Source organism: Phlebotomus papatasi, chromosome 1, assembly GCF_024763615.1.
Source record: "Phlebotomus papatasi isolate M1 chromosome 1, Ppap_2.1, whole genome shotgun sequence".
Classification (NCBI taxonomy): domain Eukaryota; kingdom Metazoa; phylum Arthropoda; class Insecta; order Diptera; family Psychodidae; genus Phlebotomus; species Phlebotomus papatasi.
The window spans coordinates 21971995-22222713 of NC_077222.1; the positions used below are offsets into that span (position 1 = coordinate 21971995).

A 250719-nucleotide genomic window follows, 5' to 3' on the forward strand; every position below is an offset into this window, starting at 1 on the left:
TTTCTTAAAAATGAGCCCCGAATGCGATACTTTTGAGTCAAAATAATAAAACTGGCACTAATAAACTGTAAGTTAACTCGCAAAAATCTTTGCAAAATGATTTAATAGCTGAAATATTGAGATATATGTTAGTAGAAATACAATAATATTTTATCGTAACTTGCATCGTTTATAAAGCCGTAACTTTCAATGTATGGAAATATTGGAAGTTACGACAATTTTCTAAAATGCATTATATCAATTTGAATTATTCTAGTTAAGGGGGTGACATTAACTCTGGAAAATGCGAACGGCTTTGAATTATTCTAGTGATAATAAGCGCCTTTATTTGACTAAATTAGTCAATTAAACTGTTATCCCTTTCACTAAAAGCTTTCATTTCGTAACTTATATTGAATAAATTTTGTTCGCCACATTGCTTGTTTTGTTTTGAATTAATGACAGATGAGTAGGGATTTTTTCTCACTTTTTTCTCGCAAATATTGAATTAAAATGATTTCATGTTGCATTATTCGCACTGTCTTTGGATAATTGGAAGGGTTTGTGAACGTTTTATTGAAAAATATTACATTTTTGCCGCAAATTTCAAGCCACGCAAACGAGCAAAAGAAGTTACGGCAAATGCTGATTAGAGAAAATTTTGTAGGGAAATTTGTCTTAAATTCCCCAAAAATGAAAGTTACGACAAATTCTGATAATTTTATTAATTAAGGGCACTTACGATAATTTTTGTTTAACTCTTTCGCGTCATTAGGGTCATATATGGCCCGGGGAAAAAACATTTTTTTTTTACTATTTACATTAATTGAAATCTATCGGTTTGTGCACGACATCATAATAGAAGGATGTAAGATTCCTGGCTATTTTTCTCAAGACTCCAGATATTCAGGAAAAAAAATATTTGAGATCAAAAATCACTAATTTCGAACTTTGTGAAATGACTTTTCTTTTTCAAAATTTTTTATATTAGTTTATTTTTTCAGCAAAAAGTTATTTAGAAACACAAAATAGAATATCCAAAGATTGTATAATATATTGCATATTTTGATATAATAAACTACTCTCAATTTTCCAGAAAAGCGTGTAGAATTTTCCGGGTCATATATGACCCTATTGTCCCCAAGGGTAACAGTATTTTCGTCCCAAACCTATAGCGAAATGTAGTTGGGACATTGTTTTTCTATGTGAAATGCAGGTGGGACATCTTGCTCCTGGACATTTCATCTTATATCTGATGAATTATAACATATTTTGCAATATTTTAGAGTATTCTGCAAGCGTCTCATATTGTGCAATTGTATTGTGTGTGAATAAATATGTAGATAAGTTTATTTTTGCCAAATACCACTCAAAATAGTGTGACAGTGACTGTTCAAGGGATTACCAGGAAGATTCCTTGAACACCAGGAGTACAGTGTTCATCAAGACAATCCAGTTTGCCATGGTTTTGGCCAAATTAGTAACTTCAAGCCAAAAAAACTCTTAAAAAGCCCGTGATATAGATTTTGAAAATGGTATGTACACTTCCCTTGAGGACAATAGGGTCATATATGACCCGGGGTTTTTCCGAGGTTTCACGCAATGGAAATTTTTTTTCCTCTTGAACTATTATATTTGATCATAAAGCATTAGAAAAACTCAATTTTACATGAATTCATCTGCTGAATAAAAGTGGAGAGTTAACCATTTAAGGACGATTGGAACACCGGTATCCCATAAAGAAAATAATTTTTCCTGACTACCTAAAGTTATTTTTTTCTTATGTCTGTACATAATTGTAAAGTAGAAGGTTAAAGGAATCTGGGATATTTTTTGCAAGACTACAGCTATTTGCTATGTAGTAAATATATAAGCTCAATAATGGCGAATTTTTAAACTCTCAAATTCATAATTGATTTTATTTATTTTTTATACTTTTAATTTTTTTTAAGCAAAATCTTTTTACAATAAAAACTACAATACTCATACGTAATATTTTTCATTAAAGCGAGAAATATTATTCATTGGTATTGTCAGAAAAATTACTTAAAGTTTTGGGCTATTTTTGTCCCTATCGTTCATACAAGCACAAAATACACCGAATCAGATTCTGTTGGACTTTCCAAGGTTAGATGTAAATGTAAATCTTATCATTGATTATGTTTCTCTGTTTAATTTTTATTGTTGATTTTCAGTCAGTAAAAAGTGTCTCGTGTCGTTAAAGAGTTAACAGTGTATTAACGGTCAATTTAAATTAACGTAAAACATCTCTTTCTCTCCTAACTTTAGTTTAGTATGGTGTTGTGACGAAAAGTGTGTTTTCTTCTTTTTTCCTGCCCAAAAATCTCGCGAAATTCGCGAAAAACAATGAAAAATCGCCACGAAAACGGTTTCTCATGATTCGCGGAATCTTTCTCAAGTCAGTGTATGTAGTGTTAGTGGGAAGATCAAGGAATTACTCAAAAAGTGCTGCAGATAACCTCAAAGACCTCCTCCTGAAAATGCCCCGAGACACCAAACACATCCACGAGGCCCAGAAACACCGGATACGCATCCGGGAGAAGGGTTCCAAGTACATCCCAGGAACCGTGAATCTTCAGGTTCTGGGAACCGGGGCTCCAGGAAGTCCAGCCTGTGTCTACATCTTCACAGATCAATCGAGGTATGATGCAATGCTGGGATTGAATGTGACATCTGAGGATATTTGCTTCAGGATGGCATATTCAATCTCGAAATTTGACTTTTAGGTATCTGTTTAACTGTGGGGAGGGAACCCAGCGATTGGCACATGAACATAAGACCAAATTGGCTCGTTTGGAGCACATCTTTATGACTCAGACCACGTGGAGGCACATTGGAGGCCTTCCTGGGCTTAGTTTGACAATTCAGGATGCTGGCGTCCCTCAAGTCACCCTCCATGGTCCTCCGGGTCTTGAGGAAATCTTCCAGGCTATGAAGCGTTTCGTGGTGCTGAGAGAACTGAAGGTGAATGCAATTGAATGTGAACCAGGATATTTCTACGAGGACAATGTCATGAGAGTTGACTATGTGCCCATTGTGCCCAAGAATCAGCCACAAGCCACAGCGAATGGAGATTGGGGAGAACCCATGAGTGTAGATGACACAGATTACTATTCTCATGAGAGAGGATCTGGTCAGAGTACCAGAAAATCATCTCCGGGTACCGACAGCCAAAGAATCCGCCAGAAACCCATTGAGAAGTACGTTGTAGCGTACATCTGCAAACTCAAGCCACGTCCTGGAGTTCTGTGCTTGGAGAAATGCGTGGACCGGGGAGTTCCTCCTGGACCATTGCTGGGGCAACTTAAGAATGGCATTGATGTCACTCTGCCCAATGGGACCGTCGTGAAAGCCAACGATGTTCGGGGCCCTGACGACAAAGGGCCCCTTTTTATTTTCATTGATATTCCGGATGAGGAATATCTGCAGGAGCTGCAGGAAAAGAGACAACTCTTCGAGAAATATCAAGCCACTGCAAATGATGAAGAGAACATTGCGGCAGTTGTTGTTCACTTTACGCCCGTAGAGGTCGCTGAGAAAGCAGAGTACAGGGAATTTATGGAGAAATTCTCTCCCAGCACTAAACACATCATCCTCAACGAGAAGAACAAGTAAGAACAATTCTTAAAATTCGAAATAATAGGGGAGGGCGGAGCAATTTGAGAACTTCATTTTACTTTTTGATGTTTACCTCTTCATAACCGATTGGAACCGGTTTAGATTTGTCAGGGATTCCAAGACCTTTCTAAGGAACCCAAATTTGCTAAGATCGGTTGAGAAATATACTCCCTAGAGACTTTTTAACTTTTGACCTTGAAAAATCAATGTAGGAATAATTCAAGGGCATATTAGTATATGACCGATATGTCCACTTACACTATCGCTCAAAAAATCCTTAGAAGAGTACAATTTGAGCGGTTTGAGCAATAAATTAGATCGTATATAGAATCTTCATCAACAATTTAAAAAAAAAATCTTAATAAAATTAAATATATTATTCATACAATAATCTAATTTAATCCTGTTACAGATGGTTTTATTTACAGATCTGGATTCTCTTATACTGCTTATACTTAAAAAAAAACATAACTTGTGCTAGAATAACATATTCACTGTTCACTCTTAAAAAACTCGGTATCAAATCTCAGCACTGACCATTTTTTTTACTTTAAAAAATCCTTAGTAGAAGGAAGTGGAGCAATTTTTAATTAAAGCAGCTTTGAAATAGAGCTTTTTTCTCCAATTTTTAAATGGAATTGAACTTTATCATAATGAAATGTAGCCTCGCAATTGGTTTGTGGAGCTAAATTATATCATGATAAGGTCCAGTTTCATTGAAGAATATGAGAAAACACAACTTTTAAGCTGTCCTAATTCAAAGTAATTTCTAATGTTACTAATAATAATTACTAATTTCTATGTAAGTCTTAACATATTTTTCTGAATGCATACATCGCATACATAAAAAAAATGCAAAGAATTTGCAAGGGAAGTCCTCAAGTCATCATTGTTTTTTTTTATTGGGTTTGCTCAATACCGCTAAAAATCAACAAAACGTGTGTTATACTCAAAAAGTGGTTATTTATTTAAAAAACACCATTAAATAATCTTTTTCGCTACACGTATTATAGAAATCTTGTAAGCCAACGCAAGAAACTGTGGCGCAGTGGTCTAGCGCAGGACGTTTTACAGAAGTGTCCCGGGTTCAAGTCTAGTGTCGTTCAATTTTTTTTCTTTATCCAGTTTTTTTTGCTTAAAATTGCATATTTTTTTATTCTTAATAATTTTCACCAAGCAGAAAAAAAACAAGTTCAGATTTTGTAGTTGAATTTTACAAAGAATTTTGTTTGTAATTTGAGGAAAAGGATTCAATTAGGAAATATTGACTCGTTTTTAACGTGTAGAGAATACGACTAAATTAAGAAGGAAATATGCACATTTAAAGCAAAAAATAAATAAAAATAAAAAAAAAGAAAACTGAAAACCGAGACCAGACTTGAACCCAGGAACTTCCGTAAAACTTCATACGCTAGAGAACTGCTCCATCGCTTCTTGAACTGGCCTACGGGTTTTCTTTTTCATGTTAAAAAAAATCATTTTGATGTTGTTTAAAAAAAAACAAATTTCGCATTTTTTTCAGTAAAATACGTTTCACTTATTTACTTTCCGCGTTATTTAGCAAAACCACAGAAAAAATGATGACCTGAGTACTTCCCTTTGTTAGAGTTAGAGTAGCGTATTCATTATTCACTCTCAAAAAGCTCGGTATCAAATCTCAGCTGTGACCATCTTTTTTTTTTTAATAAAAAAATGTCCTAATAAATTATATTAAAGTTTTCACGTATTTTTGAAGTTTATTTAGTATGTAAAATCTCCATTTCAGTATTATTTTAAAAGAAAAGTTTTTTCAGTTATAATTATTATTAATCTTACATTCATATTGATATTTATTTGAAATAAAATCATATGCCGTCCTTCCTCCTTCTCTCTCAAAGTTCAATTAACTTAGAAAAAATACTTATGTATAAAATATATTTTAAAAAATACAAGAATAATATATAAAACGATTATAGTAAGTAGAGATTCCAACAACGGTTAACCGGTTTCGAGAAACCGGTTAACCGCCCTATTTGCGAAAAATCTTAGTATAGTATCTTTCCAATATTCTTTTTTATGTTTTTACGAATATTATTTTTCTTCAACGATTCAAATTTTCTAAAATTAAGTTTAACAAGATTTAACTATTCATAGGATTTTAAAAATAAAGAGGAAAACTCTTTCGGTTTGTTCGTTAAAACATTCTCTATAAAATTCTTTTTTTTTTTTCAAGATCTAGAACAAAATTTTTAAATATTTCCTCATTAAAAATTGTCGAAAATGACAACGTTTTTAAACAATTTATTATAAATAAAAAATAAATTGTATGAATAAATAGTTATTATTACGGAAATCTACATTGCATTAGCTTTTCCAAGGTACAATATTATTGAAAAAACTCCCAATAATTTTCCTGAATTCTGAAATTTCCTGAACTATTTTAAATACAAAATAAAGTAATTAAATAAATAAGTTCTAAACTAACTGAGAAAAAGAACATATTTATGTGTTAAATATTACATCAAAGTTCAAGTTCTGAAAAATTGCTCAAAATTCCATAATCTAATCCTAAATTTTAAACCATTTAACCGGTTTCAGATCCTTCCAAAACCGGTTAACCGTCTATCCTAAAAACCAGGTTATTTGGAATCACTAATATAATATTCAAAAAAAAAAACCCGCGCAATCGAGATTTGATCTCAAACTTTTGAAGCACTGTAAATGCATGAACAAAATGTTAAACGTGAGCTTTTTTTACTTTTATGATTTTTTCATATTCTTTCGGCAAAATGCAATATTACTTTGTTTACAATAAATCCAATTTTCCAAAGAAATACAAAAAAAAAAAATTCACGAAACTCTAAAAGCCAGAAAACCCTATACAAGCTCCTAACATTTGTTTTCAGTTCTTCTGGGAATATCTCCGTGCACAGGATTCAATGGCAATTGAATCAGCTCAATGATCTGGTCTTTCCGATTCTCTCAGAGACAAATGCCACTGAAAATTCGGTTCCCTCGATGGCAAATTACGGTTTAAGGCCACGAAAAGGTTACGATACGAATTTAGAGCCCAAAATTGTCCAGGAAGAATACATAGAAGAGATTCTGAAAGTGCCTGGATTCAGTGAGGCATTGACTGTGCTGAAAAATCAACAGAGAGATTATTTGGTAAAAGCCAGGGAGACGAGGGAGAGTCAATTCCCGAAATTCCTATTTTTGGGCACAGGATCTTGCATTCCCAACAAGACTCGCAATGTCAGCGCAATTCTAATGCAGACGACTCAAGAGGGATCAATTCTGTTGGACTGTGGGGAGGGGACTTTGGGGCAATTGCTGCGATTCTATGGAAATGAAAAAGGACGGGAGGTCTTGAGAAAGCTGAAAGCAATATACATTTCTCATCTCCATGCTGATCACCATATCGGCTTGATTGGGATCCTCAGGGCGAGGCGGAAGTGTTTTGAGGAATTCAGGGAAGAAGATAAAATACTTCTCCTAGCTCCACAGCAGATCTCATCTTGGTTGAGCTTCTACAACCAACAAATAGACGCGATATCACAAGACTTTGTCCTCGTTCCTAACGCAGAAATGGTAAGGACTTTGAAAATTGTCATCTTTAATTATAACGGATGCAAGAAAACTTATACATTCTTCTATCCAGAATATTTTATGCTTGGATTTTAAAATTTTCGTTTAGCTCAAGAATTCTTCCTTAATCCTTCTATTTTGCAAGAAATCCAGATATTTATTTTTAACACAAGAATTTATTGTTTCTCTGATTCTTTTTAAGCTGAGAAATTTTATTCTTCAAACTGGAATCTCATGTTTGATCCAATTTTTTTATTTTATTCTTGAACCTAGAATCTCTTGCTTGATTCAGAATTTTTTATTTTGTTCCTAAACCTAGAATTCTTTATTTTGTTTTTTTTTTTAACTCAGGATCTCAAGCTTGATCCTAAATTTTTTATTCTGTTCCTGTCCCTAAAATTCTCATGCTTCATACTAGATTTTCTCTTTTATTCTTGAATTCAGAATCTCATACTCAATCTTAAATTCTTTTAAATCATACTTGAAGCTAGAATCCTACGTTTGATCCTGGATTTTTGAATTTACTTTTAACCTAGAGTCTCATTCTTGATCCTAGATTTTGTTTTATTCTATCCTTATCCGTAGAATCTCATGCTCAATCTTAAATTCTTTTATCTTATTCTTGTGCCTAGAATCTTATGCTTGATCTTAGATTTTTTATTTATTTCCTGATCCTAGAATCCTACGATTGATCCTAAACATTTTAATTCTGTTCTTGTCCCTAGAATCTTATGCTTGATCCTAGATTTTTTATTTTATTCTTGATCTTAGAATCCCACGTTTGATTCTATACATTTTAATTCTGTTCTTTTCCCTAAAATCCTATGCTTGATCTTAGATTTTTTATTTTATTCGTGATCCTAGAATCCCACGTTTGACCCTAGATTATTTATTCTGTTCTTGTCCCTAGAATGCTATCCTTGATCCTAGGTTTTTTATTTTATTCTTTAACTCAGAATCTTATGCTCAATCTTAAATTCTTTTATCTTCTTCTTGAACCTAGAATCTTATGCTTGATCCTAGATTTTTTATTTATTTCCTAATCCTAGTATCCCACGATTGATCCTAGACATTTTAATTCTGTTCTTGTTCCTAGAATTCTATGCTTGATCTTAGATTTTTATTTTATACTTGATCCTAGAATCCCACGTTTGATTTTAGATTTTTTAATTCTGTTCTTGTTTCCAGAATCCTCTGTTTGATCCTAGTTTTTTTAATTTTATTCTTGAACTCAGAATCTCATGCTCAATCTTAAATTATTTTATCTTCTTCTTGAACCCAGAATCTTATGCTTGATCCTAGATATTTTTATTTATTTCCTAATCCTAGTATCCTACGATTGATCCTAGACATTTTAATTCTGTTCTTGTCCCTAGAATCCTATGCTTGATCTTAGATTTTTATTTTATTCTTGATCCTAGAATCCCACGTTTGATCCTAGATTTTTTAATTCTGTTCTTGTCTCCAGGATCCTCTGTTTGATCCTAGTTTTTTTTTTATTTTGTTCTTGACTTCAGAATCTCATGCTCAATCTTAAATTTTTTTATCTTATTCTTGAACTTAGAATCTTATACTTGATCCTAGATTTTTTTATTTATTTCCTAATCCTAGTATCCCACGATTGATCCTAAACATTTTAATTCTGTTTTTGTCCCTAGAATTCTATGCTTGATCTTACTTTTTTATTTTATTCTTGATCTTAGAATCAAACGTTTAATCCCAGATTTTTTATTCTGTTCTTTTCTCTAGAATCCTAGGCTTGATCCTAGGTTTTTTTATTTTATTCGTTAACTCAGAATCTCATGCTCAATCTTAAATTCTTTTATCTTCTTCTTGAACCTAGAATCCTACGTTTGATCCTAGATTTTTTTATTCTATTCTTATCGCTAGAATCTCATGCTCAATCTTAAATTCTTTTATCTTATTCTTAAACCTAGAATCTTATGTTTCATCCTAGATTTTTTATTTTATTCTTGATCCTAGATTTTTTATTCTGTTTTTGTCCCTAGAATCCTATGCTTGATCTTAGATTTTTTATTTTATTCATGATCTTAGAATCCCACGTTTGATCCTAGATTTTTTTTTATTCTGTTCTTGTCCCTAGAATCCTATGTTTGATCCTAGGTTTTTTATTTTATTCTTTAACTCAATCTCATGCTCAATCTTAAATTCTTTTATCTTCTTGAACCCAGAATCTTATGCTTGATCCTAGATATTTTTATCTTATTCTTGATCCTAGAATCTGATACTTGATCGTTGATTTCTTTATTATTTTCTTGTCCCTAGAGCCTCATCCTGAATCCTAGATTTTTAATTACATTCATTCTTGTTCCTAGAATCTTGTGTTTGATCTTAGATTTTTTAGTTTTATTCTTAACCCTAGGTTCTCATGATAGATCCTAGAATTCTTTTTTAAAATCTGTTCTTGGAACTAGATTCTCCTGCTCCTAGAGCTTTTTATAACTTGAATTTCTGGTTTATCGTAGATTTAAGTTCTTTCCTCCTAGCCCAGAATTTTCTTCCTAAACTCAGATTTTTATGCTTGATCCTCACCTTGGTCAGTTTTATTCTTCCTACCACTGTCTCTTATTCTGTAGCCTTAAATTGACTTTACAGATTCCCAATCATTTGGAACATGAAAAACTGAGTGAAATGGGAATTCATGGAGTAGCAACTTGCTTTGTTCCTCACTGTCCACATTCCTTCGGAGTGGCTGTGAATCTGACCAATGGGACAAAGGTAACTTATAGCGGTGATACAAAGCCTTCAAAGGATCTAGTTGGGATTGGACTGAACAGCACGGTTCTCATTCATGAAGCTACAATGGAAGATGAATTGGAGCACGAAGCTCTGGCCAAGATGCACAGCACAGTGTCTCAGGCAATTGATCAGGGAAAGGCAATGAATGCCCAATATACAATTCTCACGCATTTCAGCCAGAGATATGCCAAATTGCCGAGAATTGAGATGCCGTTGGAGGAGAATGTGGGCATTGCCTTTGACAATATGGAAGTGACAGTGGAAGATATGAAGTATCTGGCCAAGATGCACGAGCCCCTCAAGCTAATGTTTTCTGAGCATTGTGAGGAAATGGAACAGAAAGCCCTCAAGAGGGCATATAAGAAGCAAAGACTTACCAATTCACGCAGCTCCAGTCCTGTCCAGAAGATCTAAACTCTGGGCAGTAGCGACAGCAGGAAGATCCACACGGAGAGGACGTTGTTTTCGTATGGATGAATGTGGACAGCCAGAGCAAATTCCACGCGATTATCCATGTTCATGTGCATCCCCGTACTCTTGACGCGTTCAACAATGTGAGAGAGGCTGTAGTAAGGGATGTTCAACGGGAAGCCCGAAGCCTGAAAGAAAATCGGGCGCTAGAATATGTAATATTGTTGAAGAATAAATATCGAGCACTTTGTGAAATTTACTAGCTGTTTTTTTTGTTCCTGGATTTTTAACCGATTTGAATTGATTGGGAATTTTTGATTTCAGGCTTCACAGAAACCCCTAAGTTACTAATCATTAACCGTTTAGTCTCAAACGCGAACACAGGAACTAGCAAACTACGAGGAGAGGGAAGAAATTCGTAGTTGGTTTTCTTCAGTGTAGCGGTTTGTATCCGATTTTGATTCATCTAAGATTCGAACTTCACAAACGAAGTCAAATATACAGGTATGTGTTGCTCACATGAAGTATAGAGTTAAAAGTAAATCGAACTAAAAATCGGCATTCATCCTATCAAGAGTGCCATGTAGCATCCCCTAGGCGTGGTATGCCTAGCTAAGCTAAGCTTCAACTGGTTTAGAACAATATCGTTTGCCTTAGGAGGCCTAAAGACCCCTAGAACCTAGAACGAACATTCACCTAGAACCAAAATTTGACAACAGCGGTCAGGAGGACCAAAATCAATAAAGAACGCCGATCCGAAAGAAGATCCATGTCGGTAAATTTCAAAACAAAGTAAAATGCGTACCGCTTAGTTGATAGTAAGATAGACGAAAAACAAAGGACCCACTGCTGAAATTTTGCTTTCCCAACATGAAAGAAAGAGTAACATTAATAAAATTACCTTAAAAGTTGTGAGAAAAACATTAATTTTCTCAATTTGTTCCTCAACGCTCAATTCAGAAGTAGTGGCAGCTTCTAGCTCGATCAGGACACTCTTTAGTTGATCCCGCAGAAACCGATTCCAGATGGTTTTTCGATGGCCACGCCACTGGCTGATTTTCTTCATTAACTTCATCTCAATCACCTTCTGTAGGTCACTTACAGGATAGGTTCTTTTGTATTCAAACGTTGTGTCCTGCAAAAAGTCTCCTGGGATATCGACGTTTTTTCGGAACAGCGGACGCCAATCGACGGATTTTTTGACATCAAACTGTGTAAGATACACCCTCTTCTCGCTCTGGATATTACCCCAGACGTTGCTCTGATTAGCGAGGAGAGACACCTTTACAAGGGGACAGTAAGTATCGCTACTACTGTATTTTCTCCCAGAAACTGGGTCCACGAGGTAAAAGTTCCCGTTCTCCTTTATAAGGACGTAACATGTAGGTCCTACTACGCGATCCTCACCAAAAACCAGCCATACGCTAAAGTCTAGGTACATGTAGTAGCAAGTGAGAAGGACTGCTAGGTCTTTTGGGGTTGCGTACATATGGGTTAGGATCTCGTTATTGGTTAGCCAAACCCCGTTCAACTGGCCTAAAGGATCCGTAGTCTGAAGAACCGGAATCAGTGATACAAATCTCCTAATTAGGCATTCACGCGAACCTTCTCTAACATCAAAGGGAACCTCAAGAGCTCCTAGTAACTTAGTTATCGTCACCCTCTTTCCTGTTGTTAGAGTTACCAGAGGATCAGAAAATCGATGGGGAAACTCGTTGCTGTACTCCATGGACCAGATCTGAATAGTACCCTACCAAATAAATTCGTTATTCAAATAGGTCTCGTTGTATTCTATTATCATCACCTTGATTTGATCTGATTCCATGCAATCTAAATATTTCGTTGTAAAATATGGTTGATCAAAATTAGGTTCCAGCCCTATGAAGAGTGATAGGTAGATAGGTCCTCTTGTATCAGGTAAGTTTTCAGTGAAAATGGACGCAGTTCCAGGATTTAGGGATGACTTTGAGTATCCTAGGAGAATCTTAGGTGAATTTAGTTCAAAGGTCCCTTCAATCTGCAACAAAAAATCAGTTAGGTTCCAAGCTAGTTAGCAAGGCTTTTGGATCCTAACCCTTTGATTGGTGTAGATGCTTGTGATAGGGATTCGCAGTTCTCCAATCCATTTTCTTGATATTCTCTGGTAGATTTCGGACATACCCAAACGATCGTCTTCTAGTAAATCATCTACAAATTCATCGAACAACTGGATACACAGGGATCCTTTCAACTGATCCAGTTTGAAGCTATTGAAAACAACAAGAGCCGTATTGTACACTTAAATATTTATGATCATAGCCATTGGGACGGACAATAATTTTTACGGATTAGTTAGATACTAGTGGAAGGGAGAGGGGCTAGGTTCCAAGACGTACTGCTAGAACCTAGGTATTATTCTTTCACTTCAGATTCCTAGACAACCTAGGTTCTGTATAAAGTCAGTATCCGCAAGCGCTACCTCATTTCCAGAACCTAGGCTACCTTTTCGACAAACAAGGTTCCCAACTAAGACAATGCTTTTCAAATGAACTTACTTGATTGGAATCTGTAGCTGTTCATTCCAAGTTGGATTTGATCCCTCGGCTGTAGAAGTTCTAGCTGTTTTGTCCTTGAACAAGATCACAACGTAGGGTCTAACGTTGATAGTCCTGAAAGCTAGAATGATCACAAAAATTAATAGCACGTTCAGAACGCAATCTAGTAGTCCTTACACTGTTGAGCAGATGAAATATTACTGCTCCTCCGAACTGACTGAGGAAGTTGATCATCTGTTCTGGATGGGATCCCAAAGGCCCTAACAACATTTACGCTGATCGTGTATTTTTGGCTGTCGTCCATACGAAACGATGGCTTTATTGAATGATTCCGTCTGGTTGTTGGCTTTAAGGGTCTCTTGGAACCTAGAATACCCAATATGGCAAGACCTAAGGTACTTAGGGAAGGAGCATCTTCTCTGAATAGGAGCCTAGAATCCTCATTCTCTCTATTTGCAATTTCGTTGATTTGAGCAACATTTGCGAAGAGTTTCTGTAGATTTTTCTTCCCTTGATGTCGACAGAGATCAATAGGATCCATTCCTAGGGTCTCATCGATAATTCTACTGTCCTTCCTTAGGTGAATTTCCCTCTCTTCCTGCGGAATGAGCTTCATATCCTTAAACTGGGCAGTTAGTCTGGCTCGTTCGATCAACAAATTGAGCCTTGTGTTGTTCTCAACAACTTCCGGTGGACAGAATGCGAGTTTTTCGTCATCTTGGATTTCTGTTAGGGGGATCTGTTCTTCAGCAATTCTAGGATCCCTGGGATGATCAACGATATCGTGCATTGATGTGAAATCATTTTCTGGATCGAGAGGGTCCCATTGTAGGTGATCCCTCCATTTTCTTGCTGCTACTTTGGCCAATGCTTGAGGATCTCTGAATTCTGAAGGTTGATCGGTTTTTGCATCTTTATGTGACCAACCGATCTTTAGATAAATTTTCCCATTTATGTGAAGATCCTGTGACCCTTCAATTCTGCAATACTTTCCCGTTCCAACACCGACATCACTCGGGATATCGCGATCGCTGCTGAAGCTGAATGATCTGATAGGGCAGTGATCGAAGAGATCGCGATCTTCAGGGATCGGGAGGATAATTGATGCGATCTTCAAACGAGGGATCACGTTCTGAACTTCAAATATCTGCAATTTTATTTTCTCCGGAAGTCTTCTGATCAATCTTACTGAGATGGAAGTGTTGATCTTGATCTCAAACCGATCATCAATGTGAATATCACGAACTACATCAACAACATCTTCATTTAGGGAGAGTTTGAGGATAAATTTCGTGTTTTGAAGTTTTCTCATGCGATTTACTTCCATTGGGGCATTTTTTGGAGCTGTGATGTCAATCTTCGAAGTGATCACTTGAACGATCGGTTCTCCAATGCCCCTCCTTGATTTCGCATAGACTTCCTGGAGATTCTTCTTGATCTCCTCAACGTCGGGTCTGTCTATCTGATCCGGAACGGTGTCACCATCCTTGATGCTTTTTACGAGTTCTCTGTACTTCTTTTTCTCCTCCAAATATTCCTGAAAGGCTTCTTCGAGCAGTTCCTCTAATTCTTCATTGAAATCTCTATCAAAAGCTGCTTCATCTTCTTCCTTGTTCATCTCAATGGCTTTTATGGTCAATTTGATGGATGTTAGATTGAACTTCTGCTTCTCACGCAGGACCTTCAATTTCTTGTACTCACTGAGGAGATCCTTGATGTTTTCTCTGATCTTTTGTTCTTCCTCGTGAAGTTTTGCTCTCGTGTCCTTTAATTCTTCACGGGATTTGGCTAATTTTATTGCATTGTCATCAGATTTGGAATCTTTCTCCGTCAATTCTTTGCAGATTTTCCGCAAAGTGATGAGCATTTGTCTGAGTTTTCCTGTTGGATTGGATTTCTGGAGCTCACAGTAGACAGTGAAGAGATCTTCAACTTTCTGAGCCAAGACGTGCTCCTCGGAAAAGAGATGATGATGCCCAAAGTGGATTTTGGAGAGATGAATGGACAGAATTTTGTGGTCAAGCATGTAGGGAGTATAGCTGAGGTTTTCTTCCCTGAGGCACACAAAGACCGTTGGGATATTTTCCGGATGGGGAAGTTCTGGAAGTTGGAGGAATGGCCTGTAATTGTTGGATTCTTCGGGGTTTTCTATCCGTTCTTCTGCCATTTGATTGAACCACTGAAGCTTCCTCTCTGACATCGCCAAACTGGGTCTGTAGAGTCCTTCCTCCTCGACATTCCGATCAATAATATCCGCATCTCTGCGGGAGAGTCTGCAGCTCTCTTGGAAAGTGGTCAGGAGTTCCCGGTCGTAGGAGAAAGGGATTTTAACACGCTCGAATATTGGGATATGATCATCTGTCTGGATGTAGGATGATGCCAAATGAACAGGAGATTCTTGAGTATCTCGTGGTGGTCCTGGAGATCCAGAGGGGAGAGATCTCTCTGAGATTTCTGTAAGATTCCCATCAGATTGATGCTGAATATCCGTATAATCAGGATCCTCGTCATCTGCAGCGACTGCAGATGTGAAGAATGCAATCTCTCTCTCTGTCTGAGACTCCTCCATTCCCTCCTGGGGCTGAGAATGGAGAATCTTCTGGATTTCTGTCTCTTCCCGGAGGTAATCTGCACTGATTCGACGACTGGCGGGAACGTGGACATTTGTGGGCGAATGGCTCATTGAAGCTTCTCTCTTCTTCAGCATGAATCTCTCATGGATCTTCTCCTTGAACTTCTTACCTGGCATTTTGGGCTTTTTCTCAACACTACACTTTGTACTTTTTAAACTTTGGAAGCAACGTTCCGGTCTCTGTTTTGTTTCAAATGCGCGTTTCCATGGAAATCAACGAGAAGGCGCTGCCCATGACAGGTGGCCAGGAATTTTGACAACGTGTCTGTTTTTGAGGAGAAAAACCCCCGGAAAACCATGGATGTGAGTGAAAATTCGCATTTTCCATGCAATATAGTTAGCTAAAACTATCTCTAATTCCAGGAACAAGATATCCCTATTGATATCCATACGGGAAAGCTTCAGGAATGGCTTGTCAGTCGGCGAGTCGTGGGGAAAGATTGGCACAAAGCCATTCCAGATATCCGGAACAAGATTAACAATGCCATCCGGGATATGCCTGCCCATGAGGAACTGGTGAAATTGCTATCTGGAGCTCGTGAGTTGATCAGACTAACGTGCAATAAAGCCAGAATTCCAGAAACATGATTTTTCTTCCAGATATCAACTACTTCCATTGCCTCAAGATTGTGGAGATCCTGAAGATGACTGAGGCGGACACGAAGAATGTCTTTGGACGATATGGGAGTCAGAGGATGAAGGATTGGCAGGATGTGGTGAGAAGCTATGAGAAGGATAGTGTCTACCTGGCAGAAGCAGCTCAGATTCTCGTTAGGAATATCACCTTCGAGATTCCGAGTCTCAAGAAGCAAATTGCCAAATTTGAGCAGCTCAGCGAGGAATCCACAAAGAAAGCTAAAGATATGTCAAAGTCCCAGAATGCCATCCGGTCAGAATTCAATACACTCTGCCAGCAGCTGGGTATCAAGGGTGAAAAGATTCGGGCTGAATTGAAAGAAAAAGTTGAGCAACTCCCCAAATTGTACGACGAAATAGCATCCAAGGTATCATCTCTGGACAAGGCAGTGAATCTCTATGGGGAATACTGCAAGAATAGGAATTGCCTGGAGATCATCAGGCACGTGGCAGTGGCAGGGAATTCCACAGTTTATGAATTCCTCTACTCAGAAGCTCCACTCTCCGTCGAAGAAACCCCCATTGACTTTGGCCCAGAGGAAGACACAGCCCAAGAAGTCAATCAAGAAATCGACTTCGGTGAGACAATTGACTTTGGCGAGGGAGAAATCACTCTCCAGACCGACGGAGCGGACGGAGCCATCGATTGGGGCGAAGGAAATGAGACTGTGACAGATCCAGCAGAAATCAACTTCGATATCTCGCTGGAGGAGAGCGGAATTGTGGTGGAGGGAGGTGGACAATCAGGTGGTGTGGCTCGTGGTGAGGAAGCTCTCTCGGTGCTGGATGCACCAAAGTACAGAGATCAGTTTATCGATGAACTCATGGAGCTGGAGGCCTTTCTCAAGATGCGACTGTATGAATTGACAACGGCGTCGGAATCCTCAATGATTTCCCTCTCCTTCCTGGATGAGATCGCCGGACAGGATACAAACACCATTCAGCAGATGATAGTGAATGTGGAAGTTGTCCTGGCCAACACAATGCAGCCCCAGCTTCAGTATTTGCATCAAGTTAAACATTCCCCAAGGTAAGAATAAGAAACAATTTATTTCACAAGTGATAAAGTGCAAAAGACTTTGCGGAATGCTGGAAAAACTGCTCGAACTGCACGGAAAGAGCAATATATTTCCACCTTGAAGCCCCGGGCCGGAGACCATTTTTCTTAACCATTCTTCGCGTTTCGGACGATTTCTCAGAAATTGCTGTTGCCGCCAGCTCTAGAGGCTAAACGGTTAGAGATAGCGACTTGGGACCTTCAGGGGACCCCCCATAAGTCAACCCAAGGATTGTCAACATGCCCCTCATTTTCCTCCTATTCCTCCCCTTCCCCTCCAAAACCATGCTTTTTGAGATACAATAGACTCTCTCTCAATTGGGCATTTGGGGCGAAATGTCATCCCGTTTATCGATAGATTTGGGCGTCAAAGCCTTTGTAAATTCCACAAAAAGCGCTCAATTATAAAGAATCACGATAAAATAGGAAGAATACAGCGAATTTGAGCGAATTAGCTTCATAATGCCCAACGCACAATTACTTTTGTTTGTAAACATGTTTTCAACATTTTCTATGAGAAAGAACGAGATGACTAGATCTCTGTTTCATTCACTCTCATTGAAATGTCAAAAACATGTTTAGAAAACAAGAGTTATTGTGCGTTGAGCATAATTTTAAACGTGAAAATTGTCAACAAAATTTTTCGTCCGATTGAAAATGAGCCGATTGAGTGAGAGTCTGTGGCTCGAAAACATGTGTGAAAATACCTTGAATCATTCCTTAACGGTTTTTCAATGTCAAAGGATAAAAAGGCTCTAGAAGCACATTTATCAGGCGAATGGAGTCGTATTTGGCCTCGTTGGAAAGGTCTTGGAATTTCCGACAAAACTGAACCGGTTCCAATTAGTTTTGAACCGGTAATGCTCCCGATCATAGCGTTCATAATCAATAACTTATTTTCATTAGAATTTCAATTATATTAGACCTAAGTTATTTTGGGCAATGTTTTGAGTGATTTATAAATCCGTTCAAATCGGTTGTGAACCGGTAATGAACCGGTATGAACCGATGAGTAATTTTTGTCTGAAAATCAATTAATCTGAAAATTATTTTGTAGGATATTTCGAGTGATTTACAAATCGGTTTAACCCTTTAAGGACAATTGGAACACCGGTGTCCCAAAAAGAAAATAATTTTTCCTGACTAGCTAGTTATTTTTTTCTTATGTCTGTTCTGTACATAATTGTTAAGTAGAAGGTTGAAGGAATCAAGAATACTTTTTGCAAGTCTCTAGCTATTGGCTATGTAGTAAATATATAAGCTAAAAAATGGCGAATTTTTAAATTCTCAAATTCATAATTGATTTTATTTATTTTTTATACTTCCAATTTTTTTTTTTTTTTTGAGCAAAACCCTTTTGGCAATGAAAATTTCAATACTCATATGTAATATCTTTCATTAAATCGAAAAATATTATTCATTGGTTATTGTCAGAAAAATTACTTAAATTTTTGGGCTATTTTTGTCCCTATCGTTCATAGAAGCACAAAATACACCAAATCAAACTCTGTTGGACTTTCCAAAGTTAGATGTAAGACTTATCATTAATTATGTTTCTCAGTTTAATTTTTATTGTTGATTTTCAGTCCATAAAAAGTGTCTCGTCGTTAAAGAGTTAAGGGCAGAATCACATTGACAGTAAAATGCTCGCCGTAGCCTCACCGTATTTCGTTAATTTACGCATTTTCATTGCAATTATTACGCAAATTCTCCATTACCGTATTACCTTATCTCATACTCGGTGGCACTAGGTGAAAATAATATAAGAAAATTGAAGAAAAAGGAAGGCAATTACGATAAATGGTGAGCAAAAAAAACTGTACGATTTTCTCTTGCAGTTTTTTCTTGGCTCACCGTTTAATACATATTCGTTTTATTTCTTCAATTTTCTTATTTTATTTTCACCTCGTGCCACCGAGTATGAGATAAGCTAATACGGTAATCGAGCAATGAAAATGCATAAATTAACGAAATACGGTGAGCATTTTACTGTCAATGTGATTCTGCCCTAAATCGGTTGAGATCTGGTAAACGGTTGATGCAAAAATACTTTTGAGGGATAGCATCCAAGTCACGACTTCGAGCACTTCGCAAAGCCTGGGACGTTTTTCCACCCCTTTTTTAAGATTGTCCCTTAATAAAAGCTCTACTAAATAATGTCGAGATAAAATCGTGAATATTCTTATGACTCAGATGCATTTCAAAGACACGTTGCAAAAATGTAACGATAATACCTCAAAAACGAGACGACGTTCAAGTTGAGAGATGTTTGATCCATTCGAGTTTTTGTTTTTCAGAATTTTATTTTTTCGGTATTTTGGCTTTTCGGGATTTTTGGCTTTTCGGGATTTTGGCTTTTCGGGGTTTTGTTTTTTTCGGGGTTTTGTTTTTTCGGGGTTTTAGCTTTCCGGGATTTTAGCTTTTCGGGATTTTAGCCCATTCAGTATTTTGGCCCATTCGAAATTTTGGCTTTTCGGAGTTTTGTTTTTTCAGGGTTTTAGCATTCCGGGATTTTAGCCCATTCAGTATTTTGGCCCATTCAAAATTTTGGCTTTTCGGGATTTTGGCTTTACGTGGTTTTGTCTTTTCGGGGTTTTAGCTTTCAGGGATTTTGGCTTTTCGGGATTTTAGTCCATTCAGTATTTTGGCCCATTCGAAATTTCGACTTTTCGAGATTTCGACCCATTCGAGATTTTATCTCTTCCGGATTTTGACTTTCTGAATTTTGGCTTTCGAGATTTTGGCTTTCGGGATTTTGGTTTTTAAGATTTTGGCTTTGCGGAATTTCGACTCATCCCAGATTTTGGCTTAGAGATTTTTTCTTTGCGAGACTTTGGCTTTTCGGGATTTTGTCTTTTCAGGATTTTTTTCTTTACGGAATTTTGCCTTTTCGGGATTTGGGTTTTTGGAATTTCGACTCAACCCCGATTTTGGCTTTTCGGGATTTTGACTTTTAAGATTTTTTTCTTTTCGGGATTTTGGCTTTTAAGGATTTTGGTTTTTGCAATTTGTTTTTTCGGGATTTTGGATTTTCGGAATTTTGGCCTATTTAGGATGTCTGCTTTTTGGTATTTCGACCCATTTAAGATTTTTGGCTATTCGAGATTTTGTCTTTCGGGTTTTTGACTCTCAGACTTTAACTGGCAGCGCATGAAAAGGCCTTCAATATTTAGTATTAAAATTATTTAGGATCTTGTTATAGATAAAATTTGATAAGCTTTCGTTCTATTTTTTACTATTTTTAAGTTTTAAGGATTTTAAAAATTCATTACGTATTTCGTAGACATTTATTTTATAAGAAAATACAGATAGTTATACGAATATTAGTTTTTGTCGAAAAAAAACCGAAATTTCTTAATATTTCATATAAATTTCCAAAATTCCGCGAAATTTCATGATATATCTAAAATTTCAAGATAACTTTTGCACTTAAAACAATGTGCTAGAATAAATTTTTAGTAAATATATAAAGAATTTCTTTAAATTTTCATTTTTTTTATAAAAAAAAATAGTTAAAACTGTCAAAAGGAATCAAAACTGTTTTGCATCGATTTAAGAGTTTCTAATTATCCAAAATTTCGTAATGTTTCATATAACTTCCCAAAATATCATGAAAAAGCCACTTCAGAAATTGAAAAGAATTGGGTAAATTTTTGTGAAACAATATACAATATTCCAAAACTTTATAGTAAAATATGATGATGTATTAAATTTGCCAAATTTCAAAATATTAAATCAGAAATTTCTTACTGATTTTTAAAACTTTTGAAAATTTCATAATCAATGTAATTATACCCTGATATTTGAAACAAATTAAAAATTCACAAAACCATGTAAAATGTTGGAAAACTTAGATTTTTTTTAGTTTTGTTTCTCAGACTTTCAATTAAAAACAAAATTTCGTGATTGGTAATGAAAATTTCCAAAACTTCATAAAAGAATAAAAAAAGAGTGTCTTCAGAAATTCATGTTCCAGTATGGGACAAAATTTCATTTGCCAATTTCGGTAAAAATTTCGTGAAGATTCCAAGTCGATATCTGTAACCGTTTTGCCTCTAAACAAAATTAACCAAATAAAAAAAAACTTGCAACTTTCAGGTACATTGACATCCTGTCGGCTAAAGTGAGGCAGAAGCTGACTGCAATCGACAAACTGAAAGAAAATGAGAATTTGTCCAAGGAGAAATCCGTCAAGTACCACGAGCAGGCAGCCAGTTTGCGTCCGGATCTCGCAAAAGCCATCAGCCACACAAAAATCCTGCAACAGCAAATCGAAACGGACATCTCTAAGCGCTACAAAAACCGCGTGGTCAACCTAATGGGCGGCATCAACACGATCTAATCGTTGGCTGTTTAAAAAAAAATTAAACTCGTTTATTGAAAAATGTGAAAATTTGTTGTTTTGAGTACAGAGAAAGCTTCCTGAAAAAAAATTAAGAATGTTGCTGATTCTATTGCATTTATCTATCTGCTGGTATTTCTCCTGGTACTTCCCCTTGGTCACTCATCCTGAAATCTATTTCCGACGTCCTCATAATGTCCTGAGTCTGAGTCATTCTAACATCCTGAGACTGAGTTACTCTAATAGTCTCTTGAGTATTGTCCTCGGATTCCTGCGGATAGTCCGTGCTGCAGTCATTCTCAACTGCGACAGAATCTGTGCAGTCATTAACTTTGTAAATGCCCACCATCGTATTGGAGAGCTCAAACATGTTAGATCGGAGGGATATGATGACAAACTGAGCATTTTTGGTGCGTTCCTGCATTGAATATATTCCACTTAGAACATGATCAGTCAACCTAATGACTAACTAATCTAATTAAGCCAAGCGATTAGTGCAAACTTAGTATATCAGCCTCTCAATTCAGACAAACAAGACCTTACACTCGCAAACTCAAAAACGACTTTTAAAAAACTGTTTCGTTCGTATTAGCCAAGACACCCATCATTTTTCGGTTTGGGGGCCTTTTTGTGCTAGCCAAGACACAAACTATTTTTCGGGTGATAGTCTGTCAGGCGAACCGTGACACCAACTTTTTTACGGTGAATTTCAGCTCATTTAGCTTCATTTCATTTAGCTGAAATCTATCCGAAAAAGGTTTGAGTCTCGGCTCACAGGAAAGACAATAAGCAGGCAAAAGGTTTGTATATTGGCTACGCCAAAAAACGCATCATGCGAAAAACAGTAAGTGTCGTGGCTAATGAATAGGCCTTTCCGTTATTCTTCTTTTATGCAAAAAAAAAGCACAATGAAACGTGGAAATTTTGACGCGGAAATTAAAACAGCAAAAGAATGCTCAACTAATGTCAAATAGAATTAAACACTTTTTGCCAACACTTCCGCGTTTCAACGTGTTTTCCTTGCAAGAAAAAAATGACGGAAAGGCTTATTCATTAGCCAAGACACCCACCATTTTTCGGGTTTGTGAGCCTTTTGTCCTAGCCAAGACACAAACTATTTTTCAGGTGATAGACTGTTGGGCGAACCGTTACACCAACGTTTTTTCGGGTGAATTTCAGCTAATTTAGCTTCATTTCAGTTAGATGAAATCCACCCGAACAAGGTTTGAGTCTTGGCACACCGGAAAGACTATAAGCCGGCAAATAGTTTGTGTCTTGGCTACGCCAAAAGAAGCATCACCCGAAAAATGGTAAGTGTCGTCGCTAATGAATAGGCCTTTCCGTTATTTTTTTTATGCAAAAAAAAAACACGATGAAATATGGAAATTTTGTCGCGGAAATTATAACAGCAAAATAATGCTCAACCAATGTAAAATGGAATTAAACTAATTTTATCAACACTTCCGCGTTTCAACGTGTTTTCCTTGCAAGAAAAAATGACGGCCTATTCATTAGCCAAGACACACACCATTTTTCGGGTTTGTAGGCCTTTTTGTCCTATTTAAGACACAAACTATTTTTCGGGTTATAGCCTGTTGGGTGAAACGTGACACCAACCTTTTTTCGGGTGAATTTCAGCTCATTTCAGAGCAGTATTCCTCAATAAAGGTTTTTCTTTTCGGTTGAACTGAGCTGAAGTTAGCTGAAATCCACCCGAGAGAAAGTTTGTGCCTTGGCTCACCGGAAAGGCTATAAGCCGACGAGTGATCAATGTTTTGGCTACCCCAAAAGGCCCAAAAGGCGCATCATCCGAAAAATTGTTGGTGTCTTGGCTAATGAATAGGCCTTTCCGTTATTTTTTTTTTCACGCAAAGAAAACACGGTGAAACACGGAAACTGTGACGTGGAAATTATCAGAGCAAAAGTATGCTTCAGCAATGTCAAATGAAATTAACTCTTTCGTCTCTTTTGGGACTCTGAGTACCCAAAGCAGCATATGAATATTTTGTGAAAATCAATGTTTTTTTCAGAACTGATAAAAATCCTATTCTTGTGCATAATTACAAACTGTAAGAATGTCCAAGTGTACGATATTTTTTGTAGGACCTCAATTAATTCCTGAGTGTAGATATTTCTGAATAAAAAAAATGGAGAAATATGGTTCGGTCCAGAAAGAGTTAAACACAATTTGGCAACATTTCCGCGTTTCAATCTTTCCGTACAGAAATAGATCTTGAAAAATTCGAAAATCTATTTGAAGATCCAAAAAAGGGACTTTCGTACTTCTTAATACTTTCGCAAGGTTGCTGATACATCCTGTTCGAATTTCGAACAGGATGTATCAATTTCGAAGTGCTCAAGTGTCAAAATGTGACGGTCTTCACATTGTTGTGAGGAAAAAAAAGCAGAACAACGACGTTTGCTGTTCTTGCCCCAGTATTTAATCACTCCATAATCACTGAGTAACTCTTTTGCCAGCTTTTTAGTTTGATATTTAATAAATTTTCCCCACCTTGTTCGAAAATTTAGTATGAAAATTCGAAATTGAATTTGAATTCTTCGAACTTCAACGACTTTTTGTACAAATAGAGTTCCATTTACCTTTTATCCAAGACACTATTGGACAATCAAAATCTACTTCTATTTGGGCTCAGTGTCTTCTATTCATTAGCCAAGACACCCACCATTTTTCGGGCGATCCACTTTTAGGGCTAGGCAAGACACAAACCATTTATCGGGCCTTTCCGGTGAGTCAAAACACAAACCTCTTTTTTGGTGCATTTCGGCTAACTTTTTTAAGTCTTTCATCTTTTACGCTGTGAAACTCACAATAAAGCCACAACAAGATGCAATTGATTCCTAAACAATATTTTGTCTATTGCACGAAATGAATATGTATTTTTTTAAATTCTTAAGAGGTTAATAATAGTTGAAAATTCGTAAATTCACAGTTTTGTCAAAATTTCAAGACATCTTGTGATTATTTTCGGCAATCAAGTGAGAAAACCATCATTTTGATACTAAATAATCCAAAATTTCATTAAAATTTCATAAAATTTCACAAAATTACCGAAAATTTCATGAAAGTTTCATTCATGTCTTTGCAATTCACCCTTTTGTCAAAATTTCAAGACATCTTGTGATTATTTTCGGTAATCGAGTGAGGAAACCATCATTTTAATACTAAAAAAATCCAAATTTTCATAAGAATTTCATAAAATTTCACAAAATTACCGAAAATTTCATGAAAGTTTCATTCATGTCTTTGCAATTCACAGTTTTGTCAAAATTTCAAGACATCTTGTGATTATTTTCGGTAATCGACTGAGGAAACCATCATTTTGATACTAAAAAATCGAATATTTCATAAAATTTCACAAAATTACCGAAAATTTCACGAAAGTTTCATTCATGTCTCTGCAATTCACAGTATTGTCAAAATTTCAAGACATCTTGTGACTATTTTCGGTAATCGAGTGAGGAAACCATCATTTTTATACTAAAAAATCCAAATTTTTATAAGAATTTAATAAAATTTCACAAAATTTCATAAAATTTCACAAAATTACCGAAAATTTCAAGAAAGTTTCAGTCATGTCTTTGCAATAAATGAATTAGATTCTGGAAATGCAGATCGATTGCATACCAAATCTTTTATTCAAAATACTAAAAATTTAGTCAACTTTGCAAATCTACAGGAAAAATGCAAAGTGAAAGGTGTATTTTGCAAAGTGAAGAGTACCGTTTTGCAAAGTATAAAGCCGAAAACTTGCTTTCTGTGAAAAGTCTCATCTCTTCGAGTTCAGTCTTTGAAAGCTTTGCAAAACTATTTGCAAAGTGCAAAGTGAAAGTTTTTGAAGAACTTTGCAAATTCGCGTTGCAACTCCGGCCAATTCTGTTCAAAATAGCCACAATCCGACAACTTTTGCATGCAGTGCATTACAAGCCGAAGACTGAGAAAGTGTACTCACTTTGATGTAGTGCGCCACAATTGAGACGTTCTTGAAGTCGAGAGCTGCATCAATCTCATCCATGACGTACAACGGTGATGGTTTGTAGTAGTGAAGGGCAAAGACAAGTGCCAGGGAAGAGAGAGTCTTTTCTCCGCCCGAAAGATTGGAAATAACCTTCCAGGACTTCTTCGGTGGTCGCACATTGAACATGATGCCCTCGCTGAAGGGATCCATTGAGTCAACGAGATCAAGTTCAGCATCTCCACCTAGCGTTATCATCTGGTACATCTCTTTGAGCTTCTTCGAGATGATACTGAAGCCCTGCATGAATTCTGTGAAGCGCTTCTTCCTCACTTCGTCGTACAGCGTTCTAAAGTCATTCCGACGCTTCGTAACTTCTTCCAAAACTTGTACGCGTTGCAGGTAGACTTCGCGTTTCTTGTTGTACTCCTCAATAACGGAAAGATTGGGCTTGGCGTTCTTCAGCTTCGTCTCAAGTACATCCAATTCATACTGCAGATCTTGCAGAGTGTGTGACTCCAAATCTTCCTCCGTGTACGTTTTCAGTGGTTCCAGATCGGTCTGATTGGGAATCTCCTGAAGCGTTAACTTCTTGATTTCGTTACGCCAAGCTGGGATCCGTTCATTGATCTCCTTTATTCGCTTCTCTATGGCCTGGAGTTTATCATCAATCTCCACTTTGGCCAACTTACCTTGACTCACTAGCTTCTGAATCTCGGCTATCCTCTTAGTCGTTCCGGAATTCTTATTCTTTGCTTCTGCAATTTGTGCCTGATGTTCTTCAATCATCTTCTTCAATTCTTCAGCTTTCTCCTCCAATTGCTTCCGTTCGTCACTCTTCTCCCTGATACAGTTAGCCGCCTCTTCAATCTCCTCCTCCAGATTCTTAATTTTCGTCTCGAGTTTCTTCCTCGTATGATCGGCACTATTCAAATTCGCCGTCATTTTGTTCACATGTGTTGTCATCTTCTCTATCTTCTTCGTCAACTCCGAAATCTTCTCCTTCACCGTCTTCACCTTTGAATCCGTAATCCGACCAATTTGCCGATTGATTCCAAGAATTTGATCAGAAATCTCTTTGGCAGCCTTCTCCGAATTCGCCAATGTACTCTTCCTCCTCTCAATCTCTCCTTCCAATTCCTTCACCTTCTCCGGATCCGACTGTGTCTCATTCTTCTTCACTTCCTGCCGCTCCACTTGTTCCTTCATATGCGGCAACTGCTGACGAAAACTCTTAATATCCACGAGGTTCTTCTTTTCTAGCGTCTCCTTTGATCGTATCAAACTCGTCAACTCACTAATCTGACGCATCAGATTGCCCTGTTGCTCCTGCAGATAGTTAATCTCCGACTGCAAGCTCTCAGCCTTCACCTGCATCCCTTCAATCTCCTTCCTGGACTTTGGAGTTCCTCCGCCTGTCTTTGTGGCCACATGTTGTCCCATCCTACCACGCATCACTGTCTTTCCTCCTCCAGACATCGTTCCTGACGTCTCAATCACATCTCCTCGCAACGAAACCATCCTATACCTAGTTGCACCGTACGCAATACGTGACGCTTGATCTAGATCGGATGCAACGAGAGTCTCCCTCAGAGCGAAGTAGAAAGCCACAGAAACTCGCGGATCCTCAACTTTGATCAGATCGAAAAGACGCGGAACTCCTTCTGGGTAACTCAACCGTTGATTGCAATACTCCTGCAGATGATTCACCTTCTCCAAAGCAATGAATGTAGCTCGGCCAACGTCGTGCTTCTTGAGATACTCAATGCACGCCTGAGCTGTATCCACCGTATCCACGACGATGTTATCTAGACGACCGCAACAAGTGGAAATGGCCACGTCGTACTTACCATCGATTCCACCCAGATCCCCAAGACGACCCAGAATCCCCGGAATATTACCCGATTGCTTCTGCCGCATCAGTGAATTCACGACTTTGTCCCTCGACTGGGCTGCTTGCATATTGGTCGTAACCTCCTCCAACTAAAGGAAAGGAAAGGCGATGTAGGACTACAGACTACATCCTATCTAACTGAATTTCTAACACTCTTAATTCTTCACAACGTTTCGAGGAGGGACGTCCTCTTCACATAGTTTCGAAATTTGAGGAAGAATCACGTACACGCGGGAAGATTTCGTCGGTTGGCTCAGCAACTGTGCTAACTGCATTTGCTTTGTGTCAGCATTCGCTGTAAGCAACGCATCGCTGCGCAGCGTTTGCAATGAATGCAGACACAAAGCAAATGCAGTTAACACAGTTGCTGCGGCAACCGACGATTTGCTGCTGCACTGCTCCTGGACTTGTTCACTATTTCTAAACTTTGAGTTTACCATTCACCGGACTGGGACAGATTCGAAATGAACAGAACATCCAACCTCCGACGTCGTGATAAAGAGCAAAGGTCAAGAAAGGTCTCTGTTATTCACTCTATTACAATTACAACATTCTATCAGGCCAACGACAGCAAAATCTCCCTGCATTCTTATCAGAAATCCTTTGATTTTGAGCTGGGATTACATATCAGCTTCTGTTCGATCAAACCCGAACTTAAGTATTCAGTAAACGATATAAGATGGTGATGTTAAATCTATCCCTCCCATATCTATAAGACTATAATCATGTCAGTCCTCACATATTCGTCTGAGACGTGGGTTCTCAGCAAACAGAATTGCAAAATTTTAGCCGTGTTTGAGAGGAGGATCATACGACGGATTTTTTTGCCCCGTATATGAGGAGAGACGATTGCGGAGCCTACACAAACGTGAAAGTGTTTGAACAGACTTCCGTTCGATTTGTACGTAATCTCAAGAAATTTCGAAACTCGTTTTCGACTCACTACGAGCCTGGAGAAACGGTATCATGCGTACAATTGAACCAGCAGCCCATGTTTTCCATGGAGAATTAATTTATTATGAAAGTGGTTGAACAGACTTCTGTTCGCTTGGTACGTAATCCCAAGAAATTTTGTTTTGTACACAGAGAGCGACAATCCGAGCAAGTGATTCCCATGAATACCGTGATACCCATGATACGCATGATACAGTTTCTCAAGGCTTGTAATGAGTCGAAAACGAGTTGAAGTGCACATGACAATTGGTTGAGATCAGTGGCAAAGACAATGAGAGCCAGTGCCTCCATAGCTCAGATGGTAGAACATTCGCCTAGATAGCGAAAGGCCTCCAGTTCAAGCCTCGGTGGAGGCAAGAATATTTTCCTGTCTGTCTATTTGGGTTAAATTTGTGGGTTGGGAATATACAAACTTGAGGTATACGAGCGCTACCGAGAGGTAACTGTCGTCAAGCAAACACGCCTCAATAGGCTCCGGTGGGCTGGTCATCTTGTTCGCAAAGATAAGGACTACCTAGCCTGGAAAATCTTTATGGGCGGACTCTATGCTTCGAGGAAACGAAGCCGACCCAGCCTCCGATCGACCGATGCGGCGGCGTGAACCAGAACACCAGCTCATTAAGGACGCGGTATAGGAGAACAGTGGCGCGTAACAGGCCAAGACCAGCAATTGGTTGTAGCGCCGGAGTAAGTAAGTAAATATATTGTAGCCGGACCTTCTATCTTTTGATACCGTCTTAACCTCCTTTCAATCCAAAGTAAAACCGAAAATAACTGTAGTTCTAATTCTAATTTTCAGAAATTGATAATCGCGGATGATTATGACAGGTCTTGTAAAATACTACAATTCTTTAAAACATCAAAACTTCGTGCAACCACCGCTAGAGGCAGTGAAATCGGAAAATCTATTTACAAAATTCCAGAACTCAGGGACCTCTATTGATAGATCACAATCCTTCAAACTCATCTGGCTAGCTTCAGATTATCGGTAGTTGATCAGAATATGTTTTTTCGTTAGCTGAGATTCTTTACAATCTCAGCTTTTGTAGTCACAGGTGAAATCCGACCTCGTCAGATCGGGCCCAAATTTTGGATGTACACGTTTTGACACCCATACATCACGAAAATCATGTGCGCTAGAAATCGATTTTCGTGGACGTCCCGTCCCGTCCCGTCCGTTACATTTCGACTTCTGGAGAGAGAACGGAGAGAGATATCGACAAGCGGTTTTCGACAAAGGTTAAATATCGAGAGGTGGCTAGAAGTTGGTGATGTCAGACCCACCCCCACCCCCCCTTACGCCATTTTGGAACACCAACAAAATTTTGTTTTCTCAATAACTCCGCCCCTATGGCATGGATTGATCTCAAATTTTAGTATGCTATAGCTGGACCTAAGAGCTTTCGATCGATACCAAAGTTAACTCCCCCCTTTGAGCTCGAGAGGCTCTAAAATTAAATTTTCAAACGGTCGTATCTCTGCTTCTAATTATCGAAATTTGAAAAATTTTGGTGTTTTGGAAAGGTCTCGTGGAGCACTACAACCCTTGTGACACCCCAATTTTATCTGATTTAATAGAAGGTCCCATTAATCGAAAAATCGATTTTCGATTAATAGATTTCGAATATTTCGAAAACCAGACGATGCTTTTTCTTTAAATTTTAATATGTTAATTGGGGTCGAGACCTTTCCAACAGTGGGTCGCACTCCTCCCTTGATGTTCCCTGACCCGAGCTATAATCAAAAATATCATGACCGAACTGCATTTTTGGTGTTTCTGAAGCGATATTGACAAAATTTTAGTATAATTATATCTCAGATCATGATCCTTTTAACGATGGGTCTCATCCGTCTCTACCCCAACCCCAACCCACTATATCCGGACCCTTACTATATCTCTATGGACAGGGCTCTATCTCTAATGTTTATTAACCGATTTTAATGAACTTTTTTTTCTTTTGTTGGCCTTCTGCACTTAGACTATTTAAAATAGAAAATGACCAGTGATAAGCCCAGATAAGCTTATGGTAGCTGAGATTCTTTACAGGTGACCTGGAAAGGCGTGAAACTCGGGGTGCTTGCAACTCGGAATGCGTGAAAATTCGATTGTGAGTTGAATTTTGGGGGTAAAGAATCGCGTCGAGTAAACTGTTCTCGGCAGTCGAAATGGATGAAATTGGCTCGATGCGATTCTTTACACCCAAAATTCAATTCACCTATCATAAGCTACCATAAGCTTATCTGGGCTTTTATTTCATGGAATGTATTTTTTTTAGGAAAATAATTTTTTTTACGATAGCCTTTTCATATTCGTGTAAATTCGTTATCGCTGATTTTTATAAAATATGTCAAAGTCCTCGTGAAATTTACTATTTTTTAATATATTCATTTGTTCTCCATTTTCTTTGGTGGATAAATCCATATTCAATCCACGTAAATTTCCTGGGAAATATTCCACACAAAAAATCCACTATACAATGTAGACTCTCTCTCTTTCTCTCAATTGGGCATTTGGGGCAAAATGTCATCCGGTTTATCGATAGATTTGGGCGTCAAAGCCTTTGTAAATTCCACAAAAAGCGCTCAATTATTAAGAATCACGATAAAATAGGAAGAACTACAGCGAATTTGAGCGAATTAGCTTCATAATTAAATGTGAAGTTAACAAAATTTTTCGCCCGATTGAAAAAGAGCCGATTGAGCGAGAGTCTACTGTAAATCCATGGGAATTTCCTTGGAAATACACCATGGAGAATTTCCGTGGATTTATCAAGGAAAAATACTGGAAAATTCGCATGAAGCATATGCATCATGCAAATTTTCTAACGAACGTACGTACGATTCCTGCTCCACTAGCGGCAATCCCGCAAACTTTGAGTGTTCCAAAAAGTTGTTGAGCACTAGAATACCTTTCCAAAACCTCTCTAAAAAACACAAAAAAAAATTTCTGCACTTACATTTGCCCGAAAGCGCTGAAGTTCCACTCGAAGTTCTCCTTCCTTCTTCTTGTTCACTTTTAGTTCCTCCTGAGCCGTCGCTAGGTCCTCCCTGGCCTTTGGCAGAACCTGTGTGACTTCCTTGAGAGCTTTCTCCTTCTCCTGCAGCGTCTTCTCGGCCTCCTCGAAGGCTGTCTTCAGCGAAATGTACTTCCTGGACTCCATCACTTCATTGTACTGCACAGCTTTCAGCTCGGATTCCACAGTCCTCAGGGCAGCACGATCCTCATTGACAGCCTCCTGAAGGCCAATTAATTTATTTTCCAGTGGCTCTCGCTTCTCATTGAGAGCTTTGGTCTCATTTTCCAAGCTGGCCAGATTTGTCGCTAGTCGATCTTCCTCCTTGGCTTTGTCCTGGGACATTGATTCAATTTGTTTGCGACATTCTGCTATTTCTGCCTCAGCTTTTGCCGGCATCTTCAACTGCTCCTCGAGATTGCGCTTCTCCTTCTCCACTTGCGTCATCGTCTTCTTCCGGCGCGTATTTGTTGACTGCATTAAGGATTGGACTTCTGCGTGTTTGCAGGTGACTTTTTCATGTTCACTCTCGAGATTTTCGAGCTTCTTGGTGAGATTGGTAAATTCTTGATTGTCCTTCTTCACAATTCCCTCCAATTCGTGGCGTTCCTCCTTCAGTTTGTCATATTTCTCATTGTGCGCCTTGAGTTCAGTTAGAACGGCATTTTTCTGCTCATCGAACTCCTTGAGGGCTGCCAGTTTCTCGAACATTTTCTTCTGCAGAAGCCGATTCTTGGTCCGGGTCAGTTGATTTTCGCATTTGAGGTACTCCAAGGCATCCTCATAGGGTTTCTCGAGATCCTTAATCTCCCTCTCGGCCAGTTTGCAGCGATTGTGCTTCTCCAGGCGTTCATCATTGAACATCATGACCTTGTCGTTGATCTTCACCAGGGGCTCCTTGTACCGCGTTGTCCCTACGATGTCCTCCAGGTACTCCAGGAGGCCACATTCATTCTTACTGGCATCCACAGTGGCTCCCTTGGGCTTCATCATGGCAATTGATTCCACTTCGCCCTGAAGAATGAGGAAACGATTGTGATCCAGATCAATTCCATGCTGTTTCAGCAGCCTAGCCACTTCCTTGAACTGCACCCGACGATCATTGACCGTGTAAAATGAAGAATTGTCCTTGAAAGCACTCCGGGAAACCACAAAACCACTTTCCGGAAGCTCCTCAAAAGTCCCATCGGGTTTATCTTCAATCTGCTTGAAATGCACAGCTACACAGCAGCTAGTGACATTGGGATGAGCTGCAGAATTGTGCAGCAATACTGAGAGTTTCTTTGACCTAATCTTCTGAGCTCTATAGCCAAAAACGAAGAGCATTGAGTCAATAACATTGCTCTTGCCACTTCCATTTGGCCCCACGATAGCTGTAAAATTCTACAAAAATTCCCACAATCACCCTAGGGCATCCTAAAACACCTGCAAAGCCTGAAAATCCCCCCTAAAAACAAAATCCTTACCTGGTGGAATGGTCCAAGGGTGACTTTCCCCGCGTAACTCTTGAAGTTCTCATTGACAATGTGAGTAATTATCAAGCGAGGACCTTTACTCTCGGCTGAACAATACGGTGGCACCGGTGGTGGAATGTAGATATCCCCTATCCTCGTTCCTCCTGAAATCCCACCAAATCCCCCAAATCCCATTAGAACTGTCTCCCCAAAACCCCAAGAATTCCCGGCAAATTACCTTCTTCATCGTCTGACATCTGCGCCTCATCATTGTCCACATCCATACCATTGGCCATCCTCTGCACCTCGCCAGTAGCCATCCCACTTCAATTTCTCCCGATTTCTGGCCAAAGTAGCTCTGAAAAGCGGAAAAACTGTATAAATCTCAGGGAGAACTTTCACAAATTGAGGTTATGTCATAGCGTCTTTTCAAACATTGCCAAATTCTCGGTTTTTAATCACTCAATTCCAGATTCCCCTACTCAAAATAATGCTAAAGAAACTTACCTTGGCGAGTACTAAAGGAAAATTGCCAATGTCCAAAGAAAAACACAGAAAAATCAATTAAATGCGGACTGTTGTTCGCGGATTACTTTTCACATTTGAACTGAGGAAAACCGTTGGTGCAGCACCCAGTAAACAAGATGTATAGAGAAATGTCAGAAGCGTCCATGGAAGTCTCCAATATTTCTCTGAAGATTCAATTACAAAATTTCAGTTGCAATTTTATTTATTGTTTTTTTGAAAACATTATTAACAAATAAAAAAAAGATTACTTAATTTAATTTAATCTAATTTAATTTATTTCAAAAATCCACAACAAATAGGGTACAACCCTCTTACAATTGCGTGGCGAGAAAAAAGAATTAAAAAAATGAAAAAAAAAACAGAAAAAAGGAAAAAGGAAAGAAAACAATAAATAATAGGAAAAAGAGAAAAAAAGAAAGCAAAAAAAGAATATAAAGTAATCAGTTAAGCCCAGTTTGGAAATGTTTCTGAATCGCCCGTTGACAGCTACGTGCCTCACGGGGGTAATTACATCGATTACATAGATTTATTCTCTATTTTTTATTTCTTTTGTAATTCAACAAAAGTACAAATGAATAATTTTTGCCAGGAGGAGTAAAGCATTTTTAACCATTTCATATTCATTTGGAGAATAATCAATGATCCTTATTATTGCAAAAAATAGTTCAATTTTAATAATTGGAAAAAATATTTTAGGTAGGGGAGACTGGGGCAAAACTTGTCAAAATGCACATTTAATTCCTTCACGAATTCTGAGGAAACTTAAACGTTTTACAATAAGCATATTCTTAATGGCAAATTTTGTCAGTCTTCAGATAATTTGTAAGGTTTTACTCTCGCAAGCGTTAAAAATATCAAATAGACATCTTTTATATAGGAAATTTATTCCTCTACACAGAGGTGTTCAAGAACCATGAAACCTAATAAACGTCAAAATAAGTTTGTTCGGCTTCAAACGGTTATTGCACACTGCACACCTCTGCTCTACAACTTTGTCAAAGATAATTTTTCTCTATCTTAACGAGAAATGTGCTTAAATTGAGCTAATCAATATTCATATTTTCTGTAAGCCAAATTTTCCAAAAATAGGGCTCAAAATTTCATTATTTTTTATTTTACATAATCCTTCCTCGAATCCCTCACAACTTTGTAAATTTAAGAAGGTTCATGAAGGCTATCTATAATAAACTTCAAGCCTCAGTCTCTCTTTTATTTTAAAAAATAGTGAATATTGAAATTTTCGTTTTGATAAATTTTATCCCTGTCTCCCCTAAATTAGCAAATTTGGTAATGCAAAAAATTAAATTGGTAAGTAATGACTCTAAAACACATTTTAGATCAGTAAGATTTCGTGGAATAAAAAATTTATATCTCTTTCTTAGACAAACCAAACGTTTTACAAACGTCTATTTTTCGTATTCGAAATAATTGACTCATTTTTGTAATATTCGTAAGAGGAAGAAGGGTGCGAAGGAGTATGATAGACATAGGCAAAACTTTTGTAAAAACTGTCTAGTCTACTGTCTTCTTCTAATAATAGAAAGATTTTAAGATTTTTCATCTTTGAGTGAGTGGTGAAACGTCCCAGTAACCGTGTAAACAGACGGAATTCCCACGGGAATTCCCATGAGATTTTCCATTCCGGATGGGAATTCCGGATGGAAATTCCCATATTGAACTGTCAAATTTTTACCATCCGCTCTATGCGCCTCTGGTGGATTTTAAGCGCAACACAAAAATGCTCCGAAGATTTGAATTTCAAATTGTGTTTTTTCCGAATATAAATAACGGAATGTGTATTTAGAAGATATTTTACGTACTTTATATTATTAAAGTGGCTTTAATAGACCAAAAGGATATTAGTAATATTATCTATTAATACATTTCATGGAAAATCTTTTAAAATTTCTCGAGAAATGATTAGAAACGTTGTTATAGCGAAAATATCTCGTCAAAAACCCCAATTAAAGTGGATAAATCAACGACAGGCTTTGGATATCTTTGCTGATAGGACCTATTGATTAATTTTCGTTTAATTGTAGTGCTGATAATTTAAAATTTTATAAAGTGTTGGAAGAAATGTATAAAATATCCCTGGGTGACCAAGCAGTCAATTCATTCGGAACAGAGATGTTTACAAAAATTAGTTAATTGTATAATAATTGAATACAAATTGTTTTAAAAAACAAGAAGACTGTAAAATATTTTAAAATTTTATTTCCAAAAAAAAGTAAACAATAAAAAATATTGAAGTAATATTTTATATCCGAAAAGGCAGTTTATTTGGTTTCTGGCTATAATTTTCATCAGTGAACTTCGATAGTTCTTACTATTCTTTGTATTTCCTTATCTACATTATTATATTCTTTACATTTTTCAATAATGGGATTTATTGAAAAAGATAAATTTTGAATCTGCCTTTCCAATCATTTAAACCTCTTCTTAAATGTTTTTGATAAATATTTAATTTAATCCAGAAACACTAATCCTTTCAAAATTATTATAGTATTATTATTCGATTTCAAATTTGCTTTTAAAATCAATGTTTTGATCACTACAGGAGATTTTACATGTTTTTTCATATATTATTTGCTTAAAAACACTCCAAATTAAATTTTCGGAATTCTCCGGAAGCAAAAAGCTATCTCGAGCGAGATAGCTTTTTTCCATTTTAGAAAATTGAATATTTCACCCTCCAACGGAAAATTTCCATTTGAAATTCAAAATATTTCAAGACATTCGGGCAGTTTCGTGCACTTTTGCAGAGGGCGCTTGTATAGCAAATTTACCATTTGCTCGTGGGAATTCCCGTGGAAATTCCGTCTGTTTACACGGTAAATACAAATTCTGAAATTTAGCAATATAATGCTAATAACACTGTGCAACAGCCAAAAATGGGATGGAAAATAATGAGTATTTTCTTGTTCCTTGGTATGTCCTGAACATTTCTCCCAAAGAAACTTGTGGTCCATCACCTCAAGTTTCTGCGATATCTTAAGAAAAAAATCTTTCAGAATTTTTTTCGAATATTTGAAATAAAGTTGTTTTTATTATAATCAATAACGGTACATCCTAAGATGTTGGTATCAAAGGATAACTCAAGGATGTGTAGAGGAGGATTCAAGGACAATCTTGCTTGAACATCGCATAATCCCTATCCCTTCATTTTTTAGATTTGTTTCATAAACCCCTAAATATCCTCCAAATCCATGAAAAGGATGTGTGGGACGACTTGAATCCTTTACAAAAATTGTCTCCTAAATATCATAGGGACGTAAAATATACCGTTATCCAGAAATTACGTATTTGAATGACTTATGAACCACAGAATTTTCTCTCAAAAATTCATTATTTTATTTCATATATTAACAACATGCACTATAAACCAATAAGACTTCGATATGGCATCGATCGCTCTCAAATTTTAGTATGTTATAGCTGGACCTTAGGGCTTTCGATCATTTCCAAACTTAAGGTCCCCCGACCCCCCTGACCCGAACTATAAGGGTCCAAAAAAAATTCTTAAAACGGCCATAAATCTGGTTCTAATTGTCAGAATTTAAAAAAAGAAGGCGTTTTGGAAAGCTCTCGTAAAATGCCACTTCCCATTCTAACGTCCCAAGTTCATAAAACCATCGCTAGTGGCGGTATTATCAAAATGAAGGTTTTTCAATTCACTAAATAAAATAACTCAAAAATACCTTTGTGCAGCGGGCGGAAATTTTAGTATGGTTAGTATGTTATAGCTGCAGATTATCCCTATTAAACAAAAAAAAATTAAGTCGATCGATTACACCTGACCCGAGCTATGAGCGGTCAAAGTTAACGAAATTCAAAACATCATATCTTCTGTCATTTGACCTAATTTGATGAGTAAGGGCGCACATTAAAGGTCTCACAAAAAGGACAAAATTATGTTACCACAATTCCACATAAAATTGGGAATTGTAAAGAGTTTTATAAAATCCCTAAATTACGAGCAAGCGGCTCTCAAGCGTTTGAAGGAAGTTATTCCAAAACTCGGCATCGCAAAAATGGAAGAAGATGTTTTCACGGATCCTGACATCCGAAAGATGGAAAAGGATTCAATTTTCACAAATTCTCTGCTGCCAAATGAAAAAAAAAAATTGCGTGAGAGTCGGTCAAAAATGCAATTCGCTATTGTTTGGGAGGCACCAGAACAGAAATTATCGAAAATCTTGTGCAAAAAATGATTTCAGAATTTAAAGAAATGGATGTGAATATATCACTGAAAATCCACGTGCTGTATTGTCACTTTGATATTTTTTTAAGACAAAAATCAACAGAATCAGATGAGCACGGAGAAAAATACCATCAAATCGCTGCACCTTACGAAAAATGGTACAAAAGCAAGAATCTTGATTTTCTTTTGGCATAAATGTGCTGGATGGTGGATTACAAAGAAAATTAAACTTATGAGACATTAGAATTTATTTGTAGAAGATATGAAATAAAATAATAAATTTTTGAGAGAAAATTCTGTGGTTCATAAGTCATTCAAATACGTAATTTCTGGATAACGGTATATTTTACGACCCTATGATATTCAGGAGACAATTTTTGTAAAGGATTCAAGTTGTCCCACACATCCTTTTCATGGATTTGGAGGATATTTAGGAGTTTATGAAACAAATCTAAAAAATGAAGGGATAGGGATATGCGATGTTCAAGGAAAATTGTCCTTGAATCCTCCTCTACACATCCTTGAGATATCCTTTGATACCAACATCCTAGGATGTACCGTAATTGATTATAAACAATTTTTTTCAAATATTTCGTAAAATTTCTTAAAGATCTTTTTCTTAAGATATCTCAGAAACTTGACGTGATGGACCACAAGTTTCTTCGAGAGAAATGTTCAGGATACATCAAGGAACAAGAAACTACTCATTATTTTCCATCCCAAGAAAAAAAGTTTCATTTTGTTGCACTGTGTAATTAGCATTACTATGCCAAGTATAGTATCACAATAGGTCAAAAGAGCGAAAGTTGAGAAAATATTTATTATTCATTATTAAATTGTGAAAGAAACTTTTAAATAAAACGAATAATAAAGAATTGCATAGTGGAATTTAATCTCTTCACTAGATATTTCCATTTTTCGAATAGATCCATGATAAAGGCAAAGAAATAAAACTATTAGCAAAAAATTGGTGTTCGTATTTATTTATTAAAGATTCAATAGGGAATAGCCGGAATAGCTCTTTTTCCTCACAGTCCCAAATTATTTTAACTTGATTATAAAAAAAAATTAAAATTTTTAAAGTTTCTCATCAAAACCATTTTACTTGATTTTAAGGTGATCACCTGTAAAACTGTATAAGACCACATAAATCGTATTTTACCTCGTAAATTATATCAATTCTTAATGTTTTTCTACTTAATTTGACGATAATAAGTCTAACAAGCTCCTCTCGAGGAGCATATTTATAAATCAAAAATTTTATTAGTTAATAAAATGTTAAGTACAGTAGAGTCTCTCAAATCTTAATCTCTCAAATTCGAACGCCGTTTGGATTCAAAATGTCGATTGTGAGGTTATGTTAGAAAGTTCGTATTCTTGGTGAATGAAAATCATATTTATGTGCTTGTAGCCGGGCTTCTGCCCTGAAAGATTCCTTAGGGAGACCAAGGCTTATCGCGGCCAATTGCCCGGCAGCGACCCAGCTCTGTGCCTCCATCCGAACTCTTCCAGGCCATGTCACCGACTGACTGCCAGTGTCTCCTGTCAGTCAATCCCCCACACGGCAGGCAACAGAACTATACCGCCAGTAAAAGTCCTTGCTTGGAGCGAGAGGAGGGAAATATGAATTTCCCGCGAACAGGGAAGGGAATCCACCAGCCGGGCTCTATTTCGCTATCGGTGGAAAATCTCGACAACAGCTTCTTCCTGAATGTTTAGATAGATTATGGTCGTGTAAAATGAAAAGGAAGTATGTTACCACTAAGACTTGTGAGAAACTACGGGAATTTGATTGAAAGTACAATTTAATCTCACACAAATTTCGTTAGTTTTGAAAAAATCGTTCGAATTTGGGAGGTGAGAAATGTAAAAATACCCCCGAGCGTTCGAATTTAGAAGACTCTACTGTGTACTGTGTGCATAGGAATACTTATAAATTTGAAATTAAGCTTTCAACGGCCATTTTAATAAGAAACTTATTTATAAATAAGTAAGCTGGTTACTGTGCATAGGTTTTCTTATTTATTAACGAATTAATAAATCAACTGGTTACGCATACCCCCCAAAGTCAATTTAAATTAATTATGAAATTGTGTTATCGATTTTGTCCATCCTGGAAAAAATCTATGGAAATGTCCAACAAATTCCACTGGAAATATCCGACAACACATCAACCCAAACAGAAAGTTTCTTTAGTGGGTCAAAATGTCCGATATATTGTCAGCTTGGTGTATTTCTCTTTTTATTGTGAAACTCTTTGAAAATCTTTAATTTCTTGAACTAAAATCATGGGAAAACAATTTTCCTCAACGTGGACGTATTTCACGAAGGTGGACGAGAAGCTGGCACAGTGCAATTTGTGCAAGAAGATTGTGAAAACGTCGGGAAATACGACAAACGCCACGAATCACCTCAAAATCAGGCACAAAATGTTTCCCCGGGCCATTCCGGAATCATCTGCTAATTATGCAACTAAGAAGAATGTTGCTGTGGAGCAGGAGTACCAAAAACAGGACGAGGTTAGTGGAAATTCTGCTGATTTTGTTGTGAAAATGAATGAATTTGTTGAGGGGGAAAGTGCTCGATAAATCGATACTTTTGCGATTAATCAATGATCTTTGCGCCAAAAAATTCGATTTTTTTTTAGGAAGATATTCAAATTGTGGAAGAGGAGGTTTGTGAGCAGCTCGATGAGCATTCACGGGACAGCTATGTTGAGCAGCAAATTGAGGAGAAGGAGACTAGCGAGGAAGAAGTGACTTATTGCATGGAGATGCTGGATGATGAAGAGGAGAAAGTGTCTGAAGATTCGAGGGTGCTCAGGACTAAAATGCCATACAGATATTCTGCCAGGAGCGTACAGGAAGACACCAAGAGGGTTGAGAAGCATAGAAATGCTCAGGCGGGAAGCAGTGACTCTCTTTCTGCTCCCAGGTACGATTTCTCCTCAGCCGTGGACATCTTTTTCGCCTCAATGGCGGCAACAGTGAAGCAAATGCCTCCGGAAAAGATTGTGGCCATCAAGCAGAAAATCTCCACAATTGTCTTCCAGGAGGAACTCCAGCAACTCAGGAACGAAAGCCTGCACTTCAGCATTCACGAATAGGGGAAGCAAAACAACTTTATTGAGTTAAAAAATATGTTAAAGTTTTATTTATGATCGAGAAACAACAAATAAACAATATTCTTCTCAAAAATCTCATTGAAGGAAGTTTTTTGAGGGATTTTGTGACTTTTTAAATTTGTCCTAATCATCCTTTATACAGATTTCTTTTTCTCTCTTAAATCTTAAACATTATAGAACACTTCAATGGTGTATAGAAATTTAGTTATAAAAATTTGAGAAAAGGAAAAACACCTTAAAAATGGAGAATTATTTAAAAAATAAAGAAAGAAAAATGTTTCTCGTAATTTTTTTACTTTTATCCGCGACTAGACACCTTTTTTCTCTTTCCTAACCACAATAAAAACTATCCAGATGTTAAATATTTAGTCCTTTTAAAATATTTCAATCCAATGGCGTCCTCTGATTGGCCAGAGCTTTGAAAGCTTTCAAAGCTCCAGCCAATCAGAAAACCCAATTGAACTAAAATATTTTAATCGAAGAAATATTTATCAAAACATCTGGAAAATGCTGTAAATTTTTTTTTTATACAATTTCTTCGTGGTTAAAATAATGAACACAGAGTTATAATATTTTTTTCCTAATTTAAAAGTGTGTCACAAAAAATATGAGTCTTTAAAGGCGCAAAAAAAACGTGTTAAACAAATAAAATTTTAAACATTCATCATAACTCACATCTATCAAAAAAAAATCTTTCATTATTCCCTGACTTTGAAAAATTGCTTATTGAGTTCAGGAAGATGTTGAGAAAAATGAATTTAAAAAGTCCATTTAAAAAAATTGACTAACATCAGACACAAAAAAAAAGATAAACAATATTTTTAACGATAAAACGCCGAGAAAAATTTAACAAATTGTATCAATAACCTTCTCAATCATCCCCTTACCGTATTGGCCATTCTTAAAATGGGGCACTTCTGTGCAATAGTAAGTATTGAAGGTTTGACGGATTTTCTCAAATTTTTCCGCTCTCATTCTCGTCACATCATTCACCAGTGGCATCCCATAGATTTTGGCTGTTGCCGATGAATCCTGATGATTGGCATTGGGATTATTGGCACCACTAAAGTCACTTCCCACAGAACGTACACTCCCAGTACCGGAAATCATCTGCCAACTGCCAACAGACGCGGAGGAAGACGATTCATGGTGCTGACGCTGCATCAAATTGCTGACAGGCACAGAAACGGGACTAGTTCGGCTATTGAGAAGATCAGCACAAAAAATACTTTATATAAACATACCCAAAAGAGATGAAAAAAGGGTGCAAAATTACATTAGGACCCATTTAAACTTGGGTATTTTAATTCGAAATCCCCCTCTCTAAAATGATCCCCATTGGTTTTTATCCCAGATAGTTTTGCCTATCTTTCGGCGCACAAAAAGCTCTGCGTTCGAAATATTTTCGAACATCAGTTATGAACAAGAATTAATACTGCAATCACGGATCGAGTTAAAGCCGTCATATCAGCAACATCTTCGCAGCGCTATTGTGGGAAAAATAATTTTTTACATTAAATCGACCAAATCAGACAGATGCACAGTGCAGTGGAGCTAAGATGGCCGAAACCTATTTTTTTAACCATTTTTAATCGAACCAAAATTATTTTTATTTCATTAGGCGATAAATAAAGAACATTTTCCCAAATTTTCATTAAGATCGGTCAAAAATTGTAGCCTATAAGGTAAAGTGATATAATTTGGATATAGTGTTACAAGTTGGACAATTTGCCGGTACAAGCTGGACAGGGATTTTTTCTTAATAAATACAGTACAAAAATTATTTTTAAGCACAAGGAAACAAGAAATTATAAAACTAAAGCATTAAAAATATACAAATAAAGGGGTGGCAAAGCGTCCGAGGCTTTGCGAGCTGCTCGAACTCCCAAGAAAGAGCTCTGCCTTATATACCTTTTCCCAATTTTTTCTGTTGCATAATTATTGTCGAATTTAATTTGTCTATAAATCACCGCAAAACCATCTTGAAGTTGAAAATTTTTCAAGTAAAAGGTCTCAAAAAAATCATAATCTTTCAATTAAATAATTGAACAAGATGAAAATGAGGCTTTTCACCTTCAATAATTCAAGATGGCGATTTTACAAAAAATAGATCATAAAACATCATTTATGACCTATTTTTGGGGGATAGGGAACGCATAAAAGGGGAGCGGGAAAAACTAAAGAGATTAATTTCCAGATAATGTTATTTGAGGAACGGTCATCGAAGACCGGAAGTCGATATCTCTTACCGTTTGAATTTTATATGAGACAAAAGACTGAAAAAGAGCGAAAAACAGTATTTTTAAAATAAATCTATTACCGTTACTTTCCCGATCCATTACCGATTATGACCGATGCAGTCGGATTCCGAATGAAAAGACCTTTCAAAAAACTCTAAAATTAACCAAATCCGTTGAAAATTAGGCCCTCCAGGGTGGTTGAACTTTGACCTTGAACAATTCAAAATGGCGATTTTTCCGGTGATAGGTGTTTAAGGACGAAATGTTCAGCTGGATTGCCTCCAAAACATATCCAAAAAATGAACGAAATCGCCAGGGGCAATTTTTGCAAAGTCAAAAAAAAACATGTTTTTGGAGGGGATAAAGGGGGTGGGGGTAATTTAAGTAAGTAAGTTCAATAGAGAATGTTGACTTGTGGGGGGGGGGTCACCGAAGACCGGAAGTCAATATCTCTTACAGTTTAGCAGCCAGCATGGAGAGAAATTGAAAAAAGTCGATTGTGAAAACTGCTCTCTCTTGGAGTTCGAGCGGTTTTTCAATAACGGGTTTTCAAAGTAGAAGTTTAAAAAGTCCTAGACAGCGTATTTCACACATGGTATCATGTTTAGACTTATCAGAAAAAAGGTCTTGGAATTTTTGACAAGTCTGAAGCAGTTCTAATCGGTTATGAAACGGTATTGAATCGATTCATAAATCACTCAAAAGATCCCTCAAAATGTAGTTTAGTAATAGAATTGATTTTCGGACAAAAATTACTTGTAAGTTATGCATCGGTTTATTACCAGTTCTTAACCGATTCAAATCGGATCAAGCTTGGCAAGAATTCCAAGACCTTTCCAGCAAGCCCAAACATGATACCATTCGATTGAAAAATACGCTCTCTCGGACCCTATTACCTTTTCACCTTGAAAACCATTATTCTTTCCGTACAGAAGTAGATCTTAAAAAAAATTCGAAAATCTATTTGTAGATCCAAAAGAGACTTTCTTATTTCTTAATACTTTCGCAAGTTGGCGAAAGTTACATCCTGTTCGAATTTCGAAGTGCTCAAGTGCCAAAATGTGACGGTCTTCACTTTGTTGTGAGGAAAAAAAAAAACAGAACAACTACGTTTACTATCCTTGCCCCAGTATTTAATCACTCCATAATCACTGAGTAACTCGTTTGCGAGCTTTTTAGTGTGATATTTGATAAATTTTCCCCACCTTGTTCCAAAATTTAGTATGAAAATTCGAAATTGAATTTGAATTCTTCGAACTTCAGCGACTTTTTGTGCAAATAGAGTCCCATTTACCTTTTATCCAAGACACTATTGGAGAATCAAAATCTAATTCTGTTTGAATCCAGTCGATATCTCTTAATTTAGGAGATATTAAGTTCCAAAGAACGGCCGGATGGACGGACTAGAACGGTTTGTAGCCACCCATATATTTGTGATCAGGAAGTGGCCAAACGGACCAAACACATTCTGACAAAGTTTGGGACCGATCGGAGGACATGAGATTTTGTTAGGATTATAGTAGGTGAGATTGTTAAGTATCTCACTTAATAGAAAGTCTGTCAGACTTTTTATTTCAGTCGAGACACATATGGGGAACATTATAACAGCAAACTGAAAGATTTTATTCAGACACTAACCAAGGGAGATTTTCCAAGACTCACCGGTGCCATTGCCGCTCTGAATATGGATAGGGAATTGAGCGTGTATGACAGCCTGCTGATATCAAAGTCACACTAACACACATACGTGCAAGCGAACATTGCCGCTCTGAGGTGTTCAGTGCAGCAGCACAATGCGTTCGTCGTTGGAATATGTTTAAAATTAAAAAAAAAGTATTTTAACATAATTTTGTGTGATTTTCTTAAATTTTTTAAAATAAAAAAAAAATGTTTGTGTTTTCCCAGGTGAAATGTGACTATATCATGAGACTTTTCGAATTCTATCAAAATTTATTATCTTACTTAAAGCATTACACATTTTAGATACTTTTTTTCTTTAGTATTATATTTTTATTATTCAATTGAATATTTAATCAATTTAATATTTTAAGCATTTAGCATTAACTTATGAAAATGGTAGAGTTTCTGTCTTTGTCAGAGTTTTTAGTTTTTCTAGCTCAAGCAGGAGATCACATTTTTTGTGTAATCGCTTAAAAGCAAATTCACCATCGATCGGTCTGAAGGCCATCTTAAAAATATTTTCACTGAGAACTCCACATACTGAACATAATTCGTCAGTTAAATCAGCATTTGTCGTAACTCCCTTTTGACAACTTTTCAGGAGACGAAATTTGCAGTTCAATATTATTTTTCTTAAAAATGAGCCCCGAATGCGATACTTTTCAGTCAAAATAATAAAAGTGGCACTAATAAACTGTAAGTTAACTCGAGAAAATCTTTATAAAATGATGAGGATGATGAGGTCTCCTTAGCGTTTGTTAGAATGATCCTTCCTGTCATACTTCCTGTATTGACTGATACCTTTAATTTTATAATTGCTTCCTCTTCTTTTCCTACCATGTGGAAATCAGCTTTAGTTATACCTATCCCGAAGGTTAGTAACCCAGTTGGTCCCTCGGATTTCAGGCCAATCAGCCTCCTACCCGTACTTTCTAAGGTGCTTGAAGCTCTGCTCCTTGAGCAACTCACGGCATACCTAAACTCTGAGAGACTACTTGTTGATCTTCAGTCAGGATTTCGTAGTGGTCACAGCACTACTAGTGCTCTACTCAGGGTACAGTATGATATTGCATTATCACTTGACAATCGCAAATTTGTTGTGTTACTACTTCTTGACTTTTCCAAGGCTTTTGATAGCATTCCTCATGATTTACTCTGCTACAAACTTTATAGACTTTTTAATTTCTCATCTTCTGCTGTTCACTTGATCAAATCATATCTTGAGGGTCGCTCTCAGAGAGTCAAGATTGGCAATAAACTTTCTGAACCTGCAAATCTACGTAGAGGTGTGGCTCAAGGTTCTTTACTTGGCCCACTTCTTTTTTCCCTATTTATAAATGACCTTCCGTCAGTTTTATTTGACTGCTCGTATCACCTCTATGCAGATGATATGCAAATATATACCTCTGGAGACCCTTCCGATGTTCAGGCTGTGTTCTCTCGGGTGAACGACAATTTATTCTGTGTGGGGAATTGGGCTTCATTGAATGGACTGGCTCTAAACCCTAAGAAGTCCCAGGCTATTTTGATATCCAAAAAGCCGTTAGCGGCTCCCCCGGCCCCTCTCACTATCTATGGGCAGCCTATCCCGCTTGTTGAGCGTGCTCGCAATCTGGGTGTTATTTTTAATTCATCGTTCACCTGGTCTGATCACGTGTCTCACATCAACCAGAGGATATATTGCACTCTCCGTACGCTTCGGCGTTTTCGCGAGATTACGCCATTTAATACTCGCTTACTCCTTGTTAGGTCACTCCTCATACCAGTGATAACTTATGGATGGTTAGATCATTGCCTCGTAACTACGGCTTTATAAGTTACGGCTTTATAAACGATGGAAGTTACGATAAAATTCTATTGTGTTTCATCGGACATATATCTCAATATCTCTGCTTTTAAATCATTTTATAAAGATTTTCTCGAGTTAACTTACAGTTTATTAGTGCCACTTTTATTATTTTGACTGAAAAGTATCGCATTCGGGGCTCATTTTTAAGAAAAATAATATTGAACTGCAAATTTCGTCTCCTGAAAAGTTGTCAAAAGGGAGTTACGACAAATGCTGATTTAACTGACGAATTATGTTCAGTATGTGGAGTTCTCAGTGAAAATATTTTTAAGATGGCCTTCAGACCGATCGATGGTGAATTTGCTTTTAAGCGATTACACAAAAAATGTGATCTCCTGCTTGAGCAAGAAAAACTAAAAACTCTGACAAAGACAGAAACTCTACCATTTTCATAAGTTAATGCTAAATGCTTAAAATATTAAATTGATTAAATATTCAATTGAATAATAAAAATATAATACTAAAGAAAAAAAGTATCTAAAATGTGTAATGCTTTAAGTAAGATAATAAATTTTGATAGAATTCGAAAAGTCTCATGATATAGTCACATTTCACCTGGGAAAACACAAACATTTTTTTTTTATTTTAAAAAATTTAAGAAAATCACACAAAATTATGTTAAAATACTTTTTTTTTAATTTTAAACATATTCCAACGACGAACGCATTGTGCTGCTGCACTGAACACCTCAGAGCGGCAATGTTCGCTTGCACGTATGTGTGTTAGTGTGACTTTGATATCAGCAGGCTGTCATACACGCTCAATTCCCTATCCATATTCAGAGCGGCAATGGATGTACGAAATATTAGAGAACTGCTGATTGAGCTTTTGAAGAGTTACTTTGCTACGCCAGAATCTAGACAATTATCACCGAGAAAAAAGTTCAGTGCGATATTTTTATTACAAAAGGGTCGGATAGAATTAAAAGTCCCCCTAAAATTTCGCACAATTTGACCATGTTTCGAAATAAAAGAGAAAATTTGATTGTTTATTTTATCCGAGACACATTTGGGAGATTTATAACGGACAACAGGGAAATTTTTATCTCAGAAATGAACCAATAATGGGGATAACACATTTAGCCGTGTATTTTGTTATGCTTCCTTGAAATTTAAATGACACCAAATAAAACATTTTTCAAAAATCTGTATGTTATCTTACAGCAGATTTTTTGCAACTGCTAGAATTTAAAAATTCTCAAATTGAGAGTAAAAGTAACAGACAGCATTCATGAGGAACTTTTTCTGAAATTCCAATATTAAAATTCTTCTGAAGTTACCAACCGCTGTTGTACTATCTACGAACCATTTTGATCTTTTGCGTATGTTTTTTAAATATCGAATTTTCGAATGAATTCTAGCATTTTTCTGTGCTCTATCAGAATATTTCGATATTTTGTAATTACAAAATATTTACTCAGATTTTATCTGAGAAACGAATCCATAGGGGAAATTTGCCGAGACTCACATCATCATCATCAAAGTGATTTATGAATTATTTTATTTACTTGTTAAAATTGAATATTTTAGCCAATTCGTTTTTTTTTCCTTTTAAAGAATTATTTCTTTTTATTTTAGTCAGGACACACTTGGGGTGGATTATAACAGAAGATAGAGAGATTTTATCTCAGAAACGAACCACTAGAGATTTTTCAACGATGATTTTTAAAATACCCCTGTTTTAATGAGTCCTTGCCCTTATTGTACAATATTTTTATACTGCAAACTTTGCAGTATAGAAATATTTTATAAATTTCAAAATTTTACTGCATAAATAAAGTAAAAAAATAAAGAAAATTTTAATTACCTTTTGTAGGGCGGCGAATAGGCGCTGTCGCGATTGCTGGCATTTGAGTTATTGGGAGAATGAGGTGGTGAGCCCATTTGAACAGTACTCCCATCCAGACTAACAGTAGTCCATTGACCATGACTATTCCTGAAAAACCAAGCTCAAATCAATTAGAATCCTCGGAGTCGTGTGGGTAAAAATTAACAAAATCTCACCCATTGAGACTCTCTTCGTTGTTGCTCTTGAAACTTGAGATTGAATTGAGGGAGAATGTTGATCCTCGACTCTCAGTCTCAAGCATATTGTCCAGCCGGGCATCGCCATCTGACCACAGAACAGTGATACTTCCTCCGCTGCTCGCCTTACTCTTTGCCCTGTCGTCCAACAGGCTATAGTCACTGTGGGCGATGTACTTGAGGAAGTAGAAGCAGAAGAAGAATATATCCTCTCCTTTTTTCAGGCGATCCGGCAATTTGTGCCCGAACAAGTACCAATCGTATGCAATTGTAAAGTACAGCATCTGCAGTGGATTGAGTGACTGATGGATCAGTCCATCTGCCCACAGAGAGAGACGCACCAGGGACACGAACAGCGGTGTACGATCCCACCCACTAATACAGTGTATCAACATCCCCGAATTTCCATCCTGAATGTACTTTAGCACGAGTTTCAGGTAATTCTGGGTGATTGTTACAAGATCCCAAAGCTGCAAAAAGGGTTTTGAATTCAGCCTACTTTGTCACTTTTTATTGTATTTTTCCGTGTCTGATCTTTATGAAAGCTTGTGACCAAACGGTTAGAGATAGCCACTTAGGGTCTTCAGGGAGCCCCCTTATAAGCCAAACTTTTCCTCTCGAATTGTTACCTCAAAAACACATTGTGGAATTATTTCAATTTTCAATATGTTTTAGAAGTTGACTAAGCGGACATTTCGTCCATGACATTGCCCTTGAATTATTCCTAAGAACAGTTTTTCAAGGTCAAAGTTTTAAAAGCTCTAGATATCGTATTTAACGGACAGTTTTTTTTATTTCAAATTCAATGAAATCATAAAAGACGAGCGGAGGATCCTTAAAGATCTGATATCAAAGAAATATTATTCTAAATGCAGGAATAGTATCTAATAATTGTATCTAATGATTGTAGAAGATCTTTGTGTATTCTAGATGTATACATTCAGGAAAATATGTTTAAACAATAATAGAAATTATTAGGGATGTTTTTAAAAGCAAAAAAAATATGGTCAGAGCTAAGATTTGATACCGAGTTTTTTGAGAGTGAATACGCGACTCAAAAATTAAGCTAAGTCTAAGCATAAGAGCATCAGATCTTTAACTACACAGCAAAAATTTTACAAGCATTACTCCTGTGAGATTTGTATATTGTCATTTTTGTTTATTGAAATTCAAGTTGTGTGTTGTCAATTTATGTATTTCGTAAAATGGGTTCTTTTCTGTAATTTTGATTGTGCAACATTTTTGTTGGGTTTATCTAGGGGCCTATCAAGCCTGATAAAAAGTGAAGATATTTTTCACTTTTCCTTACAAAAATTTTGCAGATATTGCACCGCGACTTAAACAAATTTGCTCGTAGTTCTTGTATTATTTCGGCGACCATTATGAAATATGTATTTTTAAATAGCTTTTAATACACGATTTCGAAATATATCAAACTGATAAGTCAATTCTCTTTAGGGAAAAACTTGCCAATAGTCTTCAGTGACTCTATGGAAAAATAGAATGCCGAGAGGCCCTTGGATTTATGTGTTAGATTTATGAAAATTCTATGCACTAATCAAGAAAAAAACAAAAAAAGAATTAAAACAAAAAAAAAAAAACAGAAAAATATGAAGACCCGGTCTGAGACTTGAACTCAGAACCTTTGCGTTGACGATCGCACATTTTCCGCAGATTCATTTATTTCTGTAAAATGGCCAAGAGTTGCATCGTCAATTTTTCCAATTGACGTGATGTCTTCTCTATTTTCTATTATTACGTAATGTTTCCCCATTTTTCATGGCTTTTGAACTTTTCAAAACACCAAAGAATGGTTCTAGGAGACAATTTGAAATTTATAAGTTGAGGGATCAAATCTCAGACCTCTTCGTAAATTTTCTTTTTTTATGTTTTTATCTTTGTTTAATAAGCTGACTTTTCATAAATCCTACACACAGATTAAATAAAAATTATGTACAATCCAAATTATTGATAAGAATGCATTTTACAAAACAGACATAAAATGGCAATATGCAAATCTCACAAGCGTAATACTTGTAAAAAAAATTCACTGTGTAAAACCAAGGGTAATAGGCCTAGAATAGAGAGAAATGTACTCCTCGAACTGATTTCTTCAGATACATGTTCAACACAATCATCATTTCTAGGGTTTCTAGGCCTAGAATAATATTGTACGAAAAATATAAAATTAGAAAAAATTAAAATTATTTATTTTTTTGGTAAATCTTATATCTCACAAGAAAAAAAACGCATTTTCCATTAGCCTAATGAAGATTGTCATCTCGTTCTTATTCGTTGTCAAACTCTATCCTCTTAAGGATATTTTTGGGAAGCCGTCTATGTGCGCCTTTCACTTATAGACAAAAATTCCCTTAGATTCTTCGTAACAAAGATTTTTCAAGGTCAAATGTTAAAAAGGCTCTAGGGAGTATATTTATCTACCGATTTTAGCAAGCTTGAGTTCGTTGGAAAGGTCTTGGAATCCCTGACAATTCTAAACTATTCTAACTACTAATACTAATTCTAAACTAATTCAAAAATATTTCTTAAAATATTTTAGCTAATGTGTAAGATCTGTTCAAATCAGTTAAGAATCGGCAAATATTAAAAAGAAAATGAAAAAAATTGAAATCGGCAAGTCTTGGTACTATAAAAAGCTAAATCTCTCTAACCAAATGTCAGATGGCACTGTGATCGAGTAGAAGCTTTGCTCAGTGGAAATATTTTGAATTTAAATATCCGTTAAAATAAATATAGCGAACACCAAATGATACTCGCGAGGCAGTGCCATTTCCATATATTTGGTCACCACTTTTGTTCCAGAACTGCTGACCGGTCAGCATATTTTTGCTAATTTTGGTCGCTGGGTTCTGTAGTAAAATGGAAAACTTAATTACGCTCTGTCACTCTTTTTATTCCATTTTATCGTTCATTATATTTGCCATAGAGTGAATTTAATTAATTTTCTGCCTAGAATTACTTCTTTCACTCCCAATTAAAATGATCTCATTAGAAGCTTCTTATTTCTTTTTTTAATTAAACTTCCCCTTTTTATTATTTTCTTCTTATCCACGACATCAGAGATTTGCAAGTGTCGAGAGCAATTATTTGCAATTGACTGAAGATTTAGGAGCGTGAAATATATTTTCTTCACCCTTTGGCGATTTTTGCAAGACAAAATCAGTCAAATGGTACAAATTGAATTTAATGACTCTTTGGGGGCTTTCCCCATTCAACAATAAATACGTCAGCAAACTCACCTTATATTGATCCCATTCGATAGGTAATTGTACTATGATTGGATCTTCAGGAACATGTATGCTAGCATCTACGTAACTTTGATTCCCTGCAGAAAAATAAAAGACAACAAACAAAAAATCTCTAAACCATTTTGCAAAACAAGAAAAAAAGAATCTATCAACTCACAGTCGAAAATGAGGCCTTCACCGTTGAAATTATTGTCTCTAAATACACGGAAAAATTCACATCCAGGATATGGAAGGCTGACAATTTTGAATACATCGTATCTCCTTTCTTTGTCCACTTTCTCTGACGATGTTACGCTGCATAAAACATTTTAATTTAGTGCTAATTGATGGAAGAAGAAAATACAATTCAAAGATCTTACTTGACGCCAAATTTGACCTTCTTCTTTTCCACCATAAAATCAATGATTGTTTCAACGTCGAGAGATTTGAGGAGTCTTATATCTTGTTGCCTCACACGATCGCACAATTGCCAATCGTTTGAAGCTGATCGTGGCAGGGATTCTGTTTCAGGCTCTTCCTGCATTGCATCAGCAATCAGGGCTTCTTTGGCCTCTTGGGCGTCAACTGCAAAATTGCAAAACATGCTTGTAACTTCAAAATAACGAACTAAATAAGTTATTTTGGAACTTTTTAAACTCTTCAGATCATGAGAAGTTTGTCAGATCAGCGCTAGTGGCGCTAAAATCACATTAGCTAATTGATATCAGAAGTCATATATTCACGAATATTATCAGGCAAAATTGTGGAAGCACATATCCCTATTCTCTGTTTAGAAGAAAAAGTGTCTTGGATAAAGGAAAATGGTGTGTTGCCCGAGATAATTGGTATAATTCATGACTAAATTTCTAAATGTTATGACGATGGCCGAATTCATTAGACAGGAATCATATTTAACTAATTACGCTCGTGAATTTGACTTTAGAAATAATACACAATTTTTATGATATTTTTTTAACCCTCTAACGTCCAGTTTTTAAATATGCAAAAAAAATGTAGTGTGATAATTTTTTTCTAGACTAATTACAGTTCAATAAACACAAAAATACCATCCGTTCTTCATTTTCTTTTTTAGTTTAGGCGAAAAATGCAAAAATATAAAAAAAAAATTTGAAACTCTTTTTACTTCTAAAATTTACATTTTTACTTTTTTCAACTATTTTAAATAAAATAAACAAAGTAGAACGATATATCTTTCAGTAAAAATAAATTTATTTTAGTCAGATTACTCTAAACCGGTATTTTTCTTGATTTTGGAAATGAGATTTTTTCCACAAAAAAAAATCATACTTTTTCTCTGACCTTTCACACAAAGCTTTGGATAGTATTAAAACGAAGAGTCAAAATGAGTTCAAACCTTGAATGGATGTTAGCAAGAGTATTACCGAGGATACTATAGCAATTCTGAATAAATAAAACCTTTATTGTCGCTGTAAATGCGATTTTTGTAATGCTACCGTGCAGTGACTCTTAACCATTAGAGTGTTAATATTGCATAATGATTTCTATTGCATAATAGGAAATTGCTTAAAGATTATTTCTTATAATTCCTAAAAAAAAACAAAGAACACGTAGTCAGTTGTAAAAACTTTATACCAAGTACGAAATATATAATGTTTTATTAATAAAAAAACTACAAATTCTTAAACTTATTTCAAAACTTTAAAATTAATAAAAGAATCACTTTCAAATTCGATTATTTTGTTTATGAGATAATAAATACAAACACATTGCTTATAATAAGTAAAAAAAGAAATACCTTCAAAAAATCATTCAAAATTTTAATTAATAGGTTTTGAAATTCTAAAAATAAATTATAAAAAAATTAACCTTCCTTTTCATTCTGGAGAATTTTCCATTTCACCAAATTGAATAATTATTTGAGAATTATTTTTCAACATTTAACTCCGAAACCCAGTTTGAGATTGCAAAGTTCCAAACATTGAACTGAAAAATAATTGCATGAAGCATATGCTTCATATAAATAGGGGAACCTGGGGAAATATCTTACAAGACGAAAATTACAAAATTCAATACAGTATAGGATCTCTCGAATTTAGGCATGTAGGACTGAAATGTAACACGAATTCATTCATTCATTCATTTTCAACCGCTTATCCCTATTGGGGTCGCGGGCCCATGACATCCAATCTAGCAGCCCACGCCTGTCGGTCCTCCGCCACTTCAGGAAGATGTTCGGGTTCGATCCCGAGGCGTTCCAAGGCAAGATTCTGAATTTGATTCAGCCACCTTGTCCTAGGTCTGCCTCGAGGCCGAGGTCTCCTCACAATGGCTTGCATAGCTTTTCTGGGGAATCTTTCTTCATTCATGCGTTGAACATGTCCATACCATCGAAGTTGTGATCTCTCAACCCGAAGAAGCAGCTCCTCGACTCTTAGTTCCTCACGAACGGCCACATTCCTCACTCGATCTCTACGAGTGATTCTCTTTACCGCTCGAAGGTACCTCATCTCGGCAGCTTGTACTCGCGATCTTACCCTTTCGGTCATTACCCAAATCTCATGACCATAGGTGAGAATAGGAATGAACACAGCTTTGAAAACCGATAATTTAGCCGATCGACTAAGCTCGACCTTCCTCAACACGCTTCTGCCAAGCTCCCTCATTACTGCAGAAGCCTGACCGATTCGCGACGAGAGTTCTGCCTCCATCCTACCATCACTCGTGAATAACACCCCGAGATACTTGAACTTCTCCACCTGTGTCAATGAGTCTCCACTAACATGTAGAGTGCATTTCACAGATTGTCGGGAAATCACCATTACCTCCGACTTTTTGTCGTTCACCTTCATACCTATATATGGACAAGATTATGGAACGCAGTCGGGGGCGGAATGCGATTCGTATTGGGGATTTCAGGGTGAGCCATCTCCTCTATGCAGATGATTTGGTTCTTTTTGGATCTTCCGAAGAAGAGCTTCAGCGCACACTTGACCGATTTGTAAATGTAACACGAATTACAATGAAAATCGAAAATATAAGTGTTTAAACTCCTATATAATAAAATTTACATAGGGGAAGGTTTTAGGCTTCGCATACACTCTGACTTCGAACACTTCATATTGTTCTCATATTCTAATAAGTTTGACTTCATTGAAATATATTTTACTAGCCAGAAGTCATATATCTCTTGATAAAATTAGGTCAGATTCATTAAAGAAATATAATAAGAAATATTAAATGTTCGAAGCCAGAATATGTACGAAGCCTGAAAGTCTTCCCTCCCCTACTCATATTTATTATTATTTCCATGATAAACCACCAATAATGAAAAATCACAAGATAACTAAGAAAAACCATGACAAATATAAGCATATCTGTATCATTCGAAAAAAGTATCCCGATATTAAGAGAACAGAATTAGCTTAAAAAGTTGAGAAGAGATAGCCTTAACATAAAACCTCCTTAACATAAAAAAGATTTAAGAAATTTTTTATAAAAACTAAGAAAAAAATCAAAAAAAAAAGAATTAGTCACTTTAAAACATTTCACTTGCAAAAAATATTAAAAATTAATCTGCTTCTCAAAAAAGATTAGTTTCATTTTTTAAATACCCATGTAGGTATTTGGGCAAATATTTTTCACACAATAAATATGAAATGTACCTATTCTTGTGAAGAGCTAGTATTGAAAATTGGGGCCGAAAAACATTTACATACATCACAGCGTATGAGTAAGTTAACCCATTCAGTCAATATACCAAAAATACTTAAGATAGGATGTTAATATTTTTGGAATTGTTTCCTACAGATTAATAGAAGAATTATTTGAAAAGAAAAAAAATATTTATCTATTAGGGGGCCACGGGGAGCCCCTGTCAAACACACGTCTTAACGGTCACTGTATTTAAATTCTGTGCATTAATTCATTACAAACTCTTTTGATTTAGATATCGAGTAACTATCCAAGAAAACACATTGGCAACTATAATTCAAATCGAAAGAGGAAAGAGGGCAATTTTAACAAATTCGACGGAATGTCGAATTTTTTGTTCGCCATTTTGAGCAAAAATTTTGCATAACTTTCCACGAAGCAAGAAAACAATTGAAATAGCACTGACGTAAGACGTATCAAGGAGATAAACTCCGTCCGGGTGCGTCAGGGGTAGTTATCCTTCCAGGACAGGAAAACACAAATATTTTTGCCAAAGCTTTCGACGCTACTTTTTAGACACTGAGGAAGGCGCGTTGTAGCGTTGAAAGCTTTGGCAAAAATATTCGTGTTTTCTTGTCCTAGAAGGATAACTACCCCTGACGCACCCGGATGGAGTTTATCTCCTTGATTCTCAAGAAAACAATAACAAAATGTTATTGGCTGCAGTGCGCCTTTCTCAGTGGTCAAACTGCGTTATTGTCTCTAAAAATTGTCTTAAATATCTCCACTACTCCTAATGAGGGTACACAGGGAATTTTGGGATTTCTCTGTGGGACCACTTCACTGGACATTGAGCTAAGATTTTCAAGACAATCTGTCCTCCCGGTGAGCGTCGGAATTTGTTGATCAAATCCTATGAATCAAACACACAATTTTACCAGAGCTTTCGACACTTCCTCAGTGGCTATTGGAGGAAATTTTTACTTAAATCGTAACGAATTTTTCAATTTGAATTACAAGGTCTCTATCTTACTTATTGGTTGGTCTTTTCTTTAGTATTTTTGTCACTAATTCCTCTACTTTCTTATGCATCAGTTTTGAATTTGGTTAGGAGCTCTAGAAATTGGAATAGAAATTAATCAAGTCGATACAAAATTAAATATGGTTTTCTGATTCGTTAGATTAGAGGTCACGAAATAAGACTAATTTTCCTGTCCTAAATAAACTCATAATTGCCTTACAATGTGATTTTACTTTAGGTGGCCAAAAGTGCTTACATGGCCAAAAGGGCTGACTCTACCCTAGCCCCAGCTCAATGTAGCCCCACCTTCCCCTACCTCAGAAGGAACCATATTGACTTGAAGAATATTGAGGAACAATTTCATCCAATTGAAAGATTTTTCACAAATTATTTACAAAGAAAAGGGACAGATAATCCTAACCGGCTTATGTAGGTGAGATTCTTAACGTGAGCTAACTCGGAGTGCATGCAAATTCGATTTGATGCTGAAGTAGGGAGACTCCATTCAGTTATCTTGAATCAAATTCGTGAAATTATACAAGTTTTGTATTTGAACCAAAATGTCAAGGATTTGGATGAACTGACAGAAAAGTGTTATATGGGTGAAATGTAGACCAGAATGTTCTCTATAATTTTGCCGTAGAACTTGAACTCATCGATTACTCAGAAGCCAAGATAAGCGAGGTTTTTTGTTTCTTAACTCGTTTTTTTCATCCAGAGTGCCCCAAGTAGTCATTTGTTGAACTTCAACTATATCAAAGAATTGTTGTATTTTGTGAGACTTTCCATTTGAAACCCTATTTTAAGTGTCTTGGTGGAGTAGAGGCAGTCAAATTGGCATCTGAGTGATTTCAAAGCGTTATTATGGGAAAAATCAATTTTTTCACACTTAAATGGCAAAATCGGAGTGATAGCGTAGTCTGAGCGGAAAATGATGTATGGACGAAATGTAGAGACAAATGTGCTCTACAATTATGTTGAAGTAATCATCAAAATCGGTTCAGTGACAGTCGAGATAATTGAGGTTATGTGATATTGAAATTGGTTTTTTGACTGTGGCGCCCCTGGTGTTGGTCCCACGAAGTTCAAACATTCTAGAAAGTTGTAGCATTTGGTGAGATCTTTCGTTTAAGCCCTCATTCATCAAAATCGGTCACATAGAACCGGAGATATGATTTTTTGAATTTTGTGAACTTTGACCCCTCATATCTCCGGTTCTATTGAAACCACAGCGCGCATACGCACCATTTTGGAAACGTCCTAGACTAGACTACAACATACTAAAATTTCATTAACTTGCACAATGCCGTTTTTGAGAAAAGTGACTTTGAATTTCGATGAATTTTGACGCTATCACAGCGCCACCTGTGGTGACTTTTTGAACTTCCATCTGAAAGTGCTCATCGAGACGAAACCAAAAAGGTAAAATTTAGGTCGCTATGTTAATTAGAACCGGAGATAGAGGCCGGTCAATGTTCGAACTTTGACCCCTTATAGCTCGGGTCAGGGGTTATGGATCGACTTAAGGTTTTTTTTGTTTGATAGGTATAATCAACGGCTACAACATACTAAAATTTCAGCCCGATTGCATAAGCAATTTTTGAGTTATTTAACTTTTAAGATTTAAAAATTTCTTTTTAATAATAGCGCCCCTAGCGGTGGTTTTATGAATTTGCGATGTTAGAAGGGGAAGTGACATTTCATGAGAGCTTTCCAAAAAGCCCTCATTTTTTAAATTCTGACAATTAGAACCGGAGTTATGGCCATTTTAAGAAATTTCTTTTGGACCCTTATAGCTCGGGTCAGGGGGGTCGGGGGACCTTAAGTTTGGTATTGATGGAAAGCTCTAAGGCCCAGCTATAACATACTAAAATTTGAGTCCGCTGAATGCCATAGGGGCGGAGCTATTGAGAAAACAAAAAAAGGGGGGTCTTCAAAATGGCGGAAGGAGGGGTGGGGGGTGGGGGTCAATGCACCAAGTTGCAATTTTCACCCGATATATAACCTTTGCCGAAAACCGCAAGTCGATATCTTTTTTAGTTTAGGAGCTATTAAGCTCCAAAGAGCGGCCGGCCGGCCGGCCGGCCGGGAACGTAAATTAGCCACATATATATTCGTGATCAGGAAGTGCTGAAACACATTTTGGCCAAATTTGAGGTCGATCGGACGACATGAAATTTTGTTAGGATTATAGTAGGTGAGATTGTTAAGAATCTCACCTAATATTAAATTTTCTTTGACGAAGTTAGCCCTGGCCTCCCCTAAATCCCATAAAGACTTACAATTTAACTCTTTCACATCTTTTTGGAATTTAGAACTCATAAAATACTTGTGGGGAATTACAAAATATAAGGATATCCAATTTTAGGGTATTTTTTGTAGGAACCTAATTTAAGATATTTTTGATCAAAAAATCGTGAAATTGGCTTGCTGCATATGCTGCGGTCCTGAAGGAGTTAATGAATAATTTTTTTCTTCTCAGGCGCAATAGGTAGAACGTCAAATGCGTTATTCTACGGTTTTTTCAATTCGTGAAAATTAAATTTTCCACTCAATCACAAAGTATTTTTCACATGAAGCATATGCATCATGTGAATTAAAATTAAAATTAAAGAATTAGAGGATAAAAGCCATAATGCGCCAAAATATTTTTAAAAAATGACTCCAATTTCTTTTTTTTTAATTATTTAAAGTTCATTTGAGGGTAGTAAAACAATAAGCAGCAATTCGACTAGATAAACGCTAATCAATCAAGATATTCCACTATCTTTGAAATTCTTTCTCATTTTCTGTGTTGTTGGCCTTTTTTCCCGGAAAATAAACAAACATTGGAGAAGTTATGCAATGTCTTTCGGCAAATATTTAATGATAAGCCGGAGCTCTCTAAAGACTTCTGCGAAAGCGGATTGGGAAATTTTGACTGAAATAAGAAGCTTATAGGAGAGAATCAGAATTTGACTCACCATCGTCCGTTGTCGTTTCTGTTGGATACCCATAGAGGAGATAGTCTAGGCTGGATCTTCCGTAGATCTCGGGACTGCCTGATATCGTGGCAGCCCGACTGATGAGTTTCCCTTTGTACAGGAGCACTGGCACGGGAAATCGCGAGCGACAGCGTGCATAGCGAGCCTTTGGGATGGTTTCTTTGAGCTTCTGAAGATTGTAGGCTCTAGCTTGAGCGCCCAGCTGATCGCCAAAGTTGTCATTGGTCTCCGGGCGAAGCTCAGACTCGGGAATAATGAGTCTACTCGGATAGTGACTGCACAATTCACCAGCCAAATTCGGTATCTCGATCACATTGTAGTCGCACTTCATCAAGGCGGTGCACTTTTGGACCGGATTGAATCCCTAACAAAGGTCACACAATTTTTGGGCCTATAATTCTATTGTTCCATGGGATTAACGGAATCTTGGACAAGATTTTTTTTCTCTGGGAAACAATGTCGCAGCAATTTGTTGCGAGACAAAGGAATTGGGGACTCTGTTCCGAGAGGAAATTCCCAAGCAAGAAAATCTTCCACATGGGAAGCATGTGGACAAAATTTTCTCCTTTTTCATTCCCCAAAGAGGAGGAAAAATTGTCGGCGCTGCGCAATTGGTAAATAAGAGAAAGCACGCATATTGCCGGAGTCTCTAACCAAAGAAGTCAAATCCACGCGTTACCCACACGATGCCCTCAAGAGACCTCGGGGGCAGCCAAGAACGCAAAAAGAACACGAAAAGCATGTTTTCTGGGACAAAACAAAATAGCACGCAAAAGAAAAATTGTCTTATCTTACTTGCTGTGACCCATTTTCCTCCCTCGGACGATAGCTGGATTTCACAAAAGTCCTCACTAGCAATTCAATATCACTCAGCTGAACATCCACCGTCATCCTGCATATTCCAACTGCCCAAATTCACAACAAAATTCAACAACAAATTGCTTCAAGTGAAAAAATGGGAAAAAACAACGCGTTCTCTGACCAAGTTGAAGTCTTCACGAAAACTTATGACAGCGTCAGAAAACATCGCGCGCGATGTTTCCAATTCGAAGAACTTCACACTGCATTGTCAAATTTGAAAAACGCATAGAAATTTAATTCAAGTTCCGCTTTTTTAAACAAATTCCAGGACTCACTCTAATAACAATAAAAAGTGTTTTGTAGAGTTTGGTAGTAGATATCCTCTCGTCGGTGCTTTGATAAGGGAATTACAGCTCGAACTTTATCACATTCAGAGAAATCTGGAAAAGGAAAATAAGGATATACAGTGGCGACAAGATAAATAGCACATCTTCGGCGATTTTCCTAATTTGATGTTTTATTTATGATACAATATTAATCTTTGTACATCATGCTTTATGGCCATCGCACAATAACTTTTGTTTGTAAACATGTTTTCATAATTTCCTATTAGAGTGAGCGAGATGACTAGATCTAGGTCTCATTCACACTCACTGAAATGTCGAAAACATATTCCCAGAACAAAAGCTGTTGTGCGTTGGGCATTGCCCAGCGCACAATAAGTTTTGTTTGTAAACATGTTTTCAAAATTTTCTATAGGAAAGAGTGAGAGACTAGATTTAGATCTCATTCACTCTCATTGAAATGTCAAAAACATGTTTATAAAACAAAAGTTATTGTGCGTTGGGCATTATTTTTCATAAAATAGATAATGCCCATTATAAATAAAAACGATAATTATTTAATATTTGTATCTGTTAAAAGTGTTAAAACCATGTGTTTTTGTCATTTTATGAGTTTCGTGCGGACAATTTAAATAGCACATTTTCCACATTTTCATTTTCTCTGAAAATATTTCCTGAAATTTACTTTTATTTTAATATTCATTATATTCCTGTACTTTTGATCATTTTTAGCCATTAATGCCACAAATTTTCATAAAATAAAGTTATGAGAACTGAAAAATCATGTAAATAAAGCCTTTGGTGCAGATGTACATGCTTTACGTCAGAGGCGTGCAAGAACCGTTGAAACCGAATAAACGTCAAAAGGAACATGTAGAGTAGAGTCTCGCTATTTGAAACCAAATATGGACTATAGCGAGACTCTACTGTACATCAAAAGTCAAAACGCTAACACAACAAACTTATTTTGACGTTTATTCGGTTTCAACGGTTTTTGCACACCTCTGCTTTACGTAAAAAAAGTTTGGGATAACTAAGATTTTTTTTTTGTAAATTGCATTAATTCAATATTTTTTTATGATCAAACTTTCAAATCACGCAGAAAACTCGAAAATATCGAGAAAGATTTACCACTTTTAGAGAAGATTCTGCCATTGTTCTTTAGTAAAACGACTAAAACTGAATTTAGGGTAGAGTAAGTACTTTTAGCCACCTTAAGGTTTGATACCCTTGTAATTCTAATAATTTTTGTTGAAATTATAAGTGAAATTTTGTGTACAGATGCTTTGAAGTATTGTCTCTCTATTGAACCAGGAGACTTCTCGGGAATTTTTGGGTAAGCTAAAATATCCTCGAGTCGACCGCCTCTCGACTCGACCACCCTGGGTTCCTCAAGTCGACCGGTGGAAATATTTATTCAATTTATTTAGATTTACAATAATATTTAGTGAATGGTTTAACATCATAGGGTCAATTATTTCATAATTAATTCAAATCAGTGAAAATATCATAGAAATTGACCATAAAACCCTGAAAAAATCATAAATTGACGGAGCGTTTAAGTATTTCTTGAATAAAAATTCGCAATTTTACATCAAATGGCATACTTTTTGATATTTTTGACTTTTTTCTTAAGGAATTATTTCAATTATTACCCTTTCAGATTACTTGAGAATTCAAATTTTGAGTCTAATCACAAGTTGAGGACTTTATTTTTATTACAGTGTAAAGATTTTAGTTCCATGACTAAGTTAAAGACGTTAAAGATTAATTTTATGTATTAAAATTGAAAGTGCATTTTAAATATAATGTTCTTCAATTCGACCGGTTGACGAATCATAGCAAATGAAGCTTTTTTCACTTGAATGTTGTTCTATACTTCTGAATGAATGCATAAAAGTGAGTTTCCCTATTTATTTTAATGAATAACTAAATTTTAAGTGCTAATCATGATGTGTTAAACACGCCAAAGTTAAATCCGTGACTTTATAGTTTTGTGGTTTGTTTAATTTTAAGAAAAATGGGTGGTCGAGTAGAGGAATACTGATATTGAAGTGTCCGAGTATAGGAACACTTCGCATTTTTGAAACATTTCAATTTTTTCTAATTTAAAATTGTATTATGACTAAATGCAGTTCACAATTAGATAGATAAGGATCTATTCTATAGTTTTAGGCAAAAAAAAAACCCTATCAAAAAGCACAAATTATAACGATTTTTTCACAAGTTTTTTACAAAATCTATTCTTAAGTGGTCGACCATTTTTCGCCACTTTGCAAACACTTTATCGCCACCTGTTTTTAACTGAATTTCAAGAAACAGCAGCTTTTGAAATCCTCTAAAAATATGGCACACAATACACTACAATTACAGTAGACCAAAATGAGATGGCGAAAAATACTTACACAGCCGAAAAAGTGAGCCCTATTATAGAACTTTCAGGTTTTGTCTTCATACTCAAAATGTAATTATATACAAGTTCATTTTTTTATTATTAGTTTCATCATTTAAAAGCATATTTTTCTTAAAAATAAGGCATATTGGTGAAGAACAACATACGCTCTGGCGGAAATCCTCCGAAGTAATTTTTTAGAACTATTTTTTTGAGTACTAAAGAGATTGTCAAGTGTGCCAAGTCATTATGTCATTCTTTGTCAAGACCTCGTGGAAGCATCAATTTGGCTATATGGACCCGAGTGAGTCCGACAGCCTTACATAAAACAGAAGAAGAAGAAGGAAGCATCAATTGAAAAAGAAAGTTAAGAAATCTACGATTATCTATTGAATTTAATTATCATTTATTTTGAAAAGTTGTGTAAAGGAAGGATTAGGTTATCATGTCGTGAATAAAGAAGTGATATCAGGAAAACTGATCCTCTTTCGTCGGATATATTAATTCTCAGTCTTTACATTCAGGTATCTGGTTTGGATATTCTCTGGGAAGTATCACAGGACGCTTTTATTAGCGCAGATTTATTCTAAACAGGTAATTTGTAACCACATATTACAGTGTCCAAAACTGTGCTATTTATCTTGTCTACTGTATTTCCGCTTTAGCAACTTTGCATTGAAAAATGGTAATTAGACATGCCTTTTCGCAATATATTCTTAAAAATTCTAAAACTAAACCCCACAGCTGGAAAATGTATCACCCTCAGAATTTTCTTCGGTTTGACTTTTCTTTTCAAAATTAGTTGCTATGTAGACATTTTTTGCAATGCAATGCTTGCTTTCTCTTTCTGCACTAAAAGGGGTAACTCATTTAAATATTTCACTGCTTTCACTGACAAGGGAGAACCAAAAGTGATCTTAACCGATCCGGAAAACTATTTGCTGTATTTCGAAAATAACTTACCTAGATCCTTGACAACAGTGTTCTCCCCGGCTCCAGCGTCAACCATAATTCTTGCATAGGGATCAATTATGGAAGAATGTCCATAGGCCACATATTCAGAGGTCTCGTCTTGAGCCGGAGAAACCGCAGCCACAAAAGATTGAGTATCATTAGCTCTTGATCGTTGCAGGAGGGTCCAATGAAGAAGACCTGCTTTCATATTAAAAGCTCCTGGATACACCAAGAAATTGCATCCTTCATTTCGGTAAATTCGAGCCAGTTCTTCAAACCTTAAAATGAATATTCAAGACGGTTTTGAGAGGTCTGAGCCTGAGAAATTAGCACGTTTGTCATAAAATTCTTACCGCATATCTTGGCAGATTCCAAGGCCAATTTTAGCATTGTCAATCTCGAATGTGGTTAGAGCATTTCCTGGACTTATTGTCTCAGACTCTCGGAAATGAATCTTGTCAGAAATGTCGATGTCGAAGAGATGCATTTTCCTGTACTTCGCAATGAGAGATCCCTCGGGAGACCACACAGTGCAAGTATTGTACAAATTTGACCAACCTTGAGACTCTCGTTCAGGAATTGATCCAGCGATTAGATAAATTCCCAGTTCTTTGGCCACCTTTGAGAGTTGTTGAGAGGTATACCCATCAGGGATGGTTTCGGCATATTTATTGAAGTATTTAACGCCGCAAGGAGAATTGAAACATTCTGGCAAAATGCAGAGAAACTTGCTATTCCTGGATGTCCAACTGGGAGATTTTGGTCCATAATCTGCCACGACTGAACGGAGCTTTTGAATAGCTCGAGAGACATTTTCCTCCTTATTTTTGCCCACTTTGAGCTGAAGAAGTGCCACTCGGAGATCTATCACGGAATTGTAAATATAAATATTCCTTTATCAAAATCATATGGAAGCACTAAAAGGACTATAAGGCATCATAGAAGCTGATTGAAAACACCTTTTACGACGATTTTGTCGTTGAGTTTCCTCGAATTCGGTTTAGCGGTTTTAGCATTTTGATTCGGTTTGTTGGTCCGATTTGAAGTAGCCGGATTTTTGAGGGGTACCAAACCATTCCTCTTCTTGATTTTCTGGACCGTGGACGAAGGTACTCCTAATTGTCTGCCAACATCTCGTACGGAAATATTGGGTTGCTGCTCGAAAATATCTATTACCATCTTTTCCAACGACATGTTCTGAGTCCCACGCGTTCGGCCACATCTTGGCTTCCGGGCAATAGTATTTAGTTTTTTGTAATGTATTATAAGGCGCCGGACGGTGGCACGATTTTTCCCAGTCAATCTCGCAATTTCAGCATAACTCGCATTTGGATTCTTGAGATGAGTGTCAACTATTAATTCTCGAAAATTTTCCATTTTTTCCAATCAGACAAAAAAAAATTGGACAAAACACCTGACCCGAACTCCTTTTTCACAAAAACTGAAAATGACAACATAAACATAAACACAGCATGCGTGCCGCGTGCAATTTTTTTGTACGACGAGACTTCAAACTGCTGCTGTCAAATTTGAAAAACATAGAATTTTATTCAAATGTCCCTTTTGAACAAAGAAACAACAGGATTAAAAAGTGATTTTAAGAGTTTTGTAGATATCCTCTCGTCGCTGCTTTGATATGGGAATTTGGGCTCGAACTTTCTCACACTCAGAGAAATCTGGAAAGAAAAAAAGCAAGATACATTTACCCCATTTAACCGCTTCACCACTTTTGCATTGAAAGGAAACTAATGGATGGTAAAGGTTTTTTCTTGCAATTTTCTAAATCTAAAAGAATTTTCAAAGGTGGAATATTTAACACCCTCAGCAAGTAAATTTTCCTTACTTATGCAATCAATTCTTTCATTCATTTCATTCTCTTCCAAACAAGGGTGTTGGAAACGCAAGCGCCAACTGGCGGAAATATTTGAAAATTTATTATAAAGGCCCTTCCGGCACAATTGTCAGTCATTGCCTAGGAATTTGCCTAGTTAAAATATTTTCTCACGTTGAAAACCTAAGTAATTTTAGTAGTATTTATTGTAAAGGTTTGGATGAACTCCTTGGGAGACGATCAAGCTAGGTCCTGAGCCAGGATAAAGAGTTTTATAACTTGGTAGGTTGAAAGACAAAATTAGAGAAATTCAATATGGCGATAGTATAAAAATTACAGCTTGTAAACTCGTCAAATAGCTTGAGGTTGATAGAAGTAAACGGAGGTCGTTTGAGTTTAAGTAAGAATTCAATTATCGTGTTTAAGAAAATGAATTGAAATGTAGCTTATATTTTAGGAACCATCAACACACGCATTGAAACACATTAAATTCAACCAATCAGTGCGCCATAATTAATCAATTCCTTGCAGTCCGCCACGCGCTAAATCCAGTTGATATAATAAATACAGTTCACTATCTCCTGGGGTGACGTGATAACTCTCTCTAATTGTCCCATTGCTAGTGTCGAGTGTCGATTATGGGCGATCGAGATGATAACCCGCATTTTTTGTCGCTAGTGTCGATAATTCTCGCAACTAATTTATCGACACCTCTAGAGCTGTCGATTTGTACCCTCGAAGTGAAATGCCCTCATTTATTTTATATTTATTAAATTTTAATAATATTAAGTATAATTCTTGGGAAATTTTGTTTGTTCTGCACGGAATAACCTCGGGCAAATTGGATACGAAAATTTATGTTCTGTTGATTCTGCACAACCACAAAATATTTTTGGACCATTCGGGAAAGGCTTGTCAGAGGATAATCTTATTATACTCAGTGATTGAGTTTGACACACTGTCCAGGAAGTTGATGGAGATGTTTCTCATGGATTCGTTCTCGTGAGATTTAATTTATGTATGAAATGGTCACATATGCGTGTGCTTCCTTCAGATCTTTTGCTCCTCCTTGCTAAATTTAAAACACTACAAGCCATTAGAAAAATAATTCCTTAAATTTCTGGAGTCATTCGTTCCGTGACTGACTTGCAGCAAGTCTTTGAGTGTCAATTATTGTGTGAGAATGTAAAAGACAAAGTGAAAAGATCCGCGTAAGGCAAAAATTATTATGCAATAGATGATTTTTTCTTAGTTGCATTTCTTCCGGAAGCTCCAGAATTGTTTTTATACCGCAATTTTCTTATCCTCGCTCCAAATGAAAGATGAGCTTCCGGGGCTTCCTCAATAGCCCAATTTCCATAAAAAATGTAATTTATGTGTTGACTATTTTAACTTAAAATTAATAAAATCACTGAAATACTCCGATTGCAAAATCAAAACAAGCGGGAGTGAGGTTGTGTTTCACTGTCCCAAAGTGTCACAACGAGCCGACACTCATGTCATCTCATCATTTGGATTTAACGATACTAGAGATTCGATACTAGCGAGAGTCAAAGTTATCATTTCACCTCTGATTTTGATTGACCCAGGGGTCTTGGTCCCCAACAAAGGGGTTCTTATTCTTATATTTCACTGACAAGGAATTTTAGCCCTAGACATACTTACGACTTTAGCCGACAGACGACTTAGTGCAAAATTATGGAAATGTAGTTTAATCATTATTTCGAATAAAATTACGCTAAGCAGTCTCTTGGCTAATCCTCAGGTCTGTCGTGGTCCTTAGTCTCGGGGATGATATGGATTTCTTGAATTTTATAAAAACTTTTTTAGTTTTTCCTGTTACATGAAACTTCAAATGTGTCTCAGGTTTTGTGAATACTTTTGAACCTTGAGAAGTTTTGTTTTGAGTGTTTCGAGAAACGGCTTGCACGATTTTTCATGAAATTTTACATATTACAACCAATATAATTATAATATTATAATAAGTCAATTCGGAAAACTGTATGCTGCATTTGGAAAATTGCTTACCTAAATCCTTGACAACAGTGTTCTCCCCGGCTTCAGCGTCAACCATAATCTTTGCCCAGGGATCAATTATGGAAGAATGTCCATAGGCCACATATTCAGAGGTTTCATCTCGAGCCGGAGAAACTGTAGCCACAAAACATTGAGTATCCGTAGCTCTAGCACGTTGCAGAAGGGTCCAATGAAGCGGGCCAGTAGTCATATTGAAAGCACCTGGATACACCAAAAAATTGCATCCTTCATTTCGGTAAATTCTAGCCAGTTCTTCAAACCTGAAAAAATGAATATTCAAGACGGTTATGAGTGGTCTGAGAGCCTGAGAAATTTTCCTGAGCACATCATACTTCCAGGAAGTACGCTTCAAAAACTTACCGCATGTCGTAACAGATTCCAAGGCCAATTTTAGCATCGTCAATTTCAAAAGTGGTCAGAGCATTTCCCGGACTGAGTGTCTCAGACTCTTGGAAGCGTATCTGGTCAGGAATGTTGATGTCAAAGAGGTGCATTTTCCTGTACTTCCCAATGAGAGATCCCTCGGGAGACCACACAGTGCAAGTATTGTACAATTTCGACGATCCTTCAGACTCTCGTTCAGGAATTGATCCAGCAATTAGATAAATTCCCAGTTCTTTGACCACCTTTGAGAGTTCCTAGGAGGTGAAGCCATCGGGAATGGTTTCAGCGTATTCATTGAAGTATTTCACGCCGTAAGGAGTATTGAAACATTCTGGCAAAATGCAGAGAAACTTGCTGTTCTTGGATGTCCAACTGGGAGATTTAGGTCCATAATCTGCCACGACAGAACGGAGCTTTTGAATAGCTCGAGACACATTTTCCTCCTTATTTTTGCCCACTTTGAGCTGAAGAAGTGCTACTCGGAGGTCTGGAAGAGATAGCAAAGTTATTTGCGGTTTTTGCACTGATAACAGCTACTCAAATTAATTCTGACTATACATTTAGACTCAACGACCATTCTAGTTCCAGACAAAATTGCTTGTTCACTTAATACACTCACGAGTTCACTGATAAATGAGCAATTTTTCGAGCTATCAACACAATTTATAGAGATCGCGGGATTGTAAACATAAACATTCCCTTGTCAAAATCATATGGGACCACTAAAAAAATCATAGTATTACTTACGTCGTAAAATTGAAGTATTTCCCAGCATTTTCTCACCTTTATCTCAATCTAATTGAGAACTTGGAATAAAATATTATCAGAATATTAGGAACAATAGAAAAATTAATGAGTATTATCGAAATAAATGCAGATATATTGGATGTATTGTATCCGACCCGACCAGCGCTTTGAACACAGAAAAACCTTAGATAAGAAACATAGAATGGTATAACAGTTTATTCGAAGTAACGGATCACCAGGGAAGGGGCCATTCAAAAGTATTTTAATTTCCTACAAGACCTGAAAGACACATTACAACATTGAAAATACAAAAATTACAAGGAAACAAATTTAGAAAAAATCTAATAAATGATCGTATCGTAGATATCAGTTCGACGATGGACAGAAATGGGAATTTGAGCTCGAGCCTTGTCAACAAGATTGAAATCTGTAACGAAAATTTAAATTTTAGTATTTAATTATCGAATGAAAATTTTTAATATTTTTAATAAATCGATGGCTCCATTCCATACTATTCTAAGTCGTCTTAGAATTATATTACTACAAGAAATATGTTGTTCCTGGGACCGAGATCTACAACTGGTGAAAATTTGGTGGTCATCCGGCGTTCGGGTAACGAGATATTCAATTTTTTCGAAAAAAATTTACACGGGCAGCATAGGAAATCGCCAAGTTCAAATGGCTCTCCTGAAATGTTGTCATTCTGAGATAGAATAGTATGGAATGGAACCGTCGAAATATTTTAATTCTAAATTTATCAACCTTAACATTTAAGTCGTAAAATGTGCCTTAAATTGTTAAGTATTATCTCATATTGTTGTGATGCATTCTGTGTATCATATAACTCGGGAATATTCATGATCGTTTTAGTTCTTTCGTGAAATATCAAGAAGAGACATGATAGATTATGTCTAACATACTAGAGAGTTTTTCTATGCAATCTGCAATATTTGATTGAATTGTAATTTGGAATCCGTTAAAAAGATATCTGAATTTGGAGAAAAACGCAGTAGGGTAAAGTGTATAATTTGGAATTAGTGATATAAGTTGGACAATTCGCCGATGCAAGTTGGACATGGCTTTTTTCTTGATAAATATAGTACAAAATTTGTTTTGAAGCACAAGGAACCAAATTATAAAACTAAAGCATTAAAAATATACAAATAAAATTGAAGTACTAAATTTATCAAGACAAAAATCGCTGTCCAAATTGTACCATTGTCCAACTTGTACCACTGTCCAACTTGTACCACTTTACCCTAGGGTGAAATTACCACTTCTCGCCAGTGCCCCACTTTTCGCCACTTATATTGAAATCGCTATTTTTCGCGATTTGTGAAATAAATAAGCCGCAAAGTTATTTGTATTTTTACTGCTGCTACGTATAGAGTCGAAAAATAATAATTATTCGTTATGCATTTACAATTTTGAGCATTTTTTAGAGTAATATTTTAAGCGAGTGCATCGAATCCAATATTTTTTACCAAATATACTAAGTGTCACAAAATTTTCATCAAGCAAAAAACCTTTTTGGATAAATCATTTGCCTATTGAATATTTAATTACACTTGTGGAATAGATAAAATTTTTATTTAGTTAATTAATATTTCATTTTATATTATTTTTATATAAAAATAAAGCATGGCGAAAAGTAGTTATATTCTGGAATTGATTTTACCACCTGTCGATATCTCTTTTCAATAGGCGACGCTAATTTCACTTAAAAGATTCTCAGTTGTGAAATCTGCAATAGACCTGTAATTTGATTTCTCATATAAAAGTGAAGAAAAATCGTTTAAAGTAAGTAATAATAAGGTGATCATGAGGAAATAGAAATGCTGAATGTATTCTTTTTATAACATTGCCTAAAATAAACGATTTTGGACCCTTTCAAGTGGGTGGCGAGAAGTTGTTACAAAACTGGCGAAAAGTGATGAAAAATGGCGACGAAGTGGTTATTTTTGCATTGTTAATAAAAAAAAATTTTTTAAGTAGTCCAGCGTTAAATTGTAGGACTATTGTTTTTATGAATTTAGAGCTAATATATCTAAGTAACTTTGTGTCAAATTTAAGTTAGGGGAAACTGGGGCACCACCAAACATGGGGTAGCACCAAACACTAATTTTTATTTCTAAACTATTTGGACTATCTCGACCATTTCTTCAGTGGACAAGCATCCCTATAATGCCTAAAAAATTTTATAACTCTTGTCCTGTGAAGTCGAATATCCTATTAAAAAATTGCAGTGTTTGGTGCTACCCCGTGTTTGGTGGTGCCCCAGTTTCCCCTATCTTGTAATGAGGGTTCAAATGTTATAATAAAATTAATTCCTATTTTTTTCCTAAACATGGCGATAAGTGGTTGCTCCACCCTAGGCGCTGAAACAAATTTAGTCTGTGAAAAATTATGTAACTGTGAAGGCTGTGAAAATTTATTGAATAAAGAATTGAACTATTATCTACATTTTCCAAATAATTTACACAATTAGTCCCTACGAAATTTATAGCCCATAGGCAGCATTACTATTCCTTTAGGATAATAAACACTTTGCAGTCATTAAAAAAGTCAGATGATCGCTAAAGATCGTAAACTGACGATGGACGAGATATGAGTGACCAATACGGGGGATGCATTTGTTAATTAAGCAAACAAAGGTACCCTCTATTCTTGGAAAACTCGTAAAGTGGGTGATCCACGTTGACACGTTTTAAAGATTGCTTTCTCTTACGGCGTTCTCACACTTGCACATTAAAATTTTAATGTGATTCACATTAATTGTCGCTTGTGAGTGTCCAAATATGTTATTTGTGTCTTTGAGTCACTTAATATTTGGGGTTTTTCTATTTATTGATAAAGAAGTAAACTTGGCCTGTAAAAATAAGTTTAAATTTACTTAAAGTATAAATATTTTTCACATTAAAAAATTAAAGAGAAAATCGTATTAATTTTTCGCATTAATGCTATAAATCAATTTATATCAAATTTTGCGGGCCAAGTCTACCTTTTATCAACAAATAGATCAAATTTTGAATATAAAATGATTCATTTGGACAATTAATGTGAATTATATTAAAATTTTAATGTGCAAGTGTGATAACACAGTTAGGGATGGTCATAAATTAGAGCTCGCGCTAAAAGTAATAAAACCTTGACAAGAAATGGGGACAAAGATGGCAAACGATCAAGAAGGTGCACAAAATTCGGCCATCCAAATTATCCATCCCCTTTCACGTTATTTGGAAAGTGTAGTTAATTATTAAAAAGATAAAATTCCTAGAAATAGTGAAAGTTGGATATTTTTTTGTTCACTTAATTATCTTGAAGTTCGTCCTGAATTAAATGAGCAATTCTTGAAATTAGACACCGTTTCTAGGAAATAATGTCGAATAGAATTAGGGTGCGAGTGGAGGATTTTAATATAAAAGGGATAGATAAATTCAAGAGGTTTGTTCAGTCACAGTGTAAACCTAGCCCGGGATACTGGGTAGTGTAACCTTCTTCAATAAACAGTTTAGTAGTCAAAAAAGTGTTTAATTGAGGAAAAAAATCATCTAGATCCGAAGACAACAAGGTGGCCTTAATTAGGGTTACCACAATATTACATCAGTTATTAACCCTTTTAAGGACGATTGGATCACCGGTGACTCAAAAATAAAATTCTCCCTACGACCATATACGATTCTGTTTTTCTAAAAGCTCGAAAAAATTGATTTTTTTACTCTAATTTTGACCCTTTCGTCCAGAAAGGGTTAACCCACTCGGATCTTTCGCAAACAAGGTGGTTTTTTGATCATTTGTTTCTTAATTGCTGCCGAGACTTTTTATTTTATAGTTCTTCAATTATTTTGGGAAAATAGTTCGACGGAGATGGACTACAATTTGTTGTTGTTTTTTCTCACTTTGCGGAAAGTTTGATATCGCGTCAATTTTGATAATATCTTCCTTCATTTTATTTCATAATTTGAGTTCTGGATAGCAAATTCTTTTATTAGATAGCTACACTTTCATAAAATGAATAATATTATTGGGTAGAACTAGAACGCTAGACAGAAACGCGCCGGCCAGTGGCTTTTTCATTACTTGGATTAATATTAATTGATGGAAAAACAGTCTCCAGTTTTAAACACTTCCATTTGATTTGGTGTCTATTCTCAACTTTTAGTACCTTATAAAAATTTATATTCCAGTATATCACTAATAATTATGATAAAATCTTACCTATGTCGCTGGCTATGATCGATTCCTCTATTCCTGCACTCGCAACTACATTTCCAAAGGGATCAATAAGCGAAGAGTGCCCATGAGAGAGAAAATCAGCTCTTTCATCCCGAGCCTGAGCAACAGTTGCAATGAAGCACTGAGTATCCATTGCTCTAGCACGCTGCAGTGTTAGCCAATCCCTAGGTCCATGAGATGCCGAAAAGGTTGCAGGGTAAACCAAAAAATTGCACCCTTCTTTGCGATATACACGTGCAAGTTCCTCAAATCTGTAGAGTAAACCCATTTAGAGAACATTCAAGATCAATTTCTTAAGGAAATAAACCTTATATCGTAGCCAATTCCAACACCAAACATTGCATTATCGATATTAGTCGTTATATAGTGTTTTCCGGCGGTAAAAACATCAGACTCCTTGTAGGGATAGCATCCAGGAGCATCCACATCGTACAAATGGAGCTTCCTGTACTTCCCAATTACTTCTCCCTCGGTAGAATAAATAGCACAGGTACTGTAAATAGGTGGTCGTCCACTGTGAGAACATTCAGGAATAGCTCCAGCTATTATATTAATTCCTAATTCTCCAGCCACAAGAGACAAATGATTGCTAGTGTAGCCTTCAGGAACATTTTCAGCGTAATCCCGAAAACTCATTAAATCATTGGGACAATTTAAATATTCTGGCAAAATGCATACAATCGTGCGGTTTCTAATGGTCCAAGTATCACTTCCTGGTCCATATTTATCCACAGCTTCTCGAATCTTCTCACAACAATGCTTAACATTTTCCATTTTATTCCTCTGGACTTTGAGCTGAAGCAGAATAACACGAATTGCTGCAGAATTTGTAGTAGAAAGATATTAAAGAAAATTCTAAAGTTGAGGAATTTAGAAAGAATCTCACTGTAAATGGATTCCAGAGGCAGTTCTGACTGGAGATCTTCATAATTTTCACTAGAATCACTCATTTTGTGGGTTTTTTATCTGACTGTCTGTGAACAACTAATCTCATAACTGTTCCTTTTCCTCCTTCCCATTATAAATAGCACTAAACAATTATTCAGTGAAATGCAGTCTTTTTTTATTAAAAATTATGTTAATTAATCTCAAAAGTGCTTTTATTTCAACTCTGTATTATTATTATTGAAAGATTTTGTATATTTTTTCCGAATTTTTTCATAAATTACATAAAAGTTACCATTTACCATGTTCAGAAAAAGCGAGGGAAAGCACAAAAAGCATTCTGTCGACAGTTAAATTTCTATGTTTTTAAACTTACAATTTCTAGCTGTATAACAGTTTCAGCAGACTTTAAATAAAATTTGAATGGAAAAATTACGAGCAAAAACTACATTAAATATATATTACATGACTAAATAATTTATTTAAAGCTTTCCCGGCTTTCCAAACATCAGGAAAATATTGTAATATACTTTATTAGGTTTCTTAAACTCTTTTAATAATTTTAATAATTTTTTAATAATACAGTGGGACCTCGATAGAGTCAACTAATTATTTCCAGGTCTATTGACTCTATTGGATTCGTTGACTCTATTGGAGTCCGAAAGAATCATTTAAAATGTGAAATACTGATATAAAGGGGTATTATTTTATGTTTTTACTAGATCATTGATAAATTCATCACGATAGTAGAATATTTCATTAAATTATTCCATTTACTAAATTAATTTCTGGCCCAAAAAAGTCGTGTGTTTTGGCAAAAATGGGAGATTAAGCAATGATTTTTAAGAATATTTTTATTATTAGTAAATACACTCAGTCCAGGAATTATGCACATTTTCGGAACGGAAAAAAAACGCGCGAAATGGCATTATGCATCAAGAAAATTTACATACCCGCAGGCGATTTCTTTTTAATCCATTCAGTCAATGTACCGGAAATACTTGAGATAGAATGTTCATATTTTGGGATTAGTTTCCTACAGATTAGTAGATGAATTTTTTGAAAAGAAAATAATTTTATCTATTATGGGGGCACCGGGAGCCCCTGTCAAACACACGTCTTAACGGTCACTGAATTTAAATTTTGTGCATTAATTCATTACAAACTCTATTGTTTTAGATAGGGTAACTATTCAAGAACATCAATTGGCAACTAGAATTCTAATCAGGAAAGAGGAAAGAGGCCAATTTCAACAAATTCGAAGGGATATCGTATTTTCCGTCCGCCATTTTCAGCAAAAATTTTCTATGATCTTCCGCGAAGCAAGAATACAATAATAAAAAATCTATTCCCATATCTGTCAGACTATTTTTCCCAAGTAATTGAAGAACTAAAGTTACTAAAGATCCATTCTCGACAGCAATTCGGACAAAAATTGCTCAGGAATAAATAATCTAAAATCACTCAATTTGCGTATGATGTATAATACCATGATAAGGAATGGGTTAATGAATTTGCTTAAAATTTTTTTAATTTTCTGTTGCTTATTTTTGTTTTTAATCCAAATTTTCTTTTCGTTAAAATAAATTTACATGTTTTCTTTAGAAGCGTAATTTTTATGATTGTTTATCATGTACATTTTTTAAAGAAGAGTAAGGTCTTTAAAAAGTTAGAATAAGTTTAGAAAAGTTTCTTCACTATGTTGTACTCATAAAATCTAGCACCATGTACGTTTTTTTGTAATCCGAGTTCATATTTTTTTTGTTTTTGCCATAATATTATTCACTTACAAATGATGGCTCAAAATTCCTTACATTGTGATCATAGACCTAATCAAAAAATCTTAAGACAAGAGAACTTTCAATCAGTCAAATAGCTTAAAATCACGTAAAGAAAATTATTTTGTTGGAAAATGATTACACTGTTAATAAACCTACGAATTTTATCACAAAATTACCATGTCCTTACATAAATATTTTTTTCTTGTATTCAAAGTGTTACGTTGATACACAATAAGACTGTTTTTTTTTTATATCGAAAAGATCATATTAAACCATATAATATTATTTGTTCAATAATAAAGGAAAAGTTGATTCTATCGGAGTCAATTTGAGTCCAAGTTGACACTATCGGAGTCCGTAGAGTAAAAAAAAAATAGCTGTTGACTCTAATGGATAATTGACTCTATCGAGGGTTGACTCTATCGAGGTCCCACTGTAATAACTTTTTTTTTTACTAATTTTAAGCATATAATATTCACAAAACCATTCAATTCTTCAAAAAAATTTTAAAAGAATTCACTTAACGCTCAACGCACAATAACTTTTATTTTGTAAACATGTTTTTAGCATTTTAGTGAGAGTGAGTGAGATCTAGATCTAGTCATCTCGCTCACTCTCACAGGAAATTTTGAAAACATATTTACAAACAAAAGTTATTGTGCGCAGAGCATAACAATTTTATTAATATTGTACTTTCTTAATACAAATCTTTAAATTGAGTGAAGTTATTTTATGTGCAATATTTGATTAAAAAATAATTTTAAATTGTAAAAAAATATGTATTTTTTTCACAGCGAAAAAGCACTCACAGCCGTTAAAAATTCTATGTTTTTCAAAATAGAAATTTCTAGCAGTTTTATAACAGATTTGAGACGTCACAATTCGTGCAAGCTGAAGTATGCACAAATGACTTAATGCTGATAGCAAAAATAAAAATGGTTGTGTCAAAAGGGATCAAGAAGGTGGAAAAAGTGTCCCCAAAATCGCATCAATAGCCCCCCCAAAATAGTGTTTTAGTCCGTGTCCCCCAACAATGACTGATATGGTTCTGTGTTGCAAAGTGTGCGGTGAGACGGCAAATATTCGGCGGTGCAGCAAATGCCAGCAAGTGTTTTACTGTTCACAAGAACACCAGAAATTCGACTGGCGACAACACAAACGAATCTGCCACCCACCTGGCCACAACACAGCCTCAGCGTCCGCCGTGGGTACACATCAGTCCACGTCGCAGGTGAAGCGGCCGGACAGTGCACTTCCGGAACACGGCACCAGCGAAAGTGAAATCCTTAGTGTCCGTGCTGAGCCCCTCACGGCCGAACTGTCCAGCACCAACGAGAACTTGGACTTTCGGGAGGAGTTGATTGACGAGAAAGACAAGAAATTCCTACCATCCAACACAATGCTGGTCGGTGGCAGTGATTCAAGGTTAAATGTCAATTTCAGGTGATTGATCTCTCTCTCACTCACTTTTTTTATCACTCCCAACTTTCCCTCCCTCAAAACAAAACCCAAACCAATCTCGCCTTCAAACATCTCCGCGGCCCAATCTCACAACATCCTATCTCTCTCTGCCTTCCCAGACGATCATTCGAGGAGCAGCAGCAACTGGAGGAGTTCTGCACGAATCTCATAAAGGACATGAATGCGTACGGGGTATGCGTGATGGATAAATTTCTGGGGGCTGAACGCGGCACAAAAGTTCGCGATGAGGTCATAAATATGTATTCTGCCGGACTTTTCAAGGTGATAAACTTCATATATACTAAGATTTTCAATGACAAACACATTTTACTCGCTCGGGAGCCTCTTTTCTGCCTCCCTGCTGCATGAGAATCTCCCTGAGAACCCCTTGGGGGATTTTCACATGGCCCTATCAAAATCCAGGGCGGTTTTCGGTGCCCAAGTGAGAAAATCCCAGATCGAAATGTAAACAAACAGTACTCCAATTCTAAAAGTGAGGTTATATTTACCTGAAGGCGAAAGTAAATACTTGCAAGACTTTGCAGACTGCTGTCAAATTGCAAAATAATTAAATTACGAATAATTTTGAAGATCTGAAACTTCGGAATTCAAAAATATAGGTTATTTCAGAGATATCCATGTAATGTCGTAAAGCTTTTCCTTCAGCTTGAAGCAATCAAGATAAGGAAAATTCTTGGAGATAGATTCAGTGGATTCAGTGATTTCCGGGAGCTTAAAAGGCTCTATTAGTTTACAACTTAGTTGCAAATAGCGCAGAAATTAATTTCAAAATCAAAAAACAGTTCATTTTAAAAGTCTTCAAATTGTTCCTAATAAATTAGCTAATTTTTGTAGAAAATGTCCGACGTTTTGCTAAATTGGTTTATAGGTTATATTCGAAAAATCAAGGTTAAGTGAAGCTCAACCTCTAAAATTCGACAGTGTCCTGAAGAAATTCTTAAATAATAATTTAGCCACTATAAAGAGCAAAACAGGACCAAAAGTTCTTCAAATTTTAATTCGAGGTGTATATATTTCTAACCTCGAAATATTTTTGGTTATCTATAATTTTTTTAGAGTGTTAGTTAAATACGTTAAATCTCCAAATAAAAGGATTGCTGATTTTTGAAATAATAGAAGAGAAAATCGTTCAATTGAATATATTTAAAGTTTGAACAAACCAAACCTCAAATTTTTTAGGATAACCTCTAATTAAGAAAATTAGATTTAAAATATTTTACGAAAGGATTTACTAGGCCTGGAAAGAAAGAATCGTTTCGTCGCGATTATAAAGAAAACTACAGTAGAGACTCTCGCTCAATCGGACGAAAAAGTTTGTTGGCAATTTTCATCCTTGATTTTGAAGCAAATTTACTTAAATTCGCTGTAGTTTCTCTTATTTTATCGGGATTCTTTATAATTGAGTGCTTTTTGTGGAATTTACAATGATTTTTCCGCCCAAATCTCTCGATAATTTGGATGACATTTTGCCTCATTATGCCCGATTGAGATAGTCTCTACTGTAGATCTTAACATATTCTCTAAATTTAGAATTACAGTAGACTCTCATTCGGTTAGTCATCCGGTTTATCGATAGAATTGAGCGTCAAAGCCTTTGTAAATTCCACAAAAAGCGCTCAATTATAAAGAATCACGATAAAATAGGAAGAACTACAGCGAATTTGAGCAAATTAGCTTCATAATTAAATGTGAAAATTGTCAACAAAATTTTTCTCCCGATTGAGAAAGAGCCGATTGAGCGAGAGTCTACTGTAATTAGGTTTTTAACCTCAAAAATAAAATCTTTCTAGGGAAATTAGAATATTTCTGAGAAGTTTGGCTTATTTCTTTAAAAAAAAGAAAGATTGGAAATGTTATATCGAGAGAAATGTATGTTACATTGAATTTTATACATTTTCATTCGGGCTAGGAGGGTTAGGTAACACATAACCTTAAATTCGGGAATCTTTTTGGCAAAAACGACCATGTTAACCCTTCAATGACTAACTTTTTGATATGGAAAAGTAATAAAATATGTTTTAGGAAAATAATCTAAAAAAAACATCTGAAAATTTAGGAAGTAATTTTTTAAACTCGTACTCGGCGTTCCTAAGTCAGATTACTGAAAAGCAGTACTTTTCTTGAAGTTGTTAATTATAAAATTTGCAAAAATAATTTTTGTTGCTTTAACTTTTCTTATAAAACTGACAACAGAAACCAACCAAAGGGTCCAAATGAGTTCAAACCATCAGAAAAAAATATCAGTAAGACTACGACTAAATTACGGGCACTAAAGCAATTTTAAATAAATAAAAACTTTGCTATATAGCCAATAAATCAAATATTCATGATATTTCTGTGGAGTAATCGAGCATTAGTGTGTTTGGGCTACATGATTTCTAAAAAGAGTTTTAGATGTTTTTGCTTAATAAAATCTGATGTGGTATTTTGAGGTTAGGTGCAACGTAACCTCAAGTTTTAAAATTAATCCTAAAATTTTATAAAATTCCATAAATTTAGGAGGGACATTTTGGAGTTTTTGTAAAAATTTTGATTTGTAAAATTTTTTTTAATGATTTTATAAATTTGTAGGAGTCGGTTCTTCTTTTAATAGTAACGGTCATTATTTGAAAATATGCCAATAATTTTCGCCTCGTTAGAACGTGACCGCAATGAATATATTCGTGAATAGGGGAGGCAATCTGGGTTCTATCGAGCGATCAGGAGTGTCGAAGTCTGAACCCTGGGCCTTAAGGTGTGGATAATTTGTTAAATCTTTCCAAAAAAATCATATTTCCGGTGTTTCCTATTGAAGCATTTGCATTAATTATTTCATTTGAAAACTTCACGTACCGTTAACAATAAAGATTAGCACTTAATTTAACTAAAACGAATAAACAACAGTCACCTTATTGTGTTTTTCATTGGAAAACATGGTCTATCGATGAAAAATTCGATGGTGAAATGAAAAGGAACACTTTTAATTTTTCTGAGAAATTAACAAATTAAAATTGGTGAATATGAATGGATTTTCGCTTTATTTGGAGCAAAATTAACTAAATAATGAAACTGTGGTATAAAAAATATATAAATATAATAATTTAGTACTGTATTTATCATGAAAACAATGACGTTTCCATTTAGAGCAGTGAAAAAAATCCATTTGGAGCAGATTTTGAATTAGGTTAATTTACCCTAAATTTCATTACAAAAGTTATGAGTATTGGAAATTCTCAAAGTTGTGAGACAGTTTTCAGCTTTTGAAAATTCCAGCACACCGCGAATATTCCTTGATAGTCATCTGGATGAGTGATAAGGTAAGTGAAGCATTTATCGGCCATGACGATTAAATCGTCACCCCAAAATAAAATGATTTTTGAAAATTATTTGCTGCTTTTTACTCATTATCTTTTGCAATATAGCCTAGCCTTGCATTAGAACACATGCTGCAAAAGATAATTCATTAAAGCCGATGGATAATTTTCAAAGAAAAAAAATTTGGGGTAACGATCCAATCTTCATGATGGTTGATACATGATTCACTTATTTTATAACGAATATGCTTTATGTTCTTTTATGTGAATTATGGTTTATCGTTTAAAATTTTTAATTACTGAGCAAGTCTAAAGATCAATGACGAAATTTCCAGGTGTAACAAATTGTAAGATTTCTTTATCATTTGCATAAGTGTTTTAGTTAGTATTTCAAGATTGTTCATATTTTTTTATAAGCGTTACTACTAACGAAAATCGAGTTAGGACTAGTAACAAGTTTTGAGTGTTTATTACTCGTAAATAAATTTTTTGGTAAGATGTGAATTTTTACAGTAATTTGTTTTTACAGAATAAGTGCTATTTAAATTAGATTAACATGCTGAAATAGTATTTTTTAATCGTATTTCACAGGAACTCTTCTTCATTTACGTGGGTCATGACATTTTAAAAGACAAATTTATTATTGTTTTTGTATAAGTCTAATGTGTTCAGAACCTTTTTTTTTTTCAAGGATTAAAGTCATTCTCAATAAAATTCTAGAATATGAAGCCCTTACAAATTTCTGTCGCTTATTAACGATTAATAGGAAGCGTTAGCCTTAAACGCTGTTTTTAAGCTCAATATTTCAAATCGCTAGACTTCTCTAAATATTATTGAGATTTTGTACACTTATTAAAAAAAAGAAGACTTTCGCATCATTTTCCGTTTACCGATTCTCAACCGATATGAACCAAGTTAGGATAGTTAGGAATTCCAAAACCTCTTTAGCAAGCCGAAACATGTCACCATTCGGTTGAGTAATACGCTCTTTAGAGCCTTTTTAACATTCCTCGAAAAACCGTTACTAGGAATCTTTCAACGGTTTTACGTATAAGGACGAAATTTCCGCCCCTGTAATCTCTAAAACATATCCAAATATTACAAAATCGCACGACGCGTTTTCGAACAATCCAAAAAAATAAATCATAGTTTTGTGGGGGATGAGGGGCATGTTAATGGTCTCAGTGTCGACTTATAGGGGGGTCCACCTAAAGTCCCAAGTCACTATCTCTGACCGTTTGGGCTCTAGACGTGGTAATAGCTGATGGATAAACAGCGTGACATAATTTCTCAGAAATCGCATGAAACGTGGAGATTATGTTGAGAAAAGTGATCTCCGGACTAGCCCCCGGCTAATTGTTCTTTTATATGGATCTGCTTGAAGCCAAATCATAAATTGATTCCAAACTCAGCTTTCACTTCGAGTCACGAAAAACTTTTTAGAAGGAAATATAGAATATTTATCCCTCTTTACGAGGCACAGAGTCCTGTGTACAAGGCACACCTCAATTGTGACACATATCGCGTAACGGTTGCGAGTGCAGAAAAATCTCCATACGGATCTGTAGGTAAATGTGAGAAGCTGGCTTCAACTTCAAAGGCCGGCCGCCAGGGGGTAGTCCCCGGAGGTGGAAGGTGCAAATTTTGGCAAAAATTGCGTGGTTTTTTTACCCTTTCTGTGAAGTAGTAAAAATGGCGAATATTATATGCCTTATTGGTCTTTGAGACTCACCTAATTTTCGAAAACTAATTCTGTACTAATTCGTTTGAATTTTTAATATCTTGATAATTACTAATCTCTCCAAGGAATATTAAATAGTAAGAATAAGAAAACAAGAAATCTGAGGGGCAATTCACGAAATATCCAGACAAAATTGACTGGACGGCGAATATGGTGGAGACATACTTGATGTGGCGAAAAGTGAAATAATGAATTTTTCAGTCCGTCTATTCGCCGAAAAGTAGGCAAAATGCAATAGGCAAGTAATTTATGGCGCCTATTTAAAATTGGAATCGCTATAATATCTTAGGAGTTTTAAGCATTCTAAAGAAAGAGAAAAACTTTCAAATAACAATATATTTTTTTTAAATTTAGGTGAAGTTTGTTGAAGATTAAATGGTGTAATTATATTGCTTCACATAAAAGAAAATAAATATTGCAATAATGGTCTTGTGCAAAGATAAAAGTTTTTATTTTGAACCATTTTTATCCAAAATCACTTTAACTTCCTTTTAAATTCTAAATACAATTTCATTATTAAACGATTAAAAAATTATTTGGGTAATGATGAAAATATCGTCACGTAGGTGTATTTTCTGAGAATTATGATAAATGTCGTAAGTCTGTAAAAACCTCTCAGGAGTAGCATAAAAATCGCATTTATTCTGATAATAAATATTTTATTCATTTTGTACATAAACGTGGTAAATATTACATCAAACACAAAGAATATTATATTTTGATGCGTGCATTTATTGACAAGTGGTGGTCTTTAGAGGGTTAATTTGATATTAAAAATAGTTTTTTTTGCAATTATTGTACAAATCTTAGCTTGGCAAAATTTTGGTCCGAAGTGAATCGTATGTAAATTTTAACAATAAAAAAATTCTGAAACTCATAATCCCTAATAATAATTCCTTTAGTCCCTGAACTTTCCCAAAACCTATTTTTTCAAACCACAAGGAGTATTTAAACGTTTATAAAATTTTAAAATCCACTAATTTCTTACTATTTTTGTGCCTGGGTATTTTTACTTAAATAAAATAATCCAAATAAATATTTTTTTAATTGGATTTTGATTTAAAAAAATCGTACCCTCCAGTCTCGAGCTGGACGACCCTTTTAAGACGCACCTTTTAACGGGAAGGCGAAATTCGCCTCACAGAAAACAGGCAGTAACCAGCCAAAATTTTGGCTGGATACTTTCGTGAATTGCCCCTCTGATATCTTTAGATTTTGAAATATTTATTTTAGGATTTAAAATTTATTCATAGGTTCGTGTCTTGGATTTGAAAATTTAAGGACATTTAACAGGTTTTAAATTTTATTTTGAGAAATCTTGAGATTGTCAAAATTATTGATTTTTCTTCATTACAAAAAAAAATGAAATGAAAGATGCATAAATTACGGGTACTATACCGACTCATGACCGATTGAGCCTAAACACAAGTAGATTTTGATGCTCCAATAGTGTCTTGGATAAAAGGTAAATGGTTACTCTATTTGCACAAAAAGTCGTTGATCATCTAAGAATTCAAATTCAATTTCGAATTTTCATACTAAATTTTCGAACAAGGTGGAGAAAATTTATCAAATATCACACTAAAAAGCTCGCAAAAGAGTTACTCAGTGATTAGGTATGTAGTAATTAAATAATGGAACAAGAACAGTAAGCGTCGTTGTTCTGTTTTATTCCTCACAACAATATGAAGACCGTCACATTTTGACACTTGAGCACTTCGAAATTCGAACAGGATGTACCTCAGCCACCTTGCGGAACTATCAAGAAGTAAGAAAGTCTCTTTTTTGGATCTTCAAATAGATTTTCGAATTTTTCAAGATCTACTTCTGTACGGAAAGATTAGGTTTAGGTCCGTTGTTGGGTTGGAACAGTTGAGTTGGAAATTTCAAGATCTTTCAAAAAAATTCAAATTTAAGTAAATCGGTTAAAAATAGGCCCTACAAAGTGGTTAAATTTCGATCTTTTCGAAAATTCGATATCGAAATGGTTTTCGAACATAGATGTCCAAGGACGAAGTATTCGTCTTGACTACCTCTAAAACATATTCGAAAATAAAAAAAATATCGTAGGAGCCGTTTGGTGGGCAAGGAGGGCGGTGACTTATCGGGGGGTCGTCGAAGACAGAAAGTCGATATCTGTTACTGTTTGGCCTCTAGCCGTGTCACAAGTTGAAATAGTGGATTATATAACTGCTTTCTCTTTGAGTTCGAGCAGTAAAATAACTCTGCCGTTCGTTGATCTCAGATCAATTCTTTAAAGTTTATTTTTCAGTTGATTACAATAGCACTCTTCTTATTGAGGCGCCCGAGCGAGTTTGGGATTTAATTCAATTTTCCCTGAATTATCGCTCCCGGAAATCATTTTAATTTACCTTTTGTCGATTTTGCAGGATGGACAGTTGGTATCCAACAAAGGACGAAGGGATCTAAGGCATATTCGTGGTGACAAGATCATCTGGATCAGTGGGAAAGAGCCTGGTTGCAGAAATATTGACTATCTTATCAATCAGGTTAGTTAGCACTTTCATTGAGATTCGGCGTTATCACTTAGCACACCCATCAGCTGCTACGATCCAACCTGATCCCATTTAATGCCAATGTCCACAGAATTCAATTAAGCTTTTCATCTCTTGCGATTTTCGCGTGTGGCGAGACTGGGAGAAATCCCAGAATGGGGCAGAGGGATCAAAGAATAGTCACGTAGCGCATTTCCTGGATTTTATCCTTTGTTAATTTTTTTGACTTTTTTTTTTTGCTTTCTTTCAAGGTGGATTCAATTATAACATTAGCCAATAAGATGAAAAACAACGGGAAATTGGGACAATATACCATCAGAGAAAGAACAAAGGTGAGTTCTATTTCAGATTTTTATAAGGGATTCTTAGCTGGAAAATGTTTTAGAAAAATGCATAATTCTTGGAGAGAGAGAATTGCGCTTGAGAAAAAAAGGGTGTGATTCACAATTTTGCAATTTCCTCATGTCACAATCGGCCTGATGGTCAAGTTTGTTGGAGAGCATGATAAAAGTCACGTAGCACCAAAATAGCATAGCTTCTCAACCCATTCCTTTAAACAATTTATGCGAAAAAGCGAATCTCGTCAAGCGAGAAATGACCAAAAATTTTGCCAACACAATTCTTTGTTTGTTGCTAAAAAACCCCAATTGCCGGAAGAAATGTCCTTGACAAGGACGAAATATCCCTCTTAAAAAATCTACCCGACTTTTTGCGCATTTTTACTGTATATTTTTTTGAAAAACAAATCACAAAAACGCCCATGAATAAAAAACATTAAATTCTCACTTTATTCTAATTGAACGCAAAACACTCCACAACGGAAAAATAGAGACAGGGTGAAAAATACTTTAAAAGAAGCAATTTTTAAACGCAAATAAAAATACAGATAAAATATCAATTAAGGAAATTAAATTTGAAACGCAGAAGTAAAAAGAAAAGAAGAAAGTCAACTGATTAAAAGAAAGTGCACTGGATGAAAGCCTTCCTTATCAAATTGCCCAGAGAAAGAGAGAGAGAACAGCGCTCTCGTTGTAACAAATCTACCTCGCTGAATTTACTATTTTGAAGGACGTATTAACTTTCAGTGAATTTTCCTCAAGAGCATATACAATTTTGATTTTTTTGCACGTTAGCGAAGGTCAGAAAGATAACTGTTTTTTGTCGCTGATGTAGCTTTGGTGCTTTATTGTGACTATAAGGTTTTTTTTTGTCTGTAGTCCAACTTTGCTTTTGATACGGTTTAATTTTAGATTGTCGGCAAAATAGTGCGCAAAAAATGTTTATCCATGATTTTTGTTCAAGAGGGTATTGTATATATTTTTGCTTTTTTTCCACGATGTTTGTTATTCTCTGGGGAGACATTTATTGGTCTACTGAAAGTTTAATAACCTCTTATAAAATAATGTTTTGATTTTAAGAACGATTGAGATATTTTATGTTGCCCGCGTATTGTTTTGATTTAGTAAAAGTCAATTTAATCGAAATAATTGGTTTTGTTCTATTGCTTAAAAAGTCGTTTTTATTTTTGAATCTGGTAACACTAAAAAAACAGTGAAAAGCTCAGATAAGTTTATGATAGCTGAGATTCTGTATAGGTGACCTCAAAATGGGGGTCTCGGTAGCTCAATAGGCAAAGTGTTGGCTTTGTGACGCAGAGGCCCCCGGTTCGATCCTTGATCGAAGCGCGTCCGGTGAATAATTGGAAAACAGTTTTTCACCGTCCTTGAAAGCTACAAACTGAACGCAAAAAATATCAAGAAGGAAGTATGATAAAAGATAAGGGAGCAAAAAAGGATTTGTGATGGAGCAAAAAGAAAAATGATAAGGAGAGATGAGAGGAACAAACATAATGGGAAAAAAAACAGATGCAACTCGTATGTAAATAAGAGTGAGCGAAATGGCTATATGGACCTGATTGAGTCTGACAGCCAAAACATAAAAAGAAGAGAGAGAGAGAGAGACCTCAAAATGCGTGCAACTCGGAGTGCTTGCAACTTTAATAAATACTAAAAAATCAACAATTTCTGATAATAAACGACAATGAAGATCTTCAGATCGAAGGGTAAGATGCACGAGATCTACAAGATGACGTGGTCGCCATCTTGATTTGACGTTTCTGTTCGCCATTTTGAATAACTGTCAAAACTTAAAACTTGTCCGATCGTATTGAAATTTTAGTATGTTGTAGCTGATGTCAAGACCTTTTCAGAACGTATCTATGTTCCAGTGTACGTTAAGCATTTACCTAGATACAGAGGCTCAAAGTTTAAAATTTTGAAATATTCATATTTTGGCTATCTCTATTTTTTAATCCTGAATTTTAAAACCTAAATGAGATGCCTTACTAACCATTAAAAATGGTTGAGGCTTTCATTTTATATATTTATTTACTCTTACATAATTAAAAAAAAATAAACGAAAAGTGCATTTATTTATTTTTTCATCTTTGCAAAAACAGTTTTTCAGATCCTCAAATAATACGCTGTTATAAACAAAAACATTACTTTTCTTCTTGTTTGTTTGTTAGATCTCATCGCCTAACGATAGCGCTGTCTTTTTTGTGATGGTTTTGATAAAAGAAGCTCCCTATAGTTCTGTATTCATGAAAGTGTCAAAATTTTGAACTTGGAGCCTCTGTATCCAGATAATCGCTTGACGTAGATGGGATTTTATATATGTTCTGAAAAGGCCTTGACATCAGCTAGAACATACTACAATTTCAGCTCAATCGGATGAGATTTTTGTTTTGACAGTTATTCAAAATGGCGAACAGAAACGTCAAATCAAGATGGCGACCATGGCATCTTGTAGATCTCGGTCATTTTATCTCAAGTTCCCAAAAATTTCCATAGTTGCATAAATTTTGGAAATTAATTACATTAAAGTTTTTTTTTTGTAATTTAGTACAAATACGGATACATCGTTTCTATTTAACAATATGATATTTTCCTCGTTCTGTTGGGATAAAATTCTTATAATGGTTCTATTCCAATGAAAAATGAAAAGAGGATATCTCATGAAGACTTTTTTTAGTACATAACTGTTCTCAAATACTTCTGCATTATCGACTTTTCTTTGTGTTGGTTCCTATGTCGACTGTTTATTAGTTTTTGAACACATGAGAACTGCGAAAAACACTCGTGACAGGACTTATTATGAAGAAAAGTCGATAACGAAGAAGTACATGAGAATAGGCATGTACTAAAATATGTTTAGAGGAAAGATTTCCCGTTTCATTTTCCATTATTGGAAAAGTATCATAAAAGGATTTAGTACCTTACCACTGGGTTTCTTATTATCTTTTTCAAATAAAATTAAAAATTGTAGTTTGTCCACAATTAGGGTAATTGCTCATAATTTTGGACAGTCTGCTTATAAGCATCGAAGTTCCAAGTTTGAAGTGCTATATTTTCTATACTAATTGACATTTCTTGTTACTCTCTTTTCAGAAGGGTTGTTTAGAAACTTAGCAAGCTATTTATCGTCTTATTTTTACTAAAATTAGTTTTAATACGTTTAAAAATGAATTGATATGTAGAGGTGAATTTGACTCTTATTTTGGACAACTTGGTTATTAATTTTTACAACTTGTCTGTAAATTTGGACAGCTAATCCGCCTCAACAGGATGCCCATTGTTCTTCATTTCATGAACCAATCTTACCAAGTCCTCTTCCTGATCATGTAAGGGAAACGTGGAATGTCACAGAAGCCCGGAAACTTTCCATATCATTCATTAAAGTGAGTTGACTTCGATACTCCAAGTACGTGCGGATTCGCTCATTCCCTGACCTTTCCGGGAGCCTTTCAAGGCATTTCTCGCTACATCTCTTTCGTAGAGATGATGCTCCTTTGTTTCTCCAGGCATTTGTCCAACCTAGTCATCACAAAAGCTAAAACTTCACGAAATTTCGTGAGAAAAACACCTGTCCAAAATAAGAATCATCACCTCACTGGTGAATGTCTTAAAAAATTTCCCTTTTTTCACACGAAAAATATAATTCACAAGGCAAATCTCACTTCAGGTCAAATGTACAAATCATCAGTAACGTGAATCAACACAATATTCAATGAATACTCAATAATATCACTCAAAAACAGCGAACAAACTTTGTTAGTACTTCACCAAAACTAAATAAGACTGAAGTAAGCCACGAAGTTCTGTCATATTTCTCGTAAGCAATTGCTCACACTGAATTTTCAACAAAGCAATTTCAACTCAAATCATATTCAAATTTTAACGTATTTAGTGTTAAAATCTTCCAAAAAGAACAAATATTTAGATAGAATTCATTATTCATCAAATATTGGAATAAAAATCCATCATTTTAATCAATTTATTTTTAGTGTCCAATGTTATACTCAAAGTGTCCAAAATAAGAAACTGGACAAAATTATGAGCATTTCCCCTATTTGTGTTTAGTACAGGCTTGTACCAAAATTTTTTAATTGAGTTCTAAAACTATTTTTCGTCAAATTGGTGGTGTTTTTTAGGCAATGGTAGCCTGTTATCCAGGATCAGGGTCACATTATGTGAAACATGTGGATAATCCCAATCGGGATGGGAGATGCATAACAGCAATTTACTACTTGAATCCCAATTGGGATGTTCAACAGAGTGGAGGCCTTTTGAGGTGAGTTTCAAGTTTTTTTTGGGCTTTCTTATTGGGACGAAAGAAGTGGTTTTATGGGTTGCAATGCCTGCAGAATCTTTCCGGAGGGATCTGAGGACAAAGTAGCAGATATCCCACCGACATTCGACCGGATACTATTCTTCTGGTCGGACAGGCGGAATCCACATGAGGTGCAACCGTCCCATCGGACTCGCTATGCAATTACATTGTGGTATTTAGATGCCACAGAGCGCGAATTGGCGCTACTTCGGTATCAGAAGGAAAAAGACTGCAAGAAAATTAATGGTAAGGAGGATCTTTTCCTTTTGGGAAAGCCAAAAATAAAGGGCTAATGGATATTTTAATTTTTCCACAGAAGCAAATAATATTGTGCCGAATGCGTGAAAATGCGAGAAATCGATGGTGAAAAATGTTATTCTTGTCATTTTTTTTATAAAATATTATTTTCTTCACACCAGTATAATTTTTGCTACTTTATTAAAAAGAAAAAAAAAAACAGAGAGGAATGAACGTGAAGAGAGACAACAAGGAATATATTTTGGAAAAGAATATACCAAAATATATTCTATAAAAAGTCTCAATTGTTAATATTTCTTATTTATAAGAGAATACTATCGTAAAGAAAAAGTTAGAAATTTTATAAATCTGAATGAGATGAAAGATGTATACTATTAGGTTGTAAGTTGTAAAAAAAAAGATATTCTCAATTTTGCCCACTTATTTTTTTCTTTCTCTTAAAAACGTAAATTATTTGGCTAATTCTGAATTCGCAGTAGGATTTTAGGTAGACTGTGTCAAAGTATTGCCTCGCCTCTTTTTTATTAGAAGGTAGAATTACGTTTTCCTGGTTTTTTAAAAGATCTTTTTTGAATTTGACTTTCAAAGTTTGTGCAAAAATTTGAGTATTTATTAAAATTCGTAAAAAGAAAATTTTCTACTTAGGCGCAACTACTGGAAATCGCACGAACTTTTCATAGTTTTGATTTATATTTATTTTTTTAGCGTTGGATTCGATAATTTTGCTACAAAAATTCTTCAGTATTCAGACATTTTTCCAGGGAGAAATAATTGGTTACCGTAACCTATAAAAACATTTTTTGAGGTTAGGGTATATTGAGGTTATCTGTCAATAAAAATTGACTTTACATCACATTTTTATATTGAAAAAATCCTTTAACCCATTGCTTACCATGGTATTATACATCATACGCAAATTGAGTGATTTTAGATGATTTATTACAAGGCAATTGATGTTCGAGTTTCTGTCGGGAATGGATTTTTAGTTACTTTTAGTCCTTCAATTACTTGGAAAAAATAGCCCGACAGAAATGGGAATACATTTTGTTGTTCTTTTCTCGCTTCACGTGAAGTCATGCAAAAATTTTGTTAAAAATGGCGGACGGAAAATGCGACATCCCGTCGAATTTGTTAAAATTGGCCTTCATCCTCTTTCCTGATTTAAATTCTGATTGCCAATGTGTTTTCTTGGATAGTTACTCTATCTAAATCAATAGAGTTTGTAATGAATTAATGGACAGAATTTAAATTCAGTGACCGTAAAGACGCGTGTTTGAGGGCGGCTCCCCGCGCCCCCATAATGAATAAAAATTATTTCTTTTCAAAAAAATCATCTATAAACCTGTAGGAAACTAATCCCAAAATATGAACATTCTATCTCAAGTATTTCTGGTACATTGACTGAATGGGTTAAGGCCTCTACACATTCGCAGCAATTTTCGTCAAAAATAGCATTTTTGACAGAATTTTGACGTTTGCACTTAGAACAATGCAGACGCTTTTCTTTTAAAAAAGCATTTCTTTACGAAAATAGCTCCCAAAATGTAGAGACTTTTAATGCTTCTGATGGTCAAGAAATATTTTTGAGGTTATGTTTAAGTTTAACCTAAAAATCACATCGAATTTTTCGTTAAACCTTCTGTATTTATTTTTTAACCCTACTTATACTTAGTTTCTTTTTCAAACTTAATCTAATGAACTGGTTAGAAAATTTTTGATGCTTGGTTAACTTTTTAAAGATATCTGAATAGAAATTATAAACAAAAAAAATTTCAGATTTATTTTATGAGTTTTAGGCATATAAAATCGTTTAAAAAAGTTAGATAATCAAACGGAGTTAGGTCAACAGCTTTCAAATCAACAGAATCCAAATCAAATTCCGGTAGTAAAGAGTCTCAAGTTGCCTTATGGGAAAGTAGGGCCTTAACTATCTTTCGGGATATTTTTTTCCAATCCTTCTTTACCTTAAAAACCAAAATTCTGAGAATCTAGTAGAATTCCCAAATAATAATTAGTTTTTTTTTCAAATAAAGTATGCGTGAAACTGTCATAACCTCCCTTTTCGCGATTTTATGTAGAATTTGAACTGAATTTCAGGTCTACAGCAAAGTAATTTTCACCGAATCAAAATAAAAATCATACTTCTAATAAAATAAGTGCAATAAATTATATACAACGAATCTTCATTTTTAAATCTCGTCTAACTAAAATTCTGCTAACCTTAAAACGACAACAGCGAGAGAGTGCCGTTTTTATATATTTGGTTAGCGCTTTTTGTTCGAGAACTGCTGACCGGTTAGCATATTTTTGCTGATCGACCTAGCAAAAATATGCTGAAAACGCTACTTTTTTCAGCTAACTACTCGCTGGGAAGTTGTTCCTGTCTTTGAATTCAGTTTAATTATGTTCAAATTTTTGCTGCAAACTTTGTCAATACTAAATTTCAATAGACTGATTGAACCTACTTAATGGGGTTAGAATCTAAGGGACCTACCGGTCTCTCTAATATTTTGCTTAGCATCTGTTATTTAATTAAGCTCCGCCTATTTTGGAGTGTGTTGAATTCTCTTACTTTCTAAAGAATTTATCCTAGAATTTGAGGTTATGTTGGTCCTAACCTCAAAAAAACATCATCTCATTAAAAACTATTACAATCTTTAATGTTTTTAGGGTTAGAATTCGTCACATTCATTCATTCATTTCCAGTCCCTTGTCCCAATCAGGGCGGGGTCTCGGGCCTAGGATTCTAGGATACACACACAGGTTAGGGACTTTACAGACCTAAGGATTAGAGCCGAGAGACGGCTTAGCACAATTATATTTGAAATATAACATTAAACTCCATTTCCATTATTTTCCACTAAGTCATCTCTCAGCTTAAGTCGTAAATGTGTCTAGACTAGAGCAGTAGCAGTCCATGCATGTCGATCCTCCGCTACTTTAGGAAGATATTCGCATTCGATCTCAAGGCTCTCCAAGGCAAGATCCTGAATTTGATTCAGCCATCTTGGCCTACCTAGGTCTACCTCGAGATTGACGCCTCATCACAATGCTTTCCAAAGCTTTTTAAGGGGTCTCCCAACACGAAAAAACAACTCTTCGACCCTGATTTTCTTAACGGCCCTAAGTGATTCCCTTAACAGCACGGAGCTACCTTATCTCGGTAGCTTCTACTCGTGATCTTACTTTTTCGGTTATTACCCAAATCTGATGACCCTGATGACCATTATTGGTGAGAATAGAAATGAACACAGCTTTGAAAACCAATAATTTAGCGAACCAAAGTTAGGCCTTCCTTACCGAGCTTTCTGATTTGATGGGCTTTTTTAAGGCAACTAGGCGCCACATTTTCTAGCACCCAGCCAGATTTCCCCGAGAGACCCAAGCCCACACGTCCTTCTTCTCAGACGTTCTAAAGCGGATAGACTCTCTCGGCTCTCTAACTTATAGGTACGCTGACAAAGCCTCAGAAGGAAACGACACCATAACGGCTTAGAAGCGGCCCAGAAACGGATTTGAATAGTAACGTTTACAACAGCCAGGAGTTTTGCAAACGTATACAATTAATTGGAAATAGGTTCAGAGTTGCTGATCACAGCTTTTTACGCGGAGGGTTAAGATACCCTGATACGCTTATTTAGGTTAAGCTGGACTTAACCTAAAAATTTAAAATATAACATATTTCTGAGGGGGGGAGACTTAGGGATTGGCTATAAATAGTCCTGACGGTCCTGACTGATGACAAATAGAATTCATGCAATCCTTATTATCTCATTTGGTCAATAAATTAATTCAAATAAATAAGGTTATGTTAAGCCTAAGGAGTTATTCAAGTAGAGAATAGCGAAACGTTTTCAGAGATTCCATAGATCCCTTAGAAAACATGGGATCATTCGAAGGATTCGCATTAACGTGAAATAACAGAATATAGACACAAATTTTCATTCTTGGTCATCCTTTTGGTTGCCTAACCTAAAATATTCGAGATGGATTTTCTAGAGGAACTATGTCTTTCCGCAAGGGGAGTTCTAGACATGCATTATTATTTTTTCTTACGGGATGAGGGTGTCACTGGGATGCAATTCGAAAACCTTTAAGGCTAGAAAATTCCTGATGATATAAAGAGGATTTGAACCCGGGACACTTGTATTATACACGTTAAAAACTTTTCGACACTGACCAAAATATTGGAACAAGTTTTCCTTGGAACATTTTTTTTGGAATCGATTTGCACATAGAAAAGATATTTTTTTGTTCCAAAAAGTTTTCTTTATAGTTTTGTTATGAAATGCAGTTACAATTTTGTTAGAATTTTCTTTTGGAACCGTTTTGATACGGTGGAATGTCTACAAATTTGAGTTGATTTTGTTTTATACAAATTTGTTTCTGAAATTTGGAACAGAATTTGTTGCACTCGGCTGTTTTGTTTCCACTGTCAGGAACAAATTGGTGCATATTTTTTTATAACAATAGTATTCCTACATCTGCAATATATTTGTTCCAAAAATTTTCGGTGTCCGTGGACGAGGTAATTTTTGGAATGAAATTGTTACTCATATGGGGAATCTTTTTGTTCCCATTTTCGGGAACAAATCCGTGTAAGTGATTTCGTCTTACAGTTAAGGCCTATACTTCAGTCGAGATGGATTTCGGTGGCGAAAGTTCATAAGGAACATCAAATAAAATCAACTTGAGAGTGTTTTATAACTTTAAGCTGTTGTATTTACTAAAATAGATTCTTTTCTTTTGTCAAGGTTACGTCACACATAACCTCAAATTCCAGAATAACCTTTTTGTCAAAAGAATTAAAAATCCAATAACCTAAAAACTTTAAAATCATTTTAGAATTTTGCTAAGATCGAAGTCTCGCCTGTAAAGAAAATAAGCCACGCCTCAATTTAACCTCAATTAAGGTATTTTTCATAAAGAGGCGTGGCCTAAAAGATCAAGTATCTCTGCATTCTAATAAGAATTAGTAGCTGAGGCTCTTGCACAGAACTTCCTAGCTAAATACATCCTGTGTTTCCTGCTTCATAATGTATTCTCTGTGTAAATTTTAAGAAGAAAAAAATGTCTCTGTCGACACCTAACACAAAAAAAATTAATCCAAGTTGAAAGTGATATTTTAGCTTTAGTGTTGTATAGGAGATTACTAAGAAATGCATTATTTTAGACAAAAAAAAAATGGGCTTTTATTATTTCGACTTTATGGCTGGTCAGAATCATCGGAGGGGATCATGGAGTCCTCGACGGTGCGATTATGGGGGACGTAGACTTTGAAGGAGAAGTTGCTTTTGGGGAAGGAGCCAACGTTGAGTATCGTGCAGCCTTGGAGGTCCGTGGTGAAGCTCTTGGTTGAGTCTCCGAGGACCACGAGGTCGGGGAGAGGATAGAGGGAGAGGGAAGCGTCAAACTGCCAGAGAATGGGCATCACGTTCATATGCATCGGTGCCAGAGTGCCCTGGCAGACGAGAGTCCTGGCCACATGTTCTTCAATCAGGCCAGTTTCTGGGAATTTAATGGCATTGCGGCAGAGTTTGGTGACCAGATCCATCCGGAAGATTGTGATCTGTTGGGTGCAGTACTGCAATCGGCAGGGATTTGTCGCAGCCACTGCACGGGGGACTTTTCTTCTAAGGTCTGACAGCAGGAAGTCCGGAAGTGCTGAACGGGGCAGGATGTTGCTGGAGGGAGGATCATCAGCTGCAGGAACGAATACTATGTCCGTTTTAGCGAGAATTGAGGGACATTGAGCTACAATGTTGCCCAATTTTGTGAATCTCTCCTTCAGCACGCGATAATGCTCGAGGATTCTGGTAAATGGACCCATTAGGACAATGGCTACAGGAGGACTGTCATCGTAGCCCTCAAAGAGGACTCTCAGCTTCTCCATCACTGTCTCATCGTCTAGCCAGCAGTCCGAAAGGAAGATTATCGTGGCCTCTGTATCCGTGAGTTCAACAGTCTTCAGGCGCTGTGAGTACTTCAAGAGAGTCTTGCTGGGTCCTCCCCAGGTATTGGCAGTTCCAAAGTACGCCCTGCTGCTACTGGCAGCTTCTGGTGGAGGAAATCCCAAGCTAGACACTTTGAGTATCCCCTCCTGGTACTTTCCCTGAACCAGAACGAAGCATCCGTCACAGAATAAGCCAGAATGCATCTTGGCATCGGTCATATCCAATGCTATCGTCCCAGTGGGATCTTCCACATGAAATTTCCCATCGCTGAATTTGGTGAACAAACCCATTATCACCACATCCCTCATCTTTGACGTACACAGGATATTTTCCACTCTCCGCAGCACAAATCCTGCCGCATTCCTGTCCAGGACGCTCTTTGAGAACATCTCATGGCGAGCTGTTCGCTGCCACAGCATGTAGTAACGATTCCTCAGGCACTCCCCCTTAGCCCCAGAGTCCCCCAGTAGGCTTCTTACCTGCCCAGATGGAAGGAACTTCTTCCTCTCGCTGTCGTAGACAAAGGAGGGGATGGCAAAAGCATCCGGAATGACACTGAACACTGTTTCACTCTCATTGAGGCCGTAATTCTGACTCTCCTTGAAGGCTAACTCGAGATGCTGCTGCTCCAGGACAGGAGCTGATAAATTCTGCCTCTGAACATGATCACACATATCCTCCAGCAACTTCCGATGATCCTCCTGTGGAATCTTTGCCAATTCCTCCACTAAAAAGGGGCATCCACTGCAACAAATAAAACCCAAATTATTACCATTCTACCAATAAATCTTACTGTTCTGCCTTACGATCGGATTGTGTAGCCACATAGCTTAAAAGTTGAAATGATTAAACGCCGGATTTCTGGATTTTCACTCATTTTCTTAAGAAAAACATCTGCGCCATTGAAAAATTTTAAGGTTATCCCGCGCTTTTATTCATGCCAGTCATGCCATGCAAGTAATACCTTCCCCATGGCGACTATCATGCCAGTAGTCAGCTGTCTTTATTTCACAACGTGTGCAACCTGAATTTGTTTTTCTGGTGAAATTCCCAAATTTCCGAGATAAAACGCTGATAAAATGGATGGAAATCCAAAGAAACCCATCTTTCGTGATCTAACCGCTGAGGACCCCGAACCAGAAGCCACAGAAATTGAGAGTTTGTGCGTAAACTGCATGAAAAACGTAAGTTCCCACTTCCTCGCATTGTTTTTGTTTCCACGCAAAGTTTTGTGGATTTTGGCGGAATTCCTGGAACATTTTTGCAATTTCTCGCTTCAGGGTACCACGAGGTTGTTGCTCACCAAGATCCCATTCTATCGAGAAGTCATTCTAATGTCGTTTGAGTGCGAAGATTGTGGTTACCGGAACAATGAGATTCAGTCTGGAGGTGAAATTGCAGACCGGGGATGCAAAATTACGCTGGAAGTCAAGAATCCGCAGGATTTGAACAGGAAAGTAGTCAAATCGGACTACAGTAGTATCAAGATTGTCGAGATGGACTTTGAGATACCTTCCCAGTCGCAGAAAGGTAGGAAAATTCTTAGATTTTTGCACAAAAATCGATTGTTGTTGGACATCTCCGTGGAAGTATCCAATCGTCTTTGATATCGCGATTTCGATTTTCGAAAAATAGGGGTGTCCTAAAATTCGGTGATTTTCGTCCTTATTTCCGGTCCTTTCGGTTGTGATCGTGTGTTTTATCTGAATTTTGATCACTCTCCAAGAATTTGTCGAACAATGAACACGTGCATCTATCTATAAAGAAGATTTTTTCAGTGAATTTCGTGAGCAGAATTTCCGGGTAAGATGTGTAAGATATTAAGGATTCCTATTTCCTGTTTTAGAAAACATAAATTTCATGAAAGATATTAAAATCTGCGTTTAGGTTTAGGTTATTAAGCAGTTGAAAGTTATAGCTTTGTCAGATCTTGCACGGCGCTGCGTTCAGTTCAGAGGGGTCTCGGTAGCTCAATGGGCAAAGTGTGTTGGCTTTGTGACGGACGCAGAGGCCTTGGTTCGATCCTTGATCGAAGCGCGTCCGGTGAATAATTGGAAAACAGTTTTTCACCGTCCTTAACTCTTTCGCGTCATTAGGGTCATATATGACCCTAATGACTTTTCTTTTTCAAAATTTTTTATATTAATTTATTTTTTTCAGCAAAAAGTTCTTTAGAAACAAAATAGAATATCCAAAGATTGTATATTGCATATTTTGATCTAATAAATTACTCTCAATTTTCCAGAAAAGCGTGTAGAATTTTCCGGGTCATATATGACCCTATTGTCTCCAAGGGTAACAGTGTTTTCGTTTCAAACATTAGCGAAATGTAGTTGGGACCTTCGTGAAATGCAGGTTGGACATCTTGCTCCTGGACATTCCATCTTATATCTGATGAATTATAACATATTTTGCAATATTTTAGAGTATTCTGCAAGCGTCTCATATTGTGCAATTGTATTGTGTGTGAATAAATATGTGGATAAGTTTATTTTTGCCAAATAGGGTGGAATCACCAGTTCTCGCCAGTGCCCCACTTCTCGCCACTTACATTGAAATCGCTATTTTTCGCAATTTATGAAATAAATGAGTCGCAATTTTTTTGTATTGTTTCTGCTTCTACGCATAGAATTGAAAAATAATTATTATTCGTTTTGGATTCACGATTTTGATCACTTTTTAGAGCAATATTTTAAGCAAGTGCATCGAATCCAAAATCTCTTACCAAATGTACTAAGTGTCGTCAAATTTTCATCAGGCCAAAAATACCTATTTGGGTAAATAATTTGTCTATTGAATATTTAATTGCACTTGTGGAATACATAAAATTTGTATTTAGTCAATTAATATTTCATTTTATATTATTTTTGTATAAAAATGAGGCATGGCGAGAAGTGGTAATATTCTGGAATTGATTTTACCACCTGTCGCCATATCTTTTCAATAGGCGACGCTAACTTCACTTCGTACATTCTCAGTTGTCAAATCTGCATTGTTTACTTTCTGCAAAAGCCCCATAATTTGATTTCTCAAATAAAAGTGAAGAGAAATCATTTAAAGAGAGTAATAATAAAGTGATCACAAGGAAAGAGAAATGGTGAAATTTGACTTATCTTGTAACAAGGATTCAAAAGTTATGATTAAATGAATTTAATTTTTTCCTAAACATGGCGATAGCCGGTTATTCCACCCTACCACTCAAAATATTGTGACAGTGACTGTTCAAGGGATTACCAGGAAGATTCCTTGAACACCAGGAGTACAGTGTTCATCAAGACAATCCAGTTTGCCATGGTTTTGGCCAAATTAACAACTTCAAGCAAAAAAAAAACTCTTAAAAAGCCCGTGATATAGATTTTGATAATGGTATATACACTTCCCTTGAGGACAATAGGGTCATATATGACCCGGGGTTTTTCCGAGTTTTCACGCAATGGAAAATTTTTTTCTCTCAGAACTATTATATTTGATCATAAAGCATTAGGAAAAACTTAATTTTACATGAATTCATCTGCTGAATAAAAGTGGGACGCGAAAGAGTTAAGGATAATAAAGAATAAATATGTAAATAATTAAATTAATAGGGGAGACTGGGGCAAAAAGTCACAAATCGAAAAATTCAAAATTCAATATCTTCCAGGGTAAAAAATATAGCGGCTCAATTTTTTTTTCTATAGATAGCCTCCATAGACCTTCTTCAATGTCGTAAGTTTCTTAGAAGTCGAACAAGGAATTTAGAAAATAAAAAATATCGAAATTTTTAGCCCTATTTTTGAAATATTTTCCTTGCAGAAGATAACAATTATTACCTACTTATTTTCCAAAATTGATGCAATGGTGAATATTTTCTAAATAATTTGGATTTCTTGAATACGAATCCGCTATCTGATTTAGAATTTCACAAAAGTTCTTTTCTCCACAAATTCTTTTATTAAAAATGGCCATTTGGGGTAAAAAGTAACAAAAGGTATAGAGCAAAATGTAACAAAACGCGAAACAATTTCTGATGTCTCACGACGAAAAGAAACGTCATTATCATGTCTCGCCGCTTGTTGTTTGCATTGGTCAAACGATTTGCAGTCTTTTGTGTATTTTTTTTCTAAAATAGCTTGAAAAGCGTGAAAAGCGCTTTTCTCGTTTTCTCACTTTTCTCGCAGAGAAAACGGTGTTTTACAAAGGTGTAGATGAATAATTTTTCTATGAAAATATGTCCTCTAGGTATTTTTTAAAACTTACGGAAGCCTGTAATAAAGCAAATCAAAATATGATAAATACCCAATGTCTAGTACTATTTGCCCCAGCATTTTTGAGAATAGTCACAAAATCACCTTTTAGAAATTGGCTCGATAAACGTATTTCCTTACAAAATAGATGAACATTACTTTCACAAAGTTGTAGAGCAATAAATTTCATCATTCAATAAATTTCATTCAGCAATAAATAAAACTGCGTTAATTAGAAAATTTTGAAGCGCTCGAGAAGCTTGTAAAAAAATAAAATATCCGTTTTGTGACTTTTTGCCCCAGTCTCCCCTAAATAAAATATTGGTTTAATGATTAAGTTTATTATTTGTTATCAAATAATAACAATCAGAGTGTTAATTTTAGAATTACGAAAATTGTAAACAATTTTGATATTACGTCGGTTGCCTCAGCAACTGTGCTAACTGCATTTGATTTGTGTCAGCATTCGTAGTAAGCAACGCATCGCTGCGCGGCGTTTGCAATGAATGCAGACATAAAGCAGATGCAGTTAGCACAGTTGCTGAGGCAACCGACGATACCAAGATTTAATTTATAACAAACTCAGCATATTTTATCATTCCTGGAAGAATTTTCTATCAATGAATAATTTTCAAAGTACTTAGATCTTCAATTTGGCGGTTTAATGATTTAAAAATAAACGATCATTCATACAATTGTCGCGAATAAAAATGTTCGGAGTATGCCAGGAGCTTTCGGAACGAAAAATGGTAATTCCTCAATAATTACCAAAAAAAATGGTCATAGCCGAGACACGAAGTGTAAAAAAAAATGGTTATTGTTCAATTGTCGCTGTCTCGGCTATTTACACTTACTCCAGCTCTGTGGGCGCTCTATGAGGGGAGTAAAGAAGATGGTGCGAAAATTTCGCGGAGAAACCACTTGAATAAAAAACCATAAAGTGGATTTGAATCACAATGAAATACCCTTTCAAGAAATATAAATAGTGTTTTTATATGTACTATAGTTTTTCAAAGAGAGTCATTTGTTTTCTTGTCTTTAAATTCGGGACAACCCTTACTAACCAGTAAACCGGTCTAAAACTTATCTGGTCACGCTTGTGAATTTGGACTCAGCTCCTGGGAGATGTTTTCACTTCAGACTTAAATTCTGTAGTTTTGCTCGAGTTTGAAGTTAGTTTATCTAGGTAGATCGACCTTTCCATTGCGTATATACAACACCTTCCAAATGTATTTACTCTCCTTAGGCGAGATTACAACAATTGAGGGTATTCTCGAGAGGAGTATCAAGGGACTGCAGCAGGAGCAGGAAATTCGACGGGAAAATCACCCGGAAGTTGCTGAACAAATTGATACATTTTGTCAGTCGTTGACAAAGCTAAAAGATGGCAAAGAGCCTTTTACCTTCGTTCTTGAAGATATCACTGGCAATTGCCATGTGGAGAATCCCAGTGCTCCAGCTGCAGATCCGCAGCTGACAATCACTCGTTTTGTGCGGTCAGAGGAGCAAAATCATCAGCTGGGCATTTATACAAAGGCAGAAGTGGCCAAGAAGAGTGACGAAGGGAACTTCTTGCTGAAGATGATAGAGGAAGATGAATGGCCTCTGGAGGAGCTTCTGGGTGAAGTGTTGCAATTCTCCACACTCTGCCCTGAATGCCGTTCGCCCTGTGAGACCAACATGAAGATGACTAGCATTCCGCACTTCAAGGAAGTCGTGATAATGGCCACAGTTTGTGATGTCTGTGGCTGCAAAACGAATGAAGTGAAGTCCGGGAGTGGAATTGAGGAGTTTGGTGTGAGAATTGAAGTGAAAATCGAAGGAAGGGAGGATTTGTCACGTGATGTCCTCAAGTCAGATACTTGTGGGCTCATCATTCCGGAGATTGATTGCGAGGTGGGACCAAGTGCTCTCGGGGGACGCTTTACTACCGTCGAAGGTATCCTTGATGCCATCAAAAAGCAGCTGAGTGAGGGAGGAGATACCTTTGTCGACTCAAGTGATGAGACTACAAAGCAGAAGTTGGATAGGTAAGGAAATGACTTATTTTTGTTTTTACAGATGAATGCAAGGAAACATTTACCAACGGGAATATTGCGAATATTGGTACTTTTTCGTGAATATTGCGAATATTTGCAAAAATATTTTAATATTGCGAATATTTGCGAAAATATTTGAATATTGCGAATATTTAGGAAAATATTCGAATATTTTCTTGCGTATAAGATTGTGAATATTTTGTGAATATTAATTCTACGAAATCTGATTTTGGTCAGTTGGATGAATGAAAAAGTCTTATTGAATTTAATGAGCTTTTGAAAGTCTAAATTCTAAATTATTCTATTCGTTTTTTTTTTAATAGATTTTTTGATAGTGTGTGATTACTAAATATTGAAAATTTCAAAATGGATTTTTGGGAGAAATTTGGGGAAGCTTTTGATCAACTTTTCCCAAAGAAAGCCATAATCTTGTTTTGGAAGAGTTTTTTTTGAAAATCTTTCAAGTTTTACCCAAAATATTTAAAATTGTTTTAGCATTCAACTTTTAATAAATTCTTTGAAAAAAACTTTGTAGAAAAGCCTTTCAGACTAAAAAGCATTTTCCATTCAATTGGAAAAAATGCTTTGGAAAATGTTTGTGTAAATGTTCTCGTCTTATAATTCGAGTTAATAAAAATCGATGTATATACTGGATTCAAGGATGTTTCCAAGAGAGATTTATGCTACTTTTGATCCCTTTTCCTTCAAAAAGATAGTTACACTAAGAAAAAACCTAAAAAGTTAAAACAACTCTATGGTAGAGTTGAATTAACTCGATGAATATCGATGTAATTGTTCCTCTTTTTCGTTGTAAATTTTTGTAAATAGAGTTGAAACAACACATCATGCGAGTTGAATTAATTCGTCGGATATCGATGTGATTATAACTCTTTTTCGATGTAAAATTTCATCTCGACTGAAGTATATGCTTAAGTGTTTTCGTTCTAAGAATATACTTCAGTCAAGAGTATTTTCGCGTGACAAAGTTCATAAGGAACATCAACTAGAAATGAATGTGTTTCATAAAGACATGTGCGTGCATCATACGTGATATTTTGCTCAGAACATAGGGAACATAAGATCAAGAAAATATTAATAAAGAAAATGATAAAAAAACATAAAATTGCAAAATCTATCCATTTTGGGATTTGAAAGAGTTATTTTAACTCCAAAAAAGATTTTTTAACTCTTGGAACGAGTTATTTTAACTATTAAAATGAGTTATTTTCAGTCTTAAAAAGAGTTATTTACACTCTTTTGTCATGTAAATTTTAGGAAAAAAGATAAACAACTCTTCCGAATATTACACCTAAATAGAAGTAAAATCAACTCTAAAATATAGTTAATCGAAAATCACAACGAAAAAGAGTCAATTCAACATCGATTCGAGTAAGTTTTACTCGATTATTTTTCTGAGTATACTAATATTCACTCTTTGAAGACTAATAAAAAAGTTTATAACCTAATCGAACCACTTAAAATAATCAAAATCGGATTAAAGTTGGATTTATGCTGATTTTTCAAATAAAGTCTAAAGCTTTTATGCTTTAAATGGAATTGTTTTGGGACCAAATTCTCAAATTTGAATGCAATTACCCTCAAGAAAAGCTACTCAAATCCATGAGAACGATTTTGATTTTTTTTCTCTATGTCAAAATCATCAAAATCGGTGAAGAAATGGATCAAAAAATTAAACTTTCTCAACAGTTTGTGTTTTAGTTTTTTTTTTCTTCAAAATATATAAAGGTTTAAGATTTTAGTAAAGGAGTTTATTGATTTTTCAATAAGCGTAAATTTATAAAGATTTGATTATACAATTAATTTTCTAGAAAACTCTTGTTCTTCGTCTTCGAAAAACATTTCTTTTTGGGGATAATACTAATAATAATAATAATGCTGCCACAATATTCCATATAGGAACTAGGCCTTCCCGCAAAGGGATTTCTACACTGAGAGAAATCCGAAAAAGTTAAAATAACGTTCCGGAAATGATTATTTTATCCTGCAATATTGATCCGAAATCGGTGTAAATATTACCCTTTTTAGGTGTATTAGGGGTTAAAGCTACCCTTTTTCATGTTAATTTTACCCTAAAAAAGGTGTAAAATTAACATTAAAAAATGTTGATATATTTTTACACCTAAAAAGTGTTAAAGTTATGATGAAAAAAAGTTAATCGCACGCCCTTTTTTCTCAGTGTAGTCGATAACTAATTTTTATATGAAAATTAAATTTATTACTTTTAAAAGTATTTTGGGGGATCTTTTGAGTGATTTATGAATTGGTTCAAATCGGTTGAGAACCCGCAAACGATAATGATGTGAAAACACTTTTGAGGTATAGCAAATAAGTGACGAGTTCGAACATTTCACAAAGCCTGGGACGCTTGGTCACCCCTCTATCCTAAGGATCCTAAGAATAATATCCCAAAAGTTCCAAAAAGCTTTAGACGAAAAATCTGCATAAGCCCTATTTTAATCCGATTTTGACTATTTAAAATAGTCAAAATCGGATTAAAATAGGGCTTATAGTGGTTCGGGTAGTTTTTTTTTTAATTATTTTTTTCAGTTTAGCCTAAAGGTTCCTTAATGGCCTCTACACATTGGGAGACATTTTTGTCAATAATTGCTTTTTTGAAGGAAATTCCCTGCATCGTTGTAGGGGGAAATTGCTCCCAATGTGTAGACGCCTGAAAAGAGTAGATTGAATGTTCTGTAAAATTTTCTTTGGAAGGTTTATACAAGCTTTTTCTGTTTAGAATTTTTAATAAATCCATTTCTACGACGATTTTTATGATTTCAAATTATTTGTAAAAACTAGTACATTTTCTTATTGGTCATTTTTGATAAAGAAATTGCTTTTACGTGTTTTAAAATCTAATTTAGAGCCAGTCTTGATGTACCTGGGTGGATTACAAAAGCTGAAATCTTCTTTGACATTAAGAAGGGATGTTTTCAGTTCATCGAATTTTTTTGTGTCCACGGCTTAAGAAATTCTTCCAGTAGGTCAATTCTGTAATTTTCGTGGTATTTTCATGCTTGAGTTCGAAATTTGACAATGCCATTTGAGCTTTTTTTGTCATATCATATGAGTTCGAAAATGCAATTCATTGAATTGCCCTTGAAATCCCTTTACTTGATGATTTTATGAAAATAATAGTACGTATTGGTTGATTTGACCGAAAAATGGTGGGTATCTTGGCTAATAAATAGGCCTTTCCGTTATGTTTTTCATGCAAAAGAAACCCAATGACAAAGAAACTAAATTTAACGATAAGTGTATTTTTTTATTATTGTTAATTTTCTTTTGATTCACTCTCTTTTTCATTTTATTTGTTTAGCAATCACTTTGTCATCACAGCGACACCCGAAAAATTTCAGGCGTTGATTTTAGCGACTCACCCGAAAAAAAAATAATTCAACTGAAAGAATACTCTAATAAATTTGTATAGACAAAATTACATTGGAATTAATTCTTTTGTTTAAAAACATAATTTCTCTATTTAATACAAGTGCGTTTTCATGTTTATTTTTTGAAATTATTAGTTTATCGCTGATCCCAGCGACACCCGCAAAATTTCGGGCACTTGATCACAGCGACACACCCGAAAAAAGGTTGCTCTCTTGGCTATCTGTTGCTGATCACAGCGACGCGCCCGAAAAAAATTATTTCAACTGAAAAAAATATTCTAATGCGATCTTCTATACAAAATTACACTAAAATTAATTTCTTTGATTAAAAATTTCACTACCTAATTAATTTCTTTATAATTCAAGTGCGTTTGCGTTTTCATTTCATGAAAATTCACTTTTCCATTAATGTCAGCGACCCGAAAAAAATCATTTCCTATGAAAAAAGTATTCCAATGCATTTTTCCATACGGAATTACATTTGAATCAATTCCTTTGATTAAAAACATTAGGTACCGATACTTTACAATTCAAGTGCGTTTTTGTTTTAATTTTCATGAAAAATCATTTTTCCGTTAATCTCAACGACACCCGAAAAAAGGTTGTTGTCTTGGGTATCTATCGCTGATCTATGTAATTGGGTTTGTTTTGCATGAAAAAATAACGGAAAGGCCTATTTCGGGCCTATTAGTTTCGGGTCAGCCAAGACACAAAACTTTTTTCGGGTGGATTTCGGCTAACTTTAGCTATGTTTCTTCCGTTGCTACTTCTTTGAACATTTCCGGACTTTTTGTTTTAGCTAAGACACATCTAGGGTAAGATGAAGTAATTTGGAATTATGTCTGATTTGGAACGTCGAGCTCTCCTAAATAGTTTTAGATGGCAAGAGAAGAAGATAACGAAGAAGTACTTTCGAATGTAAAGTCTTGTACTTCTTTTGTGGCTTTCTTTTTCTCTATGTCCATCTGAAACAGTGAAAAGTTCGCTAAATTCCAAAATAGACATGATTCTGAATTACCCCACCTTATCCTAGGGAGATTTTATCTCAGTAACGAACCACTATCTTTTGTATTTTACTTGGTTTTATTTGAATAACAATAAGAATTCTCTCTTCTGTGTCTCACTTAGATTTATCGAAACTTTGGGAGAAATAATCGCAGGGAGGAAGAAAATCACTTTGATCCTGGATGATCCAGCTGGGAATAGCTATGTGCAATCTTTGGCAGATGGAGACGCTATGGATGATGCTCTGAAGATCACAAAGTACACCAGAAGCTTTGAACAAAATGAGGAGCTGGGTCTCAATGACATGAAGACGGAAAACTATGGAGAGGAACTTCTGGAGAAGGAAGACACCAAAAGCTAATTGAAGGCATTTTCTTGAGGAATTGTTAAAATTTTTAGCAGAAAATAAATATTTTCCATGTCTAAATTATTGTTCTTCCTCTTCGCGGAGGACCGTTTCCCCGTCTAGCTTTTTCAGTAGCGGCAGACGCTTCGTGGCTTCTGCTCTCCAGAGGGATTCCTCCATGGTTTCCATGAGAGGATTGCCGATGAAGAGGAGATTCTCGAGACTTGGGCATTCCTGCAGACGATTGAATTCAGCCCAATCCTTCACGAGGTTGTTGCTGAGGTACAGGACGCGGAGGTTCTTGAGGCAGTTGATTCCTTTGAGCTTCTCGATGAGATTGTAGCTCAGCCAGAGTTCCTCTAAAGTTTCCGATACGCATTCCAGGCCAGAGATTTGCTTGATGTAGTTCCGTCCCAGGGAAAGGATTCTCAAGTTCTTCATCCCGTTGAGTCCGTAGATCTTGTCGATCATGTTGGTCGAGAGGCTGAGGAATCTGAATTTTTGGGGGAAGGTAAGTCAGATGCTTGGTGATTGGGCATAAAGGACTTACTCGCAGGCTGTGAGGGTAGCTAGAGTGTTGTCCATTCTCTCAATCGGAGGCCACTGGAATTGCAGCTCGACATCCTTGGCCTCAGCCGGGTTGACTTTGTATTTTTCCTCCCATCGTTTGAGGGCTTCCTTAATCGTAGTCGCCTTCGCCATTTGTTTTCCTGTATCCCAGCAACGCCAACAATCGCAATGACGACCATCGCAGAAGCTCTGAAGCTCTGGGAAGAGGAGAATGGTGCTCAAGCCAAGGAGGCTGAAGAGATTGGGCTACAGTTCCAATGGCCACCGATTGAGAAGATGGATGGGCACCTAAAAGACCTTATCAATTGCCAGAAGCTTTCACTCTCGACCAATTCAATAGAAAAAATTTCCGGACTGAACGGAATGCAGAATTTGAGGATCCTTTCCCTGGCACGGAACAATATCTCCTCCCTGGCGGGATTGGAAGCTATAGGAGAGACCCTCGAGGAGCTTTGGATGAGCTACAACAGCCTCCAGCAACTCACTGGGCTGGAAAACCTGCCCAAACTTCGTGTCTTCTACATCACTCACAATCTCATTCGCAATTGGGAGGAAGTTGACCGGATTGCCTGCCATCAAACCCTCCAGGAGCTCTCCTTCCAGGGAAATCCCCTCGTGGAAGATCTCGAGGAGGAGGAATACTACGAAAGGATGGTCAAACGCCTTCGCAACATCAAGAAACTCGATGGACAGCCAATTGTTCGCCTCGAGGAGACTTCACCAGATCCACCAGACAAGTAAAAGACCATTTAAATTGTTTTTTAACTTAATTTTTTCTTCATCATCATTATCATCGTAACACTGGATAATTTCTAATCTAAAGAGACTGATAAAATTCTCAGTAATAAATTTAATGTGCTCATGTTTTAAATGTTAGCATTTCTCCATCATTCGTAAATTCCTCTTTATCACAGACTAATGTAACATTAATGTGTTTTTTTTTTCAACTAAATAGAATCATTCACACATGCAGAGTTGGAAGGTCTCTAGATTGGAGCTAGGACACTTTTTAGACGAAAATACTTATTTTTTTTTAATTTTACAAAGTTGAATGGTCAGTGAACTGCTTAAAAGATCATGAATTTCTTTGAGGTCAAACATTTTTAATGAACGATATAACTTTGTGGGATATGCAAACTTCATGGGAGCACCGCTAGTGGCGCTTTAGTCGCCAATTCCGTTTTTTTTGGTGTGAATTTAATTATTTTTTTTTCGTAATAGAAATGCACATTGATTCCTTACTATTTTGCAATCTTCCCCTAGCATTTTAGTAGTAGGGCAAAGTGCCCATGCTTCGTACGATCCCAAGCTTCATAATAGCTAAATTTTTCCTATGTTTCTGAATAAATGTGACTGATCGTACCCGTGTTTTAAAAACTAGAGGAAATTGCCCAGTTTTAAAATAATATTCCGGAGGCATTTTTATTCAGAAACATAGGAAAAATTTAGTCATGAAGCTTGAGATCGTACTAAGCATGGGCTCTTTCTCCTAATTTATTTTAATAATAGTATTCGAGATATTACTTTTTTTTGGCAAATAAGGGACCAAACGTAACGGAGGTTCAAGACATACTTTCGTCGTTTTATTACCGAAAATTTAGCCATGAATCATACCTTTAATCTCGTACAATATTCTATTTCACATTTATCCGAGACACTTTCCTCTATTCTTATCAGAAGCAAAATCATTTTCATAACATAAAAAAAGCAATCACCCAACAATTTGTTGTCAAGTTTCTCTCATAAATTTGAAAATTTTCAGGTGATAATACTATGCAACACGATTTCTGGCACACAGATCTGACATGGTATGTTTGGTAGAGTCGAGTCCCCCGATCAAGAATCTGTTCTTGATTTTTCTCCTATACGTCACAATTTTCTTTAATTATTTTTTTTTCTGATTTTGCTGTTTTGTCTCATTTTATAAATTCGCTCCTTGGAAATTACAAGGGGCCAACTAATTTTCGGCCATTTTTCAGGAGACAGCATGAAAGATTCAACTTTGTGTAAATAAGTATCTCAATTAAATGAATGAACAAAAACAATTTATTTCTTTCCTATTTGTATGAGCACTAATGTAAACTTCGAAACTTTTATATTTTTACCTTTCAAAATATGTTTTTTAATGAGTTAGCTCCTTGTCGTTCTAAATTATGTGCAAATTTTGCTGAAATTAGAATGACAAGAGATCAACTTGCTTGAGTTAGTCCCCTGTTTCACAAAAATTTGAACAATGAATATATTAGATGAGTTCATATATTCTGTCAGTAGAAGAGGTAAAAAGTTTGGAGTGGTATATCTTAGCTCCTGATGAACATAATTGGATGAGTGAACTATTGTTGGAAAGCTTGGTTCATTAGCTTTCAGAATCTGGTATATGTAATTGGCTATGGGTAAGTCATGGTCATCCAGAACCATTTATGTCGAAGAAGACACTTTTTGCAGCCTCATTTTTGACCATCTACTGCTGGGACCAGGAGTGACCCACAATTCTCGCACTTGGACTGTTCGTTAGAGGAACTCAAAGGGTATAATATATGGAAGAAACTTTTTTTTTAGACATCTTACTTTTTTTTATTCATCGACTTTTGCAAGAATTTTGAAGTGTTAAACGCACAAATGGGCATCCGTTGGAAAGGTAAGTAGTTATGCTTCAAGTTGAAAATTATGTGATATTTTTTCAAAAAGTCCTTGGGGGCGGAAAAACAAAATCAAACTAAAATCTCCCAAAAATGACCTAAGAAAGCAACTTTTGAAAAATCATATAAACTAAACTAAACTAAATATTAATGTAACTCTCTTAAGCACACAATAGACTCCACTTAGGACTACATTTTTGCCATAGAAGACACCCTGCTCCGATACCTCTAAATGCCTTATTTTTTGATTTTTGTCAGAAAATTTATCAGAAGAAATTCTGCTCTTCTGAACAGATTATTAGCATGTGCAAGAAGAAGAGGTCGGACATCTTTGGAATGTATGGATGAAATGTCCGCTAGGATGGTCTCTAAAATATATTCAAAAATGAAAAGCATCGATGGTTTAGTTCTTCAGATATTCCTAAAAGAGTGGTTTCTGGAGGAGGATAGACGTCGGGATGAAATTGAAGTGACATTTGGATTCCTTGGATCAACTTATGGTGGGGGGGGGTACTCAGAACATTCCAAGTCGATATCATCATCAGTTTGTTGAGAAAATAAGTTTTTTGGCAAAAATTTGCAAGATTTCATATCGCTCCTTTGGAAATTACAAGGGGCTAACTCACTTTTTGGCGATTTTGAGGTTTTATTGCACTCAGACAGAGAATTTAATAAAATTTCAGATGATATAAGTCAATAAATTTCGTTATTAGAAAAGTTTTTCAAAATTTTACTCTTTATGATTGCGCCTGCACGGTTATTTTGAAGTCAAGGGGCACAAAATAGATCGTTCAAATTTTTGTGAAAAAAGGGACTAACTCAAGCAAGTTGATCCCATGTCATTCTAATTTTATGAAAATTTGCGCATTATTTAGAATGACAAAGAGCTAACTCATAAAAAAAAACATATTTTGAAAGGTAAAAATATCTATGTTTCGATGTTTATAATGTTTATAATAATGTTCATACAAATAGAAAAGAATTAAATTGTTTTTATTAACATACTTAATTGAGCTAATTATTTATACAATGTTGAATCTTTCATGCTGTCTCCTGAAAAATGGCCGAAAATTAGTTGGCCCCTTGTAATTTCCAAGGAGCGATATATTCGTGATCACACATTTTGGCCAAGTTTGAGCTCAATCGGACGACATGAAATTTTGTTAGGATTATAGTAGATGAGATTATTAAGAATCTCATCTAATAAGAATGCATGTGTATTCTTTACAATTTTGAATTGGAAATGGAATATTATTCAGGTTCGTGTAGCCGTTATTAAGGAGCATTTAATGCTCAACGCACAATAACTTTTGTTTTGTAAACATATTTTTGAGATTTCAGTGAGAGTGAATGAAAGCTTGATCTAGTCATCTCGCTCACTCTCACAGGAAATTTTGAAAACATATTTACAAACAAAAGTTATTATGCGCTGGTGGGCATACGTCTCAATCCTTCTATGACTTTGAAGATAATTCAATTTAAAAGATTGTTAAGAAAAAATTAGGGATTTATTATTATAATCACTGTGTACCGCTTCATTCTTTTATTGCATTTTTGGTATATTTTGCTTTAAGTTGTACGAATTCGACTGTGTATTTTTTTTTTGAAATTTTAACTGGACGTGATTCAATTAAGGATCAAGCCAAGGTCTTCTGCACGAAAAATCCAGCGCTTTATCCATTAGCCATTGAGATTGATACACGTTAAAAAAAAAGAGTTGAAAAACTACAAATGTCGGCTTTAGGGCAGAGTCACATTGACAGTAAAATGCTCACCGTATTTCGTTAATTTACGCATTTTCATTGGAATTCTTATGCAAATTCTCGATTACCGTATTACCTTATCTGATACTCGGTGACACTAGCTGAAAATAATATAAGAAAATTGAAGAAATGAGACGAAAATTCGATAAACGGTGAGCAAAAAAGACTGTAAGAGAAATTAATCGTATAGTTTTTTTGCTCACCGTTTATCGAATTTTCGTTTTATTTCTTCAATTTTCTTGTATTATTTTCACCTAGTGCCACCGAGTATGAGATAAGGTAATACGGTTATGGAAAATTTGCGTAAGAATTGCAATGAAAATGCATAAATTAACGAAATACGTTGAGGCTACGGCGAGCATTTTACTGTCAATGTGATTCTGCCCTTATTTGTACTGATATTCCCACGTTTTGCGCCAGATTATTTCTGGACTTAAAGAAGAATTGAACTTAGGACATTCACAAAGTCGAGCGAGTGCTCTATTGTACCAGAAAGTTAGAAAATATTCTGTTACATAAAAAATCGGTTTAAAATTGTGTTTTCCTTATTTTCATCCCGGACAATCAAAAAAGTGCAATTATTTTAAGCAGTTGTACCTTTGTGACTCATTCAACTCTTCATTGTAATTAGAGTTTCAAATATAGATAATAATTCCAATGGATATCATCAGAAAAATCTTACACAGCAGACTATCTGCTTCCAACTCTGCCTCTGAAAACATTACAAGCTAACGTGATTATTACTTCAGTGAGGAGATATTTTCTGGTTTTCTTAATCTTTCTCTAATTATTTTTCATTTTTAAATTAATTAGTAATTAGATAGGAAAAAAATAATTATATTATTTCATTCACATTCACGTGAATATTCAAAGAATTCTCTTTTTTTGTAAATTTGTTGCAAAAGATACATTGCTTTAAAAAAAAATGAAGTAATCATTATTACTCAATTTACCTGCATCATTTCTTTTACACATATTTAAAAAAATATATCCATATCTAACTGTTACAAATTTAAAAAGTAATAGTTACACTTTACAGCTAAGTCTGAAATTATATCATCGTGATGTGTTATTACTAAATTAATTTACATTTTTTTGCCATATTTATTAAGAAGCTGATGCTGAAGGACGGACAAGGTTTCTCTCTGACTTTTCTCTCTTTTTTTTAACACACATACCTCTCCATCTTTGCCTCTCTGTCCATCGAACCAAAATCTCTGGAAGTGGAAGATTGCATTTAAAAGACGCACAAAATGTGAAATGTATGGAAATTAGGTGCTAAAATTGGCGCCTCCTTGGGGACAAATAGCCATGTGACGTCAATATTCCATTTCTGAAGTCAATTCATTAGTCACCGACCTCTTTTTTTTTAACCAAATTCTTCTTTTCTCATCTCTCCCAGCACATTCTTGCTCTCCTGAAAGAAGTCTCCTGTTTCCCCAAAAAAACTAAAATTATGGCGCCAAAGGTCCATATACAGCGGCATTTGTTTTTTTTTGGAAAGATTGACTTTTGTGGATAAAAACAATATATTGCTTAGACACGGGGCTTTAGTATCTACGTCAAAAAGACGTCAGAGCAAGAAATGGTAATTTCTTTAACCCCCATTTGACCTTCAAATAACATTTTATAATATTTTATTATCGCAACAAAAATGGTTGGTATTTGCTTAAATTTGACCATTTAATTAAGTAAAATTCGGTAAGGTCAGTAATATATATCACTTTTAAATAAAATTTTTAATCTCTCTTTGGGTAAAGCAAAAAAATAATAATACAAATAGCGGAAGGCTTTAGATTAGATTATACGAGCCTTAGCCATATGGCTTTATTTTCTATTTTCTCATCAATTACGAAAGATGAATACATTTTGAAAAGTGCTTTATGGTGCTGGCATAGGGTAAATTAAGCTAATTCAAAACCTGCTCCAAATGGAAATTTTTCGCTACTCCAAATGGAAACGTCACTGTTTTCATGATAAATACAGAACCAAATTATTATATTTATATATTTTCTATACCACAGTTTCATTACTTAGTTAATTTTGTTCCAAATAAAGCGAAAATCCATTCATATTCACAAATTTTAATTTGTTAATTTCTCAGAAAAATTAAAAGTGTACCTTTTCACCATGGAATTTTTCATCGATCGACCATGTTTTACAATTAAAAACACAATGAGGTGACTGATGTTTATTCGTTTTGTTTAATATTTATGTCATATTTCTGGCTAATTTTAGTTAAATTAAGTGATAATTTTTATTGCTAACGGTACGTGAAGTTTTCAAGTGAAATAAATTACCTATTTCGTGAACAAAAGGGTTTTTCTGAAGTGTCTGCAAATGCTTCAATAGGAAACCCCGGAAATATGATTTTTTGGAGAGATTTTCCTATTGTTTTAGATGGGAAAGGACAAAAGACCAGGAATAAGAACAAATCCTACACTCAGGAGCAACTCAACAAGGTTTTGGAAGCCTTTCGTCACGGTTTCACTTACACTGTTTGTCTCCAATTAGAAACTTTCCCTTGTCTCCATTTGGATTAATTTGTTTCCAATAGAAGTATTTTACACTCACGTATTTTTCTTGTATTTGAGAAGTTTTCAAATTATATCTAAAGAATTTTTACTAAACAATGACGAAGAAAAAAAGTTAATCGCACCCTCTTTTTTTCTCAATGATATTACTTTCATCTTTGAAATAAAGCTTAACCCTTTAAGGACGAGAAGGTCAAAAATCGGAAGTAAAAAAATCACTTTCTTGACTTTTTAGAGCAAGCATAACTTTAGAAGATCGTAGGAAAAAATTCATTTTTGAGTCACTGGTGACCCAATTGTCCGGACCACAACATATCCAGCGAACGAATTTCAGTAAAACTCACTTTATTGTAAGTCTTAGTGGTCAAATATGATACTTTTGTAGAGAAAGAATTTTCTCCGCCTCTGGGAAATTGGAAAACTCATGGGAACTCTCGTCCCCTAAAGAACGCAAAGGATACAAATTTGAACAAACTTCAATTTTCCAAAAGCCAATAATATCAATTTTGTGAATTATTTTTGCATGTCAAATGACTCCTTTACAATGTTGATCACTAAAACAAGAAGAATTATTGACCAGTATCTTGTGGGATGTCCAGGAAGTGCTAAAAAGGACACCCAGCTCCTCCTTGCCAACAGATACCTCAAAATATTTCACAGAATAACACTTTAAAACACATTTCTCTCAACAGGATATTATTGCAGACACATTAAGCTTTCTCAAGAGCCAAAAAACACTTCCTGGACAATCAGAATTCACCAAAATCTGGAAGAATAGGAAAAACTTCCCTGAAAGCAATCTCCCTCGCTGCCAAATGTCAAAATTATCGGCCATATTGGCAAAAATTTCGCTCCCGCTTGGAATTTTCTTACAAGGTTGGTGTCAAAAAGCAAATGGCGGACATTGGCGGGATAACCTTACATTTGACCTCTAGATTTATGCGGATGAGAATTCCCATCAAGTTTGAACAAGTTTTTTGAAAATTTATGAAAAAATTGTTTTTCGAATTTATGTAATCTGTAATTGTTAGTTATCATACTTATTGGCCCCGAGAGGTTTTTCCTTATTCTGGTCTAGAAATATCAAAAAAGTCACAATATCTGCAAGGAAGCAGAAAATCGAAAATTCACGATTTTTGACCAAGAATATCTTAGCTCAGGAGTTAATTGGGATCCTGCAAAAAATATCCTAGATTTGGACATCCTTATAGTTTGTAATCATCCACAAGAATCGAAATTTTATCGATTCTAAATAGTCTAAAAAAATTCTTTTTTTCCATGGGTACCCAGAGTCCCAAAGGAGACGAAAGAGTTAAAAGGTAAAAAGGGCTCGAGATTTTTTGCTTGACCTAATATATTAGAACCTAATATAATATCGTAAGATATTATAGGGATTCTTGCCTATTGAAGAAATGATCGATATAATTCCAAGTAGTTCCGACAACGGTGTTTACAACTGCCCCATGTTTACTATTGCCCCAGCTTCTCCTATGATAAATTTTCAGAATTTTCTATAAGAGAGAGCGAGATGACTAGATCTAGAATTTATTCACTTCCACTGAAATGTCAAAAACATGTTTACATAGTGCATAGGACATTACAATTTTCTTTGTTATGTAAATACGTTTTTGACTTGTCTTTGAGAGTGAATAAGACCTAGATCTAGTCTTCTCGCTCACTTTCATAGGCAATTTCGAAAACATGTTTACAAACGAGCGTTATTGTGCGCTAGGCATGATTTTCAGAGCAATTTTATGCCCAACACACAATAACTTCTGTTTGTAAACATGTTTTCGAAACTTTCTATAAGAGTGAGCGAGATGACTAGATCTATATCTCACTCACTCTCATTGAAACGTCAAAAACATGTTTACAAAACAAAAGTTATTGTACGATGGGCATTATGCTCAACGCACAATAACTTTTGTTTGTAAACATGTTTTCAAAATTTTCTATGAGAGAGAGAGAGATGACTAGATCTACATTTTATTCTCTCTCATTGAAATATCAAAAACATGTTTACAAAATAAAAGTTATTGTGCTTTGGGCATTATTTGTTTATCACTTAAGCTTGTAAGTGTTCCGTAAAGGAAAAGTAATGAAAATCCGTACGGCTTTTCGAAATCTAAAGACTTCATTTGATAAAAGTTAGTGGCGTTAGTCGTTAGACTAATAGGGGAGATAGGGGTAGAATTATCCAGCAAATGAAGCTTTGTTTTCGCGCGTGATTTGTGAAAAAATGATAAGGTTTGTCTAATGTTTTTATATTTCATAAGTAGCATTAGGATATTGGCTGTAAGAAAAAGTGTAGTCCAAGGCTCTAAAATCCTTGAGTTTTTCTAGAGAGGATAATGAAAAAAGTGTGACACATTGGCTACACTTGCCCCGGGCCTGGGTAGATATAGCCACTTTCGGGGTGCTATTTGCCACCAGTTTTCCAGACGAAATTTTAAAACTGGAAATACCAAATATTGTTTCGCTTGATGCTAAATATGTCATTTAAATCTAAAGAAAAAGGCTTTAGACGACTTTTTTATGACATTTTTGTAAATGCGGTAAAATTGATGAAAATATCCTGAAAAAATGTATTTCACAAATTTTTCATCCGAATGGCAATATTGCTTGGAATATCAATAGTACTTTTTCGTCTAACAATTATCCATGTATTACTGAAAAATCATTGATAGTTTTATCCCGCCACGGAAGAGTGGCTACAACTGCCCCGAGGGCTGCTTCAGTGTTCATAATCTTATTTAAAAAATTGGATAATTATTATCCAAGTGAAAAATATTTTTAATTAGGTTTATTAAACCAGAAACGAGGTAAAACTATGAAATCTTGACATAGAAACTCAGAAAACCAAATGCTGATCTAAAAACTGTACCATCAAAATTACAATTTTATACCCATTTTATAAAAATGCTTCTAAATTGTAGGATAACTGGATCAGACTTATAAATATTTCTAGGAATATGGGGATGTGTTCCTACTTTCATTAAAAAATACTTTGCTCTATGTACATTTTAAGAAAAACGAGAAAAATCCACTGACTAATTCTACCCCTGGCTATAGGTACCCCGGTCTCCCCTATATCTTGAAAAAATCATATAAAACATATATGCTTCATCCGGATCAAAAATTTCCCAAAGCAAGCAATTGAGGGTTAATATTGTTTTATCTACAGAAAATATCTTCTATTCTTGTTTACATTTTTATACCTTTTCACATTCACACATAATCCACCTTAAAGAAAATTCTTATGCTAATGCCAATCTGTTTTTGGACATTGAGCAACCATAAGCCGGTCAATAATCTTGAATTTTTGGTTAATTATCTCACCTTAATGCGATTTATGTATAGAACAGTAAAATCCTCTGAGAAATACTAAAAAAAAAATTCCTGAAAAGGTACATTCTTAGTGTTCTTATTTTCTCTTGCGATCTTTGTTTATTTTTAGTACATCGGTTAATTTATTCAATTGGCTGGTTAAGGTAAATAATTTGCATATGGAAATTTTATTTTAGAAAATGTTTTCCTAAAACAAACAACTGAAGATGAAGTTCTTCATACAAGTTACTTGGTTTATGATAAAATAAGGAAATATATAAAATTATTTTAAAGTATTAAAACTGGATTTTTCTTAAAACCAATCCATTTGGTTTTGTCTTTATTAAAAAGAAAGGTCAAAACATTATGCCCAAATACGAATGCAATAAAATACATTTGATCTAAAAATAGCTTGATCTTCCTTAATGGAGTAATTTGCACGAGATATTATGAAATAAAATCAAGTATGAGCATAGAATGTATCAAGATTTCAATTCTAATGTGGAATTTCCATAAATTGCAGAAACACATAAATTCTTAGAAACGCGTGGCAGAATGTATTGATTTATATTTTTATTCAATAAATGAGTCATTAATTGCTACAGAACTCAACATGAAGAATACAAAACAAATTACAAGTAAATCAAGCAAATGCCTTTTAAATTGACAATCAATAAGTCTATTAAAAGAATATTCTTACTTCAGGGTCAATTTCTTTTCAGGAGAAATCTTTCATAAAAATGTGAAATAGCGGTCAATTACATTTAACCGCTGCCCATTTGCATGCAGAGTTCAAAAAAATAAACAATTTTTTTTAATATATTCATGCAAAAGTCTAAATTCTTCTCTTGTGGCGACAAACATTAAAATTGTCGAATAAATAAACAATAAATATCGGTACTTTTCTTCTTCAACCAAAAATATTTTCGTACAGCAAATAGTTCAGTCCCTCCCATGATGTCCAGTCAGATATTTGGCGCGAAAAAGAGAAAAACAAAACACTAAGCATAAACTATGAAATTTATGAGTCAGAACATTCTTGTGTGAGAATCCGTGTTAATTGTCATTAAATATCATTGGACAAAGAAATACAAAAGACTTCTCTTCAGGAGAGAGATAATGAACTTTTGTGTTTTGTGTTCTTAACGCTGCTTTTTTTTCTGTTTTTTGCATAAGTTCTTGGTGAAGAATCATTGGGGAAATATGTGGGGAATAAATAGTAAATATTTGTACAAAACATCTTAACCAGACACTAGTACTTTTTAATTCATTGCCCCTTTACGCCTTTTCTGTACTGTTTTTTTTTGAAGAGGAATCGTGTGAAAGAAACGATTATTTGCATTCTATACCGCAGAATGACTCACAAAAGAGAGTAGAACATTTTACGGTTCAATTTCGATCTTACTGTGGGAATTTTTGATCAAAAATAATTTTTAAAGTTAATACAACTTTTCCTTTAAATTGCATTTTTGAGTATTTATAATTAAAATAAAGGCCACGGTGCGCTTCATAGTTTCTTGAAACGTAATCAGACCCCACTAGCGGTGGCCTCTCAAAGTTTGCTAGGTCCTAGAAGTTCTAAAAGCATTAGTCAATTCTTTTATTTAAAATAATTATTAATGGCTCCGGCACACCTTTTAGATCGGGAAAATTTCATAAAATAGAAATTCACATCCCTTTCTTAAAAGTTTTGCATATATCTATCTTATTATTTCATACACTTCTTCTTCTTCCTTTTAACATCACACTAAATTAAATTTAGTTCAGTCTAATTTCGAGTTGAAAAGAGTGGGATAGATTCATGAAAGTCCTTCGATAAAAAGAAAGGGACACGAATTTTGCTTTCATGAAATTTTAACGATCTAAAAGTTGTGCCGGAGGCATAAATAATTAAAACCGTTCAATGGTAATTCAGATACAAATGGTACAGATTTCCAGCTCATGTTCTACAATCTAAAAACCTCCGATTTTCCAGTCTCAGCTAGGATTGGGCACTGTTATCCTCAAAACTGACATTATGTACTTTGTAAAAATTGTAAATATCTGGGATTTAACCCCTTAAGGACGATTGGGTCACTGGTGACCCAAAAATGAAAGTTTTCCTACGGCCTTCTAAAGTTTTATTTTGCTCTAAAATGTTAGAAACAATGATTTTTTCTGACCCTCAATTTTTGACATTCTCGTCCTTAATGCTCAACGCACAATAAATTTTGTTTAGTAAATATGTTTTTGACATTTCAATGGGAGTGAGTGAGATCTAGATCTAGTGATCTCGCACATTCTCATGGGAAATTTTGAAAACATGTTTGCAAACAAAAGTTATTGTGCGCTGGTCATAAAGGGTTAAGCATTCTTTTTTTGATATTAAAATGGATAGATTGCTCATATAGACGTAAACAAACCTACAAAAAGCTTGTTTAATAAACCCCTGAAGGCTAAATTAAGAGAAACAGTGCCTTTGGCAAGTAAGTTACCATATATTCTTCTCTTCCTATTCCCATCTTTACCTACCAAAAATTGATTGAAAAGTTTTTTTTTTTTGAAAAAAGGGGATATTTTATTCATTTATGCCATTGACCTTGAAAATTATACCAAGGTTATTTTAAGGTCATTTGTTGAAGCCTATTTAAACACAGCATTTTTTAAATTTATCTATTCTAAAAGAAATAGATTAATACAATATTTTTTCTATCTTCACTACACATTTCTTACGTTTTACTGAGTGTTAAAAATCCTATTACTCAGCTGAAAGAAATATTACCTTAAAACTGGAATTCAGATTAAAAATTCTAAATTTTATTGTTTCTATGTATTTCTCTGTAAGAATCTACAATCACCCGGATATTACAATTTAATCACCTGGTTGGGAAATTTTACCAATCGAGTTTTCTTAAGATGTGATTTTCCTATATTAAACAATTCTGCATTATTTTTCACGATTGAGCTTACATCCGTTTGGTAAATAGACTAAATAGGGTAAGAGTACCAAATTTCGGCCACTTTTCTTGTTCCTCGAATTTCCATGAATTTTTAGTTTTTGCATACTCCATAGATTATACAATGCAAAAAATAACAAAAAATGTCGCTTCGATAAACGAGATGATGTGAGAAGACTTTGGAAGAATTCCGGAAGGGCAAGGAACTATGAAAATGAAGGAGCCGAAATAGGCCACTATTTTTATTCATTTTGAAATATATGAAGAATGATTTTAGAGAAAATAAAGACGATAATCTGTCTACAGAAACACTCCTTAAGAAGAAGCAATAAAAAATTCAATTTGTATTAAAAGTATTACATTTTAAACTTGAGAATGCGGCGCTTGCATACAACTATGCCGAACTTTGCCACACTTACCCTAAATAGTTTTGGCCAGTAAAAAATTAAAAATGACCAGTAAAGTAATTTTGATCAGTAATAAATAACTTAAATCTATACAAAAATTATTCAAATTTATTTAAATAGCATCTAAGATGATTGCAGATGAAATGAAATCCTCTTTATTTTCACTTTGCGAAACTTACATGAAAGTTTAATTGCTTTGAAAGTTCGAAATTGAATACTGATCAAATTTCGGGAATACGAAGGCCCCTTCATCAGGTATAGAAAACGTTTTAAACAATTTTATTTGCACTTTTTTCAGAAAGGATTTTGACGTTTTGTAGGTATGATTGATTGATTGAAAGATGCGAAAAAAGTCTTGATCCGTTCTCATGCACTAGCTATTGCACTTAGCCAGACCGTTCATAGCCGATTAAATATGTATGCGAAAGATTGGGATAGACATTTGCAATAAGTTTGTGAAAAAGGGGATGGAAATTTGGATTTTCTGTACTTTTTCAAAATTTAAAGCTGTGCCTTAAGCCTTACACGTCATTCAGATTTTTTTTGTAATCAAATATGTTTGAATAGTACCCAGTGAGCCTCATTGTATTTGATTCGACGGGGCATGAAACTGAGAATCTCATCCCTGTAAGAAGAGATGGCAAAGCGTCTCAGCTTTGCGCAGTTCCGGAACTCACGAGAAAAAGCTCTCCGTGAAATATCTTTTCACATGGCTTTTGGGTGTATTGTATACAGGTTCACTACCGATTAAACTGATTCATAAATTTAAAAAATTTATCGATACTTAACTGAATTATTATTACCGATAAAGATCTATGCAGCCGGATTCGAAATTTCAGTACCGTTCCACAAAATTTAAATTTAACCAATTAAATTAAAAAATGAGTCCTCCAGTGATTAACTTTTGACTTTTGATAATTCAAAATGGCCATTTTTTCGGCCATAGAGTTAGATCTCATGATCATAAATCATATATTAAGTGTCCTCATTTTTGAACCGACATAAGAATGTGGAAATGTTTATATTAATTTTTCTGAGAATGTTTATATTTTAAAGTTTCGGCTTATATGGATCACTCTTTGTTTAATTGACAAAAAAATTACAATGTTTATATTACCTTGAACAGGAATGTACATCTTGCGAAATTCAAATCAGCATAAGATCATTAAATTCTAAAAATAGATATTTAATAAAAGACAAAGAAGATCGAGGGGAGCAATCATATAAAAATCATGTATCAATAGAAAGAAGAGAGAATAAAGTGGACATCGAAAGAAGAAAGACGTCTTCTTTATTTTCAAATACTGATTTCCCCGCTCGGAAATCATAATTATAGGTATGTTTGTACGAATGCTCGCCTAAGCTACCTCGAAGACATATTCGAAAGTAAAAGAAGTCGATAAAGCTGTTTTCGAAATAAATAAAAAATGGTTTTGATATCTCAAGATCAAGATAAAAGATATCAAGTTGATATCTTTTACCCCTTTTACCGTTTAAGCTCCAAAGCGGTGACAAGTTGGACAGAAGGCGGATTATATAACACTGCTCTGTCTTCGCTTACGAGAAGACCATTGTTTTTCTACGAAATGTTAGGGCCAGAGTAGAGAGAGGTCAAAGTGCGACCCATCATTGGAAAGGTTTCGACCTCAGCTTATGAAAACTGAACTTCAGAGATATTCGACATCGAATTTTCGAGATTTGATTTTTCGATTTTAAAGGCTCTAGTGAAACTGATGTGTTTGGAAGAGTTGTAGCACTTAATGTGACGTTTTCAAAACAATAAACGGAATTTTATTCTGATAATTAGAACCGGAGCTATAGAGCCATTTAAGGGTTCATTTTTTGACCGGGTACGGGTAAAATCTTGAAAGCCAAAATCCCGAATTCTTAAAAGTGTCATAGCTACTCCCACGATTGCACCCGTGCTTGATGGAGGCAAAGGGAATTTTCTGCATCTTGGGAAATTATTTTACACATTATCTTCTCTTTTAGGATTTTGAACATTCGGGATTTTGGCTTTCGGAATTTTGGATGTCTCCGTTTTTGACCATATATAGATCGGATCAGTGGAAAAGGATATGAAAGATATGAATGTAATTCATTTTTAGCGCTTTATAATCAATATCGTACATGATACATCATAAATCTTCATGGAAAACTCATACAAAGAATATCGTTAAGTTAACTAACCTCTTAATTGACACAATCACCTCTTAAGAACCTTTCAGAAATTGTGATAAATTATTTAATTAGAAAGTATATTTTATCCAATTTAATTAAAATTATTCAGACAGTGGAATATACCAATATATTATGTTACTAAGGTACAATAATTAATTTATTCAGAGTAATATACTTTGTGTAGTAACAAAGTAGAATGCTTAATGAATAATGCAATCTTGTAGTTCATTAATAATTAACTCTAAAAATAATTTTCTATAAATTTTTAATGACTGGAAAATCAAATGACAAAGTACTGGAAAAACCTTAACAGATAAAAATATCTACATAGATCTTGAATAAGCTTTACTTATAAATTGCATTTAAAAAAAAAACATTTTCCAACCCAGCAGCTTTTTTCCTAATTATAATTTCCTCATTTATTTGAGATGTTTGAGATAGAGAAAAAAATGACACAATTCATCGGGTTTTCTGTTTTTACAAATGACTCATCAAATTATCTGAAAATTTTCTGCAATATCTCTTCGTGCAAATAGCAAAAGATGTTTGCTAATAATCTTATAGGAGAGCAGTGGCAAAAAAATATAAGGAAACTTTCATAATAACCAATTGCAAATAGCAGAGATGCACATGGTGGAAAAGTGGAGTTAGAAGAGTCAAGCAGAAAGTCTTTTTAAAATAAAAAAAATAAATAAAGTACAGCAATTATTGTGCAATTGGATGTCATTTGGACAATGCAAACAGCAACCCAAAAGAATCATGCAAATTTGAAATTCATGCCTCAGTGGAAATTGTTGCTTTGGGTAAATGCTGTTACACTCTGGCCAGGAAACCTTGAAGACTTGCGGCAGTCTCCAAGAATAAAGTGGGTCAATCCAGCGTGTGGAGTTTTTTGAGCTCAACTTCACACCATCTCACACTCCAATCATGGCAATAAATTTCTTTATTTTTGGTCAATGTATTGAAAGAAAAATTAAAAAAAAATAATGTTCAAGTCAATCCGAAAAAATTTGGACAAAAAATAAAAGACAACAAACTCTTGAGGACTTTTGAATATCATTTTTTTCCTCTTTCCAGGAAAAAAACGTCGCACATTAATCTTTAAGACATCAGTAAACATTTATTAATGTTCCATGTTTCACACTGCCTAAAATATCTGGCAATTTTTTTTTACTAACAGAGACATATTTGGATGTCTTCTAATGCCCACCTACATAAATTATCCAAGAAATAATATAATTAGATACCACTCAAAAAAAAAAAAAACTTTAATGGATTTTTAATTTTTGGTGATGATTTTATCTCCTTAAACAAAAAAAAACAATGATAAAACTGCTAGTGAAGCTGTATAATCTTTTAGACAAAAGATTTTTATTCAATTAGAAGCTAATGTAAAACAAACACTTCGCAGAAATTAATAATTACCACACAATTATGTCTAAAAAAAAACACCCACAATGTATTATTAGCTCTCTGCAATTTCTGTATAACAATAGTGATAGAATTGAGGAAATGCAAATTTGATAGACTCTCTGATATTGAGGAGATCACGTCAAGATCATTCACGATAAGTCAAGAGTATCAATATTCCTTTTTTTGTTTTATTTCTTTCTAATCAACAATATAGCACTTGAATTTATAAGTTTCTTCCTAAAAGTTTAAACAAGACGCTTCCTCTTGAAGATAATGGCCAAAGTCAAGGAAAATTTACAGTGCAATAAGGTAGTAGAAGAAATATAATTATAAAAAAAAAGATATGGAAAGGCATTGAAGCTTGTAGTAAGTTTCTTGATTCCCTCCCTTTCTGCCACTTCTAATAAAAAATCAAACTTCAAATTGACAAAGAACTATTTTAAATTAAAAAAACAGAAGTGTTTGTTTAGTAATGCACATAATTTTTGAGAACTTTAGAATTGGTGTAGGGGAAGTGCTTATAATTTTGGACAGTCTGCATATAAACATCGATATCCTAAGTTTGAAGTGCCATATTTTCAATACTAATTGACTTTTCTTGTTACTCTCTTTTCAGAAGGATTGTTTAGAAACTTGGCAAGCTATTTATCATCTCATTTTTACTAAAATTAGTTTTAATACGTTTAAAAATGAATTGATATGTAGAGGTGAATTTGACTCTTATTTTGGACAACTTGGTTATTAATTTTTACAACTTGTCTGTAAATTTGGACAGATAATCCGCCTCAACAGGATGCCCATTGTTCTTCATTTTATGAACCAATCTTACCAAGTCCTCTTCCTGGTCATGTAAGGGAAACGTGGAATGTCACAAGAAGCCCAGAAACTTTCCATATCATTCATTAAAGTGAGTTGACTTCGGTACTCCAAGTACGTGCGGATTCGCTCATTCCCTGCCCTTTCTGGGAGCCTTTCAAGGCATTTCTCACTGCATCTCTTTCGTAGAGATGATGCTCCTTCATTTCTCCAGGCATTTGTCCAACCTAGTCATCACAAAAGCTAAAACTTCACGAAATTTCGTGAGAAAAACACCTGTCCAAAATAAGAATCATCACCTCACTGGTGAATGTCTTAAAAAATTTCCCATTTTTCACATGAAAAATATAATTCACAAGGCAAATCTCACTTCAGGTCAAATGTACAAATCATCAGTAACGTGAATCAACACAATATTCAATGAATATTCAATAATATCACTCAAAAACAGCGAACAAACTTTGTTAGTACTTCACCAAAACTAAATAAGACTGAAGTAAGCCACGAAGTTCTGTCATATTTCTCGTAAGCAATTGCTCACACTGAATTTTCAACAAAGCAATTTCAACTCAAATCATATTCAAATTTTAACGTATTTAGTGTTAAAATATTCCAAAAAGAACAAATATTTAGATAAAATTCATTATTCATCAAATATTGGAATAAAAATCCATCATTTTAATCAATTTATTTTTAGTGTCCAATGTTATCCTCAAAGTGTCCAAAATAAGAAACTGGACAAAATTAGAAGCATTTCCCCTACACAGTTTGAAAAAAAGTAGTACATTTAAAAGTTGTCCTTTTATTGTCAAATTAAACAGTGACTCTGTGAAGTACTTGGTTCTGTAGTCGCTAATTTTGAATTTAACCTCAAAGATCTAAATTTTACTTTGGTTCAGATTTCTTAATTGTTACTAAAATTGTCTAAAAAAGATAAGTGTTTAAGAGATTTTTTGTTCCGACTAAAACCACGCAAATTGAATAATTGGGAACAGTTACCAGCGCCTCTCTCGGGAGAAAATAGCGCCCTCCTACGGGGATTATGTCATTGTCTTCTAGTCACTTGTTTGGTTACACTTATTAAAGATTAGCAATGTTTTTCCTAAAAATTTAATAAACTAGCAAAGAACTCAGAAGAATACTGAAATATTCCATGAAGATTTTCATTATTTTTTTTATTATTTGATTCAAAATTTTCAAAAGATTTTGGAAATTGAGGAGTGAAATTTTTATGAAAGTTTTGGCAAAGTGAGAGTTTTTAATTAGGTGTTAATTATATTTAAGGTAGATTTCTTGTTTCTAATTATTTAAGTTTTATACTGACTAAAATTCAATATTTTACTGACCACATTCAATTATTATAACAAATTAATTTTTAAAATTTTTGCTAATTATCCCATTTTGCTCGTTTAAATCGAAAAAGAGGTCTTTAAAAATATTCGAAAATTTTCTATTTTCCATTTGTAGTAATAAATAATTGTGTTACTTAGCAACCCAAGTAGCAAAAACTACTCCTCATAGTGAAAATCTCAGTAAGTCTGATATACCGTAAAATTTTACAACTTGTGCCGCCTTAATTTTAGACATGAAAAGTTCTCTAGCGGAAATGATAGTTGAGGGGAAGCTTTCCAAAAAATCTGCAAAGTAGGTAGCTGTAGCATACGCATGTTACAGCTATGTTATCTATGTTGCATCTTCATTTTGCGAAATTTGCAGAAAAGTGTCCTCTGGAACACATATTTTAATTTAAAACATTATTATTTTATTCCGTATGTCTTGTTGCATTCTTATACAAGGACTTCCGCTTTCAAAGAAATTCTCGAGATCCAAAAAAAGCCTTGGAAGTCACTTCAATGACACAAATATTTGCATATATTTAGGGGCATTTCAAAAATTATTTTATAAATGAGATCCCAATAGTAGGCAATTCATATCAAATTCTTTCAATCCGTTTTCACTTAAGCCAGAACTCTCTGTACTACTGAGGATGAAAAAGCTGAATCAACAGTTTCACAAATTCTTCTCTCTTCTTGTACTAACGTGATAATCTCAAAATGGGGAAAACATAGTACAACTTTGTGCTATTAGCTTTCTCGATTAATTGGCTCCAACAGCATCGATCGCATTCAAATTCTAGCATTTAGTAATAATTGGGACTTGGATATTTCAAGCAAAAAGAAACTTGACCATCTCTGACTTCCCTGACGAGAGATATCAGTCATAAAAAATAAACTTTGCAATTATTTATGCTCACATTCAGGGTTTTCTGCCGTCTTACCCGGTGAAGTCGGTTTTGAAGTCGTCGGCATACGCAAAAATGGAGATTGACAATATCTTATTATTATTTCATTATTATTAAGAGAAGAAGGTAGTCTGCCTTTAAACGAAAAATTATGTTCAAAATTTAAGATTTTCTTCAGGTCTCTACACATTTGGAACAATTTTCGTCAAAAAATTGCATTTTTGACAGAATTTTGACGTTTCACCTAAAGGCGTCTACACATTGGGAGCAATTTTCGTCAAAAATTGCATTTTTGACAGAAATTTGACGTTTCTCCCTACAACGCTGCAGGGAATTTCCTTCAAAAAAGCAATTTTTGACAAAAATTGCTCCCAATGTGTAGAGGCCATAGAGCACTGCAGGAGAATTCCTTCAAAAAAGCAATATTTGATGAAAATTGCTCCCAATGTGTAGATACCTACTAATTTATCACAAAAAGATCGCTATTTAAATTCTTCAAAATTATAAATTGTAGTAAAATGACACTTTGGGTTTTAAAGTTTTGAATGGTCACTGTGACGTCAGCATTTCGTCACTAAACTTACGTCCATTTTTTTTTGCTTTCAAACTAGTCAAATTTTAGTCATTCTGCTGACGTATAGCATTAAAGACGTTCAAATGACGTATTTGTGACCCGAGAATTGTCTATTACCATGCAGTGCTACTTGGGAATAATTCTATGTAAATAAGTCTATTTTAATACTTATAAAAGATATTTAATTAGCATAAGCATGCAGAGTCCAGCGAAATAATGCTGGTGCAAGTAGTGTTATTATGATCAATCTTAACCAATTATTATTAGTTCATGAATCAATATAAAATTGTCATATAGTCATTATCTGTATAACACTGTTGCAGTATTTCTCAATGGAGAAAATAAACATTTTCTCTTGTTTTTTTTCTCCCACTTTTTTTTCTTATTCGATATAATACCTACATAATATGAGACGATTGGCGTGTTGTCATTGAACTTGACTGACGCACGCGAGACAACGCGGAGGGAAAGTGTTTTCAAACTCTCCAACTGGTCACAACTGATTATGTGAAAGAGGCCGGTTTTTATCCATTCAATTTTCTTTTTCTTCTTTTTTTTTACAACTTCTCTCTCTCTGTCTTCTCTCTCACGTGTACAGATTACAGGTGAAAAGATGCACCATAACCTTATACAGAAATATATCGATGACTTTATCTTTCAAGAGCTCTTGAATGGTCAAAAACTATTTTTTTGTTGTTATAAATTCCAGTAAATAAATCAATAAATGTCTATAATTGCGCAAAAATAAAATTTGTTAATCTCTTTTCTTGGTCTTGGATGTCAGATAAAAACCAATCTATTAATCATTTTTTTTATAGTCTGCATATTTCATGCATTTTGATGCCCTGAATATTAAATTTCATAATTTTTAATTCACCACAAATACCCAAAAGTCGCTTTAAACTGAGATAAACTGTCAAAAAAATTAAATACCAGAGACAGGTCCCATTAATTAAGAAGAATATGTGGTTTTGCCAATCATTTTGGCTGCTATTTTTTGTCTTTTTCGAAACATTGCTGAGATATTAATTTTAAAGCAGTCTTTATTTTGTTCTAAAAGACGACTTCAGTCAGTGAATTTTTCAACACAATTTACAATTTCTCTTTTAATTTTTCTTTCCACATAATGAAAGCTCCAACTGAGAATATGAGAGAGAGAAAAAAACCATATATACCCAGCCACATAAAATGATGTAGCATGACATGAAAGAAATAATTGCAGTAATATTACTGGCCGTTACAAAATCGATTAAATAACAATAATAAACAAGGTCAGTTTGGCTTTTTCATTGCAACAATAATGCATTACATACGCACAGATGGGATATTTTCTTTTTCATCCAAAAAATAAATAAATTAATAAAAAAGTTTAATTTCTTTTACATCAATTTAAAGAAATTACAATTGGTTTTACTGTGGGAAAAAATCAGTTGTGGCGCTGTGTAAATTTCAATTTATGAACACCTCGCAATAATTCTCACGGTTGTTCAATTAATTCGTAATTGCTTCAAAATGAGACTAGATTAAATTCAGAAGAATTATTTTAGTTCAATGCTGTTAAATATGTTTTTTTATTCATGCGGCCATTGCCGTCTTATGGCCCCTATACACTAGAGAAATTTATGTTCATATTGAAGAAAATTCCCTACGCTTTTGTACACTGAGAAAAAAACGGAGATGCTATTAACTTTTTTTCCTCATAATTTTAACACTTTTTAGGTGTAAAAATATATTAACATTTTTTAATGTTAATTTTACACCAATTTAAGGGTAAAATTAACATGAAAAGGGTAACTTTAACCCCTAATACACCTAAAAAGCATAATATTTACACTGATATCGGATCAATACTACAGGATAAAATAAACATTTCCAAAATGTTATTTTAACTTTTTCGGATTTCTCTCAGTGTAGGAAAAACTTTTCAATATGGAAATAAATTTCCCTAGTGTGTAGAGGCCATTAGGGATATTTTCAAATTCTAGGACAAAATGCTATGATTGCATACATCCTCATTTTCCATTTGTTTTAAGGGGTTACGTGGGTCACAAATACTCAAAAATTGCATATTTTCTCTCAATATTTTTCAATATAAAAAAAATTATTCAATTAAACTTTTAAGTATAAAAGCACTAAACATTTTTTTAAAAATATATTTTTAGAATTTCTATTTAAAAATTCAAAAATCAGCTGTTAGAATCAGATTTTCGGAGACTTTTTCGAAAGAAATGTGATAGTTATGAATACTCACATTACATTCATCAGTCAGAAGTCAAGAACCAAATATTTTCTTGTTAATTGATGAGTTAAAGTCGTACTTAGACAAAGGAGAATCAAATAAATTTATTTTTTAGTTTTCGTGACCCACATAACCCCTTAAAAGAACTACTTCTGCTTTTTTCCTTTTCAAAAATAAAGCTGTTAGATTTTTTACGATTTTTATACAGAACTTATTTTTCAACTTATCACCTTTCTAGAGCTTAAACGGTAAGAAATATCAACTTCCGGTCTTTGGTGAACCCGTGAAAAAACGATATCTCTAGAAGTTTTTTTCTTTTTCCCCCACCTTCCTCCAATCCCTTCATAATCATGTTTTTTTTTTGGTTTTTCTCGAAAAAGGCTTGTACGATTTCTTTTATTTTTTGGTATGTGTTACAGGTGGTCCAGGCGAATATTTCGCCCAAATATACCTATGACTTAAAAAATCGTCATCTTGAATTTTTGAAGGAAAAAGTTTTTACTCTTCAGAGAGTCTATTTTTTAACCAATTTGGTTAAATATGGATTTCTTGGAAAGATATTGAAATTTCCAACCCGATTGCATCGGTCGCAATCGGTAATCAATCGGTTAAGTATCCGTAAATGACCAAAATTTTGTAAATATTCTTTTTTCTGTCCGTAAGCTTGTTACCCATATAGAGGCCAAACGGTAAGAGATATGAACTTCCGATATTCGGGGGACCTTCCATAAGTCGACCCAAGGATCATTATTATAATTTTTATTTTCCCCTCACCCTCCTTTATCCCCTCCAAACCCATGTTTTTTCATAGGAAGAGTAGTCCAAACATATTCTCATAACCATGGAGATTTTCTTTTTCTCTTCTAATCTTTTTTAGGGGAAGGATAGCGGGATAGTGTCTAAAGGATCTAGGGCATAAGACAGCAATGGTCTCAAGATAAGGTAGGTTGTAGATGTAAAATTGATGATAGCAGCGAAAAAATGCACTTAAGAAACTGCACAGCATTCATTTAAAACAGTCATTTTCACAAGAAAATCCTTTTTGTAATTTAGTTGAATACAGCTATTTGGGTTAAAATTGTAAATACTTGTCGATATTACAACAAAAACATTGGGATGAAATATTGGGAATTTTGAAACATTGGGATGGGAAGACTCAAATTCTTTTGAGCTGTCCCAAAATTCAGGATATGTTTCAGAAAACCCCTTTTGTACAACAATATTTTGGGTAATAAGGAATGCAAAAGTACATATTGCAAGAAGGGACTCGACCTGCTAATAAGTATAAATTAGAGAAGAAAATATTTTGTCGCATTTTAGAGATTTTGACAAAGTCTTCTGACAAAGATGTCAAAAAGACAATTTCTTTTTATGTGAGTTTGTATGTCTTTTTGGCGCAAATATATTCATCATGGCGCCTTAAATAAGCAGAATTAGTGTTACTAGCACAGCTATCTGCAATTTCCATTAGAATTATCAACATAAAATTTCCGATATTACATGACTTTTAACGAGCTCAGGTTTGATAAAAATATTACAATTAACAATATTAAAATATTTAAAAGATTTCCTTGGGGTCCTTCTCAAAAAATCATGGCCTAAAAGGTACTTTTTCACACAGATTAACACTTAAGCGTATACTTCGGGAGAGAAAGTCATCAGGAATTAACGAAATAGAAGATTTTCTAAGAGAATTAATAGTGCCATTTCAAACGCCAAACTGACACGAATATAACTAAGGCTACTGAGGTAACGCTCCAGGAAGCTTATTTACTGCTATTTTGTGTAATGGTTATCAGTCGAGAATATTAAAACCAAAAAGTTGCCTAAAGTAATTTACAAAATTATAAGGGCAAAGGGATCAAATTTGTTCGATCTTAATTTATTCTAAGGAAAAGACCTGATTACAAACGACTTGGGATTGGCGCTGACAATTTCAATGACCCTCATGTCCCAGGAAGAACACTTGTTTCGAAAAATAATGACTTTTCTTAAACAGAGCATGTTTCACTTAAAGGCGGATTTATTACTCCTACAAACAGTTATTTTCGGGTTCTTGACATTTTCCAGTATTTAAAGAAAAGATAATTTATTTAGAGAGAAGAAACGTTGGCTTAACCTCGGCTTTTTGGCGTTTTAGACAATTTTTTTCTTTCCTCTTTTTTTGCTAATTTTATTTAATATTTTTCTAAACTCTTTTTGGGATGATGCAGATGGCTCATACAACTTTAGAAAGAGTTTTCCTCCGTTTTCACTCTGAAGGTTCGTCATAAACGCTAAGACGGCGGTGACCGCTATTACTTAAATGCGCATTTTTTTAAGCTCTGTATCTCTGAAATATTCTTTCAAAAGTACTAGCTCAAAAGCGGTTATAAAAGGCGTGATTATTACGGATATCATCTAAATATGAATTTGAGGTAGAGACTAAGGAAAAAAGCGGGTGGGCGTGGCTCCTAGTAAGGTGGTAATCGTAAGGCATAGATACCAAGAACATTTTCTCCCTTAGCCTTCAGTTATAAAAAAAACTTACTTTTTATTCTACTTAACAGTTCTTAAATTTCAATGATACTTGTTTTTCAAATACAATGTCTATAAGGGGGCGTGGCTATTTTTGTAAGAAGCAGATTTCTTAGAACTGCGTTCATATTTAATTTTGACCTTTCTAGCATTGTTTCAATATTCCATTTTATAAAACTTAGAATTCAAGAATTTCCCTTTTTGTTAGCTGCAACTTTTGAAAGGGGCGTGGCTTAAAGGTAATTTTTATTTTCTTGCAAAATACATGATCTTTTTCATAAATTTCGGTACTGTAAAAAATCCTACTTCTTGAATTTCTATTTTTAACATTTACTGTTTCTCAAACTCTAAGTAAAGCACAATAATTAAATTAGTTATTTTTAGTTTTCTTGTAGATTTTTTTTTATTATGCATGGTTTGCATAAATTTGTTGTTTTTTTTTTTACCCAATAAATTCACAGTTCATTGATCCAAAGAATTCGTACATGAGTGGTTTTAATGTATTGCATTGTGACCCAAGCAAAAACTCTGGATCAATGTACACATACTGATCAACAAGTAAAAGGGTAAATGTGATCACAACGGATCGACCCACTTTCCCTATTCTCCGCACACACAAAATCCACACGGCAAAAATTTATTTATTGCACTTAACGATGTCTTGTTTAATTTTACTACTTCAATCTCTTGCTGCCATTGTTGCAGCATCGCACAATGTGATAATTTGATAATTAAATTCAATTTAAAACTTCCGAACTACAAGTTTATTTTTTTTATAATATTGCATTATTGCAGTGTCAAAGGAACAGTAAAAAAATATTACTGCAATTCAATAATAAAACGAATAAAACAATATTAATGTTTTGCCTTTCAATAAAACCTTCATATAGATGGTACCATTAACCCAAAAACAGAAGTTTTAGAATAGAGATTGCATATTTTCCCACTCGTGATAGAGTCCGGTAGATAAATAAATGCTAAATAAAAGGTGTGTTCAAGTGCGAAATGGAGTACAAGAACACAATTATTTCATTGTGTCATACCACATTGATCACACTAAGCACCACTTTTGATCATTTTGCAATTAATTTCCAAAGCAATTGACCATAAAATGTGGAATAGAAATGCATCCAAACATGAATTATTGCATAAAAATCAATTGAAAAAAAATCTTCAACTCTTATGCTATGAAATAATCTCACCTTCATAATTTTTGCACTAAAAATAAATTTATGTAACATTTATTGTTTTTCCCTCGCGCACAATTTTTCCTAATAATTTTCCATACATTTCACAATTAAATAAAATGAAAAAAAAAATTAAAATAAAGACTTACTGGTTCGCCTTTCCGGGTGGGAATAGTCCATCCATTGTCACAACTCCTCATAATGATCTTTTTTTTCTTGGTGAACCTATCTAAAACCTAAAAAGTCCGTTAGACGATCATTGAGAGCATCCAACCAGTGGACATTGCCTTTTATCTTGGCCGGTCTTGATTCGATATGATTAGCCGGCAGATATTCTTCTGATCTGATGCAGAAGTAACTGGTTATTGGTGCCCTGCACATTGGACATCGCTCCAATTTTGCTGTAAACGTAAAAAGGAGGCCATTAAAATGTACCATGACCTCTTGCATTGGTTTAGTGCAGTTTTTGTTTTGGATATACTCACAGAAACACACGGCACAGATGCAAGTATGTCGACAGGGCAGGAGTGCACGTGAGAGTGGAAAGTAGTGACAAACCACGCACAATTGCTCCATCTGAGGCCCATCTGAGCACAGAATAGGCCCACCTGTACCTGCACAGGCTACTGGCTCAGCTAGGGACAGAGATCCCGTCTGCATTGGTGTTGTTGTCTCATCGCCAGAGAGTGGATCTCCAGTGGCAAGATAGAGTTGCTACAAAAAATGTTTCATTTCAATAAAACACTTTTGTAATTTAAGGTTATGTTGTTACATAACCTCAAACAAATCACTGATTATTTTAACGAAAATAACCTCTCAATACATTTCTTTTATCACTAATCAAGCAATTTGGGAGACAAAGGTATTCTGCTGCTATTGATAATAAAACAAAGTCCTTCTTTCCTTCAAAAAAAATGAGGTTATGTTATGAAAAATACATTTGCCGTACTTATATCTCAAGTTTAGTGAAAAATACCATCTAGTCCAGAAATTTTGAATTTTATTGCAGTAGAGTCTCCTAAATTCGAACGCTCGGGGGGTATTTTTGACATTTCTGACCTCTCAAATTCGAACGATTTTTTCAAAACTAAAGAAATTTGTGTAAGATTAAATTGTACTTTGAATCAAATTATCGTACTTTCTCGCAAGTTTTAGTGGTAACATACTTCCTTTTCATTTTATACGATAATAATGTATGTAAACATTCAGGAAGAAGCACATATATATGATTTTCATTTACCTAGAATACGAACTTTGTAACATAACCTCACAATTGACATTTTGAATCCAAACGGCGTTCGAATTTAAGAGATTCAGATTTGAGAGACTCTACTGTACTTCTTTGGTGTTATGTCAAAAATAACCTTACTTTTCAAAATAATCTCTGGGTACAATTACACAAATCAGTCTTCCTCAAACTATCATCAAATTTTGATTTTACAAGTCTGATATTTAATTGATAAATTATTTTTAAAATGTGAAATTGTGATGAACAGCTACTGAAAATGTGTCTGAGTTCAAGGTCGTAGGTTCTGGGATTTAATTTCGTTTTATTGCGCCTGAAAGTTTTCTTCGAGGTTAGTTTGTAATCATAACCTCAAATTTTAAAATAACCTCTTTAACAAAATAGAATCAGGTTCAATAAAACTACGATCAAAATTTTGTAACAATTATAAATGTTATTCGGAATGAACGTTACTTTGACTCAGATAAGACGATGACTAGACAGATGGCGTAATCAGTGAAGAGGGGATCATGTTGGGTAAGGTTTGTAGGGTATAGGGCAGCGTTTATCATTTATACTGAGTTAGGTTTTTCAGGACAATCTGTCCTTCCGGTAAGCGTCGGAATTTGTTGATCAAATCCTATGAATCAAACACACAATTTTACCACAGCTTTCGACACTTATCGTGTCTTCCTCAATGGTTAATGGTTGGTTTTTTGTTTAGGATTTTTGTCACTAATTTCTCTGCTTTCTTATGCATCAGTTTTGAATTTGGTTAGGAGCTAATTTTCTTCTTTCTTTTTTTGCACAGCGAACGAACTGGTACTGGAGTACTAGTCCGTGGTACTCCAGTACCAGTCCGTTCGCTGTGCAAAAAAGCTGCGGTAAAAGCTCCTAACCAAATTCAAAACTGATGCATAAGAAAGCAGAGGAATTAGTGACAAAAATCCTAAAGAAAAGACCAACCAATAACCACTGAGGAAGACAAAATAAGTGTCGAAAGCTGTGGTAAAATTGTGTTTGATTCATAGGATTTGATCAACGAATTCCGACGCTTACCGGAAGGACAGATTGTCCAGAAAAACCTAGCTCAGTTATACCACCGTCGGCTATCCCTTTAGATAACAATTTATCATTTATAGGGTCTTTCAGCGATGAAATTGAGTTTTTGACATGAATTCGTCAATATGGACGTTTCTTTTCATTTTCATTATTTCATTTGAAAATTACTTACAATAAAATTCTAAAAGAATCATCAAGTTACTTCTAACCTTAATATATTAAGGGATTTCGCAAGTGAATTATTTACGACACACAACCCCCTCTTATCTCCACAAAACGCCCTTAGGGCCCTCATAATCCCAAATGTCTGTTTTGAGGCGAAAACTTCAGAATATTGGGTTAGGTGTAATGTTTGCAATTTAGCTTATACTTCGGGAGGGCCGTGCATATGCAATTAAGTGAGAAGTTGTGGAATGATCAGGGAAATAAGCTTTAAAAGTCCCCTCTATGACCTAAGTAATTTTTTCCTGTGATGTCAATCACAGTGCATGATGATTCGACAGATATGTGAATGGGGGAACTCAGGTACAACAGCCGTGTTAATACTTATCAGACACTTCGCACCCAAGTTCTAAATAAACCAAAAATAAACTCTGGTGTCTACACACTAGAAGCAATTTTCGTCAAAAATTGCCTTTTTTTAAAAAAAAATCTGACGTTTCTGCCTACAAATATAATTGGAAATTCTTTTTCCTATTGTCAAAGAACAAAGTATAAAGATAAATTAATTAGGGTAACTGTACGAAGTTTCGGCATATTTGCATGCAAGCTCCAGATTATTAAGTTTAAAAAGTAATATTTTTAATACAAATTGAATTTTCTGTTACTTCTTTCTAAGGAGTTTTGTTTGAAACCTTGTAGATATTTTATCGTCTTTGTTTTCTCTAAAATAATTTTTAATACATTTTATAATAAATAAAAATAGGCATAGCTTTGGGTAATATTTCGGCCACCTTGATTCTCATAGATCATTGCCCTTCCGGAATTCTCCAAGTCTTTTTCACGTCATCTTCTTTGTCCAAGCGACATTTCTTGCCTTTTTGCATTGTAAAAACTCTAGAGTTTGCAAAAACTATAAATCCATGAATATTTGAAGAACAAAAGAAGTGGCCGAAATTGCAAGCTGTTCGAAATTTGGTACAGTTCTCCTAGCTAAGCCGATTGCAAATATTTTCGAATTTCCCGTAGAGAGCTACGTGCCTCACGGAGAAGGGAGTTATAAAGGCTACTCCTTTTACAAAAAACGTCTTACTCCGGCCTAGGTACTAGATATCGTTCGTCAAGACGGAAGCTAGGCAACCAAGTGCAGAAATAGTAGGGCAGTCATTTGAAGGAAGACAGATAAATCGCAATCAAGAAACACGTCCCTATGAGGGATAATGCGATCACGGGGAACAAGAGAGTAGATATAGCTCACACAGTTGTTAAAAGTTACTTTTAACCGGTTGATCGTATTACTATCTGCAGGGAAAAAGGATTCAGGTCCATAAGAAAAGCTATTCCGGTAGCGTCGGAAGGTGTAGGGGAAAGTGGTCTGCCTTTGAACGAAAAATGATGTTCAAAATTTGAGATTTTTTTCAGAGTAAACTACAACATGAGTTTTACTTTGCACTACACCAAAAAATTCTCTTGTTCATTGAGTTTCTATGCTTACCCCATTCAGGACTCGCAAGTCCTCAGTTTTTCCTGGTGAGGAACTTGAAAATGTGATGTCGATATATTCAAAGGCAGCCTGCATGGTCTGCCTTTGAATGTGGTTAGGCAGCCTTTGAATCTTAATTTTTCACTGAGAATATTAGGTCTGTAACATTAAACGGCCCATAATTGATTAGCATGAACCCTAATGCACTCAATAAAACCACCACAGTAGTCAAAAGTCATTATACAACAACATTTTTTACATTTTTCTGAAGCACTGTTTTTCACTTGAAAATTTGTAATAAAACGCAATTGAAGTTGACAATTGTCAGTTTGAAACATCCTGGCCGGAGCAAGATAGCATGTTATAAGTATTTGTATGACATTCGTCAGACCAAAGTAGGAGTTCTATTCTGCTCCCGGACAGGAAGCTGTCATGTATAGAAAAAGAGGATTCAAAGGCACACAACATTAAGATTCAAAGGCTGCCGCAGAGCAATATTTGCAAACTTTTATCACCCACAAAAATTGTCTCATCTGAATCAAAATGTATTTGGAGAAATACCATCCAAGAATAACCTTCTATGATTCACAATAGAAGATTTGTTCGAAAAATTATTTTGATTATGAAAAAACACATGAATTGTGGAACATCAAAATTACAGTTTAGAGCTCAGTTTGGTTTTTTTGCCCTAGCACCTAGAAAATAAGAGCTAGGGTCTGCATTTTTTGATGACTTGTGAGGATTATGAATAGCTATCTAATAGTTAATAGAAAAGAATTTATGCTATAAATAAAAATGAAAAAATTACAATATTCAAAGGCTGCCGCATTCAAAGGCAGACCACTTTCCCCTATAGGGAGTATTTTTGAACCAAAAAAACTCAAATCTTTTGAATAAAAAAAAAGGAACGTGAAGTTGGATTTAAATAAATTTTACCGGTCTAACAGCGTTATCACACTTGCACATTAAAATTTTAATGTGATTCACATTAATTGTCGCTTGTGATCGTCCAAATATGTTATTTGTGTCTTTGAGTCACTTAATATTTGGGTTTTTTTTTCTATTTATTGAGAAAGAAGTGGACTTGGCCTGCAAAAATAAGTTTAAATTTACATAAAGCATAAATATTTTTCACATTAAAAAATTAAAGACAAAATCGCATTAATTTTTTGCATTAATACTATAAATCAATTTATATCAAATTTTACGGGCCAAGTCTACCTTTTTATCAACAAATAGATCAAATTTTGAATATGAAATGATTCAAACACACAAATTACACATTTGGACTCTCACCAGCGACAATTAATGGGAATCATATTAAAATTTTAATGTGCAAGTATGATAACACAGTAAAAGATATAACGGATACTTTCCTTCTTATTTTTGCTGTATTAATTATTTTATGAAAATAAAGTGATTTTCCAAATGATTGATACTCTAGTTTGCGTGAGGCACTGCACTTGGCTAAATTACAATTCCTATCTCTTTTAGAAATTTACCAATAGAATTAAGAAACTAAGATTTTTGCATCATATAAATTTATCTTTAATAGTTTTTGAGCCATGAAATATGTCAAAATGAAATAAATTGTAACGAAACTTGGGGGATTTTCCTTAATTTCTCAACTGAAATATTTTAGTAGGACATCCAATTAAAAAGTCTGTCTCTACAGATTGACATCACCCAGATTTTATCCGAATATTTACCAATCTTTTTATTCGTATAAAATGCTTGCTTTCTGGAGAATTATTGCAGAATTTTTATATGCGTCTTTTGGCTTTTGTGATTTTAAGATTATTATGGCATCGAAATTTGGGTCACCTACTGAAAAACGTCTTAATCACCCAAAAGAAAAAGAGCCAAAAACAGCAAATAAGGACAAAAAACTGCATGGGATCTGCACATGAATTTTCTGGGTGATGAATTCCGGAGGTGGCATAAAATATATGAGGTGCAGAAGAAGTATTTAAAAAAAGAAAAAAAAAAAATGTTTGCCGGCTTCATCGAGGGAATTTCCCCACGCGATCGTGCATGGCATATTTGTGATCTTTTTTTTTGCATATATACATGCATATGCTTCAAACTCTTTCAGGTACATGAGTTGAAGCAGCAAAAAAGATCACAAATACAGAGTTGTGAAGAAATTACATCATTTGCAGCCACACACAAAACATACTTTGAGATCATATGAATGAGAAAATATATATATCTTGAGACTCTCTCGGATTGGCGCGCACAATGATAATAAAGACATGACCTACATGCATGTAAATGTAAGAGAGGTAAGGAATTACATAATATTTGTAACTGTTCAGCCGTCGTATCGCCTTAATCAAGCACCATCGTCATCACAATCATCATGCACTCAATTGAATCTCTTCTTGCACATTAAAATACCTAAAACAACAGCAAAGCATCCCCAATTTGAGATGGATACCTAAGTCACTTTGCTATATTTTCTAGCGTCGTTCCTCGCTTAACATTTGTACAATAAGACTCTCTCGGGTGGCGCGATTTCTTAAACCGGTCTACTGAAAAATGCCGAGAAAATTTCTCAAACATTCAATCAAAAGTTCATCAAGAAATGGTATTTCTTGACAAAAAGAAAGATTTGGAAGTCCTTGAAGGTTATAAAATTAAGGAAACGCCCAATTTTATGGAATATTTATAAACAGTTCTCAGCATTAGAAACTCTTTTTTGTATACACACGACAATTAGCTTAAGAAGGTCAAGGAGATGAACTCCTTCCGATGCGTCAGGGTGGTGCAATTCTTTCAGGACAAGAAAACACACAATTCTTTGCCAAAGCTTTCGACGCTTCAACGCGTCTTCCTCAGTGGTCAAATCTGTGATTTGTCTCTGAAATTTTGTCCTCACTGTCCATCCACTACTCCAAATGTGGACCTGTAAGTCCTCTATTGAAGCGTCGAAAGCTTTGGCACAGAATTGTGTGTTTTCCTGTCCTGAAAGGCTTGCACTACCTGACGCATCCGGAGGGAGTTCATCTTCTTGACCTTCTATTGTATACAATTTAAAAACGTTAGGGCGCTGACTATGCTAAGAAAGACGATTTTACCGTCTAGAAAGAATAAACGGCGGCTTATGTCCTAGACACACTTACGACTTAAGCCGAGAAACTGCTTAATGCAATTATAATCAAAATAATGATCAGACTACAAATCCATCGGTTTCTGACTAATCCGTTTCTCCGTTTAAATCGATGAACGGCTTAGTTTGTGGAAAACTGATGGGAATTTTGTCAAATCATTATTTTGATTATAATTACGTTAAGCCGTCTCTCGGCTTAAGTCTTAAGTGTGTCTAGGGTATTATCCTAAGCTTTTGACGTCTAAGGCATTAGGTAGCTTTTCCTGTAAAGCCTGTCCGTCCGTTACCACTTTTAGGCCAAACGGTTAGAGATAGCGACTTGGGGCCTTCGGAGGACCTTTACTGAATAAGTTGACACTAGGACCATTGAAATGTCCCTCAGTTTTCCCTCATCATATTTTTTGGGATTGCTCGAAAATGCGTTATGCGATTTTTTTTCATTTCTTGATACGCTGTAGGGATTTTTGTTGGTCTGATACTTCATCGTGGCAACGAGACACAGAAGGACTGTTAATACCTCTTGAGAATTTGAATACAAAAAAAGAAGAACCATCAATAATTACTGCGGTTAAGATACTTTCGGCATACTATAAAAATCATAAAAGAAGATGGCTTCCATAAGGTGCATTTCGAGCACAAAAAATACCTAGAGGCATCCCTACACGAAAATACCGTTGCATCATTCCTATTAACGGTTTTTCAAGATCAAAGATTTGGAAGGCTCTAGAGAGCGAAATTCTCAACCGAATTCTATCACATTTGGGCTTGTTGGAAAGGTTTTGGAATTTCTGGTAAGGCTGAACTGGTTTTTATCGGTCCTGAACTGGTAAAAACCGATTATGAACCAATAACTATTTATTTTTGGATTTACACTTATGACACTTTAAGATCACGAATGGCTCCGTTCAGTAATAACCTTTCGAAGAGACAAAGCCACTCCAAAGCCAAGCCAAATCTATTCGAAAATCTACCGGAAACCTAAAGTGCAAATTTATAGGGGAAAGTGCTAATGGTATTACCATTGGAAGCTTCGTAATGACTAAATTTTCTATATTTCACAATATATATGTGACTCATCGGAACGCAATTTTAGAAACTATGGGAAAGTAGCCAGTTTTCAAAATATAATATATAATATAAAAAATATAATATAAACATAGTAAAAATTTAGTCATTACGAAGCTTCCAATGCAATGGTATCAAGCATGGGCACTTTCCCCTATACCCGCCGCTTTAGCGCTGATTGTTCTGCCATTTCGAATTTCGATATTCTTGACATTTCCATCGTCAAAATTGTCAACAACAGTGTGCAAACGTTTGCTGCAAAAAGTCAATTTTTGTGTAGCAAAAGAATGCAAAGACATGTCCTTTTTATGAACTTGCTCATTTTTGTGTAACTCGTCGGTTTAAGCGTTCGAACTTCCAACGGGTTTTTAGGTAAGTGTTCTCTGATATAGGGTAAATTGGTACAAGTTGGACAATGGCAAAAGATGGAAAATTTCGCTGGGACAAGTTGGACAGGCAATTTTTTCTTGATAAATACAGTACTAAATTTTAATTAGTATATTTTTCTATGTTATAGTTTAATTATTTGGTTCCTTGTGCTGCAAATAAAGTGAAAATCCATTCATATGAATAAGATTTAACGTATAAAATTCTCACCTCAATTGACAGTGTAACTTTTCACCGTCGAAAAAATACATCGATCGGCCATTTTTTCCTAATAAAAACACAAGAAGAGTGACTTTGGTTTTTCGGTTCTGTTGACATTTCTCAATATTTCTGGCAAATTTTAGTGGGATAAAGTGTTTAATCTCGATAGTTAACGGTACGTAATGGTTTTATTTGATATAATTACTAACTGTATGAAGAAAAAGTGCTTATTTGAAGCGTGAGCAAAAGTGACAAGTTGGACATCCGGAGATACGATTGTATCGCAGGGGTTTTCTTTTTATTTCAGATGGGTAAAAAGGCAAATAAATTGAAAAAGTACAAATCCTATACTCAAGACCAAGTGAACAAAGCACTGGAAGCTTTTCGTCAAGGAAAGTCACTAAGTCAGGTGTCAGTATTATTTGGGGTGCCAAGAACAACACTTTTTAATAAGCTGACCGGGAAATGTCCGGAAGAATGCTCTGGGGGAAGGCCTCCTACGCTGCCAAAAGATATAGAAGATGAGCTCGTTGAATGGATTTTAGGATGCAGTGACAAGTGGCATCCTATAACAAAAGATCAAGTCCTCAACACTGTGCAAATTATTTGTAAGAAGTTCAAGATTGTCAACGAGTTCACCGATGGAAGGCCAGGATACTCTTGGTTCAAGAGCTTTTTGAACAGATACCAGAATTGAGACTTCGTACACCAGAAGCATACACAACCCAAAGAGCTGGTATTACCACTGAGTGGTTTGAGAAAACTCATGAAAATATTTAAAATCCAAAGATCTTCTGGAACTTCCTCCTGATCGCGTTTTTAATCTTGACGAAACGGGTGTAATGCTTTCGCCCAAAGGTGGACAGGTATCTATTATTATTCTATGGAGTTTTTAAATTCATGTTTGAAGTTCTTTGTGACAATTCGTATGATTAAAGAAAACTAAAAGAAGAGGCTATGCAAGAAAAAAAAGAATTAGACTTCAGAAACAGGAAGAAAGGTTCAAAATAAAAGAAGAAAAGGAGCAAAGCAAGAAAATTAAAATATCCAAGAAAAAGATTTAATAAATAATATATATCTAAGCCTTAATGTTTTTTACTTTTTAATTATACACTTTACCCTAGTGGTACAATTGATTCAGTGTGTATGGCATTCAGTAAAAAATCTTGAAACTTGCACAACCTTCCCCTACGCATTGTCCAAATTCCCACGTCCAACTTGTCCCACCCTGTCCAAATTATATTGTTTTGCACTCACGTATTTTTCTTGTATTTAAGAACTTTTCAAACTGTTTTTCAAGAACTTCCATGAAACGGTAATATTCTAGAAGAATCAAGGAGCACATTTATGTATGTCATCAGGGAAAAATGTATTTATAATGTCTTTAATCTTGTATCAAAGTTCGAGCCTCTGGAAATTGTTCCAATTTATGCAACTTACCCTACCTTCGAATCGGTAAAGGAAAAACCTCAACCGGAGAGAGCTCTCAAATCGGGAAGGTTATTACTGAACGAGAGGAATGTGTGCCAAAAATCGATTTTTCGTATAAGCACTTCTAGAGAAAGAACGAAGAGAGATAGCGACAAGCGGTTTTCGGAAAAGGTTAAATGTCGATGACTGGCTAAAAGTATGCTATGATAAAGCTCAGAGACAGCCAAAATCCTGAAAGCCAAAATCCCGAACGCCAAAATCCCGAATGTTCATGGGAGTAGCTGACACTTTTAAGAATTCAGCATTTTGGCTTTCGGGATTTGGCCCATTCGAGATTTTGGCTTTCGAGATTTTGACCGGGACTCGTTAAATCCATGCACTCATACCCCCTTTCGCCATTTTGAAACACCCTCAAATATTGTTTTTAAATAACTCAACCCCTATGGCATGGATCGGGCTCAAGTTTTAGTGCAAGCGTTAGAATCACGTTGAGCCAATGCTATCCGTTTCTGCAACCGCGAACAGATTGCTCGACGCGATCTTCACCTCCAAGATTTAACTCACAGCACTATCGAATTTTCAAGTATTTCGAGTTGCAAGGACCCCAAATTGCACGCATTTCGAGGTCGCTTGTAAAAAATCTCAGAAACTATAAGCTTATCTGGGTTTATCACTGGTTTTGCTTAATATTATTTTAAAAATCAGCAAGAACATTTCACTAGAGCTTGAATTAAATATGAATAACTTTTTTCAATTCATTGGAAAAACATTTGAAGAAAATATGCTGTTTTTTTTTAGACATCTTGACCCACTTAACCCCTTAAAATCGATTTAATGTCATAAAATCTAAATAGTAAAATCGAAAATGTGTCTCTTATTTCTTTCTAGCTTTTTATAAGCATTTAACAGTACTGAAATGAAGAATATAATACTCTGCATGAACTTGCTGTGATACCCAAGGTTTGAATAGACTTTTTCTTATATTTTTGGCTGTTTAGAAAATAGAAATTGTAGTCCCTTATGTCCTTAAAATTCTACTGTTCCAAATCATTGCACTTGGCTAAAATTCTAGGAGTTTCAAGGAGATCTGATAACATTAAAGCTACCAGAATAATTCCTTAAAGCACCCTAAAACATTTAAAAAAGGGTCTGGAAAATATCTATAAGTTTCATATATTTTAAAAATATTCAAACATTTAAGAAAAAAATATAAGCAATAATTAATAATGAAGAATGTAATATTTAGCGCCAATAAAAGGAGATGCAGTAACATGAATTTTACCTATATTTAAACTCATAATTTGTAAATGTTAATTAATCTTTCATCATACCTTCTCTTAGTCAACTGACGAGTCTTTAGTGAAATAAAATCTATGCCACAAAACAACAAACCTCTGTCACTTGAAAATCTCATAAAGAATTCTTCAGTTGAAGTGCAAACATCTCAATGAGTGATGAGGAAAGAAATGTGAGAGGTCAATGATCGATTGTAATTATCAACAGTTATAGAGTGACATTCCTCCACGCAATATTTCACAACAAATATCTTATGCATAAAGAAATTGTCAAGTGAATATCAGCAAAAAATAGAAATCTTGAGACATCTGACAATCATTAGAAGTATAAATTACCTTCAGACATGATAATTGTCCACTTGATTGTTTGAGATACTGCGCTAAGACGGATGTGGGAAGAGGACAAACTGGATCTCTCAGATGAACTACATTCACCAAGATCACCTGAAACAATCAGAAAAAAAGAAACGTTACAATCTCAAAAGCTTTTACCTGGGCAAAATGAGTTGAAAATTTATTTTAAGAAAAATCTTGCATTGTACGCACAAGGACAAGAGAATTGTGTGACAACAATGAGCAGGAGAAAAAAAGCCACAAAAACCTCAATGTGCCGGAAGAATAAATTTCACACCCAACAATATTGTTATTGTTGAATTATTTAAATGGATATTGTTGCATTTGCTCAAACATTAAAATTTTACATTGGTACATTCATGCATAATGGAACTACATTATTGCATTGAAAAATGCTACAAAATAATTTAAATATTTAGACTGGCCTTTCAACGCTAAATCCTATTATGCAAATTTTATCTATAATTTTTAAAAATTGAATAAGAAAGATATAGGGTAGTAAATTTTATACTAAAAGAAAGAGTATGAAAGGCATGAGGAACTTTAAAATCTTAAGATGATCTTGTAGAATATAAACGTTAGGGGGAAGTGGAGAACTTTGAAAACAAAGGCTTTTCTCTTAAATTTTTAAATTAAACTAAGATTTATCATAATGTAAGTGATTTATTGATCCAAATTATATTATGGTAAGATCCAGTTCCATTTAAAAATCGGAAAAGAAGCCATACTTCAAAAGTTCCCCAATTCAAAGGTGCCCCATTCCCCTATCATCTTTTAACTAAGAATATGCCTATTTCAATTTATTGAACCAACCTTCGTTTATGAAAGAATTAAATAACTATTATTCAAATAATTATTAAAATTTGGAGTAAATTACAAGAAACATTTAAATTTGTAGAAAACTGTAAAGGATATAGATTCCAAAAGAAAATTTTCAAATACACTTAAGATATTATCAAAATTTAACGCATTTTTGATAAAGTACTAGGGGGAAGTGGGGCACCTTTGAAAGCGGGGCACCTTTGAAATTGGGATTTTTCACCTATTTTTAAATAAAATTCAGTCCTATCGTGATATAATTTAGCTTCTCAATCTGTTTCTGCAGCTAAATTATATCACGATAAGACTCAATTTTATTTAAAAATATGTGAAAAATCCCAATTTCAAAGGTGCCCCACTTCCCCCTATAGAAACTAAATATTCTTAAAATAGAAAACAGTAAAAATCCGCTTTGGTGCTCGAAATTTAATTTTAAGGCTTCCTAAACTTTTCAGGTGTATTTACATGAACAATATACCGCATATGAACATTATACCGCACCATGCCATTGGTTTTACAAGTCTCTCTAATTCTACAGAATTGTAGTTTTTTTTTTTTAAAGAACTAAGCATAAAAAAATGGCGAAGACAATTTGCCTAGATCACAGGCGCTAAAGCAAATTGTGAACAAAAAAGTAAAATTACGAAAATGATTGAAAAATTTGATGTCATTTTCTTTGATTGATAAAATGTCTAAATTCAAAAAAAAAATTTAGATCATGTTAATGCTAAACAAAGTAAAATAATTTTTTTTTATTTGGTAAAATCTCTCAATGAATCGTTTAAAAGATTTTTTAATACGTAAAGTAAGAATAACAAATGAAAATGGTTGAAAAATATCTGAAGTGTAAAACGGTAATGACTTTGAGTTTCTTCTCTTTTATATTCTCAAAACCGACGTTTTGGAAGGATTTTCCTTAGGTATGGAAATAATTGGGAAAAAATTTGTCACACAAGTTGTTGTTACACTAATTCTTCCCGGACCCCTCTTCTCATTGGACACTCTTTCATCAAATCTCCAACAACGGCCTTTCTTGAAGATCCGGTGGGCAGTGTCTTTATCCTGAAGCCTTCTTCTAAGTGGACACTGTACTACACCTTTCAATTAGATCTACAACAACGGTATTTTTTGAAGACACGGTGGACAGAATCTTTATATCATAAACCCTTCAACTGGAAACACTTTCCATCGAATTTTCAACAACCGCCGTTGTTGAAGATACGATGGATAGTCTTTGTCCTGAACCCTTCTTCTAACTGAATACTCTTTCCATCGGATTTTCAACAACACACATCTTCAACGGTATTTCTTGAAAATCCAATGGACAGAGTCTTTGTCCTGAACCCTTAACCGGACTAAACATGAACATTGGACACTCTTCCATCGGATCTTCAACAATGGCCTGTGTTGAAGATCTGGTGAGTAGTGTCTTTATCCTGAAACCTTCTTATAACTGGACACTCTTTCCATCGGATCTTCAACAATGGCCTTTGTTCAAAATCCGATGGACAGTCTTTGTTCTGAACCCTTCTTCTAACTGAATACTCTTTCCATCGGATCTTCAACAGCACACATCTTCAACGGTATTTGTTGAAAATCCGATGGACAGAGTCTTTTTCCTGAACCTTTCTTCTACCTGGACTGGACATGGACATTGTGCACTCTTCCATCGGATCTTCAACAACGGCCTTTGCTAAAGATACGATGGATAGAGTATTCATACTCTTTCCATCGGATCTGTAACAACACATATCTTCAACGGTATTTGTTAAAAATCCGATGGACAGAATCTTTGTCCTGAACCTTTCTTCTAACTGGACACTCTTTCCATCGGATCTTCAACAACGGCCTTTGTCCAAGGTCCGATGGGCAGTGTCTTTACCCTGAAGCCTTCTTCTAAGTGGACACTGTACTACACCTTTCAATTAGATCTACAACAACGGTATTTCTTGAAGACACGGTGGACAAAGTCTTTATCATGAACCCTTCAACTGGACTTTTCAATCGAATTTTCAACAACCGCCGTTGTTGAAGATACGATGGATAGAGTCTTTGTCCTGACCCTTCTTCTAACTGAATATTCTTTCCATCGAATCTTCAACAACACACATCTTCAACGGTATTTGTTGAAAATCCGATGGACAGAATCTTTGTCCTAAACCCTTCTTCTACCTGGACATGGACACTGGACACTCTTTCGTCGGATCTTCAACAACGGGCTTTTGTTGAAGATCCTGTGGGCAGTGTCTTTGTCCTGAACCCTTCTTATAACTGAACACTCTTTCCATCGGATCTTCAACAACACACATCTTCTACGGTATTTGTTGAAAATCCGATCGACAGAGTCTTTTTCCTGAACCTTTCTTCTAACTGGACATGGATACTGGACACTCTTACATCGTATATTTTACAACGGCCTTTTGTTGAAAATTCTATGGACAGGAGTCTTTGTGCTAAACCTTTAACTGGACCGTGAACACTATTTCTGTAATCTTCAACAATAGCAGCTTATGAAAATCTGATAGACAGAATCTTTGTTCTGAACCCTTTTGCGAACTGGAGTGAAGTGTCCAGTCAGAGGGGTTTAGGGCAAAAAAAACTGTCTGTGTCTGGGCTTCGTTAAAGATCAGATGGAAAGAACTTGAACTCCAGTTGAAAAAACTTTGTAGGAGGTTCTGAAGACCTTATAAATAATAGAAAATTTTCTTACCAAACTGAGAAGCGACTGGGGGATTCTTATGAAGGTAAGTAAACCGAATATTTTTTGCCGGTTGTCCTCTCTATCTCATATTGATCAAATGAATAAATAGAATTATTGTATCTTTTCGAACTTCAAATTAGCAAAATTGTGATAAAGTTTAATCCTTTAAGCTTCAAGCTTCAAGCTCAAAGGATTTCAACGGATTGGACAATAAGTGCAATTGGGGAAAAATTATCCAGCAAATGCAATTTTTCTTTGCGTATCATTGGTGCAAAGTATTTGAATCAGACTGATAAAATATTTCAATGAGAAGAGAGGTGTTTATTCTGAATAAATAGTGGTAAATACGATACTCTAAACGATCCTAGTTTTATTATATATTTTTTTTATGCCAGAATAGACACTTCCTCTGCAAATTAATTAGTTTTAAAGAATATGCAAACAATTGAACGATTTTCCGTAGTTTATAGGTTAAAGTGATATAATTTGGAATTAGTGTTACAAGTTGGACAATTCGCCGGTACAAGTTGGACATGGGTTTTTTCTTGATAAATACAGTACAAAATTTGTTTTTAAGAACAAGAAACCAAATTATAAAACTAAAGCATTAAAAATATACAAATAAAAATGAAGTACTAAATTTATCAAGTCAAAAAGCCCTGTCCAACTTGTACCACTTTACCCTACTGCAAGTTGGTATCAACATTGATGTCAAGCCGGTAGTAGACGTATCCAAAAATGAATAAATTTGGTGTGCTTAAGAAAATAAATAAAATGCCTTATTTTTGAAATATTTGTAACACATTTTTCTATTCTTTTAATTTGGTTAAATGGATAAATTAGTTATAGCAGAGATTCGTGATAAATTTAATTATCATAAAATCAATTTAAATTCTTTATTGTAAATGAATATAAATTTCAGCACAAATTCCATGGAAAATTCATGTTTTATGTAGAAAAACAAGCTCTCAGATTATGACAAAATTCTCATGATCATTCTGTATAGAAGACAATAAAATTAATTACAAAATTCTTTCTATCCGCTGACAATAAAATGGATATAAAACAGAGGTGCTAAAAGGTAATTTAACCTCTATTCTAAGAAAACGGAAGAAAAAACCCCATGGATTTTCTGTCTGTAATTCAATTACAAATGTTTGTTTTTGTACCTTTAATGGATAAATGCGAATTTTTTTTAATAATTGTACACTATTTCAGACAATTCTATTGCATAATATTTTAAATGTTTTATTGCTGTTAATAAAAAGACAATGAGTCAAAACTTGCACGCAATTTAGGCACAATAAATTACGTATTTCACATTTTCTGCATCATTTGTTAAATCTTTAGTTAACAAGAAAAGTATAAGCAAGTTTAGGGATCTTTATGAAATAAGTTCTGGGGTCTAATTTTTTTTTTAATTTGTCTCAATTAGCAATCAATTGGTTAAAAAAAAACTTGAGAAAAGGTGAAAATTTCAAAACAAATACAGCTTATTTCAGAAATTGTGAAAGCTTCAAGAGCAAATCGGATTAATATGAAATTTTAATTTAACAAATGTTTAAATAGAGGAACAATTAAAACATTTGCGCAAATTTCTGTGATTTTTTTTCTTAACAAATTCATTGTGAAAGTCTTCTCCATATAAATTTTAACTTCCTCTCTCACAATTTTTGTGTGGAAAGAATGAGATTTTTCAGTTTGTCCATTTAAAGTCAAATCCGGTAAATAAGCCGCATGAAATATTTTTTGACCAAATTACTTTCCCATTGAATTTCTTTAAAAAAAAAAGTAAAAGAAAATATAAACTTGATAATTTTTGTCATTTTCTCTTTCTATTTATACAAAATAACTCAGTCTTTTATTTTCATGAAGAAAGTAAAAGTTTCCACTGGACATGGAAAAAATGTCAATTTCCGATTCAATTTCTACTCATCTGAGCAACTTTCTTTGCATAAACATCACGATGGGATGATCTTTTGTTGATTAGTTGCAATTTAATACACGCACCACGTCTCCCGAGCCTAAAACATTCGGTCATGTAGACAATTTCACTTCGAAGAGGAGGAAAAATTTGCGTATAGACAAGTAATTTTTTTCCTCTCCATCATAAAAGTCCCTCGATTGATATTATTTAATTAAATATTTGTGTCACGAATACCACAAGAGACAACAATGACTTTTTTGTTCCAAACGAAAACGAAAACACTATGGCAAAAAAGTCATAAAGTTTTTAAATAAACAATTATTCCACTAATTTTTTTAACCACTTTTTTTTGCTCCTATGCTATTGTTCCATTCCTCCTACAATCCTACAATAATTGACATTAATTTCTAGTAAATGAGAGTGAAAGTTACAACATTTCTGAGATCCAACAATCAAAAAATTAAATATTAGAAAGAAAAACTTTTGGGCAGTAGGGGAAGGATTTCTGGCTTCGCACATACTGTGGCTTCGACCACTTTATATTTTTCACCCATTTCTTTAATAATTCTGAACTTGTTTTTTTCAGAAAATGTGCCAGATTCTTTAAAGAAATATGTAAAAAATACGAAGTGTTCGTTGAAGCCAGAGTGTGTGCGATGCCTCAAAGCTTTCCCCAAACTTATGCAATTATCCTGCAAAAAAAAATCTGGGGTATATTGGGCAATATTTTGGTAAATAATCAATTGAAAATCAATTTGGTAAGCAGATATAATTGAAACAAAAATTATAAAATGATTAAAACAATGAAATGACCTTGACAAAGGATAAAATCTAAAAACTGAACAGTCTTAACAAGTATCACTTAACTAATTTTTTACTGCCCAATAAAATTCTTTTACAGAACAGTATAAGACAAGAACAGCTAAACCAGTTTTAGTAAGTTTAATTCGATGTCACTTTGACATTCAATAGCTCTATAATATGTAATGCTAATCTGACTGTACGTGTTCCAAAACGTTGTTTTATTGAATTCTAAGATGTATCAATTAGTCTACAAATAGAACATTTATTTAAATTGTATGTACACCTGTACTTTTAATTGAATAAACGATAAAACTACAAAAGAAAAAATGTTTAAAACTTAATGCAACCATGAAAGTTTTGGCAAACATCCTATAAAAACTATAAAAGTATAAAAATTTTTATTTTGAAAGGTAAGAAAGACTGCTCGAATTCGTTCGGAATTCTGGAAGTTCAGAGTTTTTTTGACGTCATTCTATTTTTGTTCGTCTGAGAATCCGGCTGTTACCACGCATAGACCCCAAACGGTTAGAAACAAAGACTTGAATACCGAAAAGAAAATACCCTTGAATCAGTCCTAATAACGGTTTTTCAAGGTCAAAGGAATGAGGTTATGTGTAGGATTGTTGCAAAGGTCTTGGAATTCTGGACAAGCCTGAACCGATTCCAATCGGTTATTTTCATGAAATTTCACCGTAGTCTCCATCTATAATAGGCGGAAAAACGTGAAATTTCATGAAATTTGCCATCTATAGTTATGAACCGGTAATTACCTATTATTAATCATATCGAGGCACTTTATTTGTATTACAATGTAATCTCTACAACGTGCTCGTATTGCAAGAATCTGTTGATCGTAGATCGCCCAAGAACGATTTTCCTCGCAGCGTGGATGCTTCTTCCATGTACGTGGAGTTTTTGGGCAAAGGCGGTGCATTTTATTACGTTTTCTCTCAAAATGTCTTTTTCGAGACATTCAGAAATTTGGGGGGTCAAAATTCCGAAAACCAAAATCCCGAACGCCAAAATTCCGAATGGACCAAAAGCCCGAAAGCCAAAATCCCGAATTCTTAAAAGTGTCATAGCTACTCCCACGATTGCACCCGCGGTTGTTGGGGCCAAAGGGAAATCTTCTGTGTCTTGGAAAATTATTCTAAACATTTTCCTCTACATAATTTCATCCCTTTCAGGATTTTGAATATTCGGGATTTTGGTTTTCGGGATGTCGGCGTTCGGGATTTTGGCTTTTAGATTTTGGCAAGCTAAAACCCGAATTCTTAAAAGGGGCAGCTACTACTTCTACGATTGCACCGGCATTTGCTGGAGACAAAGAAAAGTTTACTGTGTTCTGGAAAATTATTCCACACATCCTCCGTAGAATTTCGTTCTTTTCAGGATTTTAACCATTCGAAATTTTTGGCTTTCGGGATTTAAGTGCCAATTTTGTCGATCGGGATTTTGGCTTTTCGGGATTGGCTTTTAGGATTTTGGAGTTCGGGGTTTTTGCCAATTCCGTATTTTAGTTCATTCAGAATTTTGGCTTTTCGGGATTTCGACCGATTCGGGATTTTAACTTTCTGCATTTTGGCTTCTGGGATTATGGCTTTACGGAATTTTGGATTTTCAGAGTTTGGCTTTCCGGGATTTCGGCTTTTTGGATTTTGGCTTTTTGAGAATTTTTGGTTCCGGGATTTTGGCTTTCGGGATTTAGGCCCTGATGGGATTTTGGCTTTCGGAATTTTGGTTTTCAGGATTTTGGCTCTTCGGAACTTCAGATTTTGGGATTTTGACTTTCGAGATTTTGGCTTCCGGTATTTTAGAGTTCGGGACTTCGGCTTTCGGGACTTTTGCCTTCAAGATTTTGACTTTGTGGGATATCGGTTTTCGGGATTTTTGCCTTCAAGGTTTTGATTTTGTGGGATTTCGGGTTTCGGGATTTTGACCCATTCAGGATTTTGTCTCTTCGCCATTTTGACTTTCTTTATTTTGGCTTCCGCGATTTTGTGTTTTTGGAATTTGGCTTTTTAGGATATTGGAGTTCGGGATTTTAGCCAATTCGGTATTTTGGTTCATTCAGAATTTTGGCTTTTTGGGATTTCGACTGCTTCGGGATTTTAACTTTTTGTATTTTGGCTTCCGGGATTATGGCTTTACGGAATTTTGGATTTTCAGAGTTTGGTTTTCCGGGATTTTGGCTTTTTTGAAATTTTCGCTTCCGGGATTTTGGCCTTCGGGATTTAGGTCCTGATGAGATTTTAGGTTTCGGAATTTTGGTTTTCAGGATTTTGTCTCTTCGGAATTTTGTCTTTCTGTATTTTGGCTTCCGCTATTTTGACTTTTTGGAGTTTGGTTTCCGGTATTTTAGAGTTCGGGACTTCGGCTTTGGGGATCCTTGCCTTCAAGATTTTGACTTTGTGGGATTTCGGCTTTCGGGATTTTGACCCATTCAGGATTTTGTCTCTTCGGCATTTTGACTTTCTGTATTTTGGCTTCCGCGATTTTGACTTTTTGTAGTTTGGCTTCCAGGATTTTGGCCGGCATCTAACCATATATATTCAATTCATATATTCTTAAACATTTTATAGTATTTAATCCTCTCATATAATTGAAATTTTGCTTATAATTAGCTCAAGAGGAGCAACTAAACATAAAAAATTAAAATTTTATTTTATTTCTTAAAAAGGGGCGTGACTTAAAGATATTTGTGGGTAAATCCAAATAAGTGAAAGCAATACTGTTCTTTTTCAAATTACCTTTTAACCTAAATTTCTATAGAAACCGAAGTTTTGTACCATACTTCAACATCTTATTCTGAATGGTTTTAAGCTCCTTATAAAAAGACACAAAATATTGGCATTTAAAATGATGCCGCAAAATATTCAAAATAGCAAAAAAAGTCTAAGTACAATTATCTCGTCAGACTGTGTTTTTTCAATATATTTTTCTTCATACTTTTCTATACAAATTTATGAAACGGTAAATTGGTAATTATGACTAGGTGAAGATGAATAAAAAATAGAATGTTTGAAAAGCGACGATGATGATGAGATGATGAAAAAAAATCCACTTTTGCTTTCGACATTGACTTTTGTCCAAAAGAGCTCAACACTCTTCTTTTTTTTTTGCTCCTCTATACCATCAGGTTGAATCATTTGCACATTGTGAATGGAGTATTTGTGTGTTACTCCAACAAAATAATAAATACATAAAATACTTGAAGATGTCTATTGGACTTTAAAGGAGATGAAAAGAAAAACGTTCCGTTTGATGTAGATCAACAATTGACGCGGAGTTGTAGAGAGATGTATGAATAAAGTACATAGAAACGCTTGAGATATTCTTCAAATGACACACATTTTTTAACCTTTTGTGATTTTTTTTTAACTGCTACTTCAGTCTAACATATTTTTGGTGAAAGTTTCTTTAGTTAGAAAAAGTTTTTCTTTTGGGAAAAAACAAGTAGTTTTTATTTCAGACAAAATTCCCATAAAATCTTTCCTCTTTTTATGGAAATTAAAGCATTAGAAAAGATATTAAAAGTATCAACGGTATCACCATATCAGATCATTAAAGAATGTTTTTTTTATAGCATTTTGCTGAATTCATTTAATTTATGGATATTGAAAGTGAATTGGTCAAAACAGCTTTTAAATGTTGAGAGGTACGAAAAGAAGACAAGTTGTCGAATATCGTCCAAAATTCTATATTCATCACCAAGTTCGTGACAATATTCTTAGCACTACAGCGACTGGATTTCGATCCATAAGTTCTGTTTTTGTCTGATGGATATAAAACTGTTTTGAACACTTTTGGTCAAATCGTAATGTTCTTTTATGGTTTACGACTTTGTAGAACATTCAAAGTACAAATAACCACCACTCGTGGCGCTAGAGTCGTAAAATTTCAATTTTATTCCAAATTTTGCGTTTTTTCTTGCACCCAACGTTTATGGCTCCTAAAACATAATTTCTTTGCACTGTTTTTGCAAATGAGATCAAAGCGCTACTTGCGGCAAACACAGAAACTTTTAAAGTTCTATGAAGTTATAGGGCATGAAATATTCTCTGTATTCGACGAAATTTTATCAAAATCGATCCAAAGATTCAAAATAAATAGTTTTTGTAGGCCTTTTTTTTCAAATATTAAAAATAAATCAAAGTTTTTCACTTACAGTTTCGTCAGGATGAAGAATTTCATCTTGTTCAAAGTCACGAATGAGAAAAATGACCAGTGGATAGGACAGTCTTGGTGGTGCTCCCAGAGCAAGAGGTGAATTTGGTGATTTCAATGTGATGATTTCTTCACTGTGTGGGGATTTATTCCTATATAAAAAAAAAATTGAACAGATAAACCACGTCATTTGTGTTAATTGACATTTCAGGAATATTGCAGAGTTTCGCATGTTTATTTATTTTTTCCTCAGACATTTTTCCACTCACCTAATATCTACAGCCAGATGCTGATAGTGTTGAACATCAACAATTCCACGATTTCTCATGTAGGCAGCTTCACGAAGCTCAGTCCATGGTCGCCACAGTGACATGTGGAGTTCTCTGATGGAGACAGCCCAAAAAGCTTGCAATGTGTATCTCACTTGGCTGGACACAGCAAGGCAAACCTCTGCATAGACAGTCCAAAAATAAAAGAAGGAAGGAATTCTTTTTTAGAGACTATAATATAAACAAATTCCTCATTTCTCTTTCAGTTGCAATTTGCATTATGTCTCTTTTCCCATGATAGTTTCAAAGCACAGATTTATTAGTAATCCTTCCTCATCACGATGTCGCTTAATTGCTAGATCAACTCCTCATGAAACCATTGGCAATTAATTACAAGATCGTAAAAACTGTATAATTAAAAAAAACTGCTTGATTTTCTGATAATAGAGAAAAACCCTATTACAATATCTTAAATCGTTTGTTCCATTCAATAATATTCACAGTTGATTCTAAAACCAAATTCGAGGCGGAAATATCTTCTCCATTCAAATATAAATAATCTTAGCTAATTGTTTTTTATCGTACGTGAATTTCTAATGACTAAATTTTAATAATTTTCAATGAATATTTGAGGTTAATTGAGTAATAACCTCAAACTATAGTAAAACGTGTTAGAAAATGTACTTTTTTATTTCTATCGATTTAGCATCTTTTTAACTTTAAATTTTTGGTATGCAAACCGGACAATATCTTCATAAGTTTATTGGTTAAAAATTAATTCAATCGGACAAAAATTAGTTATCGATTATGAATCGGTTCAGGCTTGTCAAGAATTCTAAGACTTTTCCAACGAGCCCAAACATTAGGGATCTCTGGGGAGTTGGTAAAACTTTTGGGTCTTTCGCGCAAGAGATACCTGATTCGATCGAAGTGAGATCGAAACCGCCTGATGCCAAGCATTTAAAAAAGATTTTTATGATTAGTACAGTAGACTTTCTCTCAATTGGACATTTGGGGCAAAATGTCATCCGAATTATCGAGTGATTTAGGCGTCAAAGTCATTGTAAATTCAACAAAAAGTGCTCAAATATAAAGAATCATGATAAAATAAGAGGAACTACAGCGAATTTGAGCAAATTTGCTTCAAAATCAAACGTGAAAATTGTCTATAAAATTCTTCGCCCGATTGAAAAAGAGCCGATTGAGCGAGAGCCTACTGTATTATTACGCCATTTGGGTGATAAATGCGCTCTCTAGAGCCTTTTTAGCCAGTGACCTTGAAAACCTGTTATTAGAAATTACTCAACGGTATTTTCGTGCGAAATGTCCACCTGGGTAATCTTTAAAAGATATTGAAAAATAAGAAGAATCGCACGACGCGTTTTTGAGTAATCCCAAAAACTTGGTTTTGGAGAGAAAAAGGAAAGATAGGGGGAAATGAGGACCACGTTAAACATCCTTGGGTCGACTTATGGGTGGTCCCGGGGGTTACCCACAAGTCGAAATTAGTTGGAAGTAAATTAGTTCACTTAGCAGTGAACATTTATTCCAAATTGTTGTATACTGAGGACCTAGGATCATTGATTTTAGAGGTCATTTGCAAAAAATTCTTTTTTTCTAATAGTTTACTGCCAAATTTTTTACGTTAAACAATCTCGAGGATAGCCTGAGTACAAGCGCCTGGCAAGTTAGCCTTTTTATATGGAGCTATTTGAAGCCAATTCCTAAATTGATCTCGGACTCAGCTCACAGTGCTCCGAGGAAAAAATTTATTTAAACAAAATTTTAGTATATTTATCCCTTCATACGGAAAGGTATCTTATAATACGAAAAAACTTCTCACTTTTTAGATATTTAGCGTAACGGTCGCGAGTGAAAAAACATCCCATATAAATTTAAATCGAAGTATGAAAAAGTGGATTCAAATTTCAGGCAACTTGCCAGGGGCTTGCCTGAGTCTATTTGTGCCCTTATGCCCTAAACAGACTTACGACTTACGCCGAGAGACGGCTTAGTTATTGGGAAATTGATGATAGTGTAATATAATCATTAATTTGATTGTAATTACGTTAAGCAGTCTCTCAGCTTAAGCCGTTTGTATGTCCAGCACATTAGTCTAAGTAATTTTACTTTGAGGTTATGCACACTTTAACCCATTTAATAACCTTATGTCATATAGTTAGGGTCACAGACTTAGGTCCATCGTATAGAATTATCGAGAGTCCATTTAGTGCAACAACAAGCATGATAACGGCAGCATTAAGCCAGGTTCTCTTAATTTAAAAATTTAATCATTTTTAAAGAAAAATAAACCAAATTGATCCACTTCGTGAAACAAAAATCATGCTACAACTGCTTAATTCGGAACTTTAATTACTCAAATTCACATTAATAGAAGTACTGAAGTCAAATTGACAGGGAATTGGAGAGGCAATCTCTTTTAGTTGCATCAGGAGTGTTAATCATTCTGATCAGAATTTTATGTCTTAATTTTGTCTAAAACTGTGTATTACTCCTCTATTAAAGATACAGAAAAAACATTGGGAAACAATATAACTTCAAAAAAAAAAGAAAACTTTTTGGAATAATAAGAAATTGACAATGAATATTTAAGAAATGTTAAATCTTCTTTTTTTAGTTCAATAAATACTCCTTCAAAAGTATTTCTGAGAGATATCTTATTTTTTTAAAGTTTTTTTTAAGTCGTTTTGTAGAAATCGATTTTTCTACTAAAATTGAAATGGTCATTATTTGAAAGTTCTGCTCGTTAGAACCGGACAGCAGTAAGTCTTGGTTCTGTTGAACAAGGGAAGCATGGAATGCCGTGTTCTGGGCCCTTAGAAGTGGATAATTGATTACTTTAGAACTCAGGGCAATAGTTTGACATAAATTATTGATGACAAATTCCTTAAAAAGGCAATAAAAAATTATACATTCTTATATTTTTTACGTTAAATTTAACATAACCCAAAACTTTGGTTTGCGGAAACTTCGTATTTTACATTTCGTATTTTAAGGGAATATAGGCATGGTTTGCACAGAGTGAACCTTCAAACGATGCGAATTTTCTCTTTGTTTGCAAAAAGCTAACTTACCACTTTTCATCTGGTCTCATAAGCTTAATAAATATCTATATTATGGCTAAGAAATGACGAACTAGCTTTTTGCAAACAAAGAGAAAATTTGCGTTGTTTGAAGGTTCACTCTGTGCAAACCATGCCAACAGTCCCCAACATATTCGTATTGCACATTTCGTATTGCGGAAACTTCATATTCTAGTTAGAAAACTCCGTAGACAAGAGGTTATATTGTAATGTTAGGTTACGTTAAAAATACCATAACCTTGAAATTACATACAAAAAGACCAACTGGGGAATTCTGTAACAGTATGAAAAATTTAAACATTTTCTTTGGGTACAATCTGGAATACTAAGAATATACGATTCATATCAATTACTAACAGCTTCATAGAGCTCTTTGCATTTGATCAATAAATCCGGCTCTCAAAGCTTATCATGAAAATTTGTCATATGACATTGTCAGACACTTGCAGAATTCCCCTATAGGGCACAAATAGCCAGCAATTGAATTATTGCTTCGCGTATAATTTGTGAAAAAAAGTTTAAATCAGATTGATGAATACTTCAATGAATAGGGAAGTTGTTTACTCAGAACAGTAGTGGTTCGCTCAATATTTCTTCAATGGCAAACTATAGCATCTAAATGTCTAATTCAAAACCTGGCTAATACTTCCCCGGTTTCTCTTACTTTTAGTGATAACTCTTTTATTTTTATCTGAAAGTACATTTTATTTTCTACATTATCATGTAAATAAAAAAATGCCTAAAATATATCAAATTCTTTAACAAAAAATCTAGGTTATATCATTTAAAGCATAACCTCACATTATGATCTTAACTCGTTCTGGATTAATTACAATAATTTTCAGCTTGGAATATTTTTGTGTGAGACAATCAAATCTAATTTTAATGTCACTTATAAACCTACCCAAAGCTTTGGGAATTCCACAGAAAATTCTTAGAAGCTAATTTGAGTTTCTAAGTCATGTTCACCTCAAGTTGTTTGACCATTAAAATTTTCAAGTAAATAATTTCTTAATTGTTCGCAAATTATATCCATATATTTTTTCGACCACGACTATAATCCAGTTTTGTACACATGGCATTTTTTTACGGTAACCAAAGAGTTTCTTGTGCCAATATGGAAAGAAGAAAAAAAAAGAGTGATAATCTTACAACAAAAAAATGAACATGTTAACCTTGTTGCATGTGGCGGGTTGGTGAACGAAAATACGGCTTCTGATCGCAAGATTTGTGCCCAATCATCTCTTATGTTTTCCGATACAAAAAAGAGAGACTTTTGCTATAAATCGGTATATACTACAATACAGAATGTGGCATAGATTTATGTTTAGGATTGCAGTGAATCAATGATAGTAAAACAAGTTGGAATTGGATTTTTGAAAAAATAAAAATAACAATTGCTCAATTCTTTGTGAATTATTGCGTCAAACAACAGTTAAAGAAGTATTTCACATTATCCATAGTCAAATAAATATTTCACTTCTTGCTCGATACACCTTTGATTGATTGAAAATAAAAAATAGTTAAGGCAATAAATAGCCTAACACCGAGTAATATTCCATTCCGTGTCTGTTTGGATTTTTCTTCCTCATTTTAATTAATTTCATTCCACAAAAAAAGAGCTTTTGTGTCTCATATGGATATCTGTGAGTTTAAAATATAAATAAGCAACAAATCATTGGTGATTTGTTGATTTAAAGAAGATTTATCGACTAATAAAAAATCTTCAAAACAAAATTAAATGCAGCAGTGTCAATTTTTTCACTCAATAATCACCACGATAATTGGACTCTTTATTCTTATATTTCAATACCTTTCAGATTCTTCTTTAAACATTCGATAAATTCCACGATACTTCCGCAATTTTGCAGTTATTTTTTCTTGCAATAAGGAAAAAACATCTGTAAAAACTCTTCATTGACTGCATTTTATAGCATTTTAATTGGGTAAACAATTTTAAAAAAGAGGTTCAGGAAAAATAGCAAGTTTCGCGCTTAAGATAGGAGAAGACACGCTAAGGATGGAGAGTTACCTTTCAGAAGAACCTTGAGATTAAATACTATGGCGTGAGAGACTTGGAACCTCATCCATAAGCATTGAATCAAGTATTTAAAAAAAATAAGTAAATTTTTTTTAACTTGTCACGCTGATGTTCCCTTTTTGCTGCACGCGGCTTTTGGAATAAAATTATTAGCAAAAACCAAAAAAAAGGACAAAGATGAAAGATAAACTGAAGTTCCAATTATGGATACTACCATGTGGGCATCTGTTTACAACCAATTCACTGGTCACGTAGACAACAACCATCGTGTCTCAGAAGGAATATTATGAACCAAAGAGAACGTCTTACTCAATTCGTGCAATTGAATAGTCTAATATTACGCTATTTTGTCATCTAAAACTACTTCTTTTATTTTTTATTATGCACAAAAAGTGATATAAAAGAAGTCAAAAAGTCACCCAGGGGCACTAAATTTATATAACATTAACACTGTTGTAAGGAGAATAGCAGAGAAGTTGTCTATTTTGTGCAGTTGAGTTAATAAAAATTTCAACAGAAGTTTTATAGATAGATAAAAAAAATTATTCCTGAACCAAAAACATGGCAATTATAAATTAAGAAACGGATATTTGTCAGCAACAGCTAATTAGAATTAATTAGAAACCTTAAAAAATTAAAGTGGTATTTCAATTTGGATGTTAAACCAGTAATTTAAAAACTTTTTACCAAATTGAGATGGTAGTAAGTTCAGAACTTAAAATAGTAAAATACTCCACAGAGAATGTGATTCATGTAATATGATGTGCTGGAAGAGCCTATTCTCGTAATATTCCCAAAATTTTGGAAAATTAAGGTAATTTCTATAGAAATTGCGGAAAAGCAAGAAATAGTGTAGACTTTTATTACAGACGATTTTCTTAACTTCGAAAAACAGCGGTCATAGACATCTTAGATCGAAAAGTTTTTCGATATCAAATTTTCGAAGGTCAAAGTTAAATCACTCTAGACCTCTGAGGATCTATTTCTCAATCATTTTTGTCCCTCTTTGCCCCTATTTCGAAAACGGGCTCCTAAATTTTATTTTTTAATTTTCGGATATGATTTAAGCGAATATTTCGCCCATATAAATCGTCGATTGTATCAGCAACTGCACTACTTAGCTAACATAAGGTAAGCGGTTACTACCGGAAAACTATAATAAATTAAAGACATTGTCTGTTCTTAAAAAAGAGCTTTGACCAAGTTCATAATATAAGTCCTCAATTGGTCCGTCCAGTAATAACCTTTCGAAGACACAAAGTCACTCCAAAGCCTAGACAAACCTATTCGAAAATCTACCGGAAGCCTAAAGTGCAAGTTCACGTACTCGACACTTTAGCGCTGATTGTTTTGCCATTTCGAATTTCGGTGTCCCTGACACTTCAGTCATCAACAATTTCAACAACAGTGTAAACGTTTTCAGTAAAGTGAATTTTTGTGTAGTTTTGTACAATTTCAAGATGGCAGAACTTCTTAATTGCAATTTCATTTAAATAAATGCCCTGTTGATGAACTCGCTCACTTTTGTGTAACTCGAGGATTTAAACGTTCGAACTCTCAACGGTTTTTTTAGGTAAGTTCTTTCTGAATTACCTTCGAATCGGTACAGAAAAAATCTCAACTGGAGCGAGCTCTAATCGGGAAGGTTATTACTGAACTAGAGGAATAAGTACTTAATAAGTCCTTAATCAAGGCAGTTTTTGGGCGACAGTAGGGACATCTGCACAAAAACACGTAAAATTGTTCGTAAATCATTGTGAACTTACAAAATGTTAGTAAATCGTATAACCGTATTTTCACAAACATTGTTCGTAATATGATCACTTGACGAGCAATTTTTTTACAATCATGTATTTGTAGATATTCGTAAGCACGCAGAAAAATCTTCGTAAAATTTAGTCATTTGGTCGTAAAGTTTTGTCAAACAAACAAAAATGTACGAACAAACGTACGAGCGTTTTCACGAACATTTTTTGTAACTTGAGCACTTGACAAGCATTTTTTGTTCCTTCACAAACATTTGTTCGTTCATTTTTGTACGCCTGACAAAACTTTACGAATAAATGACAACATTTTTTGTTAGATTACGAATAATCACGAACAAAAGTTTATAAAAGAACAAAAAATTTTCGGCAAATACTCAAGAAACGATCAAAGTTCGTGAAAAATTGCAAAATACGAACTTCATTGTAGGTTATAAGGGAAGAATTTGCAGGTTTGTAATTTTGCAGCTGAATAAAAGTTGATTCTTATCAGAACTTTCCCATACCTATCTATGTAAATTATTAATATAATTTTGAAATTTTGAAAAATATATCCTAATTATTGTCCATAAACGTAGACCTGAAGAATGGGACAACCAATCTCCGAAACGTAATAAGTGGAGGAAATAGAGAAGTTTTAAAAAAAGTCAATACCGTGTTTTTTTAACTCCAAATTATCCAAAAAAGATCGAGAATACAATTGTCTCATTTTCTTATATTATTTAGGTAGTTTAATGTCCTACAATTCCTTAAAATTATATCATTCAGTTATGAACTTATTAAGTATTTAACCCTTTAAGGACGATTGGGTCACCGGTGACCCAAAAATGAAATTTGTCCTACGGCCTTCCAAAGTTAAGTTTTGCTCTAAAGTCAGAAAAAGTGACTTTTTCTGACCCTCGATTTTTGACCCTCTCGTCCTTAAAGGGTTAAATAAAAAGTCATCAATGTGTTAGCCGGGTTTATATCCTTGGTATCTGCATTTCATTGCAAACGCTACGCAGCGATTCGTCGTTTGCAAAAAAATTAACGAAAGAAACATCTCTGGTAAGATTTTACTTGAAAAATACTTTAGAGTAAAAGATTATTTTAGAATTTGAGGTTATGTCGTGTTTAACCTCAAATAAATAGTTTATTTAAATTGGCCATATCAACTAAATTGGCACCGTGAGACCCCTATTACGCATAATAAGGAAAACTTATCAAACCGTTATATTTTAAATTTATGCTGACTGCAAATTCTTATAGAAAAGTTTCCTTCATCATTTTTATAAAATTTTGAGGTTATGTCAGAATTAAATTTTGCTTATAATAAAATAATTTATTGTGCTTTTAAAGAACAACATATAATAAAGTACCTAAAGGGTAGCCCGGCACGTTGGGGTAGAAACTCGGTAAATTCGCTGAAAGTGTTTAAGCTTATGATTTTTTTTAAGGTTAGATTTACCATAACCTCATATTTCTCAAACTTCTTCGGCAAAATTGAAAAAGTCTTGCTGTCGATTTGAGAGAAGTTTTTGTTCCCAAACTAATTTGCATTTACTGATTTATAATCTGAATTTAATGCTAATTTCCAGTAAGAGTATAAAATCTGTAAAACCATTGAATCATCAAGTAATAAAAACTATTCATTTTCACGTTACCTTTCTCTGGAATTTAAAAAGAAACACCAAAGTTTGTTTGGTTAATAATTTTGAGTATATGAAAGAATGCATTAATAAAACAATGAACAGTCAATTGATATTTGAGCAGTCTCAAAATTTCTGATTTGCATAGAAGGACTATTGACTTTTTAAGTTCATTCACACTAATATACGAGCATATTTAACTTAACCTTCCAGTAAGCTTACAATTTGATCATGAAATGAAATTCTTTTTCATATACAAATAAAAGCAAGAGTTTATAATATTTTGCTCCATTGAGACTTGTCACCGAATTAAAATTGTTAATAGGCAATAGCCTTAGAGAAGACTAAGTACAATCATTGTTCCACCAAGGCTTATCATCGTGTTGGTTGGACTAAATTGAGATTAGAATTGGCGTGTAAGGTCTTAATCTTCGATTCTAGAAACACACCAATTTAGGATTATTGTCATTGACTTATCAAACATCTGACATACTTTCAACTCTGGTTGAATAACACTGAAAGAAACTCTCCGAAAAATTTCCATCTCACACTCTCTGTATTTTTTTAATAAGGTACTTTTCCCTTGTCACTGTCTCAATAAATTATAATGCGTTCAGTCAGAAAATTTCCCCACAATAAATATACCAATTGAAGAGTGAGAATATATCTCTCAAAATACCCTTTTTCAATGTCAAATGGCCAATTAAATTAAATCGAATTGATAAAAATGGTCAAACTCTACATTGACACAATGCTCATAGTATTATTCCTCATGTCCCAATCACACAACAATAAATGATTAGCATACAATTCAAGTACGGGGCCACAGCAGAGAGTCTTAAATATCAAATCTTATATCTCTAGTATATAAAAAAAATTAAGCTTTTTTTTTTGTCTCTTCTACCAAAGCAACATGGACAAGACTCTTTCATCTCTTTCCTCAACGAATTGACGCTTTTTGACAATTCACACAAGTTCTTATGCCACTTGCAGCATTCGCTGAATTTTAATTGATCTGTTTTTCATGCCATTAGCAACTATACATTTTTTTCTTAATGTTTTTAATTTGTCGACGTGACATTTTATAGTATGATGTTGATTAAAGAAAATTTCCCGAAGGATTCACCAAACAAGACATTGACACAAAGAGATGTATAATCGATTGCCTTTTGTTCGAAGCATTTCTGCTCATTAACACTTATATTAAAATACATTCATTGAAGAGGAGATGCATGAAACTCAAGTTCATGTCAATTTTAACCAATTATATTTATAAAAAAAAATAATAATTCTCTTGCTCCCACCTTTAACGAGACAATCAATAAAAACACTTCAGTTCAAAAACGTTGAAACGGCAATATTTATCATCGATTTAATCAGATTTTAATCTTTTAATCGGATTTTAAAAGTTTATTCGTATTCTTAGATAAAGATCTTTATTTTTAAAGTGTCTATTTTTTAAGACTTCTACCTAATACACAACAAATTTTACAACAGCAAAACTGAAATGGAAATATTAAAGTTCTTTGATTCAAAAACTGATCCCGATGACCTTTCAAACACTTTAACCCTTTAACGACGAGACACTTTTTACGGACCGAAAAACAACAATAAAAATTGAACCGATAAACAAAATCAATGAAAGGTCTTACATCTGACTTTGGAAAATCCAAAAGATTCTGATTCGATGCATTTTTTACCCCTATGAGCGATAGGGACAAAAACAGCCCAAAAATGAATAATAATTTTCAGTCTAATGAAATATATTACGTATAAGTATTGTAGTTTCTTTTTCCAAAACGGTTTGGCTTAAAAAAAAATAGAAGTATAAAAAATAATTGAAATCATTTTTCAATATGAGAATTTAAAAATTCGGTAAATATTTACTATATAGCAAATAGTTGGGGACTTGCAAAAAATATCCTAGATTCCTTCAACCTTCTACTTTGTAATTACGTACAAACATAAGACAAAAATAATTTCAGGTAGTCAGGAAAAATTATTTTCTTTATGGGACACCGGTGTTCCAATCGTCCTTAAAGGGTTAACAATGACAATTTTGAGGTTAACTTGAAAAACAGTGTGAATTCAGTAATGTCAACTAATTATTTCTAGCTCTATTGATACTCTGAACTCATATTGATACTATGGAAGTCCGAAAAGAAACATTTAAAATATTAAAGTTCGCAGAAAAAAGACATTTAGGACAATTGATCGTAAATGTTTGTACCTACTGGGAACTTACGAAATGTTCGTTAAATCGAACATTTCGTTAAATCGAACACCACATAGACAAAAAAATATCTCGTAAAATTGTTCGTAAATGTTTGTGAATTTCTACTGAGGACTCACAAAATGATCATAAATCATATAATCAACAAAGAAGTTCGTAAAAATTTGCACTTTTTTCACGAACATTGTTCGTAAATTGAGCACTTGACGAGCATTTTTTTTGCAAACATTTGTTCGTACATTCTTGTTCACCTGACAAAATTTAACGAACAAATTACAAAATTTTACAAACATTTTTTTATGACTTTACGAACAATTACGAACAAATGTTTATAAAAGAACAACAATTGTTCGTAAAGTGATAGAACTACGAACAATGTTTGTGAAAAAAACACAAATTTTTACCGACATTTTTTAGGGGTTATACTGGTTATACGATTTACAAACATTTTGTAAATCCCCATTAGGAATTCACAAACATTTACGAACACTTTAATGACTTTTTTCTATGCTAAATAGAGTAAAAAAATCAATTTAGTTAGTAGTAATGCTTCTGGCATTCCTTTTAGATCAGGAAAATTTCGTGAAATCAAAATTCACATCCTTGTCTTTCTTAAACGTTTTGCATATATCTATCTCATTTTCTGTATTCAAAACTGGATTGAACTAAATTAAATTTGCAATGATGTTTAAAAGAAGAAGAAGAGAGCGAAAGAATCCAATAGACATTCAACACATTTGAGAAAGAAAGGGATGTGGAAAATATGATTAGGGTGAGTGTGCCAAATTCTGGCCAGCTTGCAATTTCGGCCACCATTTTTGTTCCTCGAATTTCTATGAATTTTTAGTTTTTACATACTCTAAAGATTATAAAATGCAAAAGAATAACAAAAAATGTAGCTTCGACAAACGAGATGACGTAAAAAATGCATTGGAAGAATTCCTGAAGGGCAAGGAACTATGAGAATGAAGGTGGCCGAAATAGGGCACCAAAGCTATGTCTACATTTCTATTCATTTTAAAATATATTAAGAATGATTTTAGAGTAAATAAAGACGATAAACTGTCTACAAGGTTCTAAGCAACACTCCTTAAATAGAAGGAATAAAAAAATCAATTTTTATTAAAGATATTACATTTCAAACTTGAGACTTTGACGCTTGCATGCAACTATGCCGAAATTTGGCACACTTACCCTATATGAAAATTTTGTAATTTAAAAGATGTGCAGAGGTAACATAAAAAAATAAAATTGGCCAGTAATGGCTTTAGTATAAACCCTTTAAATCAAGACATTTCATAAGATCAAAATTCGCACATCCCTTTTTTCTCAAATATTTCTAAGATGCATATCCTAGTCTTTTGCAATCTTCTTCCTCTTCTCTTTATATTAAATTCAATTTGGGTCAAAATATTTTTTTTTCACGTGAAATATCTTTTTCTTTAAGGTTAGAACATGTTAAATATCTTAGGTTATAATTTTAATTTTACTTAATGAATGAAATGAAACTTTTTAAACATTTACAATCCACGAATTAGTAACAAAATCATATTTAACCAAAGACAATAGATTTTTTTAAGGTTGGGTTAAAAAAAATTTCAAATTCTAAAACAAGTTCCTTTTAAATTAAAAGAATTAAGTTTTCATTTGCACCGATTTTATTATTACATATCAGTATGCTTCCTTCCCTTATGAAGCCCTCACAAATGGCTAAATAGTTACATCTTATTTTCGGGACTAAAAGAAAGATAGGTTTTTATTAGGTTAGGTAAAATATAACCTCACATTTCAAATTACTTTCTTACTGCTGATTTTCCAACTTGATCCAGATGTTCTTTTTTTTTTAGAAAGTATATTAACATTTTTTTTAGAAAGTATATTAACATTAGAGAAGGATCCTACGACGGATTTTTGGCCCCATATGTGAGGAGGGACGATTCCGGAGCCTATACAACTATGAGGTGTATGAGCGCTACCGAGGTAACTGTCGTCAAGCAAATTCGCCTCAATAGGCTCCGGTGGGCTGGTCATCTGGTTCGCAAGGATGAGGACGACCCAGCCTGGAAAGTCTTTAGGGGCGGACTTTATGCTACGAGGAGACGAGGCCGACCCAGCCTCAGATGGACCGACGGCGTGGACCAGGACGCCAACTCATTAGGGGTGCGGAATTGGAGAACAGTGGCGCGTAACAGGCTCGAGTGGCGACGGGTCCTGAGTCAGGCCAAGACCAGTAATTGGTTGTAGCGCCGGATAAGTAAGTAAGTAAGTAGTATATTAACATTAATTCGAACCTCTTTACCTTGCCTGACCTTGTTTTTTGCAGGTTTTCAACCCTAAATTTTGTGAAGATATACCTATATAATTTCTTAGCAAAATTGGAAAATTAGGTGCTTTACGTAAGCCTTCGTGTTTGGTTTTATTTAAGAACGTATTTTGAATTTGGAAAAATTATATTCGAGTGAAAAGTCTATATTCTATAAGTTACGATACAGAAATCTTCTGTCGAGTTTTGAGGTTAGGTTTAACATAACCTCACATTTAAATAATAACCAAATAATAGAAATTTTACATTTTTCGCATAACTGATGCTTTTAAACGTTTTAAACCGACTTTCTTTAAGCAAAATCCTTTACAGATCCGAATCAGGAGAGTTTCACAATCTTATTGCAAAATTGTATCTAGACTTTAAGTCTTCACTGTGTATCAACTTATGGGCACAATGCCAGTAAATGCGATGACTTCAGGGAGGGACAAAGAGCAAATTGTAGGTAAAAAGTAATAATAAAAAGGTGCTTTTCCTACCTTCATATGAAGTATTTACACTCTCCAGCAGGCGGAACGTAAAAGGTATGTGAACTCGTGTCATCTTGAGCCTTGGAACTTGCATCCGACTGCTGTTGTGTGCATTTGAAACGGCTGTGGCACGAATTGCATCTCCACCATCTCCTTGGACACGCAGTATTATGGCTGCTCTGTAAATGAATAAATCAAAAATCATTTAGGTTAAATTTATCATCGAATCTTAGCCCCAAGACGAGTTTGTCAAGCCGAAAAAAATTAAACAAAAAAATTTTCACGAAAAGAAACGTGATCATCATCATTTGTGTAGAGTCATGCCATCATCATGGGACGTTAATTTCATAGAATTATTGTAGGAGAGAATCATAAAATTCTAATGAGAAACTTGCTTGTGTTTCAATTTTTATGTTTTTAGTTCTTTTTTGTACACTCCTATAAATCACACAAACAAACAACAAATTGAAATGAATAAATTCGTGCTGACATAAATAGCAAAACCTCATTGGTTTCATGGGGAATAATATGTTATTATTCTATTTACAATGTAGTTTTTTTTTGTAAAACTAATTTTGCAATTTCCCATCTAAAAAATTGCAATTTGTTAGAAGCTTTAATGGTAAAAGCCACTTGTTAAGCATTTTAGTGCTGTATCACTCGTGAAACTAAAATAAAAACCATTCAATTTTGACTAATTTAAAACATGATAATAGTTAAAATTCTGTATATAATGTAACACTAAATTTAAAAGCAATATGACATTTTCAAATATTCAGCCAGGGACCTTATTCATTGATATTTTCTTCGGAACTCGTGATATTTTTCAATATACAGTGCCGCTCAATAATTTAAAGACACCCATTTTTCATGTTTTCACACCAAATTTGAATTAACAACATTTAAAAGAAGTATAAATTACAACTAGCGTCATCTGAAAATCCATGTCCAATTTAGTTATACCTTTTTTTTGACAATTGGTAGCATTATCCAGTTTAGATACTCATATCTAAAATCGTCAAAAACAGATAGGGGAAAGGCTCATAATTTTGTCCAGTTTCTTATTTTGGTCACCTTGAGGATAACATTGGACACTAAAACTAAATTGATTAAAATGATGGATTTTTATTCCAATATTTGATGAATAATGAATTCTATCTAAATATTTGTTCTTTTTGGAAAATTTTAACACTAAAGACGTTAAATTTTGAATTTGATTTGAGTTGATATTGCTTTGTTGAAAATTCAGTGTGAGCAATTGCTTACGAGAAATATGACAGAACTTCATGTTTACTTCAGTCTTATTTAGCTGTGGTGTAGTACTAACAATGTTTCTTCGCATTTTTTGAGTGATATTATTGAATACTCATTGAATATTGTGTTGATTCACGTTAGTGGTGATTTGTACATTTGACCTAAAGTGAGATTTGCCTTGTGAATTAGATTTTTCGTGTGAAAAATGGGAAATGTTTTAAGACATTTACCAGTGAGGTGATGTTTCTTATTTTGAACAGGTGTTTTTCTCACGAAATTTCGTGAAGTTTTAGCCTTTGTGATGACTAGGTTGGACAAATGCCTGGAGAAACAAAGGAGCATCATCTCTACGAAAGAGATGTAGCGAGGAATGCTTTGCTCCTGGAAAGGCCAGGGAATGAGCGAATCCGCACGTACTTGGAGTACCGAAGACAACTCACTTTAATAAAAGATATGGAAAGTTTCCGGGCTTCTTGTGACATTCTACGTTTCTCTTACATGAACAGGAAGAGGACTTTGTAAGATTGGTTCATGAAATGAAGAACAATGAGCATCCTATTGATGCGGATTAGCTGTCCAAATTGGCCAAATTAATAAACAAGTTGTCCAAAATAAGAGTCAAATTCACCTCTATATATCAATTCATTATTAAACGTATTAAGACTAATTTTAGTAAAAACAAAGACAATAAACCCTTGCCAAGTTTCTAAACAATCCTTCTGAAAAGAGTGTAACAAAAAAAGTCAATTAGTATTGAAAATATCGCACTTCAAACTAGGAACATTGATGCTTATAAGCAGACTGTCCCAAATTATGAGCCTTTACCCTACTAACATTCAATTAAGTATTTTGTTTATACCAATTACACAAATTGTGTAATTCCAAAAAATACTAACAAAAACATGTTTTTGTAACATAGATTTACTTGTTTTTATATAAAATAATAATAAATTATAGGGCAAAGAATAGTAAAATAAGAAATTTGAACACTTTGTTTGAAATTCCATGGAATATTAATGCAAAATGAGTAAAAAAAAAAAACCGTGTATGTCACCTACAAAACACAGTATCATCGTTTATTTACACAAAGAAAATGAATCCATGAAAAATATTGAACAAAAATCAAGAGTTTCCAAAGGCGCTGTTGCGAGTACCGTCTAGATAGATTTTCAAGAAAACTGATGGTTTCAGCAAGCTAATACGCTCCGAATGACCCCGAATGAGCACAACACGCGAAGGTAAGATGATTGCTATATATACAACACGAAAACGACTACTTAAAACCCTAAACTTACAGCCGATTTCAATTTTTCGAGCAAAGAAAATCAGTATTTCAACTGTGAAGAGGCGATTATTGTCAGTGGAACTCCATAAGTGAATTGCATTGGAAAAACCTTTGTTAGGCCTCCGAACAAGATAATGAGACTTGTTTGGGCCAAATTGCACGTCTCCTGGACAGAAATCCAGTGGAAAGGGTACTTTGGCTAGACGAGACAAAGTTTGATATCTTTGGTGCAAACTTCAATGAAATCGGCTGTAAGTTCAGGGGCTTAAAGTCACCGATTTCGTATGCTACGTATAGCAATCATCTTATCCTCGCGTGTCGTAGTTATTCGGGGCCGATCAGAGCGTTTTCGGTTCCTGAAACCATTAGTTTTTTGAAAATCTAGACGGCACTCTTAACAGCGCTTTTGGAACCTTTTGATTTTTGTTCAATATTTCTGATGGATTCATTTTCTTTGTGTAAATAAACGATGATACTGCGTTTTGTAAGTGACATACACTGTTTTTGACTCATTTTGCATTAATATTCCATGGAATTTTAAACAAAGTGTTCAAATTTCTTATTTCACTGTTCCTTGCCTTATAATAACTGTTTTTATTATTATTTTATATAAAAACAAGTAAATGTATGTTGCTAAAACATGTTTTTGTTAGTATTTTCTGGAATTGCACAATTTGCGTAATTGGTATAAACAAGATACTTAATTGAATGTTAGTATCTATTTCTGACGTTTTTAGATATGAGTATCTAAACTACCCCATTGCAAAAGAAAGCGGAATAGGAATAACAAGCGAAAAATTCCTCGGAATTTTCCACTATTTTTCCTTAAAAAATTCCATAGGAATTTTCCATAATAGGTTCCAAGGAAAATTTAATGGATTTATGCTGGATTTTTTCTATAGAATACATCCATGGAAATGCTCGTGGAATTTATGTGGATTTTTCCTCCAAAATAAAATGGAGAAAAAATGAAGCTGTCACATGCACCTCATGATTTTACTTCCGAATTTTATAGAAACGGCAAAGATTACGAGGATTATAATATGTTTTTATAAACCAGCAATAACGAATTGACACTTTGAGCAATAAAAAAATATTTTATTAAAAAAAATTTTTTTTCCTAAAATATGTATTAATTAACATAAAAACAGTATTATTTTAGGTTGGCGGCATGTTTAATGTAATCACTTCATTATTATCTACACGAAACGCAGCATCGCATAATTAATTATATTATAATTGCCACATGAATCACTAGAAATGTTTGCGGAAAGTTTGGAAACAAATTCTAAAAGTTGTCGCAACACCATTTTATTTGTTTGACATTTCAGAAAACTAGTGGAAAAATCCATATAAAACACTATGGAAAGATAGTGGAAATTTCCATACGATTTTTCCAGCTTATCCCGCGGACGTTTCACGTGTGAGTTTCCATATAAATCTTCCGCGGAATACCGCGGAATTTAACGCTGGAATTCCAGCATGTTGTACTAGTAAATTCCATGGAGCACTATGATTTCCATGGAATTTCTATGGGGTAGTTACTACCCCATAGCAAAATTCCGCAAAAATTCCAATGGAAAACTTGCGTCCAAATGGCTAAATTCGCTGGAATTTGACGCTAAAATTCCACTAAGTTTTCCTATGGAATTTAAAGCCGGAAATTCCATGGAAATCATAGTACTCCATGGAATTTACTAGTACGACATGCTGGAATTCCAGCGTTAAATTCCGCGGTATTCCGCGGAAGATTTATATGGAAACTCACACGTGAAACGTCCGCGGGATAAGCTGGAAAAAACATATGGAAATTTCCACTATCTTTCCATAGTGTTTTATATGGATTTTTCCACTAGTTTTCTGAAATGTCAAACAAATAAAATGGTGTTGCGACAACTTTTAGAATTTGTTTCCAAACCTTCCGCAAACATTTCTAGTGATTCATGTGGCAATTATAATATAATTAATTATGCGATGCTGCGTTTCGTGTAGATAATAATGAAGTGATTACATTAAATAGGTCGCCAACCTAAAATAATGCTGTTTTTATGTTAATTAATATATATTTTAGGAAAAAAAATTTTTTTTAATAAAATATTTTTTTATTGCTCAAAGTGTCAATTCGTTATTGCTGGTTTCTAAAAACATATTATAATCCTCGTAATCTTTGCCGTTTCTATAAAATTCGGAAGTAAAATCATGAGGTGCATGTGACAGCTTCATTTTTTCTCCATTTTATTTTGGTGGAAAAATCCATATAAATTCCACGAGCATTTCCATGGATGTATTCTATAGAAAAAATCCAGCATAAATCCATTAAATTTTCCTTGGAACCTATTATGGAAAATTCCTATGGAATTTTTTAAGGAAAAATAGTGGAAAATTCCAAGGAATTTTTCGCTTGTTATTCCTATTCCGCTTTCTTTTGCAATGGGGTAGTTACAGTGCTACCAACTGTCAATAAAAGGTAAAACTTGGATATGGATTTTCAGATGGCGCTAGTTTTAATTTTTACATCTTTTAAAGGTTATTAATTTAAATTTGGTATGAAAACATGAAAAAATGGGTGTCTTTAAATTATTGAGCGGCACTGTACAACGGATTTATCTTTGAAAATATATTCTGAAGTGATTTAGTTAATATACTTATGACCTTACAGTTGAAAGCTTCAGTTAGCTAGAAACGCTAGAAAGCACTAAGACGAATTGCTTAAAGTTCATTGAATTCTCTCTCAGCACTCTCGTAACGTAAGCCTTGACCATGCTACCAATGCTAAGTCAATCCCAAATACGTAAGTCCTCCTAAACGATACAACTTATATGCAAAAAATATTAACCGAGAGATGTCTAAAAATCTTTTTAGATAAATCAATATACGAAGATATTCTTTGTTATTGCTTGGAGAAGTTTCTTTCTTTATGAATATTCTTCCTGGGTTATTTACCTTAAATAAATGTCTTTCGTACGTTATTTGCCATTCAACCAAGGAAACACAGACATAAACATTTTAAACTGTTCAGTACGTCATAAAAGTTCTATAATTGCTGACACATTAAGATATTTTACAACGTTTTGTTCTGTTAAGTTAATCTCAAAGTTTAACGTCAATTGCTTAACCTCATCCTAAATAAACTTACAGTAGAAAAATTCTGGAAAATTGCCAAAAGATTAAAGGGAAAAGAAGAACAATTGGAAATTTAATAAAAATTGATATTTTTTGTCCTGGTGCTCCAAAACCTTTTCAATTCAAATGAGTAAAAATTAATTGATTGGATATTGATTGAAATTGTCATTGTACCTATTTTACTCAAATGTCAGAATTATTATTAATCGAAATCTGTGAAAACCTGCAGATACTATGGCAACCCTAATCGATGAATCGTGCTTTGACAGATGCGAACTCCTCTTCTCTTCTTCTATTTTATGTTACTTTCTGTCACAGAAAAAAACTCAAGAAATTGTAAGATAATGATAACAAAACGACATTTTTGTACTAACTTATAATCCGTAATGACTATCGTACCCGTGTCGTGTAGAAAACTAAAGTTCAGCCTGAGCGATAAACTTTGACAGATCAAAATTCACATGACAAACTTTACTGTATTTAAATTGAAATTCACTAAATCTAAAAAGTGTGCAAACATCACTAGGAAGTAAATTTCTTGCCAAATCTTGGACGACAATGCTGCTTGAAGATATTATCGATTTAGTGAATTTTAATTTCAATAACAAAGTAAAATTTGTCATCTGTTGAATTTTAATATCAAAAATTTCACCCAAGTTGAAATAGGAAAGAATTCCTGCCTCCTGGCTTTAACTGGGGGTCTTTCTACCAACTGAGCAATGGGGGCACCGGCTCTGATTGTCTTTGTCACTGTTCTCAACCAATTGGCATGTGCACTTCAACACGTTTTGACTCACTACGAGCCTAAGAATCGATATCATGCCTCTCTCTATGCACAAACACCAAAATTCTTGGGATTACGTAGCAAGTGAACAGAAGAATGTTCATAAACACTTTCAATATCAAAGTTTCAAAACTATTAAAAATTGGAAGTCAGAAAAAAATTTTTCCAAGCTTTTACAGGAAAGCATAATTTTAGATAGTTGCAAACATTTTTTTGGCCATAATGGCCTCTACACATTGGGAGCAATTTTTGTCAAAAATTGTTTTTTGAAGGAAATTCCTTGCAGCGTTGTAGGGGGAAACGTCAAATTTCTGTCAAAAACGCAATTTTTGACGAAAATTGCTCCCAATGTGTAGACGCCTTAAGAGACATAGTCTCTACACACTAGGAGCAATTTCTTTATAAAATGCCTTTTTAAAGAAAATTTCCCCTATCCTTGTAGGCAGAAACGTCAGAATTTTTTTAAAAAGGCAATTTTTGACGAAAATTGCTTCTAATGTGTAGACACCATTTAGAGGTTATACCGTAAAATAACCTAACTTTTCAAAATAACCTCTATTTTTGTAAGGAACATCATTTACAGGTTATAAACATTTCTGTATTTGAATTCTATGTTAATGTGTTTCCAACGCAACCAAACCCATAGTCTTATTAAAACTTTATTAATCACCAACAATTTTGCTTTGTTGAATGTTTTGTCATTTTCCTCATTTCTTTCCACCCACAAATATCTTTTTTTTTTCAATTCCTTTAAAATAAACTACCATTAATCTCCATACAAATTGAAAATAAACCATTATAAAACATTGTTGCATCCGCATCAACAGCAATTTATATTGGCGTAATCTGTGATTGTCTTCTGCCCAAGCTCACAGTCAATTTGTCAACAAACACAGATGTACATGCCAAGAGAGCAGACCATTTTACAAATTACAGTGTACGTGTAGTGCGAGACTTTTCATTGATTTATGCAATTAATCAAGTTCATTGTCGTCCAGTGGTCACAATAACAACAATAAACACATTCAACAATATGTGTCACACGCCTCATGATATCATCATTGACCACTAAATAATATAAATAATTTTGTACATTATCACACAAGAGAAATAAAATGTATGACGTAATTACATAAATAAATATAATGTCCAATGAATAAATTTTCTGTTTTTTTTTTAAATACTAAATCTGTCGTACAACTGTCTGACTTTTCTTTCAAGTTAAATTTGTCTTTAATAAAATTGCAAATCATATGCAAATCAGAAAATTAGTCATATCGCAGAACCTTTATGCATATGCCGCAGAAGAAAATAGATAATTAAATTCTCTGACTTATGTGTATTTTAATTGTTTCTTCTTTACCTCTTCATTTATTTTCGTTTTGAACAATCGTTTATTTAATATGTAAAAATTGTCTTTAGATTAATTCAATTCTTTGAATCCATTCACTAAAAGACTTTAGACGAAAATTTTCCTTTCAAAGGCAACATTAGGGGAATGTAGGCATGGTTCGCACAGAGTGAACATTTAAACGATGTGAATATTTTCTTTGTTTGCAAAGAGCTGACTTACCGTTTCTCATCTCGTCTTATGAGTTTAATAATTATCTTTCTTATGGTGTCTACACACTAGAAGCAATTTTCGTCAAAAATTGCCTGTTTTTTAAAAAAATTCTGACGTTTCTGCCTACAAGGATAGGGGAAATTTTCTTTAAAAAGGCATTTTATAAAGAAATTTCTACTAGTGTGTATACGCCATAGCTAAAAAATGACAAACTAGCTCTTTGTAAACAAAAAGAAAACTTGCGTTGTTTGAAGATTCACTCTGTGCGAAGCATGCCAACATTCCCCTATTGCAATGTTTCCAATTCTGTTTATATTGCTCAAGGGCCACAGAAGAAGTAATGGTTGTGCTTACAGCCAAAGTTCGACTTTTTCAAAAGTGTCTTGGGTAATGCCCTTTACACATTGGGAACAGTTTTCTTAAAATAATGCATTTTTGACAGAATTTTGACGTTTCCACCTCCAGAAGTGCACATGATTTCCTTTAAAAAGGGATTTTCTGATTGGCTATATGACCCGAGTGAGTCCGACAGCCTTACATAAAATAGAAGAAGAAGAAGAAGAAGAAGAAGCATTTTCTGATGAAAATTGCACCCAATGTTTAGATGCCTTAAAAGAGCAATAAAGCTTTCCATTTGCAAAAAATGACATTAATTCTCGAAAAAATTGAAACTTTCCGAATTTTCATACTGAAATATTCGCACACGGTTATAAAAAGTTAAGAAATACCACGCAAAGAAGCTGTCAAAACAGTTATTCTGTCATAATCAAGTTTGATAATGGGACTTAAAGGAATATTATGAGCCTCATTGCTTTGATAAGTCCCACAACAGAATTGTGGACAGATGTTGACACTTTTATGTACTTCAAAACTCGATCAGGAAATACTTTCGCCATCACACGGACGATACAAGAAGTAAAACCTTTAGCTTTCGAAACCGTTCTTCGAATGCTTTTTCTCTAGCGAAGAGCTCTCGAAATATGTTTGTAAAGATGTTTTCAAAATTGTCTGTGAGAGCGAGCGAGGTCCAGATCTAGATCTATATCTCACTCACTCTCATCGAAATGTCAAAAGCATATTTACAAAACAAAAATTATTGGGCACTAAGCATAAATATATTTTTCGATTTCAGCTCCTCATCCCGGGATCATATTTTGGAAAAATTAGAAATTTGAAGTAATGACGACAAAAAGTCGAAGATAATGGTGATTTCTCGACAGCCTGTGAAATGCACCATACATGTTAATGGAAAAGCATTGACACAGGCGGAGAAGTTCAAGTATCTCGGGGTGTTATTCACGAGTGATGGTAGGTTTCACACCGAACTATCGTCGCGAATCGGTCAAGCTTCTGCAGTAATGAGGAACCTTGGCGGAAATGTGGTGAGGAAGGCAGAGCTCAGCCGTTCGGCTAAGTTATCGGTTTTCAAAGCTGTGTTTATTCCTATTCTCAGCTATGGTCATGAGATTTGGGTAATGACCGAAAGTATAAGATCGCGAGTACAAGCTGCCGTCATGAGGTACCTTCGGGCTGTTAAGGGAATCAGTCGTCGAGATCGAGTGAGGAATGTGGCCGTTTGTGAGAAACTAAGAGTCGAGGAGCTGCTTCTTCGGATTGAGAGATCACAACTTTGATGGTATGGACATGTTCAGCGCATGGATAGAAAAACATTCCCCAAAAAAGCTATGCAAATTGTGAGAAGGCGTCGACCTCGACGCAGACCTAGGACAAGGTGGCTGAATCAAATTCAGAATCTTGCCTTAAGCGCCTTGAGTTCGAACTCGAATATCTTCCTGAAGTGGCGGAGGATCGACAAGCGTGGGCTGATAATTTGGATGTCATGGTCCCGCGACCCCAATAGGGATAAGCGGTTGAAAATGAGTGATGAATGAGTGAAAGAAATTTGAAGCTTCAAAAAGAATTATATCAATATGTTTAACCGATAATCCGTCTAGACGTTATTAGAGCTATAGGCCAAACGGTTACAGATCATGACTTGGGATCTCTGCAGAATTGCTTCCTAAGTCAACTTAAGGATTATTAACATAACGTTAATTTTTCATTATCACTTCTAAATACCTCTGTTCAGTAATAAGCTTTCGAAGAGATAAAGCCACTCCAAGGCCAAGCTAAACCTATTCAGAATTCAACCGAAAGTCTAGAGTGTAACTTTACATATTCGACACTTTAGCATAGGTTGTTCTTCTACATTGAATTTTTGGTATTCTTAACACTTCAATCATGAACAACCCAGCGAGCACATGATTTAGCTGAATTTATTGTAGTATATTTTAGCTGAGTCGATTAGCAAAATTATGCTGAGCGCTCAGCAGTTCTCGAATAAAAAATACTAACTAAATATATGAAAATGAAACTGCCTCACGAGTATCGTTTTAAGGTTAGCAGAATTCAACTGAAAATGCATGGTTTTCAGGTAAATTGAAATCGGTTAGCATGTGATGCTCGCTAGGCAGTGCGTAAATGTTCTCTGTGAAAAATGATTTTTTTAAGGTTAGCAGAATATCAGGATGACAGAATGTTTGAATTTTTATTGCATTAAAATAAAATGTCTCTTTATAATGAATACTTTATTCGCATTTGTGTAATTCGTCAGTTTAATTTTTCGATCTTCCAACGAGTTTTTTAGGGAAGTTCTCTAGAATCTATGCTGCATGAACTTCAACCCGAGAGAGCTTTCAATTCGGGAAGGTTATTACTGAACGTAAAAGGCATGTCTTTTCTGGATGTTTATAAAAAATGTTCAGTAATTTCTTATTTTCAAAATATTCTGGAGGTTGCCCAGGCCGAGTTTTTGTCGTTATTCGAAAATGCCTCTAAATCGTCTTAAATAAGGATCTTTCAAGGACAAATAATCAAAAGGCTATGTAGTGTGTATTTCTTAACCGATTGGGAAAAGTATGGATTCATTTGAAAGGTCTTGGTATTCCGGACAAATCTGACACAACTTTTAGCGGTTATGAACCGGTAATTTACTGATAATTCATTTTTTTTTAAAACGATTAGCGTACTAGGTAATTTTGGGTAAATTTTAATGAGAATCGTGAATCGGTAGCATAAGTCATTAAAGTCACGTTACAAGTTTGAGCATTCGGTAAAGCTTAGATACTTTTCCAATCCTTTTTCCATGTATTAGAGTGAATAAAGTTTGAATTTGGTCTCTCAACTCTTGTATGTGTTCAATGTGAATTAATACTATACACTTGGAATTTAATGAGACTATTTAGTCATCTCATCACGTTTCGGTCAATTTGGTTGACCATGTGGCTAAAAAAAAATCTCAAAGAAGAGCTACTAGCTGTAGAATCGTACTTTTTTGACCACCTCAATTCACATTGAAGTAAACATTTCGTCTTCTCTAGACAAACCTTTAGACATTTTATTGCAAAAAATTGCTAGGTATTATAATTTTTAAAACCCCACGTGAGGCAAGTCACGACAGAAAATTGTGAAATATTGAAATTGAGTAGTTCCTTAATCACGACAATAATTTATTTAAAAAATGATAAACTATTCTTCAATAAAAAGTGCATTTTGAATATAAGAAAAAAAACACGTGTGATGCTAAAAAGCTTTTAAGTCTGCAAAGAATTAAAACTTCTCGTGTCAATTAAAAAATTAATTGCTTAGTATTTTTCCTCATTCTTTTCTCTATCTCTCTTCAAGCTCAAAATTATCCAAAAAAAAAAATCTCGACTTACAGGAATTATATTTATTATAATTAAACCAAGTTCAGCAAAATTATGGGTCAGTTAAAACTTTAATCGCTTCAACCAGCACAACTTCCGCAACAAAAATTGCAGATTTGTCTCTTTCAGCTTTAAATAAAAATACCCAATTAGACTTTAAATTAATATCCAAATTAATTAAATTCCTGCGTATACTGTGGATTCAATTTAAGAAACATAAAAAAAGTAACAGGATAGCTATAGCCAGCACCGATATTTTGTATCAGAATTAAGCCTTGAAATGCAATTAAAAGAACACTTTATATAAAAGTTCTCAATATTCCACAATACCCCAAAAATTTATCAATAAAAAGTTACAATACCTAATTATTGCATTTATCACTAATTTAGAAACAATAAAAATGCCTAATCGATGTACAAATTGATACGAATCTTTATTCAGTAATTGAGATAATTATTGAAACTATTGAACAAGTTGAACATTCTTTTCTCCCAGACATAAATTCAATTAGCACGATGTAGTGTAGTGTAAATATTTCATTGAGAAAATTTAGCGAGCTTCAGTAGCATTAATGGGAAAAACAAGTTCTTCTAATGCTTCTAATGAAATTACTACAATTTTTTTTTCTCAAACAGAGTTGATAGTATTTCACATTGAAATAAGAAAGATTGAGCTTGAAATTGTTATCAAAGATTTTCTTCAACAATGTTTATTTGTAAATAAATTTGAAGGAAATATATAGTTTACATATAGATGTGACTTTTTGCCCCACTTTTATCGGATATGCTAAAAGGAATCGTGGTTCTGCAAACATTGAAATAAAATGGGAAGCTAGTAGCTTTTTCTTGAGGTCATTGGAAGCACCTTTCGGTAGAATTTGTCTTTGAAAGAATTGTGACATAGGGGAAACTGGGGTACCACCAAACACGGGGTAGCACCAAACACTAATTTTTTTTTTCTAAACTACTTGGACTATCTCGACCATTTCATCAATGGACAAGCATCCCTATAGTGCCTATAAATTCCTATAGGCCTTGTCCTCAGAAGTCGAATATCTGATTAAAAAGCGCAGTGTTTGGTGGTACCCCGTGTTTGGTGTTGGTGGTACCCCGTGTTTGGTGGTGCCCCAGTTTCGCCTATCCATCCACAAGTACAGGTGATTTCAAATAGAATTTAATTCTCCAACTAAAGGTAAATGGAACTATATTTACACAAAATGTCGTTGATGTTCGAAGATTCAAAACAATTTCGAATTTTCAAACTCAAATTTTCGCACAAGGTGGAAAATATTTATGGAATACCACACAAACAGCCGGCATAAAAGTTAAGGGAAAAACGCCCCACCTTCGAATGACTCAAGCTTCGGACAACTGATCTGTTTTCTATGTTCATAATGGACTTCACTCATAGCTCTATTGTGGAAATTTGAGGCATTGGACTATCTATTAAAATTTAGTATTAGAGTGAGTCAAATTCATTTAAAACACGTTGAAAAAATGGATTATTTGAAGCTAGAGTCGTCCGAAGGTAGCACGCTTTCCCCTAGTTACGAAGAGATTTAATAATGGAACAGGAATAGTAAGGGTCGTTGGCTTCGTCTTTTCCTCACAACTTCTTCTTCTATTTTATGTAAGGCTGTCGGACTCACTCGGGTCCATAGCCATTTTCCTCACAACAACAATGTAAAAAATGACACATTTTGGCACTTGAGCACTTCGAAATTCGAACAAGAAGCACTTAAGCCACCGCGTGGACGAAACGAGAAGTCAAAAAGTATTTTCAAATAGATTTTCGAATGGCTTTTCTTTTGGGAAAACTTCACTTGTGAATGGTAAGAATGTGTAGACCCATATATAAAAATTGCTAAAATAAATTCGCCACTCTGTTAAATAGAAATCTAATATTTATTAAAAAAAAATAAAACACATTAATTTATGTAATAATGGAAGCTTCAATTTTATGAATATTTTGTTGTCAAAAAGTAGGGGAAAGTGCTCTCCCTTCGAACGTTCATGCCTTCGAATAATTTGAATTTCTTTTGTTTTTCGTAAGAGATTTACACTAAATTATCACGGAATTATCAACAATTGACGATAAGCCGGCTTAATAGAAATGTGTAAGTCTCTTAAGAAAACTAAAAGAAAATTCACATTATTCGAAGACATGAACGTTTGAAGGGAGAGTACTTTCCTCTATCATTAATCTTAGATGGCCATAGGAAAAAATTATCTTTGAGTCACCGGTGACTTAATCGTCCTTCAAAGGATTAATACATGTCTTATAATAATTCTATAGACTTGAACCAAAATCCCAAATTAATTCTAAATTAATTATTTTATGAAAATTAGGAGGAAATGCGGAAATGTTAGGCGTTTGACGAGCTATTAAAATTAGGTTTTCCAAAAATCACAGGATTTTTTAAATTCCGGGATCTCAAAATTTTAAGATTATCGCTAATTCCGAAAGTCGGAATCGTAAAATCCCTATCCTGGATTCCTGCTGAAACTGATTCGATTTTCTGGATTTTGAGATATTCGGGATCCCTGAGATATTCGAGACTTTAATTTCTGGATTGATCTTAATACGAAACATGGTCGAAATTCCAAAATTTCAAGATCCCAGCATTCCGTACTAGACATAATAATAATTAATTATTTATAATTGGCCCAAATAGAGCATTTTATTATTACGGGACTTATATACACAATGATTTTTTATTTTAAAATATAATCAGAATAAAGTCACTAAACAGAAAGAGAAATGTGGAGGATTATATGATAGAGAAGTGACAAAATAACACAGACATTAAGTTGTCGTCCGAAAGTACCGCACCGCATATTCCCTTATATTTTTTAATGTTCATTTTAACAAAAAATCTTTTTAGATTAAAAAAAACCATAGATCAGCTCTACAATCTTGATAACTTTAAAAATAAAATAAAGAGAGATGTGTGTCTCAGCTAATTACAAAAATTACAATATGATTATTCATTTTTTTTTTAAAATTGTATTTGCCTAAAATTTGTCAATTGATAATTACAATTAAACAATTTAATTTGAAAAATCAATTAAAAACTTTAATAGGATTTTAAAACAATTTTTCTGTACTTAATTCTCTCGGCTCTGCGGCCATTCCCGGCTTAATGTAGATTAGAACCATTTTTAGAAAATCATTTTATATTAATAATTTGATAATGACAATATAGAATTCACTATTAATATTTTTGAGGAATAATAAAAATATTTGAGGAAATCTTTAATAATCCAAACTGAAAGGTTCCAAATTACACTACTTTACCCTATATCTGTTTATTAATTAAAACAAGCCCACAATGAAGCTTTTATTTCAAAAAAAACTTAAAATCTCTACACCGCAAGCTTTTAAATTTAAGAATGGTTTAATTAAGAGTTTGATACTCGTGAAAAAAAACCATTAAAAAGCTTTACAGTAAAATAAAAATTAACCTTTAAGAATTAAGATAGGACAAGTGTGCCAAATTCCGGCCAGCTTGCAATTTCGGCCACCTTTTTTTGCTCCTCGAATTTCCATGAACTTTTAGATTTTACGTACTCTAGAGATTATACAATGCAGAAGAATAACAAAAAATGTAGCTTCGACAAACGAGATGACGTAAAAAAGGCATTGGAAGAATTCCTGAAGGGCAAGGAACTATGAGAATGAAGGTGGCCGAAATAGGGCACCAAAGCTATGTCTATATTTTTATTCATTTTAAAATGTACCGTCGTTGCGGGTGACTTTGCACGTTTTTTCGCTGTTTTTCAACTTTGCTCTCTAAAAGTGGATAGTTAAAGTGAAGGGAGGGGGGTGAATGGGTAAAATTATTTGTATTCAGTTGTTAATGAAAGGATTTTGTGCCACTAGTATTAATTTTATAAAATTTTACTATGTTTAAAAAAATCAAGAAAAAAGGCTTGCACTTGGGATACGGTGCGGGTGACTTTGCACTTTTTAATAAATACTAAAAAATCAACAATTTCTGATAATAAACGACAATGAAGATCTTCACATATAAGGGTAAGATGCACGAGATCTACAAGATGACGTGGTCGCCATCTTGATTTAACGTTTCTGTCCGCCATTTTGAATAACTGTCAAACCCTAAAACTGGTCCGATGGGGTTGAAATTTTAGTATGTTGTAGCTGATGTCAAGGCCTTTTCTAAACGTATCTATGTTCCAGTCTACGTCAAGTATTTACCTAGATACAGAGGCTCAAAGTTTAAAATTTTGCAATACTCTTATTTTGGCGGTCTTTATTTTTTAATCTTCAATATTTGAAACCTAAACGAAATGCCTCAGTAACCATTAAAAATGGTTGAAACTTTTATTTTATATACTTATTTACTTTAACATAATTATAAAATAAATAAACGAAAAGTACATTTAATTAATTTTTTATTTTTCATCTTTGCGAAAACAGTTTATAAGATTCTCAAATAATGCGCAGTTATAAACAAAAACATTACTTTTCTTTTTGTTTGTTTGTTAGATCTCATCGCCTAACGATAGCGCTGTCTTTTTTCTGATGGTTTCGATAAAAGAAGCTCCCTGTAGTTCTGTATTCATAAAAATGTCAAAATTTTAAACTTGGAGCCCCTATATCCAGACAATCACTTGACCTAGGTCGGATTTTAAATATGTTCTGAAAAGGCCTTGATATCAGCTAGAACATACTAAAATTTCAGCTCAATCGGATGAGATTTTTGTTTTGACAGTTATTCAAAATGGCGGATAAAAACGTCAAATAAAGATGGCGACCATTCCACCTTGTAGATCTCGGTCATTTTATCTTAAGTTTCCACAAAATTGGATAATTTTTAGCCAAATACTTCTATAATAAAGCTTTAGAAAGATCATTATATGCAATTTTATAATATAAATCATGCGTTCTTAGGAAGATAATAGGGAAAAAAATATTTTAATAAAATTAATCAACAAAATCGAAGTGGATTATTCTAGCCAGATAAATTAAGATTGGATTTGGACAATTTACTACTCTGAAATCGATTTTGGAATTGTACCTTCAGATAACTTTTTCACGGAGCCGTTTTTTGACAAAATACCTATATTAGCATTTCATTGACTATTACTGGAACTACAAGAATCCTTTTGGGGATCATTGTACCTTACTTGGTACATAACATATCCCTAGATACTTTGACATGGTAGACCGGATCGGCGAAGACTATCAATAAGTGCTAGAATTGTTCAAACTCTCACGAACAGCAGAGTGCAAAGTCACCCCCCGAGTGCAAAGTCACCCGCAACGACGGTATTAAGAATGATTTTAGAGTAAATGAAGACGGTAAACTCTTTACAAGGTTCCAAGAAATAATCTTTAAGAAGAAAGAATAAAAAAATCAATTTGTATTTAAAATATTACATTTCAAACTTGAAACTTTGACGCTTGCATGCAACTATGCCGAAATTTGGCATACTTACCCTAAATATTTCTAACCTCAAAATTTGTCTTAAATTGTAAAATATAACCTAGAAATTTAAAAAAAAATCGCTAGGTTAAATAGCCTCCTAACTTGAAATTGTAAAATCTTCCAAAATCAAAATTGAGCAACTTTTGAACAACTAAAATAGATTTACATATTTTAAAGCCAAATAGGCTCCGGTTTCGGTGTTTGTCTCTCCAAAAAATTATTATGCAGCTTTTAAATTGGGTAGCAATAAATACCGGTTGAAAGAAATAAATAATTTCCTGAGAGATAATCAAACATAATCACAAGTAAGAATTAAATCTAGAAAAAGTGTGAAATCTTACAACTCTGTCATCATCTTAAAATAGTCCCATAATTGTCAAAATTATGCACAATTTTGGCTTTTTGTGTAAATTTTTACCTCACGAAGAGATCAAGAAAATGCTATTTACATCTCATAAATAATTGCACTCATTGCAATTTTGAGTGTGATAATTTCTTGGAAATTTAGCAAAATTTGCCAGAAAAGGGATATTACTTTGTGGTAAGAACATATACATACAATTCCTCCCACAGATTTCTTTTTTTTTTTGTCTCTTCAATTTATTTTCAAGGTGATCCAATACGACCCATTTTCAATTGCAAGACAATGTGAAATTTTGCTAAATCACATGTGAAATGATCTCAGGCGCGAAAAATATAATGTACCATCGTTTAGCAAAAGTGAAATGAGTGGTTTGTGACATTATGGGTGCATCCTTGAAAAAATAAAATAAAAAATGTATAGAGAAGTCAATTTGGAAAACGGAATCTCTTGCGTGTGTTTCGCATTTTGCACAATCGCGAAGAGAGAGCGAGAGAGAAATAATCACAAGAGCGAAAAGGTTAAATTACATTATAATACTATTTTCGCTGAGCGGCTTTTTCTTGACTATTAAAAGGTGATATTTGGACTTTACAAACCAGGCGAAAAAGCAATCTTTAAAAAAAATACTCACTTGATTAGAAATGTTAGCATGGCTCCAACGCAGACAATAACTCCCAAGAATGGAAGAAAATTGCTCATCTCCGTTGATGAGAAGAGGATGGAATTGACGAAGCTCATTCTTATGCTTTTATGCTTTCAACTTGTCTAATTTTAATGCCACTCACACACAAATCGTCCCCAAAAAGTCCTTTGGATCACATAGAAACCCTTCAATATTCCAAAAATGTTTTAAACTCATTAGCTTCTTTTTTTTAGATTATCTCATTAATAATCTCATATAAATTTCAATTCCAACCACTGTATCTTGTGCACATTCTTCTCTCACTGCGGTTTTATTCTTGCATTATAACTTTAAGGAAGTAAAATTGTATAGTGATATCGTGAGAAGGTATTTCATCTTAAAATATTCAATCACAATATAAAAAAAAAATATTATACAAGTGAAAAGCAAGAGATAAAAATATAATGGTAATTGACTGCAATTTTCTTTCATCATTCTCTTGCAACATTTGCATGAAACGGAGAATAAAATTCTTCAATCGAGATAAGGCAACAATAAATATTTCTTTTACAACGCTACCAAGACTTGTTGCGATAATTTTTCATTTTGGCTTTTGCGAAATTTTAGGCCTAACGGTTTTAGATATCGAGTTCGGGATTTCAATGACCCCTCCAATAAATCAGCTTATCTAGAAGATTATAGGATTTATTTCTTAGTCGTAACTATAATATCAAGGTTAGAACAAGTTTGAAGTTGATAAGTGTCCAAGAACTAAGTGGATAGAGTTACTTTAGAACGCTGTTACGGATTCTCAAAAGTAGGGGAAAGTGGTCTGCCTTTGAATGCGGCAGCCTTTGAATATTGTAATTTTTTTTCATTTTTCTTTAAAGCATAAATTCTTTTCTATTAAATATTATATAGCTATTCATAATCCTCACAAGTCATTAAAAAATGCAGACCCTAGCTCTTATTTTCTAGTTTCTAGGGGAAAAAAACGAAACTGAGCTCTAAACTGTAATTTTGATGTTCCAAAATTCATGTGCTTTTTCATAATCAAAATAATTTTTCGAACAAATCTTCTATTGTGAGTTATAGAAGGTTATTCTTGGATGGTATTTCTTCAAATACATTTTGATTCAGATAAGACAAATTTTGTGGGTGATAAAAGTTTGCAAATATTGCTCTGCGGCAGCCTTTGAATTTTAATGTTGTGTGACTTTGAATCCTCTCTTTCCATACATTGAAATATCTGACAGGTTCCTGTCCGGGAGCAGAATAGAACTCCTACTTTGGTTTGATGAATGTCATACAAATACTTATAACATGCTATCTTGCTCCAGCTGGATATTTCAAACTGACAATTGTCAACTTCAATGGCATTTTCTTATAAATTTTCAAGTGAAAAACAGAGCATCAGAAAAATGAAGAAAATGTTGTTGTATAATGACTTTTGACTACAGTGGTGGTTTTATTGAGTGCATTAGGGTTCATGCTAATCAATTATGGGCCGTTTAATGTTACAGCCCTAATATTCTCAGTGAAAAATTAAGATTCAAAGGCTGCCTCAACCACATTCAAAGGCAGACCATGCAGGCTGCCTTTGAATATATCGACATCACATTTTCAAGTTCCTCACCAGAAAAAACTGAGGACTTGCGAGTCCTGAATGGGGTAAGCATAGAAGCTTAATGAACAAGAGAATTTTTTGGTGTAGTGCAAAGTAAAACTCATGTTGTAGTTTACTCTGAAAAAAATCTCAAATTTTGAACATCATTTTTCGTTCAAAGGCAGACCACTTTCCCCTATACTGATTAAATTTATTCAAAAATAAGAAAATCAATCCGAAATAAAAAATAGCTTATAGGAAAAGCACATTTTAGAATGTTCTGGCATGAGTTACAAGCATAACGGACAAATAAAACATTAAATTCGAAAAAGATAGATCAATTACGATCATTTTACCGATTCATTAGCATTAAAGTCAGAATTTCAAAGACTTTCAAAAAATCCAAATTTAAGCAAATCGGTTGAGGAATAGGCCCTCCAAAGTGGTTTAACTTTGACCTTTGAAAATTCAATATCAAAATATGTTTTGGTCATACGTGTCAATAGGCGAAATATTGACCTTGACTACCTTCAAAACAATCTGTAAGTCGTTTTCGAAATAAAGCAAAAACATGGTTATGGAGGGGAGTGTGGAGAAAGAGAAAAAAATCTAATATGTGCACTTATGGGGGGGTCATAAAAGACCGGAGGTCGATATCTCCCACCGTTTGGGCTCCAAACCGGTGACAAGTTAAAAAAAACCGGATAACATGACTACTCCCTTTATAAATTCGAATAATAAAATCTAAGAGCAAGAATGCAGCATCCGCAATATAAGAAAACATTCCTTACCAAAATTAACTGGCTAAATCTCTCAAAATGACAATGATTCAAAAGAAACGAATATATTGATACAATCAATAACACTGTGCAACAATTTTAAACTTTTTGTTTGTCCCTGGGTTCTCATGCTATTTTTTCTATTGCTAGGGTTAAATGATTTACGAAAATACTCATAATTTTGATTTCATTTTGTTTTTGCGCCTGGAATCTAGGCAAAATCGTCTTTGCCGTGTTTTGATACTTGGGTGCCTATATCTCCGATTCTGCTGAACCGATTTATTTCTTAATATTGGAACATTTGTTCTCCTTTACATGCCCGATAATCCTCTGGACAGATGAAGCTCTTACAACCGACACCAGGGGCGCTGTAGTCTCATATATGTCAGAAAACATGGAGAAATCGAACTTTTTAGCAACTTTAATCAAAAATATCTCTTAAAACTAGGACTGTCCTTAACAATCTGTTTTATGGGTTTGATAGAGAATTTTATTAGCTACATTTTCATCCATGTGCAACTTTTCTCTCAGATTGTTTTTTAACCTTGAAATTGATCGTATCAAAAAACGGCAAAAACGGTTTTGCCTAGATTCTAGGCGCAAAAACAAAATGAAATCAAAATGATAAGTATTTTCATAAATCATTTGACCCTAGCAATAGAAAAAATAGTATGAGAACCCAGGGACAAAATCACTGTTGCACAGTGTAATAATAATAAGTATGCATTTTAAGATTACAAAGCTCTTGAAGGAACAAAAGGATATGATGCTTTTCAATTTTGGCAAACAAACCATTGTATGCATTTGTCGTGACCGGAATCGATAAAAGACGCCATTATTACACGCATTTATTTTTTCGCAGGACACGAAATTTTTTCGGATTTTCGAGAGATACGATTTTTATGCGGATTTTCACACGCCACGAAATTTATCGCGCACATTATTCAGGTACACGATTTTTTATTTCTTAAAGTTAGAATAAATTAAGGTAGTTTAAGGCTTTTATAGGATGTAGAGTGAGTGTTCTATCAGAACATTTTGAAAGCTCTTAGCTTGAATCCCGGCTACCATTTTAAGTAATCAAGTCTTTAGTTCTTAACTCAATGACTTAATTTTAAGGAGTTCTTGAACATTCAACTACTTAAAAAATTATTGAAAATGAGACAATAGTCAGCGCTTTGTCGCGAGTAGCGAAAGTAATCTAACTTAACTTAGCATTATCACTAAGTATTTAATTAAGGCCTTTGTTAAAGTCCTTAATTAAGTAGTTTGTATTAAGGATGTGAAAATTATTTTCAGTAATACTTAATTAAGGACATTTAAGTAGTTACCCGAATGGCCCTAATGCATATAAAATATTCGTTTATAATAATTCTTCATATTTTTCTTTTATATTTCAATGAAAAAAGTTAAAAAAAAAAACGTCTCGAAGACTACGAGACATAAAGACCTCAAATTTTACATCCAGTTTCCGAATCCGAATTTGCAATAAAAGAATAACACTTCTATAAGCAGATGTAGGATTATCACTGGTTATTGTTACGATTTATATCCTTAATGATATTAGGTGAGATTCTTAACAATCTCACCTACTATAATCCTAACAAAATTTCATGTCGTCCGATCGACCTCAAATTTGGCCAAAATGTGTTTCGCCACTTCCTGATTCCGAATATATATGTGGCTAAGTTACGTTCCCGGCCGGCCGCTCTTTGGAGCTTAATAGCTCCTAAACTAAAAAAGATATCGACTTGCGGTTTTCGGCAAAGGTTATATATCGGGTGAAAATTGCAACTTGGTGCATAGACCCCCCACCCCCCACCCCTCCTTCCGCCATTTTGAAGACCCCCCTTTTTTTGTTTTCTCAATAGCTCCGCCCCTATGGCATTCAGCGGACTCAAATTTTAGTATGTTATAGCTGGGCCTTAGAGCTTTCCATCAATACCAAACTTAAGGTCCCCCGACCCCCCTGACCCGAGCTATAAGGGTCCAAAAAAAATTTCTTAAAATGGCCATAACTCCGGTTCTAATTGTCAGAATTTAAAAAGTGAGGGCTTTTTGGAAAGCTCTCGTGAAATGCCACATCCCCTTCTAACATCGCAAGTTCATAAAACCACCGCTAGGGGCGCTTTTTTTAAAAAGAAAATTTTTAAATCTTAAAAGTTAAATAACTCAAAAATTCCATTGTGCATCGGGATGAAAATTTAGCATGTTGTAGCCGTTGATTATACCTATCAAACAAAAAAAACCTTAAGTCGATCCATAACCCCTGACCCGAGCTATAAGGGGTCAAAGTTCGAACATTGACCGGCCTCTATCTCCGGTTCTAATTAACATAGCGACCTAAATTTTACCTTTTTGGTTTCGTCTCGATGAGCACTTTCAGATGGAAGTTCAAAAAGTTACCATAGGTGGCGCTGTGATAGCGTCAAAATTCATCGAAATTCAAAGTCACTTTTCTCAAAAACGGCATTGTGCAAGTTAATGAAATTTTAGTATGTTGTAGTCCAGTCTAGGACGTTTCCAAAATGGTGCGTATGTGCGCTGTGGTTTCAATAGAACCGGAGATATGAGAGGTCAAAGTTCACGAAATTCAAAAAATCATATCTCCGGTTCTATGTGACCGATTTTGATGAATGAGGGCTTAAACGAAAGATCTCACCAAATGCTACAACTTTCTAGAATATTTGAACTTCGTGGGACCAACACCAGGGGCGCCACAGTCGAAAAACCAATTTCAATATCACATAACCTCAATTATCTCGACTGTCGCTGAACCGATTTTGATGATTACTTCAACATAATTGTAGAGCACATTTGTCTCTACATTTCGTCCATACATCATTTTCCACTCAGACTACGCTATCACTCCGATTTTGCCGTTTAAGTGTGAAAAAATTGATTTTTCCAATAATAACGCTTTGAAATCACTCAGATGCCAATTTGACTGCCTCTACTCCACCAAGACACTTAAAATAGGGTTTTAAATGGAAAGTCCCACAAAAGACAACAATTCTTTGATATAGTTGAAGTTCAACAAATGACTACTTGGGGCACTCTGGATGAAAAAACGAGTTAAGAAACAAAAAACCTCGCTTATCTTGACTTCTGAGTAATCGATGAGATCATGTTCTATGGGAAAATTATAGAGAACATTCTGGTCTACATTTCACCCATATATTACTTTTGTGCCTGTTCATCCAAATCCTTGATATTTTGGTTTAAATACAAAATTTGTATAATTTCACGAATTTGATTCAAGATAACTGAATGGCGTCTCCCAACTTCAGCTCCAAATCGAATTTGCATGCACTCCGAGTTAGCTCACGTTAAGAATCTCACCTACATAAGCCGGTTAGGATTATCTGTCCCTTTCTAAAAGTGTTGATTTTAGCAAATTTTCTTCATCTTAATTAAATATTAAATTATAATATCTTCTTGCTATATTTTTATTAAATACCTATATTAACACTATGACTATTAAATGATTTTTTCCACATATGGATAAACAGAGAAAATTATGCTGAATTATAATATCAGAAATCCCAGGAATATCAAACTAAATCAGGAAATGATTTATCATTTGAAATAACTATTTATTGTTTGAAAAGTTAATGGGGATATTAAAGGAGTTACTAATGTAATTTTGATTTACTTTTCTGGAATAAAGAAGTAATTTCATGGTCTACAAGTTTGCAGAATACACAAAGTTCATGCGCATGCCGGTTATGGCTTGATGATAAGAAACAGATAGAATATATATATTAGTTTTATAAAATATTCCAAATAATCTGAAGTTTTTGAAAGCTTCAGATCTTAGGGGAGCTTAAGTTGTAGTAGTGAATGGACGGATTATCAAAAACTGTCTCATCATCTCCGTGGTGGTATACCGGAATAGTTTAATGACCAAAAAATTTGTTGAATATGTAAGAGTGACGTCCTGGGCCCTGGGGTAACCGTATAATTATCTCGTGATGCTGATTTGATCAAACCAAGACTGAATTCCTCTCCCCAAGAACACTTTGTTGATGTACTATTTTAGCTAGGGGAAATGACTCACGACTATCAAAATATTACCGTTTTAAACTTAATGGAAGAACTGACTTCTACAAGAATAATACATTAACCCCTTAAGAACGATTGAGTCATCTGAAGTTATATTTTGACGTAAAAGAAGTCAGATTTTTTTTTACTTCCAATTTTTGCCTCTCTTTTCCTTAATAAAGCGTAAATCGAATTATTTTAATATCCTCTGAATATCTTACTCTTTAAACGACTACTAAAACTCTTTACGGCGTTATCACACTTGCACATTAAAATTTTAATGTGATTAACTTTAATTGTCGCTTGTGAGCGTCCAAATATGTTATTTGTGTCTTTGAGTCACTTAATATTTGGGGTTTTTCTATTTGTTGATAAAGAAGTGGACTTGGCCTGCAAAAATAAGTTTAAACTTACCTAAAGCATAAATATTTTTCACATTAAAAAATTAAAGAGAAAATCGTATTGATTTTTCGCATTAATGCTATAAATCAATTTATATCACATTTTGCGGGCCAAGTCTACCTTTTTATCAACAAATAGATCAAATTTTGAATATAAAATGATTCAAACACACAAATTACACATTTGGACTCTCACCAGTGACAATTAATATGAATCATATTAAAATTTTAATGTGCAAGTTTGATAACACAGTTACTCGTGTTTGTGATAAGTTCGTGAACGATATTAATAGTTCCTAAAAACGAAAAGTACTAGGGGAAAGCGCGCTACCTTCGGAATGACTCAAGCTTCAAACAATTAATTTTTTCAATATGTTCTTAATGAATGATCCATTATAACATTTTTATTAGCTAGTAAAATGCCTCAAATTTCGTGAAAAGAGCCATTGGTTAAACCCATTAAGAATATAGGAAAAAAAATGAGTTGTCCGGAGCTTGGGGTAGCGCGCCTTCCCCTATTGCTGATTTTAGAATACACAAGATTTATAAGATTACTAGAGGCGCTTGTATCATAAGTTTTTTAGTTTATTGTACAGAGGACATTTATTTTATCAATACTAAAATTAAAGTCGTAACATTTCAGGGGTTTATAAACCAGTTTTGAATACACTTTCATTAAAATAGTTATTTTAAAACTTTTTTGCACATAAGAAGTTCCCAAGATTACCGCGAGAGGCGTTTGAATATAGTTTTTATCAGAAGAAATTATACTTTTTCTTTCGAAAATCTAATCTTACACTTAAAATATTTTTGAATTAATCTTGATTACTTTTTTTAAGCAGAAAGTTACTTAAGAACTTTTTCGGATACACAAGATTTAGAAAATTCCCGCTAGAGGCGCTTGAGTTAGAACTTTTTAATATTATTCTGAGAAAATGCCTTTTCTTTTAGTTTTTAAACCAATTTCAAGAAGTTCCTTTCTAACAGAAAGGTATTAGATAATTTCTTCATACTAAATGATACTCAAAAAAAATTTTATTATATAGTCAGAAAGAGAATTATATTCTAATGACATGAAATAAACATTTTATCTATCTATCTATCTATCAATGTCTAAAATTCTCACTCTAAACCGGTGAAAATACAATTCTTTTACAATAAAATTAAAATAGTCACATTTCAGGAGTTTATTAATTAATTTTGCTCATCTGGTGTGATACAGAAAGGGAATTTCATAAATATAAAAAAAGCTAGAAAAACCTCTAATAGGATTCTTTTCAAAGTAACTAGACTAGCGAAACTAGCTGTGAATGCACAAACTTTCAATGTTCCGAAAAGTTGTAGACCACGAAATTGACTTTCGCCTTCGCATAAATTAGCCAAAATAAACAAATGGACATCATAAAAAATATTTTGAATCCCAGAGGGACAAAATGGAGCACTTGGACCAAAAGAAGCCTATCCCATATGTATTTCCCTATCAACATAGCCCACTCTTGCTCTGACATAAATAATCCCACAAATCTTTCAAGGGTTACCAAGAGATTTGTTTGCAAAACAAAACCGCTTATCTGTTACTATTCTTCCACTGTTTTCTCAACACAATTCTTGAACTTCTTGCATTCAGTGTATCACAATCTCAACCGACTAAAAAGCTCCAATCGCAATTGATCGGGTAGATTGGCGTTCTTGTGCAAGAAAATTATAGGACTGAAAGAATGCACGAGAGAGAAGATTGCAAAAGGGACAGAGAGGAATATGAGACAAAACACTTTTAAGTAAAATTTAAAAAAAAATTACACTGCTTCAAGATGATGAAAAAAAATGAAATTGCGCTCAATGGTAAAATATCTCCTTATTTACCAAGTGCCACACTCTCGTTTAGTCGTGTCTATTGCTTCACAGCACTGTACAATATTGTAAGAACAGCTCCACTGAATACACAGCAATTTTACTTTTTTTGAGCTCTTGCTGGCTTTTTCTTGTGGCTGAACAACACTTTACAATAAAAACCTCAAAGATTTGTCTTAAACTAATCCACTATGAGGTATCTTTGCACTTTTCACCCAAAAAAAAGATCACTTCCCGTCAGAATAAAAAAAAATACCGCTCACAATTTTCAGAAGTGGGAAATATTGAGATTTCCAAAATTAAAAAAAAAAACGCCGGAGACACAAAATTAATTCGCTCTGTTCAGATCAACGATCATGAAACAACTGGCGGGATTTGAGAGCGACTCCAACAGCCGATTGCGCTGCCTTCACAACAACACTCGCGATGGAATTGAGAATGGTTTTGCAATAAGCGCCACATACAATTCACAACCTTTCTCGGTTTTTGCCTCTCAGGCTGCATCGTTGGACATGGGCATCGTCATTGATCCGGTGGGCGAGTGGCATTTTCTTGTGCCTTCTCACAAACTCTTGCGCCTCCAGCTCTCACGCCAAATCACACGGAGACTCTTCCTCCGGATGCTGCATTGATCACAACACCGTGACTCACCTGCAATGATTGCAGAGACACGCTACAATCAGTCCCATTCACTTTTGAGCTATTTCTGGGCTCAAGCGCAGATCGTTCTTTCATTCGATAAATTTACTTTATTAATTTTTTTTTAATTTATGAAAATGCGGCCTTGACCTTTTTGGTAATACCAGTTCTATTTAATTAAATTGACCAATATAATTTTTCGATTCTTTTGTAAGTCATTTGATGCACTTACAAGCCAGAACATTATGCAGACTTCAATCTGGAGGTTTAGTCTGATTCTAAAATCAGTTCTGTTTCGTATTATTAGACGTATGAAAAAATTGCCTGGGAGCGTCAGTAAAAATAGGGTGGCAAAGCGTTTCGGGTTTTGCAAAGTGCTCGAACTCACAACTTAGGGTATTGACAGACTTGAGGATTAGCCGAGAGATGGCTTAGCGATTAAACTCGACATAATGGTTAAACTTCATTTCCATCATTTTCCACAAAGTCGTTTCTTGGCTTAAGTCCTAAGTGTATCTAGGGCATTAGATGCCATAGTTCAAAAGTACTTTCGCATCATTTACCAGTACTCAACCGATACTGATTTATAAATCACTCAAAAGATCCCACAAAGTAGTTTTAAGAGTAATAAAATTAATTTTACGATTAAAAACAATTGGGGACTATAAAGCGGCTCAGAATCGATTAGAGCCGATTCAGACTTGTCAGAAAATAAGTGCTCTAGAGCCTTTTTAACTTTTGACTTTAAAAACCGTTATTAGGAATGATTCAACGGTATTTCCGTATAAGGACGAAATGCCCGCCTGGGTGATCTCTAAAACATATCCAAATATAATACGGGCTTCACATCTAACCCTTAGCGAAATGGCTTAACTGCTCTAATTTCTTATCAGTCATGATTTTTTGGGAAAATTTAACTTAGGATTGGATTATTAAAGGTAAATAACCTATTAGGCTCTCAAAGAGCAATTAAATTGCGCACTACTTAGAATTTGAGACCTACGAGAACTGGGCTAAACATCTAGTCTGAAGACCGCTTAAGGAAATTCTCACGACGTGTTTTAGGTTTGAGGTTTTGCAGAGAAAGGGAAAGCGTCTTATGGGTCTTATGAGGGAGAGTGCCTCACAAAGGTCCCAAACGTCCCAAGTCTCTATCCCTAACCGTTTGGGCTCTAGGCGTGGTAACGGTTGGACACAAAGACACACAGCCGAACAAACAACGTTTCGTCAAAAAACTCGAAACTTCAGGTATTTAAGAAACATCTCAATTTAATATGAATTTGTGTGAAAAAACCTACTTCTATGGTCCGACTTTAAATGTGTCCTACTTTCATCACTGTCCGATTCAAAACAGCTCAAAAAATAGTAATTTCTGCCACAAAACAATTTAGAAAGGACAAAGGGGGTTATCCGTTTTATTTTCTATTTTACATGGAATATTTGAAGGAATTTTCTCAAATAAAAACTTTATTAACCTAAAGAAAAGCGTTTCAAATATTGTAAATAGTTTTTCAATAGAGAAGTTACAATTTTTCTTAGATTGTATGTCGAATAAAAAAGGATAATATAGATGCGAATATCAAGAATCTCACTCAATATATTTTTTCCTAATTTAATAAAGAACACCTAAATATAAAAAATTAAAAATATTTGTTTAAAATATTTGTTTTGTTGGTTTTTAAGATCTAACAATTTCAATTTACTAAAAAAGAACCTTTTCCTGATAAACTCCCTATAAAATATGCGATCTTTTTTCTCAGGTTTTAGTGAAAACAAAAATTAAGAGTTTTTAAAGAGTTCACGGCCAAGTAAACTGCTAAAAATCTGTTCAATTTAGTATTTATTAAGAATATAAATAGGTTATTCAAAGATCTATTCATTAAATGGCCACAACCGATTTCTTATTCACGAGAGCTGAAACAAAATAAAACTAAAATAATAAACAATTTGGAAAATGATTTTGGTATCAAACTCAAAAAATTTGACAAATAGTAACAGATAATAAAAAAAAGTTCGAAATTCCTGCCCAGTTTATTAAGGAAAAAACTTCATTGAAATTTATTATAAATACGGAAATTGTATTTATTAAGTGAAATAATCATTTAAAAACCATTTAAAACTTTAAAAAAATGCGATATTTTAATTTATTTGCTTATTTTCTATGTAAATTATTCAAACTCCCACCGGGAATACCACTCGAGAATTCTCCCCGGTTTTTGATGAGAAAATTTCCAATCGAAAATTTAGTTTATACCAAATAGGAAAGTTCCACACGGAGAGTTAGCTTTTCCCACAAAATCAAACTCTCACATCTGGAGGATACAGCCCCTACATTTACGACTTAAGCCGAGAGACGACTTAGTGGAAAACGATGGAAATGTACTTTAACCAATATTTCTAATATAATTACGCTAAGCCGTCTCTCGGCTAATCCTTACGTCTGTCAAGACCTTTAGTTAGTGGGAAACTTATGGAAATTTAGTCAAATTATTATTTTGACTATATAATTACGTTAAGCCGTCTTTCGGCTTAAGTCTAAGTGTGTCTAAGGTACGGCATTATACAGATTAACCTCAATAATACTACTAAGCTTTATTCTCAAAATTTTTCCACTAAATCGTTTCTTGAGTTATTTTCTTGAGAATGATTTTGCAGTAATGGCACTATTCTAATGAAAGATTAAAAAAAGAAATCATTCTTCTGAACATTTCTCTTAGTACTTCACTGGTCTCAAGAGTTTATGCATTATCGACTTTTCTTTGTGATGGTTCCTGCCTCGACTATTTTCCTCAGTCATTGCCGTGTTCTAACACCACCAAATAGTCGTGATAGGAACCAACACAGAAAAAAGTCGATAATGCAGAAGCATTTCAGAATACAAAGGTATTAAAAAATGCTTATTTCTCATTTTTATATGAGAACTAATATTGGGAATGAAAACGATATCTTTTTAACGACCGATTTAGTTTTCTCTACAACCTGAAGCATTTTCCAAATGCTGAGAACTCGGACAATGTTCTAAATTGTTATAGATTGCCTCCTGAATGCATTATCAAGTACAGTAGACTCTCTCTCAATCAGGAATACGGGGCAAAATGTCATCCGGTTTAACTCTTTCCGGACCACAACATATCCAGCAAACGAATTTCAGTAAAACTCAATTTATTGTAACTCTTAGTGGTCAAATATGATACTTTTACAGAGAAAGATTTTTTTCCTCCTCTGGGAAATTTGAAAACTCAAGGGTACTCTCGTCCCCAAAAGAACGCAAAGGATACAAACTTCAATTTTCTCAAAGCCAATATTATCGATTTTGTAAACTGTTTGTGCGTGTCAAAGGACTCCTGTACGATGTTGATAACTAAAACAAGAAGAATTATTGACCAGTATCTTGTAGGATGTCCAGGAAGTGCTAAAAAAGACACCCAGCTCCTGCTTGTAAACAGATACCTCATAATATTTTACACATAACTTTTAAAAAAAACATATTTCTTTCAACACGATGTTATTGTAGACACATTAAGCTTTCTCAAAAGCATAAAAGACACTTCCTGGACAATCAGAATTCACCAAAATCAGGAAGAATAGGAAAAACTTCCTTGAAAGCAATCTCCCTCGCTGCCAAATGTCAAAATTATCGGCCATATTGGCAAAAATGTCGCTCCTGCTTGGAATTTTCAAGGTTGGTGTCAAAAAGCAAATGGCGGGCATTGGCGGGATAACCTTACATGTGACCTCTAGATTTTTGCAGATGAGAGTACCCATAAAGTTTGAACAAGTTTTTTGAAAATTTAAGAAAGAAATGTTTTTCGAATTTATGCAATCTGTAATTGTTAGTTATCATACTTATTGGCCCCGAGAGGTTTTTCCTTACTCTGGTCTATAAATATCAAAAAAGTCACAATATCTCCAAGGAAGCAGAAAATCGAAAATTCACGATTTTTGACCAAAAATATCTAGGCTCAGGAGTTAATTAGGATCCTGCAAAAAATATCCTAGATTTGGACATCCTCATAGTTTGTACTTATTCAGAAGAATCGGATTTTTACCGATTCTAGATAGTCTAAAAAAATTGTTGTTTCCATGGGTACCTAGTGTCCCAAAGGAGACGAAAGAGTTAACGATAGATTTTGGCGTCAAAGCCTTTGTAAATTCCACAAAAAGCGCTCAATTATAAAGAATCACGATAAAATAGGAAGACCTACAACGAATTTGAGCGAATTAGCTTCATAATTAAACGTGAAAATTGTCAACAACATTTTTCGCCCGATTGAAAAAGGGCCGATTGAGTGAGAGTCTACCTACTGTAATCTGACTCTATCTTAGAAAGGAGGAGAAACTTAGGAAAAAAATTGTGGCCAACAAATTATATTTTTTTAGGGAGGTTTCTTAAAACCTCAGATTGATATCTCAAACCGTTTGGCTTCTAGGTTTCATAAAGAAAAACAAACGATTGCTCTCTCTAAGCTAGAGTTTACTTAGAGTTCATCCTAGAGAGAGCATGGTAGCAGTTCTAAATCAATTATGGGGAGACTACACAAAAAGCCTTCCGGACATCGATACAAGCCGTATCAATGCAATCTTGGAAAAGTCTCTCGCGTGAACCCCCATGACTTCCTTCCATCGTTTTTATATGATCTATGATTCAACAGATTCAACACACGAAAGCCCAGACCAGAGGTTATCGCATAACATTTCATGACCATTCACAACACCTTTCCTCGCTTTTTTTATTGGACTAATTGACAAGGGCAGCTCTGGGGAAGAGCAATACTGCAATTAATCAATTTTGAGAGGCAAAATCGGCAAAATGAACTAGTAGTTATCGTGATTGACTAGGTAGAATCTACCCAAAAGACTTCTCTAGGCACGGTTCTTCAGAAAGTTTCCTGCAATCAGGAATACGGAAAATTCTCCTTAACCCTTTAATTGATTTATCTAATGTCTCTAGTATTTAATATCACACTTTTCTATGAAGCCTATGAGATATTTTCTATGTGTACTTTCCTTGGGAAATTGGCGAGTTTTCACGCCGCAAATTGAGGGAAATTCCTCTTGTTTTTGTTTTTGATTTGTGAGCAACTCAAACGCACTGCGCTTTTGCGTGCTACATTTTTTTCAATGCGTCTTTAATGCGACATTAATTGAATTTTCACGGAAATTTCAACATTACCTTTCTCTTTAGAGTTTGAACAATTGATTTTCCACTATTAATTCTGTAACACTTCACTGAAATCACCTTTTTTTCAGCTTGAAAAATATTTCACAACATTTTACGCACGCACACTATGAAACGTCTTATCAGTCAAACTGAAGGGAATGGCATGCAAGTGACAGTTGGCGCCTTTTTTCAAACCATAAAAAACCGTTAAAAATTGGGGAAGTGCCAGAGTTTCGTGGAAATCCCGCCAAGCGCTGTTTAGTGAAGGAAAATGAAAACCCGCGAAAAGGCTCCCCATGTGAAAATCAGTTGTGTCCTGACCGTTGCCAAGTCTACAGGCAAAACAACAAAAAGGAAGGAATTTTCTGTATATTTAACCCTCTTTAGTTCGTGTTGTGAAGCATAAAGTCACAGAAAACACAGTAAAGAGCTTGTTTTATCCCCTCCTTCAATTAATGGACAAATGGTTTGGCGAGAAACGGTAAGGAAAAATTGGCTAAAAACTCCAGAAATTCCCTTTAATCTCCTCTTTTTTTTCACAAAAACCAGGTTGTGGCTGTTTGGTAATCATTTGCCGCTTCTGCCAAGAAGGTAAGTGAAAGAAAATCATACCCCGATTTTTCCTATCATTGATATTTCCGTGGGAAATGGCAAAGGATTCAACATTTGGTCAGTGAGAGTCCATTTATTCGTGTCCGATATTGATTACTTTGCCACTCATCAAAGGTCATCGAGTTTACTATTGCCTCAATGAAGTGTCCTGTCTGAGGAAAATGATTGACCACTTCTTTCGTGATATGTTTTCTTTATGTTTTCTCGCGTTTTTCTTTCGGTGTTGAAGAAAGTGTGTTCTTGACATCGATTTTCTTAAGAGATTACACGGAAAATTTATGCAAGAGTTCTTCAGAAAATTAAAATGCATTCTAATTAGAACACCACATTTTAACGTCTTTTATAGACGGACTGTAAGGCCTGTAAAGATCCTAAAACTTTGATTGCGAAGAGTTCATGAGTTCATGCAAGAATAATTAGAGAAATCAATTTAAAAGCAAGGATTAATAAGATATGATGAATAACATTACTAACCTTAAGCCTTGACTTTGAACATTAATTACAAGTGTGACCCTTTGGGCTAATATTTGATAAAGATTTTTGTTTGCTTAGGAGGTCTTATGAATTCCTAAAGAACCTATTAGGAAACAGAGAAACAAACAAAGGTATACTAATTTTGGATTCTTCCGACAGAAAATGCAACGTTTCAATTTTTAATTTGAAGATTCTGCTCTTTTGCACTGGGAAAAATATAGGGGAAGCCTTTCTGGTTTCGCACATATTCTGGCTGTGAACTTATTTTAATAACTTCACTGAGCAAAAAGAGGGTGCTATTAACATTTTTTCCTCAGAAATTTAACACTTTTTAAGTGTAAAAATATACAAACATATTTTAATGTTAATTTTACACCTTATTAAGGGTAAAATTAACATGAAAAGGGTACCTTTAACCCCTAATACACCTAAAAAGCATAATATTTACACCGATTTTGGATCAAAACTGCAGGGTAAAATTAACATTTCCGGAATGTTATTTTAACTCTTTCGAATTTCTCTAGTGTTACCAGTCAGTCATACATTTCCTTAAAAAAGTAAGTCAGATTTATTAAAGGAGTATACGAAAAACATAAAGTGTTCGAAGCTAGAGTTAGTGCGAAGCTTGAAAGCCTTCCCCTTCATATAAGGCTTTAAAAAAAATAATTCATGCTGTAAAGTTATCTTGCAAAGTTTTAACAAAAGTAAAATAAAAAGGTCTTAACTTTCCTAATTTTTTAAAACTTAAATTGGACTCATTTCATAAAAAAAAAATTAGTTTTGGAGGTTATGTACCTTACGTACTAACCAAAATTTGCAAATTTACTCATTCCAATAATAATTCCTTATTTTTTATCGGAGTCTCATATTGACTAGACGACTAGAGAAACGAAAAATCAAGTTTCAGATAATAACCTAACAACACAACAAATACAAAAAATATTTAAGGAATTTAAATTTTAGTATATTAAATTACTTGCAGATAATATTTTACCACACAATTAAATAATGAAATAGCTAATCAAAAATCACCAATTTATTAAAGTAAAAAATGAAAATAAAACTGATTTTTTTTTAAATTTTTTAACTAGTTATACAGGAAAGTGAGGTTATAGAGAACATAACCTGAAATATCTTCCCAAATATGTTTTAAATTATAATAAAAGTCTTATGTCTAATACTTTTCTTTCTTATTCACGCATTTTAAAGACAAACTAATACAATACGAATACAATACAAAGACAAATGCAATGTTTGATTCACTTCTACACACTGAGAGAAAAACGGGGTTTGCGATTAACATTTTTTGTTATGGCCAAATTATTAATGAAAACTTTAACTATAGAAAGAGGCTTACAACTTTTTTCTACTCAAAAAATATTGACTTTCTAAAATTTTTCTTATCATAACAAGGTTATGATAAACTTTAAATTGTTCGAACTAACCTATGAGACCGCATTAAAATAATCAGTATGAAAAAGATTTATTTGTTGTAAAAAGTCTCAATAATTTTTCAAGTTTTATTTCTTAAAAATAAATATTCTAAAATTTATAAATATAATTAATTTTGGAAAAAGTTCAAGCTTGCCAAAAAGAAAAAACGTCACGGAGCTAAATAATATTTTCTTGTTTTTCATGTAAAGAAATAAATAGTAACAGGAGCTATTTTCTTTAATTATACTTTTTTAAAGAAATTTTTCCTTTTTAGTACGATGAAAATTCCTTTAAGTACGTAGACGCTACGTGAAGTGGACGAACGAAGAACGAATAAGGATAAATAAAAAGGATGGATTCATGCTTATTTTCTACATTATTTATAAAGATCGAGGAACAAAGTATATCGCCATTTCGTCCATTCTAAAGCGTATTTGACATGATTAAATGCTGCAGTAATGAAAATTTGTAAAAAAATTTAATAGATTTGTTTCAAATTGAGGTTAGGATTGGAATTGGTTATAATTTTTTCACACATACAGAAAAATGGAAAATTCTTAAACAGAAACACCCAGGAATTTAATTTCAAATCCCATCCAATGAATGCCAATGCCCTAATTCTAAATCCTTGATCATTTAGTTTTAGTTGCAATTTGCAAATCCGTAGACATTTTTTATTTTCCAGCTAATGCAGAACTTAAGTTCCCGATCTCTTAACTTGAAAGAGCTAAGGATTCTAGCCCATTTCTTTCGCTCAGAGCTTCTAAACTTAAACGCCTCGGGGATTCACGTCCAATTTAAGTTCCCAGGATCTTATATATTTTCTTAAATTTAGAGTCAAATTTTTTCTGTGTGCATATTTCTAAAGAAATCTGGGCCTTACAATTATGACTATTATTTTAGTTAGCCCCACAATTGTTTTGTTGAGCTAAATTACATAATTTTAAAGTCCTGTTTTCTCTAGAAATATGCGAAAAAATCCTAACCAATTCCAATTCTAACCTCTATTTGAAAAATAAACTGTTGTATGTTTTACAAAAACTTTAGGAAATTGTCATATTCCTTGCATTTTATTAGATTATTAGATACATTAATTAAAATTTCAATATTCTAATGAAATTGCCAATTGCCTAAGGTGTTCCCTGCCGAAGAATTGTTTCTTCGACCCTATATCAATGTAGGCCCCACAGTTCAGCTCCACCTCTGTCTGTTATTAGGATATATCTAATTTATAGTAGATATTTATAAAGGTTATAACTTTGCTCTTGCTTTTTGAGGGTAAATTTAAATGTTAATATAATACAATTGTCATTTTTGTACAAAATTGTGGAAGGTTATGTTTCAATTTTACAAAATTCCAACCACATCAAAAATTGATACCATAATCCAAGACGATTTATTTAACGTACAAAATAATAAAATTTACAATAAATTTATTTTTAGTCCAATGAAGAAGACTTTGTCATTCGAAATATGTTATTTATTCATTTTAGGTTGGATTATTTTTAACATAACCTCACTTCGTTTCTAGGTGTATTAAACCAAAAATAAATTATCTGCAGACTCTAAGAATCTAAAAATTTAAACAATATAATATTTTCCACAAATATTTACAATTTTATTCGTTCTAAAAAAAAATATTCTCTAGGAAAATCTCGTTAGGGGCGACTGTGGGCCGAATTAGCCAGTAAATTTTTTTTTTACTTTTAATTTGTGAAAAACATAATTTGAATCGGATTGATAAATATTAGGAGTGAATTACTCTAAATAATTAGAAGTTTGTTTACTATTCTTTCTAAGGAAAACTATAACACCTCATTGTCTAATTCTACCCTTGACTAATTCTGCCCTGCAGGGGAATTCTGTAATGATGAAAATGTCATATGACAAATTTTCGTGATAAATTTGGGAATAGGACAACATTAAAAGCCAGTGAGTATCGAATATCAATTACAAAGAGCTTTATGAAGCCCTTAGCAAATGATATTAATCTGATTTTCAACTAGTTTTTCCGAATTTATCAAATAAAAATTATTAAATTTGTCATGATATTCTCACATTGTTACAGAATTCCTTACTGGTCTCCCTATTATTTATAATTGAGCCGGTAAGAGCAAAAGCAGTCATTTCATACTGCTCGAACTCAACGAAGAGAGCAGTATATAATCCATATAATCCCTCGATTTTTCACCCCCCCTCCCCAAATTTCCACCTTCTGAGTGATTTATGAATCAGTTCAAATCGGTTGGGAACCGGTAAACGGTAAATGATGCGAAAGTACTTTTGCGGTATAGCATCTAAGTCACGAGTTCGAGCATTCTGCAAAGCCTGGGATGCTTTGCCACCCCTTTTTGGTAGGGAAATCCATATACTCTGACAAAAAGTTTGTTAAAATAACAAGAAAAAATTGTCAAAAAGATGTTCTCTTTAAGGCGTCTACACATTGGGAGCTATTTTCGTCAAAAATTGCGTTTTTGACAGAAATTTGACGTTTCCCCCTACAACGCTGCAGGGAATTTCCTTCAAAAAAGCAATTTTTGACAAAAATTGCTCCCAATGTGTAGAGGCCATTAGAGAATGCCAAAAAGTTTGTCAAATCGGCGGCCACCTGAAACTTGTTAAAAGTTTGTGAAAAGGAAGTTTTTCCATATAAAATAAGAGAAAAAGTTTTGTCAAATTAACAAACAACACCCTTTTGACAGAATTTCAACAAGAAACATTTGTCCACTTGACAAAACTTTTTTTAGAGTACAATAGACTGTTTTTGCTCGCAATAACTCAATTAAATTATAGCGGTCTACCTATTGCATTCCATCGGCTAATACATATTTCTTACTTTGAAGAAAATGTACTTTATTGATCAAAAGTAATGATGACTTTCAAACATTCCAGAAATTCTAATAACATTTCTTTAAAGCCATGATTACCACCCCATTTAGTCTTTAAAGTTTGCACAAAGTGCACTTCCACTTCGGTTTTTTGTCCTAGAACCCTCTGCAGAGGAGATTCCATTACTGTGTTCCTTTGTCGTGAGTTATCGATAGCAATTCAATATTCATGCAACACGGTGGTTTGGAAAAATCCCCATCAATAGAATACATTGAACCCTTTCACTGGGCTTCTCCTTTTCACCTGCGGGAAAAAGAATCACTTCCTTCCCTACCAAAAGTATTTACCTTCCTGTGACTTTCTCCGCCCACGTGCTTCGGCAGAGGAAGTGCGTGGGTTGGATTGATTGTGCAAAAATAGCCAAATGACGCCTCAATCGTCCGGCACAGGTCGCGAGGAAGTAGCCGCATGGATCGATATGAGAAACTTTCTCGCCTTGGAGAGGGTTCCTATGGAATTGTGTACAAATGCCGCGACAGAGATTCTGGAGAACTTGTGGCTGTGAAGAAATTCGTTGAGTCTGAGGATGATCCGGCCATCAGGAAGATTGCTCTGCGAGAGATTCGACTGCTGAAGAACCTCAAGCATCCCAATCTCGTGTGCCTATTGGAAGTTTTCCGACGCAAAAGACGCCTCCACCTTGTCTTTGAGTTCTGCGAACATACAGTCCTCCATGAACTCGAAAGGCATCCCCAGGTAAGGTTCTTACCGTTCTTACGAATTTAACCCTTTAAGGACGATTGGGACACCGGTGTCCCATAAAGAAAATAATTTTTCCTGACTACCTAAAGTTATTTTTTTCTTATGTTTGAACATAATTCCAAAGTAGAAGGTTGAAGGAATCTAGGATATTTTTTGGAAATCTCCAGCTATTTGCTATATAGTAAATATTTAAGCTCAAAAATGGTGAATTTTTAAATTCTCAAATTTATAATTAATTTTTTATACTTTCAATTTTTTTTAAGCAAATCCCCTTTGGCAATAAAAACTACAATACTCATACGTAATATTTTTCATTAAAGAGAAAATTATTATTCATTGGTATTGTCAGAAAAATTACTTAAATTTTTGGGCTATTTTTGTCCCTATCGTCCATAGAGGCGCATAATACAACAAATCAGACTTTGTTGAACTTTTCAAGGTTAGATGTAAGACTTATCATTGATTATGTTTACCAGTTTAATTGTTCTTGTTGATTTTCAGTCCGTAAAAAGTGTCTCGTCGTTAAAGGGTTAAAAAAAACTCTAGCTTCAGGATTATTGATAATTTTATTTGACCACTTTCACTAATTTATTTTAATTATTTGATCTTCAAGAACTTTTCTGAACATCCCAGGTTCCTTAAAACGTAGCTAGAGGCGCTAAAATCGATTTTCAAATCACAATATTATGCAAAATTCCCCTGAGGCAAATGCATCATCAAACATTCAACTTCCTTTTTCTTTCGACTTTAGGGATGCCCAGACAATCTCACCAAACAAATCACGTACCAGACCCTCCTGGGAGTAGCATACTGCCATCGTCAGGGTTGCCTGCATAGGGATATCAAGCCTGAGAACATCCTCCTAACGGCCCAGGGCCAAGTCAAACTCTGTGACTTTGGCTTTGCGCGGATGCTGACTCCCGGAGAGAATTACACAGACTACGTAGCCACACGTTGGTACCGAGCCCCCGAACTTCTCGTGGGAGACACTCAGTACGGGACCCCGGTGGACGTATGGGCGATAGGATGCGTCTTTGCGGAGCTTGTCCGAGGAGAAGCACTTTGGCCAGGACGCAGTGATGTGGATCAGTTGTACCTAATCCGACGGACTCTGGGAGACCTTCTGCCGCGTCATCTGACTATCTTCAATCAGAATGACTTCTTCAAGGGCGTGACGTTGCCTGTGCCACCCACAATTGAGACACTAGAGGCAAAGATGCCACCACGCACCCTCCAGAATCCCCTCATGATCGATTTCCTCAAGGTGAGTTCATCAGTTAACATATTTTATTCACGAATCCCATCATTTGAACATCTGATAGCGAGATTAATACCACCTGCACGAGCTTTTCCACTCGTTTGATAAATTATTATTGATCAGTTTGCGATAAAGTCTCATTCATTGAACACTTAGAAAAGGAGACAGAGGAGTCTTTAGGGCGGTTTTCGGTGGGATTCTTAATAATTTAACATGTTGATGAAGTTTTCTGTTCTTTGATTTAACACAGAAGGTAAATTCAAGACAGCAATAACAGAAAAAAACGTTAAATTGTTCGTAAATGTTTGTGAATTTCGATTACTCTGACAAAAAATATTGTCAAATTAACAAGAAGAGTTTGTCAAAAAGATGTTCTTCCATACAGAATGTAGAGAAGTTTGTCAAATGGATGTTTTCCCATGTGAGAAAGTTTTGTCAAAGTAATAAAAAGCACCCTTTTGACAAAATTTCAACAAGATTACATTTGTCTGCTTAACAAAACTTTTTTACAGAGTGAATCGTGTAACCTACAGACAAGTTCGTAAAAGCGTAAAAGTTTGTACTTTTCCACAAACATTGTTCTTAACATGATCACTTGACGAGTATTTTTTGTTCCTTTAAAAAGATTTGTTCGTAAATGTTCGTAAACACACAGAAACACGTTTGTAAAATGTTGTAATTTGTTCGTAAAGTTTTGTCAGATAAACAAAAAAATTCAAAGAAATGTTTGTAAGAAAACAAAAAATGCTTGTCATTTGATCGTGTTACGAACAATGTTTGTGTTTAGTACACAGAAAAAAATATTTTGTAAAAATGTTCGTAAATGTTTGTGAATTCCTATGCGGGAGTTATAAAATGCTCGTGAATCGTGTAACCCACAAACAAGTTCGTAAAAGTTTGTACTTTTTCACAAACGAGGCGCTCAGAGCAAAAAAACTCTAACAAGGGAGGTCATCGAGTCATCAAATTCAGATTGGCTTCATATTGAGAACATAGACGCGGATAGGGATCATAAGGATCGTGTCATACTCAAAAAGTGCTAAATTTTTTTTTCCTTTGCAAAAAAAGCAATCAAAGGATTCCATAAAATGTTAATGATAAAGAAAGTCCTAGAACCAGCAGATGCAGCAGTGGCGCAGCGGGCAAGCGGACGGTGTTTATAACGCAAAGGTCTCGAGTTCGATTCTTGCTTTGTGCCGCCTTATTGTTTTTTTTCTTCTATTATTTTTTTATCTGTTTTTTTTTTGTCGCATTTTTTTCATTGACCGTAATTTTTCCTTAGTGTATCTATATTTGCTTTGCACTGTAATATACTCCTAATATGAATGTTTAACTAAAGTAAGTGTCTTAAAAGTTCTTCAACGCGTCTGCTTGTTTTAATTTTTTTTAAGGAATAGAAATTAAGAATTCATCCATATACGGTCTTATTGGTCCTAGATATACATAGCGTTATTTTTATTTGCTTTTTTAAATTACTTGCCTAAGCAATGTGTCTTGCAAAATACATCAATAAATCTATGTACAAAGCGATAGAGAATTATTATAATTAGCAATCTGCACAAAATCAAGATATGTTGAATTTTGTTATATTTGAAAATTCAATTCAATATTGTTTTGAAAAAGTTTATTGGGAGCTTTTGCCTAAATTGATTGTGAGTCATACTTTACTTCGGTGTGCTCATTGTGAACATTGTCCTCTGTTTTAATCATTTCTTTACAAAAGTCCTCAATGCACAAATTAGTTTAATAACTAATTAGTGCATGTGGATTTCTGTAAAGAAATGATTAAAACAGAATGTACAGTCACAATGTGCACATCGAATAAAAGATATGCTTTCACAATCAGTTTGAGAGCAAGTTTCCAAATAAACTTTTGTAAAACAGTATTGACTTGGATTTTCAAATTTTTCGGGCCTCTCAGCAACATATCCTGATTTGTGCCATGCATATTTGAAACTGCATTTAAATCTTTCTGCAGACAATTGATTAAAAATGAGTGAGTGTTTTTTAAATTCTCTATCTCTTGTGCATAGATTTATTGATGTATTTTGCAAGACACATTCACTCAGAAAACAGCTCTGTGGAAACAGCTCTTAAATTAGCTCTTGAAACAAGAACTGGGCATTTGTGTGTTCATTGAAAGACTATTTTACTAGCAGAAAAGCATTTATTTCTGCACGATACTTGGTTCAAGAACGTACAGTCTTTGAATAAGCACCTGTTTAAAAAGAATGTTTTCAAGGCACGAATTTTTGCTAACGAATCTTAATTCAAATATCGGACGGTATTGGCGTAAGTATCGACAGCAACTTGTCAAATGAATTGCGCACGCGCTCGCAGTGTCAGCGTCATTTGTGTCAAAAGTGATTGTGAAATTGTATCCAGTGAAAAGTTTTCATGGAAAATTTTCAGTTTGTTGAAGAAGAGGATTTCTTGGTCCATTTGTTAGATGTATGGGATGTGCCTTTCGATTTTCAACAAATATTTAAGGGTAAGTGAACTTAAAATTGGTGTGTTCCTTTTGTCTCCGCGCATGAAAGTTTTTCCGGGAATTTTGATGGAAGTTCGCTCTTGCGCGAGTGGTTTTTTGTTGAGCTTCCTCCTTCTTTCTGCCTTCTTCCTGCAACACTTCTTCCTTTTAGGATATTTACTTCTTCCTTCACACTTCCATCCAGGAAAATATAGTATCATGGAGTGCAATTTCCACTCAAAAAACCGAAAAAACCTCTTTGCATTTGCCAATTAGGTGTGATTTACATAACCTCAACTTTTGTAATCGGCGATTTGGTTGATTTGATCCAGGCTTAACACTGGATTTTTCTGTAAAACTAACTTCACTGGACGTGAAAGTCTAAAATTGGAATTGGATACGAAATTTTCATGAAGTAATACAATTTTTTGTAATATTTATGTTTGTTTTATAGACCTCGGTATCACAACAAAAGACTTGGAAGAGCATCTCGGAAGGGACGACCTTGCGTACATTTTTAAGGATGACTGGCGCGAGAAAATAAAGTTCCAAAGGAACCTAGATGACTTTAGAAAGGAAGGACAGAAGCTGCAGAATAGTACAGATTGCACTTGTTGCAAAAAACAAAACTTTCTGAAAACAACAGGCAATATCGATGAGGTAAGAAAATTAATTTACTTATCTTAATTTTTCAAACATTCATTGACCCTCGGACTCTTAAGAGTCACTCCAGGGTAATATCCCAAAAACCGCATTTTCTGCGACAATAAAGGCTTTATCTATTTAAAAGTGCTATAGTGTCCTAAGTAATAGTCTTACAAACATATTCCGAAAGTTTGAACTCATTTTGACTCTTCGTTTAGTTGTTATCCCCAGTTTTGTGTCACAGATAAGAGAAAAAGTAGGAAATATTTTTTGTGCAAGAAATCTAGTTTCTAAATTCAAGAGAAATACCTATTTAAAGTAATCTGACTAAAATAAATTTATTTTTTACTCAAAGACAAGTAGTTCTACTTTGTAAATCTTAATTAAAAAAAAAGTTAATTTGAGGAGTGAAAAGGGTTTCAAATTTTTTTTTATAATTTCACACTTGGTGCCCAAACTAAAAGAGATAACGATGAATAGATGGTATTTTTGAGTTTATTGGACCATAGTTAGCCTAGAAAAAAAAGTATCTGACTATTTTTTTTTGCTTAATTGGACGTTAGAGGGTTAAAAAGGAAAGAATATAATGAAACACGTATCCTAGATATGCAAAATTAACATCTTAATTTCCTAAACTATAAATACATATAAACATATAAAGGGTTAAATAAATATATATTGATTTAACCTTTTTTAGGACATTTGGGTCACCAATAACCCATAGGGAAAATTATTGTTAGGTATCTAGGATTTTTTTTTGTAAATCTCCAGCTATTTCCTATAGTAAATATTTAAGCCCGAAATAGAGTAATTTTCCAATTCCCGCTTTGCCGACTGAATTTTAATATAATATTATTTTTTTTATATATACATTTTTTTTAAGCAAAAAATCATTTGGGACTGAAAACTATAATAACTATACAAAATACTTTTCATTAGAGTGAAATCTATCATTCATTGGCGTTTTCAGGAAAATTACTTAATTGTATGAAATACCTAAAATATTATCTAAATATATACAAATTTATTTTAAGTTCGAAATATTTACATTTACAATTTTTATTTACGAAATTATTTACAATTTTTTCTCTAAATTTTTTATAATATTCATAAAAAAACTTTTTGTTTCTATTGATTAATTATTATTTTAAACACAATATTTATTCTGTATAACATTGTAGACTGTCCTCGGTATTTTGTTGACAACAGTGCAGGGTAAAGGACTCTTAAAAAAGTATCAAGATCTCAAAACCTTGAGCTCAGAAGACCAGACCACTCTAGTGGAATGTATTTGCCACTTCTATCTGGATAGAGAAATTAATCTCGGAGTTAAACAATTTCAGTTCTTAGCTGAAGACATCGTGAAGAACTTTCCAACTGAAATTGAGGTATGTTCGCAAAATTATATTATGAAAAATTATTTATCACGTAGAAACGATAATATATTTTTTTTTAATTTGAGTGTAGAGAATATTTTATCCCAATAACCCCAATAAGCATTTTTTCACATCCAAAAAAAGGTTACATTTTAAGGCAATTTATGTCTTCAAGGAATTATAAAATAAGTTATTATTTATTTCAAATCGTGTAGTGCGAGGAAACAAAAAATTATCATATTGAGTTTTTTATCCACTGAATTAATTCCATATTTTAAAAAATATCTCAGTAAGCTATAATAATAAAAACTCTTTTAAGAAATTATTTATTGGTAAGAAAAATTGTTTCGCATTATTATTTTATATTTTTGCTATTAGGGTAAGTGTGCAAAATTCCGGCCAGCTTGCAATTTCGGCCACCGTTTTTGTTCCTCGAATTTCCATGAACTTTTAGATTTTACGTACTCTAGAGATTATACAATGCAAAAAAATGACAAAAAATGTAGCTTCGACAAACGAGATGACGTCAAAAAGATATTGGAAGAATTCCCGAAGGACAAGGAACTATGAGAATGAAGGTGGCCGAAATAGGGCACCAAAGCTATGTCTAGATTTTTGTTCATTTTAAAATGTATTAAGAATGATTTTAGAGTAAATAAAGACGGTAAACTCTTTACAAGGTTCCAAGCAACACTTTTACAGAAGAAAGAATAAAAAAATCAATTTGTATTTAAAATATTACATTTCAAACTTGAGACTTTGGCGCTTGCATACAACTATGCCGAAATTTGGCACACTTACCCTATAGTATTGCGAAACTAATTTTGAAATACAGTACCTGCAAGCAAGAACACTTTGACATCACTTTCCTATCTGTGTAAAGCTAATTCAAGTTTATGTTTCCAATATTAAGGGAACTTATTTCCTAAAAAGGCGCAAGGGGGGCAATTGCTCAGGCAAGCTCTATGACAAATATCGCAATTTGCGATCAAAATTCCAACGAAGCGGTCTATTGAAGAAAGCCGAGAGACGTTCACAGGCCACTACTGTTCAACTGGAAAATCAGAGAGATTCGCCGGTTGAAGGTATTTTTTACAAAATTAAAAATGTTGCCTACAAGTGTTTTGAATGACTTAAGTATGGGGGAGGGCATGAAGCAATATTAAGCAGGGGTAGTTGTAATCAAATAGATTTTATCATTAGCTATAATATTCCTGAGGATGCGACATATGTATTGATGGTTACTATTAGGATATTTGTTTACACAAGAAATGGTCAACATAGATTAAGTGATTTAGAAATAAAACTCCTTGCCAAAATAATATTTTCTGAACATTAAGAGATTTAGCATTAGCATATCGCTCCTTGGAAAAAATAAGGGTCTAACTGAGTTTTTGTGACTTTGAGATTTTAAATGCACTTAGTAAGATAATTTAACCATTTATGGGACTAGTGGGACGATACACGGTGTCGCAAAACCAATAACAATTTTATTCTGACTATTTATAGGTCAAAATAACTTTCTATATTAAAAAAAAAGACGGTTTGTTTTTTCAACAGCGGTGTCCCACTCGTCCGTAAAGGGTTTATAAATTTTCAGAAGTTATAAGTTATTAGATTTCATTATTAGAAATATTTTTTTTATTATACTTTTGATAGCTTGCGCAAGTTTTTTTGAAGTAAAAGAACGTCAAATGGATTTATAGTTCACACGTTTGTAAAACAAGGGATAGATTTAAGCAAGTTGATTCTTTGTCAGTCTTATTTCAGAAAAATTTAACCGTAACTTAGAATTACAAAGACCCAACTCAAAAAATTATGCTCAGATGTGTAGACAAGAAATAATTTTTTTACACAATCATTAAATTGAGATAATTGTATACACAAAATTAAATCCTTCATATTATCTCCTGATAAACAGCTTGGGTTGAGTTGGTTCCTTGTAATTTTCAAGGAGCGAAATCTAGTTAATTAAATTTTTAATCAAATATAATGGTTCTTTGTTCTAAAGTGTTTACTACTACTCAGTTTTTCCTATGTGTTTAGTACATATTTTGAATTATATTTTCAGAAGAAGAGAATTTGGATAAGGATAAGGAGTGGTTATATCGCAATAGCGAACCACTTGAAGAAGTCAAGCAGAAATGGAATAACACTATTTCATTGCGTTGTCCTGGTAAAGAAGTCTACTCTCTAAATATTAATGACTTTGTAGTGGAGTGGCCTGCATTTGATACGGAGCTGTGTTGTTCACTTGTAAGTTTTTATTATATATTTTTTTAACAGAACTTTGGTTTCATATGCCCCTTATTAATTTTATTCCCGATTAAATTGTTTTCCAGTTGACTTTGGACTTTGATGCCAAATTCCCAGACAGAAGCCCTGGCGGAACATGGGCTGAAGTCTGTAACGCAGTTTTTAAAGATCAAAACATCACTGTGAATGAATACAACGCCAGGAATGAAAGTAAGATCATTACATAATATTTCTAATTTTTACCAGTTTGTAATTTATTTGTATATCTTTCAGACTCAAGGGATATTGTGGTTCTGAGCACAGTTCATAAAATCCTCAAACTTTCGATGCAAAGATTTAAAGAGAAAAAGAGTCGCAAATATACGATTGAGGATTCGCAGGCTGCACATATGTTCTTCATTGCAACTCTAAACGATTTAGATAACAGTATCAATGAGAGGGCGAAGTTGGGAAAAATACAACCAATGGTGATTGTTATTGGAAACAAGATCAACCCAGAGAAATACCTGGTCTTCATAGACTATAAGTATTTTAAAATGTCTTCTTTCATGGAGGCCATCGACTTTGCTTTCAAGCTATTTTATATGTTTGATTTGAAGTTCCCAGAAGAGTGTCAGTTTGTTTATGAATTTCTGCAGGAATTCCTTTATGGGATTGTCCCTAACAAGCGAACCGCAAAGGTTATTAACTTTATAAATTCTATTAAACAAAAAACAGCGTAAACATGTTCAAATGTTTTTTGTGCAATGAGGTATTCGGGACGCCTGATATTTTAATTTATACGCACTTTAAAAGACAACATGCTGATTACCAAAAAAAAAAATTCATATGCTATCAGGATTGCGGCCAAAATTTTAAAGAATTATGGTTACTGAGAAGACACTTAAATACACATGATAAAAGTAAATCGAGTTCAATTAAAAGTACAAATAATGTAAAAACCTCAACTTCAAAAACGATAAATAATAATATCCGCAATACAGAAGACGAATTATTGGAGCCAATTGAGCAATGCCCGATTTCTGAACAATTAGAAGAATTTCAAAAGATTATAACAAATCCTGAATTGATTGAGAAAGAAATAATAAAATTCGCGATTTCATTATATGATAATGATAACCTGACTAGAAAAGATGCTATTAAAATATTTAATTCAGTTGCCATATTGAATTCTAAAATCTTCGACTCCTATCAACTAAATGATTGTTGCAATACCATCATAAAAGAAATAACGTCTTCCTTTGCTGCATTTAACACTGAACATAAGTTTCTTGCATACCTCAAAAATGAAGGTTATTTCCAACACCCTAGACTTTTTACTATAAATAAACAAGTCAGTGAAGTTGTACGTAATTATGAAGTTTCTCTTGAACAAGAAAAAATAACAGGATCACTAATGCCCATTTCGTTTAACCTTAAGAATCTTCTTGAGACTGAAAACATTTTGTCGATTTGTAAGGAAAATATTCTCAAATATGAGCGTGATATTAATATAACTAACATTATAAATGCAAGGAGATGGCAACGAATCAAACAGAATTTCATTGACAAGACGGTTTTCCCTATTCTACTGTATTTAGATGATTTTGGAATAAACAATTACGCAGGACCGCATGCTACATCAGTTTGTGGTGTATACTACACCATTCCAATTATGTCACCCGATTATTTGTCTTCCTTAGATCACATTTTTGTGGCAGCATTTTTAAATACATTAGATGTTAAACATTTTGGTAATGCCAAATGCTTTAATGCGCTAATCGATGAATTTAAAGAGCTTGAGACAAATGGAATAACTATTACTGTCGATGGTCGCGCTGAAAAAATCTATTTTGTTATAGCAGCTGTAACAGGAGACAATCTTTCTTTGAACGCTATTCTGGGGTACACTACGTGTTTTAATAGAACATGCTGCTGCAGAGTTTGTTCACGATCGTATGAAAACATAAAAACTGATGTAAAAGAATATCCCGAACATTTCAGAAACATTGAGAATTACAATGAAAATCTTTTGATGGGAAAAGATAGATTAAAGGACACGGGTGTGAAAGAGAATTGCATATTTAACAAAATCCCAAGTTTCCATGCAACCGATAATACGGTTTTCGACATAATGCACGACCTTTTGGAAGGATTGTGCCACTTTGAAACGTGTAAAATAATTAAGTCCTTTATCAGTGAAAAATATTTTGACCTTAAGGCTCTTAATTATAGGAAACAAAACTTCCAATACGGATTTTACGACATGAAGGGTAGGTCTATTGAAGTTTCTACGGAAGATTTGAAAAAAGAGCATTTAAAAATAACATCTAGCGAGATGATTATTTTTATGCGTTTCTTACCCTTATGGATAGGAGATAAAATTCCCGTAGGAAACGAAAATTGGCGCCTCTTTTTGATATTATCCAAAATACTTGATTTGACATTCCAACCTTATTTTAATGAAGATAGACTTGGAGAACTGGATTCACTTATACAAGAGCATCATATCTTGTATAAGAAACTTTATGGACAGTTTCGTCCAAAACAGCATAATCTGCTGCACTATTCTCATGCTATAAGAAACGTGGGCCCATTAAAACATATCTGGTCCATGAGGTTCGAATCGAATCACCAAGTCTACAAAAAAATCGCTAATAATAGTCATAATAAAATAAACGTTCCTAAAACCCTAGCTACAAAAGCAGAAATTAAATATTCTAAACTTCTCCTCAGTACTGTTTGCCCCCCAGTTTACAGATATAAAACAATTTCCCAAAAAACCAGTATTCAGGACATATCTAACAATATGGGAGACTCAGATATTTTATATAATCAGGATATCTATTTGATCACCGAGTTGTCGTATAAAGATTTAAAGTTTCTTCCTAATCATTTTATTTTTGCGGAAAACAAATTTTATAAGATGTGTAAATTCATTTTGTCAGAAGATGAGACTATTTACATTCTCGGTTGTCAAATAAACACAAAGTATATGGAGCATTATGCGTGCTATGAAGTTCTTGAAGAAGGGAAAGATTATGTTATACAGATTTCTAAAATTAAAGGCCCACCTATGACAATGTACACATTACCCAGCGGTCAAAAAGTATTGAGACTAAAATATTATTACTAGATTTATTTTAAACTCTATAAAACTTAGTGAAAAAAGAAAATTCTATAATTTTTTGAAAGGAATAACAACTGTATAAGATTTATTATTTTTGCCAGATTATTATATACTAGTAAAAAATACATATACCTCAGTGACTGAAATATAAAAAGATAGTATTACACATTCATTCATTCATTCATTTTCAACCGCTTATCCCTATTGGGGTCGAGGGCCCATGACACCAAGCTTAACAGCCCACGCCTATCGATCCTCCGCCACTTCAGGGAGATGTTCGGGTTCGATCCCAAGACGTTCCAAGGCAAGATTCTGAATTTGATTCAGCCACCTTGTCCTAGGTCTGCCTCGAGGTCGAGGTCTCCTCACAATGGCTTGTATAGCTTCTCTGGGGAATCTTTTGTATTACACATTTAAAACAAATAAAAACTATGTAAAGAAATAGATACTTAATGATGAAATCTTGGAATTTGAGTAAAAATTAATAACCATTTTAAATCTATGTAAAACATAAATGATAATTACATTATATCACAGATCAATAACAGTAATTTCAAAGTAAAATACGATAAAAATGTATGGAGAAGTCATGAATTCCTATAAAGTTTTTAGAGAAGATAAAAATAAAATAGAACATATTTAACAGATAAATTAAAAAAAACAGATAAACAGGATGAATAACTTAATAAAATCTTAGTTTTTTTCTCAAAATAAATCAATCATTTATATGTGCTATTATAATAATAAAACAAAAATAAATAACCACAGATTTACTATGCCAATGTGACTGTTAAAAACACACCTATGAAAATATAGAGAAAATGAATTTTTTTAAACAAATCTTTGGCAAAGATTAATATAAAAGTAGAACATACAAAATAAATATATAAGATAAATGTTTACTAAAACTTTAGAGTTGTCAAAATAAAACAGAGCAATTTAACAAATCTGAATTGGAAAAATAAACAAAAATATATTATACTACATATCTATCAAACATTTAAAAAAAGAAGAGTTCATATGAAAAAATAGTGAATTTCTTAGTGTTCTTTTGTCAAATTTTTATTTTTTAATTAAATCTATTAAAAATTTAGTAAATGGGTAAATCTTGTAACTAACCTTATAATTAAAAAAAAAATTGTGCTAAATAACCGTGAATATCACTTGAATATCTTCCATAGTTTTAAGGCAAAACATAACAGTACAAATATTATATAGTACAAAAATGAAATTAAAAAAATATAGCTTTATTAAATAATTTATAATCCACTAGTATTTCAGAAAAGAATATTTCATGGAAAAGTAGTGATATATTTAAACTGACAATATATGTAATCTGTGATGCTTAAAAAAATAATTTAATAAAAAATGATAAACGAGAAAAACGTTATTTTAAATTCTATTAAGAAAAGAAATGGTATTAAAGTCAAGTATCTACGTGTATTGTGGTGCTTAAATCATCCAGTGTCTTCAACCAAGTAATGCTGTGTATTAAAATTAAAATTGGACAAGTGAACGCCCATCAGTACTTGTCTCAAGTAACATCGGGTCTTGGTTGTTCTCTTTAAGAAAACAGTTCTTAATTCTAAGCATGACATGTTTAGGTTGATTCGGCTCTTAAAATATTCTTACAGACAAGAGCTGTATTTTTGCAAGTCCCATACAAAGTTAGAACTGCCTTTTTCTGAGTGTTGCTTAGGCAAGTGATTTAAAAAAGCAAATAAAAATAACGCTATGTATATCTAGGACGAATAAGACCGTATATGGATGAATTCTTAATTTCTATTCCTTAAAAAAAAAATTAAAACAAGCAGACGCGTTGAAGAACTTTTAAGACACTTACTTTAGTTAAACATTCATATTAGGAGTATATTACAGTGCAAAGCAAATATAGATACACTAAGGAAAAATTACGGTCAATGAAAAAAAATCCGACAAAAAAAAACAGATAAAAAAATAATAGAAGAAAAAAAACAATAAGGCGGCACAAAGCAAGAATCGAACTCGAGACCTTTGCGTTATAAACACCGTCCGCTTGCCCGCTGCGCCACTGCTGCATCTGCTGGTTCTAGGACTTTCTTTATCATTAACATTTTATGGAATCCTTTGATTGCTTTTTTTGCAAAGGAAAAAAAAATTTAGCACTTTTTGAGTATGACACGATCCTTATGATCCCTATCCGCGTCTATGTTCTCAATATGAAGCCAATCTGAATTTGATGACTCGATGACCTCCCTTGTAAGTCGTATGCATTTCCCTATTAAAATAGCGTTTTTTTGCTATGAGTTCCTCAAACATTGTTCGCAAAATGATCATTTGACGAACATTTTTTGTACTTTTACAAACATTTGTTCGTAAATGTTAGTAAACACACAAAAAATTTTCATAAAATTTTGTCATTTGTTCGTAAATGTTTGTAAAATGTTCGACAGGGAAACAAACATTTACGAACAAATGACGAAATTTTACGAACATTTTTTGTGTGTTTACGAACATTTACGAACAAATGTTTGTAAAAGTACAAAAAAATGCTCGTCAAGTTATCATTTTACGAACAATGTTTGTGAAAAAGTACAAACTTTTACGAACTTGTTTGTGGGTTATACGATTCACGAGCATTTCGTAACTCCCCCATAGGAATTCACAAACATTTACGAACATTTTTACAATTTATTTTTTTTCTGTGTAGTTTATCGATTTGCGAATATTTTGCAAATCCCCAATGCAATGGGAATTCGAAAACATTCACGGAGATTTTTACGAAATATTGTTCTCATTGCAGAGAAAATTTTTTATTGTCTTTAAAATTCAGGAAGTGTCTAGTTCAGAGGTGTGCAAGACCCGTTGAAACCGAATAAACGTCAAAATAAGTTTATCGCATTGACGTGCAAATTTCATTTGCCGTTTGTTCGGTTTCAAACGGTTCTTGTACACCTCTGGTCTAGTTATTACCCAAAACTTAGCCATGAACATTACTTACATCTCGTACAACATACCATTTCCTCTTTATCTGAGACACTTTACCGTCTTAGAAAAAAGAGGGCGAATTTAGCTAGGTTTTGGAATTTGTCAAAGTGTTCAATGGATTTAACGGCACTTCCTGATTACTTCAAAGGATTTCCCTTGTAGACCAAACGGTAATAGACATTTACTTACCATTTCCAAATTCATCGATCCAAAATTTTGATAACCTATAAAGTTTTAGCTTTTTAATCATAAATTACCGAAAATCAGATGAAAATAAGATAGGAAAATTACATTAAAAGAAGAAAAAATGGTATTAGAAAAAATAACTAAAATTCATGGTAAGCCGGGACACATACTATAATGGTTAATTCTCTGCATTTTTAAGATTATATTTACTTTTCCAACTTTTTTGAGCAATTTTAAAATGTTTGTGCTTCTTCTAAATGAATGCAAAATAAATAAAGGATTCACTAAAATTTTAAGGAAGGTAGAGATTAAGGGTAAACAGTTAGGTATCGACTTTGATGATACCGGCCAAAATCACGAAAGCCCATAACCCGAATGGAACAAAATTTTTGGACCAAAAGCTAATCCCGATCGAGGTTTTTACTTTTCGGGATTTTGGCTTTCGAAATTTTGGCTTTTCGGGATTTCGACTTTCTGAGTTTTAGTTTGTGAGATTTTGGCTTTTCGAAATTTTAGCTTTCGAAATTTTGGCTTTTCGGTATTTTGGATTTTCGGCACTTTGCCTTTCGGGATTTTGGTTTTTGATATTTTGGCTTTCGAGATTTTGGCTTTTCGGGATTTTGGAATTTCGGTATTTTGGATTTTCGGGATTTTGACGTTCTGCGTTGTTTCAGGAATTTTGGTTTTCGTAATTTTGGCTTTTCGGCATTTTGCCTTTCGTGATTTTGGTTTTTGATATTTTGGCTTTCGACATTTTGGCTTTTCGGGATTTTGGCTTTTATGGCTTTTGACTTTTTATGATTTTGGCTTTCGAAAATTTAGTTTTCCAGGATTTTGACTTTTCGGAATTTTGATTTTCGGGATTTTGGCTTCCAAAATTTTGACCGGGATGCGACTTTGTTTCTTTGCTGATCCTTTCATAAGTCAATCAGTCTTAAGGAATATTAAGTCGTTTTTGATATCGATTTTGAATATAAATTTTGCAAAATTTTAATTTTTACAAATGAAACGGAAAAGTAAAGTTGTTTCAATCGGTTTTGCTTCCGATATTACATTTGGACTTAGCAAAATTTTCCTTTTCACAAAATTTAAACAGAAAAGTAAAATTTATTTAATTCTGTTTGCTTCCAATTTTCAATTTCGCTTTTGCAAGATTTTACTTGCAATTAAATAGAAAAGTGCAGTTATTTTCAAACGTTTTTACTTCCAGTTTTAGAAATCAACTTTATAAAAATTTATTTTCCCGAATTAAACATAAAAATAAAGTTCTTACAATCGTTTTTGCTCCCGATTTTGCATTTCGACTTTGGAACACTTCTCTTTTTCCAAGTTGAACAGAAAAGTCAAGTTTATCAGTCGTTTGTGCTTCCAGTTTTCGATTTTAACTTTATAAAAATTTATTTTCCCCAAATCAAACGAAAAAATAAAGTTTTTCAATTCCTCTTTGCTTTCGATTTTGCAGCATTTTACTAAAAAAAATTCAAATTATTTTCAAACGTTTTAGCTTGCGATTTTGGAAATCAACTTAAAAAATATATTTTCCTAAATCAAACGAAAAAATAAAGTTTTTCCAATCGTTTTTGCTTCCAATTTTCCATTTCGATTTTGCAACAAATTACTAAATAGAAAAATGAAGTTATTTTCAAACGTTTTTGCTTCCGATTTTAGAAATAAACTTAAAAAAAATATTTTTCCCAAATCAAATGAAAAAATAAAGTTTTTCCAGTCGTTTTTGCTTCCGATTTTGCATTTCGACTTTGGAACATTTCTCTTTTTACAAGTTGTACAGAAAAGTCAAGTTTATCAGTCGTTTTTGCTTCCGGTTTTTGATTTTAACTTTATAAAAATTTATTTTCACCAAATCAAACGGAAAAATAAAGTTTTTCGAATCGTTTTTGCTTTCGATTTTGCATTTCGACTTTGGAACATTTCTCTTTTTACAAGTTGAAAAGTCTAGTTTGTCAATCGCTTTTGCTTCCGGTTTTCGATTTTAACTTTATAAAAATTTATTTTCCCCAAATCAAACGAAAAAATCAAGTTCTTCCAATCGTTTTTGCTTCCAATTTTTCATTTCGATTTTGCAACGTTTTACTAAATAGAAAAGTGAAGTTATTATCAAACGTTTTTACTTCCGATTTTACAAATCAACTTTATAAAAATTTATTTTCTCGAATTAAATAGAAAAAAAGTTCCTAAAATCGTTTTTGCTTCCGATTTTCCATTTCGATTTTGCAACATTTTACTAAATAGAAAAGTGAAGTTATTTTCAAACGTTTTTACTTCCGATTTTAGATTCAACTTTATAAAAATTTATCTTCCCGAATTAAATAGAAAAATAAAGTTCTTACAATCGTTTTTGCTTTCGATTTTGGATTTCGACTTTACAAAATTAACTTTTCAGAAAAACAATGGAAAAGTGATTTTTTAACGATTTTGCTTTTGAATTAATAAATTCAATCGTTATTGAATTTCATGTATTTAGTTGTTTCTGTTGATTTCAGAAATGTCTGGACAAGGATCCATCTAAACGATGGAGCTGCGACAAACTCGCAACGCATGCCTACTTTGAAGACTATGCTGCAAAGATGGGATCAGTAGTGGAAGCCAAATCACCAGCCAGGGAGAAGGTTAAGGTGTCTAGTGAATTTTGTGTACTACTCTGAAACATCCCTCATCTCTATCCTCCAAAATCTTTGGTTGCCCAAACACGTTTATCTTCATTTTTTTGTCAGAGAAACCAACCAAATGTCTTTTTTACAAACACCGGACATTCTTTCATAAATCCCCCCCCACACGACCACTCCCCGTTTATTTCTGGAGCACTTTGTGTGATTATTTGTTAAAATTTGCCATCGCCACTTTGCAGAGTTCGCTGCCCTCCCTGTTGCCTGGTCCCAATCCGGAAGTGCGAATGCCACAGAAAAATGTGATTTTGCGATCTGAGCAACATTTACCGACCATTTAAACTGAGAACCCCGAGAGTGATGTTACTTTGCAAAATTTCTCTATATTAGCTTCATTTCATTTTTTCCAAACTCAATGTAAAGATGAATGTTGATTTGTTGATGGGAAGACTTAATAAAATGATTGAGCAATAAAAAAAAGTCTTTTCAATCTTAAAAGTATATTTTTTTATGTTTAGTTGATGCAAAGAAAATCTATCTTATTTTGCCTTTAATTCATTTTTCCTTGGGTGACAACAACAAAGAAGGGGAAAATTGTTTTTTTTTTGTGTAAGAAAAGATCATCATCAATCGGACTTGCCTTCACCTTTGTTTTCATTTGGCTGGAATTTCTGCAGTCGCCTCTGGCGCAATTCTGCCCTTTCTGACGACTCAGGCACATGCTGAATCTCCGCAAAGCCCACCTTACTCGTGCCCGGATCCTCAGCACCTATGCTCGGCTCTTCACTGCCAATATCCTCTAATTTCACCACATTCTCATCCCTCCTGGACGGTCCCGGTTGACTCAAGCCTCCACCTTCGGGCGGAGACGCTTCAACTGGTGTCTTGTCTCCACTTCCTGAACTTCCCGAAGGCGAAGCACCTTCGGGTTCTGCCTGGGCTGCCGGTTGGGCTGCAGCAGAAGAAGTTGGAGTACTTGGGAAGGTGGCCAAGTCATTTCCCAGTGGGAATTGTGCATTAATGGCAGAGTACTGATTCATAAGTGCTACTGAAGCATCCAACATCGTTTGAATATTTCGCAGAAGCTAACGAGAAAAGGAAAATTTTCATAAATAATTTATGAAGAACCTAGAGGCAGTCTTCAGACTAGAAACTAAGTATAGTTCCCGAAGGTCTCAAAATCTTTTCGAAATCTAATTAATCATTTAGCCTTAATATCCAATCCTAAATCAAATATTTCTAAAAAAAAATTCCTGATTGATAACAATTTAAGGGAGTAAAGCCATATGGCTAAGCTTTAGACCGTCTTCAGACTAGAGGTTTAGCCCAGTTCCCGAGGGTCTCAAAACCTTAAACAGTAACCGATTTTATTGGTTTTCCAAAATGTATAATAGGTTATTTGCCCTTAATAATTCAATCCTAAGTCAAAATTTTCCAAAAAATCTTGACTAATAAGATATTAGAAAAGTTAAGCCCTATGGCTAAGCCTTAGGTCTGAAGCCCGTGATTACGGTCTAAATAGACTCATGCTGATCCTCGAGAATATTTAGTTTGAAAAATTGGACAGTAGAAAAATAGGTAAAGAAAATTTATGCAAAGGCCATCAAATCGATGATCCTAAGCCCTCCGTGTATGATCATTTGGGAAAAATCTTTCCTGCAAAATTTTACAGGCTAAATATTCAAGAGGATCAACCTGAGTCTATGTTGGCCCTTACGTCTGAAGCCCGTATAATCGAAATATGTTAACTGTTGTAAAAGATTTTTAAAAGTGATTCCATTCTTAAACATCGCGAAAATCTTAATTACCGATTGACACTAAACCTACCGACCGTTTTTTTGTCGTTTTTCGGTCTGACAAACTGCGGTAGGGTAGGATACTCAACAAATTTGTCGTAGAAAAGAGCTAAAAATTAAAATTTGAACCCTGAAAAATATATTACTACATATATAATATATACTAAATATATTACAAACATGAAAAATATAAACAACCTTTTTCAAATTTAACTGCTGCCCGAATTAAAAAGTAGCCCGATCTTAAAAGATCCGAATTAGCGAGAGTCTACTGTACAACATGCATAGGTTTCATAGACCTCTATAACCGAAAAACTTCTCGACATCAAATTTTTGAAAGTAAAGTTTATCTACTCTGGAGGGTTTCTTTCTCGACCGATTTGATTACATTCGGATTTTTTGGAAAGGTCTTGAAATTTCCAATCCGGCTGAATCGGTTCCAATCGGTAATGAATCCGTTAAGTGCCAGTAATTAGTTAATCTCCCAGCGAGCACAGTTAGCAGAATAAAATAGGATTTTCAGCATTTTTTGCTGAATCGGTCTGCTGACCAATCAGCAGCTCTCGAACAAAAAGTGCTAAGCAAATACATGAAAATGGCACTGTTTAGCGCTCGCAGTGGATGATGGCAGAACTAAACACTGCCACTAGATGGCGCCGGGAAGCATTTAGCAGCAAATTCCCCATAGCAAAATTCCGCGAAAAAAGTCCAATGGAAAACTTGCGTCCAAATGGCTAAATTCGCTGGAAATTGGACGCTAAAATTCCACTAAGTTTTCCTATGGAATTTAAAGCCGGAAATTCCATGGAAATCATAGTGATCCATGGAATTTACTAGTACGACATGCTGGAATTCCAGCGTTAAATTCCGCGGTATTCCGCGGAAGATTTATATGGAAACTCACACGTGAAATGTCCGCGGGATAAGCTGGAAAAAACATATGGAAATTTCCACTATCTTTCCATAGAGTTTTATATGGATTTTTCCATTAGTTTTCTGAAATGTCAAACAAATAAAATGGTGTTGCGACAACTTTTAGAATTTGTTTCCAAACCTTCCGCAAACATTTCTAGTGATTCATGTGGCAATTATAATATAATTAATTATGCGATGCTGCGTTTCGTGTAGATAATAATGAAGTGATTACATTAAATAGGTCGCCAACCTAAAATAATGCTGTTTTTATGTTAATTTATTTTAGGAAAAAAATTTTGTTTTAATAAAATATTTTTTTATTGCTCAAAGTGTCAATTCGTTATTGCTGGTTTATAAAAACATATTATAATCCTCGTAATCTTTGCCGTTTCTATAAAATTCGAAAGTAAAATCATGAGGTGCATGTGACAGCTTCATTTTTTCTCCATTTTATTTTGGTGGAAAAATCCACATAAATCCATTAAATTTTCCTTGGAACCTATTATGGAAAATTCCTATGGAATTTTTTAAGGAAAAATAGTGGAAACTTCCAAGGAATTTTTCGCTTGTTATTCCTATTCCGCTTTCTTTTGCAATGGGGTTCTCTTTCATTTTTTTTTCTTTTTCTCTCAAAATGTCAAAATGGACTTGGAATTTCCTCTGAAATTATTTATCAACTTTGGGGATATTATAATCACGATTTTCATTACCTAATTGTTATAGGATTTATGCTACGGTATGCTGTCTATAGAGAATGGTCAAATAGGAGTATTAAACATACTCCCGACCAAAAATTCTACATTTTTTTTAGTAAATTGCATCATTATTTTTTTGAGAAAAAAAAATTTTTTTATTGAGAGGAAATATTCAGTCGAAGGTTATAAAATTATTCATTATTTATGAAAAATATTTTTTTTCTTTAGAAAAAAAAGCATATTTTCCTCAATTTTCGCAATTAACCCTTTAAGGACGATTGGAACACCGGTGTCCCATAAAGAAAATAATTTTTCCTGACTACCTAAAGTTATGTTTTACTTATGTCTGTACATAATTGTAAAGTAGAAGGTTGAAGGAATCTAGAATATTTTTTGCAAGTCTCTAGTTAATTGCTATGTCGTAAATATTTAAGACCAAAAATAGCGAATTTTTAAATTCTCAAATTCATAATTGATTTTATTTATTTTTTATACTTCCAATTTTTTTAAGCAAAACCCTTTTGGCAATAAAAACTACAATACTCATACGTAATATTTTTCAGCTCAAGCGAAAAATATTATTCATTAGTATTGTTAGAAAAATTACTTAAAATTTTGGGCTATTTTTGTCCCTATCGTCCATAGAAGCACAAAATGCACCGAATCAGACTGTTGGAGTTTCCAAGGTTAGATGTAAAACTTATCATTGATTATGTTTCTCAGTTTAATTTTTATTGTTGATTTTCAGTCCGTAAAATGTGTCTCGTCGTTAAAGGGTTAAATATTGTCATTTTTCCTGAAACAGCCATCGATGTATTATGCTCACATTCGATCAAAACTATTGTAATTAATCGCGAAACTAGATTTTTCTACATATTTAACTTATTTATGGTAAATAAAGTTGCAGAAGCATTAAAAAATCGTTTTAAAAGATGTGGCTCCTCTACTTAGTAAGTTCAATGATGGTTTTAAGAATACTACAAAAAAAATAAATGTTAAGGCGGCGGCGGCCGCCCCCTTCAGTACCAGCGTCAGGGTATGGGCGGGCTGTGGGTTTAGTGGTATGGAGCGCATTGGGCTCGAGTGTTCAAAATAAATAAAAATAAAAAATAAAATAAATCTATTAGAAAACTTTTTATTAGACCAATGCTGTATTGGTCTAATAAAACATTTTTGGATTATAAATTTTCTGAAGCGCATTTTTGCGCAAAAAATTACTTTTATTATCGCGGTATATTAGCAAATTAACAAATTATTGTTTTTCTTGATACTGCAAATATTCTTTTTTAAATCAAAAATTTACTCGATTTAATGATTTATTTTTTAAATTAAAATGATACGTGTTAATATTTTTTAAAAGAGAGATTTCAAATACCTTTAAAGTCAGGAAAATATGCCAATTAGTTGGAAATCATTTTGCGTCGACTGTACCATTAAATGAAAATCATATAGGCTCTAAATTTCATATATTCTTAGTCTTTTAGTATTTAAATGAGTTTCCGAAATTTTTTCAATATTTCTCGATTTTAGAATTCATGAAATGTTAAAATATCTTGAAAATTCCCAAGAATATCTTTGGTTATTAATTTTCTGAAATAAGCGAACAAGAAATCTTGGCAATGCAATTTTAATTTAGGTAAATGGATTCAAAATATTAATTAATTTTTTTTGATAAAATTAAACAATACAAAAACCAAATTGGTCGGAAAAGGTTGAAGAATACATATTATTCCAAATATATTATAAATATTATTTTTTTAAATTTTTACAAATTTCAATCTTTTTTGTTTTATTTTTTAACGTCAAATGTGGTTATTGTAAGAATCATGAAATTGTAATAATGGAAAGGGTTTACATTTAGCTTCTATTCAATACCGGCAACCTCAGCAAAGACAAAAACCAAGTTCATTAAAGTCTCTCACTCTATTGGGGAAAAAGAATAACTTTGACTAATTGCCGCTGCGATCGCTAGTGTCACTTCAAGGTTAGCAGAACTTAGCTGAAAATATATATTTTTTCAGCTGATTTGAAAAGGCTTAGCATTTGGTGGTCGCTGGGAAATTAAAATCAGTGTTTTGAAATCAACGGTCGATAAATTGTAGACTATAGAGCGATGGCCTATAGCGGGGTTCTACTGTATGCAATTTTTCTGTCTCATTGCAGTGAATTTGTAGGCATTTTTTCGGTCCCGAGAATTTCTTTGAAAGCGAAACTCCCTGTATTCGAAAAAAAAAATCGCAAAACATTCTAAAAATTCACGATATTCATCAAAAATTTTTAGTAATATTCTTAAAATATTCTCAAAATACTTGAAATATTCTCAATATTCACGAGAGTATTCTGCATTCACCAGTGACATGCCCCTTGATCTCTTTCATTAATTTTGTGGTTAATTAAAATTAGAAATGACCTCATCACAAAGTAAATGTGTTTTTAATGCTTGTAATTTAAAGACAAAAAAATTGTTTATAGACAGAACTAACAATTTTCCTGAAATATATTTTTTTGTTAAATGTTCTTTCATTTTTTTTCTGTAATATTTCTGGGAATAAAAAATATTCTTCCGAGGCTCAGATATCAAACGCAACTCAAATTTTACTGTTGCACCTTTTTGTAAAATTTGCAATATCTTAGCATAAATGCAAATTGCCATAATTAAGGTTGGCAATGAAAGTCTTGGAGGACTCTTCAACTTCCTCTGCAAAGCACAAAATGATTGTTTATTTGTTTTTATCACGAAACGCAGATTTTGAGGGATTTTCCGTCTTATCTCATTTTGCATATCAGGAAAATGTTGCTATGTCTTTTGAATCCAGGTGATTCTTACCTTGATTCTTGCTTCAACGTGCCTCCTCTCCGTTCCCTCGAGGGCATTCAGTTCCTCATCCGTCAGCGTATCCAGAGCCGGAGGCATTGGCGGCGGTGGCACGAGATAGGGAGTCATCATGGGAAAACCAGCCATGGGAGGGGTTCCCATGGGCGGCAAGAAGGGTGGGAAAGTGGCAGAAGTTCCTGCAGCTGCTCCAGGAGCAGCTCCAGTCGCCCCTGTTGCCAGATTTGGCGGGAAAATCGGTGTTCCGGCTGGAAGTGGCTGACCAGGAGCTGCTGCATTGGCATTTGCAGCTACTGGACCATTTCCCGGCTGAGCTGGTCGATTGGCTGCATTTGGAACAATCCTGGCAGCCTGAGGTGCCGCCGGAGTGGCCTGAACGGGCGTCCGGAGAATATTGAGGCGACAGGTGGGGCATGTTTGCTGACGCTGGAACCACGATCTCAAGCAGGCCGTGTGGAAGATATGTCCACAGGGCAGCTTCTTCGAATGACTCACCATGTCCTCCCGGCAAATGATGCAAATGTTGTCAGACAGCTGCAACTCCTCCGGCGTCGCGTCCGGATAGAGGGTATTCATGTTACGTATAGCTCGTCGTGAGAGTATCACGTCATTCAGAGCTTTTTTGAAGTTCCTATACAGAGATTTTTGTCAAATGGACAAGAAAGAAAAATCACAAACTCAGCTTCACATCTCTCTCAGTCGGAAGGAGAAAAATTAGTTCGACCGAAGTGAAATGGGGGATTTTTATCACTAAACTGAGAACAGTGTCTCTTATCGCTTTGAGCCGTGAAAAGTTGGAAAGAGATACGATTCAGCTTTTAATCACAGGGGGCAATTAATTAATCAATTTTTAGGTGAATAGAAATAGATAACTAAATTCTTATTTTAAGAGATCAAGCCGAAGACGTAATAAATTCATTTCCAAAATTCTAAAAATATTTTTTGCAAGTATAATCAAGTGTGCTAATCCGGGCGCTTCGCTATGTGGATCGTTTATGACTAATCCATCTTAAAATAATATTTTTATTTTTATTTCCGTAATATAGTCACTACAGTAACATAATATAACTATTCAACTTTGAGAAAGAGCAAAAATAATATTTTTATCTAATAAATAAGTGAGTGTAATCGACTCATTTCAATCTTGTGCCAGCTGAGTTCTTCATTAAAAATTTTCTAGCAGTGATATTAGGTGAGATTCTTAACTCTTTCGCGTCATTAGGGTACATATAGCATACATGACCCGGGGAAAAAACAATTTTTTTGACTATTTACATTAATTGAAATCTATCGGTTTGTGCACGACATCATAATAGAAGGATGTAAGATTCTTGGCTAATTTTCTCAACACTCCAGATATTCAGGAAAAGAAAATATTTGAGATCAAAAATCACTAATTTCGAACTTTGTGAAATGACTTTTCTTTTTCAAAATTTTTTATATTAATTTATTTTTTTCAGCAAAAAGTTCTTTAGAAACACAAAATAGAATATCCAAAGATTGTATATTGCAAATTTTGATATAATAAACTACTCTCAATTTTCCAGAAAAGCGTGTAGAATTTTCCGGGTCATATATGACCCTATTGTCGGCAAGGGTAACAGTGTTTTCGTTCCAAACTTATAGCGAAATGTAGTTGGGACATTGTTTTTCTTTGTGAAATGCAGGTGGAACATCTTGCTCCTGGACATTTCATCTTATATCTAATGAATTATAACATATTTTGCAATATTTTAGAGTATTCTGCAAGCGTCCCATATTGTGCAATTGTATTGTGTGTGAATAAATATGTGGATAAGTTTATTTTTGCCAAATACCACTCAAAATATTGTGACAGTGACTGTTCAAGGGATTACCAGGAAGATTCCTTGAACACCAGGAGTACAGTGTTCATCAAGACAATCCAGTTTGCCATGGTTTTGGCCAAATTAATAACTTCAAGCAAAAAAAAAACTCTTAAAAAGCCCGTGATATAGATTTTGAAAATGGTAAATACACTTCCCTTGAGGACAACAGGGTCATATATGACCCGGGGTTTTTCCGAGTTTTCACGCAATGGAATTTTTTTTTCCTCTCTGAACTATTATATTTGATCATAAAGCATTAGGAAAAACTCAATTTTACATGAATTCATCTGCTGGATAAAAGTGTGACGCGAAAGAGTTAACCCTCTAACGGTGTTTTCTTTAATATGCGAAAAAAAGTTGTAAAACAATGTTTTCTAGGATAATTATGATCCAATAAAGTCAAAAAAACTATCCATTCTTCATTATCTTTTTTAGTTCAGGCGCTAGGTGAGAAAATTTAAATTTTTTTTTAAAATAAAATATACAAAGTAGAATGATATATCTTTCAGTAAAAAATAAATTTCAGATACGTCAGATAGCTTCAAATCGGTATTTTTATGGAAATGAGTTTTTTTGCAAAATATTTTTTGTTGTTTTTTCTCTGACCTGTCACACAAAACTGGGAATAGCAACAAAACGAAGAGTCAAAATGAGTTCAAACTTTCAAAAAATGTTAGTAAGACTATTACCGAGGACACTATAGCACTTTTAAATAAATAAAACCTTTATTGTCGCTGTAAATGTGATTTTTGTGAAGACCGCCTGGAGGCGGTCTTACCCGTTAGAGGGTTAATAATCTCACCTACTATAATCCTAACAAAATTTCATGTCGTCCGATCGAGCTCAAACTTTGGCAAAACGTGTTTTGACACTTCCTGATCACGAATATATGGGTGGCTAAAAACCGTTCCCGTCCGTTCGTCCGTCCGGTCTTTGGAGTTTAATAGCTCCCAAACTAAGAAAGATATCGACGTGCGGATTTCGGCAAGTTTTTTTTGGTTTCTTCCGCAATTTTGAATACCCCTCTTTTTTGTTATCTCAATGGCTCCGCCCCTATGGCATCGATCGGGCTCAAATTTTGGTATGTTATAGCTGGGACTTAGAGCTTTCGATAAATACCAAACTTAAGAACCTCCGACCCCCCTGACCCTAGCTATAAGGGTCTAAAAAAATATCTTAAAATGGCCGTAACTCCGGTTCTAATTGTCAGAATTTAAAAAGTGAGGGCGTTTTGGAAAGCTCTCGTGAAATGCCACTTCCCCTTCTAACATCACAAGTTCATAAAACCACCGCTAGGTGCGCTATTTTTAAAAAGAAGATTTTTCAATTTTCTAAGTTAAATAACTCCGAAATTCGTTTATACATCGGGCTGAAATTTTAGTATGTTGTAGCCGCTGCTTATACCTATCAAACAAAAAAATACTTAAGTCGATCCATAACCCCTGACCCGAGCTATAAGGGGTCAAAGTTCGAATATTGACCGGCCTCTATCTCCGGTTCTAATTAAAATTTTAAGTGTTTGGTTTCATCTCGATGAGCACTTTCAGATGGAAGTTCAAAAAGTCACCACAGGTGGCGCTGCTATAACGTCAAAATTTCTCAAAATTCAAACTCATTTTTCTCAAAAACGGCATTGTGCAAGTTAATCAAATTTTAGAGTGTTATAGTCCAGTCAAGGACGTTTCCAAAATGGGGCGTAAGTGCGCTGTGGTTACAATAGAACCGGAGATATGAGGGGTCAAAGTTCACGAAATTCAAAAAATCATATCTCCGGTTCTATGTGACCGATTTTGATGATTAAAGGCTTAAATGAAAGATCTCACCAAATTCTACAACTTTATAGAACATTTGAACTTCGTGGGACCAACACCAGGGGCGCCACAGTCGAAAAACCAATTTCAATATCACATAACCTCAATTATCTCGACTGTCGCTGAGCCGATTTTGATGATTACTTCGACATATAATTGTAGAGATTTCTGTCTACATTTCGTTCATACATCATTTTCTGTTCAGCCTACGCTATCACTCCGATTTTGCCGTTTAAGTGTGAAAAAATTGATTTTTCCCATAATAACGCTTTGAAATCACTCAGATGGCAATTTGACTGCTTCTACTCCACCAAGACACTTAAAATATGGTTTTAAATGGAAAGTCCCACAAAATACAACAATTCTTTGATATAGTTGAAGTTCAACAAATCACTACTTGGGGCACTCTGGATGAAAAAACGAGTTAAGAAACAAAAAACCTCGCTTATCTTGGCTTCTAAGTAATCGATGAGATCATGTTCTATGGGAAAATTATAGGGAACATTCTGGTCTACATTTCACCCATATATCACTTTTGTGCCAGTTCATCCAAGTCCTTGATATTTTGGTTTAAATACAAAATTTGTATAATTTCACGAATTTGATTCAAGATAATTGAATGGCGTCTCCCAACTTCAGCTCCAAATCGAATTTGCATGCACTCCGAGTTAGCTCACGTTAAGAATCTCACCTACATAAGCCGGTTAGGATTATCTGTCCCTTTTTTAAGTTTACAGTAGACTCTCACTCAATCGACTCTTTTTTCTCAATCAGGCGACAAATTTTGTTGACAATTTTCACGTTTAATTATGAAGCTAATTCGCTCAAATTTGCTGTAGTTCTTCCTATTTTATCGTGATTCTTTATAATTGAGCAGTTTTTGTGGAATTTACAAAGGCTTTGACGCTCAATTCTATCGCTAAACCGGATGACATTTCGCCCGATATTCCCGATTGAGAGAGAGTCTACTGTATCTGAAAATTGGCCCACGTGATATCATTCATTTCCGGATACACATTTTTGAAAGTCAAAGTTTAACCTTTTCAGAAGGCATAATTTTCAACCGATTTGCTTGAATTTGGATCTTTTGGAAAGGTCTTGATATTTCCAAATCAGCTGCATCGGTTTCAATCGGCAATGAATCGGTAAAGCACCGGTAAAAAATTTAATACCTTCCTCAAATTTACATTTTTATTCCGTATGCTTTTTACTCATGCTAAATCATTCTAAAATGAGCTTTTCTTAAGCAATTATCGATTTCGGAATGTCTTTATAATTTACGAATCAATTTAATTTGCAATAAATTAATATGCATTCAAAGACTGTAAGAAAAGATAATTCACGGAGAGCTCTTTCTCGTGAGTTCGAGCATTCTGCAAAGCTTCCTATTTCTCTTTTTTATATCATTTTTACCATTTTATTCTTGTAAAATTCTATGCATTTTAACTTTTTGTTGACCAATTTTTTTTTTACTTAATTTTTACTGATCAAATATTTTTAAATAATACTTTATATTAGTGTTAAACATTTTAAAAATATAGATAATTTATTTGTATTTTTACAACATTCGAAAGGAAAATCATTCAATTCTCCAAAAAGATTAAAATTAATTGATTAATTTTGTTACTTTTTACCCCATGAAGCATATGCTGCATGTGAATTTCTTGTCGATTGCATCACGTTACTTAAAGCGATTTTAGAGACACTAACGGTGATCAGGGGAACTTTGAATGTTCAGAAAAGTTCTGAGGGATTAGATTAGCTATCTTTTGAGTTGGAAAAAAATCTTCAGAATCTCTCGCCAAGGATTATTAACTCTTTCGTCTCTTTTGGGACTCTGAGTACCCAAAGAAGCATATGAATATTCTATGAAAAACAGTGTTTTTTTTAATTATTCAGAACTGATATAAATCCGATTCTTGTGGATGATTACAAACTATAAGGATGTCCAAATGTAAGATATTTTTTGTAGGACCTTAATTAATTTCTGAGCTTAGATATTTTTTATTAAAAAATGGTAAAATTGGCTTGCAGCATATGCTGCGGTCCGGAAAGAGTTAAAAAACATTGTTTTTCACAGAACATTCATATGCTTCTTTGGGTACTCAGAGTCCCAAAAGAGACGAAAGAGTTAAGTGGTAAACAAAAATAAAAGTATTTTCCTGAGACGTTGGGAAAGCAAGAGATGAAAATTTCGGGTCAAGGACTTTTGTGGTAAGATAGATTATTTTTGAAAAAGGTCAAAGGGCATGGAGACTCACCTGATTGTGTAGTACATTGGCCTGAATGCGAAGAGGGGCAGCGTGTAGATCCTCACCATGATGATGAAGAAGAAGATGTAAAGGGCAACCCGGATGAGCCCGATGAAGAGCTCCGTGTACAGCAGGATGACGGCTTTGCTCTCCCAGGGACTCTCTGACCGCAATTCCGTGGCATGGAGGATGTACTTGATGGTGGTATTGGCCACCATTGTGATGAGAATGGCGTACTCGAAGCCAAAGACCAGCTGCACAGAAGCTCCTTTGGAGATTGTGGAGTGATAGGCGACCATAATCATCACGTAGTCCAGGATACCAAGGACAGAAACCAATCCTGCCACTCGGATATGGAATAGCCATCCAATCACAGGACTCCTTTCCATCTGGAAATTTCTCAAAGATTAAGGGATTTTCCTGGAAGATTCATCAGGAAGGGGGTTACTTACATAATCAACTCGATCCTCAGCCAGCCAGTGGAAGGATTTGAGGAACAGGAGCACCGTGAAGAGGGCTATGAACTTTGGATTGAAATCATCACGAAAGACTGTGAATGCCAAGCAAGTTTCAGTCAGGGCGTACCAGAATCTCTCCATGAGATGCTCAAATTCAGCCGCCCGCAGAGTCCCAAGGAAGATCTGCAAGGAAACAAACCCAAAAAGTCAAGGAAAACCCCTTCCGGAAAGCCCAATTACAAACTCACCTTCCTCATGAGCCTTCCCAGCATCAACACAAATACCATCGACTGGATATAAATAACCTGAAAGACAGACAATCACGTGAATTACCCAAGGTATTGGCTGGACTTCCTGGCCAAACTTACAGCCATACTGGAGTTAGATTTAGTGATATAGACAACAGATGGATAGAATTGCTTCTTCTGGTAGATCGCATTGGCAATCACAGTGAATGTGGCCAATGTCAGGCCCAGGGATAGTGCCGCAGAGCGCATCTTGAGGATATCGGCAGCCAAGAGGCTGATACTCTCGAAAAATATATTAATATTGCAAAAATGATACTGAATTTTGCCAAAGGAGCACGAAAAACAAAAAAAGTACACGTCAGGGGAAGAAATTTTCTGACAACTTCCACGGACTATCCACACCTTCCACAGGCCATTTCCCCACCTTTTTAGACCAGTTCCACAGCGAATTTTTTCAAAAGGGTAAATACGTTCCACGCACCATCCATTCAAGAGTGCCACAAGGGCTACAAAATTTAAAAAAATATCTTTTTTATATAAATTATTGCACAAATTATTATATAAAATAAATAAAAATTGCATTGAATACTTTGATTTCGTCCAATTAATTAGTAAATTTTAAAAATGAAAGGGACAAATTTTTAAAGATTTACGGTTTGTTTTTTTTTAAATAAATATTTTATAAATTTATTCTTATAAATTATTAAAATTAAATTAAAATGTAAATTTATTTAATCTTACACTGAGAGAAAAAAAGATTAAAATTTAATCTTTTCTTCATAATTTCAAGTCTTTTTAAGGCTTAAAAAATATTAAGATTTTTTTATTCTTAATATTACGTCAGTTAAATCAGCATTTGTCGTAACTTCCTTTTGACAACTTTTCAGGAGACGAAGTTTTCAGTTCAGCTTTATTTTTCTTAAAAATGAGCCCTGAATGCGACACTTTTGAGTCAAAATAATAAAAGTTGAACTAATAAACTGTAGGGGAGACTGGGGCAAAATTTGTCAAAACGAAAATTTCAATATTCACTATTTTCTAAAATAAAAGAGACTGAGGCTTGAAATTTTTATTATAGATAGCCTTCATGAACTTTTTTAAACTTACAGAGTTTCAAGGGATTCGAGGAGGGATTATGTAAAATAAAAAATAATTAAATTTTGAGCCCTATTTTTGGAATATTTGACTTACAGAAAATATAGCAATACAATACTGATTAGCTCCATTTAAGCACATTTCTCGTTAAGATAGAGAAAAATTATCTTCGACAAAGTTGTAGAGGAATAAATTTCCTATAAAAATATGCCTATTTGATATTTTTAACGTTTGCGAGAGTAAAACGTCACTAATTATCCGAAGACTGACAAAATTTGTCCCAACAATTTTGAGAATCTCCACAAAATCGACTTTTAGAAAATGATTCGAAAATCACATTTCTTTCGAGATAGAGGAAAATAGTCTTCTGCAATGTTGTACAGTAGAGTCTCGCTCTCGCTATAGGCCATCGCTCTATAGTCCACAATTTATCGACCGTTGATTTCAAAACACTGATTTTAAGTTAGGTTATGTTTTTTAGAACGCGTCATGCAATATTGTCATAATTATTTTAATATTTCTGGCAAACTTTATTGAGTAGTTGTGATAATTGTGATCTATAATGAAGAGAGCAAGGACAAGTACCACAATCGCAAAGAAAGTGGAAGCCGTCGAGCAATTTCAATACTAAAAATCGCTGATAATTTTAAAAAGTGACATGGACTCGAGACTCCACTGTAGAGCAGTAAATTTTCTATAAGAATATGCTCATTTTAAAACGGTTAAGTTTTCTCAGAGCTCGTGAAAGAATTAAATATGCGTTTTGACAAGTTTTGCCACAGTCTCCCCTAAGTTAACTCGAGAAAATCTTTATAAAATGATTTAAAACAGGGGGGTGACATTAGCTCTGAAGAATGCGACCAGTTTTACTGTAAATTTTTTCCTGCTTTCGTACACATTTCACGAGATATCTCCAAAACTACGTAGGTTGCCAATTTGGGGTTTTCGTTTGCCTATTCTATATTAAATTGGCTTTTATTTTGTTTTAGTATTATTTCCTAATTCATTCTACAATGACAGAAAATAGCTAATAAACTCAAAAGTTTTTTCGGCACGCTTGAAACATATGGCAAACATAGGAAACGTCATGTTCCTGATTTAAAAGCTGAAATATTGAAATATATTTTAGAAGAAAGACAATAATATTTTATCGTAACTTCCATCGTTTATAAGGCCGTAACTTCCAATGTATGGAAATCTTGGAAGTTACGACAATATTCTAAAATGCATTATATAAATTTAAATCATTCTAGTCATTCTAGTGATTAATAAGCGCCTTAATTTGACTAAATTAGTCAATTAAACTGTTATCTTTGTCACTAAAATATTTCGTAACTTTTATTGAATAAATTTTGTGCGCCACGTCACTTGTTTTGTTTTGAATTAATGACAGATGGGCAAGGATTTTTTCTCACTTTTTTTTCACCTTTCTCACAAATATTGAATTAAAATGATTTAGTGTTGCATTATTCGCACTGTCTTTCGATATTTGAAAGAGTTTGTAAACGTTTTATTGAGAAATATTGCAATTGCTGCAAATTACAAGCCACGCAAGTGAGCAAAAGAAGTTACGGCAAATGCTGATTATTGAAAATTTTGTATGGAAACTTGTCGTAACTTCCCCAGGTTAGCAGATTAAATTTAAGAAATATAAGACCGCAAAAGAATAATTTCAAGATTTATTTCGACTGATTTTAAGAATAAATGTAAATAAAAATAAGTCATAATTTTATTTATTTATTTATTTTTATTAAAAATAAGTTTTCTTTCACTGTTTTTAAAATTCATTTATCTAACAGCTCCTGGAATCTCCTTTTTTGGACCTAAAATGTAGAATAATATCTATTTGAATATTTTTGTTTCCACCACAGTTTGAGAAAATCACAGTATTCAGCAAAAGAAGCAGAATTAAATCTGCTTGTGAGTCTGAAACAACAGATAAGAAATTGAGAATACAACAAAATGATCATTGTATTACCTTATATAATAAATATTGCATTGCATACTTTGGTTTTGTCCAATTAATTACAGTGCTCGCTCTCTAATCCGGATCGGCGTAATCCGGATGACGTCTCGACGGTTACATTTAAAATAATTTTGAGGTTATGTATGCATGTGAGTTCAGCAATAAAAATGAATTATCCTGTGATGTTTTTGTTTAGTAAATGAAGTATAATAGCATAGAATTCTCTATTTATGTCTTTCTAATCACCTTTAAAACTTATTCCCTAATTCTACAAAAAATCAACAAAAAAAAACTTGTTAATGTATTTTCGAGACGTTGCACAAATTCAAAAAAACTATCCGGATTACGAAGCGGCCATCTTTCACTTTGTCTCCCAATCAAGCCTGAAAGAGGCTCTAAATGGATGTAAAGTTTGAGGCCTCTATCTCTCATAGTTTCCGAGATAATAGACTTTAAAGATTTTTTAAACTGAGTTCAAACGGTAAGAGATATCGACTCACAGTTTTCGGCGACCCCCCTTAAAAACACTATCTCCAGACATTTTATTTCTGGTCCGAATTAGTTCTACTCGAATTAGTCAAACGCTAGGTTTGCAGAAGAATATATTTATTTAATATCTTATAGTATTTCCAAAACATGTTTTATTTCCATTTAAAGAATTTTCAAGTAATTTATTCAATCAAAAACTTGACGTCATGAGCTGGGAAGCGCCTGATGTGCTTCCTCAAATCCTCCTCATTCAGGCAGTAGAGACTGCAAGAGGGACACTTAATGGTCAACTCCTTGTGAGCCCTGTAGTGCTTCCTCAGTTCCGAATTGATCTTGAACTTTTTCGGGCAGAAGGGACAAGGGTAGGGCCGGTCTCCAGTGTGAGTGGTTATGTGATACCTGAGAGCATCAGCCGTTGCGAATTCTCTCTTGCACACATTGCAGACGTACTCCTTCTTGAGACCGTGCTTGTACATCATGTGACGCCTTAGGGAAACCTTATCGAAGATGCTGATTTTACAAATTTCGCAGTTGATCCTCGTGGCTTTCCGATGCACATGCATAATATGCCTCTTCATGTTCCTGTCTCCTCTGCACTCTGCCCCGCATATTTCGCACCTCATCAGTGGCTTCTCGATGACATGGATGCTGTACATGTGAGACTTGAGATTATTCTTCTTCGTGAAACGCTTCCCACAAACATTGCAGACGAATGGCGCCGGATGAACAACATCCATATGATCGTGATACTGCCCAAAGTCCCGAAAAGTTTCTTCACAACTGGGACACTGGATCTCGTGCTTCGGAGAGTTCTTCTCCAGAAGATGCCCGTGCATATGCTCCCGGACGTTGTAGTCCATGCCGCAGGTGCATTTGTAGGTTGGTCGCCTAGTGGGGCATTGATGCGGTACCGCGGCACCTTCGACGATCTTCCCGCTGCATTGCGGACAGTTGCTGTAGTTTGTGTGCATCTTCTTCAAATGGGCGGCCAAAGTCACCCGCATCTCACCACAAATATGACACATTTTGTTCTTATCCTTCAAGGCTTTTGTTCTGCAAGGAAGTCCGGGGAGACAAGAACGTTCAAACAGGAAGGAAGACAAGATCATTCGACTTTGCAGAAAAATAGTAGATAACAAGGGAGAATGAATCACTGACGGAACATTGATGAAAAGATTTAAAAATCGTTCCACGGAAGCTGAAGGAAACGAAGGAAACAGATCGAAAGATTTGAAGAAACCAAGAACGAGTTGAACAAACAAACTTAGATCAAAGATTTGATGGAACTAGTTCAAAAATCTTCGATTGACCAAGTTCTAGAAAAAATGATCGAGCGATCTGAAGAACTCTCGATCGACTGCATTTAGGGAAACCTAGGGGTAACGATTTGGCTAGCGATGAAGGAAACTTAGATCGAACGATGTGAAACTTACAACTGATTACGTTTGAAGAAAACGTAGATTAAATTAATTGAGGGGAACACAAATCAACCGAATTGACGAACGATCTGAAGGATTTTCAACTGATCAAGTTGAAGGAAACCTAGATCAAACGAATTGAAGAGAACATAAATCGAACGAACTGAAGAAGCGACTGATCAACTTGCAGAAATCTTAGATCGAACGCTCTGAAGGACTCACAACGGATCAAATTGAAGGATACCTAAATCAAACGAACTGGGAGGAAGATATATTGTACGAATTCAAGGAGCAACTGATCAACTTGAAGAAACCTTAGATCAAACGATCAGAAAGACTCACACCGGATCAAATTGAAGGAAACCTAACGAATTGAAGAGAACATAAATCGAACGAACTAAAGAAGCAAGTGATCAACTTAAAGAAATTTTTGATCGAACGCTCTGAAGAATTCACAACGGATTAAATTGAAGGATACCTAGATCAAACGAATTGAACGGAAGATAAATTGAACGAATTGAAGGACAAATTGATCAACTTGAAGAATTCTTGGATCAAACGATTAGAAAGACTCACAACTAATCAAGTTGAGGGAAACGCAGATCAAACAAATTGAAGAGAACATAAATCGAACGAACTGAAAAAGCGACTGATCAACTTGAAGAAATCTTAGATCAAACGATGTCAAGGGCTTTCAACCGGCCAAATTGAAGGAAACCTAGATCAAACAAATTGAAGAGAACATAAATCGAACAAACTGAAGAAGCGACTGATCAACTTGAAGAAATCTTAAATCGAACGCTCTGAAGGACTCACAACGGATCAAATTGAAGGAAACCTAGATCCAACGAATTGGGAGTAAGATAAATCAAACGAGCTGAAAAGGCGACTGATCAACATGCAGAAATATTAGATCGAACGCTCTGAAGGACTCTCAACCGATCAAGTTGAAGGATACCTAAATCAAACGAATTGAAGAGAACACAAATCGAACGAATAGAAGGACCTTCAACAGATTAACTTAATAAATCTTAGATCAAACGATATGAAGGACTCACATCGGATCAAATTGAAGGAAACCTAGATCAAACGAATTGAAGGGAAGATAAATTGAACGAATTGAAGGAGCAACTAAACAACTTGAAGAAATCTTAGATCAAACGATCTGAAGGACTTACAACCGATCAAGTTGAAGGAAATCTAGATCAAACAAATTGAAGAGAACATAAATCGAACGAACTGAAAAAGCGACTGATCAACTTGAAGGAATCTTAGATCAATCCATCAAACGATGTCCAGGGCTTTCAACCGACCAAATTGAAGGAAATGTAGATCAAACGAAATGAAGGGAAGATAAATTGAACGAATGGAAGGACCAACTGATCAACTTGAAGTAATCTTAGATCGAACGCTCTGAAGGACTTTCAACTGATCAAGTTGAAGGAAACCTAGATCAAACGAATTGAAGGGAAGATAAATTGAACGAATTGAAGGAGCAACTAAACAACTTGAAGAAATCTTAGATCAAACGATCTGAAGGACTTACAACCGATCAAGTTGAAGGAAATCTAGATCAAACAAATTGAAGAGAACATAAATCGAACGAACTGAAAAAGCGACTGATCAACTTGAAGGAATCTTAGATCAATCCATCAAACGATGTCCAGGGCTTTCAACCGACCAAATTGAAGGAAATGTAGATCAAACGAAATGAAGGGAAGATAAATTGAACGAATGGAAGGACCAACTGATCAACTTGAAGTAATCTTAGATCGAACGCTCTGAAGGACTTTCAACTGATCAAGTTGAAGGAAACCTAGATCAAACGAATTGAAGGGAAGATAAATCGAACGAACTAAAGAAGCAAGTGATTAACTTGAAGAAATCTTAGATCGAATGCTCTGAAGGACTCACAACCGATCAAGTTGAAGGATACCAAATCAAACGAATTGAAGAGAACATAAATCGAACGAACTGAAGAAGCGACTGATCAACTTGCAGAAATCTTAGATCGAACGCTCCGAAGGACTCACAACGGATCAAATTTAAGGAAACCTAGATCAAACGAATTGAAGAGAACATAAATCGAATCAACTGAAGAAGCGACTGATCAACTTGCAGAAATCTTAGATCGAACGCTCTGAAGGACTCACAACGGATCAAATTGAAGGATACCTAGATCAAACGAATTGAAGAGAACATAAAGCGAACGAACTAAAGAAGCAACTGATCAACTTGCAGAAATCTTAGATCAAGCGCTCTGAAGGACTCACAACGGATCAAATTGAAGGATACCTAGATCAAACGAATTGAAGAGAAGATAAATTGAACGAATTGAAGGACAGTCAACGGATCAATTTGAAGAAACCTTAGATCGAACGATCTAAAGGACTTACAACCGATCAAGTTGAAGGAAACCTAGATCAAACGAATTGAAGAGAAGATAAATTGAACGAATTGAAAGACCAACTGATCAATTTGAAGAAACCTTAGATCGAACGCTCTGAAGGACATTCGACTGATCAAGTTGAAGGAAACCTAGATCAAACGAATTGGGAGGAAGACAAATCGAACGAATTGAAGGAGCAACTGATCAACTTAGGGGAACCTCAGGGCGAACGGTTTGAAGGACATTCGACTGATCAACTAGAACGAAAATTTGATAAACGATTTGTGTCGAGAACTTCTAAAGAACAATTTGCAGACAACACGGATCCAAAGATTTCAAGAAAAGCGCATCGAAGAACTAGGACCTTTAACCTACCAAATTGAAGGAGACTTTAATTAACAATTTTATGGATGTTCAATTGAGCGAGTTGAAGGAAAACTTGACAAAACCTGAAATGATAATAATACTCACGGATCAGGAAGTTCCTTTGGTTTGGCCCACCAAGCGTTCTCCACTTCCCCTTCATCGTCATCAAACTGGTCCAAATGCTCTTCTTCCTCCTCTTCTCCTTCTTCTTCATCTTCTTCTTCAGGAACTGGTTCTGGTTCCGCCCGCTTCTTTTTCCATTCTAACATCATTTCCAAGGTTGGACGTCCTCTTTTCTTGCCAAACATCGTTGACGTCCCCTTGATGGCCACTTTATGCTTCAGAACCCTTCTGGGACTCTTGCTAATGCGTCCCGCTAAGATTTTTCGCTTCTTGGTCTTCTCCTCAACTTTTGGTACCCACTCATCGTCATTATCTGTCTGCCAGCCATCGGCATTCGTGTCCATGTGATCACTCTCTACCTGTTCCACTGTTTCCTCCTGATCCTGCTCCAGATCATCCATGTCTGGGATTTCCTGAAGGGCTTCCGTTGGGAAACGCACATGAACATCGGTTATGTGACGCTCCCGGAAGTGCGAATCCGCAAATTCCTCGTCACAAAAGTCACATTTGTAGAGATTGACATTGTGGGCGGATTTCAAGTGGAGCAGGAGGAGACTTTTGGTGTTGTGAGCAATATTGCACAACAGGCAAAAGTATTTCCTCGCCACTTCCGTGGGTTTCTTTGGTGGGGACACTTTTGGGGTTGGTGGTTTTCGAGGAGACACCACTGGAGTCCTTCGAGTGACGCGAGGGGTCTCCTTGGGCTGTGAACTCTTCCATGAAGGCTTTACGGGCGTCTTCCTAGGACTCCCTTGAACAACTTCCTGAAACATCAAATTTTACTTTCTACAGCTGCAATATAACTTTTATTGTCTAATTTCCATCAAACATTATAATATTATTTGCAATAAAACCAAAGAAAACTAATAAAAACAATAAAAATAAAAATGTAAACAAGCGCCACTAACCTCTTTTTCAGTGATGGTGAACCTTTCCAAGTTTCTCGGTGGTTTCTTCTTCAAACTCGGTCTTTTAATTGATACCGTCACAATATCATATCGCGTCTCCAATTTACCAACAGTTTGAAACATTTTTTGTTGAAAAATATCGAGAAAATCACGAAAAACAAACACAAGAAATGTTTTTCCAAGCCACAAAAAATATCGCTTGTTTTACACTGTCAAACTCGTCGAAAATGGATATTTATTACGCGTAAGTAAGTTGTTAAATTATTCTACGTTGGCAATGGTTTTTTACATGGGAACAGTGTTGTTCAGTAGTTTCGCTGTAATTTATTAAATATTTTTGAAATACAGTAGACAGACTCTCCAAATTCGGGCATATGGGAGCGAAATGTCAGCCGAATTAGACAGAAATTCGGGCGACAAACTTTTTGAAATGCAACGATTTTTTATTCAAGAGCATATAGATACTGTATTGAAAAAGTATTTAATTTTTTTTTTAATCTGAATTTCATATCAAATTTTTCTAGTTGTATGTTTTGGATAAATTTGGCAAAAAACTTGTGCTGGAAGAATGGAATTTAAAGTTTTTTCTAACACCATTTTTAATAATTACAGTCACGGTTCTCAAAATGAATATTTGGGAGGTATAGATGACATTATTTCTCAATCCTCGAATGGAACAGTATTTTCAAGAATGTAATGGAAAATTCAGGAAAGTAAATTTAAATGATTTGGCATTACAATTTATTTTTAAATAAATGGAATATATAGAGAAAATTGATATATCGCGATAATATAAAGAAGCACCTGAGTAAAATCTTTCTAATTATGATTCCACGCAATACTTTTTCTTCATTCATATTTAAGGAACTTGACTGTATTACAAATAGATATCTTTTTAAGTGTATGAGCTCAAGAAATGAGTCATTTGTGGAGAAATCCTCGTCAATTGCCTGAGGCACATTCCGGAAACCCGAGGAACCCAAAAAAATCGACAATTGATTATCGGCTCTGGACGCTGTTATAATTGCCTAAACCCTAAACCTAAAGTCTAAGACACTCAAATTTATTTTTCTATTCTGTACAATCTTTCAATTACGGCATTTCAAAAATTATTTCACAAATGAGCTCCCAATAGTAGACAATTCATATCAAATTCTTTCAGTCCGTTTTCTCTTAAGCCGGAACTCCCTGTAACTCAACCCTTGTGTTTTCTAGAATGTCCCATTACTTATGGAAGACAAAGAAAAGCTTTTATCCGGGTCGGATGGGCCATTAATCAAAAAATAAACGATTTTTGACCATTTATTTCTGCGCAATTGATGTCAGAATTTCTGTCGAGAATAGATTTTTCGTTACTTCGGTCTTTCAATTACTTCGAAAAAATAGTCCGACAGCGATGGAAATACATTTTGATATTCTGTTCTCGCTTCGCGGAAAATCATGCAAAATTTTTGCTCAAAATGGCGAACGAAAAATACGACATCCCGTCGAATTTCTTAAAATTGACCTCCATCCTCTTTCCTGATTTGAATTCTGATTGCTAATTCGTGTTCTTAGATAGTTACTCTATCTAAATCAAAATAGTTTGTATTGAATTAATGCACAGAATTTAAATTCGGTGACCGTTAAGACGCGTGTTTGACAAGGGTTCCCCGCGCCCCCATGATAGATAATTTTTTTTTCTTTTCAAAAAATTATCTATTAATCTGTATGAAACTAATTCCAAAATATGAACAATCTCTTTCAAGTATTTCTGGTACATTGACTGAATAGGTTAAAATTAAATAATATTGTTTTTTACACAAAAGTTTTAGCGGTTTCGAAGCAATATTCAATAACTTGGGGCTTATTCTCGGTTGTTTTCCATCACATTCTGTCAGAAAATTACTTGCTTTACAGTAGACTCTCTCTCAATCGGGAATATGGGGCGAAATGTCATCCGGTTTATCAACAGATTTAGGCATAAAAGCCTTTGCAAATTCCACAAAAAGGGCCCAATTATAAAGAATCACGATAAAATGGGAAGAACTACAGCGAATTTGAGCGAATTAGCTTCATAATTAAGCGTGAAAATTGTCAACAAAATTTGACGCCCGATTGAAAAAGAGCCGATTGAGTGAGACTCTACTGTATATGATTTGAATGTTATTTAACACAAAATATTTCCATTTTAACATTTACATATTTCAAGTAAACAACTAAAAGTTGAAAAACTTTCACACTAAAGCAAAATCGCATCAGCAGGCTCTCATATACGCCCACGTACCCATCCATACATTCAATGCGGCAATGGAGTGTCAATGCAAAACTGGATATAGGTAGTACGGCAGACCCGAAAGTTAAGAATTCCAGAAAATATTTGGGAAACTCGAGAAACTAGAATACTTTGATGGTAATGATGTGAAATAGTCATCCTTATGTACACAGTAAAAACAAGATGAAATTGGCAAGTTTAATTCTATAGTTGAACTGAAGTTGAAATTTCGAATAACAACCACTGAAAAAATCAACTTTCAATTGAAAAGGAATCAATTAAATTGCAGAATTAGTAAAATTCAACCCTCAGTAATGGCCCAAATGCAATAAATAGTAGTAATAATTATTATAATAGTGCTAAAATGAAAGAACAAAATAGCGTAAACTTCACTCAATTTACTGGTTGAATATTTCAACGATTATCGTGTGTAGTAGAATAAATTCGATTATCGTAATAATTTTCAACCAATTATCGCAGCAAAAAATTAACTTTCAACTAATGTGGAGTAACCACTTATCGCCACTTTTAGGAAAATTTGAAATTAATTTAATTATAACCTTTGAACCCTTATTATAAGAAAGCTCAATTTTGACACAAAGTTATTGAGGTGTATTGGCTCCAGATTCGTCAAAAAAGTGGTACTCCAGTTTAACGCTGGACTACTTAAAAAAAAACTGATTTTTATTAACAATGCAAAAATAACCACTTCGTCGCCACTTTTTACCACTTTTCGCCAGTTTTGTAACCACTTCTCGTCACATGTCGTCACAACCACGTCATGCCACATTTTTATATAAAAATTATATTAATTGAAATATTAATTAACTAAATACAAATTTTATGTATTTTACGAATGTAATTAAATATTCAACAGAGAGATTATTTATCCAAAAATGTAAATTTTCTTCGATAAAAATTTGATGGCAGTTGTTATATTTGGTAAGAAATATTGGATTCGATGCACTTGCTTAACATATGGCTCTAAAAATTGCTCAAAATCTTAAATCCAAAACGTACAGTTATTATTTTTCAACTCTATATGTAGCAGCAATAAAAATACAAATAACACTGCGGCTCATTTATTTCATATATCGTGAAAAATAGCGATTTCAATATAAGTGGCGAGAAGTGGGG

At 34.3% G+C, this 250719-nt stretch overlaps 19 protein-coding genes across 32 annotated transcripts; 8 read left to right on the forward strand and 11 right to left on the reverse strand.

Moving 5' to 3' along the window:
* The first annotated feature begins 2255 nt into the window (after positions 1 to 2255).
* LOC129798186 (ribonuclease Z, mitochondrial) lies at positions 2256 to 10615 on the forward strand. The gene is made up of 4 exons (XM_055841209.1): positions 2256 to 2641; positions 2727 to 3611; positions 6504 to 7188; positions 9802 to 10615. Exons 1-4 carry the CDS (start codon positions 2376 to 2378, stop codon positions 10357 to 10359), a joined length of 2394 nt encoding a protein of 797 aa, XP_055697184.1. The 5' UTR covers positions 2256 to 2375; the 3' UTR covers positions 10360 to 10615.
* Positions 10616 to 10724: 109 nt separating this feature from the next.
* Positions 10725 to 15639, reverse strand: LOC129799794 (coiled-coil and C2 domain-containing protein 2A). Its single transcript, XM_055844014.1, has 6 exons — positions 13068 to 15639; positions 12891 to 13011; positions 12431 to 12602; positions 12161 to 12373; positions 11258 to 12094; positions 10725 to 10751 (listed from the first exon to the last, which is right to left on the reverse strand). The coding sequence occupies exons 1-6, from the start codon at positions 15637 to 15639 to the stop codon at positions 10725 to 10727; spliced, it is 3942 nt and encodes a 1313-aa protein (XP_055699989.1).
* Positions 15640 to 15727: 88 nt separating this feature from the next.
* Positions 15728 to 21608, forward strand: LOC129798218 (CDK5RAP3-like protein). Its single transcript, XM_055841246.1, has 4 exons — positions 15728 to 15825; positions 15886 to 16060; positions 16123 to 17188; positions 21314 to 21608. Exons 1-4 carry the CDS (start codon positions 15820 to 15822, stop codon positions 21555 to 21557), a joined length of 1491 nt encoding a protein of 496 aa, XP_055697221.1. The 5' UTR covers positions 15728 to 15819; the 3' UTR covers positions 21558 to 21608.
* Positions 21568 to 33481, reverse strand: LOC129798180 (structural maintenance of chromosomes protein 4). 3 transcript variants are annotated; one of them, XM_055841191.1, is made up of 6 exons: positions 33355 to 33481; positions 33086 to 33205; positions 32860 to 33011; positions 31337 to 32776; positions 25529 to 27514; positions 21568 to 21975 (listed from the first exon to the last, which is right to left on the reverse strand). In XM_055841191.1, the coding sequence occupies exons 2-6, from the start codon at positions 33165 to 33167 to the stop codon at positions 21676 to 21678; spliced, it is 3960 nt and encodes a 1319-aa protein (XP_055697166.1). In that variant the 5' UTR covers positions 33168 to 33205; positions 33355 to 33481; the 3' UTR covers positions 21568 to 21675. The 3 variants fall into 3 exon arrangements, with proteins under 3 accessions (XP_055697166.1, XP_055697164.1, XP_055697165.1); XM_055841189.1 differs by having other exon boundaries at positions 33086 to 33190; positions 33355 to 33468; XM_055841190.1 differs by having other exon boundaries at positions 33086 to 33221; positions 33355 to 33468.
* A 6291-nt stretch (positions 33482 to 39772) lies between these two features.
* LOC129798236 (uncharacterized) lies at positions 39773 to 40776 on the forward strand. The gene is made up of 2 exons (XM_055841272.1): positions 39773 to 40098; positions 40227 to 40776. Exons 1-2 carry the CDS (start codon positions 39868 to 39870, stop codon positions 40683 to 40685), a joined length of 690 nt encoding a protein of 229 aa, XP_055697247.1. The 5' UTR covers positions 39773 to 39867; the 3' UTR covers positions 40686 to 40776.
* On the reverse strand, positions 40701 to 60618 carry LOC129798189 (myotubularin-related protein 14). Its single transcript, XM_055841213.1, has 8 exons — positions 60178 to 60618; positions 59362 to 59746; positions 52125 to 52329; positions 51923 to 52059; positions 51757 to 51842; positions 48476 to 48966; positions 48279 to 48407; positions 40701 to 41904 (listed from the first exon to the last, which is right to left on the reverse strand). The coding sequence occupies exons 1-8, from the start codon at positions 60271 to 60273 to the stop codon at positions 41550 to 41552; spliced, it is 1884 nt and encodes a 627-aa protein (XP_055697188.1). The 5' UTR covers positions 60274 to 60618; the 3' UTR covers positions 40701 to 41549.
* LOC129798224 (omega-amidase NIT2-like) lies at positions 60476 to 68932 on the reverse strand. Of its 2 annotated transcripts, none has more exons than XM_055841254.1 (4): positions 68873 to 68932; positions 64227 to 64737; positions 63883 to 64151; positions 60476 to 60623 (listed from the first exon to the last, which is right to left on the reverse strand). In XM_055841254.1, exons 1-4 carry the CDS (start codon positions 68898 to 68900, stop codon positions 60520 to 60522), a joined length of 912 nt encoding a protein of 303 aa, XP_055697229.1. In that variant the 5' UTR covers positions 68901 to 68932; the 3' UTR covers positions 60476 to 60519. The 2 variants fall into 2 exon arrangements, with proteins under 2 accessions (XP_055697229.1, XP_055697228.1); XM_055841253.1 differs by lacking the exon at positions 68873 to 68932 and adding an exon at positions 64833 to 65338.
* On the reverse strand, positions 65397 to 68939 carry LOC129798234 (omega-amidase NIT2-like). The gene is given in 4 exon segments (XM_055841270.1): positions 65397 to 65549; positions 67733 to 68001; positions 68102 to 68612; positions 68873 to 68939. Coding segments are annotated over 4 exon segments (900 nt in total). The 5' UTR covers positions 68901 to 68939; the 3' UTR covers positions 65397 to 65457.
* A 131-nt stretch (positions 68940 to 69070) lies between these two features.
* LOC129798232 (omega-amidase NIT2-like) lies at positions 69071 to 74323 on the reverse strand. Its single transcript, XM_055841269.1, has 4 exons — positions 73995 to 74323; positions 73416 to 73926; positions 73091 to 73359; positions 69071 to 69299 (listed from the first exon to the last, which is right to left on the reverse strand). Exons 1-4 carry the CDS (start codon positions 74056 to 74058, stop codon positions 69214 to 69216), a joined length of 930 nt encoding a protein of 309 aa, XP_055697244.1. The 5' UTR covers positions 74059 to 74323; the 3' UTR covers positions 69071 to 69213.
* Positions 74324 to 76673: 2350 nt separating this feature from the next.
* Positions 76674 to 90158, forward strand: LOC129798226 (prolyl hydroxylase EGLN3). 2 transcript variants are annotated; one of them, XM_055841258.1, is made up of 7 exons: positions 76674 to 77199; positions 77355 to 77517; positions 84681 to 84800; positions 85058 to 85138; positions 89299 to 89438; positions 89512 to 89723; positions 89794 to 90158. In XM_055841258.1, exons 1-7 carry the CDS (start codon positions 76808 to 76810, stop codon positions 89820 to 89822), a joined length of 1137 nt encoding a protein of 378 aa, XP_055697233.1. In that variant the 5' UTR covers positions 76674 to 76807; the 3' UTR covers positions 89823 to 90158. The 2 variants fall into 2 exon arrangements, with proteins under 2 accessions (XP_055697233.1, XP_055697232.1); XM_055841257.1 differs by having other exon boundaries at positions 76675 to 77217.
* A 4386-nt stretch (positions 90159 to 94544) lies between these two features.
* LOC129798196 (DNA polymerase epsilon subunit 2) lies at positions 94545 to 96639 on the reverse strand. Its single transcript, XM_055841220.1, has 2 exons — positions 96496 to 96639; positions 94545 to 96433 (listed from the first exon to the last, which is right to left on the reverse strand). Exons 1-2 carry the CDS (start codon positions 96564 to 96566, stop codon positions 94942 to 94944), a joined length of 1563 nt encoding a protein of 520 aa, XP_055697195.1. The 5' UTR covers positions 96567 to 96639; the 3' UTR covers positions 94545 to 94941.
* A 32-nt stretch (positions 96640 to 96671) lies between these two features.
* On the forward strand, positions 96672 to 106793 carry LOC129798223 (zinc finger protein ZPR1). Its single transcript, XM_055841252.1, has 4 exons — positions 96672 to 96873; positions 96970 to 97219; positions 101159 to 101942; positions 106490 to 106793. Exons 1-4 carry the CDS (start codon positions 96769 to 96771, stop codon positions 106725 to 106727), a joined length of 1377 nt encoding a protein of 458 aa, XP_055697227.1. The 5' UTR covers positions 96672 to 96768; the 3' UTR covers positions 106728 to 106793.
* On the reverse strand, positions 106787 to 107414 carry LOC129798237 (dynein axonemal light chain 1). The gene is made up of 2 exons (XM_055841274.1): positions 107263 to 107414; positions 106787 to 107205 (listed from the first exon to the last, which is right to left on the reverse strand). Exons 1-2 carry the CDS (start codon positions 107412 to 107414, stop codon positions 106794 to 106796), a joined length of 564 nt encoding a protein of 187 aa, XP_055697249.1. The 3' UTR covers positions 106787 to 106793.
* A 36-nt stretch (positions 107415 to 107450) lies between these two features.
* Positions 107451 to 108023, forward strand: LOC129799795 (dynein axonemal light chain 1-like). Its single transcript, XM_055844015.1, has one exon. The coding sequence runs from the start codon at positions 107451 to 107453 to the stop codon at positions 108021 to 108023; it is 573 nt and encodes a 190-aa protein (XP_055699990.1).
* A 2565-nt stretch (positions 108024 to 110588) lies between these two features.
* Positions 110589 to 202872, reverse strand: LOC129798227 (cell growth regulator with RING finger domain protein 1-like). 10 transcript variants are annotated; one of them, XR_008751392.1, is made up of 10 exons: positions 202730 to 202872; positions 196930 to 197568; positions 188246 to 188442; positions 170090 to 170259; positions 156519 to 156699; positions 156251 to 156401; positions 145814 to 145921; positions 134543 to 134771; positions 134207 to 134458; positions 110589 to 112901 (listed from the first exon to the last, which is right to left on the reverse strand). XR_008751392.1 is itself a non-coding variant. In XM_055841260.1 (9 exons), the coding sequence occupies exons 3-9, from the start codon at positions 188350 to 188352 to the stop codon at positions 134283 to 134285; spliced, it is 1122 nt and encodes a 373-aa protein (XP_055697235.1). In that variant the 5' UTR covers positions 188353 to 188442; positions 196867 to 197568; positions 202730 to 202872; the 3' UTR covers positions 133248 to 134282. The 10 variants fall into 10 exon arrangements, 1 of the variants encoding a protein (XP_055697235.1); XR_008751396.1 differs by having other exon boundaries at positions 188246 to 188584; XR_008751391.1 differs by having other exon boundaries at positions 196867 to 197568.
* Positions 202873 to 202923: 51 nt separating this feature from the next.
* On the forward strand, positions 202924 to 226199 carry LOC129798228 (cyclin-dependent kinase-like 4). Its single transcript, XM_055841262.1, has 6 exons — positions 202924 to 203198; positions 203267 to 203308; positions 208516 to 208822; positions 209580 to 210092; positions 225597 to 225728; positions 225962 to 226199. Exons 1-6 carry the CDS (start codon positions 203173 to 203175, stop codon positions 226058 to 226060), a joined length of 1119 nt encoding a protein of 372 aa, XP_055697237.1. The 5' UTR covers positions 202924 to 203172; the 3' UTR covers positions 226061 to 226199.
* On the forward strand, positions 212399 to 217560 carry LOC129798219 (uncharacterized). Its single transcript, XM_055841248.1, has 7 exons — positions 212399 to 212577; positions 213011 to 213216; positions 214383 to 214589; positions 215491 to 215662; positions 216649 to 216833; positions 216920 to 217043; positions 217107 to 217560. The coding sequence occupies exons 1-7, from the start codon at positions 212484 to 212486 to the stop codon at positions 217553 to 217555; spliced, it is 1437 nt and encodes a 478-aa protein (XP_055697223.1). The 5' UTR covers positions 212399 to 212483; the 3' UTR covers positions 217556 to 217560.
* A 3-nt stretch (positions 226200 to 226202) lies between the features above and the next one.
* LOC129798190 (E3 ubiquitin-protein ligase HRD1) lies at positions 226203 to 239146 on the reverse strand. The gene is made up of 6 exons (XM_055841214.1): positions 238695 to 239146; positions 238575 to 238631; positions 238321 to 238509; positions 237878 to 238257; positions 231953 to 232589; positions 226203 to 226804 (listed from the first exon to the last, which is right to left on the reverse strand). The coding sequence occupies exons 1-6, from the start codon at positions 238821 to 238823 to the stop codon at positions 226346 to 226348; spliced, it is 1851 nt and encodes a 616-aa protein (XP_055697189.1). The 5' UTR covers positions 238824 to 239146; the 3' UTR covers positions 226203 to 226345.
* A 3078-nt stretch (positions 239147 to 242224) lies between these two features.
* LOC129798192 (GDNF-inducible zinc finger protein 1-like) lies at positions 242225 to 247542 on the reverse strand. Its single transcript, XM_055841217.1, has 3 exons — positions 247329 to 247542; positions 246403 to 247184; positions 242225 to 243177 (listed from the first exon to the last, which is right to left on the reverse strand). The coding sequence occupies exons 1-3, from the start codon at positions 247449 to 247451 to the stop codon at positions 242307 to 242309; spliced, it is 1776 nt and encodes a 591-aa protein (XP_055697192.1). The 5' UTR covers positions 247452 to 247542; the 3' UTR covers positions 242225 to 242306.
* Positions 247543 to 250719: the final 3177 nt, after the last annotated feature.

Coding starts and splice junctions, on each gene's coding strand:
- LOC129798186 (XM_055841209.1), top strand. CDS start 2,376: ATGATTCGCGGAATCTTTCTCAAGTCAGTGTATGTAGTGTTAGTGGGA. Junction 2,642..2,726: donor ATCTTCACAGATCAATCGAG/GTATGATGCAAT, acceptor TTTGACTTTTAG/GTATCTGTTTAACTGTGGGG. Junction 7,189..9,801: donor TCGTTCCTAACGCAGAAATG/GTAAGGACTTTG, acceptor TTGACTTTACAG/ATTCCCAATCATTTGGAACA.
- LOC129799794 (XM_055844014.1), bottom strand. CDS start 15,639: ATGCCAGGTAAGAAGTTCAAGGAGAAGATCCATGAGAGATTCATGCTG. Junction 13,012..13,067: donor TATTTCATCTGCTCAACAGT/GTAAGGACTACT, acceptor TGATCATTCTAG/CTTTCAGGACTATCAACGTT. Junction 12,603..12,890: donor CAGCTACAGATTCCAATCAA/GTAAGTTCATTT, acceptor TGTTTTCAATAG/CTTCAAACTGGATCAGTTGA.
- LOC129798218 (XM_055841246.1), top strand. Junction 16,061..16,122: donor GAAATTGCTATCTGGAGCTC/GTGAGTTGATCA, acceptor TTTTTCTTCCAG/ATATCAACTACTTCCATTGC. Junction 17,189..21,313: donor CAAGTTAAACATTCCCCAAG/GTAAGAATAAGA, acceptor TGCAACTTTCAG/GTACATTGACATCCTGTCGG.
- LOC129798180 (XM_055841191.1), bottom strand. CDS start 33,167: ATGGCTACTGGCGAGGTGCAGAGGATGGCCAATGGTATGGATGTGGAC. Junction 33,012..33,085: donor GATGTCAGACGATGAAGAAG/GTAATTTGCCGG, acceptor GTGGGATTTCAG/GAGGAACGAGGATAGGGGAT. Junction 32,777..32,859: donor CCCTTGGACCATTCCACCAG/GTAAGGATTTTG, acceptor GAATTTTTGTAG/AATTTTACAGCTATCGTGGG.
- LOC129798236 (XM_055841272.1), top strand. CDS start 39,868: ATGGGAAAACAATTTTCCTCAACGTGGACGTATTTCACGAAGGTGGAC. Junction 40,099..40,226: donor AGTACCAAAAACAGGACGAG/GTTAGTGGAAAT, acceptor ATTTTTTTTTAG/GAAGATATTCAAATTGTGGA.
- LOC129798189 (XM_055841213.1), bottom strand. CDS start 60,273: ATGACGGTGGATGTTCAGCTGAGTGATATTGAATTGCTAGTGAGGACT. Junction 51,843..51,922: donor TGAAGGCCTCATTTTCGACT/GTGAGTTGATAG, acceptor ATTTTTCTGCAG/GGAATCAAAGTTACGTAGAT. Junction 48,967..51,756: donor TCGAATGGGATCAATATAAG/GTGAGTTTGCTG, acceptor CCCTTTTTGCAG/CTTTGGGATCTTGTAACAAT.
- LOC129798224 (XM_055841253.1), bottom strand. CDS start 65,250: ATGGAAAATTTTCGAGAATTAATAGTTGACACTCATCTCAAGAATCCA. Junction 64,738..64,832: donor CGACAAAATCGTCGTAAAAG/GTGTTTTCAATC, acceptor ATTCCGTGATAG/ATCTCCGAGTGGCACTTCTT. Junction 60,624..63,882: donor CACTGTTGTCAAGGATCTAG/GTAAGTTATTTT, acceptor TTCCTTTTCCAG/ATTTCTCTGAATGTGATAAA.
- LOC129798232 (XM_055841269.1), bottom strand. CDS start 74,058: ATGAGTGATTCTAGTGAAAATTATGAAGATCTCCAGTCAGAACTGCCT. Junction 73,360..73,415: donor GGAATTGGCTACGATATAAG/GTTTATTTCCTT, acceptor TTTACTCTACAG/ATTTGAGGAACTTGCACGTG. Junction 69,300..73,090: donor GATCATAGCCAGCGACATAG/GTAAGATTTTAT, acceptor TTTTCGTTACAG/ATTTCAATCTTGTTGACAAG.
- LOC129798226 (XM_055841257.1), top strand. CDS start 76,808: ATGACTGATATGGTTCTGTGTTGCAAAGTGTGCGGTGAGACGGCAAAT. Junction 77,518..84,680: donor ATTCTGCCGGACTTTTCAAG/GTGATAAACTTC, acceptor TCGATTTTGCAG/GATGGACAGTTGGTATCCAA. Junction 85,139..89,298: donor CCATCAGAGAAAGAACAAAG/GTGAGTTCTATT, acceptor GGTGTTTTTTAG/GCAATGGTAGCCTGTTATCC.
- LOC129798196 (XM_055841220.1), bottom strand. CDS start 96,566: ATGAGTGAAAATCCAGAAATCCGGCGTTTAATCATTTCAACTTTTAAG. Junction 96,434..96,495: donor TGTGGCTACACAATCCGATC/GTAAGGCAGAAC, acceptor TATTTGTTGCAG/TGGATGCCCCTTTTTAGTGG.
- LOC129798223 (XM_055841252.1), top strand. CDS start 96,769: ATGGATGGAAATCCAAAGAAACCCATCTTTCGTGATCTAACCGCTGAG. Junction 97,220..101,158: donor ACCTTCCCAGTCGCAGAAAG/GTAGGAAAATTC, acceptor TACTCTCCTTAG/GCGAGATTACAACAATTGAG. Junction 101,943..106,489: donor ACAAAGCAGAAGTTGGATAG/GTAAGGAAATGA, acceptor TGTCTCACTTAG/ATTTATCGAAACTTTGGGAG.
- LOC129798237 (XM_055841274.1), bottom strand. CDS start 107,414: ATGGCGAAGGCGACTACGATTAAGGAAGCCCTCAAACGATGGGAGGAA. Junction 107,206..107,262: donor GCTACCCTCACAGCCTGCGA/GTAAGTCCTTTA, acceptor CCAAAAATTCAG/ATTCCTCAGCCTCTCGACCA.
- LOC129799795 (XM_055844015.1), top strand. CDS start 107,451: ATGACGACCATCGCAGAAGCTCTGAAGCTCTGGGAAGAGGAGAATGGT.
- LOC129798227 (XM_055841260.1), bottom strand. CDS start 188,352: ATGAGCTTCGTCAATTCCATCCTCTTCTCATCAACGGAGATGAGCAAT. Junction 156,700..170,089: donor TGTAAATACTTCATATGAAG/GTAGGAAAAGCA, acceptor CTGTCTATGCAG/AGGTTTGCCTTGCTGTGTCC. Junction 156,402..156,518: donor CATCTGGCTGTAGATATTAG/GTGAGTGGAAAA, acceptor TTTTTTATATAG/GAATAAATCCCCACACAGTG.
- LOC129798228 (XM_055841262.1), top strand. CDS start 203,173: ATGGACAAATGGTTTGGCGAGAAACG. Junction 203,199..203,266: donor AAATGGTTTGGCGAGAAACG/GTAAGGAAAAAT, acceptor CACAAAAACCAG/GTTGTGGCTGTTTGGTAATC. Junction 225,729..225,961: donor CAGCCAGGGAGAAGGTTAAG/GTGTCTAGTGAA, acceptor GCCACTTTGCAG/AGTTCGCTGCCCTCCCTGTT.
- LOC129798219 (XM_055841248.1), top strand. CDS start 212,484: ATGGAAAATTTTCAGTTTGTTGAAGAAGAGGATTTCTTGGTCCATTTG. Junction 212,578..213,010: donor TTTTCAACAAATATTTAAGG/GTAAGTGAACTT, acceptor TTTGTTTTATAG/ACCTCGGTATCACAACAAAA. Junction 216,834..216,919: donor CGGAGCTGTGTTGTTCACTT/GTAAGTTTTTAT, acceptor ATTGTTTTCCAG/TTGACTTTGGACTTTGATGC.
- LOC129798190 (XM_055841214.1), bottom strand. CDS start 238,823: ATGCGCTCTGCGGCACTATCCCTGGGCCTGACATTGGCCACATTCACT. Junction 238,510..238,574: donor TGGGAAGGCTCATGAGGAAG/GTGAGTTTGTAA, acceptor GTTTCCTTGCAG/ATCTTCCTTGGGACTCTGCG. Junction 238,258..238,320: donor CTGAGGATCGAGTTGATTAT/GTAAGTAACCCC, acceptor AGAAATTTCCAG/ATGGAAAGGAGTCCTGTGAT.
- LOC129798192 (XM_055841217.1), bottom strand. CDS start 247,451: ATGTTTCAAACTGTTGGTAAATTGGAGACGCGATATGATATTGTGACG. Junction 247,185..247,328: donor TCACCATCACTGAAAAAGAG/GTTAGTGGCGCT, acceptor TTGATGTTTCAG/GAAGTTGTTCAAGGGAGTCC. Junction 243,178..246,402: donor CCAAAGGAACTTCCTGATCC/GTGAGTATTATT, acceptor ACTTCCTTGCAG/AACAAAAGCCTTGAAGGATA.